The 243793-nt window shown below is 38.2% G+C and overlaps 2 protein-coding genes across 7 annotated transcripts; both read left to right on the top strand.

The window, feature by feature from the left end:
• Positions 1–499: 499 nt before the first annotated feature.
• Positions 500–149223, top strand: DGKH (diacylglycerol kinase eta). Of its 2 annotated transcripts, XM_053969869.1 has the most exons (31): positions 500–624; positions 6956–7141; positions 80758–80868; positions 83065–83145; positions 98651–98755; positions 99083–99215; positions 105718–105824; positions 106920–107045; positions 108192–108294; positions 109995–110157; positions 112580–112688; positions 112993–113132; positions 114709–114793; positions 117190–117275; positions 118681–118780; positions 120016–120289; positions 120740–120868; positions 123520–123654; positions 125438–125555; positions 125990–126100; positions 126257–126353; positions 128826–128933; positions 131809–131922; positions 132212–132346; positions 133430–133596; positions 134736–134841; positions 135681–135773; positions 139969–140088; positions 140498–140606; positions 142024–142154; positions 147964–149223. In XM_053969869.1, the coding sequence occupies exons 1-31, from the start codon at positions 568–570 to the stop codon at positions 148051–148053; spliced, it is 3729 nt and encodes a 1242-aa protein (XP_053825844.1). In that variant the 5' UTR covers positions 500–567; the 3' UTR covers positions 148054–149223. The 2 variants fall into 2 exon arrangements, with proteins under 2 accessions (XP_053825844.1, XP_053825845.1); XM_053969870.1 differs by lacking the exons at positions 500–624; positions 6956–7141; positions 80758–80868; ... (3 more) ...; positions 106920–107045; positions 142024–142154 and having other exon boundaries at positions 99096–99215; positions 147964–148087.
• Positions 149224–174350: 25127 nt separating this feature from the next.
• AKAP11 (A-kinase anchoring protein 11) lies at positions 174351–216977 on the top strand. 5 transcript variants are annotated; one of them, XM_053970217.1, is made up of 12 exons: positions 174351–174375; positions 182989–183096; positions 188720–188836; positions 191978–192025; positions 192643–192777; positions 193621–193885; positions 194323–198979; positions 200774–200929; positions 204650–204733; positions 205442–205488; positions 207921–208081; positions 212598–216977. In XM_053970217.1, exons 2-12 carry the CDS (start codon positions 183037–183039, stop codon positions 212742–212744), a joined length of 5877 nt encoding a protein of 1958 aa, XP_053826192.1. In that variant the 5' UTR covers positions 174351–174375; positions 182989–183036; the 3' UTR covers positions 212745–216977. The 5 variants fall into 5 exon arrangements, with proteins under 5 accessions (XP_053826192.1, XP_053826191.1, XP_053826194.1 ...); XM_053970216.1 differs by having other exon boundaries at positions 204620–204733; XM_053970219.1 differs by lacking the exon at positions 200774–200929.
• The last annotated feature ends 26816 nt before the right edge of the window (positions 216978–243793 follow it).

Below are 243793 nucleotides of genomic sequence, written 5' to 3'. Positions count from 1 at the left end.
CCCGCACCGAGGCCAGCGGGGCCAGCCCTGGGGCCAGGGGAGGCAGCGTGTCCCCGCGGGGCAGGAGCGGCTCCCGGCGCACCGAGGGGCTTTCTCCCCTCGCCGTGGGGCGCATCCTCGCCCGCCGGCCCCGCCGCGACGCTGACAGCAGGAGCAGCCGTAAACCGGCTTACGCCCAAGGCGATTTGCCCGTGATCCGCTGGGCTTCCCGGGAGGGAGAGGGCCGGGCGTGCGGGACGGCCGGGACAGCGCGGCGGGCGGGCGGGGGGCGGGAGGCGGCGATGATGTGAGCGGCGCGGCAGCTGCAGGCCGGCTCCCCCGGGAGCCGGGGCTGAGCCCGGTGGCCGTGGGAGGGAAGGGAGTCGGGCGGGGAGGGAGGAGGGGGCCTGGACATAGCCGGGGGAGAAAAGGGAGGAGCGGGGCCGGGTGGGGGGAGGACGAGCGGCGCCGGGAAAGCGCTGCCAGCCGGAGCAGCGGCAGCGGCGGGAGGGAGGCTCAGCCCGGCGGACCCAGCTCCGCTGCCCGTCGGCGCTCTCCCCGCGGAGGTTGGGGACCTGCTCAGGGGTGATGGAGGAGCATGAGTACCCTTCCTATAGCGCCCGCAGCCCCGCCTGGGAGGAGCTGGTAGGTACATGCGTGCCTTGCCGTTGCACAGGCGTTTCCTACCCTTTTTCCTGCCTGTATTGTTCAGCCGGGGGGTCGGGCTATCATCCTTATCTGTGCCCTCCAGCCCCCCCCTTCCCTTCTTCCGACCCCACTCCACAGCAGAACCCTGCCGCCGGCGCTCGTCCCCTCCCCGCAGGGAGCGGGGGGTGGGAGCCTTTCGCCCCCGCCGTGTCTGGCCATTTGCTGACGAGCTCGTCCCTCTGGGAGACGGGGAGTTCATTGCCCTTTCTGAGTTTCACTGCCCGGGTGGAAAGCCTGGGTTTAGCACCGAGAGCCTTGCCTTCAACTTTGTCGAAGGGGGTGGGTTGGATGTTGACACCGTTAAACTCCTTCTCTTAGCACAGCAAAAGCAACGTGTCCAAGCAGCGCTGGGAGGCAGCTTTCAGAAAGAGACACGCTTTCCCCCACCTTTTTCTTCTGGAGCTAGGCTGGGAATTGCTCCCATCGCAGTGGCAAAGCGGGACGGGGCTGGGGGTACCCTGCTGTCGCCCTGCCTTTTGGGAAAGTGCGTGCCTTTGGGCCGCTACGAAGGGACGGGAGCGCTCAAAGCTGCGGTGAGGAGCCTTTGCGGTTTGTTTAAGCAACTGGAAGACCCTCCTTCCAACCAAAGGAAATCATGTCACCGGCATCCTCAGCAGGCGATAAAATCAGATTTCCCTTTTCAGGGCAGCCTGGTCCCGCTCCCGGGCTTTTCTCCATTGTGCAAACACACACACACACACACACACACACACACACACACACACACATATCAGGCAGGGAGGGCTAAAAATAGGCTTTGTGTAGCTGCTTGGGAGATTTCAGGCTATCTAAGAGGTCAAGGCTAGGCTGCCTCTGGCCCTGAACTTGGCGAGGCAACATGAAGCATGGACCCGTGCCACTGCCAAGCTCCCCTTTAGATGGCTGTGCCATGTGTTGCTAACTTGTTTTGTTGGTCCAGGTTTTACTTGTAAGCCCAGTTTTAAAGAGCAAACGGGGGAGACCCATTCTCTGAATGGCTTGGTGTGTGCACCCTCAGGAAAGCAGCAGTGGAGCCCTGGAGATACCCACAACAAACTAAGTTCACTCCCTTCCCTGTTAGGATTTGTAGCCCTCACAAATATATTTTTACTGACCTAGTATTTGTTAAGTTGAACATCCCCCTTCGCTGCCCTCTGCAGTCCTCAAGCCCCGAAACTGTTGCTGGAGATGCAGCTGTGATAAGGAAAACAGCTGTATGTGTGTTCTGGTAACATGGAGCTTTCATGACATTGAAAGGATCAGGCAAGGGAAACCCGAGATTTTTGCCTGGAGAGATGAAGACATCGTGGGAGGAAGGCAGCGAAGTCAATTCCTACGAATGCGTTATCCTATTAAACAGTGACATTTAAATTGCTGTCGTCATCCAAAACTCAGCTGAAACTCGGGAGGCAGATGGATTGCAGCCCCTCTCTGCTTGGAAATGCGGAATCCTGGCTGAAGCATCCAAGCCTGTTTCCTTCTGTGTGCATGGCTTAGATAAACAAGGAGCACATCTTCTTTTTTCTCCATTTCCCCCTCCCCCAGTAAGGGCCAGGATTTGGGTCATGTTTATAATTTCATTGCTGCATTTGTTAAAGAGTACATCCATGAATGCAGTTTTAAGGTTAACCACTGCACCGATTTCCTTTACAAAACTCCAATTTCAACTGATCCACTCAATCCTTTACCTGGTAACCTGCCGGTAAAATACATGGTCTTTGTGGCAAGAGCCACATTGTTCTCTCCATCTGCTCATAAGCAGGCTTTTTATGATAATGGGGGCAAAAGGAGATTTAGGTGAAGACCTGAATGATGAAAGGGAAAAGGGAAAACATAGTATACTCTCTCCCCTGCTTTTAAAACAGGAAACAAAGAGCAGTAAGATAGGGAAAACTATTTTTTGCAGGTTTTGAATCTGTGCAAATTATCAGATTATTGGGAAATGCTCATCCTATAGCTATTCTGAGAAATAAGTGATGGACATTAAATGCAGCGACAAGTCCTTTGCCCATCAGGGTTGGACTTGTCTGTGTACTACTTCAAATTTCTAAAAAGTCCTTTCCTTAACTCACACTACACTTTTTAATGGAAAAGCTCTTCCTGAATCCAGTAAGAGTTGTGTAAGACCCCATGATGGAGCTAAGTAAAAGTGATTTAAAATGTAAAGCTCACCCTGCATTCTTGCAAGGGAGGTTTGGTGGCTTTGTAGTAAAAATGTGCATAACACGTGACTTACAAAGCTCTAGACACAATTTTCATAGTTCATATGAGACCTGTGTCTTGCCTTTATCTTACTTTTGAAATGCATACATAAGTCCTAACACATTCACAAAGCATCCATTTACATTTATTACTTGCCCTGGTTTGGATCTTTTCACTTCAAAGCATACAACATAGTTTAGTAGTTTCCTTAATATTGTAACCTAGAGGTTACAGGATTCCCTTGGCTAATCCCAAACCAGCCACAAGTGATGTAATTACTTTCTTTAACAGTGGTATGGATACATGTTGTTATACTTTGGCTTCCTCTTTGCTAAGTAAGGAAGTCAAGAAAGAATAGTATCACTAATTCGATCTGCAGAGGGAGTTCAGACAGGCAGATCTTAAAATGAACTTTTTCAGACTGGGGAGCCCAGTTAAAAACCATAGCTATCACTAACCACCAAAATTAGGAAAGAGTCAATAAAATATTTTAAACATGGTGAATAATGCATTATTAATCTGACACACTATTGATTCAAATTCCCTCAGAACAACTTTCTGAGGTGAAGGATAGAAAAGCATTACCCTTTAGTTTATAGATGCCAAAGTGACTTAGAAAAAAAGATGTAAAAATGCTTGTTACAATGGGAATGAGTTTTAGGGCTGAAATCAAATAGCGCAGTAATCTGTATTATAAACTATGATCTTCAGTGCAGCTAGAGTGCATGTGTATTTAGATTTTTTTCTATATTCCATATGCATTTTAGTGACACATGTCCTATTGGGACTAAATGTGGTTGAGTTAAAATGTTCTCATAGTGTATATACGTATGTTAAATGTGTACAATATCACAGTGTATGTATGTATGTATTGCATAAAGGGCAGTTTATCAGCTGATATTAATTGCCATAGCACAAATGATGTCAGCAGAGCTGTTTTTTGTTGTCTGAGTTTCTTCCTTTAAATGCCAACCTTTCTTTATGCTTTTTACTCCCTTGCTTCAGTTAGGAAACTTAAGGTCATCACTAAGAAGTGTGAAACTGTTACGTGAAAGACACAGCACATGCAAATACTGTACGTGTTTTTAATGGCCGCATATAGTCCCACATTGTTCAAGAGCCCAACTTGCAGAAGTCTAGTGGTACCATTTGTGCCAGAGTATTTGTAGCTGTGGTTACTGGGCTGAAACGTGCTATCCAATATTTCTCATATTGAGTCTGACATTGATCACTTGGGAGAAATCCAGCTGTGAGATGAAGGGATAGAAGTCAAGTTGCAAGTCCCTTTTGAGGTGAATTTCACTGCCACTTTAGGCAGCTTTATCTGGGTAAAGGCTGGAACTGGACCCTGATTATCTATTAATAACTTTGAAAAGAAGAACAAGTGGAAATAGTGATATCTTTAAAACTGTCTTTGTGCCTGGGCAGTGTATATATTTGTAGAAACAACTGGCTATGCTAACATGAGTGACTAACTTGTGTATTTTCAACAATGCTTAACACTTGGTTTCTCCATTTTGGAGAACTCTGTACACATTAAACAACTGCAGACTTTAAAGCCTGTAATTTCACAGAATCCACTACACACTTCACAGAAACCATGTTCTCATATTCTTGTTGAAGTGCTCTTGTGGGACATTTCCTATCATTTGCAGACTTAGGTTATTGCTACTAAAATCTTCACATTAAGTAACCTGAGAGAACATTCCTAGTACTTTTTGTTTTTTTCATAGCGCTCTGAAGTTTACCAAGATATGATGAAAGAGACTTGCTTGGAAGTGAAAGTCTAGGGCCTTCTTTCCTGGTAACCACACTTTTGTGTTTGGATAGTCAGGAGTGAGGAAGAGCACACTGGGGTAGCCCAGGTGAACATGCATGGCGTCCTCTGTATGGTGCAGAAAGTGTGCAACTACTAGTGCTCATAGTTAAGCTCTAAAAATGAACAGAAGTTGAAGAATTGTATTTATCCTAACAGTAACTACTATTGTTCAGCCAGCACTATTTTCATTCAGTTGAATTAAGTGTAGTCAGTCTTGTTTGTGTTCCGTTAGCACCAAGTGTTTCTCAAATCACAGTTACTATTATGTGCAACACATTAGCATTAATTAGGAAATTATGTCTTCTTGTCCCCTTGCAATATTCAAGTGATATTTACCTTCAAAAGAATTAAGGAATTACAGTGAGACATGTTCTGGCATAATTTGCTATTCCCGAAATTCAGATGGGGAAGAGGAAGAAAGGACAGTGGAAAACACAGTGTCCATAATCATTGCTTTTAACTATCTTTCTTCCTAGCTGTGCCCTAAACTTACCTACTGACAGCAATGCATACTCGCACCTGCTTAAGGTTGATCCCATGTTTTGAAAAATGGAGAACTCCTTCTCAGGTGAAGAGTGAGATAAGACAAAATTAGTCCTTAGTTTCACAATCATTTTGAGATGAGGTATTAATGATAGGATTTAAGCCTTATTAATATTATGATAGAGCATGTAGGTAATTTGATCAAAATTCCTTTAAAATAGAACTTAATAGATAGTTTGAATTTTTAAATATTACTTTTGATATTTTTTAAAATATAACCTCCACAACTGGTCCTATGTGGAGGTGGGTAGTAGAATTGTACTTGAAGTATCTGCTGCAGTAACACAGAACTAAGCCATAAGAACTTCAAGGCTTCATGGAAATATTGCTTTCCCCTACACTACTAGAAATAAAAACCCCACTAAAAGGCTGGACTATAAAAACTCTGGAATATTTGAAATTCAGACTGTGGCAAGGTGTCTGCAGTGTAGGATAGGTTGTACAGTTGTTTACTTTTCCTCATTAAATGCTTTGTATTTAGGTACTGCGGCATTAGATTAGCATGTTAAGAGATGTTAGTTCCCTTTCTGGAAATATAAATAGAATTGTGGGAATATAGAAGCCACAAGCATTGATTGCTTTCTTATGTTTAATCCGGTCCACGCAGCTAGGAGTTGTGTGTTTTATTTAGTATTGCTGTGACTTAAACACTTATTTTGAACACTGACTACATACAAGCCACAATAATTTTGAAGTCCCACAATTCAGAACATGTGGTGACATTTCAAGATTGTGTGAGCTGCCAGATCTGAGATGAAAAAGGAAAACTGACCCTTTCTTTCCCCAGAAGTAAGGGCTGCTCTTTCACAAAGACAAAAATGAACAGAACAACAAGAAAATTAAGCTATTATGAGAAAATCACTGGAAAGCAATAGATGCATTTACTAAAACTGTCCAAGGCTTTGGCGCTGATGGATAGTTACCACGGGGTTGGCTGGCTGGAGGAATAGCATACAGATAAGGAGCCCATCGCGTCAGATGCCGTCCGTCCAAGTCCCGAAGAGAAATCCTGCGCTCCCAAGCGCGAGCGGCACAGCCCTCGGCCGGGTCTGGGCCAGGGCCGGGCACGGCACTCGCCCGCTTTCGCCGTCCTTGCGCTCAGAACTCGGCATTCGCCGCCCTCCGAGTGTCACCGGCTGGCACGGCGCGCACGGGGTCGCCCGGCGGGGGCGGGCGGTGCTCGCTCCGGTGCCGCGCCCCACCTCCCGGCCACGCCGGGACATCCGAGGAAGCGCCGGCAGGTGCGGGAGCGCCGGGCGCCCTCCCCGCTCCCCGTCGCTTGCTTCGCCGCCCGGACCGGCCCCGGCGCTCACCTGCGGGGCGGGCACCCTCTTGCCGGGGGCGGCCCGGCCGGCACCGGCACCGGCGCCGGCGCCCCCTGCAGCCGGCGGCCGCCCCGGGCCGCTCCCCGTCGGCAGGGGCGCAGGGGGCCGAGCCCGTCCGCCCGGCTCCGCCCGCCGGCGGGTGGCCGTGCCCCGGTCCCTCGGAGCGGGCGGCGCGGCCCGCGGCCCCTGCCCGTGGGAAGGGGCGGCGGAAGATGGCGGCCGGGCGGGCGGCCCCGCTCCGCTCCGCCAGAGCCCCGGCCGCCACCGCCCCCGTCCCCGCCCCCCTGCACCGCCTCTTTCCCCACCCTCCCGCACCGCCTCCTCCTCCTCCTCCTCCCCGGGGAGGGGAGCGGCAGCGGCTGCCCTGGCTGAGCCGGGCTCGTGTGCTTTCTCTCGGTAGGAGTCCGGGAAGATGGCCGGGGCCGAGTCGGGGATGAGCGGCGCCGGGATCCCGCTGCAGCCCCAGCCCCAACCCCCGGCGGCGGCGGCGGGGCCGGCGGACGAGTCGTCGGACAGCGAAGGGGAGCACGAGGGCCCCCAGAAACTCATCCGGAAAGTGTCCACCTCGGGCCAGATCCGCAGCAAGGTAAGGGGGGCAGGAGCCGGCCAGCCCCGCCGCTTTCACGGCCGGTTTCTCCATCGCCATCCCAAAACGGGGCTAACCCGGAGCTGGGGGCACGGCCGCTGCATCCCTCCCGCATCCCCAGGAGCGGCGGCGGGGGGTGGGGGGGTGTTTGTGAGACAACCGTGCCTCTTCCTTCCTTTCCTCTCCCCTCCTCCCCGTCCAGCTGTTGCCTCCACATCTGTCCCCGGCTGGCAGGAAGAGCCCCCCGGGGCTGCGGCGCTCCGCTTGGCCGGAGGGGAAGCTGCCTGTCTCGGCAGCCGCCCTGCCCTGCCGGGCGTCCTGGGTGTGGGGGAAGCGGTGGGCTGCCTCCCTCCCTCCCTCCTTCCCTCCGGCTCCTCTTCCTCGGCGGCGGGCACCGCTGCCGCGGGGATCCCGCCCTGCCACCCTGCGGCGCGGGTGGGCTGGCTCAGCGAGCCCTTCCTCACCACTTTCCATACCCGCCGCCCACCCTTTCTAGTTTACCGCCGGTCCCGGGGACCGCTGCCGTGCGCCCCGCCAGAGCCGCAGGCACCGAGCCCGCGGTGGCACGTCGGGCTCCTCTTCGGGAATGCCGCCAAGGAGAGAAAGGCGGCTTCCACTTTGAAAGGCACCTCGCGGAAAGAGAAGTAAACTTCTATACATCCTCGCTCGTGGCACTGGATGCGTAAAGCAGCTGTCAAAATTTTAGGTTAATGCAGGTTTTGTTTTTTGCTGTCTCGGGCTGTCGAAGTTTTCCCAGTGGAATAAACTTTTTTCATGGATGGTATATTTATTTAATTCCCCCCCCCCCCCCCCCCCGTAAAATCAACAAGCAGGCATTTGAAAACATAAAAATGATGAAACAGACTTATTTGCTGTGTTGAAGGATCCCATGACTGGGACCACGAAGTGTGGTCCACAGTCAGTGATGGGGTCTGCACAAAACCCCCATGGGAAGAGCTTATTGATGCAATGACATGAAGATCAGGGTTTTTCTTGGAAGTGTCTGTTTTGAGGGGCAAAGTGACTCCATTCAGGCCTGAACTGATCACACTTAGGGTTTGATTTCTACACAATAGGTCATGTGGTGATGTTTCCTCTACAGAGCACCCATTAAAGTTAGTAGTTTATGAAGACCCGTCCGGTTGGTGCTGTTCTTCCCTTGGGCTTTTACTCCATGTGGGTATGTGCAAAAGGCAGCCACCTTTAAACAGCGATTGTTAAAGAGTAATGTTACTCCGTTATGTGAGGTGGAAAGCAGTTTTTTCCTGAAACCTCCTGAACAAGATGTGTCATTCCATTTTGTTGCTAAATGTTAATTTTGCATTTACAGATGTTAGGCCTGGCTGAAAGGTTACGATAGTAAATATTATGCAACTGTTGCATTGTGTTGGAAACGTAGTTCTACACAAACTTTCAGCTTTAACACCCTGTGTGGCAGTCTTCAGAACATTTTAAAAGTTACAGAACATGATCCTTTTATTAGCTGTAGTGGTATTAAGTGCATTTGAGTGTTTGCTCTCATAGAGGTTGATACGTGCATAAGGAAAACATGCCTATTATGAATGTTATCGACAGAGGTTGGTGAGATTGAGATCCCAGCCAATTCTTGCCAACTGTTACAGATGGGTGGGATGTTCTGTATCTGAAGGTTGTGAATGAATGCTAAGCTGGGTTCGCCTGAAGATCCAAGACAGCTCTGCAAGTCTTGCTTTTGCTTATCTTAGCTTGAGTCCCAGTTCTATTTCTGTGAATCAGATATATATAGGAAAAACTGACTGCTGACATAATTGGAGTTAAAATGTTGCTTTACTGGTTGCAATTTACAATAATATGCAACTCAAAATATAAACATCTTTCTTTCAATTTAATTAAAAGTGATATATCATTGTTAAAGATGAGATCCATGTTAAATAATTCAGTAGCACTTTATTTTATAACTCACAATGCATTATTTAAAAGTAGCTATATTTAGACAGACAACTCCCATTTAGTTTAAGGGTGTTGTATGTTTGCTGTTGTAGTAGTTGGTGATCAGTGGTTACATGAAACCACTAGAGCAAGGAACATCAGGGAGCTGCTCTTTTACCCAGCTAGTCCCTTTCATTCAAATTAGATTTGTTAAGCTTCACTTACTTGGTGGATGTGTTTGTAAACTAAGGTTTTAATTAAATGGATTGGGTTTGTCTTACATCTAAGAATAAACTTTTGAAAGAACCCAAAGCATGTATATTACATTTATCATTGATGCTTGTGGGCCATTAAGGACTGTGCTATTTTTCTCCAGAGGTTGCTTATTTACTTACTTGAAGCATTTCAGCAACATGGTATTGATTCCTTAGCTCAGAACTATACCCAAAAGTCTCTGCTGGTAGTTGTTTTTGTTTTACTTAAAGAAGATGTTATTTTTAGATGTTTTGGTACAGTTGATCATTTGTGAAAGCTACCATATGGTGATACTTTGCAGACAGAATCACTCAGGAGTGGATTTTTTTAATGTGTGTATAAGAAGATTTGGGAAATATACGTACAAGAGCAAACCCCTTTCACTAGCACAAACAGAAGCCTAAAAACTTTTAACATCTGTAGTTCTCGAAGGGAGTTTTTACTCTTTGTTCTTTTCTTCCTAAATAAAAATAATTAATTATTTAGCTGAAGGCAGGGGTTGAATAGGAGAATGAGAAGATCAAAAGCAAGAGTACTGTATTGGCAGATGTAATTACACCAAAGTTTATTGCTTGTTTGTGATATGATAATTATTGGTTCACAGTTCTATTTAGAAGACTGTTGTCCCATTTTGCCATAGTTTACCCACATTGGATAGTAACTTCCTTGGCAAACTCTTAAATTGATTTCAATGGAACTACTTTTACAGACAGTTGCTAAGAAAAACAGATTGGTGATATGGCTGGACATCACTCTAACTTCTGTTATGGGCATAGTTTTAGTTTATGCATATCTACCTCTTAAATTTTTAGAATACTTTAAAGCGTATCTGTGTCAAAATGTGGCCATTGTTAATTACTCCAAACAGAAAACTTGAAGATCAACATGTGTTGGTGTCTGCCAACTTGAGGAGGAGGGAACAAGTAGTGGTGTAAAGGACTAAAGTTCTTCAGGCCAACATGTTGTTTGTCACTAGGAACTGTTTGCTAAAGCCTCATACTTGGCTGTAGAGTGACACTGTAGCAGTAGGTACCTTAGGGAAATTAGGACCAAAACTGATCAGTGTGTGAGATTAAAACCAATACCTTTAAATGTCAGCTTTTGCATCTGTGTAGTTTGTATGTGCTCCATGGAGGAAACGCTGGTGAATAAATAGGTGACAGGTACCCTGTGAAATTTGAGCTTTTTTGAGCCAAAATCCCTAATGGAAACAACTCTTGGTTTTGTAATGTCTACTCACCTTTCCCCCTCATTTTGGAAGACATGAATATTTAGTACATAGAATGTGTTTCAGTAAAAAAACAAAAAAAAACCAAAAAAACCAAAAAACATTTTAAGAATATACATCCTGGATTTTTGAGAACTTTGGAAAACTGTAGTGAGACAGTTTTGAAGTAGTATATATGACAATACTGGGTTACAAGCAGGATTATATTGGAGATTGAAGTAATGGAAAGTTCTGCATGTGTGTGTTAAATTTGGCTTCTTCATTTTTAAAGATGCTGGTTAAGACAGGCAGAGTCTGTGCCTTCCTTAAACAGATGACTTCAGTTCTTGGGGCTACAGCCTGAAAACTGCCTGTCATCAGCTGGCTTCTAGTTGCTTTAAAGTTAATCACTGTAGTGCAAAGCACATTCCCGAAAAAAGATGGCCTTTCTTCAGTTCTTTATAGCCAAAACATGTCGAGAAGGGAAAGCTCAAATTAGAGCTCACACTATTTCTCTTTGAATTTTTCTCACCTTGAGGATCAGCACAAGATAAATAAATGAAACAATCCCTGGATACTTGGAAGTATAGTTGTCAGATGAGCACAGTTACAGTTCCCACTCTTGTCTTGGGTATTCTGCAAAAAATTGCATATGAAGAGTAGCACTTTTATCACTGACTTAGCTTCCTATTTTAATGGCTCCATGTCCAGTTAATGCAAAACCTCTATTGGATATGTGTTTTGCTCTCAAATCTGCATTGAGTATCTTGCCTGTGTTTATTTTTGCATGAAGCAGACATTCTGGAGCAGAAAGTAAAATTTAGGAAATGCAAAAAAATGTGGTGTCTTGAGTAAGGTGAATACACTTGTAAGGTATGTGGGACAAAGCTTTCTTCCTCTCCTTCACCCCCAGTGTTTTTTGTTAGTAATGAAATTGCTGTAACATGAGAGATGTTCAGAAGTATGACTGTGTTATAATTAGTGGAGATAATATAGTGTTGTTTACTTAAATGGCAAGAGTTGTTACTTGCATTTTCTTATCTGAGTTATTAATATTTTTTGAGATAATTATGGAGTAATAAAAGTAAATTAATTAACTTCCCCAATGTGGTTTTATTTGCCTTAACACCAGCCATTTAGGAACTGAGCCTTCAAAAAGTTTCTAACCTTTTCCATATGGTGACATTTGACAATGCCAAGTCCCAGCAGTCACTTCCTGTTTGTTTCTGGTATACATTTCGCTCAGTTTACCATAGCTTGTTAATTCACCTAAATGTAAAGTGCTGTGAGTGACACCAGTGTTCAAATGCATAAGCATCATTCTTTGCAATGTGATCTGTTTTTCCTGGTTTTAATGGTTCCCAATTCACTCAATTAAGTAGTGGCTCATTCCTTTCTGGTTAAGGAAACATAATTTTTTTATGCACCAGAAGTTCTCAGGAAAATGCCATGGTAGCCCATGTTTACCCCAGTGGAGATCCTTTTTATGCATTAGGATTGTGTGACTTTGCACAGCTTCAAAATGCACTGTAATTTGTAATGTATTCTGCAACTGCAGTAATATGCATAGTGTCACTAGTGAGGAAGTGCACAGCAATCGTCCTCAAGTTCTTGACACCTGGTGGTGTTCACAGAACAGACTGAAGGGTGCTACAGGATATCTGTCTTCAGTATTTGTATTTTCCATAATTTTCATTCTGCAATTAAATTTATGTACTGTATATCCATCCTTAGTAAAATATCTCAGCAACTTTTTTTTTTCCCCACAGTTGTTGTAAAATCTGGCAAATTTGTTTCTCTCACCACATCCTTGGGACTTTAACCTATTTTTAAAGTGAAATATTCATTAATGTGTATTTCTGATACATGCAACACACATATGTATGCATAAGGCAATATATTTAAATTTTGATATGGATATATATATATATATATATTTCTGTTCTAGAGTATGCCTGGACAAAGCAAACTAGTTTCTAGAATTAAATGGTGTGTAATATTTGTTGCTTCTCATAATTGCCGTGTGTCTACATTAGCTTTCAAAATAGAGTCCATTAAAGGAAAATTTCAGGCAAAGACATGATAGTTTGGGGAAGTTAAAAATGACTGAACACACTATGTAGAAGTAAGCAGGGTTAGAATGGAAAGAGTTACACTATTTAAGGCACAGTGGTCATTACCACTCCAAATTCTGACACATGTTTGTATAAAACTGAAATGAAATCTGCTAAGGCATTTTAGTGATGCATGTATTGGCAAAGCTTAAATTGCTAGCTAAGTACGAGAAAGGAGGAGCTTGTAACATTTTTCAGTAGGTATTTGCAAGCAGGTCTTCAAAGAATGTTGCTTTTGAGGTTTTTTTTTTTTGGTGTTTGTTTCTGTGGTGTGTTTGGTTTTTTTTTCCCTGTAATCTTTAAAGTATTAATGTTATTTTGTACTGTGAGATAACATGAATTACCCTTTTTTTCCTCCCAGCCAGCTGGGTGAGCTGTGATGGTGGAAAAAAGATAATCACACTTTCATCTTTAATACAAGATTTTGATTATTTTATGTTTTGTTCCAAGGAACTGGAGAATGCATTTTTGTGAAAAAGATCGGGTGAAACACATTGAGTTTGTTTTGTACTTTAAGGAGAATTTCTGTTTATTAAGAAGCAAAAGAAGAGACTTATTCAAGAATAAATGACAACTGGGAATCCCTTTCTGAGATGCCTTATCTTGTGGCCTTCATGTGCAGAGTCCTGGAGACACAGAACAGCCATGCCAGAGCTCAAGAAAGGACTATTCTATAGCCAGGTCTTTATCCATGTAAGGCTATATATAGATCGTTTGCAAACATTTTGAATTGTTTCCAGCAGTTACATCAGAATGCAGGATGCAACGCTGTTGTATGACTGCTGTATGACTACTGGATGACTAGCTTGACTAGCAAATTAGTTTGGATATCTAAAGCAGAATACCTAGAATTACAGTGGTTTTGTATTTGAAGTAGTGATTAAAAGTCTGGCTATCACACAGCCTTTTTCTGGAGGGAAGTGTTGAAATTCTCTTGACTAGCTGAAGACAATAAAAGGCAGCTTAGACCAATGTTCTTGCTCTGGAACACTCCAAAAGGATATATATATATATTTTAAAACAATGTTCCTCTAATTTTCTTTGAATTCTGACCAGCCATGCTTCTGGTAAAGGATTTATACAAGAACATATATAGTTTGTAGACCTCAAAATCTTAGCAAAGCAAGAAGGTAATGTGTGGATTCATTGATGATCTGAATATGGAGTTTTGGGTATAAAAGAATGCTCTGTAGTTATGCTGTTTTGGCTGTTTTCCTCTGACAGGGGTAATTAAGACATAGTTTGCTGTCTTGTGAGAGCATTTCAATAGCTTACTTGCAAAGGAACCACAAGACCAACATTTTGTTCTGTTTGGCCATTAAATTTTTGAGATTTTTAAATTATTTGTAAAGTAGGGGGAAATGATGTCAACAACTGCAAGTTGTTGACAGCATGGCTAGTTTTGTTTGGTGTTTTTTCAGTCTGATACTTCGGTATTTGAACTTTGCCTTTATTAAGAGAGAGAACTCTTTCTTTCACCTTTGTATTTGCCACCTTTTTACATTGCTGTTTTATCCTGTCCCCTCTGGGCTTGAAAAAATCAGTTGTATTTTCCAAAATCTTCTTTTAAAAACCTAAGAACAGGCTACTAAATACATGCAGTAACTGTAGCTGGATAATACTAAATTCAAGCCATGACTCTCAATTTTCTAGCAATGGCACAAAAAAAAAAAAAAAAAAAAAAAAAAAGGCTGCCTTGGGGGCATCCATAAATTATATTCCCTATGTCATACTGAAAAGAAGCCTCCTTCTTTCTTAATGCAAGCAATGCATTTATTGCTGCAAACAAGCTTAATGCTGACCCAAAAGAAATATTTCATTGATATGCTAAAAATAAGACCACCACATTAGATGCTATTTAAAATGAATTAAGAGATTTATTCTAGTACATCATTTGTCCACATACTGAAACACTTCAGTCACCCTGTACACTTCTGTGTGACTAATTACTTCTTAAAGTTAAGGTGGTGCTTAAGTGCTCATCAAATGTGGGTCATAAAAATTTTGTATACAAAGTCAGATCATAGTTGATTTAAAAAACTTTTACCATGTAGGAATTATCATGATACATTGCACAATTAAGAAGAGAAAACAAAAAATTATTTTTCTAGGTAAGTTTTTTGTTTGAATAATATCCTTGTTTAGGAATATTTCACCACTTAGATACTGAAAGCACATTAACAAAACCTGAGCTTGTACTCTTGGGAGAGTTAGCATTATTGTAATGAATTCAGCAAGCTTTTACATTTGATGAGCATTTATTTGTTTATTAGATGGGCAGCATGAGATTTATGATGATCTGGACAATTCATTTCCTTGCCTTTAAGCGCTTGGGGTTTGCAAATTGTGTGAGATCGCACTACTTTATTGTCACTTAGCAACCTGGATAGAGTTTTGAAACTGAGTAGTAGCTTGTGGGTGGCAAGTCTCCCTATATATTTTCTGGGTGGGAAGCAACAGGAGCCCCTCTGTGGGCAGCCCTCAGGAGGAAGTGTGTCCTGTGCTTGTCAGGGTCTTTCTAGATGTGCTCGCTGAGGAGAACTGGCTGTGCCCTCAGTGTCATTTTGCACTTCTGGCATAGTTCCATGCTGGGAAGATCTGCTGAGGTTTTTCATGCCTGCAGAGATTTAAGTGGTTCTAAAGGACTGTCATGCTGCTCTGGTCAGTTATGTCCTGTTGTGTGGTTGCTTAAATTTAGTAACTGAGTTTCAACGGCTTCAGTTTGACTGCTGGTAGTCCTTACTGCTGCTGGGATCCTCTGGAGTGAGAGGAAGGTCAGTGGCTTCTCTGCTTGTAAGAAGGGTGGCTTGCTCTGGTTCAGCTAAGGCTGTTGGAAAGGATCAGCATGGCTATCCAGCAAGCCCAGATGCCTGTCAGGCAGAGGCTTCTTTCCTCCCTGAACATACTCTCTGTTGACTGTGAGGACGGGCACATACTTCTGTGTTTGTTTTAACGCTCCCATAGAGACATCTTGCTTTGTGTTCTCTCCCTCCTTTCCTGCCTGCTGCTGTCATGGTTTCTTCAGGAATTTGAACAGAGAAGGGGTGACATCCCTTTTCCTTTTAGTCTATGCCTCTGCAAGATTTCTCCCAATAGTTCCCATAAGGAAAGTAACTGCCAAAGACCATGAAGTTTGTTGGGTGTGGAGTCTTGGAGAAGGTGCAGATATATGAGTTTGCTTCTTTTAATAGTTTCACCCTTCACTGCCTCCTCCTTCAGTGGTACTGATCAATCCTGGGAGCAGATGGTTCACTGTGGAGCTATTGACTTGAAAATTAATGCACCCTTTTTGCTGATTTTTCAGCTATTGTCGTTTTTTGCCTGAAGCGTCAGGGAGCTTCACATGAGTTACTCTCTAGACAAACATTGATTGGCCTCAGTCTCAGAGATCTATTAAAGTGAATAAAAGAGAGCACAAAGGGTAAAAGGGGGTTTGTGAGTCAAGGATCTGAAAGAATATAGTGGTACTCATGGTGTAAACAGTATTTTTTTTATTATTGTATATAATGATACATTTATAATATGTGGATTCTACGTGGGTTGAATGCAGAGGGGATGCAGATCTGTAATGGGGAGCTAGTGTGATTGATTTGGGTCAATCACAAGAGATGAAGAACCATTGTTTCTGTTTCAATGAAACATTTTCCTGTTTCAAGGAAGCAAAAATATTTTCCCCATTTGTACAGCTTCTCATTACAGACAAAACCTGGAATAACTTTCAGAACCATCTATTTGATGTTAAACTTGATTTTCTTTCCCCTGAGTGAAGTTGTTCAAGCAAACCTTCATATAACCTAGAAGTTTGCATTATGAGGGTTTTACAGGGGGAAACCAGAATTTAGGAAAACCTCTTTGTGTAGCTTCACTGACTCTTGGATTTTTTTGTAGGTTTGTTTGTTTGTGTTTTTAAATTTGGTTATAAATGAAGGTTGGGCTAATAAACATGATTCTGTGGTGGCTGTGGAAGCAAAGAAAGAACTTTTACCTGTACAGAGTCCACTGGTTAACATTTTGTAGAGAGAACATTGACCTATGTGCAGGTAAGATAAAATTTATACCTGAGATGGTTTTCTGCTTAGGCTGGTGGTCTCCAACCCTTCCTGATCCACTGGCAAATAATCTTTCAGAAATTTAAAGGCAAGTTGCACAAGTTAGAGTCTGTGTGTGTATCCTGTCTACTAGATGACAAGCTTTTCACTTGCCCAACTTGGTAATTCTATAAAAGGCATTAAAGAATCCTTCAGGCTTCAGAGGGTTGTCAGGTTTCTATCTGTGCTGCTCATGCTGCATTGCAAGACTGGTCTGCTTCTTCTTCAGCATTTCAAAGGAACTGAAGATACTAGTAAAGTACAGAACTTCTGATGAGCTCCTGTCAAAAGCAAGCTATTAAATGTGCTGGCAATGTCAAGCTGTGTATTTAAAGACCCGTCTTTAAAAGTGCTTTTGTGTATTATCTCATGTTACCTGCTGTTGCCAGGTAAATGCAACTGCCATGAATAGGTTTTTTTTTTTGTAAAAAAAAAACCAAAAAAAAAACCCACATAATTTTTATTCTAGCTTCCTTAAGCTTTGCATTTTTCCACAGTTGTGATCATGTGTGTGCTTCAGATGATCTTACTTCTTGCATAGAGAACAGTATTTAGAGCCCAGTAGTTCTGTGTGTATGTGTTTGTGCATGCAAACCAATACTTTATATTTTTTTGCTTACACTGTTTAGGGAAAAAAAAAAAAAAAAAAGAGATTTTTTTTTTTTTTTCATATTTGAAATATTTGGTTGAGGAGGAGATAAAAAGAGTTAACATCATGGGTTCTACTCCTTCATCAACCAGGGATCTGCTGCCAACAGTTTTACAAAGTGCTCATATTTCAAATTACCCTTTGAGATTTTGATAAATCTGTCTCCCTGAGAGGTTGTCTCACAGTGAGGTGTTGGAAATGACAGAGAAATCTTATATTTTGCTATTTGAGTAAGAAGAAATAAAAATAAGTCATAGCCAGGGCAAGAGGCATATGAGCTTCTGCTGAATTTTCTTACAGATGATTATACCTTTTCTTTGAAATACACCCCAAGGTTATTTGTAGCTGATCTACAGTTTAAATTACTGTGTGTAGATGTGAGAGGTTATAGAGAGGGACTTTTTATAGAAAAAAGAGTTCATGACTGTTACAGGATCATAAAGGTAATCTGGGTTGGAAGACACTTTGAGAGGTCATCTGTCCCACCCCCATGCTCGGAGCAGGGATGTTTTCAAGGCGACATTTGGTTGCCCAGAGCTGTGTCTCTCTGAATGTCTCACAGATCGATAGAATGTGGTTCCTGATTTATTACAAATTAGATATTCTCTCTTCCTTTTACGTAACTGATGAGGATAACCTGAGGAAGATTTGTCAGTATTTAAAGACCTGATTAAATACCTTCAGGAGCAAAAAAAAAAACCCTCCACCAAATCAAATTTAAGAAAGGTCTTAAAAAAGGAAAGTGCCTTTATTTTTCCCTCCCATACCTCATAACATGTGGCAGGAGTGAAATGATGGGTTGCTGTCTATTTATAGATTCAGTAATGTTACAGTGTACACTTATTACACCTAATTAAGAGTATTCTAAATAACTTGTTGTTTGCATTACAGATACAGCGATATGATTGCAGATCAATGGCATGGAATTATGTCATGCCTTATCAAGGTCTAAAGTCTTTCTTCTCTCTCTAAATTAAACCTCCCTGTCCTGATTGCTTTTATTGAAAAGGCTCCCTACTATGGCTGTGATTTATTTGCTGTGAGACTGTTTGTATGCTGATTTAGTTAATATTTGAAAGCTAGATTTTGAAGAGGGGCTCAGGACTTGGGAAAGCTGGGATGTGCTGTGAAAGGAAATTCAAGAATTTAAATAATTGCCCCCTTTTATTTTTTTTATTTGTTTGTTTCTGGTGTCATTCTGTATCACATTTGATGACCCAGGATTGCACAGAAGGTGCAGTTCATCAAGATGCAGTTGAGGGTGCCTGGATAGTATTCACCATTTTCATCATTCTTTTAACATCACTGGGTCTGTACATGGAGGCTGATATTCACCTCTTGGAGGTGGTGAAAATGACTCAGAAGTCATGAGTATGGTACAGAAGAAGACCCAAATAAATGCAGTAACAAAATGTGTGGCACGGGGACTTGATAAAATGTAGACTTTTTGACTTCTTGGTCATTCATGTTCTGGTTATACTTTTAATGCTTTCCCTGTGGTGAGTTTTTTATCACAGAAATGATTATCAAGCTTTTCAAGCTGTGCAGTTTAGTTGATAGACTATGTCTTTTGTTTGAGCCCAAGCTTCATCTTCCATTTTCTTTGACCTTCTACTGCATAAACTTTGTCAGTTGTTGCTAACACCACTCATCAGTTTTACCACAGCATATGATGATGGAGAAATAGTGATTTCAGCTCTTCTCCCCAAGGAGTTAAGCAATACTAAACCTTTGATTCTTAGTGTGTGCAGAATGTTGTCATGTACGGAAGAGCACTTCTTTGTTTTTCTTTCATGGGAGAAATATGTAGTGTAAATTAAACAAAAAATAAATTTATAGTAAGCTATATGACAAAAAATATGCAGTATCCACAGGAAAAAAAAAAAAGGTAGGTGGTTGCACTGAATTTTGCTTGAAAAAATTGATCAATGATTAGGGCCTAAGAATGTATGCAATGTTATATTAGAAACACATCTAAAAGAACTTTTGTTCTTTAAGTGTATAAAATTATTATTCATCTTGATAGTTGCAAATAAGGAAAAATGTTCTGACACCTAAGGTTTAATGGTGGCTTTTGTTTTAATTTCTAAATTGTCTTATTCTTAGATAGAAAGGTTGACAATCACTAGCAATATCTTATAATAGACTTAGTTTTTCTGTTCTTTAGAGCCTCCTAAATTTCATTGAATCTGCACTTAATTTTTACTCTAGGGAATGGAGCTTTCAGGGGGGATTTCTATACATGAAAATATATCTGAAAATTGCTTATTCTCAGTTTTAACAGGCATACTATGATGTTCTTAATCGATGAAAAGAAAATTGTCCTTTTATGTATCGGCAATAAAATGAATTCTAAACTGAAACAAGAATGTGGTCTTGCATGTTTTATTGCTCAGAGATAATATATAGTGAAAGCTCATTTGAGAGTATTCAGGAAAAAACACTGCTCATCATTGCAGTCTCTTGGCAACCTGTGCTGGGTTCATTGCATATAGGCAAGCAGCTGCCTGAGCATTGGTGGGAGGTTATCTTTGTTATTTTCACAAGTTGCATAGAGGAGAGTTTGATTTGAAATGTCAGCATCCTGGGATTTGAACAATGGGGATAGATCTGCTTAATGTTCCTAAAAGCTTCAGTGTAAAAGAGTGCAGGATATGAAGTGCATTTCATCAGTGCAGTTGAAATGGAATTTAATGTGTGGAACAGCTTCCTTTTGAAGATAGATCAAAGCAGAGGCAGAGGATTGTTTGCAAACAAGAAAGTAATTTAAGAACACATTTTTTGGGGCAATGTCTTGGAGTCCTGGAAGTACACATCCCAGTGAATGCTTAACTTAACTGGCTGTCTCAGTGACCTCTAAGTCTTTTTTTTGGGCCTTGACATGAGCATAATGTTGCCAATGAACAGGACTTTTCTTACAGCTTCTAAGGGTGTCTTGATGTGTCATCACAGCCAATGGAAGCTTAAATGAAGGCTTAGTGAAGGAGAGGGTGTTTAGTGCGTCAGCAAGGAGGGATGTAGTACTTAAATCACTCATATGTAAGCCCCTGCTTCAGACAGAGAACCAGACACGCAGAAATATGGAGTATCTCTGGAGTAGAAGTAAGAGTGAGAAGTGTGATTTTAGTGCTTTGTGTAGAGTTCTTAGTGTGCACCTAACCTGCACGCATAGTAAACAGATAACACCGCAAAATTTTATAGCAAATAAGCAGCAGGATTTAAGTGCCTGTAGATTTTGCTGGCCACTGCTCATGTGTACCTAGAAACACCATGGGGAAGCTTGCTCAGGAAAGTGACCTGTGGGAGTTCCATATATCAGGTATTGCCTTTTGTAATGGCTTTGTGACAACTTTTCTCCTGGAAGAGAGGTGCTTACAGGAAGGGCTTTATTCTGTGCATGGATCTTAAAAGGTACAATATTGCCTTGAGAGCAGTGTTTGTTCTCTGAAATTTTTCATTCTTTTTCTGCAATCTGTAGCTTCTGAGACACTCCTTGTTTATTTTCCTTGTTTTCTTCAGGTGGGTCTCTTCCATGAATTTAGTATGTTTCTAATTGCTACTGTTGGAGGCCAAATAGAAAAACGTGACTGCTTATTTTAAAAATCCAGCTACTTCTTTCCATCTTTCAGGAGTGAAATGATGATATTCTAAGCTTTATATTTGTTTTGAGGATAAGAACATATTTTGATTTTAAAACATTTATTACCCTAATCATTTGCTACACAAACAGGAAGGTGTAGTAGTCTTGTGGGACCTGCCATGACTGAGCTGTTTGAAGTTGTTTTCTGTTCTTGTGGCTTTTCTTTTCTGAAACAACTGGATAGCTACAAAGGGCCTGTGTTGCAATGAACACCAGGGTAGGGTGCTGGGCCACAATGACGATCAGATACGGCAGAACACTGATCAACAGCTACTTTCTTGACTGGGACGAATGTCATGACCTGTGGTGAAAGGAGCAGTGTAGGAATCTGTGCTCTGCCTGCTTATCAAAAGGAGGCACTCTCTTCCAACTTTGGTGAAACAACCAGCCTTTTTGGGGTGTAAATTGATGCTCTCACCTTTCTTTTTACAGCATGTACTTCATAACTATTTTTCCAGTAAAACTGTGCCTCTGCATGTGGTGGTGGTGATGATTGCATCATGCTTTACCACTTCAGCTGATAATTTCAAGGAGGTGTCTCTCTGGAGGAGAACAGTGCGGTGCCCTTGGTAGCCCTAAATGAATTGCTTTTGCCTTCTGGGTCCAGTGTAGCCCTCTTGGGCTTTGTTCCTAACAGAGCTAATTAGTTGGGGCATTACATCATGCTAAAGCAGTTATCTTGCTTCCAGTTCCAACATGCTTCATTTAGCAATAGCTCACATATCTGCAAAATACATTGTATTGTTTAGGCCAGTTCCAAAATACTTAGGAGGAGAGATTTATAACAGGGTGGTCAGTTCTGCTTCCTTATTTCTTTGGTCTTTGCACAGTGGTGAATTAGCTCCTCATTTTGGGGGTTTTATTCTACAATACTTGCAGGCCTGTTTTCTACTCCTCCACTTTTTTTCTTTGTCTTTGTTTGTGTCACAACCAAACTCACCTTTCTGCATCCTAACCAGCCCTTGGTGTTTTGCTCCCTCACTCAAAGTAATGATTGCTGTAGGAGTAGCCTGCCTTCCCTTCTCTCTGTGCTTATTTAGGAATGTGGTACCTGAAAGATTACATGAGGCTGGAGAGGGTTTTGTATACTTCCACTTGACCAGGAGAGGAGAATCCAAAGCTTGATGTGGTCTGTGTAGGAACAGTATTTGCCTTTTACTGCCTGCATGGTACAATGAAGTACCACTAAGCAATGTGCAGCAACACTCCAGAAGCATCCTGGTAATCACCTTACTTCATTCAGAATCTGAGATCAGTGGAAGCGGAAAATGGCAGGGGGGGTTTGACCTAGATAGTCTTTAAGGTCCCTTCCAACCCACGCTGTTCTAGGACTCTACAATTCAATGAAGAACTCCTGTTTTCAACCTCTTAAGTTTTTTTGTAAGCTGTGTCTCCAGTAAAGAGTTGTCATGTAAAGCTCAAGCCGAAATAGATTCAAAGTGCCCTTATCCAAGTAGAAATGCTGACACTTTGAGGTGGTCTAATGAGGATCAGAGATTCCTTGGTACAGAATTTTCCCATGTGTGTTTGTTGCCTTTTTATTTGTTTGTTTTGTTTTTAATTGTCCATTGACCTAAGAAATACAGTTATTATAGCTAACAACACTGTTATAACACACAGTGACAAAATCCAGATAACTCGAAATTGGGCTGACACTTGATCCTTTACTCACACTATTGTTCCATAATATTTTTTCCTCCATGACATCATGAACTATGAAAGTGCCAACATTTTTTTAACTGCTTAGCCTTTTCTTTCTTCGTGCTATAACCTTTATGTTTAAAAATAAAGTTTTTTCCTTTTTTACTTTTAATTTTTTTTTAATTTGGTGTACATTTCAAGAGGAGCCTGGTGGCCATGTGAGAATGTATAACATCTGTGGTGCTTTACCACCACATATTCCAAGCAGTTGTCACGTATATTTATCTGCAGGGGTACAATGACATTTTTCTCCGCAGCTGTATCCATGACAACAACTGGGAAGGTCCATGCCTCCCCTTTAGTTTTCAGAAGAAAGTGAATTCTTACCTTCCTAATGAAAGGCTCAGAAGCAAAAGCTGTGTGATTTTAATTGTGGCATATTCTCTTCAGTCATTCAATAATGACCTCTCCCAAGTGTTTTAGTATACAGAAGTACAGAGAGAAGAGCAAGTGTCTGTTTCATGACCTGCTATAACCAAGTAGGAATTGTGGAAGTATTTGAAAAACGAGGGTGTTCAGGAAGTTTATTTTATTTTCAGTATGGAAGTCTGTACAAGGTATGTAATTGAAACATTTATGATCAGAGATGCGTGGAAGAGTGTATCATTTCGAAAGGCATTTTTGTACCACAACAGAACCACTCTCCCTGTGTGCCTAACAATCAAAGTTGCTCCCGAGTAGTGCACTGTCTGTCTGTCAATGCCATCTTTAAATCCAGTGAACAGTATGTCAAGTAGTACAGAAGTAGTAGTTGGGTCAGCTCTTCAAGAACACTCAGCATCCAGCAAATCCAAAGTGACTTATTTGCATGGGACTTGTTGGTGCTGAATGCTCTTGAAAATTTGAGTGTTTAAAACAGTTTGTTTTAAACAAACTGTTGAACAGAGCAGAAGATGGAGAATAAAACAAGTAACTTTATTTTGCCTTTAACAGAAATCTGAGTTCAAGGACAAGGCTAATATTCACATCCTGCTAATATATGGGCTGCCAAAAAGCAGTAATTTCTTAGGAGATGAGATTTTGATTGCTGTGAAAATGAAGGTATAAGACTTATTGCTTTGGGAGACTTAACATCCATTTTGACACCTCTTCATGGTGTCAAAGAACAGCCTACTTTGTAGGCTGTTCTCACAAATAGTTTCTGGACCTCCAAGAAGAGCCAACTTATACCAGATTTTCAGATCGCTTATTGCTTTAGGAAACAAGAAACACTATGACAGATGGTAGAAGTATTTAAATTGATTTATTCATAGTTACCTGTACAAATACTGTCTATTTTTTCCTCAGATGAATGAGAGTGTGGGAAACAGGATAGAAGACATCTTGCTTACTGTTTTCTGTGTCTTGCTTCTTGGTGAGGAGTGGGGAGGGGAAGGGGAATTGGTACCTTTGATTTTTATTAAATTGCAGGAGACCAGGGAAGCCACAGAAATGATGAAAGGGCTTCTGAAGAATATGTTTAATTCAGGAAAACCCTGAGAATTGCCACTGTACAAAGCGATTTACCCTTATCTCTTTTTAGGTGGCTAGGGAGAGGTTTGCATGCAAAGCTTTTAAATATTTCACTTGGTAGTTCTGAATTTTCACTATTTATAGGTTTATTATACATTATTATGAAGTATTGTTTCCAGGGTTCAGAGTTGTTTTGTGACTTTTGCTATGCCCACCTGGAGAAAAGGAAGTGGAGGCTGTCTGGCTAATGGTTCTGTTACGTCACCAAACCTCAGTTCATGACTGTTTAGGCTAAGATCATGTTTAGGCTTTTCCATTGCCAGGCAAGAAGAAGAAGAGGCAGCTATGACTAACTTAGGAATACCAAAGGACAACCTGGATCCTCCTCTGGAGAGAAATCATTCCCCAAAAGAGAGGCTGTTACAAAGCCATTACATGGAAAATCTGTCTCTTTACCCATCAGGGCATATGCAACCCTGGCTTATCTGATGATTTGTGTGAGAAGTTGGAGGCAAGATAGGAGCCCTTGGGAAGGGGAGAGAGAGTCAGATTTACACGGGTTTTGGAGTGGAATAAAGAGAGGTCTTTTCTACCTCATTATGAAGCTTCTGAACTGTTCCATGCGAGGAAGATCACTAGACTTGCTGGAAAGGATGTTGGGATGATGTCTGTTTTGTTTTGAGCTCCTAGACTACCAGCAAAAGACTGCTGTAGATCTGCCCCAGTGATTCAAACCCCAAACCTTCAATCTTTTCTTGTGAACAGCTTCCTGTGCATTTTAGTGAATTAAGTAAATGGAAGTTCTTAATCTTGGCGAATTCATGGGTATGATAGAGAATACGGCCCTCTTATCCTTGCAGGAAATGAAGAAAGTGTTGGAAACCAATTAATTGGAAAAGCAATTAAAAAGAGATCACTTCTGTTGCATGAGTGTAGTTACCTTTAAGAGAACTTTGATTTTGATTTTGCAAACACAAGTGACAGGGTAAGAACTGGTTGTCCTTTCTGAAATCTCAGTTGCTTGAGTAGTTTATTACTGTGGGACTTGTGAAATGTCCCTAGTCCTGGTTATGTGTCCACAGACATCTTCTATTGGAAGTGTTTAACCAGAAGAAATGTATGTACAGTAAGTGTCCATGAGTTTTAAATATGATGACTCCAGAGAATGACCTTTGAATGAAGCATGCTGGCTGGGCATGTGCCAGGCATTTAAGGTTCCTCTCTGTTTCTCAGCTATGAGTGGCATGGTTGGAGGGGTCAGCTTCCCTTTTCTGTGGGGAACTGATGGGCAGCACCTGCCACAGTGAATCATCAGGGCTGGACTGGCATTGGCTGTGGCATTCCCGCACCTGTCAGGAGCAGGTGCCAGCCAACCTCTGACAGTGTCAAAGGAATAATGATTCAAGAATAGTGGCACACTCTGCAGTCAGTATTTTGCTGCTGTGCCCTGAGTTAATGCCCTAGGAATCTCCTCCCATCCCTGTTATTGGGAGCGCTGTGCTTGCTTCTGTTCCACAGCTTCATTTTCTTTTAGCTTCTACATTTGTTACATCATTTCATTGCGAATGATGTTTGGTTTATGCTGAATGCATACCTCATGGAACTACTCATTTGAGTTCTTGGTCTCTATGCCAATAAACAATATACATTGGCAGCATCCAGCATTTTTTCCCAGTGAACGTGTCAATGGCTTCAGGGACTGGATGGCAGTAAAAACTCACAGATGACCTTGAAATAGGTGTATTTTTAATGATCGCTCCACTTCGTTGTGGTTTTTTTTTCACTTTGTAGCTTTTTGTCCAACAAATTTATCAAAGCCAGAACCATAAGTTTTCTGAGAAAAAACTGCATGGAGCCATAATTCAGCAGTTCAATGAACTCCTTAGTTTCAAATCTCAATATTACTCCAGTGAATCAATTTATCAAGAGAACAGGCTATTTCACTAGAAAGATCTGAAAGAGGGATAATTAACTCTGCTGGTTCTGTCTGTCTGTCTTTTGTCCAGTGGAGTCTGGAAGCAACTTAATAGAATATAAAGTATGTAAAATTTCATTATCTACAATTGCTTTCCTTAATTCCATTCACTTTACATGTTGTAACACTGAATTAGTATATATTCTGTTCAAAGCTGCTAATGAACCACATTCTGTTTACCTGGTTACTCCTAGGCTTCTCTAATAACGTAATGAACTAATAACCTTCAGAGTTGAGGTACAGCAGATGTATCTGGAAAGGTGTCTGGTAATAATGGTGATAATAAACAAAACAGATCGTCATCTGTTTTGTTACAGATAGCAAACAGTGTAACAGTGGAAAAGAGTCTAAACTATGAGGTTTCTTTGGGAGTTTTCTTTGAGACAAAGGGAGTCTATTTTTTGATATATGTAATTTTTCAGCTAAACCTTCTGCCACTTAGGTTCAAATTGTCCACATATCATGTCCATGCACCATTTATTAAGAAGGTTTTTTTGAACAATTGCTTAATAAATGCAAATATTAATACATCTTTCATTAGAGAATTCATACTCTTAACAATGCTTTGCCTTCAAGAAATTGCTTTATGATGCAAATAAATATAGATAATATCTGTCATCTGAAATGCTTTTAACCATCTGTCTGAATATAAAACCATAGTGCTTTTTGAGGTGAAAATAGATTGTCAGAAAAGCTATATGAAAAATTAATTAAAAAGCTATTTTGCTAAACCAAATTGTTTTACATAAAATTGTGCAATACATACAGCTAACATAAGGTAATACAGGGAAATGTGGCTTTTGTGTTGTGGATGTGATTATCTCTTCTGTAATCTCTAGAAGGAGTAGTTAAGATGGGATTCATGTCTCTTCATTTCATGGATACCAAGGTTAGTCATCTACCTTACCCTCACTTCCTCTATAACTAGTGGAAAGAAAAAGGTGCTTCTTCAAAGCAATTACTCTAATTTGCAACCCCCATATTTTGGGCTTCCCTTTTATTTTTCATAATTTTATATTTTCTGGCCAGATTTTACTTTTTTCAGTCAGTAATGAGACTTGCTAACATGGAGCCTGATGGATGTCAGGGATTTCTGTAGGATATTGCTCCTTACCTCATCCCTCTTCACAGTAATTTAGTTTGGATATGGAGTAGCCATTAATTCTCTTCTGCTGTAATGTACATACCTGCTCCAAGTAGTTGGAGGTGATCTGTTCCACTTCCAAAAAGGTGACAGGTTTGGTGCTCAGTAGGAAGGGAGTTACCAAGTCTTACCTAGCATTTAGGACACCTCCTAAAATGCTGTATTAATTACCTTAGAAGAGCCAGTTAAATAAGAATATGAAACTACATGAAAACGACTTCTAATAGGGTAGTTCTACCAGTTTAAGGCTGATGTGTAGAAGTACAGTACCAAGTGTTTTGTGATGTTTTTTTTTTTGGTAATATCTTCATGGAAGGTATGAATCAAAATAGTATGGGAAAGCGAATTGCATTTTCATTTATTAAGTATATCAATGAATTGAATTTACACAAGACTTAGGAGCTCAGCTGACTTCTGCAGAGGCAAGCACTGTATATTAGGCATTAAAATTGTTATTTGCAAAACAGGGAAAATATATCTTGTAAGGAATACCTGAGCAATTTTACTTTCCTTATGTATAAGTAAATAGATAATATATGTAGAAGAGGCACATTTAATAAGAACAAAAGAAAATGCCATTCCTTGGAGCTGGAATATAAATAACTGATTTTTCTTTATTAGAAGGTTGCATTAATCAACTCCTGGTTTAGACAAGAAAAGATAAGATTTTTTTTTCTTAATACAGGCACTAGTTGAAGATGTTAATAGAAGCTTCTAGGATGTGTAGACAAGTTAAGGTGTTGTGTCAAGTGGTTGAGGTGACCTGGGAAGGCAGAGGGCTTTTGTTCAGTAAATATTACAGTATTTTCACTTTTTCGTGTTGCTTCCATGCTTTTTCATACCCATCCTTCACTCCAGTGCATTTGGACCTCAGTGACTTGTGTCAACCTCCTTTTTTCTTCCTATGTGTCATGATCCTCTGTTTTCTATATTTTGGATCCAAACCTGTGTCACTTGTGCCTTTCATATTTCAGTCCTTACATTACCCATGGGATAGAGGTCATCCATTGCAAGGAGGCTTTTGTGGGAACATGAAAGGTGCTGGGAGATGAGCAGAAATGCTTTCTTTTCTGTGTTTCATTTATTTTCTTCATAACTCCCCCATCTCGTACCTGACCCCCAGGGCAGACAGCGAGGACGAGCAGGAGTGGCTGCTCCCTCCTTCAAACTCCTGAATGGCTCCATCTCATGTTTCCTTCCAGTCTGAACCATGCCAATGCTGATAAGAAATGCAGATGTTTAAAAATATCTCAAATAGCTGAAAATATTTGGAGTGTCATTTTTTTATTTACTCATAGATGGAAATTCTCTTTTCCTTCAAAGTGTGCTCATGGAACATCCCAAACTGGAAGCTCAAAATATTGCTTTATATAGCAGCATTTCACTTTGCAGTTTAACCAATTGGGTGAATTCTTTCTATATTAGATTATGTGGCGAGTAACAGATCTGGCTGAGGGCAGTGGCATATAAAAACCTTGAGAGGCAGAATAGCCACAGTACATACTTGAAATCTTCTATTTTGTAGATTTGTGGGAAAACTCCTGGGAAATAAGAGTTAGACTAGACTTTTGGTTTTGTTGAAGACATAGTTCTAAAGAATTAGTGAAGCAGTAAGTATTGTAAGAATATTAAGCTTGTTAACTCTTAGGTGTGTATCTGTAAAACTAGATTTCTCTATAAAGGCAAATGTGTTGTAGAATGATGGATTTTAACTGAGCTAATATCAGCAGTAACATTAATTCAGTAAACTTGTGCAGATATGGTTTATAATCAGATATGTTTTATATGTTGGAAGAAATCACAGTGGTTTCAGTATTTCTCAACTTTTCTGGTCTTATGTCTATTAATTATTTATGTTTTGTTTCATTGTCACTTTTATTATATTTTTGTATTAATCTAAAGCTGTCTGTCTTTCTCTGTGTAATGCATGCCATTATCTGTACCTGATTTACCTTAGTAGTATGAAGTGGATATTTTGTTATTTGTATAGCACCTGTCTTCTTAAATTTTCTTTAATTGAAGGTATATAAATGTCACTTACCTGAAACTATTTTACCCTCTTCCTCATAGTGTTTTCTTCTCAAACTTTTCATACTGACCAACAATAGCAAAGATCCAGAATATTGCTGTGCAGGAATCAAACTTACATCTTTGTGTTGCGGCTGGAGGTGCAAAAATATTATCCTGGTTTTATTTTGATCCCAGTTTTTATGATGATGACAATGATTAGTGATGAATGTTTAGTGTAAAACATTGCATAATGAGTTATTACAAGAGAAATGCTCCATGTTTTGTGGATGCCTTCATACCAATTTTCTTAATTTTTATGTCAATTAAAAAATACATGTTGGCAACAGCTAGATCATCAGCTTTCTCTTGAATCTTTTTACACAGAAGTCAGATACTTTAAATCTTACTTTACTGAAATAACTATGTGCTTGACATTGTTGGAATAGGTATTTAGAACCTGTCAAGGAGAGTATTGTACTATGTTGCTGAATACTTATTGATGTGTGCTAGTAGATAAATTGATCGTTTAAAATACTTCATTTTCAAAGCACAAAGAAGCAAGATAAATTTCCTGTTGAACACACAGCTGCATTCTTCTAAGTTCCTAAGTTACTTTTAAATGTGACTATTAAATGCCAACTCTTAGCATTGTATAGTATTAAACAAATAGCTTTGGTTTATTGATGTCTATTATTATGCAGATCCTGTCTGCATTGCTATGAAGCAGGCATGTCCTCTGATTGTCATCATCATCATCAAAAATTATTCTTTAAATTCTTCATTTCATTAAAGATTTCTAGTAAAAAACTGTAAAATACTAAACACAAAATTAAATCAAAGAAAAAAAATTCCCATCTCAGTCTTGACTAAGTTTCCCATGTAAGTAGTACAAGAAGCACTGTAAAAATGGGAAGCCCATTTGCAGTCAATGAAGTATCCCCACAGGAGAAGGGGAAGGTTTATATCATCATATCTTGTTATGTACTATGATATAGATGAATAGTCAGACTTCCCAAAGATTAAGGCAGATTAAGCACATAGGTTGTCTCTATGATGCTTACATGGTTATGGAAGATCTGCTTGCTAAAATGTAGAGTGAAAATGCTGGATAAGGAAACAAAGGGAAAACTTGAAATGAATCCATCAAAAAAGTGCACAGGTAAGTGCACTGCATTGTTTGCAGAAGATTTTGGTTAATTCCAACTTGTATCAAAGCCGTGAAAACTATCAAGTCCATTATACAATGGAGCTTTTCCTGGTTCTGTGTTTGATACGTCTGCCTTGCTAAAGAAGTTACTCCAGTGTAGTTAATTAATGAGGTTGCATGACTTGCTAATATGCTTGAAAATTCCATCTGTTTTTTCATCCTCTCAGCTTCACTGAAGAGCATATTTTATCAGAAAGCTTACAATTTTTCCGTGGTTTGGGCAGTTTTACAAAACCATTAGGAATTGCACTTTCCTCTGATTTCAAGTGAGGTTTTGCAAGTTCTTGTTCGTATGTGTCTTCATTGCAATGTTTTTCACTCAAACTACTAGGGTGGTGAAGCCATACTGATTCTATTAATTATTGGTATCTGCATTCAGAGATGAGTCATAGAATCATACAGTATTCTGAGTGGGAAGGGACTTACAAATTATTGCCTCCCGTGGTGCTTTGCTTTGAGGTTTTTTGGTGTGTTTTCTTTAAATTTTATTTTATTTTGGTGTTGCTATTTGCTTCTCTTAATTATGCTGGTGCAGTTTTATGGTTTTCTCTGTAAATGAGATCTTTGACATGATCTGGGATGAAAATAACTTAAGAATTATTATTTTTTTTAACTCAGTTATTTCATTGATCCAGGCTGAATCACCATAGCTGACAGAGTGGTGGAATACAGGTCAGTGTATGGGTGATGGAGAATAGGAAGGAGAGGGTGAGCGTCTTTAGGCTGAGTTTGCATGCAGGATCCAACCTGTTGTGCAACCAAGTAAAGTTTCTTACCTTGTCAAGAGAGAGAGGGAGATGCTTCTGAAAGCCTCCAGAGGGAGATCCTATCCACCTCAGTTGAAGTGCCTCAAGTTTAAAGGGGATTCAGAGTAAAGCTTATAGTAAAATTAAGATTACCAGTAAATTCCTCACCAGCTGCTGCAGCTCCATCATTAAAAATGTTTAAAATGTGTGGATTCATTTCCCATGAAAAAAATCTATTTAAATTTCCAAGTTATAATAATAATTTTTGTTTTAACCTTATGATGCTAAATTTCACTCCTTAAATTCAAATATTCCTATTTATAAGCATAAAACTGCATGTCCCCAAATATATGTGAAACAGGGAATATGTTTTATTTTTCATCTGTGCTCTATGTTGATATCCAGATTGCTATTTAAGGAAATACATTATAAAGTAAGGCAAAACAGCTAAAAATAGGACCCACTAACTAATGCACACTCATCCAAAAGAACATGCGGAAAACTTGTTGAGCATGCTGGAGATTAATTTTACAAAATAAAATTATGTTAAACTGGGGATTAACACAGCCTTTTAACAGAAGAGGGGAGCTACACCAGTCTTAGTAGTTTAAAACTAGCAAGGAAATGGGGAAAGGAAGAGGGAGGTTTGTGCAGCCTGTGTGGTGAATTTGGTCTGGCTCAAAAATAACTGGGGGGAAAAGAATTAGGAAGCAGAACCAAGTGAGAAGAAAGCTGGGATGTTCTCTTAGGGTGTGTCTGTATATCTATTGTTTACATGTCATATCAGACCAGTGGTAAACTTAAACAGAGTATCTCCAGTTGAGTGATTGGAGATTTCATGGTGTCTTTCAACTGCACTATCAGAACAAATACTTTAATTCTGGAGTTTATATTTTTGGCACACATTTTTTAATCCTTTTTTTTTTTCTGTCAAAGCAAATGCTTTCATTTAGGTAGAGCATTTTCTGCCCACTGGTGTTAAGTATTTTACTGGATTATTATGTCTACTTAAAAAGGTCAGATAAAGGAGAAACAATCTGTTTTGAAATTAGATGGGGGAAAAAGATATTAGCAAAAAAAGGAAATACATTTTGTTGAAAAGGCGGAAGATTAGAAAGAATGAGTAAGAGAGAAAGGCATGATCTGTGCTACCAGTGTTGGTTGCTATAACCGAGCAAGTTGGAACAGACCTGCAGTGTACCAGGAAGTGAAGACCAATTATTTGTAGAGCATGAATTATGTGGGAAGGAGAATAAAGTCCAATCTTTCTGCTTTATTTAACTCAGGTGCTGAAATTTGTACAAAGGCCTGGTTAAACTGCCATTCTGGTCTATCACTAGAGCAAGGATGAGGTTAAAATTTCCATCAAAATAAGGTAGTATTTTGGCAATAGAGTAGATTGCAGTATCTTGGATTGTGTTGTTAATTTAAATCACAGTTTAATAAGCGTACCTCCTTATTTTGGGCCTCTTGATAGTGTAACGTGTCTTCATCACTAGGTTCAGTTCTGCTTTTAGGAATAGGAACAGTTTCTACAATACAAGAAGCATAGAACCACAGAATGGTTTGGGATGGAAGGCACATTAAAGATCATACAGTTCCAACCCCTCCACTAGATCCACTAGACCAGATTGGTCAGAGCTCCATCCAGCCTGGCCTTGAACACTTCCAGAGATGAGGCATCCATGGCTGCTCTGGGCAGCAGTACTGAGCAGCTGCTCTGGGCAGAGGTATGAATCCAGAGGAGGGCCAACAAATTGATGTCTGCCCTGTACTGGGGAGTCCAGAGCTGGATGCAGTATGAGCAAAGGGAAGAATTTTTGCCAACAGTTTTAGTATCTTTGCTTTTTTTTCCCCCCAGAAAACTACTTTTGAAGAAGTTTTCATTTATACATTTTTATAGGATATTGACCCAATATTCAAGGGAACAATTTCAGCTTGTACGGGACATAAAACAGAGAAAATAAATTCTCTAACTGAGAAAAAAAAAATGCAGATTAGATGACTGTTACGCATTGAGTAGATGATGTTTGGGGACTGGGATAGAATGTTTCCTTATTCATCCTAAGGAGAACAACTGCATTCATGGGACTTAAAGTAACTGTACCTTCATATTGCACTGAGGCATTTTACAGTGTATGAAATTCTGATGCGTAGAGCTGAGCCAGTTGACTGTGCTGATCAATAAAAACATGAAACATGAATTGCTTGAGAAATAATTGACTATTTACAATTTGTAGAAAAGAAAGTGATGAATGCAAGCAAAAATCAGTAACTTGTAGGAAACAGAGTCAATCACTCTGGAGACAGGCAGCTCTTGCTATTTGTTGTGAATACTCTGGTTTAATAATTATAACTCATGTTAATTCAGAAAACAGGTGTTAAGCTGATGAGAACAAATCCATTGTTGTGTTTTGCCAGTTCTGTTGTGAATTTTTAGTTCAACCTCAGTAAATAAAGTCCCAGTGCAGTTAGTGGAAACCCTGGGGTAAGAGTCAAATGAAGCCTCCAGACTGCTCAAATTCCTTTAGTGCGTTACACAGCTGGATGAAATACTGCGTCAGTGAAATGGTGGTGATAACCCTTCCATGTCCCCACAGAAATGGAGCACAGCTCAAGTATATCAGATGGGATGGTCCAGTAAATTGGAGATAAATTGATACTGCACCCAAATCTACTGCTTGGTTTCATTTTTTTAGAAAATAGCTTATTTATACTGTTCTGTGACTCATCTGCTTCACCTACTGTCTGTAGTGGATGATGAAAAGTAGGGGGTCAGTACCTGATGTGGAGTAAAAAGCCTGTGTTGTCAAGAAAAAGGAAATTTAAAAATATGGGGTGAGGAGTGACATGTAAGGGTAGAATCTGAGAGCTTAATTATTTGAGGTGTAACTAACAGTTAAAGCTGCTATTACTTGTTTTGAAAGCACTTTCATTTTTGACATTTTTCTCATATGTTTTGATAGCCTTAAAAAATTTAAGCATTGAATCAAATAATAAAGCAATTGAGTTAAGAGATGTAAAGAGGCCAGTGAGTAATCCCTGTAAGTAAAAAAGGGTAGAGTTTTCTTTGCTTCAATTAACTTTCAGATATTCACTTTCATAAATTTCTAAGCTATGGCCTATGAATTAATTAGTGCTTTTGGGGACTTTGGAGACAGGAATACAGTATAGTAGCTCTCCTCATTTCCATGCTTGTCAGTATTGAGCAGCAGTGTGAAAAAGAGGACTGGAAATAAGAGTGGTTAATGTGCTCTGCTGTGGAAGCAGGCCACAGTCCAAATTAAATTAATCACATTGTATGTATGTATGTATGTATGTATGTATGTATTTAATTTTATTTGCTATCTGGTTCTCTTAATCCAAAATTTACTGATTCTTGGGATGCAAATTTTGAGAAAGAGGTATAACTGAGATTTTGTCTGTGTTTGCATATATGTAAATGCATTAATATGCATATTCACATATATGAAAATATATACAAAATAAGCATAACTGTGCTGCTTTTGGCTGGGATAGAGTGTTTTTTGATGCCCAGTGTGGAGCTTGAAGGGTTCAAGATGACAACAGATTTGATAGGAGAGTGCTAGATTGAATTTATAGCTGTTATTGCTGTTTAGCTATTAATTGCCATGGGGCTTGCTGGCCTGTTAGAGTCTAGTGCTCCTTCGTGGCTGCTTTCTGCAGTGACTGTCGTGGTTTACCCCCAGCCAACAACTGAGCACCACGCAGCTGCTCACTCACTCCTCTCCAGTGTTTACAAAAAGCCTGGATATGGCACTCAGTGCCATGGTCTAGTTGAGGTGTTGGGGCACAGGTTGGACTCTGATCTTGAGGATGTCTTCCAACCTAGTGATTCTTTGATTCCAGTAGAGTTGGGAAGAGAAGAAGGCTAAGCGTGAGAAAACTCATGGGTTGAGACAAAAACAGTTTAAAATAGGTAAAGCAAAAGGTGCACACAAACAAAACAGAGCAAGGAATTCATTAACCACTTCCCATGGGCAGGCAGACTTTCAGCCATCTCCAGGGAAGTGGGGTTCCATAACATGTAATGGTCACTTAACATCATCATTCTGAATTTCTGCCCCTTCCTCCTTCTTCCCCAGGTTTCTGTGCAGAGTGTGACACTGTAGGGAGCATCCAAAGGATGGCAGCAAAGATGGTGGAGGGCCTTGAGGAGTGGCTGAGACCTCTTGATCTGTTAATCTTGGAGAAGAGGAGACTGAGGGGAGACCTCATTGCAGTTACAGACTGACAGACTCCAAGAAGCATTTGAACACTGCTCTTAGGCACATGGTGTGACTCTTGGAGATGGTCCTATGCAGGGCTGGGAGTTGGACTTAGTGATCCTTGAGGGTCCCTTCCAGCTCAGCATATTTCTGTGATTTTGTTACATGTTGTGGGATATTCCTTTGGCTGGCTGGGGTCAGCTGTCCAGGCTGTGTCCCCTCCCAGCTCCTCGTGCACCCTCAGCTCACTCACTCTCGGGGGTGGCATGAGCAGCAGAAAAGGCTTTATGCTCTGTCAGCACTGCTCAACTGTAACAAAAACATACCTGTGTTCATACTCTTTTCAGCAAAAAACTAAGGCTTAGCACCTTCCTAGCTACTGTGAAGAACATTAACTTTATCTCAACCCATATCAGCACATTAGTTTTTATAGATACTTATATGTTGAGATTTTTTTGTATTATATGGATACATGGAGCCTTCTGTAGACATATAGACTGTACACCAACATACATACATGTGTCTGTGTGTGTATATATCTGTGCATGCTAAATGTGTGCATTAGGCATGCATGGAAATTTTTAGGGAATTTAGGGATGTTAGGGATTTTTGACATATTTTGCAGCAGAGGAGCATGTGAGGATTTTTTTGTTCTCTCTTTTCCCCACTCTTCTTTTTTACCCCCCAAAAAGTAATTGAGATGAATCGACATGTAGTGGCATCCCTGCTTTATCTCACAGAGGAGAAGATTATTTGGACATGATTGTTGGTTAGAAAGGCCATGTCTTCATTACAGCTTTTAAACAGATGTGTAATTGGTGGATGGAGTTGACTGCTTTCTGTTAGTATTCTGTGAGTCACTACAGATGAAAGTTGACAGCATCTTCTGGATCATGGTTATTTTCTAATTATCCATTTCCAGTGTCTTGCCTTCAATTTAATAATTTAATTAGCCTTTTTTATTTTTTTTTTTCTTTTTTTTTTTTTTTTTTTTTTGTATGTATCTGTGTGGTTAAGACTGAGTTACTAGAGGTATAACTGTCCCCTTAGTTACTGAATTTTCCTTGTATATGTGTATATATATATATATATATCTTATATATAAGAATCTGCATAGGTACTATTCAATAATAACCAATTTTTCATCTGTTTTGGGGACTGAATTGCTAGTTACAATGAGAACTGAGGTTAACTTTTCTTTTGAATCTTGAAGGGAGAGAGTAAACAGAGTCATGGCTTTAAATTATCTTACTGCATTAACTGGGATCCTGTCAGTTCATTGTAAGAAAATATTAAAACCATTAAAGTGGGTCTGAGGGCAAATACCTTTTCTTAAACAAACTGCTGATGAATACAGATATGAGATCCAGTGATGGAGTCAGCTAAGTAGGGTAATCAGACTGATAAATGGAAATTTCCTTTTCATGTATCAACTTGATTGGTTAGCTCAAATAATTTTAAGACATATGTTTTAGAAACAAGTCTTTAGTGTAGTATTTTTGTGAGGTCATTAGTGCAATGTTCCTCACAGTCCATACTAATCTTTATAGTTTAGCATTGTGCCTGCTTTCCATCTAAAACACCTTTACGTCCGACCCACAATCCTTTTCAAAACCAGTTGTATGCTGAGTTAAAACATACTTCAACTGTGGTCTGATCTGTGGTTCAGATTTAATCGTAAATTCATTGTGCAGTGTATTCTAGGTGATGTAAAAAGATAATTGGTTTTGTATAGTTTTGATCATCTCAATTTTATTGTGCTCATAGTCTACTGAATGATACTATTCATATTCTGCCTTGATTTTGCTCCTCTATTTTGCTCATAATCTACTTTGATGACTATTATAGGGGAAAAACCCCAAACCTTTAAAAACTTTGTTTTATCTTTGCCTGTTTTAGTTTGCTGAGTTAAGAACTGTAAGGCAGTATGTACACCTCGAGCATTAGTCAGAGGTGTTAAACACAAGTTTAATCAGTGATCTGTTTCTCTGTTATCTGCTGTATTAATTTTGTCTTCTGTGTTACATTTGTTTGTGTACAGCAGCAGACACTTTCACCTAACAACTGGTAGCATCTGGAGGAGTCATCCATGTAATATTAATGTTACTTCTTTTTTCTAAGAAAAAATACCTGTTTAAATAGCTAGAATATTCAAATAGACTTATTTTTAAAATTAATTTCTTCTCACTGCTGCCCAGTGATCATTCCTTTGATTGGAGTGGTTTTTTAATGTCAAATTGATGTTTTGGTAGAAAAGCTGCTTGTAAATACAGAATGACATAAAAATGTAAATTCTTGAATGTTAGAAAAAGCTATTTTTAAAACTCTGCTTTAATGTTCCAGTGGTTTACTTTAAGGAACAAACAGTTCATTTTTAAACATCCTGCTAGATGCAACTTTTACCAAATGAGCCGGACTGGGATTTTTTGACATGTGTCTCTTCATTGCTCTCAACGCTGGATGTCCTCATACCTTCCCTTTTGAGCGTACAACTGTAAGTCCAGCGTGTGAGGGTGTGTGAGGACTGACAGATTTCTTAAGCTTGCCTGAAGTGATCTGGAGCATGAGATTAAAGGTTGGCCAACAGAAGGAGTACTTGACATTCTTGGCTTTATTAGACATATGGCTGTACGTTTTGAAAAGAGTTTAAAATCACATAGATTTAAATAGTCAATCCATCAGCACATTTGCTTGGCCCATGTAGTATTTCTAATGATGAGAAAGTGCAAGAGATCAGAGAATGTATTTTCAACCATTGACCAAGTTAATCTTAGATTTCCAGCTTTTCAGAATTATTGAGATTCTTAGAACAGTTTTTGTTTTTTTTCAGAAAAAGAATTCAGATCTATTTGTGTTGGGGTTTTAGGAGTTCTTTTGGTGGTGTTTTTTTTTTTTTTTTTAAACATATTAATAAAGAACTGTTATTCCTATTCTCACATATTTGCCCGAGAGACCCTTAATTTCAAAATTATAATAATTCAGAGGGAAGGGTTTACATACTCCATTCCAAGGGAGGCTTCTGCCTTCCTTAGCAGACACCTGTCTTTCAAACCGGGACAATTTGATTTAATCACTGAAGCATAAATAAAACAACATAAAGTAACTGTTTCTTTAGGGAGGTCTAATGTAGTTCTATTAATTCTTTGTATGTATTTTTGTGGATGACCATTATATTCTCCTCTTCCTGTTTTCACTTTAACCATCAAATGCGGGAATTGATACAGTCAGTCTCTTCTGAAAGTGTAGAGACCTCAGATAAAAACAACTTACAGTTGTTGCTAGCAATCTGCTGAGGCATGACCACTAAGATACCTACAAATAATATTTTCAGCTGCTTCAATCCCAGTCTTAATACACTTTATTAAAGAGGAAGAATGTAAGAAATAAGTGGTTAGAGTCTGATCTTTCTTGTGGACCATCTTCAAAGGGAGGAAGTAGCTAGGCAATATAGGAGCAAAGCAGAAATGAACACTTATAATGCACATGCAAAAATCCCAGGAGTCAGAAATATAATGATGAATACCTACACCTACACTAGTAATAAATAAAGTCTAGATCTTTTTATTTATTTATCACTCTTTTGCAGTGGCTCTAATCCCTACACTGGGTGCATCATCAATCTTTATGGAAATTTGTATGCAGACAGAATTCTGCAAAAACAAGTCATCTACTTGGATTTTCACTGTCAGGACTGACTTTCATTTGCCTTGATCAAAATAAATCTTGAAGTTTACCGTAACCTAACCTCTTGATCTAAATGTTACATTTATAATTAGCTTTTGTGTTTGTGAGTTGGGTTGGGGGTGGTGATGAGCATGGCTTTTGTTTGCTTGTTTTATTTTATTTAACTAAGATATTGTATTTTTCATGCAGAGAATCCAACTGACATTTGGTAAGCATGAATACCAGATATTGGAGTTTGTAACTCAGAGAGAGAATTGGCAAAGAAAAGCAAACAGAATAAAAAAGGCAAAGCAGAAATGAGTCTAGATCAGCAAAAATGACAGTCACAGCTAATATTCATCTTTCCTAATATTGAACCAGTCACTTCCACTTTATAATCAGCAGAGCAAAATGGGCACCATTAGGATAATGTCCGGTTTGGTTTAGACACTTCAGGATAAAGCACATCAAATATTTCTATTACATTAATATATCAAAGGATATATATATATATATATATATGAGATATATAATATATCAAAGAAAAGGGTTTTCTAACCTTTTTTCTGCTGTCTACCCAGGCAGGCTAGGGGGAGTGGTTGGGACAGATCCCACTGTGCTGCCTGCTACCTGCATCAGGTTTTGCAGGGAGAACAAAAGAGTATGAAGAGAGGTGCTTTGTCCACACAGTCCAAGTACAAGGTCCTGCACCTGTGTTGGGGCAAGTACAGACTGGGAGAAGAAGTCACTGGGAGTGGCCCTGCAGAGAAGGACTTGGAGATTCCTGTGGGTGAAAAGCTGGACATGAGATGCTGGACATGAGCTAACAGTGTGCACTTGCAGCCCAGAAGGCCAGCCACATCCTGGCTAGCATCAAAAGCAGTGTGGCCAGCAGGTTGGGAGAGGAGCTTCTCCTTCTCCTCTGCCATTGTGAGACCCTATGTGGGTCTGGGTTCCTCCCTATCCAGCTCTGGGTTCCTCAGCACAAAGTTGTGCACCTTGTAAAGTGGGTCCAGAGCAGGGCCAGGAAGATGGAAAACCCTCCCTACAGCAGAGCAGGCTGTGAGAGCTGGGGTTGTTCAGCATGGAGAAGGCTCCAGGGAGAATTTATTGCAGCCTTACAGTACCTTAAGGGGGTTTATAAAATAGAGAGAGAGGGACTTTTATAGAGGCAGAGAGTGACAGGACAAGAAGCAATGGTTTTAAATGGTAAGAGGGCAGGTTTGGATTAGATGTTAGAAAGAAAAGTGGGTGGTGAAGCACTAGTGCAGGTTAGCCAGAAAAGTTGTGGATGCCCCATTGCTGTAAGTATTCAAGGCCAGATAGGATGGGACTTGGAGCAACCTGATCTAGTGGAAGGTGTTCCTGCCCATAGCAGTGGGATTGGAGCTAAATGGTCTTTAAAGTCCCCTCCAACCCACTCCAGTCTATGATCTTTATCATATTGCTTTAAATCAGGCCTGTGGTACAATTGCAGGTAAGGATTCTGAGTTGCAAAGGCAGAAGCCTAATGAGTCACAAAATAAAACTCATTAGAGAAAAAAGTTTTATATCTTTCAACAGCAGGGAATAATCTAATGAAGTGATGACAGTGGGTAAAATAACATTTTCCATCTTTGCCGTGTTAGTAGAGTTCATCCCATTCTTCCAAAAGAGGATGCAGCTGTAGTCTTCAGTACATGTTGAAAGCACAGTTAAACATCAGCTACTTTTTTTCCTTGGGTGTATTAGTCTAGAGAAAGAGCCTGTGTCTCTTTTGTGATTGAATATTCTATTGACTAAATTATTTCTGTGCTTGATGTGAAAAATGAGAGGTGATTTCCTCTTGCATAGTGTTTGATAGATTTTCTTTCCCATACCACTGCTGGGGAATATTTATGAGAGGGAAAATGGACATACTCATCCCCTTTTATTGTCCCTGCCGTTACATGTGGGCCACTGATTGCCACAGGGGGAACAGCTATGTAGCATTTCTCCACATCCACATTGTGTCTGTGTCCAGCTGTGTCACTTCTGTGCTCTCCAGTTCCTGTTGCATGGAATCATAGAATGGTGTGTGTTCAAACAGACCTTAGAGATCATCTGATTCCAACTCTCCTGCCATGGGCAGGGACATCTTTCACTAGATCAGGTTGTTTGGGGCCCCATCCAACCTGGCCTTCAATGCTTCCAGGAATGGGGTATCAGCAGCTTCTCTGGACAACCCGTTTCAGTGCCTCACCACTGTCCCAGTAAAGAATATCTTCCTCATATCTAATCTCAACCTAGTCTCTTCCTGTTTAAAGCCATTCTCCCCTGTCCTATTCAATTGGATATTCAACATCCCAAATTTAATTTTAGGGACAGCGGAGACCTTGGATCATATTTCTCAAAGACTTTAATAGACCAAACCTTAGCTATATCAGAGACTGCCTTGTGTCTATGCTTAGCAAAATAAGTTTAATTCTAGTAGCTAATCAGACATTGAGGGGAAAGTGCTTGAATTTCAAGAATAGTTTCTAGGATAAAGATGTGCATTTTGTCCCTGACCCATGATATGACTATGTGTGCAGAGGAACACAAATCCCTCTTGAGTCATTAGCAGCAGTGCTGTCTCTTTTAGGACAGTCTAATGGTATATTGGCATTTCAGAGCAGTGAATTCCCTAAGATTCAGAGTCAAATCAAACCTGTTGAAAACATTTAAATAATGAAAGTTTTGAAGAAAGATGGCTCTGTGTGAATGTTTTGTAATGTTAAGAGGATGATTTGACAGGATTACTGAAAAGTCAGTCATATGTGTTCTTGAAACAATTAATCATCATCTTCTCTAGTCCACATTTTCTGGTGAAGAAAGGGTGCTGTTTTCTCACCATGTTTAATATTTTGGGCACAAGAACAAGGAGATTTCAGTGTCACATGTTACATAAAGTTTGGAGTCTTTGACTATGTGACATCTCCCTGCCTTCTCCCTCTCCCTCCCTCTGCTCCCCCTGCCAAGCTGTTTGAAGCTGCATTGTAGAATATTTTCCATAGAAACCTCCATGGAGATGTCTTTGTGCAGTTTTCTTTGTAGTTCAACACTTGGGATCAAAATTTTGCTGGTTCTCGGTGGCAGCGGGTGCACTTTCAGTAGCTACCAATTCAGAGATTGTCTCTCTCTTGTAGCTGGCTCCCTCTGCTTTCCCTGCCTTATCTTGGTGTGCAGAGAGGAAAAATCAACCATATACAAGAAATGCTACAGCCTGAGACAATTTTATTTTAATTGCATGTGTTTGATAGATCAGGAACAGTATGAGATGGGAAAGGAAGAAATGAGGTCAACACTGCTCAGAAGTGGAAGTATCATTTCACTGAGATGAATTTGGGATTTGTACACTATCTGGCCCACGGCTACTGCTTGAATTCAGACTGCTGCTGTCTGATGAACTACACTTTAAGGGCATCAAGAGTCTGCAGTTGATGTCCTTTTATTCTTGTCTAGTTTGTCTTAACACTTTTCATTAAAAAAGGTTTTTGTACCTCTATTAAGTCCATTATTTACTGCAGACCTTTGGAAATCAGCAGAGATAATTGCAAAGCCAAAAAAGTGCTTTTTCTTTGTTGTTTGAAATCCTAGAGGGTTTTTTTAGCTAAGTTACAAAAGATTGAAAACAGATATTCTTTTTCTCTTGTTGCTTTTGTTGTCTGCAAAATTTTGGCAGCTTGTCAAAACACTGCCTGAGCACAAATATTCTTATCAAAATCTGGTCCCACACCTTCTGTCAGCAGCGTACGATGTTTTACTGGGAAGGAGGGAGGAAATGGTATCACTTGGAAGAAGAAAGTTGTATTACTTCTTCAAGAAGGGCAGGGCTTTTTATTTATTTTATTTTACAATACATGGTTAACAGATGGACAGGACTACAAAGGTTTGGTAAGACTGAAGGCAAGATGCTGGGGCTGTAGTCTGAAAGTGCAATGTGTGTAGGGAAGACAGAGATTACAAGGATAGGAAATCTGATCTTGTGAATTAGATGAGTGATATACAAAGGAAGCTGTATATGAGCCTCGCTTCCTCTTTAAAGGATTAATTAAAACAACTTCAGCATGGATGGCCACTAAAATTGCAAGTTGTCTGCCTTTTGGATGTTATTTATGGCAAAATTGGACTCTCACCATTTCTCCTACATTACATGGGAACATTACATGATACGTCCATCAGTGAACTACGGGAATGAGTAGTGTGTAAAATTGTGACTGGAGACAAGTTCTGAAGTTCTGTCCCCAGCCCTATCAGTGATTCACTGCCCTTATTTATACAAGGGGAAAGTGATGTTCTTATTGCACAGGGCAGATAAGAAGATAACATGCACTGATGCTTGAATGATGTGATGATGAAAAGTGTCTTCTTAAAATGAAATTAACAGTTCTGAAGCCAACAGGAAGACTGGATAGTGTAGCATCCCCAAATGATCAGGATAAAAAGAAATAAATTATTGTCTTGCTCTTTGAGCAACTTATATTCTTCTCACTGTCTCACCTGCTGGGAGTTGAGGCTCCAGTGGAAAGAAATAGCGTATAATTTTGTGATTGCAGATCTGTAAAAATACTTTTGGCATTTACACAGCTAAATAACACCTGCTTAGCCAAGCTCTTCTGGTTTAGTTAGTTTCTTAGTGCTTGACTTTGTCACTTAAAAAATTGTTCAGTGAATGTAATGTGACAATATTTTTGAAATAAAGATAGAGCCAGTATAGATACTTGTTTCTTTGCTTCTCTTTCCCTTATAATTGTAAAATGCTTCTCATGGTCCAAACAGTAACATTTGTGTTGCTACTGCTGATTGTATAATCGGGGCTTTTAATTTCCCGTTAGAAAAGTGGGAGTAGATTGTTTTAAAATTGTTTTGTGTAAATAGTAAAGTGCTACAGAGTATAATTAAATGTCTCTGCTGGCCTGCTTACTTCAGGATATAGCTTCTCTATTTGGTTTTGGTGTTGTGGATAGAAGTAGATATTTTGCAGGCTGCAAGGGGATGGTATCAAACTTTCTCTCAGGATTCTTTCAGCTAAAGCTCTTTACCAAGAAATTCTAGTAATGATTTTAGTAGGAAAAAATTCTATTTATAGCTCAGCTTTCTATACTCACATGTTTTGGTGTTTTTTGTTTTGTTTTGTTTGTTTGTTTTTTGTTTGTGTGTTTTTGGTTTTTTGTTTTTGTTTTAAAGTTCCTAGAGAGCTCTAGGAATGAAGGGAAAGCACATCTACCAAAGTCTTCCTTAAATATTCTTTTTATCTATCTCCTGCTTATTCTGTGAAGAACACATTACCTGTTTTTAGGCAGTCTTCTCCTAAGAGGGATAAGCAGCTTCCTGTTATAAACTCATGACCTCCTCACTCTGTTTCATGGAGAATGGGGCTGGTAATCAGGATTTTCCAGAGTGTACCCTGTATTGTCGAATTGATCCTCCTCTTCTCGTATTTAGTTAATTCTTAGAAAAGAAGTCTTTTGCATAGCGAAAGAAAATTTCTCTGAAAGAGAGAAGATAATCAATGCTTTGATTTAATCACTTTCTGGTCTCCAAGTGAAATGTCTGTGCTTGGGACAATGCACTCTGAAGAACTGTTTGTGAGGCAGTTCTCCAAGCTGCACATGGATATCCAAACTTGTTTAGTTGCTGAACCACCATTTATTGTTTGACTAGACTAAATTTGTTTATGAACCTCTTGGAATTTGGTTACTTACTGTATAATAAGAATTACTCTGCCTGAAGATGCAGACGGGGGAGCACATTATCTTCATGTCTCTGTGTTTCCTTGGTGAATTTTCTTTTCTTTCCTTTTTTTAAAATCATTTTATGGAGAGGGTAAATAAATTTTAATCTAATTTAAAACAGAATTTGATTATTTAGATATGCCCTTGTCTGTGGCACCCTAACTGAATACTGGAAGATTCGTTCATTATAAAAGGAAGTGAGAGAGCAATTAATGTCTCTCTCTTTAATGGTTTTTGTATAATGACTTGTGAAGCATTCCAATTCTTTCAGTTCTCTTGGCTGAGTTAGAACTTTCTTTCATTAGAAATTTGGGCACTGAAGGGTAGTAGGATAGTTGACAGAGTGTGGATATGGGAAAGGAAAATGAAAGACGGAATAGGAAAGTTTTAAATTTTGTCTCTTGGTAACCAAGAGAACTGGTCTTTTGGAATGAAGCCTTTGATAGAATCACTAAGACACAGAAAAAAACAAAAAGTGTATTAATGATATGTGTTTGTGATTAGGGTGATGTCTTAAAGCTTAATTTTGTTTAGCAATATTGTGCATTTTCTTCCTTTCCTTAAACACTTGACCCCTTTGTGCAGATGGCTTAATCAGCAAAGTTTAAGTACTGTAATCTATTGGGTAGACATTATTCAAATTTCTCAGGTATTTTAGAAGAAAATTATATGGTTTTCTGACCAAAGAGATCAGGAAGATCTTCTTCATGAGCACAGAAAATTCTTTTGGTACTTACGTGATCCAGGGTACAGGCTTTAGACTTCTTTAGATCTCAGTCACATGTGCTAAATCCGTTATATGTGACATACATACATGAAACTTTTGTCAATGAACTAAAGCACAACTTTCCAAAGATGTATCCTTCTCTGGCAAAATTGCAGGACCAGGCATTAAATGCAAAGTAGGACTACTTCTAACTTTAACTTGAGTAACTACTCGAACTATAATTAATTTTAAAATCTTGCTGTATTGTGGCTTTGCTTGTCATCTGCCAAAAGGAGAAGACTCAAGGAAAATAATTTAAATCACAAATGAGATACCAAATTTTGTTGATGTAATACAGTAAGTCCCTGACTCTTAACAATCAACTATACATAGCAGGTGAAGCGGATCATGCCAGCTCTTCAGTTCCTTCTTTTAGTGCTTAAAATCCTTAAAATCTTCTGCAGTGTCTGCAGGCACAGGTTATACCTTGTGTTCTCAGGCAAATATGTAGAATGATACACCCCATAGTGTATTTTGCTTATATGTACTGTTGACATTTCAAAATTTAATTGAAAAATCTGTTCAGATACCTGCTGATATTGGCTATTGTGACAGCCTATTTTTCAGTTATGACCTTCAAATTCTTAGAGTCTGTAAGTAGCATATTGCATATTGCTTTTTAAAAAGTCACGTTTCCATTTATGTTTTTCCCAAGCAAAGTTTCCCAACCACTTTTTCAACCATGCAAGACTAACTTCTTGTCTTGTGATGAACATGTCATGAGGGATTGTCAAAATGTTTTAGAGCATGTTGCTTTTCTGTACCCACGGGTATTGTATTTTTCTGTATTTTAGTAAGAAAAATAATTTGACCATTATTCTTTGGCTCTTTCTTTACCCCTCTTTTTAACAACAAGGATGATGTTTTCTCCTTGGTGTTCCTGAGGAGTATTTCCCTGACTTTTCAAGGTTATTGCTGATGTTCTGTCATGAATTGTGTCATATTGCAAACAAACATGAAGAACTAATGTCTTTTGCCACTTATTTTTGGGAAGGTGAGTGAAGAGGTTTGGAGTCTTCTGCAGCCACTGCTTGGCAGCTTTAATTTTCCCTTCTCTCCCTTCTCCAGCATGAGAAATCTTAGTCTCCCTGAAGCAAAATAAGATCTACAGGGTTGTTTTTTTTTTCCTTCACTGCAGTTTTTATATCATGTATTAATTTTGTTTTAATGACTTGCTGCAAATAGGAAAAAAAAATCCAGTGGAAAAGCTTTCCATTTGAAGTAGAGTCTTGGTTAGAATTAGATTAAATGATGAAACGATCGTTGTTTAATGGCCAAACAATTTCAGGAATAAATGTCATGCTGCAAAAAATAACCTCTTCAGTGTCCTTTGGTTATGTTAAGGTTATAAGCTCATTTGCCTATGTCTCTGTAGTCTGCAAGTCAGTGTCAGCAGAGATAGCAAGTACAGGCCATAATTACTGGTTTGTGGCAGGATGTTGAGTGTGAAAATAACCGGGTGTCATTGAAGAGGTTAGATTAACTGTTAGAGCTGACAAGATATAATTGCTTATGAACCACTTTCTTTAACAATGAACATTGTGTTACTTGAGGCTGTTTCTTCTCAGAATAGTGTCTGTGTCTGGCTGTGGAACTGGTTTTAATTAGAGCTTGAAACAGCTGAGAATTAAGTGCTCATTTATTTCTAGCCAGGATAAATATTACCTAAAAGAGATTTTTCCTCAGAATAATATGAATAAAGGGCAGTGTCAGACAAATATTTGAAAAGGGAGATACTAGTAGCTTAATTGAGTTTGAAACAAAGGACTTCAAGCTCATAGTGTGTATACGTATATAGAATGTCTTAATTGATTTCACCTTGATAGTGCTGACCACAGAAATGATCACAGTTCAACATGATTTTCTTGATTGCATCAGTGTGTGGACTCTCAATAGGCCTTTTCAGTTGTCTACTCTAGCATGGAAAATGGGAGTTTTTAGCAGTAAAATTTAAGCCTCACTTTGTCATAGCTGCCTTTCTAGGTGCAGGTTTGGGAATGAAGGCTTGGTATATCAGATGCTGGTGGATGCTAACAAAGTTCTGAGATTTTAAAGTTTTGACAAATGACATATACAAAGAGGCCCCAGTTAATTTCTTATATTGTTCTGGACTAGATTTTATTATTAACTCGTAATGCCTGTTTGTTCTTTGTTTTTCCCTTTTGTGGATCAGTACTCAACTTGCTGCACTTCACAGGGGCTTCATTTCTTCTGAGACATCAGTCACTGTGATGGCTCTCTTTGGGCATCCAGAATCTATGATGGTTTTGTGCCCATCTTGTGCTAATGTCTTTTTATCAAAACTTGTGCAATGGGAAAGAACCCCTGAAAGAATGTAAAAGCCCTTCCCATATTAAGAGTGGTGGCCAGAAACAGCTCACAACACAGAATTGATCCCTGTCTAGCTGGGTGCTGTGTGAATGGTTCTGGAAGGTTTTTATGCCTTTTTCATAGACCTGGGATGACTATGCCTGGTCTATGACATAAAAGCTTCACCACATAGCCACATCCTATTTTGTATTCAGCATTAATGTGGTGGATGTACAATGCTTGAAACATTTCATGTGACAGTCTGGAGTATGTAAGAAAGATGGTGATGTCCAGTCCATGCTCCATGGTCCAAATGCAAATAAGCCTTGTGTTTTGATAAAAATGCAGTATGGAAATAAGTTTTGTTGTTCCTTCTTGAGTTGATTGATTTTTGTATGATATTTTACAGATTGGTCAGCTAATGGTAAGCATTCTTATGTTGTTTGCATTAATGTTTTATTCTGTGGAATCTGTCTATTTTGTTGAAAAGTAGCTCAGCTTTCTACTTGATTTTGAAGAAAATCTGTCAATGCTTTTAAGAAGAAAACCACAATTTTGGACTTACCCATATTTTCCTCAGTCTTTGAAACAATCAGTGAATCCAGAAACATTTTACAAAAAATTTCTTGGGGACCTATGGAATGGGTTTTCAAATGCAATCATTTTACCTCTCCTTTCTCACTCTGACTGATCTCTTCATCTCTCTCTATGTAGTCTGTACCTTCCATGGTTATGTGTTGAGTGAGTTAGGTCTTGAACCAGTTTTAGGAGAATTGTATAGCCACAGAGTGATTTGGTTTGAATTGGAAGGGGCCTTCTAAAGATCACCTGGTTTCAACCTCCCTGCAAAAAGCAGGGACACCGCTCACTAGAGCAGGTTGCTCAAAGTCCCATCCAACCTGACCTCAAGTGCTTACAGGAATGGGGCATCCACAGCTCCTCTGGGAAACCTGTGGCAGTGTCTCATCACCCTCATTCTAAAAAATACCTTCTGTATTTCTAATCTAAATCTACCCTTTTGTAATTAAAAATCATTATCCCATGTCCCATAATTTTTTTCAATACAACTTCAGTAAGCTAAATCTGACTCCCAGGTTTTTTTAGCTTTTGGGCTGAAATTACAAAAATGAAATCACAGAAGTCTAAAGTCCCAATGTCTGGACTTGTAGATCACTTATACAGATTAATACAAAACAGCATTTCGAAACAGTATAGTTGAACTTGAGCAATCAATTAAGTTTAAATTTGGTTAATTTCAGTCTATTTTGTCTTAGTAAAAATTCTCGTCTGAACAGAACGTATGCATTTTAAACTAGTATGCATCCTTGGCAAGATCCAAATTAGGGTTTACTCTGCACTTTAAATGAGATTTCACCTTTTAAAAATTTCAATCTGTGCTCAAAACATCAATGTAGCATATGCTGACTGGTAGAGAAAGAACATAGAGTGGGTAAAAAGCCATCAGGGCTGAAAAGTTGCCAGAAATCTCCTCAGTGCTGATTTTAACCAGGCTGCTGTGAGACTTGTGCACGCAGAACCAGAGCAGCAGGGGACTGGCAGAAAACTTGCAGTTCATCAGTGGATGCTGCTTTGGAGTTCTACTCTTAGTGAGGAGGTAGTCCTGAAAATGTGAGATGACTTTCACAGATAAAAGAAACACTTTTCCAGAAACCTGATCGTGCCTTAGAAATACAGAAACAGGCTACCCATTAGTGCTTTGAGGCAGACAAGGAGCATGAAACTTTTCACCTTGACGTGTCTAATTTACTTTCCTTGTGCTTCTGATGAATAGCTGACCTGGTTAATGTTGATAGGTGGAAATTCAGAGCTACTGAATTGAGGAAGTCTACATTGTTATCAAAGGATACTTTTCTTTCCTGGTCACAAGCTGAAGTGACACATGGAAAGTTTAACTGTTAGGATATTAAAGGTGAGCTTTCCAATTCTATTGGCACCATCAGCATGTCTTTTCCTGGGAAGGGATCTCCAGGTGAAATTTTTGAATGGTTTGTATTTCCTTTGTGTTGACAAAATTATGCTTTTGTAGCCTTTTGGTGAGGACACATGGGTGGGAGAAAGGTGCTGCAGCTTCATTGAGGAATTAGAATGGAATGTGCATTTGCAAAACTGAAAAGTGAACTAAGGTATTTGATGGGCATACTCTAATGCCTTCTGTTTTTTTTTTTTTTTTTTTTTTTTTTTTTTTTTTTTGTGTTTTTTTTTTTTTTTTTTTTTTTTTTGTTGTTGTTGTTGTTGTTGTTGTTTTGCTTTTTTTTTTTTGGTTCTGTTTTGTTAAGATTTTTCTGAGAATAAGGTATCCAAGCCTGTGGCTATTGGGAAAGATGGGTAGCATAATGATCTGTTTAATGAACATTTTGAGAGTGAAAGGGACTCTTAAGATATTTGCCAGGAAGCATCTTGCTTTGCTTGTGTGTGAAGCCTTATTGGCAACACTGGATTGCTGGTGTGTGCATTGTGCAATTTTAGAAAGCTTGATGTGAAAATTACAGAGTTCCTCAGAACTGCTCCAGCTTGGGTGGCTTGCACAGGAGACAGTCCTTTAGGAAAAGAGTGCTCCAACATAGGTCTCCTTTGGGGTCACAAGTGTTGCCAGCAATCCTGCTCCACCGTGGGCTCCTCTCTCCATGAGGCCACAGGTCCTGCCTGGAGCCTGCTCCAGTGTGGGTTTCTCACTGGATCACAGGGCATCCACCTGCTCTGGTGTGGGATCCTCCGTGGGCTGCAAGGGGATTTCTGCTCCCCCTGGACTCCCCTGGGCTGTAGGAGCAAAGCTGCCTCACCATGGGCTGCAGCAGAATCTCTGCTCTGGTGCCTGGGGCACCTCCTCCCTCTGCTTCTTCACTGACCTGGGTGTGTTTGCAGGGCTGTTTCCCCCACTTTCTCAGTCCTCTCTTCTGGAGAGGACCCAAGCTAATTTTGGGTTCATGGTGACTGGTTACAGTGCATACATTCTCTAGCTTTTATAATATGCAGGTAAAAAGCTGGGCTGTTCAGCTTGTTGGAAAAACATCCAGCCTAATAGTTGGAGGACTTGATAATTAACCAATCATTTCTTGAGGACAGTAAAACATAAATACTTCCTTTACTGAAGTTGTTGGTGAAGGTGCTTCTGTGCCAAAATACACTTTCAAAATCATTATAACAACGTGTAAAAATACAAGTTTTTCATAGTAAAACCCCTGTAAATTCAGATGACTGTATTGCAGCTTAACTTGAGTGGTTGTGCTTTTGAAGTGCAAAATTTAAATGCCTTTAATTTAAGATGTAGGTACTACTGGGAACATCCCTAAATCAGTACTTGATTTGATGCTTTGCTTTGGATTAAAATTCTGAGATTCTGTCTATCTGAGCTTTGTTCCATATGTTACCTATGTTAGATTGTCTATCCTTTTTATAATTTTTAATTTCTGTTTAGATTTGTACAACTTTGCAAGTATTAATCTAGACAGTCTTAAAACATTCTTTGTGGGGGTCCTGCAGCTAAAATTGTGCTCTTCATCTAAACTGGTCAGGTGAAGATTGTCTGCTTTTTGTAAAATTTTTCAAACACAAACAGAAAGGTTGTATATTTAGAAATAAACTGTATTGTAAGTCTCTTGACAGTCTCTGGTTACAGTTATACTTTCTCCCTTGTGTGAAGAAAAGCAATGCTCTCACATAGGTATGCTATGTAGTAAATGAAGAAGCTATTGTCATAAGTGCAGGCACTGAACTGATTTCCAGAACACATATGTATAAAACAACTTTCTTAAATTATTTAGGAAGTTATATTAAAAACTTTTAATAGGACAAGATACTATTTAACACTGTGTTAAATTCATCATGCCATGCAGTCTTTTCACTTCTCATCTGATGTGAAGACTCTTTAAAAAAATAGATGGTTCCTTCTAAACGTTCAATAGACTGCAGTATATATTTATATTGCATAAAAATTATTTGAAGTTTCTGCCAATAACATCTGCCTGTCTTACATTCTGGATATTAGAATGTCTCCTATGGCTATTGTATCCGAATGAATCATCAAAATAACTGAATTTATCTTTTCCCTGTTCTATGAATAAAAAAGTATTTTTTGCTATTTCTAACTCTGAAACAAAGGTATAGTAAGTTATGAAAAGTTACTTAAGGCAATCACCAAGAAGCTTATAGCACATGGGACCTGAGTTCCTGTTCCCAAATCACAAGTCATGCCTTTGCCAGCCTGGTTTTTGAAGGCTTCTTACACAGTTTAGTAAAATTTTTGTAATATTTTCAGTACTGTTTATGCTCCATAAGATGTCTGTAGTCATTAATTTACTTTCAGTTTCGACATAAGTTTGGGCAGTGTATAAATGCTTTCCATCCACTCTTTGTTTCAGGTTCCTCTTTTGTGAGATGACATTATCGAAGAGCCATTGAAGCCTCTAAATTGACTCAAACACAGTTGTACATGTGAGCATTTGGAAGAGATGTGAGGTGTTATTTTTAGAAATATTGTGATAAAGACAAGCTAAGAAAAACAGGTGCAGAATATAGAAATTATTTGCACAGTCTCTTTTTGAAACTTTTGTTCCTTGAGACCAAATGCCATAGAATAACAACTTCTGACATCTTATGTTTTTGTATCAGATCTGATTCTACTAAGAATAAATTTTACATAAATATATGAGCATTTTATTATGTACAACACAAGTTACAGCCAAGATGCCACAGTCCTAAATGGTATCACTGACAGAAATGTTAATGAAATAAAAATATAACAGTAATTATGTTTCCTAATTATTTATGATTGACATTTTGGCCTTGGTTGCTTGTTTAGAAGAAAGTTTGAGGAACATATTTCAGAAGATAGTTATTATTTTAATTCTTAAGAGTTTATACATGAAAGCTGCTTTAAATATGCAGCGTACTACATCTATTGTCTCCATCTCTATTTAAAGAAAGAATTAAAAAAGAAGAGTTTTTAAAATGTAATTACTTTGTTTCTTTATTTGTCTAGTGTTTGAAACTTCCTTTTTATTTGATTCTTTCAGACTACAAACAATTTAACAAATATGATTTGCCAACCAGTAACTTGCCAAAGAAAATCTGTCTGCAACATTGTCTGAAACAGCTGTTCCTAACCCAGAAAACCATATTATTTTAGTCTGTTGCATTGTTTTTTGTAACAAAAACCCCAACAGTTTAGGTCACAAGAAAGTGAGATGTGACAAGCTGTTCTGGACTAGTCTAAAGTAGAGTAGGCAACAGATGGAGTAACACAGATGGTTAATTCTTCATGTGTGTCTGGGTTAACATGAGGTTCTGGAGTGCTCCCAGATTTGCATCTAAGTGGGGTATGCAGAAATGGAGATTTTTCTGTTCATACACTTGAGCTGGAATGTGGGAAGATGAGATAGGATGCTGTGAATAACTGTGTATGTCCTGGGATAAAAAGGTACTTAAAAGGGAAGCTGAACTGTGAATTCTTTGGGAACCCAGCCTACCTTCTCCCATCAAAAACAGGAATTTTTGCTGTTGACTTGGAGAAGACCTTGAATAAGATCTGGGCATAACAGATTGCTGTGTCTGCCTTTGGGAGTGCTATGTCAATGCAGAAAAGGAAGAAGCTGTGTTTCCAGTTAGGAGTTCCTGCTGGAAAAAAAGAGGAATTTGGTGGCTATACTTAGAGTTGCTTCCCTGTTCATGACAGTAGTATCCGGATGTATAACACAGGGTCTCGTGTGCTTTTGTTGTGCCTTAAACAGATGTAATCTTCTCATTGGCATTAAATAGCTCAGTTATTCAGGGAAGCATCTGTTTGGGATTGTCTGCAGCCTAGATCTTAGAGTGTTAAACTGCTAAAAGGGGGTTATGTTTTTTTTTGCCATAGTTCTTTTTAAATAAAGAAAAATTTCAGCGCCCAAAGTACTTGTAGAGATTAAAAGAGACTTGAGGAGTCATAAACTCATGTGCTAAAACCAGATTGTTAATTGACAAATGAGTGCCAAATATAGCATTACACATTCAAAACAAAGTTATTTTTGGGTACTGGTGGTTATTTTGAGGTAAGTGGCATGTTGACAGTGTAAGAACAATAGTGACAGGAAACTCAAAATGTACAGATGTAAAGCTGGTATGGTAATTCACAAGGTTTTGTGGTCTAAATACATCTATAAAATATATTTTTTATTTAATTCTGGAAATAAAACTGTGCTTTTTTTTTTTTTTTATGGAATGCTTTCTGGGAAAGTGTCTGTTGACTCATGGAGTCATGCTGATTTTTCAGAAGCCCTTTGGACGTTGCTAAGTATTTTTTGCCAAGTGGTGCACCTTCAGCTTTGCTGGAGGCAGTTGCTTCATGACTAAACAGTTTCTAGTGAAGTTCCTCCCTTCAAAAGGGACATGCAGCTTTGGGCCCCCTGCAGCTGAAGAATGGAGTGCAATCATGGGTTTCTTGCATCATGGGACACATTAAACTGTGACCTACTGGATCATCAATGCTTCTGTATGTCCCTCAATAGAAGTGATTGTGATGACTCTTCTGTGCTTTCCTGGAGGTATGGTTGTAGGTTTTGTGCATGTTTCTGCTGACAACACCTGCCAGATCCAACACTTCTGGGATATTATGGGAATCCCAAGCCCATTTCAATGCGTGTATCTGGACCAGGCAGATGTGGCCCAATGTGGACACTTGTAGAGTCAGAGCTTTAGCCTCCTATACAGTACTTTACTATTTGGAAGCAAAGAAGTCTGCAGAACCAGGTGGTGAGAGGTTTTATTCAGTCATGTTTTGGGACCTTAAATAGAACTTATTTTGTTCCAAGCTAGAAAAACTAGTTTCTTATTCCACCAGCTGAAATGTCTATGGAGGGTATTTGTCAGCTATCAGGATCATGCTCTGGTTTGGTTTTGGTTTTCTTGAGAAAAAATCTTTCACTTTTTGCATACATTTTCACCCAAAGGCACAGTCTGTGAGAAAGTTTTGCTTCTGTATGTCCCCCTTCATGCTTGGTGGACATGAGGAGAGCAGAGGGGAAACACTTAAAACTTGTGTTGGACAATGTGTTTTAATGAACATAGATTTTAGAAGTGTTTGGTACACAAGATAAGAAGATTTGAAAGCTATAAGGATGTGCTCCTTATTTATCTTCAGTGCCTATTGGTGTGGTTGTACTATCAAAAGTGCAAAATCAGTACCTGTATCAGTTGTGGCACTTAGAGATATATTAAAGTAGCAGGTATCCTCTCAATGACTGTAGAAGTCTATTCTTTTTTACCTCTTTTGCTTCTGTAGAAGCATAAAGCATTGTAGAAAAACTCAATAAACAAATATATTTGGAACATAGCCTCCAGTGTGGTTCCCTAATTTGTCAGGAAGCCCTTAATTTTGCTTGTCCCCATTAATTGCTGTTGTGCTGTAATGAACAATCAGACACCTTTGGGATGGGTGGCAGTGCAGATATTTTTATCCCTCTGTATTATTTATTTTAATTTTGATAACATATTTGTTCAGACTGTTACGGTAGGTTGAAATCTTGCATAACATTCAGGTTCTCTAGGATTTATCTTCTGTGGTTTTACTACATGGAAAATTATTACAAAGATGTCTCGAAGTTATGCTCATAACTGAATATTCAGCAGTTTTACTCAAATGTTTCATATTCAGGAAGCATATGTACATGAGGTTTGTCTTATTGTGTGTTCTAGGCTCGTACTGTTGGTAGTGTGATTGTATGAACATTGCTTTTGCCTTAGGGCCTTTTTTTGAGAGGTTATTAATTTTCCTTCTTTCTCCTATGTCCCCATGTTTTTTAGTTGTTCACTTACCTTCCAGACCTATGATGAAATCCAGTATCATGCCTCTTGTTATATTCCTCCCCCTCAGAGAGATATATGCATGTAAGGCATGTAGCCTGTATACTGCTGCTAATATGTAGCTTCTAATGAAGAAAAGCTAGTTTTTTTTAGGATTATTTTTGACATTTATCCCCATCTTTGATCTTTGCTGAATGGGATTGTGCTTCTTGTCAAATGCTGTGGCTATTCACTGAATTAATGTTTCCAGATATGCATGTATGGGACAACTAGAATTTCTGGAAGAAGTGTCCTCAGTGATGTGTCTGATTGTTAAGCTCTGCTTTGTTAAATATGACTTTTTTCTGTATATGTCTTGTGTCAAAGTAATTTGTGTCGAAAATTCAACTCCTTTTTTTGCCAAAAATTCAACTCCTTTTTTGCCACTCTTTTATTGGTACAACCATAAAAATAAAAGGTCCATATTAAACACTGAATTTTTCCAGTAGGTCCTGTTGTACCTTTTTTCATGCTTGGATTTTCCAGGACAGAGTTAGAGGGACCAATAACTTCTGTAGTTTATCACTTAAAAATGGAAACCTTGGCACATCAGTGTAATCAGAAACGTGACTATGTGAATCATGAGCATTAAAAATACTTGAGACGTGCTCAAGGATTTTAGGGGGAGATAATTTTTTTTTTTTAAATTTTGCCTTTTTTTCACTTTGCCTTTGGCATTTTGCCTGTTTGCAGTGTCTTAGCAGTGTCAGAATTTTGCCTACTAGGAAACCTCTCTATAATGCTAGTGACAGATATTTTTTGTTTTGGAGTATTTACACATGCTGTGCATTCTTTGGGAGCATAGTATTTATGATTCCCTTTATGGAGCCACGTTCTGTTCGTGTTTACCCGCGTTGCACCTTTGGTTAACGGGGCAGAGGGAGTGGCACGGCTGCAGAGGAGGAATGGTTTTTGTAAAGTGGAGAAGTGGAGGTTTTGACAGCTGCCTTTGGTTCTTGCCTGTCAGCCTTCATCTTTAACCCTACGCTAGGCATGAGCTCTGCTCTTTCTCCTAACTGTGCAGGGGACTTCTTGCTCCCTGTATCCCGTGTTAATTGAATTTGTAATTGTGCATAAGCAAACACTTCCTGTTGAAAAGCTTGCTATTAAGCTTCAAGCATTACTAATGCAGCTGTTAAAATGCCAGCTGTCCCATCAGCGGTGTGTGTTTTCATGGGAATGAAAAATCCTGCTTCTAAGAAATGTATTGGTAGAGTCTTTGTCATTTGAATGTGGACAGAGTGGTGTTTTCTTGGTGATGTTTGCACTTCTCGAGTAATGAAGTTTAAGGTTTCGTCTCACTTCTGACTGATCACTTGAGGGAATACATGCATGAGACATGCACATTGTCCCCCTTGTTGGAAGTATGACAGAGATTGAGAGTGGATATTTGATGGATACTAAACAAATGTAGTGTGACCTGTGCACTTTACTACTGATGTTTTGTTTTGGGTTTTTGTTTTTGAGAAAGAAATTGCTCCGCTTAAACTCAGAGCTTAACTAAATCCTCCCACAATGGGTCACATTTTAGCCTTGGCCTCTGTTTCCTGTGACCATGATGCTTAGAGATGTAAGGTTGAGTTATTCCATCATCTTGACATAGCCCTGTGCTGCTGGCTATTATCCAGAAACCTTAAAGAAATATTTTTTCCCCTAAAAATAACAGCTTTTGATATTTTAATTTTTTTTGTCCATGCAGAGATGTGATAGACAATCTGGTTGAGGCCAGATTGTATGTTGCCTGAATAAATTAGGTTTGGTATAGCACTGCTTAGCCCCATTTTTCTTATACTGTGAGTTAATATTTTTTTGATGTATATGTCAGAAGTTAACTTACTAATCGCTTTTGAAAGTACTCCTTCTAACTTGGTGTTTCATGCCATGAAAAAAAATTGGAATTTTACTTTTGATTGCAATTTTAATTGTGCTGAACATTTATAGCAGCTATTGAATGTGTTGGCTGGCCATTTACAAGTATTCTGAGGTGCCTGTTCTCTCTACAAAAGTTCACCTCCCACCACTGAACTGAGTAGGTTATGGAATCTTGCCAGCGAGAAATCTTAAGGGAAAAACACTGTGTTCAGAAAATGCTGCTGTATTCAGAATCCTAGGACTTGTTCTAAAAATAAACTTAATTGAAAAGATTTGTTTTCTTTTCTGATGTGGTTTACATCACTGTTTTATTAATATTTAAATAACAGAATGTCGTAACCCGGAGTACAGAAATACTTCTGTACAGAGCTCCCACCAGAATCTTGGAAACCTTACATGAAGCATTATGATGTTTATTTTGCCGCTGGCAATTTTCTTGGTTTAATGTTGCAGTACAAAGGAAGATGAAACTCTGGGCTTTCTCCAGAATGAAAACCAGATTATTAATGGGTTAAAAAGGAAAGTAATTAATTTTACTAAATCAATGGGCATAGTTGTGAATAAGGCATTATTTGCCAGGGTTTAATTGTGTGAATCTTTGGAAATTACTTGGAAATTTTTTTTTTTGCTTGAACCACACCTTACAACCTGACAAGAAGTTGAATATAGATCATGCAAATTTTGATAAATTGCATTTTTTATTTGCAATTATTTTACTATATTAGACACAAATTGCCTAGCTTCCAATCTATTTCCAAATAATTATTGTTTTTCAGTACTTTGAAGAGAAATAATTGGATTGGTGCAAAGCTCAATGACTAGCTTGTAAATGAAAATCAATTTTTCCAAAGGAAAACATTATTTTTAGTAACTTGAAGTTGCAGCTTCAACTGAAACCTCTGAGCAGGCTGGTCTCTCTTCCAGTGGCTACCTATATTCATGTCTATCTGTTTAGTGTATTGATTTATTTTTCCTTTTTCCCCTGCTATATTATCCTCCCATAACCTGCTATGCTTATTATAAATGTGGTCATGACAAAAATAGGTGCTTGATAAATTCAAATGCAATGAAACTAAGGTCAGTTTGACATTATCAGAAGCTTGCTTATGAACAGGTTTATGACATAGGTTTTATCTTAGAAAGTTTGAGTGGGAGTAGAGAGCAATTTGGGGACCAGCCAGGGACTTCTATTTGTCTCTTGAGTACTAAAGTAAAAGTAAAGTGGTGAGCAGTGGTGCTTTATAGTCATTTTTAAACAGTTACTTTGCATGTGTGTATAGAAGTTTCAGTTTTGTTATTATTTGATAATTCAGTGTATAAACTTGAGGATTTTCTCTGAAGCATTTTCAGCTATGTGAGAAAATAAGGGCAGACTAAAAATTATGGTAAAAGTGAAAGCTTTTCTTAAGGCCAAAAGAAATAATGTTAATTACTCTTTCTAAAGTAAATCATTACTTGAATGTGATAAAAATGAGCCATTTGGAGACTGTATATTTGTTTCAGCTCCAGGCATCCACCACTGACTGTTCTATTTGAAGCGATGTTGAATGAAATTGAAAAGGCAAAATTTTTAATGGTCTTTTTCCCCCTAAACTTTCAGCTGTAATTCTGCTGATTTTAATGGAAGTTATACCACCTTATTATATTTTAAAGACATCTTATCAGAGTTTTATATACTGAATTGTGTAACTTGGCAGTGTGACTTACCAGCAGATGGAGACAGAAAGTAAACCAGACTGCAGTCACCTTCACTTAAAAGAACAGTGTATTTTCATTTTTAGCTGTTCAGTGCTTCAGATCAGCTGCTATTTTTAGCAAAATGTAGTAAAATTTAGCTGTTTGCCAGAGATCTTATCTCTTCCTGTGTGAGATCACTTAGGTGGAATCAATGAGACTTTCTTTTTCTTTTTATGTTCCCCATCTTATGCTGTGCAGAAAATTCCCTGTCCTCTCCTGTTCATCTGCCTATTTTGAAGAGGGATCAATATGTATGATATACAATGAGGAATGTTCTAGCTCTGATTTTTCCTCTCATCCCCTCCCAAAACCAGAATTTCCCTGCTTTTTGGAGCAGAAGGATGTATGTGGTGTGCAGTTCCTTAATCTTAACATTAAATTGTCCACAACTTTTCAAATTTCCAGGAAGTTCCTCAAACTTCCCATGTAGTTGTCTACAGGTGGTAATTTTTGTCCCAGTTGCCACTCAGGATTTTTTGTTGAGTACTTTGAACCTACTCATCCCAGATGAAGATAGATGCCACAAAGGGAAGATATTCTTTTGTTGTGGAAAAAAAAAAAACAAACAAACCTGTCTGGTCTCCCAGTGTCACTTACAGAGATGTGGCTTCGCTGTGTGCAGATACACACTTCAATATAGAGAATGCAGCATAGAGAATTTTTGTAAGAATTAAGTGTATCACTTGTGCTTACCAGCTCACGCTCATGTGTCCATATGAAAACTTCTTTTTCCGTAGTTCAGCAACACTGTAAACTGCTTGCCATTTTTACCATGTATGAATTTTACTTTAAGTCTGGATGTAAATGTTCAAAAAGTCTCTATTTCCTTGGGAAGCTATTATTACATGAATTTTTAAATGATCTTCTGGTGAAGGATATCATTGAGTTGAAGTAAAAACAAATACAATTTCTGAAGATCTATTGAAGTAATAATCTGTCAAGATCTATTGAAGTAATAATCTGTCATAAAGCATCCAATTACTGCAAGCATGGGGTGAAAGTTTCATTTGAAATTGTGACAGAAATGCACACATTGTATCCAAACTTTTCCAGTTTTTAAAAGGTTCTAATATGCTCTAATTCAAAGCAAAGGTTCTAATATGCTCTAATTCACAATTGGAAGGGAGCAATTAACTGTAGTGAAACACTTTTGTGTTTTTGAACAAAAAATAGGAAGAAGTGTTAGAGCCTTCGGAATTTTCAGTGTACTTTAGTACTCATTTTCCAAATAATTTTTTCTGGCTGATTCTAAATTAGGGGTTGGTTATTTGTTTTTAATTTAAAATGGCCTTATGGGTTGAAATTAGCCAAGTTACACAGAATTGCTATTGGTTTCCTGGTTGCATAAGCCTACCAGGAAGGTTGTAAGAGGTCATGCTGCCGGGGAGAGCGTGGCTGCAGTTTGGGTGTGCTCTGACTGAACTAATCAGAAAAAAAATGTTTGTAAAGCAGGGAGTGGTTCTGTGTTAGTTTTTGCATGAGGAGAGGAACTACTTGCATCTATATTTCTGTTTTCTAAGGCAATGAGAGAAGGCTCAGTGAATCAGGTTATTTAGTGTCTTTTGCATTGCAATATGACTTTCATTTATAGGCACCTATAATATCTGCTTTAGGTTCCTGTAGTCCCATAGTACACCGTTTTATGAAATTTGCAGAAGCAGTTTTAGGTACCTGCTGTTCCACATGTTTTGTTACAAGTAATGTAGCAATTTGAGGAAGTGATTATTCTTCAAATGTAGTTCAATCCTATTTTTGCTGTAATACTTTCAGCAAACTTCATGCAAAGTCCTCTGCAGGAGGGGATGTACTTGGAGTTGTCTTCTTCCCTTCCCTTGGAATCAGCATTCCTTTTGAAGAGTGGGTAGATGGATAACCTATATATTTTTTCAGCTGTGAAAGGTGGATCTAGCTCTCTTGTGGATCAAACAGAAATGGAGGAAGCAATTTAGCAAAGCAGCTGTTAAACCCCTAATTTTACTGTGTAGATAGAGATGCAAATTTCTGATGGTAGTAAATAGAATATACTGATTTTTTTATTCCACAGTTAGACACATGACACATCAGTAATGGAAAAAAAACCTGTTCTCTACATGTTTGAAGGCTTTTATTAACTACTGCAGGAGTCTACATTATTGGAATAACTGAGAAAAAAGAGCAGAAAAATTGCACAAACCCCTGTTTCGTTAGATGCCCCAGAATATGGAAACTATGCACAAAGAAGAACTAAAATTACACATTGATGGCTTTATTACACCCCTACTTCCTTCTGAAATTATGATGTTTCTGTTACAAACCTCACACACTTGTCATAATGTTTTCAGATATTTTTTTGGTTACAAAATTTATCTTCCATTAGAGTTTGTCAAACATGATTGTCTTGTCATGTGAGTAGTCCCTGTTTCAGAACAATTGATCATAAAATATTTTGAACTAGCAATGAAAAATAATTTATTTTGGTAAACTGTAGGTCTTTCAACATTCCTTTTTAAATACTTGGTAGTGTTCTGACTGGAGATCATGACTATAAAGCTGGGTCTTCTAAAAAGAAAAAAGTAGTGCTTTCTCTGTGAGTTATGATAATTTGGTTTATATCCATTGCAGGATGCATTGAAAATAACCTGGCACACTGTAAAACACAAGGAGATCAAAGGCTGTGTACAAAGGCTAAATAATGACTTCCTTGCCTTCTCTGATAGCGGAGGCATTGTCTTCTCCTCAATGTCTACAATACAAGTCATGGGAAACGGGTGCTGGAAGATACTAAAGGCATTTCAGGATTACTAAATGAATCTGTAGGGAGGGTTTTCAATTTTGGAAAGTTGATCCCAGTAAATCTTTTCTAAAGAAAAACCGCAACATTTCTGTACACTGAGATACGTAATTGAAAATGCCTAAGATTTTTAGACTTGTTTCAAAATCACGGCTGCCCAACCAATGAATAGTATCAAACATGTAGAGAACAGGTATTTTTTCCACTGATATGTCATGTGTCTAATTGTGGAATAAAAAAAATCAGTATATTCTATTTACTGACATCAGAAATTTGCATCTCTATCTACACAGTAAAATTAGGGGTTTGACAGCTGCTTTCCTAAATCACTTCCTCCATTTCTGTTTGATCCAAAAGAGAGATCTACCTTTCACAGCTGAAAGAATATATTCCTAGGTTATCCATCAGTGCTCAATTTGCTTGCTTAGGGTACTCTCTGCTCTGAGTCAGTTTATTTTTTAAAACAGGTATTTTATTTTTGAGCAAAAGGATTGCTTTTACCACTATATTAAATAATGTAGTCTTTAATTCAGAAGTATTTTTTGTGGAAGAGTACAGTCTGCACTAGCGTTTTATGGGGCTTATTTCACTGTTCTTACATTCAATGCATTGCATTTCTTAAAGATTCATGGACAGTTGATATTGGAGTTGTTCTCCTGGAAATGGAACGTGAATTGGATACTGGCTCAAACTAATTGAGAGCATTTCAGGCTATTTATAACTGAAAGCATTCTGGCTATTTATAATTATCAAGTGAATGGATTATACAGTCTCATAATTCTTTACCATTGATTTCACTTTAATTTGTCGAATTTGACTGTTCAAAAAACCATTTTGGACTTGATTTCTTCAAGGGAAGGATTAGAATTAGACAAGTGCTCTTAGGGAAATCTTCAGCCAGTGTCTGCACATCTGCATAGAGGTTTGGGATCTGTGAAACCCAAGAGAAACTTCTTGTTTGTGAAGAAGGAGTCAGAGTGTGATTAATGTTTTCATCAAGAACCTAAACAAACTATCAAAAACCACCAAAAGCTTTCTAGTACAGTTTGTTAAAATTATTTCCTAGTACATTTTATAATTCTTTAGGCAACTGATGTAGCTTACACTGGCAAAAATTCAGTTTGCTAGTATATGTGTGACTTTTACAGCATCTGTGAAAGTCTGTTGTCATACGGACACGTGTCATTACAGCTCTACCTCTTTCCAGTGCAACTAAATTTGAGTGGTTTTAAAAGTGCTATTTTAAAAACCTTGGGGGAAGTTGTCAGTAGATTTTTCTTCTGTCTCCTCTCTTTCTTCTGGGTTTTGAATGTTTCATGCTGTAACACCTACGAGTTCACAGCCCCCATGTGCTCCCAACTGGCAGCTAATTTTCAGCTCTTGAGCAACTGGTAACAGAAAGTTTCACACTGATATCTTTAGAAGAGTGAAAAGGTGATGTGGCCCCATAACCACTGCCTGTTCTCTACTATTCTGAATTTTGTTATCTTTACCTTTCCTTAGTTTTATAAATTTTAATTTCCTCACATACTAGGTTTGTTTTAAATATTTAAAATATGTAAATATATCTAGTAATTATTTTGTTATAGTCTTTCAGGTACTTTAAGAGGGCTTCACATTCATGAGGATGTTCTTTAAACAGTATGGTAACCATTTCATAGTCTCCAGAGTGCTTGGCACAACCAGCTGTATCATGCCTCTGATTTTTGCTCTAGCAATCTAACATACAGCTTAAGAAGCCTTTGTGTGATGACTATGTCCAGGCAGAATGTCACATCTTTCCTACTTCTCATAATGTGACTGATAGTCTATGCTGCTGTAGCCTTGGGAGGTACAAGGAAATGGCAACAGAAAGATAAGAAATTCAACTGTTTCTCACATGCAGCAGTTAAATATATTAACAATGGAGTATTTTGTCCCTTGCATTTGGTTCATTTGTGAATGAAGACATGAAAGAGATTTTTGTAATTGGAGCAAGGATAGCAAACGCCTGCATTTAAGGCAATGCCAGAAAAGTCTATGTGACTCCCTAGTGTCCTTAAGAGTCAAGCTGAGTTCTTTCTTGATCTGGGTCGGCATGTCCTTTGGTACCTACCAACCAAATGGAATTGCCTTCTCCCAGCCCTAACACCTGCATGGCTTCTGCTGTGCAGGGGCCGCTTTGCTGCATTTATCACACCCCAGGGAGGCAACTCTCAGTGAGGTTTGAAGCATGAAGATTGACAAATTTGGATACAGTGTAGAAGGGAAGTCCTTGGGATTTGTGTAGTCTCTTGATCTGAGTTGTCTGTAACAGTTGGAGGCAGAGTAAGACACTACCCTACTTTCAGCAGATAACACTGGAGCTTTCAGTGATCAGATTATCAGATTCAGGCTAAAATAGTTTTTTTTTCTGAACTTCTTAAGTGCATTAATGTTTTTTTTTGTTTGTTTGTTTTTTTTTTTTGGCAAGAGACCTCTCATGAAGTTGGGAAAATGAACAGAATCTGTGGCATCATTTATTGGGATCTTTTGGGATTTGAAATGGCCATTTTGCATGAAGAAAACAAGATATGTTATTTTTTTTCCCTGAGCAAGAACAGATGATTCCTGAACAATATTGTGTATTGATTTACAGATGTAATGACATCTCTGTTTTAGCTTATGTATTTTGTGATCGGAGTCTTTTTTGTAGAAATAGATTCCTAAGAAGATGCATTAAAACTATTTCATATCAGTCATCAGGAATGCCCAACCTGACTCATTTATCTAGCATTTAGCAAGGATATCCGATATGACATGGGAAGTGATATCACAGAAGTTTATTAAAAGGTAATGAAATGTCTCCTTGGTTGATTTACAAGAGTGGGCTGTAACATGAAAAATTCCACTTACAGAAGCACCTTCATGATTTGAGTGGGTTATTGCATAAAATACAAGCAGAGTAACTGGTTGTGGGAAGTGAGTCAATTCAGTAGTTTGAGAATGGGATTTGGATTTCGATCCACTGTTCTGTTGGTGCTGACTCACTGTGACCTTACGCAAGTCAGTGAAGTTTTCTACATATCAGCAACTCAGCCTAAAAATATGCTATTCCTCTCACCTTTGCCTGCAAGCTTTCACTGTTGCAAATAAAAGGGCAGAAATACCTAAAAAATTATAAGAAATTTTCAAATCTTGTCATTAAAACACTCTCTAGTTTCTCTAATTTGCATTTTCCTATTTTATTACTGTTTTGCAATGTCTTTCTCTGCTGCACTGTGGAGAGTTTTATAAGGGAAAGAATTGTCTCTTTGCGTTATTTTGCAATTAAAGCAACTGTTTTGTAAAATAATTAGCAAGCACACATGAGGATGTGAAAAGCTAAAAACATGAATAGCTTTTCTAATCCCCTTTGATAATGTTTAACACTGGCATTTTAAGTTACCATGTTATTTGTGCCAAAACAAACTGCTCAGCTTCATCTGGCTTAAGGAGAGGGTATTAACAAATTAGTTCCTAAGTGATAATATTATCTTATTTAATATTAATTAATATTTTATTATTAAAAAAGGTAAAGTCATTCAGATAAAGTGAGATACATTGTATTGGTTAACCAGGCAGTTGAAATTCTTGATTAAAAACCTCTCTTTTTTCAGAGAGAGTTAATGTGGCAAATAAGTTTCATGCTGTTGAATTTTATTGGTAACTGCTGCTGCTACCCTCATTTGCCTGCTCCATCGTTTTTTGTCATGAGATACCTTGCCCCGTTCTGAGCTTTTTTATTTCTTCCAGTGTTGACTTAATGAATCATCCTGACAGCAAAAAAGTTTGTTAGCTGGGGATTAAGGCAAACAGGAAGGTGATGCTTTTGCTTGGGGCTAAGAGTGACTGCACATTGGGTTACTGCTCAGCTATTACGCTTTTGTGTCAAACACTCCCATCGTGTGCACCAGATTTCAAGCCTGGGCAAGCCCTTAACAATACTTCTTTTGGCTTTAGCACTGTTCCCAGATTGTAGGAAGGCAGGAGTTTGACTTGGTAACGTATTACTTGCGAAAGCAGTGAGGGGAAAAATGGTTGGAGAGGAACAAGTCAGTGGGTTATAGTTCAGCTTGGCTTGGCAACTTCAAGACTCCTTTCTTTTCCTGGCTGTATTCTCTTGGCAAGCTCTGACTGTGTAACAGTGCTTTCAAATACATTTGGGACCCCTATATGTGTAAAAATAATTCATATTTGCAATGTGTTCTATTATATATAAAAAATAGAATATATGAGAGTAAAACAATAGAAAGCCTGTGAATCAATGTAGCTGGATAACAACAAAAGATAGGGCACAATCAGTTTGTTATGATACTTAGCTGAGCTGTATCTTTTATGTACTTAGAGCTATTTATTCAGCAAGGAACCATTTTCACCTTTTTTTCTCCTCTATTATGTTGTGTACAGTACAAATCTAATAAATATTTATATAGTTATCTTTAAAAAGGCAAGTGAGTTTCACAAGACCAACTTTTTTGAGTTATTTATGATACTGGCTGATATAACTAAGGGAAAAAAAGACTGACCATAATTTACACTAAAAAAAAAAAAAAAGGAATTATCTTGTCCTCTAATAACAGTAAAGCCTGAGCATCCTCTTTCATGTAGAGAAAATTCAAAGATATATGTAAGAGCAGAAGCTATTAATCATATATAACTTAGCAACTTGCCTGAGCAAAAATCTTTACACTTCTGTAATTTAGCAGTTGAAAATGTCAACTTCCAGTAAATGACTGCCAAAGCTCTTCTATGTATGTTCTCACTAAACGTTAATTTGAGGCTGTTCTGGTTTTCTACAACAAAACCTGTGTGGAATGAAAGGATAACTTACCACACTTCCTTGAGTCTCAGAAATTTCAGATTTTGATACTGCAGTTGTCCACATGAATGTATGTTTTATAGTTAAAGTATTAATGCTATAAAGACTCAAAAACCTACTGCAGAAATGCACTTATTTTACCCAGCCTGAGTGCTTGCACTGCTGTGTGCTGCTGGGCTGCACTTGAGCATTGCATCACTCTACTACCCCCACGTGGTCATTTGCTATAGAATAATTTTTATGAAAAGAAATGAAAGTTCTTGTCAATTACTTTAACTTAAAAGGTGGAGATAATTTTTAGAGGAACAATGTGGGGTTTTTTTATCTTAATATTTGTTTAAGACATTAGATGGATAGTATTGGGAAACTGCAAAACTCAGCATGTCTTCTCCTTTTCACATAATAATGTGAAAAAATATTGCTTAGGAAGTTGTTAGAAGAACTACCTTTTCCAACAGTTTTTATGGCTTCATGAGAGAAACAACACCTGGAAATTTCAGGCATAGATTCTAAAGCAATTTTAATAAGTTGTAAAACATAAACCGGAAGGTATACAAATAACATTGACATGAGATTTTCATTGGTATCAGCTATTCTGTATTATACTATTCCTATAATACTAAGCACAATATTTATTCTCAAAGTAGTTTTTATGTGCAGAAACAGTGTATGCATTGAAAGTGTCTGTGATATTCTGCTATGTGAAAGTGGAGTAAAAAACAAAAGTACTCAAGAAAGAGACTTCAAAAATGTTCATTGTTTCCTAGTAATTTCTTAGTGCAATTATAGAAGGTACTTTCTAGGATTAACTATAGTATTTGCCAACCATTGAGACCTGGACTGAACCTGCTGCATTTTTCATGAAGAAATTAGCATTGTGTACTATGCCAGGGCAGTTTTTGGAGAGGGATTTTTCTTCTGTCAGTTTCAAAAACCTGTCTCTATCTTCATTAAATACAAAATGGTGGTTAGTGGTCATAATTTCTTATTCAAATCCTGATTTTTAGATAAGAATACATGAATCATTCTTAAGAGGTGTGAAAAAAAATCTGTATTAATATTATCCAACAATTGTTCTGAAATAAACAGTGGTTTTCGTTTTTATTTTTTTGTTTTTTCCCCCATGTTTTACTGTTCATGTATTCATTTATACTCTAATTGGTCTCAGTTCATATGTTCTTATTTTTCATACTAGAGGAATTTTAGTGGAGTTTTAAAATTGGTTGTATTTTCATTTTTTTGTGGAACTTCTTCAGACAAGTGCTTAGAACCAGCTTCCAGCTATCCTTAGAACTGGAATGTTCTACTTTGATATAAAGTACGTTTCCTCACTACTGGTAAGCAGTCTCCTGTTTAACAGTGGTGGGACTTGCTTATCCAGAAAGATGTCTGTACTCTTGATGGTGCACATTCTCTCTGTGCTTCAATATTGATCCTGTTTGCTTATTGAAAATGTTTCTAGGTTGCTGAGTTAAACAGCAAAACTGAATTGTATGGTTTCAGGGATGCCATGTATCCAATAACAAATTCATGCAGAGTCTCCAAATTATAGTTTTTCTCAATCATTGATTATTCATAATGAACACTGTTGTTCATATGAGTAGCTGTTGATTGTTCATAGCGTATCTAAATGGCGTTGTAAATTGGAGGATGTAGTCTCACACTGCAAGAGACCCTTGCTGATCTGTGTGTGACTTTTCCCATCATTATCAATGATGCTCGACTTAATAATCTTTTTATCCTTTGCCCTTCTTTTGTGCCAGTTCTGCCTAAAGAATCCTCTTTCTCATTTCACTCATATCACACCACCTTTCTCTCTCAAAAGTATATGTCTACTTTTGTCATACAAATAGTAATATAACTTTTGTTGGGCCTTAGTTTAAAACTGACATATTCCTTCCTCAGGGTGTTTTAGTAAATCTTTTTCATATCTGGATTACTTAAAGCTGCTCTTTGGGGTGGTAATTCCTTGTTTCATGCCCTGGACCGGATTCAGCCCATTTTTGGTCCAAATATAAATGGTATCAAAAGGATGCTCTAAGTCACAGCAGGAGCATCTTGCCTTCGTATTTGGTGTTTAAGGCAGCAGAAAGTAAAGCTACTATATTCTTTAAAAAAACCTACTATCATACAAAGAAAACTGTTCCCTGCCTTCAGTCACTGTGGTTTATGTATCAAAATATTAAGTTTTAGTTATGTTTTTCATTAACCTATCGCCCCATTAGAGTCTTTAATAGTGGATTATAAGTAATAACAATTTTAAAAATGGTCTATATTGGAACTGTAAAAATGACAACAATAACCAGCTTAACTAGCAAGTTACAAAGTGTACAGATGGCTTAATTGTTTGAGAAGCATCTCTGGTGAGATGAAAAAGAAAAAGGGGGAAAGGAAAGAAAAAAACAGTATTAATCACACTTATTCCCAGACTTTTTGCTGGTATAAGGCCATATCAGGAATGTGGTTGGAAGAATTGATTGGTAAGTTCAGGTGATTACTAAGGTGACTCAGAAATTGACTCTTGATATGGGTGCTTTGACTTTCATCCAGGTTTCTGTGATCAGCACCTCCATCTACTATCTGAAAACAATTAATAAACAGTACCTCTGTCAAAGGGCATTTTCAACTAGTCTTTTTTTCTTAAAATATTCCACTTCAGGGGGTTTTCTAACAAGAAAAGTGTTATAAAAAGTAGTTTGAATTATTTTTCATGGAATTACAATAGCGTAAGACCACAATTACCTAGCTTCATTTTTGGAACCTGGCTAATTTACAGGAGAGTGAGGATCATCCTGTAGTTTTAAAATTTTTATCATATAACTTCGATCTGATTAATATATTTTTAATTTTTTTTTAGCTGGTTTTCTATAGCTTTCTCTGTATGTGGAGAAAGTTCTAATGTATCTCAGCCTCCAGTGCAAAGATAATGGGATGCTCTGGCTCAGAAGTTTTGGTGGGTTTAGTGCTTGGGAGACCTGCCCTGTCTTTCTGCTCCAAATTGCTGGTCCCAAGGCATGCATGTTGTGCATCAATCATTGCAGCATCTAAGGGTATTGTCACAGCTCAGACTTAGCTATTGTTGTCTGCTTGACCTGAAACACTTAACAGTGGCTGCACTCTCTCCATGACTGTCACAGTGTAGGAAAAAGCAAGATTTTGTAGGGTGTATCTCTCAAAGTCCTTCAGCTCTTGTTGCGGGGAAAAGATAGCAACTCCAGTTGTTCCTTAAGTACTTAGTGCTTAGAAATGGGATGAATCTCAGAACTTTATTGTACCTGTATTAAACACAAGTAAACAATTATGAGGATAAAAGTATTTTAAGCAGAATAGAATAGATACCAAAGAAACATGATCAGGAAATCTTAGAGGAAATCTGATTAACCATATCTATTAAAAAAAAAAAAAAATCCATGCTTTTCACATTTATGTGAAAGGCCAGTAAAATAAATAGGATACTTGATCTGCATTCCAGAAGAGAGTAGATCTTCTCACTAATAAATGCTGTTGAAGATGGTGTGAGAAACTTCATTAAGAAGTTTCAGAGCATGTATACCTCTAGGGCTGTACTAAGCTTAATCTTAGTACATAACAGGATAGAAGACTTCCATAACATGCATCCTTTGTGGAAAACAATTTTCTATTGTTGTTCTGTTTAAAAATACTTCTAGATGTAAATTTGGTTTGGGCATTGATTGGTTGATTGTGAATTACTTTGGTCAAAAAGCAGAACAACCTTATTACTCATTTAATGGCTGTGTGTTCATATTATTTTCTCCTGCTGAAAAGCTAGTGTGATTTTAACAAAAGAAAGTTGGAATGTACCAAGTAGAGAACCATAACCATTGTCCTGTCGAGTGCTTTGTCATTAAAAAGTACTGTGAGATAGTAAGAGCCTTTGAATTAATTTATTGATGCTTTACATCTGCATCATTGTCCTACCAAAGCACTTCATGAGTTTAAAGGGCAAAAAGAAAAGTTTACACAAGGAAATCAGTTTTAGTGGTAAAGAACCTCTGTAACTGAGGGCTTTACGAACATCTTAGGAAAATGTCTTCTGGGAATAGTTCAAGGATAGCTGACAAAGACAGATAAAGACTTCATTCAAATAGAAAGAAAAGAAGGGCGGTGTATTTTTGTAATGAGAGATCATGTGAAAACTCAAATTTTACAGCCTGCATTATCCTGTCTAGGGATTCTATGATTGGAAACTGAACATGTGAAGATTATCTTTACAGAAGCAGTGAATGCAGGCTTATGAGATGCTGTGTCCAGCTGTGTCACTTTTGTGCTCTGCAATTCTTGTTGCATGGAATCATAGAATAGTGGTGGGTGTTCAAAGGGACCTTAAAGATCTTCTGCTTTCAATTCCCTTGCCATGGGCAGGGACACCTTTCACTAGACCAGGTTGCTCAAAGCCCCATGCAACCTGGCCTTGAACACTGCCAGGGATGGGGAATCTACAACTTCTTTGGGCAACCTGTTCCAGTGTCTCAGCACCCTCACAGTAAAGAACTTCCTCCTTTTATCTAATCTAAATCTACCCTGTTTCAGTTTCAAGCCATTCCCCCTTGTCTGCCATGTCCTGACACTACATGCCCTTGTAAAAAGTCTCTCTTTCATAAGCTTCCTTTAAATACTGAAACTTATAAGCACAGGTAATAAGCTGTTTCCTAAATTTATAATGGTTCAGTAGGTACACGTGTAATATTTATTTGTAGCTGCATAAACAAGTGAATGTATCAGCATAATGTCTCATAATGTAACAGAAGGCTGTTAGTGGCCTGGAAGTAAACTTAAGATCTGTTTGGCTCTTATTCAGTGCTACATCACAAACTTTAATTTTCTCCAGAATATACCAAGCTATAAAATACTAAATTTAATAACTGCAAAAGAATTAAAATACAGTAACCGGGACTGGAATATCTAGTGCCAATTTGGCCTCCAGACATTGTCTAGAACTCATAGTTTTTCATAGAAGAAAATCTGCATTGGAAAAAAATTGTGCAAGGTGTAGGTTCCTCAGTAATATTTGTAAGGAATTCTAGGAAAAGCAGTCTTAGAAAAAAAGGTGCAGTTTTGCTCCAAGGGCTTTCACATTTAGAACTAACAGAAATTAAAGACAGAGAGAATGAGTTTGTCATAGTCCTACAGTCTTAAAAGCAGTGTAATGCATGGTTGAACAGGACACTTATGAAAAAACTTACATAAAAAGGAAGCGTACAAAAACTAGAAGCAATGACATGTGACCCAGAAGGAATTTAGAGAAACAGTCATGTGTGGGTGGGATTAGGAATGCCAAAGCCCACCTGCACTAGAGACTAGCAAGGAATGTGAAGGCCAGCGAGTAGGTCTTCTACAGGTACATCAGTAGAAGGAGGAATAGTGGGGCAAACTCATGGCTGTTGCTTAATGAGGCACAGGACCAGGTAATAAAGACATGAAAGAAGCCAAATTACTCAGTGCCTACTTTACCTTGGCCTTTACTGTTCACTCCAGCCCTCTGAAATCCCAGGTGCCTGTGACCAGCTGGAAAGTGGTGGAAGGTGAAGGAACATCAAGTTTTGGAACCCTTAAACTGCATGAACACAAGTCCGGTGGTCCTGCTGAGCTACATAGCTCAGTGCTGAGGGAGCTGCTTGATGGCATTGCAAGGCCATTCTCCTTGCCATTACCTTTCCAAGGTCATAGCTACTAGGGGAGGTTCCTGAGCACTGGAAAAAAAGCAAATGTCACTCATATTCAAGAAAAAGATGAAGGAAGATCTGGGGAATTACAGACCAGCTGCCTCATCTCTGTTCCTTGGAAGGTGATGGAGCAAATGTGTGGTGATTAGTGGCACTAAGTTAGAAGTCAGTCACTACTGGTTTACTCCTGGGGTTGTTACTGGGGTCAGTGCTGTGTAACATCTCCACTAAGGCCTGGATGATAATGCAGGGTGTAGCTGCAGAGTGTATGGGCAGTACAAAATGAGGAGAAATGTCTGATGTGCCAGATGGCTGTGCTCCCATTCAGAGAGGGACAGGCTGCAGGAATAGGCCAACATAAACCCCATGAAGTTCAAAAAAGGCAATGTCTTACATTTGAGGAGGAAGAATCCTATCCCACTGTAGCAGTGGGCAGGCTGGCTGACTGATTGGAGAGCAGTGTGGCAGAGTGGATTGGAAAGCAGTGTGGTTATGAGACAATGAAGACCAACAGGATGCTGGGCTGTGTTTGGGAGAATTGCCAGCAGGTCAAGGGAGATGATCTTCTACTCGTCCCTGGTGAGACACACCCAGATTGCTGTCCCCAGTTCTGGGCTGCTCAGTACAAGTCAGACATGACCATGCTGGAGAGAGTCCGGTGGCAGGCCACAGCGATGATTAAGAGGCTGGAGCATCTTTGATATGACAAGAGATTGAGAGATCTGTGACTGCTTATCCTGAAGAAGAGAAGGCTGAAAGGGATCATATGAATAAATACAAATATCTGAGGAGTGTAAGGAAAACAGTCAGGCTCAGTGGTACCCAGTGACAGGACAAGAGGCAATGGGCACAGATTGAAATACAGAAACCAAAACATTTAAACACAAGAAAAAAGCTATTTTTGACTTTTTTTTTTTTACCCTCCCTCTTTTGAGGGTGATTAAACACTGAGACAGGTTGAACATTTGCCTGGGAAATTGTGGAATCTCTGCCTTTGGAGATACTCAGGTATATGTATGGAGATACATAGATATCCTTGGGTGACTCCAGGTGACTGCTTTGTGAGATGGGCTGGACTATATGGATCTCCAAAGATCCTCTCCAGTCTCAACTGTTCTGTGATTCTGCAACAGCCATGCTCCTTAATTGTAAATATATTGAACCTGAACCGACAGTACCAGAATTAGTTAGAGTACAAGTATTTAGAAAGTTCTGTGCTATGTCATGTCTCAAAATGCAGTTTTTTGTCCTGCAGCTTTGTTTACAAGTCTGTGTTTTTTCTTTCCTATAATTCTCATCTGTAAGAATAGGAATTGTTAATGACTTTATAGTTTCACTTTTATTACTTCTGAAGTCGTGATCCTTAAAAAAAGCCATTTATGAAGATTTTTGATTAAAATTAAATGCCACCTCTGCAGTTGAGAGAATCTAGATTATTCTGGTAAAGGAAAAAAATCTCTCCAACTGAATGCTTTGACTCTTTTGAGTTTTATTTTTTATATTTTTTATTCATGAAATATGCACCATCTATATTCTTGTGTCTCAAAACCAGTTAGACTTAGTTGGTTTAAATCCCTCTGCTCAGAGCATGTGTAATTTAAAAGGAACAACTACTGGAACTCCAAATAGTAGCGGTGAAATACTGCTCAAAGTTAGCTGAGTTGTGTTACAGCACCAAAACTCTTAAATCTTTGGCACTATGTTGCAGTCCTATGAAATGTTTTATCCTTTTTCAGTGAATTGCAGCTGTTTCGTGCCCTGATTAATGAGAACAGAGAGTGAGAGCAACATGCTGTACATGAGTGGAAATTAGGAGTTTAAATACTTGAACTGCAGATAAAGTTTCTTCTCCATTCTCAATCTAGTATCAACTTTATATCTAAAATAGGATATTTGTTTCTTTTTTATTTTTTTAATTACAAGTGTAATGTTGTATCCTAATATGGCAATATCTTACTCATATTTGTTACACGCAACAACCTCTATTTTTAAGTCAGTCTGCTAATTGCATTTCATATTGCTACTAAGATATTTTTATTATAGTAATTTATGATGGTAATTTCATATTTATTTCATGTCTTACTGCATTACCATATGTTCCAACTAGAAGAAGCTGAAAGCTTTTTTTTAATTATTATTTATCTTAACAATAGCAGTGCAAAAATCTGTTTCCTTAGCATAGGCTGGAAGGGATCATGAAGGGAAAACAAGGTTGAGGAAGAAGGGCACTGCAAAGCTGTATAATTGCATCTATTTGTATTAGAGTTTTACTTAGGCTGGAGTCCATCCACATAAATGACCCCAAAGTATGGAGTATAAGAATAACTTTGAAGAAACGTAGTGTTTATTATTACACAGAAATGGTGGTGCTTAATCATAAGTTAGTGTTTTGGTGGGGTGTGTGGCTGGCTTTCATTCTGAGATTTTGGAAAGCTGTTTTCTCACAGCTAGCTGGTCTGTTTTTTTTCTTTAATAGGACAGGGATAACTGTCATCAACAGTGACAGACTGAGCATGTGCAGCTTGCTGCAGTTTGTGATTTCTGTCACTGATGTAACCTGGAGGATGTGTTAGCAGCAACAGCCTGGGGCATCTCAGCTGAGGCAAGTGTTGTGCTTTAGGCACCCCATGATACAGCTCCGCTTGCTGCACTGAGCTACCAGTTCTTGGTGGTACTTGCTTTATTAAGATTTTCTTGATATTAAAAAATGTTAATTCATCAACATACTGATTTTCAAATTTATTCTGGTGCTTTTTTAGCTTTTTAAATTCATAGATTTATTGTTTAGTTTTAATTTTTGAATGTTAGGCTCCCTTCACTGTGAACAGGAGTCTTCAATAAAAATGTAACCTTGCAATAAGCTGCTGCTGAAATTTTTATTCTTGGTAGATAAAATCTATTTTTATTTTGACATAACTAATGAAAAATCTGTCAGCCTAAGTGACAGTAATAGAATCTGCTATACAGAGATTGTCAAGAAAATCACAGGCTTGGAGTTCCCGAGTCATAATTTTAATATAAATCAAGTGTTTGATTGTCACATTTTTAATAATAAAAATAATTTTCAATCCACTGAACACATGGAATATTTTAAGGGGCTCTGAGTTACTATGAGCTGTGAGATTTTACCTTGTAAAGTAATGAAGGCACTGTCTGCCTAAAGCCATACCTATGCAGATGTTAAAAATGTTCCAATACTGAAAAGAAGAGGGTTGGTTTTATTATGGAACTCAACTTGGCAAAGTCACAGGAATAGGAAGTATTACAGGAGAGAGTTAATATCAAAGAGTATCATCATATCATCTCTCTTTCTTTCTTTTCTTTTCTTTAATTGCCTGGTCTGTCAAGAATCAAATACTCGCTGTTATGGTAAATGAAGGCCTAGGCCCACTTGCAAATACAAACATCAGACTTGAAAGCAAAAGAGATGCTGTCTACATGACAGTAGAAGCTCAACCTGTGACATTTTTTGCTTGGTTGCACAATGATCCACTTTCAGCAGTGGAATAGAAAAGGCTGTTCAGGAGCAGCACGTGAGTCTGGTGGCCGTGCATTCCCATGGTACTTCCTCATGGCAAATTAAAGGGACCTCATACAGCTACACTGTTCTTGAATTTTTCTATTCTCTTCTTTTTTGTGCTTCTGATGCTGTCTGCCTGTACAATCTCTTGTGACAGCAAGCTTCATAAAATCACTACCTGCTATGTAAAGATGTGCTACTTTTTATCTTTGTTAAGCTCATCTCAATATAGTTTTGTCACATTCCTCGTTATAATGTTGTAGGCTTTGGTGAGCTATGGTTCTGCAGTCACCTTACTTTTCCTTAATGCTTTTTAAAACATTGTTCATATCACCCCCTTGGTCTTCAATCTCTCTTGTTGTGAGGCAGCTACTGTTCTGTGAATCTTTTGTGTTGTCCATCTCTGTACCTTCTCTTAACCCCATTTCATGAGGTAAAGAGAGCAGGACTGTCTGACACAACAGTGTTATAGAGCAGCAAAATTATATTCTGTCTTGGGTTTGTTGCTTTTCTAAGTGATAGGCAAAATTGCATGGCATTTCTGGCTGTGGTTGAGCTTAGAGAACTGTGACTCACAGATCTCTTCTTTACTCAAAGTTGATGTGAGAATGTTAATGAGGTTTAGCTTTTTCCTTGAAACAACTTTCAGTTCGCAACATGCCTCTTTTCCCAGTTTAGTTCTAATAACACATCTTCAGTATTCTTTGGTAGGAAGCCTTGTCAAAGGCTTTCTGAAAATCCTGGTCTACAGGGTCCTAATTTATCTACTTGCTTTTCTCTACACCTCCTGAACACATGGTAAGGGCAGTATTTTCCTCCACAAAAGCTCTGTTGACTTTTTCTGGTTGTATTGCTCATTCTTTTGTATGGACTCTACTGTCCTATCAGGAGTGAATGTTAGTATCAGTGGTCCTTTTGGGACCTTCTAGGCTCCCAGGTCAATGTCACGTGGCCCACGTGACACAGTGATTTGGCTGGTCTTGTACTTTCCTACATGCCCTCCATGTCGATGCAGCTGTTTTGATGTTGTGGAGAACATGCTGTGTGAGATACCACCTCTTCATCTTCATTGGTAAAGACAGATGCTGAGGATTTGATGAGCTTCTTTCCTATGGCCTTCTTATCCTTGGTACCCTTTTCATACTTCTGTTGGAAAATGATCCTGCCAACCTGCTAGCTGTGTTTCATCTTTCAAAGTTTTAAGAACATTTTAGTCTCAGCATGAGCATCTGTTGCAAGGTTATCTTAAAATTCTTCTTCACGCGCCTAATTTCCTGTTTGCATCTGACTGCCCTGTTTTATGACCTTTCCTATTCTCATTTTCATCTCCCTCAGTTTCAGAAATTTCCTCATGTTCTCTTATTCACTCTCCTGACACATTTTGTGCAGCATGTCCACTTATTTACATGAAAAGAAGTAGAGGGTAGACTTTAATCATTTAGTGTTTTAGTTTGTAGTTGCCAATAATGGGTCCACAATTAATTATTATTTTCTAAATTCAAAATATTTTCTCCTTTCTTTCTGTCTTTCTGGCAGCAGTGGAAGTAAAAAAAATTACCTTTGCAGAAATATGGGGCTTTACAAAGTGGGTGAATTAGAAGTAAGGCAGTGCAGTTGGATTCCTTTGAAATAAAAACAGTTAGTTTGACTTTTCAGGTATTATATACTGGACATTTTAAAATCTGCTGATACAAAAGAGGATGTTTCTCACTTTTAGTGACCCAAATACCCACAATTTTTTTTTTTTTTTTTTTGTCATTGAGATTTTGGAGATGCAGAGTTGCATTTGACATTCTTTGATAATTGAACACATATGTACTCATTAATTTTATGAAAAAAGGCTGTGGATATATATATCCACAGTGGAACACTATGATGTTGTGATTGTAATATTGTCAATAATTTTTTTTACTAATGACTAAAATAGTAAAGATTGTTAGGGATTCTATTCTGTTCTAATTATACTCCTATACTTCTGGAGGGACATTGTACTACTAGATGACACGAGATGCAGGATAGGGAAGTTGAGAGGTTTTGGCAAGCTGAGAGGTAGTTCTGTAAAACTGAGAAGCAGTGTAGGATTGTGGGATCTGTACTTCTTGTTTCTCTTAAATTACAGTAGGAAAGAAGTTAATGTAATTGGAGTGATTATTGCTTATGCTTCAGATTTAATGTCCAGCTGGGATTAATTATAAAAAGGCTTCTCAGAACAGTGAGATCTTGGAGCACTGTCTTAATTACCATGGGGAGAAGAAAAAGAACTACTTTCTTAAGGTGCAGTTATAGCCTGATCATTGCTTTTGAAAAACTTAACATGACCTGTGTGTAGGCAATAATGAGGACCCAAATTCAGCAACCTGGGAGGTCCCTTCCAATCTCAAATTACTGGAAATGCTCTTACTTGGTATAGACTCAGGAAAGCATTATTAGCAGATTCTTAATGACTCATTGGCAGATGGAATTTTAAATATTTTAGAGTCTAAATAAAGTTAATTAAGGGTTTTGGGATAAAGCTTTGTGCACAGTTTTGATGCCTGCAGCCATGGATTTTTCTGTTTAAGATGGTCACATCTCAGCCCAATATAGTTATTTGTGGTAAAATGTAAATTTCATGTATGTACTTCATTAAGTACTTCTACTTCTTGGGTAAATGTTTACCAGATTTTTTAAAAACATTTGATGCAAAAATAAATTATGTAGAGCCTGCAAGGTTATTTACTGCCAGGTTTAGGAGGCTAATTTCAAATGGCTGACTTGCAAAATAGATTTAATTTTGAAGGTTTCTTGTTAGAGATATTGGTGTTTAAGGAGTAAGTAGAAATAGGAGACAGTGGTTTAGTAGGGATAAAAATGACAAGCAAGAGTTAACTAATTCTTTAGTAAGTAATGCATCAGGGTTTAGGGAGTGTTATGGTTTTTTTTAACACAGTTTAAGATTCCCAAAAGTATTAAGCATAATATATGTTCTGTGTCTCCTAGTATACCTAGTGTGCTTTAGGGATTTCCTTCCATTTTGGAAATTTTCCCAGTAAGTCAGTGTCATTAATGTGGAGTACCATTTCCTTGGAACTGAATTTCTCTAGTCTTAACATCTTCTGACCCTTGAGAAACACACAAGTCATCTGCTCCCATCCTTGTGATGAGCTTCCAAAATCTCAGAGTGCAATATGAAGCAGAGGTGCTGCATGGCTACAGCAGACAGCTTTGAAGAAGTGCATGTATTTGCTAACTGATTAAATCTATTTATATAATGGAAAACTAGCTTATTTTGGGGTCTGGTCAGAAACTTGAAAAATGTCTTAAAATGGTGTGTAGTGAGCAGACCCTTGCAATTTCTACTGGGAATTGCTGTCCCTTTGCTCGGGCAGGAGGGCTGAGACTGAATCCACTGGTCCAGGCTGTTGGCATGTGAAGCAAAGTGTGACAAATGTAAACTTTCATCTGCAATGTTTGATTGGAGAGGGCTGGTTTTTTTTTGAGAGCGTTAATTCAATTGCTTTATGATCATAGGACCACATTTTTGGTTTGTGACGTTAGGACTATCTAAATGAAGGGTGGCATGTCTATACATAACAGCAATGTTTCTCACTTCAAGGAAATGGTAGGAACAGTAAAGTGCTTTCTGCTTTTTCTGTGTTTTTATTACTTGCATTAAAGCTCAAGAGAATTTAGCATCTGATAATAGAAGATGTTTATAAACTTTAGGTCAGGTCTTGGTTAAGCTTCCAGAAGCTCTAGAATAACTTCAAATGATGTTTGTCTCACATTATCTAGAATGGTATTATAAGATTCTTATCACGTTATTACATTACAAATGGGAAATATTCTGGAAATAGTAATTTTGTAATATAATATCCAAACATACTTGCTTTTTCTCATACCTCTTGTGTGCTTCAACGCTGAAGAAAATTTGAGACCTGTGCAATTTGTATTCTGTGTTCATGTTGTTTTGTCTGATTAAGTGGAGAGTTTCTGTAATTGGATGAATCCCACACACAGAGGTACAAACAGCAAACACCTTTAAAATACACTGCCTCTTACTCATTTCAAAAAATGGGATTTATATAGACAGGATTCAGTATGCAATGGAAAGGTTTGGATCAGTGAGTCATTTTTGCCTAAAAAGATTTGCATGGTAAAAATATCCCTATCTCTTACTGTTCTCACACTTTCCAGATAATAATTATCTCTAATGATTAGCTGATTTCATGCTGAAGGCTTCAGTTCAGCAACTCTCAATGTCTTGCATGACTTGCATCAAACTGGATTATTCCCTCTATATTAAAGTAATTTTTGTGCTTGAATCAGACACATTTAAGTAACCCTGTTGAATTAGTATCTGTGTGGAAATTGTTTTTCTCCTCAACATAATCAGTTTTGGAACTGGAAATGATCTTCTGCTGATGGTTTTAGTATTTTTTTTTCCAAGTTGTGCCACCATCAGTTGTTGCTCACTTTAATGTGAATAAATAAAGTTTAAATTCAGTTATATTGAGGTACAACATAAATTTAAAAAAGCGTAACTTTAATCTATATGTGCAGCTGTTTCTACATGTATCTATATTTTAATATTTTTCAGACAAGTATAAAAGAAGGATTACTACTGAAGCAAACCAGCTCTTTTCAGAGGTGGAAAAAGCGTTATTTCAAACTTCGAGGTCGTACCCTTTACTATGCTAAGGATTCAAAGGTAATTCTGTGCTATTAGTGTCTAATGCCATTTACTTGTGACTTCAGTTTTGTTTACATTTTTAATACATTTAATAAGTTTAATAATAATAATAATTTAATTATTTGTTCACAGTTGTTTTATGTAAAAACTGCTGTATATAGGATGTAGTAGGTTAAATTAAGGAAGATTGGTATTTTCTCTTGATTTTTTTCATATAAAGCTTATCTCAGTTATTTTAACTTTTTTGTCTATTCAGACAAATAATAAAGTCATTTTAAGAAGTTCTGGGGTTTTTTGTGGCTCTCAGACAGTCAAAAAAAGTAAAAACTGGATAATGCTTAGAAGTTATCACTATGGCTGCATTCTATTAAAACACTTCTGCTCTGATGCCCATAGAAATAGCTATGTGAAATCAAGATAGGCTGATTTTCTGCCAAAACTGATATATAAGGGAAAAAGCTGTTTCCCATCTATTGAATTTTTTTGGTGGGAGAATTGGGGGTGGGCAGAGGGGAATACTTATCTTCTCTTTGAAAGGCATTTCCTTCCTCCCTCCCAAGGCTGGGGCCAAGAACATTTTGGCTGACTCAGATTGTGCTGTTTCGTAGCTGTGGGTGTTACTTTCCTTTACCCTGTGGGCTTGCAGCATCTCATGGGAGCTGTAGGTGAGGTGCTTCAGGTCTCCATCATCTTCTATAGCCTTGTTTTCTCAACAAAACTCTTAGTAAAGGCACAGAGATCTCTCCTTGTGGGACTGTAGGACTGCAGCTGCACGGTGCCCTGTTGTGTGGGTATAAGGAATCAAGGAAAGCACCACTGCTCCAGGGAGCCCAGCACTTCAGGACCTCTGTTGTCAAACCTCTCAGCACTTGGTGAGACCATGAGCAGTTTATATAAAAGATAAGCATGGCAGATAAGAGCTCTGAGAAGGGCAACCTCAAATCACAGTATGATGCTGAGATGTTTTAAAAATGTGAGCCTACCCTGTAAAATGAGGAATATGGGATATTTTGTGTCTCATTTGGTCTCACTCCAACAGGTCTGTGCCCTTGCTATCTTGGGAACCACAGAACTGCTGTAGCATGTCCAGAGGAGAGACCCAAAGATGAGCAGAGGGCTGGAGCACCTCTCTTGTGAAGACAGACTGACAGATCTGGGACCTTGTAGCAGCCTTCTATTACTTAGAAGGGGTACAAGGGAGCTGGACAGGGGCTTTTTACAAGGGCACGTGGTCATAGGACGAGGGGGAATGACTTTAAAGTGAAAGAGGATCCATAATATCCATATTTGGATATTAGGTAGGAAGATACTCTTTACTGTGAGGGTGGTGAGACTCTGGCACAGGCTGCTCAGAGAAGCTGTGAATGCCCCATCCCTGGAAATGTTCAAGGCCAGGTTGGATGGGGCTTTGAGCAACCTGGACCATGGCAAGGGGTTTGGAGGTAGATGACCTTTAAGGTACCTTCCAACTAAAATCATTCTGTAATTATATGATAAAGATGAGAAAAGAAGGTGTTATGAGAAGGCAATTGTGCCAATACTCAAAGGCATGCTGAAACTCCCCCAATATTGATTCTCCTCCCAGTGGTGTGGAAGAGGACAAACATGGTAGGGATTTTTGTTGGACTGCTCTGTGCTACAAAACCCATCATGAGCGTAACAGAACCTAATTGATGCTTTGCCACAGGCTGGAGTGTTTGGAGTAGACATAAATTCCTTTTGTTTGAACATCAGACAAAGGAGTGGAGAGGATCAGTTCAGCCCTTTGAGATGCATCTTCTCATATGGATACTATATCACAGCTTCCTTACATGACTTAAGGGTTCCATCCTAAAACTGAATAATTAATTTACATTTTACTGTGTGAGAATGTCTTTCCTCTGACATTGCATTTATGCTGCACAGTAGACACTCTAAAGCTTCATCAATGTAAGAAAACCCCCTTCTTTTAAAAGAGGTTTTAAAGCAATATAATTATTGAGCCCTTTTTTATGCTCTCATGTACCACTTAGAATAGCAAGTAGGACTGTGTTTAGGGGCCAGTTATGAAATTTTATCACATCATCAGTGTGTTCTATTTTTTTCACTACTTTTATTTTCTATTTTTATTTTTTAGTCGGAATAGATGCAATGAAATTAAAGCACATTTTGCAAGCGTAGGTGGAAGTGGACTCAGACTTAATTTAATGCTTCTATGTTCTTTTCCCTTCACAGTCTCTAATATTTGATGAAGTTGACCTGTCAGATGCCAGCGTAGCTGAATCAAGCACAAAAAATGTCAACAACAGCTTCACGGTATGGAACAATTTTAACACTGTTTTCGAAGGCTGTGAATAGACTGTTACTAAGAAAATCAAGGATCCTCTTAATTGCTTATTTTCCTCTGTTTGGAAATAAAATGTCTTTTTTTGGAAATGATTTAATGTATGAGAACAATACCACATCAGCTATAGAACATTTTATTTCAGTGAGCAGAAATGTGAGATGACAGTTTTTTCAAAAGATGATGATAGAAGGCCTTAAAAATACAAGATTCAGTATTTAGTGCTTATTATGGGTTTGTGCCATAGTTTCTCTTTGAGGTGACTTGCTGAATTAAATCAAATGTAATTGTGTTTTTGTTTTAATTTTCTTAACATAACATTTTTGGTTTCTTCCCATATTGAAATATATTTTATTTTTTTACCGCAAATCATATCCATATATATTTCTAAGTCACATGGAAAAGCTGTCCCTACAGTTGCACCTTGATTCTGACACTGGTGTAAGAAGGTAGCGTATTGATAAGTCCCTATTTCTGTAAGTTCACAGATTTTTTTACACAAATGATCCTTCATTTGTTGTTCAACTGTCTGTTAGAACTAAGTGATAATGTCTGGCACAGTTCCTCTGCTGATTCTTAACTTCTGGAAAAAAAGATCTTGAACATGAGCTAGTTATGAGGAATACCATTGGTGAAGTCCTTTCGAAGGATATCTTGAGATGTCCCACTTACTGTAATGGCTTCATTTTCCTTAACTGCATGTCTCTATTAAAAAGGTTAATTTTTAATTTTCCTGATGTTTTTAATTCCCCAGGTGACCCATATTAGTCCATATTACCAGTCTTGGTTTTTCTTCTCCAAAGCAGTCAAATTCAAGCCTCATGAGAGGTCCATAGTTTCTCCTTGCTGTGGTACCTCCCAGGCAGCTGCTGAAGCAGTCAGAGCACTTCAAAGACGTGCTTGTGTTGGCCTTGGCAGGCCAGTGTGTTCTGTCAGTCTAAGCTGCTTTACTGGCTAAGAATGCAATTAAAAAGATTACTTTGACAGAAGGCCTCAGGTGAGGTGGTGAGTGTGTAAGGTACTAGCCTGTCTTTTGGAAAGGTTCTTTCTCTTGCCCAGAAGTTCTGCTTCTTCAGAAAAGTGGGATGCTTGGGCTTTTTGCCTTTCCCCCCCTGCCCCCCCCCCCCTTTTTTTTCCTCTTGTTCTATATTTGGAGTTTTGGTGTCCTTTGTAATCCTTTAGGCCCATTGAACATCTCATTCTTCACCAAAAACATGTTTTCCTTCTAGTATCAAGACTTCTGGGGAAGACAGTAGTGAAAAGAAGAAATCTCTGGCTACAGCTTTAACAGCTTCAGAGACACTGTTTATTTTCATGTCCTGGGTACTTTAGGGCAAACAGTGTTTTTTCTCTAAAGAGTCCTCAAATTCATTTTGAAAAATTATTTGGATGTAAAGCTCTCGTGGATTGAAGAGTTGTCTGATTTGACTGTGAAATATGGTAATAGTTGTCATCTTGCTTAATCTTTTGGCTTCTTTCTCTGTGTTTGCCTAACCCAGTCTCCCAGCAACACAGCTCTGTGGAGTGAGGCATCTCTGACCTCGCCTGCACTGGGATGGACTCAGGGGCTGGGGGTGGAGTGGGTGGTTAGCTCTCCAGCAATATTCCTTATAAATGAAAAGAAACTTTTTTTGCCTTTTTATTTTCTTCCATCTTAAAAAGGTAATTCTGCCTTTCTTAAAATTATAGGTCTTTTTATTTATGTTCTATGTGATCTATTAGCATTCTCTTTGTTACAAAAAAGTAAGAATGTAATCCTTAACTTTAGCCTTCTCTAGTTAATGTACTCCTCTTGCTTCTTTGTCTCAGTAGATAATATTTTTCACACAAACTGACATAGATGGAATATACACCAAATGACAATTTTTCCAGGAAAATGCACCTTTAAAAAAAAATTTATTTTTTTTTAATTTGTCATTTCACTTAAATCCCACCCTCTCCCCTCAATTTCCCACCCTCATCTTGTAGAAATTACTGCTTTGCCTTCTTTTGCCCTCTCTAGTTTGTCTGTTTGAAGACAGAGGTGTGTGTGTCAAGTTTTTCCATGATCTTTTTTTGGATAAAACTCAAGTCCTAAAATTAGTCATAACACACAGATTTAAGGTTGAGTTTATTTGTAATGCACAAGCTTGCAGAATATTTTATGTAACCAAATACCACTGTTCACCAGAATTAATTTTGCTATCTTTCTGCAAACAAATTGAGGTTAAAGGGAAATTTGAGGTACATAATATCTGCTAATTAAAATACAGAGATGATAAACTTTAATCAGTTCATTTGTTTCATTTTTTTTCCTTACTGCTGATGATATTACCTTTCAGTGAACGATCATCTCACTTCTAGCAATTAGTTTCTAGTGCACAACCTTTCCTTTTAAGAGTTTATAAGTGTTTTGTAGTTCTGAGCATCCTTACCTAGAGGTTAATAGGTTACCTAGAAGGAAAGGTGTCCCTTGACTTCAGAGCCTTTACATAAGACACTCAAGGCTGGATTCTTCCCACTGCCTTGTTAGATACCAGTGTCCCAAGTCTATGGGAAGAGAGAGAAGAGGTTCCAGCAGCCAGTGAGAGATTTGCATCACCCTCTCCATCAGGCACATCAGGAGCCTAGGGGGATTTTGCTCAGCCCATGGCCAGTTCATTGGCATGGGTGAGTGCTGAGTCCCCATAGTGATATTGGGCACTCTGCAGAACATGTTTTTCCCCAGAACTTTGCTTCTGCTTGGGGGGTGGTTTATGTTGTCTCAGCACAGCCAGAAGAGTGCAGTTGCTCAGCATGTTACCCCTTTGGGGAGGCTCCTGGGATGAATCAGTCTCCCACCCCTATTGCACAGAAGCAGATGGGATGGGGCAGTGACCAATTCTGCTGAGTGCTGTAATTCCTTGTGCATTTAGGTTTGCAGGGATGGAAGCTGGCTTGTTGATACCTCGAGTGCATTTAGAAAAACCCTCTTTATTGTTCTCAAAACGAGACTCGAGACCGAATGGGGCTGAAGAGTGTTCTCTGGTGTGCAGGTGTGGGCTTGTAGAGCAGTGGTGGTGTGCTTTTGTTCTAACAGGTATAAAGAATGGGATTTTTAAATATGAAAAGGATTCTTGAACAGGCATATTCAGATAATGAAGTTCCTCTAGGCAACAAAGATGATTATGGATTGTGTTTTGAAAGGAAATTATCTTAGGTGAACTTTGGGCTTAAGTTTCTACCTCTGCTTTGATTTGATGCTGAGGAACGGATGCACATTGCTGAGGAAAAAGATCTATAGATGTTAAGTAGGCTGCCCCTCAGTAGTTGAGCCACATGGTAGTATGAAATGCTCTGGGTTACTATAAATCTGTGCTAGAGTCTCATGTTCAATGCCAGGCTTCATGTGGCAGCACCTGTATTTTAATCCATCCAAACTTGTGTTTGAAACTCTTAACTCAGTTATGGGTTTCTTCATGGTAAATATAATGGAGATAATAATATGAAAAAATACTGGTTTTGAGGCACTATTTGTATAGCTGACTTTATCTAATTGCATCTAAGAGTAACAAAGGAAATAATTTCTCTGTCATTCTGGAAGGTCCCCTCCAGGAATATGAGTTAACATACTATATACTACTCAGGATGGAGATTCAGCTTGTCCTAACTTCTGGGTGGGACTTCCGGGTGGGTTTATAAATTTAGGTATCTAAAAGATACCTAAATTTAGGTATCTAAAAGAAAATTAATAGGTCTTCAAAGCAGATTTCTGTAATTGCTCAGTTCAGTTTAGACTCCAATGGTTATTAACTGATTTTCCCTTAGCTATAATAGCAGCTTTGTCATCCAGGGCACCTAAAATGTAAGACCTTGCTTTCAGCTTTCTGAATCAGGTGCTGAATCAAGTGCTTTTTGTTGAATATGCGTCTTCTGAAAGTTGTCATCTTGAGGGGGAGGAAGCTGCAGTAGGCAGATCTGCTATCCTGGAAAGCCTACTGTGATATTTAGTAATTAGAGACTGGCTGGAAAGGAGACATTATGTTCCAGCTAATAACACTGATTACTAGGATTCTGGATATGCTTGCAGAAATGTCTAACATAGTACATTTTTGCTGATTTATTGGTTTTAGCAATGCTTTAGACCATATAGACCATAGAGTCCTGATTATTTATTCTGTGAAAAAAAGACTTCCTTAGAGAATGTTTAAAGTGCTGGGCTTTAATAAAGTTTTCTCACCTAGTATTATGATGCAAAGGCAGTAGAAACTTATCAACTATCTCAGTTTTTTATTTTATATTTTTGTTAACTCCATTTGATTTAACTATTTTCCAAGGTAAATAATATTTGTCAACATTCTTCTAGACTTTTATCTATTCTTGCTGTTCTCCTGATTGTTATTCTGCAGCATCATCTTGTAAGTGAAGTTACATGCTTGACACTCAGGGAAGCCCAGGTCACAGACATCTGGGATTATTTTATAAATTAATGCTCATTTACATTCCTTATGGATCCTAAATTTTGTCTGTTTTCTGCAGTGGCATAGTGTGCATTTTTTGTGTCCTCTATTTTGATACTAAGATCCTTCTTCTGTTAATTTGGAGCTGTTTGTAATTCATAAATATTTTATCTGTGCTTCTGTGGTGTGTATTTCTTTGTTTTTACTAATGCTGAGTTTTTTCAAGTCACTGTACTCTCTGCTTAATACATTGCTTGGCTCACTTTGAAGTGCCTTGGAGATCAAGAGGGGAAACTAAGTAATCAAAATTTTGTGCTGTCTGCAAATATTCCTGTATTGCTACTTTACACTTCCAGTTTAAGAATCATACCACAAAATTTTGTTGGAGAATAATAAGCTGCTTATTATCTGTTAATCTTTATTCATATTAAAAATTCTTCTTATTCCTTCTTACATTTTTACATCCCTTAGCTTTTCATCTCATTGCCTGATGGTGAATAAAATAATTGGTCTTTTCAGTTCAATGACTGAATTAAACATGATTATGAATCAGCCTGATGGTTTAACTTTTCTGAACAGAAGTACTTAATTTTGTTCCAATTAATCCCTTTAATTAATTAATCCCTTTATGAGTTAGCTTTTTTAATGTATTTTCCATGTTATATTAAAAAAGACCCAAAGAAATTATGAATGGCATTTCATTAAGTTTAGTCCCTGAATGTAACTTTGTTACCAGAAAAATTTTTTTTTTTCTCTGATTTCCACATTTTTTGGTCAAACATACGAGTTCACTTGGACTGAAAAGTAAGGAATTCAGCTTCATATGTTTTAAACAACAACAAAAACATCTTTATGCAGCTGTCTATGGTTTTCTTGGTATTTTGTAAATTTGGATAGATTTTGAAAAAACAAAATATGTGTATATGCTGATTATCCTTGGATGTTTTATTATTAGAAGATTAGGGTTTTTCTATTGGTTAGTGAAACCAAATATTCTATTGGAGCAACTGTGCTTCAAGTGTGGTTAAAATTTATATTGTCTTCTTCTAGTTTCTATTGTTTTCTTACAGACCTCTGATTATCTTATTTCCTATCCATATTTCTGAATGTAGCATATCCTATGTCTTGGTTGGGGATGTAAAGTTTATTGGCATATGACTTATGTTGAACCAGCTTAAAGGATAAAGTAATTCTTTTCATCTTTGAATCCTCTTGTACAGCTGCTGTTTTCAATGGGAGGTGGCCCAGTTGTACTGGAAGCCCAATTCTTGTGATTTGTCAAGATTTCAAGTTGAATATTGCAACCAGTCCCGAAAGGCAGATTGCTTTTAGCACTTTATTTCAGTCCTGTTGCTTCTGACATCAGTCAGCTCTGTTTTCATCATGGAGATTAGCTGCTTCTAATTGATTTTAGAGAACTAACTTTTAATATTCACTCTGGGCTTGGGAGACAGAGTGTTTGGCAACACTCTGGCAGTGTTGCCAGAGTTTTGCAGTATGTTTCAGAGATAGTGTTAATTTCTCTGGACTTGGACATATTTTGCTTCTTTCTTGCCACTGAGATCTTTTCAGAGCTGTTGCTGAGATTTTTCTTTAGGGGCTACGAAAACTTCAGGGAATGTGAGAATTGCTTAACCTGCCCCAAGCCACATCAGGAAGAAAGAAGACAAGCATTTTCCCAAGAAGTTTAAAACCTTTAATCTTTGGGTTTGGGCACTCCTTCTGTAATTTCAGATATTAAGAGACAAAGAGAGATATTCCTAAAGCTGGGAATAATTATTCTAAAACTTTTTTTTTTTTCATTTTTTAAATTTAAATACGCTAACATCAATTCAATTTTATTACTGACTCTTTATTTGCCCAGAGTTCAGGCTCTTGAGCTTTATTTAAGTGTAGAAAGCTTATGGATTCTAGTGGAGATATTCCTCTGCTGCTGTCCTGCATGTTTATGAAATCCAGTTTACTGCAGTTCCATCTCAGTGGACATCAGGAGATGGTTTCTTTACTGATAGCCTTAAGCCTCTTTCAGATGCTCTTCTATCTCAGTCTGGTTTGGTTTTTTTCAAAGGGCTGCTCACCTGAAGGTTACACAGGTCTTTCTCTTCTTTGGTCTTTCTGCTGCTTTTCTTTCAGTCTTTCTTACTTCTTTAGTTTGGTGAAATCATCTTGCTACTCCTGTGTTGGCAGGCTCCTAAGATCCTGGGCTCAGAAACTACCCTTGAAGTTCCAAACTTGAGGTGGACTCCCTTGATTTCAGCTATTGCTAAGCAAACATCGCGTTGTTTGTAGCCTGGATTGATTAATCTTTCTGGTTTGCTCTGTAAGAATACTCTGGAGCACAGCTATCTGTAATTTTTTTCTTTGTAAAAATCTATTTTGAGTAAATGTCTATATATAGTCTGTGTTGATGTTCCCTTGAAGGGAGACACGCTTACTTGACTTCTCCCTTTAATAAACCACAGGGACATGCAAGGAATGGGTTTGTGTTTGGAAGCAGGTTTCTGGTTTTTATCCTTTAGATCTGCAATAATCTCCTGGATTTGGGTATGTTTTGAAATTTCCTGTGCATTCCAGTTGTGTTGATGTTAACAATGTATACTGATGATGCTGGGAATTTAGACACATTTGCAAAAGTCTATGTTAAGTACTGTCCTCTGGAGAGCCGAATCCCAGTCGCAGAGGCATTGTATTTTGAATTTTGCCCTTGGCATTATGAGAAGGGTGAGTGCATGGCACTTTTTAAAGATGGGGTAATGGCATATGCAGATGTTCTGTGTGCCCTGTTGGCAGTGTAGAACAGGGCTGACAGGTCCTGCCTGCAGTGACATCTGCAAAGGTGCTGGGGCCTCTTCTTGTCTCCAGGAGGTAGAACATGGCTGGAAATGGCTCAAGTTCCTCTGCTGGCTTCACCAGCATGACTCAGCTTTGCACCAGTAGCTGACTCTTGGAATGGATTTAGCTTTTCCCTGGTTGTGAACTATCTGCTGTTTCATACAGATGGTGAGTAGCCTCTAAGTGATAACGGCTTTTTGATGCTCCCAGCCTGAGCAACACCCAAACCACAGAAAGAGACGGGAAGTGCTTTGGATTCCATTTTGTTCAATTTTCTACTCAGGGTTGGGATTTTTTTTTCTATATTCAGGCAGTTTAGAAGTAAGATGAAAACTGAAATAGCAAATTAATATGCCTGGGAAAAGAAAAATTAAACAAAAGCAATTAGTATGCACTTGTGATGCATTTAGGGTTTTTTCTTCCATTTAGCACTTGCTCATTTCCCCTCCCCCTCCCCTCTCATCCTCTGACAGTGACAAAAAAATGTAATGAAGCTGAGAGCTCTTTGGGTGGGTCTTCAAAGTTTTAAGCTTCTTATCTCTGACTTGATGCACTGTCCTTTTCCCTAGAGTGTCTGGAGATGTTGAAGCTTTAAGTTTCATTACGAGAAAGCAATAAAGCATTTCAGCTGTGATGCTAAAAATCCATAGATAAGTTGCTTGAGATTGATCTGTTACGAGGAAGCTGAACACTTTTCAGAGAGAAAAAAGGAGATACTTAAAAACGTGACCATTCTGGTCTATATTGTACATTTTGATTTTAGTTGCATTTGCCTGGAGTTTGTTTTCCACACATTTCATGCTTGGCAGAAATTTTTCAAAAATAGTTTGCAGAAAATTTCCCTTTTTCACTGGTGAAGCATTTGGGATGTGTGAAGAATAAGCCAGATTTCATTCTTCCTGCACTTTTACACATAACCTATTCTCTGATGTTTCTTCCTATTTATGCTTTAAAAATGGTTAAAATAACTGGATAAACCTCCGAAAGTATCCCTCACTGCAGTTCCTGTTTACCAAATAATTTTATAAATAAAGTCACTGGTGTAAACTTCGAAAAAATTTCCTGTTTCTAGTGAACAAGGATCCCTGGCTTCAGGCAGCTGAACGATGTTTAAACAGGAATCTGTTATTTCAGACAGAAAAAAGTAGTCCTTTACTGGTTTGTTTTGTATAAATTTGCACCTAGTGCCATGAAATATATAAGTACATATTTTCCCTAATGCAGAGCAGCCATCCCATCTGATAGATGTGTAGTGAGCTGGTGAAACCAGAGCTAAGGGCATGGCAGTGTGAAATTAACATACTGAACAAATCTTTATGAAAGGACTTGAAAGAAACATGCAGGCCTTGAACTATATATAGCAGTTTCCAGTTTATGTTTGCAAGAATGGTTTACTGGTTTTGCTGTATTTAAATGCTGATTTAAAATAAATTTCTAATTCTTCGGTCCAAATCCATGGAACTTTCCTACCCTGCTTCTTGTAACTGTCTCTTTATAAAGTTATACTTCTGCAGGAAAAATGTTTTTTTTGTTAGCAGTTGGTTGAAATGGAATACATGAGGTTGATTTGGGGAACTGGAACAAAGCGATCTTTGCTGGATACTTTTGCAGTTCAGGGCTGGGCACGTAACTGGATGACTTGATTTACCTGGATTCTGTTTTCACAGACTCATTCAATGATTTGGGTTGGAAGTGGCCTCTGAAGGTCATCTGGTTGCTGAAGCAGGGCCACCTAGTCCAGGTTGTGTCTAGGTGGCTTTTTGGTATCTCCAAACATTGTTTCCTGATATTCACAGAGAGCCTCTCATGGCTCAGTTTGTGCCCATTACCTCCTGGCTTTTCACTGGGCACCACTGGAAAGAGCCTAGCTCTGTCCTCTTTGTATCTTCCTTTCAGGGATTTACATTTGTAAGATGTCCCTGAACCTTCTCCAGGACAAACTGCTGTAGGGCTCTCCCCACATATCCCATACTCCAGTCCCTTCACTGGAATGTCTGCAGGGTGTCCATGTCTCTCTAGTACCGAGCAGCCCAGAACAGGACACAGTGCTCCAGGTGAGGCCTCACCAGGGCTGAGTAGAGGGGCAGGTTCACTCCCTGGACTGGCAGCTTAGGATACCACTGGCCGATTTTCCTGCAAGGGCATGTAGCTGGTTTATGCTCCATTTGTTGTGCAACAGTATCCCAGGTCCTTTTCTGCCAAGCTGCTTTCCAGCTGGGTGGCCCCCAGGGTGCATTGATGCCTGGGGTTGTTCCTTCCCAGGTGCAGGACTTGGAACTTCTTGTTGAACCTAATGAGTTACTGCCAGCTCATTTCTCCAGCCTGTTGAAGTCCCCCTGGATGGCAGTGTGACCCTTGGGTGTATCAGCTACTCCTTCCCAGTTTTCTGTCATCAGTAAACCTGCAGAGGATACAGTCTACCACATCATCCAGATCATTAATGAAGATGTTAAACAGGCCTGGAGCCAGTATTGTCCCATGAGGTACACTGCTAATTACTGGCCTCCAGCCATGCCCTGTGCTGCTGATCACCATCCTTTGGGCCTGGCCATGCAACCAGTTTTCAACACACCTCACAGTCTGCTCATCCAGCCTATACTTCATCAGCTTCTCTAGGAGGAGCTTAAGGGATAATCCTGAAAGCCTTACTGAAGACAAGGTGAATGATATCCACCTTTGTCTCCTCATCTGCCAGGCCATTTGTTTCATCACAGGTTGAAAAAACATTACTTCCCCTTGGTGAATGAATCCATACTGACTATTCCCAATTGCTTTCTTGTCCATGTACCTGATTGTATTCTGGGTGATGTTCCTTCATTTTTGCTCAATGTGGTGTAAGATAAGCCACCTGAATGCTGGGTTCTACTGCAGAATGTAGTCCCTTTACCTTTTTCAATGATGTAACCATTTTTGTCCTGTCTTTTAGCTAAGCTCACTTGTTCTGGTGTTGTATTGTTGCAGGAGATGCTGTGTGGGACTAACCCTTTTCTTTTCCTCCTAAGAGGTTTTACTGTGGGAGCCAAAACCACATATTATATCAATATTTGTGAGCTTGGGAACATTGAAATAGGAGAAGGCCAGGAAAAAGAAGGAAGCAACATTTTAATGGAGAAGACAGAGCTAATTGTTCTGATTATAAATTCTGTATTGTACTCAGACAAATGTAATAACCATTTATTACCCACCTTGCTTTTAACTCCTCCCCTGTTTTTGTAATTTATACTTTTGCCTGGCTTGACTCATCATGAAAAATAACAGGGACGATTCACCTTAAAGCACCAATTAATTTGCACCTTTGACAGTGACAGTACTGTTATAAGTTATTTAGTATCCAGAAACCAAGAAATTATGAATAGTCTAGAAAGATGTCCAAGATGTTAGCACTGTGATTTTTGCAGACAAGTTCTGGAAGGTTCTCACCAATATCTGTAAGCACAGAGAAGTTAGGAAGCATTTAATGTTACACTCCTGCCCCAGGCATTAAATATGGCCCCTCAGAAGAGAGTTGGGGTGCTCTCTCTGTATCATCCTCTCTTCATTATTTCCAGAAAGCTATTTTAAAAGTATCTGTCCAGAGGACGGGAAAACCATTTCCTCGCCCCTTTCAGATTCTACATGACATTTCTACATCAGTAATTTAATTCAAGATCAGCCATACAAAGCGCTATTAGTGTAATGCCTGATAATAGCTCAGATGGCAGAAGGTGCCTTAATGCAAATATCATGTTGCAGGAAGCAGAATGCTTTACAATAGCTGCTTTGTAGCTACTTAGGTATAGAGCACTGTTCTCTTGATTAGCAAACACTGTGTCTTCATTTTGAATTAGTAAAAGATGCTAGAACTGGAGCCATCAAGCTGTGGGGACTGTATTTTCTTATATATGGCTGATAGTAAAAAATTAGAATAAAAATTAGGCAATAGGCTTTAATCAAACTCTCTGTGATTTTATTTTATAGATTGTAAGTCTAAACCCACTGGGCTGAAGGCATATAGACTGTTACTGGTTAGATTATGCCCACTGAAAGAAGAAAGGACTTTCAAATTTACTCTGAATTTGATGACAATTTTATTTCCTTTCAAGATGTTAAGCTTGTTCCTAATAAGTGTTGTCTGAAAGCAAAGTTGCAGTAGTGGTCCCAAACTTGACTGTAGAAATGTCATCCAAATAATTTCAAGATGTGTGTGTACATATATATATTTGTATATGTATATTTTTTAGAAGCCAAATTATTGTAGTGCTTGTGTGAAAATCCCAATTTAAGGCAAGACCTATAGTCTATATAGTAGCAGAGTGAACAGTGATCTCTTGTTCTCTCCCTCATTCCCCATTCAAAAAAATCCCCCTACTTTTCTGAACAGAACAGGAACATTATTGCAGGAATGGATAGTTTTACTTCCCATTCAGACATTGTTTATTTCCTGGGATTTTTTAGTGTTTGTGTTGGTTGTCTTCAACTTTTAAGACTGTATATGCTTACTCTTTCCCAGTGCCTACTGCATTAAAAGTGGTTTTTATTCCAACTACCTCTATTTTATTACTTTCCAATATACTGCAGTATCTGCTCTTGGTAATTGTCTTTTCCAAATTCAGCAGTGACATCTTGGCTACTTGACAATGGTGAAAATTTTCAAAGGAAGGTAATCTTATATATTTTTTAAGACCTTTTGACTGTCTTCATCTTTCGTGATTTGTCTCCTGCTTTGTCAGCATGTGAACTGTTGGCACCTGAGTTCCTTCAAGACTTAAGAGTTTTATTATTTCTTATTCGTATGTTACCTCAGTGGTCTTCCACTGGTTCCTGTAACACTTCCTTTGCATTGTGTTACAGAGCTTTTCTTTCTCTCATTCTCTCTTTCTTTCTCTCTTTCTCTCTTTCTCTTTTTCTCTCTCTCCATCTTTCCGTCTTTCTCTCTTTCTTTCTATCTTTCTTTCTTTCCATCGAGAGTTCAGCATATCCAGAGCAATATACAAATAGTAATATGGAGAAGCGAAGATCAAAAAGGTAATATGTAATTGAAGAAAAGGTGCCGACTTGGGTCAGTAGAAGAGAATATACAGGACTCTGAATATGAATACATGCAATGAGATAAAATTACTAGTTATATTTAAATTTCCATGGCAGGAAAATTGTTTGAGCTCAGTTACATCCATTTAATTTTGATTATGTCTGTTCAGTTGTCTTTAGTGAATGAACTTCAAACATCCCACTTGGTTAATCATAGCATTGTGTAAGCATTCAGACAAAAGCATGCCATCTGTATTAATGCAAATAAGAAAGTTTAGGAAGTCAATCTCCATTTAGGATAAACAAGAAAAGCTACTGAGATACTGAGTTAGTGTAAAGCTCACAAAACCATGTTGAATCAAAGTGTAATAATAATAGTAGCAGATATTAAAGAATGAAGTAGAAACAGCAGAGCCACTTGAGTCACTTCCCAACATTGACTCATTGTTGGATTTTTGAAGACCTGATAAGTTGAAGATTTTAAATATTGTCTTTTATGGTATATGATGCATTTATTTGTGATTAATTTTTCAAATGCGTTTTTGGACATTATTACTTTTTGTCTCCTCAGCATCCTTTGGGAATACTTTTCAAGTCTAAAGAATGCTTTGCATTAAGGGAAAAACACTTGTTTGCTAACAGTTTCCTTGGCTCCCTGAGTTCTTATGTTACATGAAATATTTAAAAAATAATTAAGAGTATATTTTCTCCATGATTTTGTAGACTGAAATAGATGAGAAGCTAAATAGGATTCTTAGTTCTTGTTTTATTTTATTTTATTTGAAAAATTTCAAGCATTGTTGATACTTCTTGCATATAGTGTATTTTGTCTTTTTTCATGTTACCATGTACCTTCTTGAAGTTTGTTGTTGCAAATATGTAAATCAAAGAGAATAGGTATTTTAACTATATTTACAAATATGTATGGCTTCCAACTTCCCACTCTATTTTTGTAGCAATAATAATTGATCCTATATTCATGTGATCAACAGTATCCTATTGAGCTACTAAACTGCTGCAATGCTGTGAACTTACTAAGTTTTTTGCACTCTGATTTTAATAAGAAGCTGGAATATATGAATTTCTGGTATGTTTACATGCATTGGTTAGCAGTGTTTGGTGATGCGATTTGATTGCCAATAAATGGGTGTGCAGTGCATTTTGACTGGAAGTTTGGTGTCCTACCTTGGTTATTTATAGCTACTGTTCTGGTCCTCTGTCATACTTACCCCTCCCTGCCAAAACTTTGGATACCAAAGGGTGTCTTCATTGGCACTGGGAAGCTAGGTGTGAGCAACTGAACCAGGGCCTTAATTTCAGATTAGGGGAGGGGGGGAGGGATGCACAGTGGCTTGTGACCAGTACTATTGAAGAGAGGAGTAATCTATATCTAAGTATTACTTGAAAAGATCAAGATTAGTCAGGAGTTTTCAGCAATCAGTGCAGCTGTTGTTGCTTAATGGCATTTCACAATGTCTGATTACTGGTTAGAATCAGTAATAACTGTGGCAGGACATAATGTGCCGAGTCTCGGGTGGATTTATCATTATTTAATCTGTATTATAATCTCATGCTATATAATAAGAAATAATCTGTGTCTTGTATTTGCCCAAATAAGATTTCTGTGTCCACTGAAACCTGGAAATTTCAGCAGAATGCTGATTGTTGTTGGAGCCAGGGTTATATTATGATTTAATGACTTTTCTTGGCTTCATTGGATGACCTGGCCTAGAAAAACATTTTGAAGTAATAAAGCGTCTGTTTGGCTCCAAACTAATGAGAGAAGCATTGCTCTTTGCATAAACTGTTCTTTAGGAAAAGCCATGGAGACCTACTAATAAACCTTATTAAATAGCTTAAGCAAGCTTGAAGGAAACAGAAAACAAAGAAACTATTCCCTTCCATGTGAAGTGAGTACATTAAAAAAAAAAAAAAAAGGCAAGCGCAAAGGGTTTTTGCCTCCCCGCCATGTGACTTGCAGCCTGCTGCACTTCAGTTACGTCGCCTCTGAGATATGTTAAAGTGCAGCTCAGTTTAATGAAGGAGTGGATAGGACAAATCAAGGCTAGAGACAATTTACGGCAGGGACTGGGTAAGTAACTGCAGCTGTAGATAAATGTTTACTAACATTGTGCAAATGTTGTAATGTCTAACTTGTAGAATTTAAAAGAATACTCAGAATTGCCATTTTTTAGTGGTCCTTTCTCTGTTTTATTTAATTTGCAAGTGTTGGTGGTACATAGTATGCAATAGATTAATGCATAATACTGATAAAGGATTTAATTTTATTTTTCAGACTTTCTACAACAAAACAAATAACTTATTTTCTTGTACTTGTTTTAAATTCTTTGCCATGTATGTAACTGCTTTGTCTATTTTAATGCAGTGCTCAAAATAATTTCAGTAGGAGTTAGCTGATAGTTTCTGCTGCCTTTCCGTTATTTTGATTATTTTTCTACTGTTTAAGGAGAGGGGAGAGCAGCTTGTACTCTAAACCTCCTTGGTACAGTATTTTCAGATTTCTAGAATCCAACTCTAGAGCACTGAAAAATTCCCAGCATCAACTTGTTCCAGGAATTCATTCAATTGTCCTAGTAGGGTATGATTTCAACTGTTTACTTTTGTTCCCTGTGCCTTTTTTATAAAGACTTGTATGTGTTCTTATACTGAGTTGATATAGTTGGATATAAAAAGTGCTGTTTTAAATTTTTGTGTGCATAAATTTATGGAAATATATTATTAATATATAAGATAGTGAAATATGATGACAGCTTTTGTGGTTGTTTAAGACTTCCAGGCATTTGATTTTGATATGTTTTTGTCTCTAGCAATTGGAATGGACTTTGCAGTTGCTATGATGCAGTTATGAAATAGGATTGCAGTCTTAGTCAAATAATAATTTACAGAATGGCTGTTTTAGCATTTCAGTGCCTGCCATTTGAGCATTTGAATCTCAGTGCATAGACAAAGAGCTGAGAAGGGGTAATGATCAATGTAGATTCCAGACACCTGTACCGAAGCCTGATTTGAAACTTGGGAACTGTACAAGGAAAAGCACACTCTTCTGTTGCTGGTAGTGCATTAAAGAAAATATTTTTAAGTCTTGCCTTGTAAGGCGTGTCATCCTCTTGCATCATCTCACAGGGAAGAGTACATTAAATATCATAGCCTGTCGTGATTTTTACTATCTGGATTAATCAGGATGTGTTATCTTTTTCAGATAATCACTCCATTTAGGAGACTAATATTGTGTGCTGAGAACAGAAAAGAAATGGAGGACTGGATAAGCTCTCTGAAATCCGTTCAGTCCAGAGAACACTATGAGGTAAGCTGGCATCCCTCTTGCTGCAACCTGTTCTAGCTCAACAGATCAAGCTACAGGACACGGAACTGGAGTATTCACCTTCCTTAGTGTGAAAAGTGTGTCTAATGTCAGAGTGAAGCTTCATCTTAAGAACTTCACTAGCAAAATGAGAGCTTATTATCACACTTCGGTTTAGAATTTTGGAGGGAGAGCAGGCTAAATACCCTTTGGAAAATCCTTTTGGGGAGCATTTCACTGTCGTCCCCTGTAATATGGAACCGTGCGTAATGTCAGTGACCGTAGCTGTGTTCTGTACTTGCAAATTTGTCTTAACTTCTCCTTTACTAGACCGCACAGTTTAATGTGGAACATTTCTCAGGGATGCATAACTGGTACGCCTGCTCCCACGCCCGACCCACCTTCTGTAACGTGTGCAGAGAGAGCCTCTCTGGAGTCACTTCTCACGGCCTGTCTTGTGAAGGTAAAACTATGATTGCTTCCCCTTGGTTATCATGCTGTGTGTGTAGACAGATGGCTGCAAGTTCAGTATGAGTAATGATCCTGAAAATAATAAGTAACAAAAGAGCCTGAAGGGAGAAAACTCTACATGAAAGTGACCTTCCTCCAGGCAGAGGGACTCTGCCTCACCGTCCTGTTGCTCCAGGTGCCTATTTCAATAGAACACTTCTCCCTGTCGCACCAACTAGTTTGGAGTGTACAGGGTGGAGGGTTTGCAAGAAAAGATAGGATTTATTTGATTTGCACATCAAAAAAGTGGAACCGGATAGTCTTACTGCTTTGCAGAATCAGCATTTCTCTGAAAAAAAAAATCATTATGGTATTTTCTGCCCCAAATCTAAAAGCATTCTTAACACTGAACAAAGTGTTATGACCCTTGCCCTCCAATTCTTGTTTTCTCTATTGCTGCTGCCTGATCCTGCAGTACACATTGATTTACTGCTTTAAAAATTCTCTCATGCTGTGAGAGGGTAGAGATGCAGATGACTGCGTTTGATGGTTCAACAGGGGAAATCTAGCACAAAGAAAAAGGAAGGGTGGCTAAGACTTCAGCATTTAGCTAGAAATTATATTTAATTAACAAATAATTATAATATGCCTGAAGCAGCTTATTTTTTTATTCCTGCAAGTTCTGTGGAAAAGTGGCAACAATTCTGCTTGTGTTAGGAGACAGCAGAAAATAAAGCATCTGTGTGACCTTATGAGATATATGAACGGTAGAAATATTTAATTACCAAAATAGCTGACTGCCCAGAAAAGAGTTACATTTACACTATTCATAATTTGATTTCTTTGGAAGTATGTAACTCAACTGCAAATGCATTTCTGTTATTGATGCTGTTATAATACTTGAGGATAATAATATGTATTAAGGAAATCTTAGAAAGGGAACATTAAGCCATTGTCCTGAATTGTCCATGCTTTTAATGTAGCTAATGGTGCAGTTGCCAAGGAACAGGACAAACCAGTTTTGTAGAAATTAGAAGTAGCATAGTTACTTCCAGCCTCTCTGGTGTATGTTTTCCACTGTGAATAAGTCCTTTGGACACTTTAAAGGCAATTATGGTATTCTCAATGCCTAATATTGACAGATGGAAGTATCATGTGCTTAACTAAAATGCAGTTGTACTGCCTCTGTGTACAAATACAGTTATGTTTGCTCGGGCAAAGGAAAGGAACGACTTTCATAAAGAATTTATCCATTCCTAAGTTAATATTATAGCTACTTTAATAGGATAATTTATCAAAAATTATCAGTGTTAATGTCTGTAGTCCACAGTTTTATATTTTTCCAGTGTCTAATTTTGCATCTAAGTATGTTTTTAATATACAGAGTGTTGTCATTAACTTTACATTAGGGAAGTTCCCATAATTTCCAGATTTGGAGTTTGTCAGCTTTCTGTATAACTTATGACAAACTAATGCTGCATTTATCCACATTCTCATTTTTTAAAAATAGCTTGTGAAAGTGATTTGGATTTCCTTTCACTCTTCCACAGTTCCATAATCATGTATGACCTGGAATGTTTTATATGTAGATACTGTGATACTCTTTTGTCTATTAATAAGCTTATCTCCTCTTACTTCTTAGCTTCTATTTTATATCTATTTTATTATTTTTTTTAAATAAAATAAGATCTTTAGTTATATATCTAATCCAAATAATTTGACATTTGACTCTTACTGTAATACTTTATACTTTCTCTGCAATTATGTATACATGTTAAAACCCATCATCCTTAATTTCTTCATCTAAAAAATGCATTTTTGTTTGATACTTGCTCCTACTATGCACACTACTTCTAATGCATTTAATTAACTATTTTTTTCTTTATCTTACCTGCAGTAGCAGTCTATACAGTCTGAGAGGACAATCTGGAAAGTTTGGAGTCTTAACATTCCCCAGACTTGTTCTGTGCTGCTTTTCCCCATTACATAATTTTAAAAAAACCTGTTTAAATATTCATGCCTGGCTTTTCAAACCTCCAGCACTGCTTTATACTGGGAATCCATTTATATCTATACAAAATTCAATTATTTGTGTGGTCATTGGTCCCAGGCTACTCTATTATGCCTTGTATTGAAAAGATGAGAGGCTCTTTCAAGAGATAATTGAGCTCTTCCTCCTGTTAGTGGGTTGGGTTACTGGCACACCAAATTGTCTTGAAAGTAGCTTAGAGTCTTTGGGGTCTGATTCTTGACTCTTAACTATAGGTAAAAATAAACCCCATTGATGATACCTTGCAGCTTTTGATAATTTAGTTGTCCTGTAATATTTTATTCTCTTAAAATTGCTGTTTTCCTGCACAACTGCTTTTTTAAAAGTCTGACCACAAATCAAGCCACATTTCTTTTGGAGATGATGGGTGACTTTTTCTTCAGGGCACCTTCCATACCAGCAACCTTTGGCAAAGGTTGGCCAAATTCATTGCAGGCCACCCTGAAGACACTCTTAAGTCTTGTGGAAACCAGTGTAGAAAAAGATGTTAGGTTAGTACATTTGCTAGGTAAAATAGTGTGAACTTGCACCTTCTTAGAAGTCAAAGAACTGATATGTATATCAACCTCAAGATGTAAGTTATAACAAACCAGGCTTCATTCTTGTTACTACTCAACAAGCAACTGACTTCTAAAAAAATTAATCAGACTCTCCTTTGAGATGCAATGCTGTTCTTCCAACATGTTCTTTCTTTTGTCTTCTCAAAAGATAATCTACTTTTCCAGTGTTGTCTCTGTGTTGTGTTGTTCTAGCTAAATGACTGCTCTCTGCAATGTTCATTTAGTCTTTACTAGGACAGAGTAATTACAATCTCTGTGCCTTGCTTTAGGAATTATTCCAAATCAGCTGAATCAAGAAAGGGTTTTGGGTTTTATGCTCCTTAGAGTTTAGCTTCAATATGGAATGTTTAGGCAAAGAAGCTTAAAGAATGATATATCATTATCTACAGAAACTCTTTCACAGCTCTGTAACCTCAGTTACTCTGCATCAATACTGCATTTCTGTCTAAGTCATTGCCAGTAGAACACTGCGTTTATGATTATTCTCAGAAATTTATTTCTTCATGTAGCATTTTGTTTATCATGACAGGATCTTGATTGTTGAATATCAAGTATAGCTAATAAGTGGGAGAAACCTCTCTTAAACTGCATTCTCCTGTGACGAATTGCACAAACAATGTTGTAAGAACACTTTAGGATGATGAAGTCAATCAGTAAGAAAATACTGGGATTAAATTACCTCTGCAAATGCACTTTGTGCACTTTGCCTTTTTCCATTATGGCTGTGGGGTTTTGCCCGCAAAACCCTGTTGTTCTTACCCATTGCCCAGGGAATTGTATGGGCACTGCTTGCACAGTCATTGCCTCTGATACTCTTGCCACATTTTCTGCACAGCCTGGAGAGTGAATAGTGAATGAAGCAATAAGAAAGAGAAGGGATGTTTGTTGTTAAAGAATGAAGGAGTAGTAGAGAACTGTTCTGTGACTTTATATCACATGTACCCTTCTATGATGCTGGGGAAAACATTTAAATAAGATTTTTTATCAAATCAGTAGTTCTGCATTCTTTATAACCAGCAACCTGAATCACAGAAATGCTGTTTTCTATCACTGCAAAAATCAGTTGAAGCTGTTCTGAAGTCCCTGATGCTTTGAAGATATACAGCATTGAAAAAAAGTCTTAATTGTAGTAGTAGCAGTAGTACTGGGCATAACAACAACAACAACAACAACAACAATAATTTTAAAAGGCCAGGAAGAAATTAATATTGATGGCTAAAAAGCAGTATTACATTAGATTTTTGCCTTTTAGAATAAGGCAAATACCTGTTGAGGATTATTATGAAGCAGAGTTTGGCACAGCCCCATACTTATTGAGAACCATCCATTACATGCACTGACTGAGGGTCCTGTTCTCTTAGAGTGTACAGTCATACAACCAATGACTGCACACCTGCAGAAACTATATTGCAATGTTAAGTTTCCTGAGTAATTTAACTTTTCTCATATTTTAGCTTTCATTGGCAAAGTAATGGCAGTGAATTTCTAGCCATATGTCTACATGTTTTCCAAAAGATTTCAGGTATCAGACTGTTTAATGAATGGGATTCAGTGTAATCTGAGACAAAAGAAGTTAGGTCATAGTGGTAACTAATACTGAGGTTTGATTTAAAATTTTCCTTTCTTTGCTTGCAAGTTATATCTGTGTCTTAAGATTATTGTTGTTTGTAATATTTTATATTCAGACTAACATAAATTGTTGTTTCATGATACTGAAGTTGCAGGGGGGTGACTCAAAGAATCTGATCTGAGATTTGGTTGGTAGGTTATTTATAGTACTTACAAAGCAAACATTGCCTGTCACTTGCCATCTATAGAGTGGCTTTCTGTTGCTCTTCAGAGCCTGGAATTGATTTTGTCCTTGCCTTGTTGAGAAAGAAGCTGAATACAGGGCTCCTGAGATCAAGTTCAATCATAGCTCAGTAGGGTCTGAACATTCTATTACTTTGTAATTTGTAATTTTCTATTCCCCCTCATCCCTGATTTGTTGTATTTTGGTCTGATAAGCAAGTGCTTATCATTTAGGAGTAGGGAGCTGAATTCAGTGGCATATATTCTCTGAAACATTCAAATGGTTAAACTGCTCATGGTCCATCACTTGAAAATAGTCTTTATTTCTGTGAGATCTGAATAAATAGTCTTTATTTCTGTGAGATAATGAAGCCAGCTTCATTAGATATTTGGAAGTTATGGGATATTTGCATGCTTTGAGTCTGCATTGGTCTTGCTGCAACAAGTCCGTGCCTTTGTTAGGTTGGAGGCCATTGACCTATTTGAGTGAGTCCATAGGAGTAGCATGGAGATGATGAGAGGGCTGGAGCACCTCTCCAGTGAGGAAAGGCTGAGAGTGTTGAGATTGTTCAGTCTGGAAAAAAGAAGGCTTCAGGGTGATGTAATTGTAGCCTTCCAGTACCTGGAGGGAGCCTGCAAAAAAGATGGAGAGAGACTTTTTACAATGACACGTAGGGACAGGACAAGCGGAAATGGCTTCAAACTGAGAGTAGGTTGAGATTAGATAGTAGGAAAAAAATTCTTTACTGTGATGATGGTGAGACACTGGTTTCCCAGAGAAGTCGTGAACACTCCATCCCTGGAAGTGTTCAAGGCCAGTTTGGATGGAGCTCTGAGCAACCTGGTCTAATAAAAGATGTTCCAGTCCACAGCAGGGGCAGTTGGAACTCAATGATCTTTAAATGTCTCTTTCAACTCAAATAATTCTATGGTTATATGAATGCTGCTTTTTGAAATGACTGGGAGAGTTACTGTAAAAGCAATGAAACGTCTTTGTTTTCTTTCCTTCTCTTTCTTTCTAGAAAGTAAAAGGTGAGAGCCGAACACTTACTTTCACACATCTCCCAGAACAGTGAGGATTGCTCTCAAACTCAAATGTTGCTTACATAGTCTCAATTCACTTTTTAAATTGATCTGGCAATGGATCAGTGGAATTAAAATGGAAAATTTATTATTCACAAGACATTTTGTACCATGGCTTAATGTTTTTTAATGGTAGATAAGCGATGGGCCAAAGCCTTGATAATTTCCTGTCAAATATTTGTTTGAAAAGAGACTACTACTTCTGATCTACTGGCTAGTTCTCATAAACCTTTAATGGTCTTTGCCAAAATAATTTATATAATGCACTCTAAATAGAATTACATCATGGACTTCCAGTAGAAGAAATACCCATGGTTTGGGTGCATCAGTCTGTTTGATCTAATATGGTATCATTAGCTAGGCATATTAATTGAGTTAACAAAATTCAAATAGTTGTTAGGTTGCCAGAATGTCTGCCTAACTACACACTTGTGCTGGGTATTCCAATTAGCAGACTTTTCAAAAAGAATGCAATAACAAGTAAGATTCTTCCTGGTGTGATATAGGCTCTTAGAAAATTTTGTAATCCCCAGTATCTGAATAAAAATATCACCACGTAAACCCTTCACTTTCTCATGTTCTGAGAAAAGTGGGCCCAGCATGGTGCCCCAAAGGCATCTTTTGAGCAAAGAAACAGAGCTCCTGATTCAAAATACTTTTGTAAAACAGTCTCCCATGACTTCCTACAAATTTAAGTCGGATATCTGAGTCATGTTACCGGAGGAATGGAAAAGGCAAACCCATAATTAAAGATATATTGTACCTCACACCCGAAAAAATGGGATCTAATGTGGGCTTCAGGGCACATTTCGCATGGGCCACAGCTAAGCAGTTAAACCCAGTTTAATGACTTAAATCTGGAGTAATTGTAAACTGAATTTTCTTTTTAGTTGTTCTGTGTCATGCGTGCAAAACTTAAGTGACATGTAGCTGGCTATTTTATGGGATATCCATGTTTAATTTTTTAAAAAGGTGTGTATCACTGAAATACAGCAAATAACACAGGATATATGTTTATCTGTGTCTTGCAGTGTGTAAGTTTAAAGCACATAAAAGATGTGCTGTCCGAGCAACAAATAACTGCAAATGGACTACATTAGCCTCAATTGGAAAAGACATCATTGAAGATGAAGATGGTGTAAGTACTACTCATATTTACAGTATTTTCCAAAGCTGTTTCTTCTTTAGGGAAAAAAAAACAAAGCCCAACCACAGAAATATTGCCAGGTGACCCATTGAAGTTAATGGTAGGTGGCTATTTTCCTGAACACTATTCAAAGATTAACGTGGTATTTAGAACAAAAGTTGCATTCCTATCTCACAAGACAAGTCTAGCAACTGTGGGCACTAGATTACAGATGTATTACAAGGTTTTAAAGGCCACATGTGGAGAAACACTGCAGCTGGAGAATTGCTCCCAGAAGTTCCTGCTGCTCTTAAGCAAAGGTGGTATTTTGCACTGTTACCATGCTGTTTTGGCAATGTATTTTTGTCCTCTTTTCCTGGAGCAGTTCCCCAGGAGGCCCGTTTGGAATTCACTGAATTGGGAGGGGATTTTGGCAATGAAAGCAGGAATTTTAAAATTAGCAGGAGAAACAACAGAAGCTTTTGAGAGGTTGATTGTGATAAATGGACTATTTTTACAAACACAGCTGTGTATGAACCACTGGTGTGAAGCTTCTTAGAAGGCTGGTACTAAGTTGAACACCTGAGTGTCCTGAGTTGCCCATGGTATTAATGGGACAAAGAGTGCACTGAGTAAAGCTTTGCACTGCATTTGGGACTGCTTTAGAGAGCTGTGACTTACCAGCCATGGTGAGTGGGTAAGTGAAGCAACAGAGGAATTTTGCTGTCCTGCCTATTCTTATGAATTTCAGGTATTTTTAATTGGTTTGTGTCATGTAGTCAATGTAACTGAGTGGGAACTTGTTTGTATGACAGTCTCTGGACTTAATTGCCCTGTTGTGTTATGGTTTATTGCTACCATGAATGAGACAGGTCTCCCTTCTTCAGGTGTCATGTTTTCTGCCTAGTATGTGGAACAGCAGAGTGGTCCATTCATTGCAGTTGCCTTCTGAGCATCAGTGTCCCTTATCCTGGCTGACCAGCATACCTGTTTCTTTGATGAAAGGGTACACCTGTGAGAAATAGTTTAAATCCACCTATATTTGAGAGACAAAAGCCTTTAATTTCTCTTTCTGGCTACTTAACTCTAATGACTCCTTCTCCACAGATAGCTATGCCTCACCAGTGGTTGGAGGGAAACCTGCCTGTCAGTGCCAAATGCGCAGTCTGCGACAAGACTTGTGGCAGTGTTCTACGCCTGCAAGATTGGAAGTGCCTTTGGTGTAAAGCTATGGTAGGTGTGCTGAGCCACATCCAAGCATCTTGCAGTTCAACAGCTTTAGTGCTTGCCATTATTTTTGTTTTGTCGTTCCACAACCTGCTTTTGGATTAAGTAGTAGCAGGCAGCTTCTGCAAACTCAGGTCTCTCTAGCATTCAGAATTTCTAATGACTGTCCTACTTTCACAATCAATTTCAAATACACCCACAGATGCAGCTTTTCTTTAATAGGTGTTGTCATCTCCAATGTATTTTCTCTGCTTTCTTCTAGCTGTTAACTGAATGTTCAGGTGCCTGTTCCTTATGCCTAATAATCATATGTTACTTCCTTGTATTTTTTCTTGTAGCTATTACTCTATTATTCTTTTATTAATATGTTATATTCATATTTATTAATATTAATATAGTAACATGTTTATTAGTGCAAAATCTTGACTTTTCTTCAGGGCAATCTGTAGGATGCAGATTGAAATTCTCTAACTCACTACTGCTGTTTCCCTAATATATCGTTTTCTCTTAATTATATCAACTTGTCTAAAAAGATGGGTTTCTTATACAGGTCAGCAGTTGATTCATTGTTGAAGCTTCTGGCATATAGGTGTCCAAGGCTCTGTGAGTGAGCCATAGAAAATGATTGGCATCTCCAGAGGTGACTTGAAATTTAGGTGAAATGCTGCCACCTCTGCATGTGCCTCTCTTTCCAGTATCTGTGGAAAAGACCTTTGCAATATGGAGTTTATGCGACCCAACTTTGGGAGATGGGTCTGGCTTGGTAGGTGTGCTAGCTTTAATGCGAATATGTCTTCCAGAATGGCCCCAGTGGGCCAGGCAGGTTCAGAGCTATTGTTTTGCCTGCTGTCATCAGCACAGATCCTGGGAGCTTGCTTCTTCCTTCCTTGTGGATGGGGTTAGTGAGTCCCTTGAAAGGATGATTCTTATCTGCTATAGGGGTAGCTGAAGTTCTTCAAAATAATGTTTTGTTGAATTAGTAACAAGGCTCTGTGGTTGAACACTTGGAGTTTTTTCCTAGTCTCTCTCCTTTTCCCTCCACACCTAAATGTTAAATATGAGTCCATTTTTGTAACATAGATAACATAGTATCAGTTGTATTTTCACCTCAAAATTCTGCAGAAGGAAAACAGTTTTTTGTTTCTTTTGCAGGTTCACACGGCCTGTAAAGATCTGTACCCTCGTAAATGTCCACTTGGCCAATGTAAGGTATCGATCATCCCTCCAACAGCACTAAACAGTATAGACTCCGATGGTACGTAGTACTGTAGTGTGTTCAGTGGTACCTCTGGACTGCCAGTGACTATTGAGATCCATGCAAATAAACAAGGCTAAAATCCTTCAGCTGAGCAGGTGAATGCAGTCTGCAAATTTAGAGAGAAGTATAATTTTCTGTGCAGGTTTTTAGAGAGTTATTCAACTGTTTTTCAAAGTTGCCCCAGCAGAAATTTACTTCCATTTTGCTTATGACCCTTAGAAACATTTCAAGTGAATGATCAGAGTTCTCAGATAAAGTGGGCTGATGCCAGCCTGGCATACACCACTCCTTCTGTGACTTGTCAAATTTTGGATAATTTTGCATTATGCAGAGATAAGTTAGCTGAACAGCTCAGATCCAACAACTACTTTACCAGGCTTAAGAGAGGAATTGCTTCCATGGCTTCTCTAATTTTTTTTTTTTTTTAAAGAAAAGCAGCGTAAAAATCCTGCAATGCACAGATAAAACCCAGCAAATGCTCAAAACTCAGAGATGCTTTTTGATGGTCCCGGCTAGAGACACATCAACAGAGGGAGACTTAACTTCAAGGCAGAGAGTGGATTTAAAAAAGAAGTATCACAAAATCTTAACTGCTTTAATTTTATAGTTTGTGTCAATGGTAAAGTAGACCAACATCTTGAACGCAATTAAATGTATTTTGTTACATGAAGTTAGCAAAAGTAATTGTGTATGCTGTATGTATTCACTCTATTTATTTGCTTTGTGGTGTCTTAGACATCATGCTGTCATTTATTGCTTATGCCAGGAAGATTGTTCAATATGTGAAATTAGTTTTCTTGGCATTTAAATTAATTAATCAAACCTTATTTGAAATTAGACATTATGATAATGTGGAATTAAATTAGCATCCCTTAATGAAATTTTTTATTTGTAGCTTTAGTATTTTTTTAGTAATTGAAAACAACATAATCATTTTAATACTGCCAGAGACAAATGTCAAAACCTATACATGTGATGTCTGATTTTGGAGTGTAGCTGGGAAACCATTACCTCCATGGACCAGTCATGTTAGTGACAACAGTGTCCATTAGTGCTTCTGACTAAGGACCTTGTAGAGAGCCTGCTGTAATTAGTTAAGACCTGCACTGGCCTTAATAAGCTTTGAATCACAGCTGAAGGTCTTCTGTTGTTCAGTGATTCTGTTATACTGAATAGTATAAACTTAGTCTGAAAAAAAGGCTCCTATGTGACGTCCCACCTGGGAGGAACTGAGTACAAGTAACTTTTAAAATCTGTGAGTACTCTTAAAAAGCTCATACAGACATGAATGATCCAATTCAACCCAGTAAAGTTAAAGCAAAATAAGATTGAAAACCAAACACTTGTAACTGAAATATATATATTCAATTATGTGATAATAATCTGTGAAGATGAGACTTCAGAAGTATTCTAAAAGGTTAATAGCAGTTGAAAAACAATAAATCTATTGTCTTCAGGATTTTACTAAATCTAGGCACTGAAAATACCAGAAATAAACAAACAAAAAAAGAATTGGTAAATCTTATGCAATTATGTTTTCCTTGCAGGACTAATACTGAGTTTAGCATTTACATTTTGCATGAAAATATGTAGTCCTTTTGTCTTTCATCCCTATCTTCCTCTTTTCCATGATTTCTTTTTGTGTTGTTCATATTAGGAAACCTTATTTATTTCATTCTTTCTAACTATGTTTACAGGTTTCTGGAAAGCCACATGCCCGCCATCCTGTGCCAGTCCTCTTTTAGTTTTTGTTAACTCAAAGAGTGGAGACAATCAGGGAGTAAAGTTTCTTCGTCGATTCAAACAGTCGTTAAATCCAGCTCAGGTCTTCGATTTAATGAATGGAGGACCTCACTTAGGGTAATGACCTTGGAAACCTTGAGCAAGCCTTTCCACAAGGGAATTAGGTGCAAAGTATAGTGTTGTGTTCCCCTTGCTTTATAGTGTTATATCCCCTTGTTGCTATAATTCTATCACCAATATCTACTCTGGCTTCCTAATTAAAATCTAAGAGACAACAGATTTCCTAAATAAATTCCAGTGCATGAAGGGTTTGTAGAATAACATTTTCCTTCTAGAAAAGCTCAAAAATTCAAAACCAAAAGCTCTTGGCTAGCTTTGACTTCTGTTAACTGGTAAGGCTCAAAACTGTTACAGATGTTCAGATGTTTTCCTGTATCACAGGAACTTTGATTTTGCCTTTGTGCACAGTTGCCCAGGTGCTTTTCTTCCATTTCACATGCATAATTCTGATATTCCTCTAACCTTTTTGTGTGTAGCTGTGGAATAAGACTATTGTTTAAATGTGCTCTGTATCTTTTAAAATTCTGAACACAAATGTCAGCAGCGGGGTCTGCAGTGGGTTAACGGACAAGTACATGAAAAATTTTTCATCTGAAAAGTATATCCAAAATATGCTTTATGCAACATATGCAAATAGTCAAGAAAATGACCGTCCCAAAGAATTTGGAGGAAGAACACAATTAAAACCACCAGGCTCCCCAAAATCTAAGGGTTGATTGTTGGAGAGATAGTGATGAAATTTGCATAGTGGTGGCCTCAACTCAATCATCTTTGCACATTCATGAAGATAAAATTCGTGCCCATATTTCTGTTGCCTAACTCAATTCCACTCAGATATAGTGATGTGGTTAAATGGCCTAATAATACCAGTTATAGCAACTAGAAGCACTAATTTTTGTACTCCTAAAGATGCAGAATTATACTTAATGATAAAAAGTAGATGAAGCAAATCCACAAAAATTCAGTTCATGCAACACATAAATAATACAAATATAATTGGTTACAGCTGTGGATTATAAGAATTAGTACTGTGTTATGGACACATCATATTAACTCTGAATTGTAATATTCTTTTCATTATAACCCTGATAATCTGAGCTGAATCCAAGTCACTTTTAGCTAGCATTTTGTTCATGTAATAATAATGACATGTAACATTTGTCTTAATTGATTAGACAGTCTTTGAAAAGAGACAGTCTGAAAAATATGTTTGCAAGTTCTCTTCCTTCATCTAGCTCTACCATGACTGAGATGGCTCACTTTGATTTTGCACAGAAATTGCAGTTCATGTTGGGTACTTTTTTTAAGTACTTCTCCCAAACAGTTTCCAAGGAGAGGTCCTTAGCAAGGACTAAGGTCCTTAGTAGTCCATCAGGTCACACTGATGTCTTCTTGTTTTCTAGTTCATCTAAAAACCAGAAATGCATGCTGTGAGACAGTGTATTTCTAGGGGTTTTCTCCTTTTTCTCAGGATAGGAAAATTGCTCTGGTATCAACATTTTTCCCCCTTAAATATCTGCGTCTTTTCTTCTGAATAGGTATGTGCCCATCGTATTCAACTGACTTTATTTTCTCAAGAAAAATAGGAATGCCTCAAAAATTTGTGATCTTGATATGTTGCTTTTTAGAAATGGTTCAGAAATTATACATCTTCTGGAAAATAACATGCATTAAAAATAAATATCTTTGTTGTTAGTATTTTAAGAGTTTATACTTTCCAATTTTTTTCTTTTTTTTTTTTTTTAGTTTAAGTCTCTGTTGTTTTTTACCTTTTGCCTGCTTCTTCATATCTCATTTCCTTTTCCTCTGTCTTATCTTTCTGCATTTTCTGTCTCTCTTGTCCTCCTTTTCTGTACTGTCCACATGTTGTATTATGTAGGTGTTAAAAGTCAGAGAAAAGGAGGAAGAGCAATAGGAAGTGAAAGCAGCATATGACTTTAAGGATATAATATTAAATACTTGTAATATTTGTTGGGTATTGTTGTGATCTCCTTATGTTTAAGAATTGCTCTCAATGATCCTTACAGGGCTAACTAGCCCTGTGCCCACAAAAGCCCACTTGTATTGTGGAGCACATCCTGTCATTGTGTCTCACCCTCTTGTGAAAAATCCCCAGTGGTGCATTATGCTTCTAGCTGAAGTGAGAAGCATGGAGCAGTTGCAATTTTATCACTTAAATTTGTTTTTTTTTTTTTTTTAATATTAATAAAATCAGACTTATAAAATCCTGAAAACAATATCAAGGGATTTTTTTAAAGAATAACTTGGCATGTTATTTATCAGAAATGTCAGTATAAGTGGAATATACAGTGACAGATGGGCTGCAGATAGGTTAATTAAATAGACGGTTGTATCCCCATACCCCACAACAATAAAAGGATATAAAGATGCTGTGCATAATATTTTCTTGTAACAATTGCTAATGAATGTCACTGTTCTCTTGCTAATGGATGTAACTAGCTCTTCATTTTCTCTGCAGTTTGCGGTTATTTCAGAAGTTTGACAACTTCAGGATTCTTGTGTGTGGTGGCGATGGAAGTGTGGGTTGGGTCTTGTCAGAAATTGATAAGCTCAGCTTGCACAAGCAGGCAAGTGTGCATATTTACTTTCCTTGCCTAGACTGACTAGGCTTAATTTTGTGTGCTTACCTTTTCCTTGACTTGGTTCTTTGTTGTATCTCTGTGTATGGAGCAAACTCACTAGTTGCTGTTTAATGAAAGCTTTCACTGTAATAAACTGGCTGAGTTGTAGCAGAATAGCACAATTTGATTTACAGGCTTTAGACATCAGCGATGAAATTAACATTTGTTGATTGAAATAACAAGCATTTGTAACTACTTGTATTTTCTTTCTAGTTTTCAGTAGTAGATTTGTTCCTGTGTTGTGTTTCAGTGTCAGTTAGGAGTGTTACCCCTTGGTACTGGAAATGACCTTGCTCGTGTCCTTGGTTGGGGAGGATCCTGTGATGATGATACACAACTTCCTCAGATTTTGGAAAAACTAGAACGAGCCAGCACGAAAATGTTAGACAGGTAAACCTAAATGTGCATATGCATAATTTACTATGAGATTTAAATTGTATTTATTTGGGTTTCTGATGGCCTAAAATCCATCTTGGAGACTTGGTGTTCAGTGGGTTTGCTTTTTGAGTGCAGGTCTTAATCATGAAGGAAGCTGCAGTTGTGATGGGGACAGCTCTTTAGGCTGCTTTTTAAGCTAAAGAGTCAGAGGGATGAGTGGTTGATGGAACTGGGAAGTGTGCTGTCCAAATATGTTCAAAAGTTGACAGCTTATTGCATGGCTCAAGGAATTGCATAACTGCCTGTTACAAGAAGTTGTGAGCATGAAGAAATTGTTTCGATTCAAAGCTGATTTGAGCAATTTTAGGGGCTCCATGCATGCTTATTAAACACCATTCATGGCGGCATCTTTATTTAGAAAACACCTGAGCACTTTGTCCTTGGTTGTGGGGAAAACTCACCTTGTGTGCTTTCACGCTTTCCTGAGGCATCAGCTGTTGACAAGATGCTGGGCTAATTGGACCCATGACTAATATTTCTGTTTGAGGCAGTTTCTCAGTAAAAAAACTGAGATCTTCCCACTCCTTGTTTCATATAATGTTCATCCATAAAGGCAGAAATTCCCATTAAAAAAAAAAACAAAACCAGAGATGATGATGGCTGTGTTGTTCCAATGGAAGTCTAGCACTGCTTCTGAGAGGAGTATTTCTTACGCTATTCCTTTCTCTCATGAGTGTCTCTTTCCTTGCTCTAGTTCCAAACACTTGAATGTCATCATAAGGGATTTTACTTTAGGTTATTTTAATGAAATAGAGAAAAAAAGCCTTTTTTTATTTTAAGCTTTTCTGCAGACTACTTAATTGCTTTACAGCAGCGTATGTAGAGAAATGCTTGTTACTGATCCTCAGATTCTGAAAAACTTGTAGCTTAAATCATATTTCCCTTTTTCTGTAGTGAAAAAATACTTTGTTTCATTTTTTGGTCTAATTTCATTAGACTTGCTCCCAAGGCCCATCTGCAGTGATTACTTGCTCTTTTCAGCAGGCTTTGAAGGATGTTGTTGCTATCAGTAGTTTCATACTCTCTATGCTGTCAAGTGCTGTCCTGTACCACACACAAAAAAAAATATATATACATCAAAGAAGACACTTCATCATTTGCTTTGTTTTCATGCCTGCCTCCTCTAGTTGAGATGGAAAGCTAATGTCATGTTAAAGATTTTTCTTTAGCAAAATGTCTAGTTTCCTTTGACTTCTGCTGTATGTTTACACAAATTCTTTTATAATGTGAATGCTTTTTTCCAGAAAATCTTTATTCCCTATATTGAATGCCCCATGAGATTTTCACAGATGAGACTGATAATCAAATCACTAAAAAATAATCTGAGTAATAAAACAAATGATTACATTTAATCTCTAATTTAATAACTCTTTAATCTCTGTAATTATTTCACCCATATAGTTTACAACTACAAATTAAACTGCATTTTTTTATACATAGCTATTCTGTGGTGTGACAATGAATTTTCTTTTTGTTAATATAGTGGAGAGAATGTACAACTAAGTCTGGAAACTTATGTTTCTTTCAGGTGGAGTATAATGTCATATGAACTGAAATTACCAGCAAAGCCTTCTATTCTTCCTGTGACTGCAGACGAATCAGAGGAGTGCCAGGTGCACTTTTACTTTTGTTTTGTTGTTTTGTGTACTTAACTTGGAGCTTCTGGGATGACAATAGCCATAATTGAAGCATTTGTGTGAAAAATAGATGTTTGGTGATCTGCTAACTGAACTGAATTAAGGCCTTTTCTTGCTGTGTATCTCAAGTAAGTAAGGTTTCCAGTTCTATATTATTTAACCTAGAAGGAATGAAGGTAAGGAATTTCTAGCAATGCTGTCTGAAAAATTTCTTCCTGGATATATATGTGTATTTTAGTATGTGTTAGAACGTGAATTTATAGCATGTTAAACAAGAATGTAATCTAGTGTCATATTATTATGAAATATAATACTATATAGTATACTATATACTATATATATTTTAGATAATTCTTATATTTGAGTATATATTATATATAATTGTGTATATAATAATATGATTTAGTGCTATGTTACTGTACAATAATATATATGCTATGATAATAAACAAAAATACTTATAATACTTTTTTTTAACATAAAAAAGCAAATGTCTGCTATGTTGAGTTTGGATTAAGCATTGAGAAAAAGCCCCCAGCATTCTGGAGGCAAGGGTTGTATTCCTAAAGAAAGACAGAGGTGTTTTACAGCTGGAGTCTGATCAGGTGACATCACCCAACTTTCTCTTTGTTCATTGAGAGAGCTCAAAATCCTAAGCATCATCAAAGAAAAGCTAAGTCTGTCTTCCAGACTAGATTTGTGCTTGTACTAGCTGATGAGGTTTCAATTTTGAGAGAGGGAGATGCTTTAATCAAATTAATTGGCATGAAAAGTCTGACTGAAAATGAGAAAATAATATATTCCCAAGAAAGTTAATGCATATCAACTGTAGCTCAAAAGTACTTGAGAAGCTATAATTAATCAGCAGTCTCTTGAACAATTTAATAATTCAGGCTCTTTTAATTGGCAAGGAGGTTATAACCTTTGATGGATTGCTGGATATAGAGATGCAAAAAGGCTGGAATTTTAAGGGGGTTGCTTTACACACAGCTCTCCTTCTGGTGTCAGCAATGCAGATTAAGGCTTTATCGCCTCTAATTTTTCAAGAGAGTTAAAATTTTCAAGTGTGTCTTCATCATCATTTTGTTCCAGTTATTTCTGGCTTTGAAACTTTTTTAGACCCTTCTGAAAATGGAAGGAACTGCTTGCTCATATAAAACTGCTTTTTTAGAAAATGTATTCTGTAGGCTATATTACCTGTCAATACTTGAGTTGGACAAAACCATTTGCTTTTGATTACCCTGTTAAATCTCTATTTTAATGGGTTTTTTACATTGTTTACTGAGTTAGGCTATTTCAGAAAAAATAATAATTAACCTTATAGTAGGTGTTGGATTATACCACAGTTTGAAAAGCAAATGGAAGTACATATTTGATTCTTTTATTTTTCCCTTTAATACCTCCTGCATTTTCAGGAGACTAATTCCTATTGGTTTCCAGAAATCTTGTACTGATGTTTGAAAAACAGTAGTTCATTCTTACAGATCAGATGTTTATGTTTTGTTTTCTCCTTTGAAATGAAAACTGATTCAATGTCAGAGTCCTGTGATGAAGGCTGGGTTTTAGGAGAAAAAAACAGAAGTGGTATATCTGCCTGTTCAATCAAAGACAAAAGCATGCTAAGAGGTTTCAAGAGATTCTTAAATGGAGCTGTCAGAACTGTATTTATTTTTAGCTTTGGATTTGGAATGTTATTAGAATTTTCTTTTAAAATTGAGGATTGGATCCAAAGCTATTTTGAGATAGGATATGGTGTGTGAGGATGCATTTTTGATCCATTCCAAGTACTCCAGTTCCCGAGTATTTTGTAATTTCTCATTTTTAATGTTCTTGCAAAGAATAAGCCCTAAATGGTTTGCTCCTTGAGGACTAGTTTTGATAACATTATACCAGTTTGACAGTCTTTGTCAGTTATAGTTCTTGGGAAGTGAGAGCCCACCTGACAGTAAAGTGAAAATTCCAGATTATAACTGCCAACTTTAGACTTGTTCTTATTGAGCAATTTGTTTGAGGAAAGCTTTGCTTGTTTTGGAAGTAAAAGATATTAGATTATAAAAATGTAGGTTGTTATAAATATGAGAAGGTAGATTCTTTTCTTCCTCACAGACTGATTTTAGCCTAGAAATAACTTACTGTTTTCTCTACAGGAGAAAAAGAACTGTGGATCAAGTTCTCAGATGCAGTCTAACTTTGAATATTTAACATCTGAAACAAAAAATAGAGTATGCACATAGAATCTTTATTGCCAGACACTTGGCCTTGTATTAGATCTGAAATGGAAATCCTGCTATTTTTGAGGTGTTTAAACTCACTACTTGGTGTTAAACTGCTGGAATGCGTGAAAATTGAAGTTTCTTTTCTCTCTATTTTCAGATATCTGCTTATGAGGATTCAGTTGCTGCTCATCTTGCAAAAATTCTCAATTCTGATCAGCATTCAGTTGTCATATCATCTGCCAAGTGAGTCAATCAGTTTTATGTACAATGTGGGGGATAAATTCCTTGTGTAACATCATCACCATAATAGCATTCTGTCTAAGCCTGCGTTTCTTATGGATGGCCAACTGGCTTGGCTTAATATATCTTGATTTATATCTTTTAGAGTGGATGTTCTTTTCTGCGAAATTTTTAGATGGTACAGTTGTAATGGATGGCGTAATACTAAATGTAAAAAGTAATCGCACAATATCAATATAAAATGATGTTAAATCATTCCAAATCAGTGCACGGCTTAAATACAAAACTTACTGTTACTAATGTATAGATGTGATCTACTTCACACTGCATTTCTTCTGGCTATTTTTTGAAAAGCATATGTTTAGAGGACAAACAATTTCACCAGTCTGAAGCAGTGCTTTAGCTTAGCTAGCTTTGTTGTAGCCCTCAGTTCAATCAATACTGATTTAGGACATTAATGGGATTTTTTCCCCAAACTGAAACATTTTGAAGTGAGAGAAATTTGACAAATCATGGGCATCAACTGAAATCAGAACTGTTCTGTGTATACCTTCTGTATGAAAAAAACTTATGTTTTGCAATATGCAAAAGACCAGTCATAGAATCTTTAAAAATACCTCTGAATGTCATCACATCTTTTTTTTTCTCGTAAAAGCAAGCTAACAAAATTTCATTTTTAAACTATACATAGCACATGTAGAAGATTAAACTGCAGGATATTATTAACTCCAGATTCTAAATCGGTACTGTACTTGTTAAATCTGTTTAATTTGTCAGAAAAATACAACCAGATGAACAGTACTAAGCAATTATCCTCACCTCATTAGTAAGTTTGCTGTCTGTCTGCAGTGCAGGTAACAAGAACCAAGTCTTTTTCTGATTTACACAGTGAAAATTCGTTGCAGCCACTGTAGTTTGCACAGATATGCTTCAAAAGCATGAGCTGTGCAATGGGATGCGTGTGGCCATATGCTTTCATCTAAGAAGTGTTTCCTTAAAGTCAGTAGATTTTCTCCATGGTTTTTCAGTTCCAACTTTCCATGTGAATTTGCATGACTGTGTTTGAAGTTACCAAAGGGAATGCAAGTTTGCTAAGTCCTCTCCTAGGGAAGGTATACAAGCAGGGGAGTGGATAAAATCAGTCATGTTTATTTCAGATAAGAGGCTGAGATACAAAGTATGCCAAGGCTTAAGTGAAAGAGTTTTTGTTTGAAAGCTTATCAGTTCAATTTTGGAAACTATGGAAAAGAGTGTCATCTAATTTGCAAGTATGATCATGGAGTTCAGTTTCCAATAAGAATGATTCATAGCAGTGTACATATACATAAATTGCCATAAGAATTTAATATTCAAAACATATCTGTTTAATTTAATTTGATTTCTTCCCTCTCCTTTTTTTTACCTGAAGAATATTATGTGAAACTGTAAAGGATTTTGTTGCCAAAATAGGGAAGACTTACGAAAAACCAATGGAAAATGCAGAGGAAGCTGATGCCATGGCCATTAAAGTAAGACTATGACTACATTCAGGTTTAAAGTTGTTGGGTTCTTAAAGTTTATAGCTCATGGGTGTTTAATTTTCACTTTGCTTTAGAATGCCCAGCTTGGCTTTCATTTCAACCAGTGAGTTCAAAGCATAGAGTTAATTATTTCCAAACCATCTTTAAACTCTGAGATCTCTTTAAACTGTTTACACTTTCTTTCTTCATAAAGGATAAAGTTCATGGTAGCATACATAGAGATAAAAGGATTTCTTTTTGCATTAGTTATACTTCCAGGGATTAAGTTAGCTACAGGAAAACAATGGGATAATGAAGAGCATGCTGCAAGAATGAAGGGGAGAAAGACCACAATGTTAAAAATAGTGGTTTAAGCTGCAAAATACAGAGCTCATGTTGCAAAAACATTGGGAAAGAAAACAACAGAAGGATTTGGTATGAGATACAAAATTTACATGAGCTGAAAAGAAAAGAAGAAAACAAAATCCTTGGCAATCCCACAGTCAGAAAATGTACTTGCTAAGTGGCAATTTGTGGTTCACGTTTCTATCTGGTGCACATTTTAGAAAATTACTTTTTCTTTTTAACTCTTCCAAGGCCAGAGAGTGTTTTCTTTCTCCTAGGCACAGAAAATCCTTTCTTTTCCTGTGTACCTAGAGAGAACAGTTACTTAGTGTGGGGGAGAGGCATTTGACAGAGTCTGATTCTGGCTTGAGCCACTTGCTGTGTGACAACTCATTTGCTAAAATGTACGGCTGTATTAAAAAAAAAAAAACAAACAAAAACAAAACAAAAACCCCAAACCCAAAAAAACAAAGAAAACACATGTGTCTCAGTCTAACAGCTGATAGATACCTCTCAAAACGGTACTGAAAAACCATGTATGGACAAATCTCTGGTGGTTTTCTGTGCTGCAAGTCACTGGGAGAGGGGTAGAATGCAATCCATACAGTTATGGGGCAGGCTGAGTTTAGCATGGAATATTATTTGAATCTAAGTGTAGGGGATTTCTATTATAATTGCTCTAATCTGATTGAATGTCACAGGGTCTGCAAAACAGACCCACTCATAATCTGATATTCCGAAATGTTGAACCTCATTTTGGATTTTACACAAGGAATTACATAGACACTAAAGACACCTGCAGTTTCAAATGTAATCTGGTACTGTGTTTCCTGAAAATATTCACATGGACACTGTCGAATTTTTTTTAATGTGTGTGTGTCTTTTCCACTTTGTCTTAGTGCTCAGAGCTAAATGAAAAGCTGGACCTATTGCTCCAGGCTCTTCACACAGAAGCCCAGGCTGCTCCCATTCTCCCAGGCATTGCTCCCCCCATTGTGGAAGAAGAACCAGAGGAGTTCTCAAGTGAAGAATCCTTGTCTGAAAGTAAAGAGCAATTAGCAGAGTGTGTCTCAAAGTCTTCCCAGAAACTCTTCAAACCAAGGCAGCAGTTAATGCTCCGAGCAAACAGCTTGAAGAAGGCTGTGAGGCAGATCATTGAACAAGCAGAAAAAGGTGCACATCAGCAACATTTTGATCCAGACTGGTAGAATAGGATAGGAAAATGATGTTTATTTGTTTGTTTGTCTAGCTGGAATAATTTTCATTATAAAATTTGATTCCTATATTCTTACATAGATAAAATTATGTGCTTATTACAAGCTGCAAGGAAAAGAAATGCAGCTTGTTTGAATGTTGATGACTCTGCAGGTGTGACTACTTATCTATGTGTGTGTGTGCACATATAAGAAGCATTTCTTTTACTTATTAGCTTCCACAAAATGAAAATTTCTGACAGCAAATCTTTGTCAGCTGGTAAAGAATTGACTGACTTTTTCACTGAATTGACGATAGAACTCTTTTGTTGATATTTTAAAACTAAAAGCTACAAAAAAAGGTGCTTATTTCAATGTATGCAGTTTTTCTTTAGAATCTTTGAAATTTTGTCTTTTCTCTTAATAACAGTTGTGGATGAGCAGAATGCTCATAGTGAAGAACAAGTGAACCAATCTCCAGTAGAATACAGCAAAGAATTGGATGAATCTAAAGAAGAGGAAAAAGAGGAAGATACAAAGGAACTTGAGTCTCCATCAAGTGAGTAATTTAGGAATAAAATAGAAATATTCCATTTCCTTTTAGTTGTATTTGGAGCATAGTTGGTTCCATAATTAAAAATACTAGCATCCTGTTTGACTGGAAACTACTCACAAATTCTAATAGATTTGAATAAATAAAAGTTAAGTGAAAAATGTGGGAAATAATAGATGAACAGTCTTTTGGAACGTATTTACAAAGCTGAGAAGGCACTTGTTGGGGAGAGAAGTGCCTGAATTCAATCCAGTGTTTACACTCACCTTTCTACATGAACCTGAGGAAAGACTAGAGCCTCGGTGATGGTGGCAATAGCATATCTCAATTATAGACTGAGATTCTCAAGCTACATAGAAGTTCTAGAAAAGCTGCATCTTAGCAGTGGAAATTTCAGTCTTTTCCATATTATCAAAATGGACAGTGAAGCACTACTGGTGAGGCCACAAGATGATGTGTGAGTCATAGAGAAAGAATGGTAGCTGGTAGGTATCAAAGCTCATCTTCTAGATACTTGGTGAGCAACTTCTTGGGTTAAAATGAGAGAAGTATTTTGGGATTTGCATCTCCTTTTTTCACCCCAACCCACACTAAAATCCTCAAAAATTGTCCTCACATGGCTCTGCTCTGAAGCTGGTGCCTGTGTCTGTAGCTCCTACTTTGGAAATGAGACACTGGGCTGTTGACCCAGGACCTCACGTTTTCTCCAGAAACATGTCAGGCTTTCTCCAGTGATTGTCTCTTCACTGGTCACTTTTATTTTCTCTTGGTTATAGGAATCAATGCCTGTTGGTTGTCCCTTTTCAGTAGCAGCTCATAGAGGATGCTGGCCCTACAGATGACCCAATCCTACTACCATAACTGTATAATAAAGATATTCAGGTCTAGAACTTTATTGAACTCCTAGTTTCTTGATGGTATAATTTCTGCATCTAATGGGGAGCTGTGTTATTCTTATGTGTGTGGAATAGAGTGCATATTAATGCTGTCACTGGATGATAGATGTTTAGGGACAAAGCATGGAACATGAATTCAATTATCGCTGCTGAAACATCAGTTTTACTCATTAGGGCTCTGTTGTTTTTATCAGAGCATTCACAGCAAAAGTTTATCTTTATTGCAGTTATTCCCGTGAGTCTCATCTGTCAAATAAAGAACAGCTGCTCTGCTGATTTTCCCATTTAATACAACTGCCTTGTTTGCAAGTACAGAGAGAACAGACTGTGTGAACAGTGTTGTGAATTTTTCAGTAGTATTATGAAAAATGAATGTAAATTTTCTTCTGAGTATTATATTTTACCCTCCAAGGATCTTCCTGGTCATTTGATGAAGATAATGTTTTTCCATATGTTAATACCTTCATCTAAATATTTAATGACTCTTGTTAGATATCACTTGCTGTTTTTATTCCTTTTTTTTTTTTTTTGACATTATTACAGTGTTTTGTCATGCATTGATACAAATCAATGTGTTGTATTGCTACCATGCAATGTTGTAGCATTTTGTGATAACTTCTATGGCTGTTATGCAAGTGTTAAAGTCAGAAGGAGATGATTTTTGGTCCTTGGTCAATCCTTTCGTATAAAACAATCCAGAAAAGTTTACCCACTTTTCCTTGTCCTGTGTATAATAATTTCTGTTTGACTTCAGCAGGTCATTCAGAAAGGTGTGTCATCTTACTCATGGATACAAGAAAGTTAAGAATTTGCCATTCCACTTACAGTTCTATGTTAAATTATCATCACTTTAAAAAATCCCCGTCAGTGGGCAAATCCTGGCCTGAAGTGATGTGAACACAATGTCTAAACCCTTGTTCTAGTTAATCCTTTTGTCTCTAGATTTTCCCACTCAAGATTTTCTTTCCATTAGTATCTTCATACAGTACACCCATGTTACTCTCAGGCTAAGTTATGATTGACATGACCTGATTTGTCTGACTCCTGCCACTGAAAAGGATGCATTCTATGCTTCCCACCACATTCCTGGTGCTGTTTCCCTGCTATTGTCTTCGTGCTAGTCCTCCTAATTGCAGTTTTCAGTTTGGCTGTAAATAAAAATGTCAGAGTTTTCTCTGATTTTTTCAGCATCTGATGCAGGCATGGGCCCATTTTATCTGATTGAAGAAAATAGTATAGGTGTTGATGAGATAGCTTTTCTAACCTACAAGACATGGAACTACCTATATTAAAATTGTTATAAATTATAATATACTGTATAATATGTGTATATTTATAAGTAAACAGATGAAATCTAAGTTTAAATTTAATTATTTCTGTAATATGTTTATCAGAAGCTTACTGCAGTGTTAAATACTGTTGCATTTTAAGATGGATATAATACATTATATGAACATATTTGCATTTAAATATGTACCTATAATACTTCTGCTGGTAGCTTGAAGTATAAGTTGGGAACTCATCATGTGGAGTGCCATGCACACTTGCTCATTCTAATTCGTGTTTGTCACCTGATCTGTTTCTGAGTTTTCTTACTGTATTTAGAAGAAAAACTGTGGTGTGAGGGGGAAGGACTTTTGTCATGGAGTGGTAACAGATTAACTTAATGCTTCTGATGTATTTTCAGGGCTGTAAAAATTATGTATTGGTAACGTCATAATAGGTCTAATTAGTGTTCTTACTTCTGTTTTTTCTGCACAGCTAAAACTGCACCAAGATCTCCTGACAGACGTACAAGCCGAGGTATCCATTCCCAGACAGGTTCTTTCTCTGCTCCAGCTTTGGCAGCAAGCAAGGAAAACCTCCCAGTACTTAACACGAGGATTATCTGCCCAGGTAAGCTTGCTGTCAAATAATGACTTTTACTTCATGCCCTGAATTCGTTTGAACCGACATGCACATCTTTGTGTGATACTGTATAGGAGAAAATGCATAATAATGTAGAATATTTCTGATCATTTGGCACAACACCAGAAGTAGCAGAAGTGTCGCATTTGATTCTGGAGGGTGAAAAGTAATATTCAGGATCATAGAACTGCCCAGTGGTTTGGGTTGGAAGAGACCTCTAAAGATGATCTAGTACAGCCCTGTGTCCTGGGCACTGGCATCTTTCACTAGATCAGGTTGCTCAGAAAAGCATTCAGCCTGACCTTGGACGCTTGCATTGGTGGGGCTTTTACAGCTTCTCTGGGCAACCTCTTCCTATGTCCCATTACCCTCATCCCAAACATTTTCCTCCTTTGGTCAAATCTAAACCTACCCTATTTGAGTTTAAAACCACTGCCCTTCCTCCTGTCACTGCAGGCCCTGGTGAAAAGTCTCAATCTTTCTTATAAACCTGCTCTATATTTTGAAAAGGCACAATAAATTCTCCCTGGGGCCTTCTCCTCTCTAGGCTGAACAACCCTAGCTCTCTCAGCCTGTCTTCACAGGAGACGTGCTCCAGACCTCTGATCATCTTTAGGGCCCTCTGTGGACTTGTTCCACCAGGTCCATGTCCTTCTTATGTTGGGGAGCCCAGAGCTGGATGCAGCACTGCAGGTGGGGTGTCACCAGAGCAGAGCAGACGGGCAGAATCCCCTCCCTCGCCCTGCTGGCCATGCTGCTTTGGATGCAGCCCAGCACATGTTTGGCTTTCTGGGCAACAAGCTCACATTGCCAGGTCACATCCAATTTTTCATCCATGGGTACCCCCAAATTCTTCTATCATTTATCCTAATCAATGCATTAGGATGAAGAAGCTGAGGGACAAAGCTGTGTAAAGTTCAACCCTCTGAGTAAGAATTGTCTGTGGATATCTCTCTGGAAGTGGATAACTGAAACCACACAAAGCTGCTCTATAAAACGGGAAAAAAATCTGTTCTTACCTAAATTCAATTGACAGATGAAAAAATATCTGTTCTGCTCCAAATGGAATTAATACTGGAGAGCACTAGTAAAACTCTGTTTTAATTAACTTTATTAGTATAGCTAATAAAGCACAGTGGAACCAAGCTTATGTTTTTTCTTTAGGCAAATTTAAGTGAAAGCTGTTAGTACTTTGCTTTGTTTGCATGCATTACAGAGTATTTTGTAGACTGAAATTGATATTAGTCAAAGCAGGCATGTTGAGGCCCTAATCTTTTCACAAATTAAGTTAAACTATGGGTCTGCCTGTTGTAAAAATGGTAAGATTATTCCTTATGTATGCTTCCAAAGGATAGGACAAAAGAAAAATCATGGACAGTTAGGAGATGAAGATTAAACTGAATGAAAAGCTCTAGCAGTCTTTTTGGATGTTAGGTCACCCATTTGGTTACTATACCAGCCAGTGAGTGTTGGCCTGAAACCCTAAATTTCCTTTGTTTTTTTTTTTCTTTCTCCATGGTGGTACCTGAGAGCCACCACAATGCAGCATAGCTGCCTTTCTGCTTAAGAGAGCCAGAGACCTGAAAAGATAACCAGTTGTAGTAAAAATTGAGATAGAATTACAATCTTTCCCTGTACAGATTTAATGAATTTTGTTTCTCAGTATGTGGCTTATATTATATGTTTTTCTATTTATCAAATACAATTTTTTTTATTATTTTCTTTCTGTTTTGTTTTGTTGTTGTTTTCTTTTTTTTTCTTTTTTAATCAGGTTTAAGGGCTGGTCTAGCTGCTTCCATTGCAGGAAGTTCAATTATTAGCAAAATGTTGCTAGCAAACATCGATCCATTTGGTGCTACGCCGTTTATTGACCCGGATCCAGATTCCTTGTAAGAAATATTTTTTTTCTAAATGTACTACTTTGCTTTCCTTAAGGGCATCCTTCTTATATTTTTGTAGTCTCTCATTTTTTTGCATTATGAAGTTCTTGTTTGCCATCATTTGGCAGTAGTCCTCAAAGTCTGAAAACAGGCTAGATTGTACTGGGTTAGTTATGAGCAGTGCAAATTTTTTTGCAGCAGCTGAAAATAAGGGGAGACATTTGCTCACTTATCCCTTGTTCACCTGGAGAAGGAGGACAGTAATCTTTCAGAGCTGGATTTTCTAGCCCAAACCAGTTTACTTAGGAAGATTCAGAGGAAGGATCTCTTCAAGTATCTTAGTTTATATTCTGTTCTGTGATGAATCACAGTTTTGGTCAAAGATGTTTGTTTATCCACGTTCTGTACAAATGTACACCTGATTTTCTCTTTGCCTCTAACAGGGAGGGATATTCAGAAAAATGTGTCATGAACAACTACTTTGGAATTGGGTTAGATGCAAAAATTTCACTAGAATTTAATAATAAGCGAGAAGAGCACCCTGAAAAATGCAGGTAATATAATTGCTCTGTCAGTAACAGAGCCAAGATGTTTCCACTCTTTTCTTTTCTTACCCCTTTATATGAATTTCTTAATTTATTTTTTTTTACAAATACAAGACACAATAATGTGAAATACAAATATGTGAAACTTGTTTTGCCTGCTTTCAGAAGTCGGACGAAAAACATGATGTGGTATGGAGTTCTTGGGACAAAAGAGCTATTGCAGAGAACTTACAAGAACCTAGAACAAAAAGTTCAACTTGAGGTAAATTTTTTTTATGGAGAGAGCTGCTTGCACAATGTGTAGTGAAGAATTAGTGTTTATTTTTGAAACCTGTTATCGCTCTTGCATCAACCCAAGCTGACCTCAAAGGCACTGTGTAAAGAAGTGCTATGTAAAAGTTGGTCCTCCAAGTCATGTTTTTGACTAAAATGTCAGTACTTTAAGATCACAAAATACCCAGTATTATGTTTTTTGTAATTACTGTGTTGAAAAATGATAATAAATTGTGTAGGTAGGATATATTTCTTAACGTTCACTGTATCAAAAGACAGACCAGGTTTTAAGGGCAGCCACAGAAATAACCATAAAAAAAAGAGAAGAAAAGAGATAAGGAGTCTTAATCCTTCAGGTTCAATTTAAATTATCTGAAAGCTACACATACAGGAAGAGCATGTAAATAGTAAAAAATTACTGACAAAGAGAGGAGATTCTGAATGTGCATCACAAGAAGCCCAGCTACATCAGTAGAGACCTTCTCTAGTATTCACACAAAAAAAGCAAGATATTATCAAAGCAACAACAAATTGCATGTCTAAACATAGTTATTTTTTTGGCTTTTAAGTTCTAAAATAAAATCTGTCTTTGACATGGGAATTTAAAGGTAATATAAATGATTCCCAAATGCAGAAAAAGACTACAGGATGGTTACTGTTCTTTTCACCCAAAGAATATCTAAGGTGGATTTTGACAGAGAACATATATAATTTTTCTTTTTATTTCATGCTAACTATTTCATATAGAAGTTTATGATATTTATATGAGGATAACTTTTAAGTTGAAAGAATAATTTTAGGTTACTGGAGCTCTTTCTCACTCTGAGATTTAGGAGGATTTTTTTCTGGTAGCAGCAGATTGCTGTTAGCTAAGGATTGAGTAATTATCAAGGAATTATGCAGTAGTTAGCAACTATAATGCCAGTAGAGAATGTTATGTATACTGCAGGTAGAATTCTAATTTAAGGATCTTTTGAATTGGATTCAAATAAGATTCAATAATACTGCTGACCTTTCCATAATTTTTTTTTAAATATTCCTGTAAGTCAGCAAGTAAAAATTTCCCATTTACTGTTGCCTTGCATATTATTGGATATATTATGCCTGCATATTCAGGCACTAGAGGCAGACTTCTACTGTAATACAAATCTATTTTGCTGTGCAGCATCTATTTATATCACACCATATTTTGGATACTGACACATCTTGATTAAAATGTTACATTCTGTCTTGCTGCTAAGATTAAATCACAAAAGAGAGCACTAAGCACATTCTGGAAATAATTTGCATCTCTTTCTCCTCCTGATAAAGATTTGTCCTATAGATTTTGTCCTTATTTCTTTACATTTTCTTTTTTATTTGTATAATTTTAAGATCCTTCTGTGGACTGTTAATGTGCAGTCATCTAGCAATCTTCATTAAAGGCAGCTTGACCTGCAACTTCATGGTCCATAATGGGTCCAGCATTTACAACCTTGTGTTTCTAACTTGTTTCAATTCCATGCCTGTGGCACTGCTGCAGGACTGCACTTTTGACTCCTAGTGGAATGATTTGAGATCATTGGGCTTCCCCCTGCAGGCAGCTGTACTGCTGTAAGTCAAGAGTGATTTCAGTGATGTCTGTAAACTTACTCTTGGCCAAAAGTAAGATTGATGCCATGCCATGATCATGTTGAGCAGGACATGGAGTTGCTTATTTGTTTTGGGAGATAAAGCAGTAAGAAGGAATGACTGGATGGTGGGAAATAAGAGCGACCTCTTACCTGCAAAATCAACAACTCCCATCTACAGCCAGGGTGACACCTGTGGGGTCAGTCCTAGATTTGTCTTTGCACTTTTGGGAGGAGAGTGAAGTTATTTTTACAGGAAGTCAACAATACATGCAAACACTGACAGCTAACCACATGTTTGTGGCTGTGCCAGAAATATTCTTGTATATTCTTGACACCCACCCCCCCCCCCCCCACCCTTAGCTTAAATGGATTTGACTAAATAACAAGTCGCTATTGCAATTTTGGGAATGCTGGTATAGGATGGAAGACTAGTTCCTGAATGTATAAATGAATCTTTTTGTAATGTCCTTGGCAATCTTACTGTGTGGACGCAGGAAGATTGGCTATCTTACTGCAAAAGATTTTTAATCCTTGATGGACAGACCATGGTCAAAGTGCATGAGAAATTTCATAAAAAGGGATGTGAAAATGTTTATTTCAAGACTCATGAAGCATCACTGCTGTAGATAATGCAGCGTGTAGATCTACATATTTTTCACCTCTGCAAAAGTCAGTGCTAAGATTGGAAAGAAGGGGTTTGTTTTAGAGGTGCTTCATTGCATGAAGGAAGTAGTCTTGTACCAGACCTCTTAATGACTCTCTCCTAGCTTCCTGTGCTAAAAATTACTCTTTTACTGATTATCTTTATTGTATTATTTATGTACTGAAGGAGCTTTTATCCCTTACAGTGTGATGGACAGTACATCCCCCTTCCAAGCCTGCAGGGCATAGCTGTGCTAAACATTCCCAGCTATGCTGGTGGGACTAATTTCTGGGGCGGAACCAAAGAAGATGACGTAAGTAGCATTAAAAAGACTTAACCTTCTGGGCAAAACCAGCAATAAATATGATGAACTGCTCTTCTCACTTGATTTTAATAGTAGTAGCATATAGTTTGGATAACAACTCTTATTTGAGGAGGATGTTTCAGTACAAACTGTATTGTCTTGCTGAATGTATTTTTGTTGAAAATATATTCCATGAATTTTTACTGTCCATTGTCTTCTGTCATGTCCATTTCAGCAAATGTTCATAATAAAGCATAATGCTTTTGTTTTTTAATGGCTCTATGGGTATTTTTAGAAATTAATTTTATAAACAGAGGCACAAGTAATTTCTCTCTATATTGTTTTACAGATGCCTGTAAATAAGGTTTCTCAAAGCATAGATTCTGTTTGCTATAGTTTAACAACAAACAAGGTAGACAGGATAATCAGTCAAAGTTTATAGCTTAATTTTCCTCCTGTTCTTCAAACACCTTTGCTGTGAGGGATGGTGATTCAGAAAGTGAAGACTGATGCATATAGTGACTGATAATTTAGTGGGGGTAGTAAACTGGTTTTTGAATTTTATTTTCAATGAAACTTTAAAATACTTTAAGGTACCTTTTTCCCCTTCTTTCTTTCAACTCCTAAGAAACATTTCACCACATGGTTCCCTACATGCCTTACAGCATGTTACTGCCCCTACCCACTTCACTCACAGTGCACCAACTGTAATTACTAGCAGATTATCCTAATCTGCATGTCCTGACTTAGTGTGTGATGTCTGAATCACCTAAAACTGTACTTGCAAACTGGCTTGTGATTTTGATGTAGACAATCCAGGACTGTTTTGCCAAAAGGTTTTATGTTTCTTGTGAGTTTTTATCCTTTCATTTTTTAATGCATACATATAAACATACCTATATATAACATATGTAACATAATATCATGTATTATAATATCTATTATATAAAATTGCACATTTATATTTTATATTACATATATAATTGCATATGTATATGTATGCTTTATATATGTTCATATATATACACATATGTAAAAGTAAAAAAAAAGAAATTTAGACATGTTTTAGTGTTCTTTTCTTATTCTTGGTATATGTAGAAGATTGAAATTCTGTTTATATTTGGCAATGGATATCTAAAGCTTTTATATATAGTCCATGTTCATAGTCAGAACTTGAAAGCTTTAACATCTCGTCAGCACTTGTTCAGAAGGTTTTTTTCTCCCTGTACTGCTTCAGTGAGAGAGAAGATCTGTCCCAGCTTTCATACTGTTATACAGCAAATGTGTGTGTCCTGGAGCATTTTTACTGATATTATTAGTCTTCTAGTGAGCAGATGTGCCAGCAGAGTGACATGTTTGTTCTGGACAAAGTCAGGAGCATAGTTCACTGCTTTAGTGCAGTCTTGAATGACTCTTCATCAAGAGGTGGTGGTGGTGGTGGTCTGAAGTGCTGCTTTGGTTGTCTGGACAAATGAAAGATGTTACCTTGACAGCTCTGACTTGCTGAAACATTAGCAGTGAGCCAAGCAGGGCATCTGCACCCTAACTGGCATGAGCATGGCTTGTTAAGGCATGTTATTTTGGTGTCCAGAAGACAGGCTGGAAACATGACCGGCAAGAGGAAAGGAGTCAATTTGAATGTTGGTCCATAGGGATTGTTTTGCCTTTAAAAGAAAAGAAAGGAGAAAAAAGAGATTGTTTTTCAGTACAGATATTACCGGTGGAGAGACACAGCAGAAGACTTAGTTGAGTGTTTCCTGTCTTTTTGCTGAAATGGTGGCACAAAATAAAAGAAATTTTACAACTACTTTTTCTTAGCACAAGTAGAACTAGAACAAGCCAGAACTAGCCCTATAAATGTCGGTTACTGGATCAAGAACTCTGCACACTTTTTCTCGTGGAACAGCAGAATCATGATCTTGGTTCTTTTCAAGATGTTCATATATTCCTGTGAAAAATGGAAAAAATTCCATTAAACTGGAAAAAAAAATCAGATGGAGAAACTGTGATTTTCTCCAGTCTGGTCTCAGGTGTTACTGATGCGGTTTACTCTGCCTAAGGTGCCAACTGAGGGCATACTGCCAAGTATGCTCAGAGAGGTGATCTCCCTACCCATTAAACTCTTACTGGAGTGATTTCTCCTGCTGATTTTTCTCCCTCATTGCTCCCTATTGCCTATCAAGATGAAATGGCCAAGCTCCAAGTGATCTTAGCATGGTATCACCCGCCAGACCCAGCAGAGATCTGTCCTGAGGCTGAATTCCCTGGCAGCACACCAGGTGGTGAGACTTCCTGAGCTTTGTGTGAGCCTGTGGAAATTCAGCACCTCGGCTGCACAGAAGGACATTTGTTCCCTGCAAAAGTGGTTTCCTTGTTAACAGTGGATAATTCTAGACAGCACAAACAAGATTGTCTTCAATATTAAGGCTCTGTTAAACAAAGCAGAGCATGGACTCGGATGTTGGTTTCCAGAGAATTCAGAATATAAACAGATAAGCATTTCTGAGAAGAAAAGGAAAGCATTTACCTTCAAGAACCTCTTAGATATTAAGTACATTACCCAAGCAGAGATTTCAATTGGCCTTTCATCTTGTCTTGAAAAACATTTTTAATCTGCATTCTGAAACATGCCATCCTTCCTATATAAGGATATGCCTTGTCATCCAGATATTTCAAATGGTATCAGTATTTCTGTTTTAAACGATATTTGCCTGTTGTCTGTGGTATCTTACTCCTATGAGTTTGGAAAAACAGTACAGTTATTCTACAGTAAAGAATTTAGAGCATTTATATGTTGAAAACAAATCTGTAAATGAATCTGCGTTTCATTGCAATCTAAGCACTAGATTTGCAATCAAAATGGAATACTTTCTTTTCCTCACAGATATTTGGAGCTCCATCATTTGATGACAAAATCTTAGAAGTTGTTGCTGTATTTGGCAGCATGCAGATGGCAGTGTCCAGAGTCATCAAACTGCAGCACCACAGGATAGCTCAGGTTTGTTGCTTACTTGCAAGCATGCAGGATGGTTGGCAGCAGCTGGGGATTCTGGCAAGTAGCGGGACTCTCGATGACCACCACCCTATACATTAATAAAGCACTGACATTGTTTTGCTTTTAGTGGGTAACAAATTGTCTTCAATGATGAATGAAGTATAGGAGAGCTTAATTCCTGAGACAGTTCTGGAGAGAAGCCACAGCTCCTCGTAATCAACAGATTACAGGTGGCCTGTCAGTCTCACCAGTATTTATTGCCCTGTAAAATAACATGTTTGTTCTTTTCCAGTGTCGGTCAGTAAAGATCACCATACTTGGTGATGAAGGGGTTCCAGTGCAAGTCGATGGAGAGGCATGGATCCAGCCCCCAGGAGTTATTAAGATCATCCATAAAAACAGAGCTCAGATGCTAACACGAGACAGAGTATGTTGCAGAAAGAGCTACCATTGCTAACATTTGTTTCTGTAATAATTTGTTTCAGTTATAATATGAACAAAACAGTACTTATAAAAATGTTTTATTACTATTTATATAATTCATACAGTTACTTACAGTGATATCATTTCTATAATGAGCCAGATAGAGAATTAGTATTTTGTATAAGTGGCAAAGTTTTGTTAGATTTTATTTGTTTTATTAGTGCTAATCCTATATTCTTATTAATATATAGTAAGAATGGTCAACATTTAATCTATTCCTCCCTCCCTCCCCGTCTGCTGCTTCTTTCTTTTTCTCTAGGTGTACTATACCAGTCACACACTGGAAATTTTAGCACAGTTGCATAAATAGCAAAGTTCTATACTGTCCATTTTCCAGAACAGCTTTCTGCAGATTTCTCTCTCTGTCCTACCAATCCTCCCTCTCCCCCATGAGCCAGTCTCAGACAGAAGAGACACAAGTACAACCTAGTCAAAAGCCACTGGAGAGTTCATGCTTGTCTAGGACTATGGTGTGAAAGGTACAACTGCCCCTCAGTTCTCCATCCACTAGCTGGATCCTGAATTTAGGGTGGAGTTCAGGTGGAATTTGAACTGTATTTTAGTAAATTTTGGTTTTTCTCCACCATTTTTAATGTTTGAATTCTGTATCAGTTTTGAATTTCAATCTTGCTATCCACACAAAGTGTGCTTGTGTTAGAGAATCACAAAATTCTGGAATCATTTAGGTTGGAAAATACCTCTTGAGGTCATTGAGTCCAACCGTTATTACAGTCTTTGTGTTCTTATTGGTTTGGAAGACACATTTTGAAGATTATGGGGAGGAGACAGAGAACAAGCTTTCAGAAGTTACTTACTCTCTATACTAAATTTAAAAACTTTAGGTGTAAAATTATTATTTAATCAGGTAGTATTATTTATATAAAATTAAATCAAGCATATGTTTATTTGTTAATTTTAACTAAAATAATATATAATTTCAATTTATGTAAAATGCAAAATTAAAGTTTTTAATGAGAATGAATACTCTCAAGTGCTATCAATTGAATATATAATTCATTTTGATTAGGCCTTTGAAAACACCCTGAAGTCTTGGGAGGACAAACAGAAGTATGATTCCTGCAAACCTGTCATTCGATCTCCCTTGTATCCTCAGCAAGCTGTTGAGTTGGCTACAGAAGAAGAAGTTGCACAGATCCAGTTGTGCTCACAAGCTGCAGAAGAACTTATTACCAGGTACAGTAAAATTAATAAATTGGATTGGCAACCTAGACACTAAGATGGAATTATTAATAAAAATTCATACAGAGACTTAGAAGTGTACATTTTCCCTGTTTTTTTATTAAAGTTTTGTTGCCACCATATCAGTTGTTTTTTTCTAATTTAAAAATGTTATTTTATTTTTAAGGCTTAACTTCTTTTTGTGTGCTTTCCCTATGTATTTTTTTAAACTTTATTTATGTAGTTTTGTGTTTTTGTTTTTTTTTTTCTTGTAAAAACCAGCTTTCTGAAGTAGCAACTGAAATGGAAAACTGGAAAGCTTCTTTGCAAAAATTGAAGCTTCTCTTTTTATGACAAAACAAAAACATAATTCGGAATTATTGGAAAAAAAAACTTTAGAAATCAACTCTAGAAGGTTGGACATCAGCAGGATGGACACTGCAGTCATTCATACAGGCTGAGATAAAAAAAACCTTTTTTTTTTAATCAGAACATTTTATAAAGCTGCTATTCATTTTATCATAACAATGAATTATCTTTAGCATCAAAATCCCCAGTAATATAAGAAAGGAAGGGCTACATACTCTCTTTATACTGCAGTCATAGACAAATAATTTAGTTTATCAATTACCCACAGTGAAGTTTAACCAAGACATCTTAAAAACTTCACCATCCTAGAGATGGTCTGGAGGTTGTAGTTACAGCTGGACCTTCCATAATCTTAAATGACTGCAGCCAATTTTCATGTCACATCTGAAGGATATGCCTTGTGAAATAAGTGTAAGGGTTTTTAAGATAATTTCAAGTAAGTTATTGCAATGTGCTAGAGTTTTCCTCTGTAGTTTACTTGAATTAATAGGACCAACATTTTTTGGTCCATTTTTTAATAGCATTAGTGTTCTAAGACAAATAAATATATCTCAGTATTTTGTAGCATCATAAATGATCTGTGTGACGGATACAATTTCTATGAGGTGCTATATTGCTTGAAGCAATCCTCGCCTTTCAATTTTTTTTATAAAGGACTATAATTTTCTAAGTCTTTTGTGAAACATGTTCTTGTGTATTTTCTCATCTGATGAAGTTATGTACACAAAAATTATTCTTTAAAGAAATTAAGAAACATTATTCTCCTTTTTAAATATTTTTTGTAGGATCTGTGAAGCAGCAAAAGTACATGGCCTCTTGGAGCAGGAGCTTGCTCATGCTGTTAATGCATGTTCACATGCATTAAATAAAGCCAACCCAAGGTTTCCTGAGGTAAAGAAGAACAGAGATTTATATAAATAAGCTATAACATCTGGATGCACAAGCTTGTGGCATGGGGACTGTCCCCTGTCCTCATCTGAAAACAAGTTGGATGAGAAGGCAGAAGATGCAGTTTCTGCATTCTCCAGTGTCCTCCCTACCTGGTACTGTGCAGGCATATCCTCAGAGCGGGTGGAGGCATGACAGCGGCTGAACCAGATCTGTTAGGTCATACAACCTAACAGATCAGCCATAAAGGTCATATTCTGTGGATGCTTTCACAGAAATTTTCATGCTTAATTGCTATCCAAGTGCTAGAGACAGAGAAGGCAAAGGGGCTGAGGGGAAATGAGTTTCCTGGTTTCTCTCTTCACTCTAGATAATCTGGGTGTTTTCTGGGATTGGACCCAGAACTGATTAATTAGTTAGAGGCTGTCCATATCTAACCGACACAGGGTAAATACGTTAGCTGACCTTTGCTTCTTGAAGTATGGTTAGTAGCTTGCTTCTGCTGAGGATAAGGTGAAAAATTGAAGTCAATAGTCGTTGTTAAATGAAATTCACAACTTTTCTGCTGGCCTTTGTGATACGTGGATTGATATGGTGGCTGATCACCTGATGATCTTCAGGATTGTATTAATGTCATAATAAATGATGTTGAGGAAAAGACAGCAAATAGATACTACATTTTTGCTTTCTATTCTCAATGCTGAACACGTTGTCAGTTTAGAGCTAAACTGATGTATTTCTCCTAGGAGAAGGCACTTAAGATCTGTGCTGTAAGGTGAAAGTACTTATTCTCAATCTGACTTGCATCACTTCAAAGAATGTTTATGCTTCTTATTCCCCAGAGCCTTACCAGAAACACTGCCATGGAGATAGCTGTCAATGTGAAGGCCTTACACAATGAAACAGAATCTCTGCTAGTAGGGAGAGTTCCTTTGGTAAGGCCACATGGTTTTATTCCTTCATTCAGATCATCCGTGATTTGTTCTTTGCTGATTTTTGTAAACTGGTGCCAAAGTGAGGACACACTGCAAGAAGCTCTGCAAGGTTGATAAGAGAAGATTATACTGCATTTGTGGTTGGATCAGAAAGAGTTTTGAAATCTTCTCTTATGCTGGCATCTATCTTGTGTCACCTCAGATAGCTAAGCCATTGCTTGGACTCTTCTTGTTAAGTCAGTGGAGAGAAATAAGTATGCTTGGGAGGCTGATTCACACTCAGCTGTCTTGGAGGCCTATGTCAGAAAAAGATGATTTATCTTCTGGAGATACAGCTTTTAAGAGTACTTCTGGAGAACTATTATATGATCATATTCAGAGTTTAAGGGGAGGCTGGGGTGAGAGATGTTTAGACTCATTCAGTCAACTTCAACAGACCTAATCTGGGCAAGTAAATATCAGTCTTGTTCTAATATCTGTCAGGAGTTATTTTATAATCTTTAACTGGTAAGTATTCAGTAAACCCCTAATGGTACTTGAAGACTTTGCATCTTCTTTGGCAAGTGTTTGTGCCTAAAATGATTAAGATTTCTCAATAATTGTATCTGGATGTATCATTAGAAAATTTCTCTATTGACATTGTGAAGAGAAGAAAGATGTCAGGTTTTCTATGCTGGTCCAGTTTTACAATAAGAAGATACTCAGTAGGAGCAGTTACATTTTCAGTAGATTCAAAAGCAGGTTCATTACTAGCTTTTTTATAAAAGTGTTGTAATTAAAAATGGATATTCATAGGAATATTTTCATTTAGTTGAGTTAGGATATAATACTTACTGCAGGTTTCCATACCATACAAACAAGTGATAAAACTGTTTGAGTAACCAAAAGTAAATATAGTCTAAAGGCTAATAATTGTTTAAGTTATAGAAATAGTCAAAGATCAGGTTCACGTCTTTTATTTTACATGGTTTTTTTTATAGGAAAGTTATTTCATTACATGTTTTTGTCCAAGAAAAGGGAAGAAACACCTACGGGGTTTTTTTTGAAATTGCTATTGCTAATCTCATATATTTCAGATTTAGCAGGGAATTAAAATAGAGATTTTTTTTAAATTAAATTGTTTTACAAAAGAAGAAAACATTTAAGTTGGTGATACCATATTAGGACTGGTGAAATTTATCAAGACAGTTTGGAAATAATGTTATTATGGAAACCTTTCCATTGAAACATTTTCTGCAGCAGGTTGTGATCTCATGGTCTTGTTGAACTGGGCCCTTGTTCAGGCTCCAAAGCTTAATTAGATTAATTTTTCAGTTTCTGAATTTTTACATGTTGTACTTCTCATTTTGGTTGTGCAAATGTCTTCATGATGCTACACCAGGCCCTTTTTTTAGCTGTTTGGAAGGTACCAAGACAATATTCCACAGGTGTCCATTGTGCTCATTTGACATCGTGCTCGCTTAAGCAAATATTTCACAGTCACAGTAACAAGGCACCCTGGTTAACTTTGTTGCCATGTATTTTATAAATGCTGAAGTTGCCTGTATGTTGGTCCCTTATTCTATTAAAATAGAGAGAGATGAAGTGTAAGATGTTGCTTGATGCATCAGCACTCCCATCATAAACTGTTCTTCTAAGGATCTTTCTCCTCTGACAACAACAGACATTCTTTCATATCTTCCTTGAATTTTTTGGCATCTTCACTTCTCCCACATCCCTCTTTCCTTTGGTCAAAGCTCTTGAGAGCAGTAAACTCATGCTTTGGTGCTTATACTATTTGGTTTAACCCCAGCCAGCAACTAAACTAAGACACTTGGTAAGCTGCTTCTTTGGTCACCATTTACTGTCTATTGAGTTTTGCTCTTACAGCTCCTGAGGAAGAGAAAAAAACCTGTAAATAAACATAAAACAAGTCTGTAGCTCCTTCCACCTCCTGCAAGAACTATGATTAACAAATTCATACAACAATAGGAGCATTAAATCACAACAAATGGTAAAATAAAGTTTTTAGTGAAATGATAATAACATACGATCACAGAATTATTTGAGGTGGATGTGACCTTAAAGATTTTCCAGTTCCAACTCCCCTGCCATGAGCAGGGACATCTCCTATGAGACCAGGCTGCTCAAGATAGGACAATGAACCTGATTTGTGGAATCTCTCAGATGCTTATGGCTGGAATACAGTTTGGAAAAAATTAAAAATACTGTATTTTGTCTACATATTTTCCAATGGCACTGTGTCCATTTTTTAATTTTAAAAAGCATTTCCAGTCTGGAGCTGAGCACAGTTTTCAAATGCATTAAGGAAAAAGCATGACAGACTGTTTCATTTCAACAGAATAAAATTATCTAAGCTCACTGAAATAAAATATTTTCATATAAAAAATTTAAATAGAGAAGGAAATAAAAAATCCTTTATTTTTATTTCTTCATTCATAGTGTGAATTTTTATCTTGGAAATAAGATTTTCCAAGATATTGTAGGAGGAGAATTTGCCTTGAATTGCTGATTCTTTCTATGCCAGAATTATTATTTTGGATTTATTTCAAGAACGCCATCAGATGAGCATTTTTTGTCCCCAGGCAAAATGTTTTCCTCTGAGAATCAAGCAATTAGATAAGTACTTGTTGAGAAAGACAGTATTCTTTGCTTCATTCTTTTATAGAAAATAGATTACTTGAGTAATTTCTCAGAAATGAAAACACAACAAAAGTTGTAACTTCTTCAACAAAAAGTGCCTTTTTCCCTGTGCTCCAAATTATCTGTTCAAATAGCAAAAAAAAAAAAAAAAGGAAAAAAAAGTTAAGTCAAAAGAAAGATCAAAATCTGCTTATGGACACCGAATTCTCTGAGCTTTAGCAGAGAAAATAACATGATAGCAAATGGAGCTTATATTTCCAGTATCACTATACTAGACATTAAGATCTTACAAAAGATGGTCTCTCCTTTGAAAGATGGGAATGCAGACTACTGAAGCAAAGGAAAGATATTTTTGTTAGGTAGGATAAATTAATGGGGTTTGTAATTTATCACTGAATTCCAACAATGTCAAAATATTTTTCCAGCACTAGAGATCCAAGATTTTCTTATAACTCCATTACAAAAATGCATTCACTAGGATGTAACAGAATTAGATCTTTTCAGAAGGATATTCTGCACTGCTCAAGGACTACTTTTACTTTAAAGAAAGAAATAGATGTTCAGATTGCTTTATTAATGATTCCAAGCAACTTAGTCTAGGATTCAACTCTTTACCTCAAAATGGTGTTTCGGCAATCCCAGATGAGCTCAAAACAGCTTTTCAAGGGATCAGGTGCCTGCCTTACCTCTTCTGCATGGGTTCACTCACACAACAGCTGCAGAGCAGTTTTCAAACTGGAGTTTTAAAGGAAACAGGCATCTCTGTGGGGTTCTCAAAGTCTTAATAGAGCCAAATTCACATGTATCATCAAGTCCCAATGTTTTTACACAGCCACCACTTTCTTTTTCCCTTTAGCCTTTACTGATGTCCTCATCTTTTTGTCTCCCGCTAGGGAGTTCTTTCCACCCTCAGCCAGCAGCAGTGCCTATTGCTCCCTGTCTCGCCTATTTAGAACAGCTAGTGCAGGTATCATATCACCACTGGAAGACCTTTGGGAATGGAAATCTTCAGCAAGATCTATTTCCTCATACTTGAACATGAGAGAGTGATCAACCATCTGAACACATTTGCAAAAAATAACGGAGGCTTATTACCATCTACTCAATTTTTGTGCGTCACTTTTCATACAAAGATTTTTCTGCTGCTTACTCTTCTCATCAGGTTTTCTCTTCCTCCTGTTGGTAGTGTCCATTTTTAGTGTGTTCTCGTAATGGTGTTATCAGATAACTCTTGCTCTGTAAAGACTCAGGAGTGCAGTGAAGGATGACAAGGATTGACAACTATGCCCAGCTGGTTGGGACCAAAAGTCTCAGCTGTCTCAATCATCCCTTTGTGATTGGGACCATACTAAATGTAGTATGAAGGTGGTCTCACACATCTCTCAAGGAACTTTGGAAGATTATTTGTCTTCACCATTAGTTGGCACTCACCATGAAGTTGTCATCTGTCTGCGTGTGGTAACAAGATATCTAGACTTGAATGTTAAATCTCATGAAACTAAAAGTCTTATTTTAAAACTAAAACTATTTTTTCTGGCCTGTTTATAAACAGCAGTTAGAAGCTCCCCATGAAGAACTGTTGTCTGATGCTTTGCACAGTGTGGAAATAGAGTTGAGAAAACTTGCTGAGATTCCTTGGCTTTATTATGTTTTTCAACCAAATGATGATGAGGTAAGTTTGAGTAACACGTTCTGATTTTAACTGAACTTAATTTTTTTTTTTGATAGGGAAAAGTAAATTACAGTTTTTCATGATCACTTGAGGCACTTTCAGTAGTGATGCTGGATCATTTCTGTCTGCTGTGAACAACCTTCTAAGCAACACTAAGCTTAGTGCTTTTTTTGGTGCTTTATTTTCTTTTGTGAATGTAAAGGTTTTGATTGATAAATAAATAAAAGATATATTTTAAATTTATATTTAATAATTCAAATGTGTATGGAGTTATATCCTAACATTATTCTTTACAGAAGTAAATTTGGGTCTTACTTTTTGAGATTAACTATGAATTACCATCATAAGTATATAATTTAACTGTTGTTTTCTCTTAATTAAAGGTAACCAATCTTCTTTTCTCATGCAGGATCCCCCTCTGGATTATGCTAAAAGAAACAATAGAAGTACAGTGTTTCGTATAGTGCCAAAGTTTAAAAAAGAAAAAATTCAGAAGCATAAGACCAGCCCTCAGCCTGGTATGTGTTTTGAAATTGCAAGAAAAGTCGTAGCATTTGCAGTAAATGTGATTTTATGGGATTTTTTTGGTAACATGAGTGAGAGGTGACATGACTTACCTAAGACTAAAAGTGGAAAGCACCTGAGCTAACTGGCATCTTCATTAGGATATTTCTTTCAGGGCATATAGAAAGTATTTAATAGGACCCCCATACTCCCAAGTGAACCAAAGAACTACTGTGAAAAGACTACAAAAGTTTTATCATGTGTTTTATCAGGATCTGTGTCTTCGCTGGTGGTTACATTTGATTTATTCATAGCCATACAAGCCATGGGTAAACACATTGTTTCCCTGTGACACTCCAATTCAGGTTTTTCAGGTTAGCTTTAGGTGTGAAATAACTTTTATCACACTGGTTTAATTAACCAGTTATTCTTAAATTTTGGGTGGGTTATAGTAAGTAAGTAAGACAGATCAAAGTACGTAAGTAAGTAATACAGATCAAACAAAAAAATCATGATAGTCAATACTGATTTTTTAATTAGAAGTTGAACAAACTCCACCCTCCTCTCTTCCCATTTTTATTTGTGAGCTTACTTCCTTAAGATTATGTCCAGGACGTAATCAGTGATTAGACGGTCCTGAAACTGTTTCTATATCTTTATTCTTTAAATGAACAGTTGATCACAAAATCTTGCAGCTGTTGATCAGATTTAAGTTTCAGATCAGACATCAGATTTCTCTCTTCATTATAAAGTGAAGCGATCAGCACTGAGTGAAGTTGCAAAATTATAGCAATAAGTAGCATAACTATTTTTTTAATATATGTGGTCTTAATGGGACTAATGTGGGCAACTAACCTTAGAGAACAATGTTTTACAGAGAGCTTCTTAGTGGCCTGTGTAACACAGTAGCTTAAGGAGTACTTTTTGTCTTAATTAAGAATACTAGAATCTGTTAATTAAAACTGGACTTGCTTGCTGCCATTGCTATATTTGAGGTATGGTTGCTGTTTTAATTTTACACGTTAATTAGTTTTTGAAGGCTTCTCCTCTCCCTGGATGACTACTAATAAATTAATAGCATAAAGCAGAACAACATTAGACTTTGCATCACTGATCCTAGAGCTGGTTTAATGTGAATTTGTTGGGATGTGAGGTTTTAAAGGCTTTACTAAAGAGACTGGAGTAAAGCTGAAAGCATGGCTGCAAAGCAAAGAACCCCAACTTTGTTTAGATACTTTCTTGTGTTAACTGCTAACCTGTAACCTGCATGTAAAAAGGAAATTGTCAGTTTTTGTGGAAAAAACACCTCTAACCTTTCCCTTTGCTAGCACGGCAATTCTACTCTGTTTTCCACTCTCTTTGGCCTAACCTTTGCTTGTGATGCATTTGAGCATGTAGAAATTAAGGGGGTTTTGCTCTTAACTTTGGTAGTTCAAAAATGGGGCACAGATGAAGTTGCTGCTTGGCTGGATCTGCTCAGTTTGGGAGAGTACAAAGAAATCTTCATCAGCCATGACATCCGAGGCTCTGAGCTTTTACATCTGGAAAGGCGAGATCTTAAGGTATTTCCTTTGTGCTACTTTTCTGCTATTGACCATTTTCTTTGACAAAACAACAACCAACTTTTCTTCTTTCCCTGCACTTGTCATTGCTTGTAGCTTGGCTTACACTGTGCAAATATGCAATAAACTAATAAGCGCTGTCCTTGGGCCTGACTTTCTGAAGTACTGACTTGAACTCACAACCAAGAATATCTGTGTTATCTAAAATTTTTTTTTTTCCCTCACTTTATGTAGAATGATATGATGCAGTAAATGCAGTTTATGTCAGAAGGCATAGGAGAAGCACATTTGATATCTTTCTGCCATCTGTGTAATATAATGTTTTCTTCAAGAGTTCACTGTTTCCATTAAACGTGATCAGTACGGATCAGTTGATGGTGGTTATAATTATTTTGAATCTATCTCCTGCAGGGGCTGATCTGCTCCACATGATTTATTGTGTATGTATTGGATATAGTGGATGTGAGAGAGATAAGTAGCTAAATAAATTTCAATATTTGGCTTACATGGTGTTGGTGTTTTTGTGTCAAAATAGGTTTTCTCATTGGTGATCGACCTCTGATTTAGGCTGTATAGATTTTTTTAAAAAGAGTATTTTATTTCAACTCCAAAATTGTAAAACCTTTTTCCTCTGAGGTCAGATAGATAAATTTTGCAGGGAGGAATGTTATCCAGCAGTTTGAGGCTGTTATTTGAGCTTGCTGGTCCTTTTTAGGAATGACTTAAGTGCATCCATTATATGTAATAGTGGCTATATCTTTGGGGATTCATTAAATGACTTTTTCCAGGAACTCGGTAGTAATGAGTTCTTGGTAATGGGTTTTGCAACTGCTTTTAGCATGTAAGAGAGGAAATAGGTTATTGTATAAATTGCAAAGATTTACATTTAGAGTGCAAGTCATTGTTCTAGCCACAGTGCAGTAGTCTCCAGGTAGAGACAATATTTTCAAACAAATGTGTTATTTTATGTAAAGTTCTTTATATAGTGTGAAATCCTGATGTTATAAGGTAGTGCTTGCATTGTGTGACTGTTGCAATAGAAAGCAGCTGCTGAAAATAGCTGTGTTTGAGATAATCTGGCTGTTGTGTATTGTTTTTCTTTTTGGTATTAGATTGCCTAAGCTTCTTTCCATGGAAATTAAATTACTTTCTTTCAGTTTCTGACAAGGGAGGGACAGTTTCAGGACGGTCCCTCCCTGCAAAACTTTAGAAATAGAAGACTGTCCAAGCAATCCACCACAATGTTCCAGTGACGGATGTTGCAAGTCCCTGTTCTAAATGAGTGCTGAACAAACTTAAAATTCAACTGAGAAACTCAGCATCATACAAATGTATAGGTTTGCTAAAATATTCAGAAAATTTTAAAAGTCCAACTTGTTGGAATAAAATATGGTGGGTAAGATCAGTGTTAAACTGGACATGGCTTCTGGCCATGCCTTGTTTCTCATGAGTACCGATTTGACTGCATGCCCAGTGGACTGGCACTTAAACCAAATAAATATCTGCAGTGGGGTAATTATCAACCCCTTATCCCTGTTGCTAAGGCTCATGTTGGTTCAGTGTAGATAAAATCCCACCACAAAGGTCTGTGCCATGAAATATCTAAAGGCTTGTCTTAGAGGGCATGCAGAGAGCCTACTGTCTCCTTTGTGCAGTGCTGCCTGGAGACACGCAGGATAAGGAGTTGCTCTACACAAGTGGCCAAGAGCATGCCCTGAGCTAACCAAAATCTCGCTCCAGAATCGCCCCATGTGCTCGTTAGCAGATGCTGAGAGCTTCCAAATCAATGGTGTTCATAAGCCAGGCCAGGTTTTTGGCCAGGCATGGCTTGCACTCTGTGTAACAGCACTGAATTAAATAGCAGAGTTTAGTGCTCATCCTGCTGATGATGGAGCAGGGTATCTGCAGAGAGCCAATTAAGGATGGCTCAGGCAGCCTGCAGTTTTCTCCAGTGACCTGAATTGGTGTCAAAATGTGTCATGTGGTACTTGGGAAATGAGGAACACATCACAAGCTGCCCTGTGAATCTTTCCTCCCTTTGGCTATGGAGGTTTGCAGATGAGCCTTCAGTGCTCTTGCAAGCTATAATCTGTCTGCAGCCTCTCCTCCACTGCAAGGCCTGTGCTTCCTGACAAGCTAAATGAGATTACCATTGATTCATGAGCTCCTAACTCATGTGCAATACATTTATCTCTATTACCTTTCATGTCTGCAGCAGGAAAAATTGCTGCCTGTTTTAATTGAATCCTTTGAGCCCACCTTTCTTTTTGTGGTCAAAAGTAGAGATAAAAAGCAGTATGGAGAAAGATTTGATGAAACACTCTTCCTTTGCACGCATTGCTGGAGCAGATTGATACACTGACAGAAGAATTAGGCACTTCTAACTGTATTTCTGCTTGTGGATTCCATTCTCAGGGAGCTCTGTGTGGCAACTGGCAAATGAAGAACCAGAATACTTCTTTCCTCTCAGTTCTTGCAGTAATGATCTTTCTCTGCCCTCTTATGCCTGATTTCATTTAGGGGGATGTTAAAAATTTACACTCATATGATTTTCTTTTGTTTGATGAATGGCTGGGCAGGAAATTGTGTTTCTGTAGAAACTGTAGAAAGAAGGCTTAGTTGTGACTTTTTTTTTTAAACTTTATTTTACAAGCAAACTTATTGAAAATTAGACTGATTTTTCTGAAATAAACATTGGCATTCTTAGCATTGATAACCATGTTCCTATGCAGGCAGCTTAGTCATAAATCAGAACTGCAACACATTTGGTAGGACGAGGGGATGATGTCTCCTTAAAGCTCCATAGCAATGTTGGTTTCCTTGGAGAAAGGCTTTCCATGCCACAGATCAACTTGATAAGCAGTGCTAGTCAGACTGAAATCTGTGACAAGGACTGTGACACTTCATCCCTGTGTTTTGCAGTAGCATGTGCATAAAAGAACATGCCAAGTTCTTTTATGGAAAATGTTCTGTAAGATTTGTTAGATTTCAGACATGCTAAATGGCCTTTTACACTGGGGATGCAAGTAGGGTAGATTTCACATTTAGAAGATATTATTATTAAGGAGTTCTTATATAAATTGTTTGCTAGTGGTGCTACATTTGGCCAAAAAAATGTCCAGGAAATGGTACAGTGGTTAGGGAGAGCAGGAGGAGAGGTGATACTGTAGTTCTAAGGCCATATCTGGGAAAAAAAGAAAAGCTATTTTTTTTCTTCAGACTCTGGCTAGAGTTTCTTCCTCAAAACTTGTAGTTTATTTGAATTTTTCTTAACTAGAATTTTTGTTAACTAGATACCAATTAGATATGGACAGATTATGTCTCATGCACAAATATGCAGAGATATTTGAGGATCTTATTCTTTGAATGATGCATGATATGCTGATGTAGCAGATCCTTTTAGTCTGACATGAGAAAATTTCAGCAAACTTTTCTGCATAAGCAGTAAACTGAGAATACCAAATAGCATCTAGTGTTATGACTGTATAAATTCTCATTTCCACCAACCCAAAAGTTTTTGGTTTTGAGTTTTTGTTTGGGTTTTTTTTCCCGTTGGAAAAGTAGGAAAGGGTCCCCAAAATTTTTGATGAGGTTCTTGAAACTTGCTGTTCTGATATGCATTACAGCAACTTCAGCTGGAACATAAATAAACCCAAAATCTCTTGTCTCTGAATCAAAGGTATTGTGAAATGCTTTACAAAGGCTGGTGGGAAAAGTGTCTGAGTTTTTTTGGAATTTCATAATATGTTTCTTTCTTCTGATTTTGAACTCTGGCAGCATCTTACTATATTGCTTATCCAACAGAAGTTCTACTCATGAAAATATATTTGTTTTGAAGAATTTGTAAGTTCTTAACCTTTAAATTGTGTGGTTTGTTGTGGTTTGGAAAGTATCCTTATGGTTTTTCCCTTATGTAGAATTTCTTCCACATAGCAAGTAGGCTATTTCATTAGTTTCAATAGTCATGTGTGGGGTTTTTTTTGATTCACTTGAGAATTAAGTTTAACATAAAAAGGACAATATTACAGAAATGTAAAATTATAAATATTACTGTCATTTTAGGATTAATTTGACTACTACCTACATTAACTCTCCTAACTTAAAAATTAGTACTACATTTGTTTATAAGTGAGATGACTATTAGTGAAAATAAAATATAAATTTATGTGATGTGGAAAATCAGGAGGTTTTTTTCAGGTAGTTTATGAACAGCACTTGGTTTGGGAAATTTTATGAACAAATGTTGAACTCTTTAATGCTGATGCCTTTGTGCCAAAGTCCTGTAAAGGATGACTGTCTATTTATAGTGCTGATAGTTTTCAACTGAAGAAACAACCAAATATTTTTTCTCTCTAACATAACCAGAATTCAGTCTTGACTCTCTGAAAATTAAACCATCTGTTTAATCTTGGCTGTGCTACCTTTATAATAAAATAATTAATTCATGCCCATTTTATCACCCCTTTCTTCTGAAATAAAATGCATGCTAACATTTTATAGTAATACAGAATACAGATTTTTCTGAGGTCTCTGTGGCTGTAGAAATGTAGATACAGTCTTTGTGTCGAGTACGTACAGAGTAATAGATATGGTTTCATTTTCCACTCTTTTTGAGAAAAAAATTTCAAGCTGCCTAATTGCACTCCCTTCTTTTTAATGTCTTTGTAATGGAAAAATCTTCCTATTAAAATGAAATTATTTCTATTTCAGAAAAATAGTGAAACTTTCCTAATTTTTTTAGCTATTTAATCACAATCTATTCATATAAGGTTTATTCTACAAATAACTAGTGTTTGACTCTGCTGATTGCTCAACACCATTAAGACATGGTTTTTAAAGACTTTTTCATAGCTGAGTTTTATAGATAAGAAAAGCAGGTTTCCACCAGACTGAGCTGAAAATTCATTAGTGTGGTGAGAGATCATTAGCACAGCTGGGCATCTCATTCTGTTTCTCTGATCATTGGACCAGCCAAAATTGAAAAAGGATGCTGCTAAAGCTATTACTAATACTGGAAGAAGTTTGCTACAAAAAATTCTTGTCTGTTGTTGCATACAGAGATGAGTCTGGAAACCAATAATAGAAACATTTCAGCTGATGTGAATGATTTAGTGGCTACAAGGAGATTTACTCTTGTGCTTTTCACATTTCCTTTGGGATATGATTATCGTGTTTCTGAGAATTTTTCTTCCAGCTCTCTAATCAGGAACATCCATGCTAGGAGATGTAACCTTTTTGAAATGAAAAACAAAGGCTTACTCTTTCTATTGCTCTCTAAAGGGAAGTTGTCCTACATGCCTGTAGCCATTACATCCACTTTCCCTTGAGAAACTGGGGATATATGTGTTTGTTGATTAAAGCAGATATCATAGGGCCTCAGATCAAGTGACATTGCTGGACAGAAGTTTCAGTCCATCACATTCTACCAAGCATTTGATTGCTGTGTTAGAGAGGAGGGGGAGATTGTTCTCTATTTTGCCAGAAATTGTAAAAGGTGTTTGTACTTATAAGTCAAATCAAAGATGGTTTTAACATATATTGAAGTGCTCTGGTTTGTCACTGTTGCAGGTAAGTAATTTTTTTGTCTGCCAGACAGAGAGGGATTCATTGTATGCTCTAAGCAGTCTTTTTGTAAAGCAACTCTTGCTAACACTTCCTGGTTAGTGTTGATTGCAGTGAGCACATTTCTAGACATCTGTTGCATGGATAGGTCATAATCACTGGGGTTTCTTTTTCCTGTTTTTAAAGTAAACTTCCTTCTTTTTCTTCTTCTCTTTTTTTTCTTTTTCTATTTTTAAATTTTCTGTAGGACCTGGGGATAACGAAAGTGGGTCATATGAAGCGAATTCTCCAGGGAATTAAAGAGCTCAGCAAGAACACCCCTTTGTCTGAAGTGTAATTATGCTGGTGCTTTTCTTAAAGAGAGAAGAGAAAGTTGCTGGAGAAGCAAAGCTGTTGCAGGCACTTGGCTGTCCTTGTAGTTTATGGAAGAATAAGCACTGGTGTTTGTACAGGCTAGCATCTCTGCATTCTTGTGTGGTGAAGAACTTGCAGCAAGAGTACAAAAGGATTTGTGCCAAAACAAAAAGGAAAAGGTGATATGTTCTGTGAAGATGTTTTCTTGGTGTGCAAATTGGCCAGTTCGGATAAGCCCATATTGGTAAATTGATTGGTTGATGGTGAACTGCACTGACTGGAAAATATAGTCAAGGAACGATTGCTTTGCTTACATGCAGCTCAGTATGCCTCTCTTTATGCTGCAGCAAGATGCCACCGTACAGCATGAGGTCACCTGGTTTTCCTTCCGAGGCATAGCTCTGTAAAACCTCCTGTGCAGGAGACCAGGAGGTTTGGAAGGTTCAACACGTGAGCCTGGCAGTGCCGCAGGTATCCAGCACTCGCTGGCCATGCAGAAGAGGGGAGAGATACCTCGTGATACCATGAATGCAAACTATAATGCATGGTGTGCCTGCCTGAATTGTCTGTTGTTCTGTTGCATGACACATCTGATACTTTAAACACTTGAACAACTTTTTTATTGGTTTGAATGAGATTAATTTATTGCTACTTGAGTGTCTTTTTTTTTTTTCCTCCAGTTTCAGGCACTTTTCTATTCTTCAGTGTTGTGTTATGCCTAAAATGTGTTCTATGGCAAAGGGTGTGTGGGTGTGGAAATTTAGCATTTGTGCCATATTCAGCAGATTATATATGATTGAAACACTGTACAGTTAGGTTTTTAAATATATCATGTACAGAAGGTTTATCAGGTAACTAACTTATGAGACTTTTTGAAAGACCGGTACCTCACAAAAACATCAATTGGCTTCCTGCATGGAAAATGATAAAGAATTTTCTTGTGGTGCATTTTAATGTAGTTATTCAGTTATCTTAAACATCTGTAGCATATTTGAACTTGTAGGCACTAATGGTTTTATTTATTCTATTGTTCAAAAGCAGGTTTAAATATTAATGAAATTTTCTTAAAGGAAAATTTAATTTTATATATCATACATAAGAAGATATTTAAAATGTAGCAGCTGATTTGATTTTTGTGGGGTAAACTTTTACTTGTTGCTAATTAACTACTAATTTAAAAATGCATCTGTGTGCATTTCTTTAAAAAGGTATCAATTTTTTTTTCTTGACAGCACTCCACCATCAGTAGACCATAAAAATTTTAAAAAACCAGACTATAAGGTTCTAGGCTATGCATGCTAAGCTGAATCACATGCAAGACAGTAATCCATGAGTGTAAACAGGTTAAAAAAATTAAAACCATCTTTGTTTAGAAATTGCTCTAGACCAGAGTTTGTAAGGTTATTTACACTTAAATGAAACAGGTTCATAATTTAATTTCCTGGTTAACTTTTCACAAACGTATTCATCTAGTTGGAAAATAAATTTCAGATATCTACAAAACAAATCCTACCTAAATGTTTGAGATGAGATGACTTTGCACCACCTGCCAGAAAACTTGCACAGAATTGCTTCCTTCTTGCTGTTCCTAGCAATATGTCATTGCAGCACAAGGAACACTTGACTTTCACTTAATCAAATAGCTTTGCTGTTTCTTGCATTTTAAAGAGTATCTTAACATCTATTTATGTTTTCGTCATGGGCAGCAGAGTAAGGTTTCATTTGTTTCAGTTTGTTTTTTACCAAAACTTATTTTCTTGTATAAAGGGGTCAATGTCAAGTACTACATCCTGGTTTTGCCCTCCATTTCTCATGCATATGACAGGAGTTGTTCCATGGCAAGTAGATAGGACTCATCCCTTGGAAAGTAAAATCTTTTATCCTCATTGTTTTATTGGAGAAAAAAAATCAGAATAATCAAAACAGGCTTAATTTTTTCTTATTGTAGTTATTTGTTTTCTTGCTGCTGTAGGTTCAAAAGGCACCACTCTGGAAGTTCTGTGGACATAATGGTAAACAAACAAAAGTAAAAGGCTATTTTCTATTAGGTTTTGTATAAAAAACAACCAAATTGCATTTGCCAAACGATATGACTTTCAGGCTGTTGTAGGAAAAGCATAGGAAAAAATGGAAAGTTAGGCAAACAGTGGAGAGTTTGTTGGTTTTGGTTTTATTTTAATGTACTTGACATTCACCCCTTTAATGACGTTCAGGTGACATCTGCCAAGTCTTTGTAAGCTTTATTTCCTTTTCTCTTTGGTTCTCCATAAGCTACACTGTATTTTAACATGTGGCAGCATTTTAGCATATTGGTGTTACAGTAGACAACGCAGCTAATCTTCTGGTGTATTCAACATCATAACACATAGCAGAACTTTCTTTGCTTTCCTGATTGTAAGATACAGTCTCTTTACAACTTTCAGCCTTGCTGTATGTAATGCATCAAGATGGGCTATGGAACCAAATCTCTTCAAGTCACTGTCGAGATCTACGCTGAGTATATTAAAAAATGGAAGCTGCTTTTGGGCAGGGAAGATGGGCAAATGTTGTTTGTAACACAACTTTCTTATGGCACTCCTCAAATTACCTCAGTATAGGACAACAGACTGATGTTCATTTTTCTAAATGACCACCAAAGAATTCAACTTTTATTGTCCTAAGCAGTTTTTTTAAACACGTGAGTAGGAAAAAGAAAAACTGTATAGTTTATGCTGTATTTATTAGATGCCCAGGAGAGCAAATTTTATGCAACTCTATGCCTTAGACTAGTGTTGGCTATGAAGTGCAAATGCTTCTGACAAGGAGGCTCAAAATATTTTTACAGGAATTCTCTGTGGAGGTTGTGGGTTGTAACTGTGTTTAAGTGATGTGGCTTTTTTGAAGACCTGAACACAGTGTTGCTCTCTCATGATTATTCTAAGTATTGGGGTTTTTTCCTTACTGCTGTAAAAGTCCCAGCTCCTAGAACTAAGTACATAAATAGCTACATTTTTTTTAACGAACTGTAATCTCCCTAATTTAATCTTGCTGTAAAAAGTGCTTCAAAGCACACATCCCAGTATTTCAACAAAACCAAGGTTAAAAAAGGTTAGGTTCCCTAAAAGCAGTTAGCTTTTTAGGAAACAAGAGCCTGTGGACCCTGATTCAGCATGCTAGATTTATCAAGACAATCCCTATATAAAGTTTACTGGATTAAATTTCCCCCCCCCCAGTCAAATACACATGATTTCTGTGGTCAGTATACATTAAAGCCTGAAGGGAGTACAGAGTAATCTGCATTTTTTTGTAGTGGCTGGTGTTCATATAGATGAAAAGCTCTACACCTCAGAGAGAGGAACACAAGAACTGCATGTTTTAAAATGGCAGCAGGTTGCTAAATGTAAGTTGCTCTTTTGTCATTTTCAGATAGGATTTTCTCCGTTCACTGTATTTGATTGCTGTAGCAATCTCTGATTTAGGCCATGCAAGTTTTGCCTTTATAAAGCATCATGACTTCTTTTTAGAAACGGAGTGAAATCAAGCCAACTCATGGTTGTAGGTGTTGGGGATGTTTTGCAATACTTCAAAGAAAAGAAGGTTCAGAAATCAATTTTTTTATAAGATGGCAAGGGAAAATTTTCTTTGATACATTTTTATGTCTCTCCCCTTAATCACTATTCTTTTCTCCTGAATGTCTCTTTCTTTCAAAGAAAAATGCTTTGAACTTGGAAGAACAGTAAAGTGTAAAGCATATGATCAAAAACCCTCCCAGACTATTTAATTCCAGTATTTCATGTTTTGGGACTGGAATTAACATTCTTGGTCCTGTAAATAATAAATAGAAATCATCTTTATCTCTCTATCCCTGCCCAAAGTAATTAATACTGCAATGCTGCATTGCTGTAATTCAAAGAAGAGGTATTGATTTTTTTCTTCATAAATGTCCAGTTTATATTTTCCTATGTTTTTTGTAGAGAAATAGATAACCTGCCAGTTTTCCTTTTTAATTGAACTTGCTCATTATTAATGAAAATTTCATAAAGCCTTGATAATGAACATTACTTCAAGGGTAAAATTATCAGTGTTTTTCAGTGCATGTGGTCTTCATTTCAGGAAGACTGGCAGGAGACCTTTTTCACATGTAATGGAAAAATAATATATAAAGCAAATATGAAAGGATGTTTCATAGTCCTACTTTAAAAACAGTTGTAAGAATGTACATGCAAGACAAAACCCCCCATGGTGATTCCACTTTGCTTGATGCTTCCTGTTAATGACTGCATTAGTAGTGTTTACAGCTGTTTCTGCAGTGCTCTCTCTGTGCCCCTAAATATTAAATTCTTGCCTATGAGTTCAAAAGTTCTGATAATTAATAATTAGCAGTGCAAAAAGTCTTTGTGAAAGGTAAAGTCACAAGGAATGTATCTCATTGAGGATAACTGAGCTGGAGCAATTTGTTTAGCTTACAACCAGGAAATCATCTCGTCTTGAGTAAGTGAGAGCCACAGAAAAGAAAATTAAAGAAGTCATTTTAAATTTATTTTTTCACCCCAATAACTTAAATACCTCTTAACTGCAGCATCCTGTATACATTTATAACACCAACTGTCCTGTATTTTTGATTCTGTTTTCATGGATTTGTATGTTTTGTGGTATGATTTTCATATCATCAAGGTTTGATGCTGCTTATTCTAACTGTGAGGATTTAATGTTTGCAAGAACTGTACATGACTGTATTGCTGTCTTAAGGAACAAGTTTTTGATGACTTGAGGAAGCTAAGGAGGTTGGACAGGATTTAGGCTTTGGATGGGGCTTAAAATATCTCTGCTTTCTCTTCAGAGATGAATGGTAGCATCAGCAGAATTGATAAAGCATCATTTGGTAATTATCAATATGAAATCTTTACTGGTTGTATAAATTCCTGTATTTTTATCCAGAGTATAGTGTGGAATGGATCTTTTTTGCAAAAAGAAAAAAGAATTTATAGTTGTTTTCTACTACTGTTGCATTAGTAGAATTTGCATTTCATAGCTCTGTTAAGTATTAGCTTATGTACTTGTTTGTTTCTGCCATACAGAAGACCAGTGTGTTTCTCAGAAATTAGAATCCATTTGGAACCATCTAAAGAGGACTATTTCTGTAGCCAGTTGGAGCTAATACCAAAATTCATAGCAACTTCTGTAGGCTTAATAGTGATCACCCTCAATACTTTAACAGAAAAAAAAAATATTTTGAAAGGTTTGTGGGTTTTTTTCAGGGCATAGAACTAATCTTCAAACATCATCCCTTTGTCATATGTAAATTAAAAAATATTAGCATTGTTAACACTTTTGCAAAGAAGCAAAATGCTGATGAATACATACCCAAGAGTATTCCTGCACAAATTTTAATCAATTTAGTTGTAGTGGTTAAAGACCTATCACCTTCAGAACAGTCAACAGAAAATTCGTATGTGCACGTGGTAGAAGTACAAATATCTGTTTTAAATAATTAAAGACTTGTTTCCCAGTTGACAAAATCTTGATGAGCTCTCTGATGGGATTTTGAGTTTATATAACCTATTCCTTGTATTAGTGGGGCCGAAGAAGCTGGTGCCTCATTTATGTTTAACACCAATCATGCTTTTATTAATGTTTTTACCTTGCTTCCCAGCTCCTGTGTCTGGATGAGTTCCCAGCTTCTGGCAAGATGAGACCCTTGCATGTCTCTCTATGGTTTCTGTTCAGAAGAGCTGGACGGGCAGGCCAGGGAAAAGGTGTAGGGTGCTCGAGGAGAGATACACCAAGGCTTCAGGCTCCAAAGCCTAGCATAACCATGGTGGATTAAAATCTTTTAAGTTATATTTCTGTTGTCCCTGCTGGAAGCTCTATCTAACAATTAACATGAGCTACCAGAATGCCCTTGGCAAGAGAAATGTTTTGGCTAACTCTACCAGCTGTGTAAGACATTGAAAATACTGAACATTATGGTAGCTATTAGTAGGATAATATCCAAATGGCCAATAAATATTTTATTCTGTGGAACAAATACTTTGGGAAAATATAGTTTGTAGTATTATTCAAAGACTAGTGTTAGGATTGAAAAGCTACTGAATATAAACGCAATGTGGTACAAAATTTTAAGTAATTTGCAACTACCTTTTTCCAAACTCATTGGAAACAACTATTTTAGGGAGCTATGTTTGATCCAGGTATAGCTAGACAAGAGTGTGAACTGGAAGGTGGGAACAGGAAGAAATGAAGTAAAATTGGATGGTTTGTTTTCATTGTAGAAACTGTGTGTAAAGCCAAAAATAAAATTTCCACAGTGCCCCAAATCCCTTCTGACTTTTTAAAGGGAATTAGCATTGTAAGTCCCAAATTTTTTAAACTAAAGCATTCATTGGATAAAAATCAGTTTAATAACCTGACAGTGCCAGTAACAGGGTAAGAGTTAGAGATACAACTATATTTTTCTCCTGGTGTTAGTGTAAGCAAGCTCTGTTTGGGACTAATTCCCTTTGCGGTCACAGTCAATTCTTTTGTGAATAGGGAGATTGAGGAAAGACGTTCAAAGCTGCTTGGTCTTGCTTTTCAGGGATGGGGAGAGCACGTGTGCTGAACGGTAGGGCCTGGAGGCTTTTAATGAGAATTTCAAGGATACAAGATTTTCTACTTGGATAGTTTAGGAAGGTTTACAAGGAGCACACAGGCATGCAGATTCTCACTGTGAAGGTTCCTAGTAGCACTGTCCTCTCACAAGATGCCATGTCTATACATTGAAACAGGCATTTGGACTGTGTGCCTAGCCACATTCCAGAGGATTTTCTACAGGCATCTGTCACTTGTGGTGTCTGTACTTTCTGTCTTGGTTTTATGTCTCCTTAAATCAGATACCTTGAAAAATGTTTGTCCATATTTGACAAAAATTACCATTTTTCCCACTCAAGGAGCACAGCTTGTGAACCTGTCCTGAAATAATTTGTTTCATTAGCCACCTTTTAACATCATATCCTTTGAATCCTAAAAGAGCTGAAGCTCTTTTAGGCACTTCCCTAGAGCTGCCAGTTACCTTAGAAATTTAATATGCTTGTATGTCGACAGGATCATCAAAGGGCAAGGTGATACTCACAGTGGCAGATGAGATGCAATAGATGGGATTTGTACATAAGGAGTACAAACTGTTGAGATGCTCCTGAAAGATGAAGGGGGCCTGATCTCTGCACCTTCCCTCTGGCCCTTTGTTGCTGTCATCACACAAATAATTTAACGTCATACAATATTAGCAGTTTCTTGTCTTAATTCATGGTGACGGCAAACCTATCAGTCACTAATGAACTAGTGAAACTTCTCACTGTCACATCTGTCTGTCTAGAGCAGGTATCTTCAAATGTTGAGTGCTATGGAATTGCATTAATGTGTTTTTAATGTATGTTCTGGCATTTAAGAAAGGTAAATTTCATCTAAAGGTATTTCAAAGGTTCTGAGAGGATCCCAGCCCAGCATGGGTGATTTCTGTCATTAGCCAGACTTGTAACTTACACTGGTATTCAGTCAAGGACAGCTGTTAGTTAATTCTGTAGTAACATTCACTTACATGCATGAGTGGATGCATGAACTACGCATGGAAGCGTTGCAGAAATGGGACACTGTCTAGTTCTCATATATTTGTGTCTAAATGACAGTTTGTAGCAAAGAGCTGAAACATGTGATTTCCACTCAGTCCAAACCTATATTCAATTGAAAATGAAACCATCTAACATGGTTTCTTAGATGAAAGCATCTAACGGGTTTAGTAAAATCTGGCATGTATTCAGTAGTTTCTGCCCTTTGTTTCCCCTTCTTCCTGTTCATTCCACAAGGAAGTTCATCATCTTTGCAATGATATAAATCTTTTGGGACTTAAGCAGATGCTGTGCTTTAAACAGTACTTTAGGCCCCTTGGAGATTGTTCTTGTATTCCACTTACAGCATTTACATGTAAGCCTACAGATGATTTTCTTGGAGAGAAATTGCTCCTCACATAAAAGCGATCCTCAAATTGATCATGGGTAGGCTTTTATGTGCCATACCCATGACTGTCATTCTCTTGCCAGTATTTGTGTGGATGTGTGTAGATATGTAGTACCTAGTTCATAGTGTTTATGTGAGAGCACACCTGTACATAGAGATGTATATACATACCCTGGTTTTGCCCAGTATAACAATGCCAACTTGTGTGTAGAGCCAAAAAAACTTAAAACTATACAGTGCTTGAGATGCTGCATTGTTTTTATTATAGTATTTTTTTATATCAGATAAATTGCAGGATGTTTACAGATGCTTATTAATATTTAACTTATACAATGGGGTGGCAGGATGTTTATGATTGTTGTCAGCTAAAGAATTGTATGTGATTCTGGGTGATATTTTGGCTTTTTTGAAATCCTTGGCAAAATTCCCATTGATCTCACTGGGGCCAAGATTAAACTCCTCTGAATCTATTGTTTACTGGCTATTTTCCTACTGTGATAATTTTTGTAATGAGTGAAATGTATTTATTTTTTCCCCAATGTGAAATCTGCAGTTTCTATTTGGATTTTTCTACGGAACCTGCAAACTACAACACAGGTGGGAATATATGCCTCAGAGACTGTACAGAATTTTTCATTGATCTGGTCCTTGAATATATCTAAGAAAATACCTTCTAAAAAACTTTTGTAAGATTTAATACAGAATCATCTAAAAAGAGATCACCTTTCATGCCTCTCTCCTCTCACAAAGAGGGAATGCAATGTGGCAGGTGAATGTGAAGAAGTATTCCTTGATAAATAAAAAGTAGTCTTGTCTGTTTTCTGTACCTACTGATCTCATGCAGCTCACCTGTCTTTGCAGATCTGGTATAAGACACTTGAAGTACCTTATCCAAAAGTACTTTATTGGGGAAAAAAATGTGGGTTTAAGCTTCTCATCAAGACATGGAGGTATCTTCAGAGCCAGTGTGCTGAATGACTTTTTATATTCCATGGATCAGTTAAAATGATGAAAACGTTAAGTGGTAAGGCAAGTCAGACAACTGTTTGACATTAGAGAAATCACTTGTCTAGAGGCAGAAGGAACAGTTCTTTAATAGCACAAGGAGGAAATATACCATAATGCAGCGCTTCCTAAATCCCTTTCCAGGGTATCTTTTAATTATGTATGCTCAAAGTGTATTCTTTCTGTAAAAAAAACCATATGGCTGTGAAACAGCTAAATAGATGCATCCTAATTTCTTCATCTAAGGCTAAAATACCATTTTCAAACAAGAGCTGTCATGCACTTTGAAATACATTTGTTGGGAACAGGTAAGTTTATATTTATCATAGATAGTCATCCCAGGGGTAGTCAGACTTGTAAAATGATGTAGTTATGCCAAGGTTATCAAAAACTGAAGAAATAACAAAGCAGACACCTTCCTTCACAAGGCTCTTTCTGAAGACATCTGTGCAAATGCCCACCACTTCCAGGAATCTTTTCCTATAATTTCCTTTAAGAAAGGATCATATTCAGATTCCTATCCTTCTCCTTGCTAACAAGGCAGGAAGTATGCACCTTGGTTGAACTCTCTAGGAGTTTGTTGGCTGTAGAAAAAGACCTCAAAAGAATAGACATTTGAGGCAATCAGTAGGCTTGCAAAGGATACACAGGGCTCTGTCTAGGCTCGTTAGTCTGCTAATGTGGCTCTGACCACAGATTAGTGGGGGAAAAGCTCCTATGGTGCTCCTGCTTCACTTGGTAGCAAGGCTCTGTGGTTGTCAGTGGGGGCAGATGGGTGCCAAGCAAGTAACCTTTCCTTTTGCGTGTTGGTTGGCTTTCTGCAATTCTAATCAGGACTGGAGTTCAGGACACACCTTTATTTGTCTGCGAGGCCATGTGATATCTGAGGAAATGAGGAGGAAGTGGCTGAAGGTCTGGCTTCTGCCTTTGGTTTCCTGCCAATGGAGCTGGTGTAAGACTGGGGCAGTGCAGTTAACCTCTGAGTACCTCACTTTCTCCACCCAAGGGAATAGGGATGCTCACCACCTCTGTACAGCCCCCTTGAGTCCTGTAGGAGAGCAGGGTTATATAAACCGCTGAGTTTTACCCACACTATTATATGTAGTAAAAATAAATGACTTCTGTCCATAACACTGCAAGAATTGCTTTTCCTAGTTCCAGTTCTCTTTGATGACCTACTATGTCCTGGGCAATCAGTTTTAAAGCTTAGCAATTGCTCTAATACTTAGAAATTCACACATAGCAGGCTCTGTTTGCTGCAGAAAAGAGTAAAACTTTAAACTGCCTGACAAAACTTGCCAATGAAGTATATCTAACAGGGCAGGGGTGTAACTTTTGGCTTTATTTACTTGTAATAATGGTAAGGAACAGTGAATTTTGTTTGTTTACATACTGTTTACAATGGCACAGTTTTATTTTTAATATATAAAAACAATTGAGGTATTTATTGCATATACTATTTTAAAGATGTTTTATGTGTTTTCACCTTTGGAATATATTGTTACATTTCCTTGTACAGATAATTTGGGTGGCTTTGTTAATATAGTTAGTAATTTTTATGACTACTAAGTGACCAGTTTTCTGTGCCTTTTTATTGTTGGATGCATGATTACATATTTATTATTGTATGGAAGTCACTGAGATGTGTATTTTTGTATTCTGCTGGAAGCAATGGTTGATTTTATTGTACATGATAAGAGATGCCTTCCATAAGAGGCACTCGTATGAGATCTTCCTTCTCAAATAAACAGAATGCATTCAATGTATATAAGTCCCTGAATTTATTTGTGTCTAGAAATCAGTGGAAATGTTTGAACATCATGACACTGAATTTTAGATCTTGTCCACTCAAAATGTGGGCTGTTACCAATGTCATCAAATCTAAACCGGAATTCCCCATCGAAATTAATGCAATGGCAACTCCTTGGCACATTCTAAGACTTTGGAATTTAAAAGAAAACTCAAAACTACATAAAATTTGGATGAATGACTATCAAGTGTCATTTCTACTCAGTCTGCCAGGGACTGCCTGAAAAGCGTTTTAAATTAGGGGCTTTGAATACAGCTTTTATACTTCCTCTACATAGCTATGTGCAAACCCAGATGTAAGTAGGTCACTGTGCATGTAGGTGTTTACATTTGCAGGGATCTTCCACTGGATCTTGCTGCCACACAGCATATTAAGTGTAAAAACAGATTTGCATTTGCATCCATGGTAACAATAGCCATTAAAACAGAACATTCAGTAGCACATATTTTTTCCACGGGTAAGTGGCAGTAAAGCAAACACGATTTTCCTCAGCAGTATGGGCTGTGCCTCTCTGGCACCAGCCCTGATAAACACTCCTGGGAGTTGATTCCAGAGGGCCAGTCTGCAGGCAAGCACCAGCTGCCATGTTATAGGTCAGTGAGCTACTAGGCTGGTACCTAGCACAAGATGTGTTGTGAAAGTAACCACAATCAGTGGCATATACAGAAGGAAAATTATAGTGTGTAGAAACCTAAGTCAGTTCATGAAGGCTGTAATCTTGTGATTGATGAAGTTGTCTTGTGGTTGGGATCCCATTGTCCTGAATGATCATACATTGGAGAGGCAATTTTATGGATAACCCAGAAAGCTTACAGGTCAGTCCTGGGGGGTTCAGTGCACCATGAATTCCAGGTGCTTACAGTTCTCTTAGGATTGAAGCCTGTACTTTAATTTTAGGTGTGTTTTGGGAGGATTTAATTTCTTTAGCCAAACTGAAATAGTTGGTTTCAATAATCAAAGCTGTCGTATAAATGAGAGACTGAAGTAGGAGAAATAACTCATGGGGTAAAGTAGGGGATACCATTAGGGATGGCACTCTGCAGTACATGAGGAGACGGGGTGTGGTGGTGTTTGGACACTGGGAACTCCCCAGAATTTCTTCTAGAAGTTAGACTGCACAGTAAGGTAGGCTTCCCACAGTTCATCTTGACCATAAATTAGTTTTCTGTGAATAAGAAGTCAAAGAATGTGGAAAAAAAAAAAGCCATTGGATTATAAGCCTTAACCTGGAAGATGCACTGAGGGAGGTTTTTAATAATTTTGAGAGAAGTTTGGTAAATGAATGAACAGTTCATACCCCACGTTAATACTTGTGGCATATAATCAATCCATTCATCTCAGTGACACCAAATATCTGATGATGAAGTCTGAAACTGTGCTAACTCCTATCACTAAATTAATAAAAATCTGAAAAAAATAAAAGAAGGTTGTACACAGGCAAGCATGGAAACTGGAAGTGCTGAAGCAAATCTAACAGAGTTATTGCTCAGAGTTATTTTATCAAAAAGGGCTGCATGGATGTCTTCTCTAAAACAAAATATAGTAGCAAATTATTTGAAGAGGTTTAGTAGGGATGGCATGATAAACTACAAGGGCAAAAAGGAAACTGGTGCAGTATTAATATTTCTTGTTAATATTAAAATATTGGAACAGTGAGCATAGTAAAAAGTGAGAAAAAAATTATTTTTAAATTATGCTATTCAAGCCACCAAAAGTTTGTGTTTAGATTAAAATCTGCCCATTCTGGAGGCAGATATAGGAGTATGACATTAACCTGAATAGGTTGTATATTTAACTAGTAGTTTGGCCCATTTCCTTCGGAGTTATTCCAGATTTTTTCCTAATTACATGAATGCAGTTCTGATCATATTAGTAACTATACTTTTTCAAAATAAAAAATGTCAGTGGAGTCACGACCTCACTCATCCCCAGCCATCCAATGGTAAGAAGATGTTGTGGGTTGAATCTGTCTTGAAAGCATGACAAAACACAAGGCAGGTGCAATGGCTTCTGTCCTGGCCAAATGCTCGCAGATGAATGAAAGCAGCAGCTGGCCCATGCCCTTCTCCTTCAGATGAGAACTAAGGGGATCTACACAGAAGTGCATCTTTCTTTTTATAGAGGGAGAGATGAGAGATGTCATAGTGATGAAATTGGACATCCTGGGATGTGGCAGATGCCTCACTGAGGCAGCAGGATTTTTTGCTCTAGCTTCAGTTTCCATTTCCTTTCCCTGACAGCAGTGCACAGCTGTGCCTGCACTTGCCACTCTGAACTCATTCCTCCCCTCTGCCCTTTAGCTGCTATTTGCATCTCCCATGGCTCAAAGGCTTCAGCCCTTCTCAGGTACCTACCGTCATTTCCTAATTACACTTTGCCAAGTTCAATTTCCTTTCTTCAATTTCATTAAAAAAAAAAAAAAAAAAAAAAAAAAAATCATCCATCTGCTGCCTAGTGACATTAATGTAACAGCAGATATGTGTTCTCCCGGCAGTCAGGCTATCCTCTGAGTAGAGGAGTTCATTAATTATAATCAGACATCCAATACCTCTGAATCCCTAACACATGGCCCTTGTAACAATAATAATAATCATCTGCTAATGGTGTCACGATTCAACCTATGGTGTGTGTTTTTCCTCTGAGGGAGCACAACTTTGCTCAGACTTCCTGGGCACAGCGTTTCCAACCCGCTGTTGAAGCCATCAGTACTCTGAAGGTCAAGTCACACAGGAGCCTGCAAGTGGTGTGAGAGTGTGTTCTTCTGATTTATGCCTGATGACTTGTTTTCCAACTAACTTGCTTAAAAGTGTTAATACAGTCAAGCAGAAATCTTAGGGGGCTATTTTCAGGTCAATAAAAAGGAAAAAATGTTTAAGAAGTTCAAGATGCCATGGGGCTGTTCCCAAAACGTGGGGTTTTTTTGAGTGAGGGGAAGCTGCTTTTTTAAGGATTGTAGGTTCAGAGGTCACTTCAGAGTACCTGCACTAAAAGCTTGGTAGCAAAGTTTTGATCCTATTCTTTCCCCTTCACCAGCTTCTGTAAACTGTGGGAGGAGCAGGTGGGCTCTGGAGCCAACTCTTCATCCAAGGCAGAGCAAAGTTTAGAAGGGAGTGCCTTACCTGGAGTGTGTGGGCAACCCCTTCCTGAAATTAAAACCCATGCACTTGAATAGAACAGGAAGTTATAAAATGAGTTTTCTTTTTCAAGTACTGACTTTCTATAAAGATGAGGCTTACATAATTCTGCTCTGGCATTTCATCTCTCTCTTTCTCTCTTTTGGGTCTTCACCTTCCAAACCACTGTGTTTTGAGCATCTTCTTTCAGGTACCCCACAGATCATAAACCCAAGGAAACATAGGGACAGGGGCGATGCTCTGGATCAAGAGGAGGGAGAGCATCAAACATATTGTAAAATATTCTTCCAGATGCCAGCTGAATTCATGTCTTTCATTTATTATCTTACCTCATCAAAAGAAAATAACCGAATGAGTTTATATATGAATAAAAATCAAGTGTGTTCCTTAGAGAATTTATAAAGGAACTAGACAGCTACACAGGGAGAGATGGAGGGGACAATACCTGTGCCAGCTCTGCTCCTTCGAAACATAATGAACAGCAAAAATTTTACAGTTGCAGTGTAAAACCTTCACAGAGTTGTCTTAAGAAGGTATATACTGCTTTACAAATCAAATGTTCTCAGAATTATAATTTCAATATATCTCTCTGTGACCACTCGGCCATGAAAATGATTACTCTGTAATTCTCAGAATCTTAAGCCTATTTAAATTATTGACATGAGTATTAATTAAATCTTTCAAACACTGTGGAAAGAGTAGCCTGGACAAATGAGCTTAAAATGTTGAAAACTACAATAACAATTAATTATGTCAGGCCAACCAATCATCATTTATTTCTCAGTCAATAAGAACTACTGTTAATGGCTGATTAAGCTCAATTAAGTTTTGATGGAAGCACTAGTTTTTAAATACAGGTTAAATTATCGTATCTAGCATTTACTAGCAGGATCAAAAATACATCATGGCTTATTTTTTCAATATAAATCCTCTCTCAAAACATATTTATTTTGAAAACAAGATTCAATGTCCTTGGTTTTCTTAGCTGGCTGGGCAATCTGGGCTTTTATTAAAGACTTTTTCCCTTGCTGGATTAAATGGAGAAAAACTTGAATCATAAACCCTTGTGGTTCTTTTACATCTGTTTAGCTAATACTCAGTTTAAATGCTTCTGATATCCAGACTAATCCCTGGGGGAGTGGAAAGAAATAATGCTTCTTAATTTAGAGAGGACTAGACCCTGTAGACCTACTTGCTTTGTTATTTGTGGGAATCTGACCATCAGGTTGCCTTTGGGTTGGTAGAGAGGTTTGCCTGGAGGAATCACAGTGCTGAAAAGATGTTACATGACATTTTACCCATCCATTAATGTTCCCATTCTAGCTTCCAGGCTCATTTGTTGCTGCCATCAGTTTCCCACCTCCCAAATTAAAGAGAGAAAAAAGACTTTTAGGGTGCATGCCATGTTAAAAATCTGTTGCACCTTAGTTTTTGGCACTGAGTGATCCTGATGTGTAAGGTATCAGTGAGAATAAGATATGTGTTGATATGATGTTGATATGATGCTGTTGAAATTTGTTAAATCACTTACTATTTCACCAAAGCTTTGTTTGCATTCAATATTAACTGACTTTTTATTTTGTTTATTTAGTGGTTCAAGGCCTGTAGTTTTCCTTTTGCACTGACTCTTTTTACTGGAACAGAACAGAAGTCATTTCTTTGAGAGATACACAAATTACAACTGTTAGGAAGAGTTTCCCAGAAGACATTAAATACCACAGACAAAATGCAGTTTCTTTGTCTTGATCCCACACTTTGCACGTCAACTACATCTCTTACCTTCCATTCTCCTCTGGCCTAAGTGTCTTTGAGGACACCCAACGCCAGTGTTGATGGTGTCTGTTCCTTTCAACACAGGATTAGTATTTTACAGAGGTGATGAAGTTTTAGCATGACTAGCACGATGTATATTTTACAGAGGTGATGAAGTTTTAGCATGACTAGCACGATGTATAAAATAGATGCACAACTTGTGCAAATTTCACACATCTCTTTCATCTTCTCTTTCACACAGAAACGGATGGGATTGCCCATTTCCTTTAAAAGCAGGCCACCTAGTGCTTGCAGAGGTTCAGCACAGAGAGAAGCCCACTGCCAGCACGTTGGTTTGCTCCCTCCCTCATTTGCACTCCCTTTAAACCATGGAGCTGCTCACCTACTTTTCAAAACAAACTGTGCCACCATGCAACTTAAAATAACAGAAACTTCAGGTTGTTGATTTCACAGGCCTGTTTCCTGTCTGGCTCTCTGCTACTTGCTTTGCTCCAGCACTGGGTTTTGTCAGACCCCTCTGTCAACCTGCATTAATGCCCTAATATGGCCAAGAAGCATCAAGGAACATGACAATGAACTGGACCAGCTGGATTAATGAACTAAACCAAGAGTAGAAGGATCTAGCACCAGGAGTGGCCCAGTGAGGAGGCAGTACTGGGAGAAAAGAGGAAAGACAAAAAAGAAAGAGAGAACAATATTCCCTTTTCACCACCACCAGCAAGTCGGCAGAAACCTCATCCTCAGGTTCACCAGAGAAAAAGAGGATTAAGGTAAAAACACTGACAGCTTCTCATCCTCCAGACTGACACCAGGGCACTATAAGAGGAAAAAAATATACCCCGGTCCTTTACATGGACTATTAAAAATGATGAGCCAGTAGTAGCCATACTGGAATGTGACATCTCCAAAGAAAGCCGGAAGGCACAGCCTGGAATGATGTTACTAATTCTGTAGCTGTATGATTAGACATGTAACCAGTGTCCCAGGAAGATACTTTATCCCAGCATTTTGCTGGAGCTTCCTTTTCCTCCTCCCAGTGAGACAAGGAGAAGACCCAGACACCTGCTGTTATTAATGGTCCTGTGGCAGTTCTTGTAGAATGTCTAAGTTCTGGTGAAGGTAAATCCTGTCTGAATTTTGCTTTGGATAAATTGGATAAATCTCTCTGTGATAGGTGAGTTTGGAGTGTTTTGTGCATGTCTAAGAAGTGTAGATACTGAACTATGCAGCCCTGGATATTGTATAGCACGGCTAACTTCAGTCCTGCATGGCTGCCAACGTATTTGGCAATATTTTCCCTTTATTGTTGGGGTTTAGACTTTTAGTTAAAATGAAAAATCAGTATTTTTTCATTCTAATCTGTTTTTAAACATGTGTAGAGCTCTTATTTTTATTAAAAATGAAGAAAAAAGGAAATTTAACACTAGATAGAGAACTAATCTTCATTAATAACAAGAATATTTCTGGAAAAGCTATGTCTTAGACTATAAAACTTGAGAAAATTATTGAATGACAGAAGTTATAAATAAATGTTTCCTATATTTGGTCTACATTGGATAATGGGCACCTTCATATATATCTTTTGTTAACTACAGCCAAGAATACAGGCTGGACTGTTGGATCTGGGATGGAAATCCTGACATTTCTGTAGTGATAGGAAATTTAATAGAAGAAGAGTTCTAAACAAGCTTCTTTCAAAACAAAAATGGCTGAAATCTTGCTCCCCAATGCTTTGTCCTGTTGGCAGAACTTTACTTTTGACTTGGGATCATTTCACATTAGCTCTGTATCATCCTGACAAGTCTTCTTCACCTGCAGTGTGCATCATTATCTTTCCTGAAAAGAACTTGAGAACACCCACACTAAAAAGCCTCAGCAGAACACTTTATTTTAATGAATATAATGTATTTTCTCTAGCACAATGTGTATTTTTCACTCACTTAGACATATATAATACCCTCAAATACACCATAAAGCTATGTGGTTGCAATTTATTATTTATATTAATTATAAATATTAATTTCAAATTTCCAAATATCTTAAAACTCATCACCTATAAAGCTGTAATTAATTTTACTTGGAAATCCAGCCTCATAATCAATCATCAATATCTATCAGGTTTCTGCAATCTCATCAAATGAATTTACATTAAAAAAAATTATCCTCCCCTGGCACACCTGAGACAGAAGGGGACCAAAAAAAACAGCCTTGAATTAAAAACAAGCCAAAAGGCAGGAAGCTATAATTTGTACTCTGGATCCTGGCACGTTTCTCATTTCACATACCAGCTATCAGGAGTGGCCTTGTGTGTTCTAAAACCAGCCCTCTTAAAAAAACCCAAACTTCTGTTTTTGTGATAGGGAAAAATGAGCCCTAAAGCTGCAAAGCTGCAAAAGGCTCCTCCTCCCTGGATAATGAAGGAGACAGGAGGAGAAAGGGTACCTTTGAGCAAACCTGTCTTGCCAGAGCCTGAGGCAACCAAGATGGGAAAACAAAACATTGGGTCGCTTCCTAGCAGGAGCCACATGCAAAGTCCTCCGTGATTCTTCTGAAACCCTGGAGTTCTTCCCCACACAAATCATTCATATCCATCAGCTCTCAACCACAGAAAAATCCTGAACAATGAACACATTTTGCCAATAAGCAAATCAGATCAATGTAACTTCATTTTCTGGTACAAAAATAGTAAAGCTGGGCTTGTAGGGGAATGGAAATACATTTCCATTTTTCTCCTTTGGTAAAATGTGTTTTAAAGGCTATATTACTAGAGAATCCATCATCAATGTTATTGTAACTTACCCTTCAATGGCTTTATTATACTCATAAAGAATTGGGTGGTTCAACACTTATGGCTATCACAGACCTTTTAGCATAAAGAGATACAAATATTACCAGTGTTTCAGCCACTGATTTCTTTCCTGTATCCCATCCTCATTGCCCCTTGGGAACCAAAAATCACAATTGATCAATCCTTATGTAACTTTTAGTAGCATATTTTTCAATAAACCTTTTGACTGCAATCTCTCATGAAAACCAACTTGCAGGGACAAGCCTCAACATTTCCAGGTACTCCAAGCTGATTAAATTTAAAGCTACTGGTAATTCTAGAAACTTTTTGGCAGACAAGGAAAAAAATAAATTAATATTTTTACAACTCAGCTTTCAGGATTAGATTCTGATTTATCTATAGCACATCTGTTTTATTATGTAATGTATGACCCAGGCAGTTATCTAAAAGCAAATATTAATTCTCGTTTTCCATTCATTTATAGACAGAACAATGTTTTATCAGCTGTAAATGATGACACATTGTTGAAGTTCAAACAATTTGATTTTAAAACACTTTTATTATGTTTTCAAATATTCCTAATGCAGTTTCTTGCAACTGAGCAAAGAGGCAATGTCCCCTTTTGACTGATGAAAAAGATTTTGACTTTATATACAAAAATATATATTTATATTATGTTTTTATATAAATACATCCACAGCTTTAAAGCATAAGTGACCACAAAGAAGATAATTTCCTTTCAACAAAATTAAAAATTAACTTCCTTAATTAGAAGAATGACTAATACTTCAATGGTACATAGTCTCAAAGGTTGGACCATGGACTGTGGTTCAATGGCAGTAGGTCCAAAATACCCAGTAAAATACAATGTTACCAGGATATATAATTTTAAGCTACATTTTGACTCTTGAAAAACTCAATTTACTGTCACAACCATGTGAGCTTCAATTTAAAAGCAGTTTAAAAAATAAATTTATCTGGCTCTCAGTAATCCGTCTAAATGTAACATTTCTGAGCTGAGAAACGTACCTAGAAAACTTTAATTGGGAAAATGAAATTGCCTTCAGTGAAGACAGCTCAGAAACAGCTACTCAGAAATCTTACAGTGGTAGGGAAGAACTCACAGCATTTCTTTCAGGTATTTCTGTTTTGTGTTTAATTTTGGCCAAGGTTTTGTGTCTTCAAACAGTAATTTACAAAGAAGTCCTTGGAAAGGATTGTACAGTGACTTTTTCACAGTGGCAACCCCCATATGATAAAAATTCCCTCTCTCTGACATGAGGTTTTCAGGATCCTTTTTATACAGCAATATTATACAATCATGTGGATGGAGGAATGAGGCACTTCTAGGTTCTCTTAGGTGATGGTTTCCTTGTCACTCCTAGTTTTTCCTTTTTTTTTTTTTTTTTTTTTTTCAGGGAGAGAGAACTGAAAACAAAGTTTGGGAAAAGCTATGAACACTCCTATTTTGCTGAGAGGTCCATCCAAGACATGTAAGGACTTGGTAGTTTCCAGTCAATATTTTGATGGAAAAAGACAATAACACTATAATTAAAGTGTGCTCATGTTTAATGAGCATTTCTATTATAGACGGAATCAGAAGGGAAATTAAATAATCTCTGAGTATGTGGCAACACGGAGGAAACTGAGAATCAGAAGGACTTAAATGACACACAGCAGCAGTTATTCACGTGTGGAATATAAACAAGACCAGCCAAATGGTCATATTGAGACTGACTTAAACCTTAAACATACGCTTGAGTTATTTCGTCTGAGATGAAGAGCACATTTCAGGATATGTTGCAGCAGCACACAACAAACTGTGTAACAACTCCAACAGAAATGAAGGATAAAGCACATCATAAACATCACACTGAACTATTTTCATTGTGGGAAAATACTCACTATGAAAATGATTTCCAGTTCAAGAATAAACTCTGTAAAACCAGTAATAAACTGGGCCATGCTTAGAAAATATAAAGGTCACTGAAAACTGACATTGAATTAATTTTGAATCCAGATGCTGTAGCATCTCCACAGTAGTTGAATTTGAGAGAGAAAATAAGTCACATTTGTTTACATGTGGAAGCCACAAGGTTTGAAATGTGTCTCAGCAAAGCATCTGGTTTTCCTCTAATTTCACAGCAGGAATATCAGAGACTACTTACATAGACGAAGTTGCAGAAAATTTAATTACCACTGAACACTTAGAAGGGAATTCATTGTTCCCTGGAGTTACCACAGTTGTGGTAAGGATGGTATATGACATCTCTGGGCTTTAAAGAGGAAGTATAGGCAGCAACTGTAAACAAACAAGAGCTGTGTATAGTGTGTACAATGTCTGCAGATCTAAGGAATTATAAGATTTATCCTACAATAGAAATTATCTAAACATTTAAAAAAAATTTGAAAAATACCTTTTATGATGATGTCATAACCATGAACTACAGGAGGGCAAAGATGTAGCTTTTTTTTTTTACAAACTGATCTGATACCTTCCCAGAAACACACCAAAAGGAAAAAATAACTGGAGCATTACAAGAATCCTGCAATAATGTTTAGGTTTAGGGTTACATTTAGCTCAGTACTTGAGCAAAGCTAATTCTGACAGAGAAGGATGCTCTCCATATCAGTGCTGACCTCCACATCACCAACTTCCCAATAAAGATCAGTATCACTTCCCTAGATCAGAAGATATTTTTGCCCCGTTATTGCATTTTGGCAACTTTATCTTAAATTCATCTGCAAATATGGGCTGAAGACAAGGAGACAGCACATTATCTGATAGCAGACAAGTGCTTATACCAATCTCACACTGTACTGCCTGCAGTAACTGTATAACTCTCATTAGCAGGGCATACACAGGCAGATGCCATGAGGTACTGCTGACACACAAGGTTATTTAAATGACAGTCAGAAAACTAGCAATGAGGGACACTCTGAAAACTCCCTCATGGGCTTGGGTATCATCATTAATCCTTAAGGAAAATTCTTCGATTTAATCTGTTCATACAAGCAATAGATATATGCCTAAGTCACATGGCAAAAGCTGAAGAAAGAAACACATAAGGAACAGAAAGAACAGTAGAGCTACATCCTTCCTGACAGGAGTCAATTATTGAGAGGGTGTTTGGCCATCTTCTAACTGAACAGATTGGCACTGGAAATTCTGGATTGCCCTGGTTCCATCAAAACTTTCTACAGAAGCTCTAGCCATGATTTGGCTGTGGCTGCTGGCCAGGCTGGCTTCTTACCGTAGTTCAGCTGACTGGCTATACAGCTCCCTGGCATCAGGCCGACTGCTCAGTTGGTTTCTTGGCTTCCCAGGCTTGTCAGCTGGCAAAGAAATAGATTGTTCCATTTTTGCCAGAAAGGCTGCAGAATGCAGAGCCAACACGTTTTATTCCAGCACTCGATGAAACAAAATATTGACAAGCTGGAATTTCCTGTAGAATAAAAATTTCACTTCCCAGCCAGCTCCAATTACTATTGTATAGTCTTGTGTAACACAGTGATGGCGTTTATCACATCCTCTAATAAACACAATGCACAGACAGGATGTGAATCCAGGGAGCTTTCCAAGGCTTTTGATAATAATCTCATAGCATCTGCAACCGTCTCTATGGAGTAAAATGCATCTTTTGATAAGGTTAGCATGTGATGCTTTCCATTCTGCATTAAAAGGTCTCCTAGGCTGGTTCTCAGAACTCGTCTGTCAGCAGGACATTACTGGCCAGTTCAGTATAGCACTGTGGATGATATCCTTTATGCATATTGTTTTGGAAACTTACATAGGTTACAGATCAAACTCCAGGGAAAGAGGAACCAGTAATAACTGCAACATAGTTTCATAAGTGAAGATTATTGCGTTTTCACTGTTGAAAAAAGAAAAGTTAAAATACCACAAGCATACAAATAAAAAGGACTCCTCAAACATGCCACAGGAAACAATGGATTTGAGAAGGATTTGGTGAAGAGAAACCAAAAAAATGCCATCACATTATACCATAATGCTATAAACCCAACCCTTGCTGGAGACAAACACCATAGTCCAGCCCAGGTTTATGACAAGATGACTCAGAATTACCCACTGAGACACAGAGTTCCAGTTTTGGAGGTGTCAGGGGTATCAGCAGTGTTTTCAAGGAGACACTGACCAGGCACTTAATGGCAAAGCAAGTCAATGCCTGGGTGTGGACTTGCAGCAGAACAAGACCATTTAAGCTGTGTCTGTTCTCAGCTGTGTCTGTGCTGTCCTCAGTGCCACGCTGACACATTTATTAAGTCGGTGAACTGGATCAGCAAAATGGAAGGAAAGCAGGTTGTTCTCTGGTCCTCTCAGTTCAATCTCATTTATTGCTTGATTTCACAAATGTTCACGCTGGCACAGGCCAGAATCAGCGCAGACGCAGGAACAGGAAGCTGGGATGGAGAGCTGAAGGGTATGCTACAAACAGATAAGCCACTAGAAGTCATTAATGAAATTATTATATTGTGAGCTATGAGCTTTAGATTTTTATTTTGAGGGGGTGGGGATGGAAGAAGGAGGGTGGAATATTTTCAAGCACGGCAGATCCTTCCCAGCTTCCTGCAATGGGATCAATGGAAAAGGCTTACACAGATTTTAAGACTGGAAGAATATGCTCCTCCTATTAAAGGTAGGAAGAATACTATAAATTACTCATCTGCCCTTGTGAAGGCAATCCTTATTATAATAAGTGTAGCTTATAGGATATAATTTCAGGTCTGGCCTGAACTTAATAATGCTTTAGTTATAGAGGGACATTTTCCAGAGGCAGTATCATCAAAAAAACCCCAACAAAACAACACTGACACAGTCATGCAACTGTGTAGTTTTCATGTACTGAGGGGGAAAATATAAGTAAGTGACTAGTTAAAAAATGGATAAAATAAAAGTCACATAAAGCCACAGACTATTTCTTCAACATCTTCCACAGATCTTCAACACCTTTTATAGAACTGGCATTCAATACCTGAGAGACATGACATATAACTCACTCTGAGACAGCCTCCGAACAAGTTGTTCCGAGCCAGTGATCCTGAAGTACCAAGTTTAATAGAAAGGTGCAGCCAGTGAGTCAGGATAGTACCAGGGACATGACAGTAGTTTTGACAAAAAGATTCTAAAGATGCCTATTTCTCATACCAAATGAGGCAGGCAGAAAACATCAGAGATGCATGGTCAGCTCTGCCTGATGCTGATTCCTTTCATGGGCCTGATCCTGACCCCCACATGTGGACTGGTGACCCAGTCTGGCCTAGACCCATCCCTGTCCCCACAAGTGCCTGATGCCCCAGGGCTGGGGCTGTCCTGGGCTTGCCCTCCTCCCAGGCTGGGCTCAGTGGGATGGACTCTGACGCATCAGACCCTTCCTTGAAAAATATAAAATTCACAGGACACAAAATACTAGAGCCCAGAAACCAACACTGTATTTCTTCATAATTAATATAAATTTTAAGAAGTGTTGGCTGACCAGACAAGTTTCCTGTGCTTTACCATAGGCAGTATTTAAATAAATTGTAAAAAAATAATTTAAAAAATCATTATTTCAAAGCTATCCCCATTTTTATTATTGTATAAAAAACCACAATTTTTTTGGTGACCAACAATGGCATGCCATGGGTTATGTTTCATAGTTTCCTGATGAGGATAAACTTTGATTTTCCTCAAGGTTTTGGCAGGGAGCCATAGGAACTCATTATTCTGAACAGTCTAAGGGGAATTCTAAAACAAAGGGAATAAAAGGTTTGAATTTATTTTTAAAGCATGCTTTTTCATGTTTACATTGCTTCCACAGCTATTTTGTTTTGTAATTTATTACTTACTGTTGATACATAAAAACCAATGATATATTAAAAACAACAACACCCTCTTACAGAATTTTTATCTTTCACAAAAACTAAGAAGTGTATTTAATGATGGAGTTGGTCAAAAGGAGATATTTTGTTGTTAAGCTGAAAACGAGCAAACTGTTAAAATCTCTTTGTTCAAAAGACAGTGTATGTCCAAATCAGGCTGGTCTCAATGGGTACTGAAATGATGACTAACTTGAGTTAAATTTGAGGCTATTATTCATTTACTTTTTCTCCATCCCATAGGGACCCGCAGGCACTGGGAGCATGAGGAACAGTTTATTTGTCCCACTTGTGGCAGAATGAGACACAGTTTAGAAACAATCTTTTGTTTCTTTTATCTGTGTAGTTTTTGCATGGCTTTGTTGCATAGCTTAGTAGTTTTTAGGGTAAAAAACTTGTTGGCAAAAATTAATATGGACCCCCTGACTTCTGAAGTGTCTAAAATGATTATAGAACTCATGAAAGATTAAAGAGAAATTAAAGCCGCAGCTTAAGTAAAAACAGCAGGTAGGCAGAAGCAGGAATTATCTAGAAGAGTAAGGGAGAGCCAGTAGCAAAAAAATTCTCATATTTTTTTATAGGTCTTAGGTGGTATCCAGAAGAAAAGTGCAATTTATTAGGGGGTTAGGGTAGTTTCTCTCTGTTTGTCTTTGTCTCTGTAACATGGAGCAGGTTAGAGCTTGAAATCACCCAGCATCGAAAAAGCTACAAGGGTAGCATTCTTTTAATGACTTTTTTCTTCCCTAACCCTTTCCCTAGTAAACGAAGTTTGGGGTTTTTTTTTTGGTTGTTTGTTTTTTTTTTTTTTTTTGTTTTTTTTTTTTTTTTTTTTTTTTTTTTCTGAATGTAGCATTGGGGTCTCTTTCTTTTCTGCGTTGCAGAAGCTGCTGCAGGCACACGCTGCCCCGTCCCCACCTGCGGAACTCCGGCTCCCCGCGAGCTTCACCCTCACATGCCGGGTCTCAGGAAGGCCTGCCCCGATCCCTGGAGTCTCTCCTTTGTGGGGGGACAGAGTCGTCAGCCCACACTGCTCAGATCCATTGTGCATTATTCAACGCATCTCCTCGCCGTGTCCCTGCTGCCAGGTCAGTGCCTGGACGAGCTCCTGCTGCTACCGGAACGGAGTTTTATGCTGGGAAGCTACATGAGATTACTGCTTCAATCCAAATGAAAAGAAATCCAAAGCCCCAACAGCACATACACCTATGCACAGAGCAGAACAGCTCATGAGGAGGTGAAAATCAATTGCGTATCTGCTGGCTTAGATGCACACCTGATGCCCTGAGGAATCCGGCAGCACTGAATTTAAGACGGCACTGTGAAGGGAAGGGGGCACGGGATTTTCAGAAAGGGTCTCAGAATCTTGTCTGCGCCTCGTCCAACTAAAGCCAGGCTGCAGTCTCCAACCCACGCCCCGTGCTGAGGCCGCCGGCCGGCCATGAGAGGGGACCCCGACCAAGTGGGCAGCAGCCCCCCGACCCCGACGGAGGAAGCGGGAACAGCCCGGCCCCCGGCAGACACACGGCTCCCAGGGGCTTTGCACAGGCCGTGCCCGCGGCCGGGCATTCCCCGGGGAAGCGCTGGGGCTGGGGCAGGGAGCACAGGGAGCGGAGGGGAGCTCAGAGCCCCCCCGCCCTCGGGGCGCGGCCGGCACGGCCCCTGCGCGCGCTCCGCCGCCGCCTCGGCTGTTTCCGGGGCGGCCGCCGTTTTCCCGCCAATGGGAGCGCGCGGCGGCGGCGGCGGCTGCGGGGGCGGGGCTGGGCGGGAAGCGTCGCGAGAGCGGGGGCGGGGCGGGCCCGGAGGGGCGGGGCCCGGGGCGGTGGCTGAGGCTGGGGCGGGGGCGGCGGGTCCGGTCGGGCGCTCCGGGGCCGCTCCGCTGCCGCTCCGCTGCGGCGCCATGGCCGCGGGCGGCGGGCGCTGAGGAGGCGGCGGCGGTCACAGCCACAGGTACGCAGCGCCCGCTCTTCTTCCCACCCCCTGCGGCCGCTCCCCCGCGGGCCGCCCTGCAGGGGAACTCAGGCGCAGGGCGGGGCGCCGCCGGCGGCCTGTCAGTTGGGGCTCGCTGCCACAGGTCGCCCGGGGGCTCCCGGGGAGGCGCATCCTCCGCCGCCCTTCCCGGGGAAGAATCTCCTGGGGCAGCGCAGCTCCCGCGGGCCCCACCGGTCACCTGGAGCGGGCCAGGGGCGAGGCCAGGGCCCCCGGGACCGCAGCGCGGGGTGACACGAGGTGAGGAGGGGGTAACGCGGCGCTTCGGCTCCAGGACCCAGCGTGCGGGGATCGCGATCGCACGCCCCCGCGGTGTCCCCGTGGCCAGGTCTGTCCGTCCGCAGTCTCCGGTGGGGACTTGACTGACTCGTGCTTGTGCAGTCGTAGTCGGTGCACGGAGGCTCCCTGAGTTTACGTTCCCTCCTGCGTTGTTTGGGTTGTGGTCGGTGCGCACGGGTTAAGTAAGTTCAGCCTGTTCTCAACATTTCGCTGTAGAAGTGTCTCCTCGCCCTCCCTCCCTCCCGCCGGCCGCATGTCCTCCTCCCAGTTCCTCTTCTCCCTCAAGGGAGGAGGAACAAGGAGCGTTCCTCCTTTGCTTTCTTGGCTCTTTTGAGGGGCTTTCTTTGGCTCTCTTATTACAACCAAAGTACGTTTCTCTGGTTTCCAAAAGAAATCCATTGTGCAAAAGGGGAGAAAAAGGGTGAACTGTAGATCCGAACTGTATTTAAAGATACAGCCTTCTTCTCTCTGATGTATTGCCAGAGTGAGATAGGGAGGAAAAAATCCCACTTACATTGTATCTGGAAAAGATCAGTGATACTGAAATAAATTGTAACAATGCTCGAAATTTATCCAGGTTACACTTGGAAGAGTCCTACATGGTTTCATGTTTGTAAGATTATTTCAGAATCGTACAGTTAGACTTTAGTGATGATACCACCTATATTTAATTAATCCTTGAGAACTAAACAAGGTATTCTCTGGTGAAATTTTCTCTAGGTGGGAGTAAGTTTTCTTGAGAAAATGCTGCAGCTTAGGCAATAATAGCCCCACCTTACTTAATGTGGTTCTGTTATGTACAAAATACACAACAGACTGAAGTACAGAAACTTAAAGTTAATTGCATAAGCCACAAAATCCAGACCAATGCATAGCCCTAGTACATCAAGTAACATTTTTTTCCCCAGGAAGTGTTTAAGAATCGAGACCCAGGACTGCAGGGAGGCTGTGGGTGATGACTAGCTAGTGATGATGTAGGAAAAGAAAATTATTGATTCTTTTGAAATTGCTGCTTCTGTGTGACAGAAATACAATGTAAGAGAATTAAAACCAAGCAAGAAAAAGAGGACCCAGCCTGTCATTATTGCGTACCATAAATGATGTATTTTGCTCACTTTTGATGTGTTTTGTTCATGTGGGTGGCTGTGGTTAAGACAACTTGTGTTTCATACCTGGACTTTCAAGACTGCTGACCTGATCGGTGAAACTGATAAATCATTAGAAATGAGAAAGGATTCATTAGACTATTCTTCCTGCTTATCAGTGTACACTTGCTTAATTTGTTTTTTAATAGCAATTGTTTGGTAAGGTTATAAATACACATGCAGGACAACTAGGGAATCAGGCCCAACCAATACAGATTTACAAAAGGAAGGTTCTGCTTGGCCAATCTGATCTCCTTCTACGACAAAGTGACCTGCTTAGATGAGGGAAAGGCTGTGGATGGTCTCTGTCTTGACTTCAGTAAAGTGTTTGACACCATCTCCCACAGCATCCTGCTGGAAAACCTGGCTGCTCACGGCTTGGATGGGAGTACTCTTCTGTGGATAAAAAACTGGCTGCATGTCTGGGCCCAGAGAGTGGTGGTGAATGGAGCTAAACCCTGCTGGAGGCCAGTCACTAGTGGTGTCCCCAGGGGCCAGTTCTGGGGCAAGTCCTGTTTAACATTTATTGATGATCTGGACATGGGGATTGAGTGCACCCTCAGGAAGTTTGCTGACAGCACCAAGTTGGATGGGAGTGTTGATCTAGTTGAGAGTAGGAGGGCTCTTTGTGGAGACCTGGACAGGCTGGATCAATGGCTTGAAGCCAGTGGTGTGAGGTTCAACAAGGCTGAGTGCCGGGTCTTGCACTTTGGTCACAACAACCCCACTCCATGCTGCAGGCTGGGGGAAGAGTGGCTGTAAAACTGTTTGGCAGAAAGGGACTTGAGCGCTCTGGTTGACAGTAGCTGAACATGAGCCAGAGTGTCCCCAGGTGGCCAAGAAGGCCAATGGTATCCTGGCCTGTAACAGCAATAGTGTGGCCAGCAGGGCCAGGGCAGGGATTGTCCCCGTGTACTTGGCACTGGTAAGCCACACCTTGCATCCTGTGTTCAGTTTTGTGCCCCTCACTTCCAAAAGGACATTGAGACACTGGAGCACATCTAGAGAAGGGTAACAAGGCTCGTGAGAGGTACAGAACACATCTTATGAGGAGTGGCTGAGGGTGCTTAGTCTGGAGAAAAGGAGGCATGGAGGAGACCTCATTGCTCTCCATAACCACCTAAAACAAGGGTGTAGTGAGGTGGGGGTCAGTCTCTTCTGCCATGCCTGCAGTGACAGGACCAGAGGAAATGGATGGTTAGGCTAGATAATCATGTAGGCCTCTTCCAACCTGGATGATTTAATGATTCTGAAAGAGTGTTGTTCTTAAGGTATTTTTAGACTTCATATTTAGAATGAATCATTCAAAGCTTAGTGTTTCATTAAGCCTGGCTTTTGCAAATCATCATCAGAGTTTTCTAGGATAATTCAGGTCCATGTGCTGAAAAAAAAAAAAAGTACTTTTCCTTTAAAAGAAAGATGTTTATTTTTGCTCTAGTACTACTAAAAACACCTCCTTTTTAAAACATAATATAGATATACTATTGTCATTGCCTAGAACCTTTTATTTGAAATTTAATTTTAATTTATTTTAAATTTATTGTTCAAATTTGTCATAACCTGTATGTGTTTAACATAGGTGTGCACATATCCAGTTATGTCTCTGTAGCAATTGAAGAGATTTACTCAGCACATTTACAGAAAAAAGATAAAGTTTCTTCTTTTCTGCCAGCTAAGGTTTGTCAATACACACTGACTTAAAGTAAATTTAGGCATGGGATAGACTTACACAAAGAGATTAAATCCATAGCAAATTTCCTGTTGGATTCCCTTAAGCTGATTATTTAATTTTGCTCCTTACATATATTCAAACAAGGATACATGTATATGGAAAAGCTAGCTAAATGGTTATTGCATGCTCTGATGAGAAGAGTGTTCTTCAGCAAATCACTGGAAAAATGGGTTTATAAATTTATAGAGTTCTTTGGTCTAGAAGGGCTCTTTAAAGCCCATCTTGTCCAATTACCCTGCAGAGAGCAGGGACATCTATAGTTAGATCAGGTTGCTCGGAGCTCTGCCCAGCCTGATCTTGAATGTTTCCAGGGATGGGGCACCGACAACCTCCGGACAGCCTGTGTTTGTGCCTCACCACCTTAATTGTAGAAGATTTCTTGTATCTAAACTAAACCTACCCTCTTGTAGTCTAAAGCCACTCCTCCTTGTTCTATTGCAACAGGTGCTGCTAAAAAGTTTGTCCCTGTCATTCTTATAAGGCGCATTTAAGTATTGAAACACTGCTGTAAGGTCTTCCAGAGCCTTCTCTAGGCTGAACAACTCCCACTCTCCCATCCTGTATTCATAGCAGAGATGCTCCATCCCTCTGATCATTTTTGTGACCCTGCTTTGGACCTGCTCCAGCAGGTCCACGTGTTTCCCGCACTGAGGACCCCAGAGCTGGATGCAGGTGGGATGCAGAGCACTGCAGGTGGGGTTTCACCAGATCAGAGAATCACCCTGCTGGCTACTCCTGCAGCCCAGGACGTGGTTGGCTTTTTGGGTTGTGCTTGCACATTACTGGGTCATGTCCATCTTCCTGTCCACCACCACCCCCAAGTCATTCTTCTCAGGGCTGCTCTTAATCAGTTCATTCTACAGCTTGTATTGACACTGGAAATTTTCCCAACGCAGGTGCAGGACCTTGAGTGTGGTCTTGTTGAACCTGATGAATTTCATATGGATCCACTGCTTGAGCTTGAGCTTGTCCTCCTGGATAATATCCTATCCCTCAGGCATGTCAACCACACCACTCAGCTTGGTGTCATCTGCAAGTTTGCTGAGGGTGCGCTTGATTCACTTGGTCTATGTCATTAATGAAGATACTAAATAGCACTGGTCCTGCTGTGAACTGCTGCGGGACACCACTTGTCACCAGTGTCCATCTCGACACTGAATTATTGATTACTCTCTTCTGGATGGGTCCACCCAATCAGCTTCTTATCCACTGAACATTCCATCCATCAAATCCATATCTCTCCAATTTGGAGAGAAGGATGTTTTGGGGGATTATGTCAAAAGCCTTTATGGATGTCCAGATAGAGAACACCTGTAGCTCTTTCATTGTCCCCTGATGCAATCACTCCATCATAGGAGGCCACCAGGCTGGTTAGGCAGGACTTGCCCTTGTGTAGGTTGTCCTGAATCACCTCCCTGTCTCCATGTGTCTTAGCACAGCTTCTAGCAGCATCTGTTCCATGATCACCTCAGGCACAGAGGTGAGACCAACAGGTCAGTAGTTCCCAGGATCTACCTTTCTACCCTTTGTTAGGGTGGGTACAATGTTTCCCATTTTCCAGTCACCTGATTGCCATGACTTTTCAGATATGATGGAGTGACTTGGTAACTACATCAGCCAATTCTCTCAGAACTCTGGGATGTGTCTCCACAGGTCATATAGACTTAAGTACATTCAGGTTCCTCAGGTGGTTGCAAACATGATCTCTTTGCTCCTCCAGTCCATCCTCTGGAGAGGTGTGAGAAGAAAGGTTGCCGGTGAAGACTGAGGCAAAAAAGTTGATGAGTACCTCAGCCATCTCATCTGTTGTTACCAGTTTGCTGGTTGTGTTCTGTGGTGGGAGTGCATTTTCTTTGACCTTCCATTTCTCTCTGACATACCTGTAGAAGCCCTTCTTATTCTTCGCATCCCTTGCCAAGTTCAGCTTCAGCCTCATCTTGGCCTTCTGATCTCATCCCTGCAAAACTAGGCAGTGTCCTTGTACTCTTCCCAGAATACCTGTCCCTGCTTCTACTGTTTGTTCATCTCCTTCTTGCCCTGTAGTTTGAGCTCAGCTGCTCTTAGTTTGGTCTCAACTCAGCAATGCCAGTCCAATGCCTTCCTTTCCTGATTTCTTACAGCCAGGGATTGGTATCTCTTGGGCTTTATTGAAAGCATCCTTAAAGTCTGCCAGCTCTGTCCTGCTCCCATATCTCTGAGGACAGTTTCCCAGGTGATCCTATGGATTTAGCTCCTTGAACACCAGAAGTGTGCTCTTCCAAAATTTAGGATCCTGAACGTACTCTTTGCCTGTTCCATGTCCCTCAGGGCTGCAAACACCACCAGTGTGTGACTCCTATGGCCCAGGCTTCCACCAAGCTTGTCACCGCTGATTAGATCACTTGGGTTGGTAACTAACAGGTCCAGTGTTGCATCCCTTCTGGTCAGGATTGTCTTATTGTGTGTCTTAAGAAGCTATCCTCCATGCATTCCAGGAGTCTCCTCCTAAAACAGCTTTCTGTGCTACTTTTTCAGTAGATTTTGGGGTGGTTGAAGGCCTCCAGCAGGACAAGAGCCTGTGAGCACGATGCCTCCTTGTGGCTGGAGCAAGAAGGCTTCCTCAATAGGCTTCCCTCGAACGACCACCAGGTTGACTTGATACCTGATTTTGTTTCTTTTGCCAATATGCTTTCAGCCTGCTCATGGCTGTTTTTCAGAGACAGCTCTTCACACTCTGTCCATTTCTTGTTGTAGAGAGCAACATTCAGCCCCTCCTTCCTAGCCTGTCCCTTCTTTCTTAACAGCCTTTAGCCATCCACAACCACACTCCAGCTGTAATGGCAACTAAGTTGTAGCTTCCTAACAGCACAGAGGCTTCCAACTCCTCTTGTGTGTTGCCCATGCTGTGTGCATTTAAAGTGATCCAACTTGCTAAAAAGGTAAAGATGGTACAAGTGTTCCATCACACATTAATTGTGTGATCAATTTTTTCCCATTTTTTGGTGTCTGACAATAGTTACTCAGTAACAGGAAAGTCCTGTTCCTCTTATATCTGATGCTCCTGCCATTTATTCCCTTTTTTCAGTTAACAATGGGAGGAAATTAGATTTAATAGTCAAATTCAATATCCAGAAGTAAAAGCAATGGTAGGTTTTATTTATGCAGATCAGCTACTTCCAGGCTGTTTTGTTGTCAGTGCTTTCACTTCCTTTTCAGTTAGTATTAATGTTTGTGTACTTCTCACGTGATTGAACCACGGTTGTATTGAAAATGGATAATAATTTTACATATTAAAAAGAAAACCTTCAGGTTTTGCTGCATTGATGGACAAGTGGGACTCTTCAGATTTCTCTGACATGTGTGACAGAGAGCAGAGAAGCTGTAGGTGGTATACTATAGGTGTATATATTAGGACCTGTATTATTCAAGTACTGAAGGACAGGATGCAGAGAAGACAAAACATTGTGGTGTTACGGCAATAAACCTGTATGGTTTCTGTCCAGGATTTTTCAGTCTTCATACTGTGATTTACAAGTCTGTTTGTTTCGTAGGTAGGGGACCCTACAGGTTGATGTTCAGGTCTCCAGAGTTTAGTAGCAGATGTCACAGGAAAATGCTTAACCTGAAGGCAGTTTACATTGTAACTGTGCACTGCCATACCTGAGTAAACACGGCAGCACCCAACAAAGTTAGGTCAGCTCCATAGCGTGCTGTGTTGAGTTTTGTTAAAATTGCTGCAAGGAGGGATCCATGCAAAACTGTAGAGCTGAAGTATCTGTGTGAAAACCCAACTTTTTCTGTAGATGGCTTTTTCTTAGGACAAGGAATGTCTTAAGAGTATTTCCCCAATATGCTTTGGATTTTTACTGGATTAGCCATTTAAGATAGAGCAGTAGGGACAGGTGAAGTGGATATCTTTTTATTGCCCAATACTGTTTTGTGGATTTTTTCATTTAAACATGTGACTTTTCGCAGAATCATTGTTGTGTTTAGTCTTCTAGCCATAGTTTACTGTGAAATTAATTTTTATTTGTATTTATTATACTTATATATCTGTAATCTGTGGATCATGCACCTGGCTGCTTCATGCAATTATCTGAATTTTCCAAACTTTAAGCATCCAATTGAGAGAAGCTGTGCTTTAGAGATGAAAATGTTGCAGTTTATTTGCCTAAGTGTACTTCTTTTGTTAAGATTCTAGCAAGTTCATCTTTGTGAAGGAAAGCAGAAATAGAAGTGAAATGTATTCACATTGTACGTAATAATAATCTCTTAGGTACAGATGTAGCTAGTAATGATCTCTTGCTATTGTATTCTTGAAGAAGTTTTACTTTTAGAGGAGCTGGGATGGAGGAAGGTAGTTACTTGATGACACTACTGATTTTCTTATTTAAATGACTTATGCTCAAGACCAAACCCATATAAAACTTTATTTCCCATATAAAGGTTAAGTATGTGCTTGAGATGAGATCAAGAAAACCAGTCTGGTCAGTTGTGTGAAGACCCATACTCTGATGTTGTGGCGTTTATTTTCTTTATCTTTACAGTCATTTTTACATGTACTTGCTCCTTGACTCATTTATTTTATATAGCCTAGGAGTTCTTTTTCCTGATTAAATTGTGTGACCATGGGAAAAGATTAAGTATTAAAACTTCCATAGAACTTAAAAGCTCACCACATGCTTTCTATCTTTATTAACACTCTATATGTATTGCCTATTTTGGTGGCTTCAAAGATGAATGAAACAAACTGGATCCATTCCTGCTGATTAAAGAGGGAAACTTGAAAAAAATACGTCCATAACTGTTTTTTTATCTTCTTGTTGTTAGAATTAGACTTAGGGTAAATAAGGGCAGCTGACTGGAGCAGAAACTCTTGTGACCTACTCAGTTGAGAGTGCTGGTAAATGTATGTGGTCTGCTGTGTTTTGCCAGCAGAGCCTGGGCTGCCCAGAGCAGAGCCAGGGAACAAGAGTGACGATCCACGTTAGCCTGTAGTACCTCAGGGTGACAGACATGGCTGGGCCCGTTGGCTGGGTGGCTGAGTTGTACATTTGCCTTCCACGATAGTTAAAGGGTGGTTGCAGTGCATTGTATTGTACAGGAACCTGCTGAAAAACCTTCCAGCATGTGAGTGACAGTGAATCAATATTTAATGTAATGTTCCTCCCCACCCCCAATGCAGCCTTGAAATTCTAGTTAAAGGAAAACATTGAAACTTACTGCTAAGTGTCTGTGTTCTGCATTTCATGCCGTGTTTTGAAGGTCATTAAGGCAGTACTTTTTTAAAGGCAGCTGTCAGTATGGATGGTGTACTGTTTAATCTTTAAATGCTTTTTATTGTTTTTATTGGTTCTTCTTTTGTCTACTTGCATTTTTAGAGTAGATGTGAACTAAATGGATAAATATAAAGTAATCAAATATAAATGGTTTTTGCAGGCATTTTTGAGCTGACATATTTCATCGAATACCAAGATTGGTAAGATCATGGACATGTACGCCAGGGCTCAGGGCAATCGCATGAAATCAAGAATATCTGTTGAAAAGGTAATTATCTGTATTTAAATAAATAAAGTATTTCAGAGTTTTTTGATCTAATAATGAAGCAAGTGAACTGGTTTATTTGGGTTTTTTCTGGGGGGGGGGTTTAATATGTTTTAATTTTGGTAGTTTGACATTTCAGGGAGACAAATTGCTTTTGCTTTGCATTCTGGTATATTTAGTGTCATTGAACTAAAGAGACAGCATCTTTTAAGGAAAGGGTGCTTTTGTCTTTCAGGATGATGTGATAACATTGTAATGTATTAATTTCCTAGAATTCACCTTGTTTATTAGAATATAGCTTTTATTTTAGAGCAGATTTTTTGAGTTTATATGTAATAAATTAAAATATGACTATATAGTCTTATTGAATTCTGTGAAGCCTGTATTGGAGCTTACTTATAATATCGTTAGATCTTGGTGTCTTGTCTGGTTTATCCTTCTTTTTGCATGAACATTTAGAAAGTGCCTTGGTGAAAAAAAAATATATCTAGCACTTACAAAGGATATTAGTGTGGATTTCTAATATTAAATTAAGTTTATTTATTTTTTTAAATTTTGTCACTTCAACTGGAGAACATAAATACCGTTCCTAAAATTTTCTTGCAACTTCTATGAGCTCTTAATAAAGTGAAAGTTGCAGCTTATCCTGAAGGAACAAATTTATTTATCTAACCATATTTCTCTAGGTAGTTGAACACAGATGAGTAATTTTCTACATCTTCTTTGGTTATTAATAACTTCCTTATTTACAAGTTGATGCAACAGTAAGAGGAGAAACTGAGCAAGGAAGCATTTTATCATGTGAAAATTACATTATTTTATTTCAAGAGCAGATTTTGTTGTTTTAAAGAAACAGTGTCTGTGGTATATGTCCTGTTTGAAGGCAGAGGGAAGGTGTTGTGAGACAACCAGGCTGCTAGTCAGTTGTTCTAGGTCCTGACATGGAATGTTAACTGCCATACATTAAGCAGTTTGTAATTATGAATGATAATCTTCCACTTTAAGACACATGGTATAAAACCTGGTATTTTATTGGTTTATGAGGGCTCTCCGTCTCAAATAGAAATCTTTAACTACAGTCAAGTAATTTTGCATCCTTAAACTGAACATAAACTTACTTTTAAAGGAGTGTCCTTTACTTTTAAAAATCTGCCCTTTATTTGTTTTTCTGTTTCAATTTACTAAACAAAACAAATACCACCCTCCCTGCCCCACCAGGTTTTTAGACCTGTGGGTTACAGAAGCATCTCTTTAATAATGACAGTGACCAGTGATTCCTCACTGATTCTAATAGTTGCTTAAAATATTACCTCTGTGATATGCTCCATTAATTGCTATTAAGCTTTCTGGACTGCGTGGTTCTGGAAACGTTAATTCAACCCTTCCTGCAGAATTCTGCATCTTCCTGCAGCCAAACTCCATTGTTTTGATCTGTGGCTGCCTCCTCTTGATGTTTACCTGTGAGGTGTCTATTTAGATTATGGTGTGGAACTCTCATTCTCATAGAGCCAGGCAGTAGGGTGGTCAGAACTGCACTGTGTTTCACTTTCTGTTGATTTACAGAAGATTGCAGTCTGATTCCTGTCCTCTTCGTAATACTTTGCCACAGCTAACAGGAATTGTTGCAGTAGTAGCTCTTTAAAGTCAGAGCACAGTTATGGTGTGCATATTTAAAGCCTTAGTTTCTATTTTTACAAAATTACCTCAGAATATTCAGTCCCTTTAAATCTTAGAACAGATGAAATCAGGAAGAACTGCTTTGTTACTTAAGAGCACAGGAAGTGTGACTGTCCAGTACTGCACTTCATTTCTTTAGAGATGGTGGCATCTTAAAGGTTGTTTGAAATATTAGAAAGCAGTTGTTTTATAAAACATTTCATGAGACAAAATATCTCCTCCAATGTACTGTGATGGATATGTTGATAATGACTTCTCTATTTGCTGAAACAATGCAAATCTTTTTTGCTCAGCTGAGCTAGAGGTGTGACAAGGATTTCCACTGTTCATGTCGAAGCACCTTGACAGTACTTTTGATTTTCCCCTGGCAAAAATTAGTAAATTTGAAATCTGTGCTTGTGAATGAAATAGGATTTCTTGCAAGAATTTATGTGAGGAAAGAATACTAAGTCCTACAGGCCTACCAAGTAGAGCTTTATAGATTGCTTGGGTGTTCTTTGCCCGTATGTTGATGTACGTTGGAAGTGTAATAGTTATTAAAAAATTACATCCTTTCATTGAAGATGACCTCTTGTCCTTACCTAAACTGAGCTGATAGTCTTGGGAGCTTGCTAGTTTTCAGTTTTTAATGTAGTTGTGTCTCCTAGTTCGGGATTGTGAGAGAGCTTGTGTTGTTGTCTGTTGGATAGGAGGATTTCTCTGAAATTTAGGGTCCAGTCCTCTGCTCTCACAAGCAAAATTTTGATAACAATAAGAATATCAAAAGGTTACTAAATATAGCCTCTCAGTTAATGAAGGCTTTAAAACACCTTCCCCCAAACCTACCGCTGGTTTTGTCTTTTTGAGCCACACTACAGTAATAACTGAGACTTAAAAATTTCAGGCTGAAGCTACTCACAGCAAATTGATACCTGTTTGTTTATGGATATCCTTATTCTTCTGCTTGAATAATTTCTATTCATTTGCTGATGTTCACCCTTCTTATTTTTTTACAATTGATGATCTGTCCTCTGTTAGCCTTGGTTTTTGGAAACTCAGTAAACTAAGGTTTTAGTCTGCTTTTGTATGAAAGCCTCTGCATTCCAGTGATTATCCTTCATAGTCCTAGTTTCTCTGCTTGTTATGAGTTAATCTTCTTTTTACATGTGGATAATACTCTATGTGCAATTACACAGGATGTCCTCAGTGATTCTGATGTCAGTTCTTTCACTAAAGGATGCATGTTTGCTATTTTCAGTGCAGTATCATACTGACTGTTCATTCATTGCTATGCCATGATCAGGAAGTCAGTTAAGGTATTTTATTTCCCAGCTTGTGAATTTGCAATTCTATTTTAAAGGTTGCTTTTAGTTTTTAAGGACACAACTTTGTATTTCTTATGGTTGTTTTTTAAAACAGTCATATTGAGCAAGTTCTTTCTGTATGATTTGCTGTTCTCCTTCTTAGATGATGACACCTGCTTACTTCAAATTATCAACAGTCTTTTTTCATATTTACTTATTTTCCTCATTAAATTTATTAATGATGATTATGCTTGACATCAGTCTCAAGATAAATTTTGAAGAAGTTACTTACTGACCTATATCAACTCTTCTCAAAACCCTCCCTTTATTATCTCCATCCAGGCAAAGTTTTCATTTCCAAAACCAACTCTTTTGGTTAATTCTTTGTCTGGTTTTGTTAATGCTTCATATATTTAAGTGATCTATGGAAGTCCAAAGAGATGGGATTTTTTCTTCTGTGTACGTAGTGTGGCTGTTAATTTCCATATGGTTATTATTTTCACATTCTGAGGTTTTTTTATATTCATTAATATGATCTGAAAAACATATGTCACTTAATTCCTCCTCATTTTAGCTATGGATATTTTATCTCTTCAGTTGCATAGTGCCACCATGGGCTACCAGAACTGCATATAGTCTTGAATGCTGGTCCTTCCAAACCTTAGGGAGATTTTTCCAGTTGCTTCATCTTTCTTTTTCTCTCACTTCAACTTAATATTCTACAAAATGTTGAATTGTACTTCACCTCAGTAGTTCCTCATATCATGCTCTTGTTCTTAGTTACCCATTCTGCCTTTCAGATGTTGAACTAGGGAAAGGTACGTGTTTATAAACAAGGTGTGTGTAATAGTTTGTAGCTTTAGAAAAGCCAACTAGAGAATAACAATGATCCCTTCAGTGCTCAAACTGGAGCACTGCTGGCTTGCAGAAGATTAGCAGATCATGTAATATGAATTTCTTTTTTTCCCTAATTATTGTTTTGAATGTTGTGACTGACTGAATAATTGTAAAAGCTGAAAATGAGACATTTCAACATGCTTGTTTGGCTTCACAAATTACTTTGTACGAGATGAATTAAAGAATTACCGGGGAACAGTCTTTGAGCAACAATTGGTATTGTAGCCTCCTATAAATTTGGAAGATCCAGAGAATTAGAGAAAGGCACTGACAGCATTCTTAGGAAAGTACAAAGTGGGAGCAAATTGTAGCTGAACATGTGGGGGCAAGGGAATAGATAAAAGTGGAAATTAGGTGAGCACATCATTAATTTATTTCAGATGACCCAATTAACTGCCTAAAATACTTTAAGAAATAGTTCAGCTGTTACTTTTCTATAAAAATTCCTGTTTTGACTTCTTTAATGTCACTTGACCACACTGTCAGTGTGGCAGTCCGAGCCTTGTTGGCTAGCATTCTGAAATTTATTTTGGCAATTTCAAAGACCCTGAAGTTCTGTTTTGCTTTTGTCTGTTCATTCTAGAACTGCTTTCCTAATTTTGTGTTGCCATGAGCACAACCACAGTGTCACTGGCCCTGCTCTAATAATTTGGCTTTCAACATAGTAGCATTTGATACTGCTTTTTATACAGAGGAAAAATAAAATCTTTATTGAGGTTCAACTGTAATATGTAAAATCACTTTTTACTATAAAGGGATTGTTTTTGTTGTGGGAGTACCAGAAATGCAAAACATTCTCTGTCCAAATTTGGCTATCTAGCACTTCTGCTATTGTTTGAGAAGCTAGGCAAATTTGAAATACTTTGTCATAAGTTGGACAAACTGATTTCTCATGTCATTTTTAACTGGGCAGTCTTGTAGAGAATAATTATTGGGTTAATAATTTTTAACCATCTGATGTTCTTATTTGTCTTCTTAACCTTCCAATTTGCTAGAGAAGATGAAAATTTTAAATTAAAAAAAGAAGAGATTGTGGACTTCATCAAAACAATTGACATGATAATGTCTTTTTTACAAGCTGAGTGAACCAGCTTTTGTTGTTCTGTAGTCTTATTTGCCTTCATAGTGTTGATTCTTTTGTTCTGCTATGGTTTGTTATGCTGGGAGAAAGTCTTGGATTCTTCAGCCTTTTTTTGCTATCCCTGGGTGCTTGCATGTCACCATAAGTATAATTTCCAGAAATGTTGCAAGAAGTATTAACATGGGATTAAGCTACTGTTGTTTTATATTCTTCATGGAATGGGAAAGAGTGTATGTGGATTTTCTCAGGTGTTTTTGTTTGTTAGTTTGTTTTCTTCCCCTCTGACTTCTGAACCACCTCTACCACTTTTCTTGGCTAAATTTGATTTTCATCCTATTTAAGGAAAAGGTGATGGAAAAGTTCCATATAGAGGCTACAATGCAATGAATAGATGGGATTTGAATTGCTTCTTGGATTCATCTGTTCTTTTTTTTTTTCTGTGTGTTCTCATCTTTCCTTTTTTTTAAATACAGAATGTCAGACTATTTTGGAATAAAAGTATTGCTTGAAGAAAATGTATCTGCTTCAGCTTCATGTCCTGAAGTAACTTTAAACTTCAAACCTGGTGATTTATGTACAAAATAATTCTAAATAATAATCAGAATAGCAAAACTTGTGGGGATTGATGGACCATATATCTGAAACTGAACATGCATTTTTTCTTAAATTTTTTTTCATTGTTTTTCAGAGTTTTGGTGAAAGTATCCTGCACTCTATGAAGTCACTGCTACACAGCAGGAAAGAGTTATGCAACGTATCGGCAGAGGAATGCTTAAATCAGGAAAAGCAAGAAAATTTTATTGAGGTTTGCCATAATATTCCCACTTATATATATTTTGTGGCTATGATAGAGAACAATGTCTCTTGAAACAGTATGGAAAGCTGCAGGATAGTAAATAGGAACAACGCTGCAAGTTACTGGCCTTAAAATCTGTGCCCCCTGTTGTCATTCTTGAATTTAGTCACTGAAGTCTTAAAAAGGCTGTAACATTTCAAGGTGACATTTGAAATGTCAAGGTGACATTTCTCTGCTTTAGAGGATTTATGAAACTAGAAAACCAGGGTGTGTAAATAGATGACTTGGGTGTACTGCGTTTGTGAGCACTGCTGTGATCTGGAATGTATAGATGATATCCTAACAAAGTAGTAGAACACTTTGATTCAGATGTGAAGATAAAAGCTGAAGCCTCAGAATTGCAGGTCTAGACTTACTTTATGTGATTATGAATGGTCTGAAAGCTGGACAAGGTCTGGATGAGGTAGACCTGACAGAATGTGGGACTATATAGGTAAATCTGAAGCTGTGAGGAGGAATTCCTAGAACTGTTTGAGTTACAAGGCTAACAACAACTTCCCCAAAGGGAAAAGAAAAAAGTAAAAGCAGTGTATACCATGTAACTTGGATTATGGGTTTTAGAAGACTTCTAATTAGTAGTTGACAGGTCAAACAAGGAGCTTAGAGAAGGAGAGGCTGACCTGAATGAGCCATGCAGAGAAGCTGAGATAGGGAGAATTGAATCAAAGACAATTGAGGAGGTGGTATGGGGAGAGTGATAATTGCATAAAGCAGCAGCAAAGGCAGGTTGATGAGTTAGGGTTGCCTGGATAACAGCAAAGGTTGTGCAACTGAATGGATACAGTCGGGTTGAGACATTTGGGGAACAGGCAAGAAACTGAATTTGTGAAGGATGAAAGCTATGACAGATTAAGGTAAAGAGGAAGAGTTATGCAGTGGAGGTGTGAGCAAAACCTTGTCTTTATCTGATCAGGCAGACCATGCTTTGGAATCAATGCAAGTTTTTTTGTCTTGTAGAAAATACCTGACAAATAGCTGGGAACATGTTTTATATGCCTGCAGTGGTAGTCCCTGTGGAGAAAGATAGTTGACTATATTTAGCTACCTTAGGAGATCAAGCAATTAAGAGCCCTCTGGTTAAAATGTAAGAGGGTCAATATCCTGTCACAGAACACATATTTTTTCCTTACGAAAATATAGGAAAAAGATACTTATATGGAAGATGACGTTAGAAGAACTCAGACTTGAGAAAAGCAGAACTGTTTTTCCTGTACCATTTCCTTTGTACCCATGGCTTAAGCTTCGAATACAGTGTCTCATACACTTATTTTTAGTTTAAAGAAAGGACTTGTGATGACCTTTTTATTTCCTTTTATTTCCTTGGTCTCCCCAACAACTTTTGAACTGATGTATTAACTTCTGACATGTTCAAGGTATTAAAAGGTGATTTTTTTTTTTTCTGTGAAAAGTGGAGTTTGACCACAATAAAGAGATCCAGATTAGCCTCATCATTGAGGCAAAAATAGATGGAGTCAGTAGTGGTCTCTTAGACAGCTGTACAGTTAAAAAATGTAGAAGTTGAAGAATGTCTTGCAGATGTTGTGCAGATGAATTGTGTAGGAATTGAAGAGCAGGTGTAGGAGTTGAAGAGTAACAATGCTCAAACAGCAGTTTCACAGCTAACACAGTGAATACAGTGCTGCATGTAATTTGTCTGGAGCTATTTGGAGTGCTATGGAGAAGCATTATTTCTCTTATGATCTTGTCATACCTGACATAAGGATAAGTGGATGTAAGCAGGAAGATATTAACTGGAAGAATAAGATCTTTTTTCCAGCATGATACCCCCTGATATAAACAAGACAGAATTTTTCATAGTATGATTTCAGTTGAAAATAAAGTTTGGGGTTTCTTTTTTACTCACACTTTGAAAGGACAAATTCAAAACACAAAAAAAAAGTTCAAAATAGAATTCTGGCCATTTCTTTTTTCTAGCTCTGTACTTAGATTCTGTGTATATAAAAGCAGGTAGCCGAACCATTTAATAATATATCAGTATAAACATAGTGACGTTCTTTGGAGTAACTGGAGTAGCTGCTGCAAATTTATGAGTTATGGCCTAAAAACAGTTTATTGCATAGTGCTCTGAAAAAATGGAAAGCATATAAAACTAAATTTCTAACATCAGTGGAAGTATTTCGTCTCTGTGCTTTATTCCGTATCTACAAAATGGAAGCAAAGCTTATTTTCTGACACCCTTGTTTTGAAAATAAACGTCTTGGTATTTTTCGAGTATGCAGATGGCCTCCAGATTTGTTATTAGGGAAATAATAATGAGAACTAAGGAAATCTGATGTTTGAAACAAAGTTTGAGCAATGACTGATGCTCTTTAGTCTTGTTTGTTTTGAATGCTACTAAACACCTGTAGACAGAAAAGAGGGACAATATGTGATAAAACATCTCCCTTGTCCACAAGCACAAAAACCTGAGGTAAAACTGATATTTCTGGCATGCTTTAGGTTCCTGAGCCTGATAAGACCTTTTTTTTTTTTTTTTTTTGGTAGGTTGAATATTTTAATTCTTTTATGTTAGGGTTTGTTTACTTGACAATGGCATGCAAACATGTGGCTTAAGTAATCTGTTGTGTTTTGGCCTCAGGCTAATCAGTTTACTTGGTAAATTGCATAATGTGTTGGCACTATATTCAGTATATCCAAATGTATAACAGTTTATCAGCATGGACAGATTTCTGACTGAAACTGTTTTATATGTGCCCAGCCTGAAGCAAGGATGGATGAGCACTGATCTTTGCAAAATTGTCTTTATTTTAACAGATGTAATGAAGCTTTTATGTGTTGCTCTGTATATACCAGCCACTAGAATAATTCCTGTGTAGTGAGTTTGAAATGTTGTATATGCTCTTCAGTCTGATCTAACCTTTCTCAAGTCAAATAGTATAGCATTACCATTCTTTATGTGTGACTGTGTGCTACTGTTTGAGCAAGCTGTGCTGCCCTAAGGTATGGTTTTTGTGGCAGTAGAATGAAGCTTTAACTTAAAGTCTGCTGAATTTTTAACTCTTAAATATCTGCAGGGAACAACAAAAAAAATTTACTGTACTTGAATGTACTCATGTATTTATTTTACAGATTACGTTTATAGGTTTTGTGGAAGGGATGGATACTGCTCACTTGCAGGTACAGTATATATCTATCTATATTGGAAAATTTCTTCTAAGTAGCACCTAGATTTTTAGATGGAGGAAATTTGGTGTTCAAGAAATGGAATAGATGTATCTTGAGTATTTAAAAGCCTAAATTTCAAATGTCATTGAAATTTGAAAGTAATTATTTTAATATGATAATCAGTGTTTTATATACTCTCTCATAAATCTAAAGATTGTCCAAGGTCATGTTAAAGAAGTGCCTTGTTCATGTTTTTGTGATAGGGAGCTAGAATACTGTTCCAATAAAGCACACAAAGATTATGTAGAGATCCACTGAAAATCATCGTGAGCTGAGGTCAGTGTAATTGGGTATTTTGTAGGACGTTCAGCTGCTTTTCAGCACTTTCAAGGTTCTGCTTTATGACTTTTAGTCATCTTCCAAATATGGACTGAATTAAATCTTGCATACACAAGCTTTACAGTTTGAGAGAGTATAAGTGAGGGATAGAGTAAGATACAGGTAAGAAAATAAAAACTTTACTAGAATTAGCAGCTGTTAGGATTTAGGGGAGGTATGAAATCATCCCCATTGTCATTTGCATTCTCTTTTTTGATTTTGTATTCTCAATGGTTTTTATTTAAATTCAGGAGCTCTCAGCTGTTTCTGTAGAGCTTCCAGATGTTCTGAAATCGCTCCAGTTGCGCAAACTAAAAGAAAATGAGGCTGTGTTTCTAAAAGACTTAAAGAAAACCTCAGGAAAACCTTATGTCATGAAACATCAGGTAAACTTTTTGTGTCTTCTTGCATGTCAGAAGCATTACATTTTGCCTAAAGAGTTTAGACTTACTACACCCTGTCTTGCTTTTGGTTTTGGGCCATCTTAGCCACAGTAGTATTAATATTATATTTCTGTTGTTTCATGAAAATAAACTGTGTTGTATTGTTTACAGAAAATACTTAACAAATATTTAATTATGGTGCTGATCCTGTGCTTCTGCTATGCTATGGTCCTGTTCACTGGCAATTTGGAAAGAATATGAAATTTGTCAGCTTACCTATCTGCTCTGCTCAGAGACCTTTTGTCTTCAGCAGACTGTTTTTTTGGAAAAAGAGGTGCCCAAAATTAAGGGAATGTCCAGTGTTCATAAAACTCAGTGATCGCTTTTCTTAAAAAAAATATATAAATGCTGTTAATGATATAATTTCCATTCTTTTTATTTCTATATTGTTCCCATTATTACCATGCTAATTATATTCTTTCCAATTACAAATATTGCATGTAAGATTAAAGGTAACTCGAAGAAACAGATATCCTATAAACTGAAATATTATATGGCATCAACATGCTCTGGAATACTGTGTTCCTGCACAAATTTTTAACATGAATTCTTTAATAGATTATTGAGTACATGTTATCATGGTTGTGTTACATTATTGCAATGATTTATTCAGAATGCAGACCTTACAAGAATGAAGAAGTCATTCTAGCTATCGCTCTACACAAACTGCTGAATTAATTTCCTTGTATTTAAAATATTTTAAAATTACTTACTCTTCATAAAAATGCATCGAATGAATCCCTTGAAGATTGCTGTGTTTGTTTTCTTGTTGCTCTCTTTTTCAAGAATCAGCTTCCTGAAGTGTTTTGTGTGATGAGACTGTCTCCTTCATTCCCAAGGATCAAAGTTGATTATATATTCACCTTGCTAAGCAAGTATACCGCAGGCATAAGTTATGCAGTGGAAATAAACTCTTCACAAAAACATCAAACGGAGACAACTCATGGAGAAGATGATGACACCAATCAGTCAGTTTCTTCAATTGAAGATGATTTTGTCACTGCTTTTGAACAGTTAGATGAAGACGAACCTTCAAAGATCCTAAGTGCTGGTAAGTTCTTGCACACTTGTAGAAGTTGGTATTTGAAATTTAGGCTGTTAGGATTTAATAAAAAAGTAAATGTAAATAAATTGTAATTTATTTTTACATTAATCATGCTTTTTAAAGGGATATTATGCAACTGAAAAATTAATTTTTTGCTCTTTTCACAACAGTTCACTCATGAACAAAAGATTCTAATATCAGTGTCAGATGGATATCAAATAAAATCTTGTTCTACTTTGTGTGCTAAAAAATACATTAATTTGTCAATGATTAGATTTGTATAATAGGATTTAAAGAAAATGAAAGATTGCTTTAATCATGAATGATGAGCTAGCATTTTGCAACAATAGTAAACTCAGAAGTTGCCATTAAAATCTGTTTGCTGTTGTTCTGTGGAAATTCTTGGTTTTGAAGCAATCTCTTTTTACCTTTTTTTTGTTCAGGTACGTGCAGCTTTACTTCTCAAAACCATCGAGATGCTGCTTCACAGACTATCCCTGCTCAATGTTTAGAAGCTGTTGACTCAAAGATGGTTGTGGGTTCTGCACAACGAAAATCATCTGCCAGATCTTCTACCTTGATTGATATTTTGGGACTTAAGGAGCTGTCCTCAGTAAAGAATTCAGTTACAACCTCAATTTCTGATCCTTGGATACAAAGGAGTTTCTATAAGCCATATAATCCTTCTGATCAAAGTGTTAATTTTTTACGTAAAACATTGTTTTCTTCCTCTCCAGCTGAATCCTCTGAGTCAGATTGCTCCAGCCCAAGCCCCATCATCTTCTTAGATGAAGAAGGGTATCAAAAAAGCTTGAAGGCAAAACTTCAGCTGCCAAAAATTCCAGTAGTAAAAGATGGTATAGAGGATTCAGACTCAGAAGTGAGTGAATTTTTTGATAGTTTTGATCAGTTTGATGAGCTGGAACAAGCCTTGGAAAACTCTTGTAAAATTATTAAGGATCCAATCCTAGGGAATCCTGCCCAGAAAAGGAGGACTGCACATGAAAAATTGTCTTCTGCAGGCATTACAATGAATCCTCAGAAATTCAAGTTTGATCGTCCCACTCTTCCAGCCAATGTAAAGAAACCAACTCCTCGTAAGCCAGAATCACCGTACAGCAGCATCTTCGAGGTGCCGGATTCCCCTCGCCCAGTTCAAACATCAGCGGAAGAGAACGGAGGCTTCTTCAGCCCCATTCGAACATCGGCCTTCAGCCCCCTGGGGAGTTGCGGTTCTTCCAAATGCTTGTGTCGAATTAATCTTGGTGGAGATGGGACAGGTCAAAGTCACCGTGATGCAGCTTATGACAGTTATTCAGCATATGCTGACAGTGTTTCATGTGAAATACTGGGTTCTGTTCTTTTTTCTGAGTCCTCATCAGAACAAATGTGTGCAGAGAATGATTCAAAACACAAAAGGGTGACTTTAAAAGGGAAGAAGAGGCAAGCTGCAGATCTCAAAATGAAAACTAGTAAGGAACCAGAGAAGCAAACAAAATCTAAACATAAGTCACTAATGATAAGAGATAGCATTCAAAAGTTTGCAACTGAATTGGTTGAAAAAAGTTTTGGCAGTGCATTTAAGGACCTCCAAAAAGGTGTTTCTTCATGCACAAATGCACTTTGCCATTTGGCTTCTAGGTTGACTTCTTCAGTCTTTCAAATGGCTTTTTATGAGATCGGAAGACGTAGAGCAATCTCGCTGAAGGAGCGTGCCATTAATGGCATAGCAAACTTTTTGGTGAGCGAAGCTATAACTGGTGCTTTGAAAGAATTGCATCAGGTAAAGAAACAAATATTTAACAACACTGTTGCACGGTTTGCAGCAGACCTCGCTGAAGAACTTGTGTTTGAAGGAATCATGGAAGTATGCCAGTTTTCATATCCATCAACACCTAATGCACAGTCCTCATCATTTGATTATGAAAACAAAGTGGTAAGATCCTATGCCCGAGATTTGTCTGAATCTGTCATTCAGGAGGCATTTATTGAACTATCTCAGGTTGATGTGACCTTCACAACACAAGCAGCCATTAGTGTTTCCATGGACAATATCAAATATGTAAGTGCAGAAAGTATGTTAGAGTCAACACAGACGTCCACAGTTTCTCCTAATTTTAATGATAGGGTAGCACAAAAGCCAATCCAAGACTCCAAGAAAGAATATACAGTACAGCAAGCTCTATTTTGTACCTCTGGTGTTGTGAGTTCAATACCTGTGCCCTTAGCTGGAAGAGCCCTTTGTCAGCAACAGCTTTCCTCTGATGCTTACAAAGTGAAAGTATCCACTGTTCCAGATGCTGGTGACAGTACAAAAATATTCAAAGACTCCGCTCATCCATTTTTCACAAGCAGAACGAGAGAGGAGGAATTGGCTTCTTTCAGAAATATTTATCTAACTTCGGATCACAGTCAAAGTACGGAAAGTACTCCATCCCTTTTCTGTAACCAGAATGATACCAAACTAGCAAATAACAGATCTGGAATGAACAGTAATTCAGAATTAACAAGTGGGTCAAAAGGCATTAATACTTTCTCTGGAACTATGGTAGATATGATAGTAAATGAAGCTTATGAAACCATAACCTCATCCAGAGTAACAAAAGCAGTAGAAGAGTATTCAGATTTTTTAACAAGAAAAGTAATAGATAAAAAGCCTTATGTGCAAGATACTGGTGAAGGCTCCCCCAAGAGCATGTTTGCAGATCATTTGGCCAAGTATGTTATAAAACAATCTGTGGAAGAAAGTAAAACTGTGTTATGCAACACCAGTGAGAGTTTAACATGTAATGTGAGCTCACAGACTTATAGAGGTACCAATCGAAAAGAACAATGTGTGATAAAGAAGCAAGAAGCTGAGAAACAAAGTAATGTTTCTATAATTGTGGAACAACAACAGTTGCCTTTGAATAATCCGTGTAAATTTCTTACTCCAACTCATTCTGTTCAGTGTATTTTAGAATCTAAAGATTCTTGGCAGGATCAAAAAGGAAACAATTTTTCTTCAAAATCACCACCTCCTTGTTCCACTGTAACTTCGGCTAGGCGTGTTCTAGAGGACTGTACTGACACAGGAAGCTGTTCAATAACATGCTTAAACAAGCCTTCCAAAAAAAGCGATACCCAGAAACCATCAGCAGGAGCTTTGAATTACAGGCTGACTGATTGTTTTCTGCATACAAATAGCTTTCCTTCAGAGATGTTTGTCAGTGAAGGTGCTTTGCAGATGGAAGAAAAATCAAGCCTGAAACATGGAAATACCTGTTTAATGCCCGATACACCCCCACCGACTCCTCTAGTACCATGTCAAGGTAGTTCTGAAAGGAACCTAAAAAAACTGTCCAAGAAACTCAAGGGAGAATTAGCAAAGGAATTTGCGCCCGCAACACCACCTTCTACACCCTACAATCCATCCACTACTGATTCGTCTGAAACTGAACATGACTCTTTGGAAAATGAGGAATTTATGCTGAAACTCATGTGGTCGCTTTCTGAAGAAGTGGAAAGTAGTGAAGATGAAGATCATTCTGAAATGCCTGTTGAGAAAGAGGAGCATTCAGCAAAAACAATTCAGTATGCAGATTGCTTAGCTAGCCACATAATTTCAGTAGCGACTGAAATGGCTGCTTCCCATTTAGGTGGTAAAACAAGTGAAAGAGAAGCTGGCAGGCAGGCTCAGTTAGGGATGCAAAAGAAAAGATGCAGATATACTGCATTTGTAAATATCCCAGAAGAGACGTGCAATTCACTGTGGAATTATGCAGGGGATATGGCAGGAAAAGTCATCAATGAGGCCAAGAAAGTAGTGAAATCAAGGCATTGCAAGCTGTTGAGGTTGAAGCGGGTTAACTGCCAGGTGGATTGCTTTTATTTGAGTAAAGGTGATAAAGATGGTAATTCAAAAGAATGGTGTGGCCCAGTACAGGACCAGTGGCTGGGGGGGAGAGATTCACCTGGGCTTCCTTTACCACAAGGTTCAGGCACGACAGGTTTGACTTCCAAGTACCCGAGCTGTGAAAGTGTGACTGACGAGTACGCAGATCATGTTATCCGGGTTCTGAAAAGAGAAGGAGGTAATGCTGAGCTGTTAGTGGATCAGTACGCCAGCAGACTTGCTTACAGGTCTATCAAATCGGGCTTGCAGCAAGCTGCTAGAAAAACCAAATTCAGATACAGCAAAAAGACATTTCCTGGGCAAAATGCACAGGTGAATGGTAAGCTGGAGTTGATCAAAGCAGGGAATAAAGATGCCGTTGAGCAGCTGAAAAGCAGCATTCATCGCTGTGAAAGCCAAATGTTTGAGAGGAGTGTCTGCGCACAGAGAATGGAATGTACAGAGTTGTTACATTTTTCTGAATCCCTTGCTCACAGTATCACTTGTGATGTCAGGAAGAAACTGAAAATGTCTGGAGCGTGTTTGCCAAAGTCTCTTACAGATTCCTGTCTGTATAAAAAGACTGAATTTGATGAAGTCACAGGGGATCTCATTAAAACACGGTTTTCTAGAACATTTCTTCCTTTCTCCCCAGATCATAAACTCTATCATAGTACAGGTAATATAAATGAAAATGGCTACAGTGAAGGTATAATTCAAGCTATAGAACAATATGCTAAGAAAGTAGCAGATGATACTCTAGAAATGAGTTTAGAGTCAGCTGTTCTCCATGTGGCTGGAACCAGAAAAAATGGGGATAAGCTCTTGTACACAGAGAAACTGTCTCCTTTTTCTGGAACTGTGTGTAGATGCTGCAGTATGAAGGAACATCGGTACTGTAGAGAAAATATGTCCCATCATCTACCTGCACAAGGATCCTGCAGTCCAGTGAGGCATTTTCTTCATTCTGGATTGGGTGGTGCCTGTCAAAATTCAAGAGTGTATCAGCTCGATATTCCCAAAATTCACGTTGATGTAGAACAGAGGACGGTGTTTGCTGACAAGGGGGCTACTGCAGCCACAGAGAAAGCAGAAAGAGAGCTGAGTTACACAAGTCTGACAGCTGACAGTGGTATTGGACAAGATGGAGTCAGTTTTGCTGAAAGCCTTACTACTGAAATAATGACATCAGCTATGACTAATATTGGTCAGACAGTTACCATAAGGTAATACTATTTTTATCTTATTTTTTGAATTTTGTACCAGAAAAAGAATTGTTAATACAAATACGTGCTCAGAAGGAATTTTAATATATATTTTCTTAGAAAGATACACTTTATGCTCTGAATGTCTTCTTTTTCTTCTTATATTTAAATGACTCAGAACTAGGGAAAAAATGTTTTTTTTTCACCTATTTGAGCTTGAAATCAAGGATGCTATGTATATTAGCACACATATATTCCAGTAGGTGACTAATAAGTGGAACTTTTTGTTTCAACTTCAAAATAGTACCTACAGTTGCATATACTAGCCCTTACAGGTTTTGTTGATCTATGAGCCGTGACAGAATCCAGGTTTGTTCCCTGTTCATACTTCCTCTTCAGCATCTGATGCTGGTCAAATGAGCCATTGCTTTGTAGTATGAAGACTTCATTTTTTTTATTATGGCTGTGTTGTGATAGTGTCTTTACTCCTAGGAAAAAAAGTAAAAGAAAAAATAACCTGTTACTTTAAGAAAAATCAAATTACTAAACCACACTTCAGCTTATAAAATAGTAATACAATAACGAAGGAATTGACTTTTAAATTCTTGTGTATTTAGCAAAGAGTAACATACTGTTTCATTTACTAAGTCTATAAATAGGAACTATTTGCCACAGTAAATTTGTGGCAAACAGCTGTTTCCTGAAACAGATTGTGCTGTGATCAGAGTGAAATCTTTTCAGGTTCCAGAGCAATCTGTACCTTTTTCTTTTTTTTTCATTTTGAAGTAATACTTATATTCCTAATACTTTTTTTTTGGAGGGGAATTCCTCACACTGGTTTCTTGAGGGGTATCTTGATGAAAAATAAATTGATTTTTGTATGTTCAGTGGCTAAAGGCCACAGTGGGACTGAACTAAATTTTTCAAGGTTTGATATGGAACACATACATACTAACAGCATAAAAGTGCTCTTGAGTATATTTTTGGTCTTTGCACAACAGGGTTGAGTCTTTACTTGATGTGTGATGAAATAAGAAAGTGGTGGTGATGTTTTCCTCTACCTATGGTATCAAAGATGGCACTTTTTTTTTTTTTTTTGTTGGTTTGTTTGTTTGTTTGTTTTAATAAGGAATTCAAACTTCTTTAAATGAGTTTTTTAAAGTGTCTTCTAAAGATTAACTTGTATGGGGTATGGTTGCTTGACTGGTTTTTGAATAGAAAAATTAAACTTACTTCCTGAGGGGAAAAATTCTGTACAAGTCATGCATTGCTACACTTTCTTGAAGGAGAAAAACAAATCTTTTTTTTGCAGAAAACTTTGTTAAAAATGGAATCCTAATATTTTAGTCACCAGTTTATACTTAAGCACTTTGCCCTCAGTAGCAGACCACTTAAGTGCTTGTACTGAAGGCAGGTCAGGGGAAATAGCCAAGCTGTCCTAGGGTGAGCAAGTTCAGAAATGGTAAATCTTCTGCTTGACAATTGTACTTTGATACACAGTCAGTAAGGCTACAGTGACTTCTGTGCTTCATGGCAAATAATATTCTAAATGAGAGAATTCTTTGTACCACTCTCTTTGTTTTCTAATGAAAGAATTCCAAATAGCAATCCCTGATATAAGCCTACTGATGTTTCAGATTAATTTGGTTGCACTATTTCTTGTGTTAAAAATAGGGCAAAAATTAAGGGATTTCCCACCTTTTCTTTTCCAGTGGAATTTAATGTCTTTGGAATGGAGTTAAATTGCTGAGAATGAACTAAACACAGATCAGCATGAAATGCAGTGATGTTTTTTTGTCTTAAATTTTTGTTTAGCTCTGTTGGAAGAGAAGGATTTCACTCTGTTGAATCTGTTGTTAGCCAGCAAATGAGTCTTAGTATTGGTGATGATAGCACTGGGAGTTGGTCCAATCTAAGTTTTGAAGATGAACATCCTGATGAGAGCAGCAGTTTTCTTCACCTAAGTGACAGGTAATTATAAAGATGCTAGTATAGTTAAAAAGTTACCTTGACATCAAATAACTTGTCATCAAGTGATATTTCTCCTAGGGTTTGGGGGAGAAGAGATTATTTTTGTGTTGAACACACAATGGCTTTTTTATTAAAAATGGCTCTAATATCATGATTTTGTTTTCTTACAAAATATTGTTGGCCATGAATGTTCATACTCTGTAAAATATATGAAGAGTGCATTGTCATTGATGCCAGGGAATCACATCAAGTAAAACTGTACATATAAAATTTAAGTATTAGCAAAAGATGTAAACATTTTAAAAACAACCACCCTATGTAAAATACCGCTTGAAAATAGAGTTTATAAGTTGTGCTCTAAAATATTAAAACTTAATCCTTGAGAAAATGTTTTCTATAAATTCATTTATTTTTGAAAAAATGTAATAGCTTAATTTGCATAATGAGCTTTTACAGCTATTTTTGTCTTTTTTGGGACTGGAATTTATAAGCTGCTCTAGCTGACATTGGTGGAGTATTTATATACTGCCAGCCATGCACTTGCAGGTCTGTAATACTGGAACTTACCTGTTCAGGGTAGTAACTTTTTCTAGAGAGATTCTCACTGATTCCACTGGTTCCTGGCTGATTGATAACTAACAAAGATTAGAATGGCAGGTCTAAAATTTGCAGTGTCTCTGCCTGTTTCCAGGGAGAATTATACTGAGAGTTGTGGCCCGAGCTTCTATATAAGGAATGTATGAGAAATGAGTAAACTTAGTTTTTTATGATTGATATAACAAAATTCAGAATTTCTGTTGAAGAATAGCAGAAATGGGAGATTTTTTCTTTAGTTAGTACTTCCAGTATTGCTGAGATTAAAGAAAGTATGGAAGACATGCTTGTTTAAGTAATATCTAATTAAGTTATTTGGTACCAATGTGAAACTACTCAGTTAAATGTCTGCAGAATTTTTCATGTTTTGCTTAACTAAATAATTTAATCAAACTACTACTACAATTTATCACTCATACACCTTAATAATTTTGTAAAAGAATGCATTAACTCAATTATTTTAGTAAAACATCATCTCTTGAACAAGTGAAAATGATGATGAAAATCATGTATAAGGGATAATATTCACTATATTGCCAATTACACAATAAAATATAGATTAGTTGATAAAGGGGAAAAGTATAAAAAAAAATCTGGACCAGTCGTGCCTGTGTTGTCTTTGTTATTTGTTTATCATTCCCAAAACAGATGTAAATGAAAAGAAGGTAATTTTTATAACTTGGAAGAAAATCTGTGGCTCATTTGAGAAGGAATGACCTGAGTTAACATGTTAGTCATAGAAGGGGAGGCATAATTTGGATAGTAAGGTGTTGATGGTAGAAATAGGCATGTGCAAATTGATCAGCTGGTTTTACAGAACTAATTGTGGCTTGGTCACAGCACGTGTGTTCATCTGTGTTGCTGAGGTTTATCAGGTGGAAGGAAGGATCTGGGCTTGTTGCCCTGTGTAAACAAAGATAGTTGTGGTTTAACCCCAGCTGACAACTAAGTCCCACGCAGCCAGTGAGTCACTTCTGCCAAGGTGGATGGGGGTGAGAATTGGAAGAGTTTAAGTGAGAACACTCATGTGTTGAGTTAAAGATGGTTTAACAGGTAAAGCAAAAGCCATGCACAGGCAAAGCAAAACAAGAAATTAATTCCCTGCATCCTGTGGGCAGCTCTATTAAGATCAAAAGTATTTAGAGAACTTGCTAGTTAGTTATGCAGGGAAGTGCTTGTGTCTTCTGCTTTTCATGCCTAAATTTGGTGACTTAAATTTAGAATTAAAAAGTTCTTGAGCTTTCTCTCTAGTTGATTTGTAGGTATAAGCATAGACGTAGACATAGGCTTTTCATTCAGCATCCAGGTTGGGTTATAACTCAGAGCAGAAGCATCTTGCTTTTCTCATGATTCTTCTGCTGGCTGTTGTTGAAGAGCTGCATGAACCATTACAGAGGCATTATAATGCCTTTGTCTGTTTCTTGCTTGTTTTGTGGAACAGGAGTTTATTTTAAAGACTGCTAATTTGGCTGTTAATTAGGAAAAGGTCTCATCCCTTTCTCATACCTCACTGTAATCATATGGTTCAAGATATATGATTATTTCAGACCAAGATTGAGCTCTGTAAAGTGCATTGTCTCTTAGCTAATCAGAACAGTAGGGTGCAGAGGTTACTCTGTTAGATTATGAATTCTTTACCTTTTAGTCTGTAGACCAGTGCAGCTTTTACTTCTGTTTTTGTTTTGCATTTGTAACTTCCAGTGAGAGAGGCACTGTGAGTGCAAAGTATTTAATACTGATATATTAATTTTTTTATACCTGTAATTTAACAATTTTAAGACAAATTTAATATTTCTTATAAAGTGTGATAGTCTCACACAATAGATTGAGAAATGTTTTTTAGACCAGGATTGCATTCACTGCAAGTTGGTTTCTTCAGAAGCTTCTGCTCTGTAATTTTCTTTTTTCTTGTTAACAAGAGAACTCTTGGAATTTTCTTTGGACATGTAGTCTAAATAAGCAATAATGTACTGAATAAGGTACTTGAAACTTCTTAAACTTTTTTCATGTTATTTGAGTGTGTTTGTATTGTAGACTTGCTAACCTGCTGTTCAGTTTTGAAATTGGGATCCAAGCAGGCATGCTGGAGAACAAGGGACACTGATAGGTGATAATGTTACTGGCAAACACTTGAAATAGATCAGTGTCTGCCTCTTGAAATGTTTTCTTCCATCATTCTGCTGTTTGCCATGAGTGGAAATGAGCTTCAACAGTCACATAAAACTTAGGTGGAGAAACATCTTCTTGCAGTTGTTCTCTGCAGTTACTCCACGACTTCTCATGCCATCTCCAGTAGACAGTCTACTTTCTTGAAGAATGCTGGATATTTGGAAGTCCTGTTCTTGGAAGGCTTCCAGACATGCTCTGGGGGAGGTATGAAGTTGGGGAATGAGATTTAATCATATGAGTTGCTCAGTGTTGCACATATTGACAGGCTTAACAAATTGTCCTATTTATATTGACTGAAATTAATGAGTGTAAGAACATGTTTAGTTTTTTCAGTTTTTTGCATTAGGTTGAATGTAGTCATAGAATAAATGCAGTATTTTTGTGAACTGTGAGTGAAGTAATCTCTTCAGTATTGTTTTCATAGATTTATAAACCTCCTTTTTTTAAAAGATCAACTTGCAGAACAGTATTAATTTTTTTTAAAAATTCTTTATTCTAGGAATTCCTTCTCTCTGGGTTTTTGGAGTGAGATGGAAGGATTTTGTATGTGAAGTTGTCTTCACAATGCATAATTTTATTAACTGTTAGCTGCTCCTTAAGCAAATAATACAGATGTAATCTATTTTCTTATGAGTAATCCTTTTGAGATTGTTAGCTTTTAGAAATAATAAGCAATGTGCTTAGACCTGAGGACAGAACTCCTGCTAGCACTGATCTGAAAAATTAATGAGTACAAATTAATACTTTCACCAGTGTACTGAAACCTGCTAGTTTTGCATTATTGTGCACATTGCTGCTCTGGATAGCACTGAGAGTCATGTTTGTTCCTGTAAACCTAGAAGGTTTCAGTGCTCTTGCATTAAATGTTTTAACAAAAGAGTTGTAAGGAAAATTAAGGTTCTAGTTTGAGCTATTGTTTTTTTCTAGTTCAGCTGTCTTCTCTTCTTCTCCTGGCAGTAATGGTAACAGCAGTAGCTGGAGCAGTCTTGGTTTAGAAGGGGATATGTATGAGGAGAATTTATCCTTTCCAACATCAGACAGGTTGGTTGAGTTGAGAAATATAAACCAGATGGGTTCCTCATAATTAATGCATGAAATCATCATTTTTGAAAATAAAAATACAGTACATTTTTTATGCTGATACATTATTCACACTCTTGTCACTTAATCACAATATGAGTTTTTCATTAATTAATCCACCCTGATGATTAAATTTTTCTGTGCTAAAACTGATTAATGTATTTTGCTTGCAATAGGGTCCCTTTTTTGCATGTTCTTGCCTGCATTTTATAAGTCTTTAGATTTACTTTTTTTCATGCAGACTAGAGATTGCTTCCTACAGGATTTCTGTTTTTTTTTCCCTTTAGCTTGTGTAAACTTTCAGAATTGCATAGTAATTGGTTTTTATAGACCACTTAGGCTTACCTATAGCTATTCATATCTATGATATAAGGTGGTTGAACCTTTTCACATACAAAGCAAAACTATTAAAATCAATAAGTAGCACCTTTAACACCTTTCTCATTTCTCTCTTCTCTCTTCTTTTCCTAAGAGAAAATCTTGTGACATTGATGATAAGTCTGTTTACAACATGAAATGGTGTGAGAAGCAAAGCTGCTTTTCATGATCACTCCTTAATTCTTTTATGATTTTCTTGTTGTTTAACGTTCATTACAGTCTTAGAATTTACTATGTTTACTGCATATATTGGATTGTATTCAAATTTTTGTTTTCTTAATTAAAATACAGTGATGGAACAGAAGATAAAGATGAAGATTCCAAGGATGCTGTAGAAGGTACTGTCAGTTCCTGCATATACTAGTGTTGTTGTCCTGTGCACTGTACATTAAGTTTTTGTTAATTCTTTGCCTTTGTAGTCTGCAAAACAAGGTGACAACTCTATTATCCCTATTCATCATAATGAATGTCAGTCAAGCGTCAGAATGTTTGATTAATGCCCTACATAATCCTCTTAATACGCTGAAATTTGCAGCCTTTGGGAAGTGCTAGTTACTTACTGATGCTTACATGAATTTATTAACATAAGGTAGGGAACTTTGATCAGCTTGTTGAAAGTGTGAATTTATATGCAGAGCTTAACTTTTAAAAAAAATATTTGTTTAGGAGCCATGGCAATGCATCTGCATGGCTGTGTTCAAAATGCTGAAGAAGTTACTCAAACTGGGCAGATTAATCTTGGGAGAGAGTCACGAAAAAACAATAAAAATCTTGGATTTGATGCATTTGCTATTTTCTCTTTCTTCTTGGTGAGGTATAACATAAGGTCTATCCAGAATCTTGTTACAACTTTGTGGTTTGTTAGAAGGTCTCTATGCTCTGGTTCCACTGTGATTGATGCACCAAAGTTTGTTAACTGAGAACAGCCTGAACACACGGTGTGTGAAGATTGTTTTAAGATGAGCTGATGTTAGAACAAGTTGTAACAGAGCTCTTCTTTGTGTTGGGTATGTTCTGAAGATAAAATAAGCATTTACAGAAACCTCTGCTACTTCCTTACAGAGGATATTCTGCTTTGTTGCACATCTTCAAGTAGTCATAGTGTAAGCAGAAAGATATGTGGGTTTTTGGTTGGAGTTTTTTTCTCTCTTTTTAAGCTCCTGGAAAATGTATATAAGTAACCAACATCTCTTCATTGTATTAAATGAGATGTGACTCTAAGGATATAAGAAAATAAAGCTATATTAATGAGCATTTATTTTCTCAGAATAATTGTAATTAAAATATGTTCTGCTCTGTAGGTTTCATCTGCTTTATCAATATGTTTTTGTTTTCTTTGATCTCAACTTTAAAAAGCTCTGGCATCTCAAATACTCAAATTGCTCAATTAGGATAGTGATTGGATTTTTTTCTTTACGTGGTTTAGGTGTCACCTACTGTCTGTAGTGCAGTAGACTGCTTTATACTGTATTAAGGATTTTCTAGTGAAATTTTTCCAGTGTAAGTTCCTCACCTTCTCAGTATTGTTTTGAAAAGGCTCTTTCTGTTGTGCAATTGTAGGACTGTTTAAACAGTGTGCTGGGTAGAACACTTTGTTCCTGGTCTTGTACATTTGGAAGTTCTGTTCATGTCATACCTGGAAATGTCTAGCTTTTTCTAAGCTGACTGTGCCTTGGTCACCAAAGAATTTGAATCAAAACCTTATTATCAAATGTACATCGATTTTATAAGACTAAAAAATGTACAAAAATTTCCCAGCAGTGTTACCACAATGTTTTTCACCCACTATCATAATTTTTTCTAAAATTGTTCTTTCTCCTCTAAAGAAGTTAAATTTAGGGGCTCCTAGACAAATAATCTGTTAGCCACAGAAAGCACTGTTTTGTTTTACAGTTTTGCTAGTTAATTTTCTCTTGCTTTTACTTCTGGGGAATCTGTTTCAACTTGCTTGACTTTGCCACTTGGAAATTAATAGCTTATGTACCTCAATTTTCATAACTTTAGTTGGAAGAGTATTGAGATTGAGGTAAACTCAACATGAATATATGTTTTTGTTGCTATTATATTCCATGTTTCTAGAGTCAAGTTCAGTAGTCTGGAAGCAGTGACTCCAGCTTGAAGAGCACTACATACGTGCCTAGTTGTTTCTGGGAGTGTGACAGAGGATCTCTGTGGTAGCTGGATACAGAAACTCAGTTTGGGAACAGAAGTTGACTGTAGTTCCTAAGTGTTATTAACACAACTACTCTTGCAATGCTGTAAAATTTTTGGAACTTACGCTGTAAAAGAAATGTTAAAAAACTGGATATGCCTCAGTAAAACCAGCTGTATATTTTGGAAAAGTTCAAGAAGCAGTCTGATCAGTGCAGGAAAGAATTCAGAAATACACACTTCTTAAAATGAGTTAGATGAAGGCATGGCAAAAAATAGCAGCTGGAAATGGAAGGAGCTGATGGACCACGTGAGAGCCATTGCTGTTCACTTTATGAAAGTCTATGCTAAATTTCTTGGCATTGGAATATACATTATAGTTTAGGTATCTTTTAATATGTAGCTATGTTTGCACACAGTTGGAAATGAGATAAGCAGTACTTCCTAAGGGGAAAATTTTGAAACACTTGAGACCAATCCTAATTTTTTCCTTTCATATTATCTGTGTATACTAAATCAAAGGTTTTTTTAGATAATACAGTCTATAAACAGTGAATTACAGAGATTTTTTTGAAACAATCTGAAGCTATAGATTTGCTTATTTTATATTTAATGTTAGGTTTGGAGCAAGTACGAAAAACTTTATCAATAATGAATATTGATCTGGAGCCAAATCTAGTGGACCCACAGCTCAGAGCAGCACTCCAGTGGCTGGCAGCTTCTGAAACAGAGGTGTCTGATCTTCACTTTCGTGACACTGCTGCAAGGGAATTTGTCTTCGTAAGTACTGAGGCTTAATGGGTGGTGGGAAAGGGGAAGGATTTCCTTGACATCCATTTGCTGTGATATACCAGCTGCTATTACTTCATTTGCTGTTCACTGCTGAGGAAAACCATTTTTTAAATCCTGAGAGGTCAAAGTGGAACAGCATATTTCACCTGTGTATAAATCATACATAAACCAGTAGTCATCAAAGCTGATTGTTTCACTTCTTCACTTAAAAGTGTTTTACTCCAAAAAGGATGCAATTACATCATTTTTGTTTGGTGAAAATTATACTTTTTCAAGCATTTTTACTTAGTATTTAATTGTTTATAAATTGAATATTTCTGAGAACTTGGTCATGCAGATTTTTTTCTAACTTAATGTGTTCTGCTTAGGGTTGGTTTTTTTGTTTATGTTTTGTTGGGTTTTTTTTTAATAGCTAAGATGCATTTTCTCGTGAGAAGGAAATTTAGTTTTGAAGTAAATATTATGTCTTTATTCTGTAAGCTACTAAATCCAAAACTACTACAAAGAACACTCAATAAGATTGTTTTATTCTTAGGTGCCTTTACTTTTGTTTTATTAATCAGACTTTCAAAGAACTGGGCATTAGCAATTTGTGTGTCTTTGGAAAGGCTCAGTATTTTGGTATGAATACTGTCCTGAGTATTTCCATCAGAAACACATGAGAGAAACTTATTATTTCAATAAAATCATAAAAATGATTCTTTCATGGCTGCACATCAAACTACACATGATAATCTGGATTTTCTTACATTAAACCTATATTATTTAATCAACCAAGAAATGACTTTAACATTACCTTGTTATGGAAAGGCTAACTTAATAGATATATAGGCATTGTCAATAATGATGAGGTTCATAAGAATGGTAATTATAAAATATTTGTAGTTTGTAACCTGATAATGTGAAAAACTGGTAATGTGATGCCATTAATAGCATTTTAACAATTAAGATATTGGCAAAAATGACTTACTGTACTTACCAGTATATTAAGGAAGAAAAAGCTTGCTCTCAGTTCTCAAATTTAATATTGACTCTTTAGCTTGGGGTTTCCCAAAGTTTACATCATCAGTTCAGGAAAAAAGTGGAGTTACTGGGAGGTAAAGGTCAGTATGACAAAACAGCCTCCCAGAGCTGGATGGATGTGTGCACTGACAGTGCTTAGTTACTGGAGACTGGTAAGAATGTGAAAGGTGCCTAGAGACCAATCCGGATCGTGCCTGGTCTGCCTTCTCCTGAGAGAGGCTCCTGCCTTCCTCACACAAAGAGAATGATAATTTTGAAGTGCTTTTCTGCCTATGTAACTGTATGGAATGTGTATTTGATTTCAAGAGTAGGAAGTTTTGCATTCTTATTTGAAATAACCCAGAAAGTTTGGAAATGTTATTTTGGCAAATAGAAATATATGCCCTATGCTCCTTTTCTGGAGCTTGGTATGTTTGATTTAGAATTATTTCAAGAATATATTTGGCTGTACATTAGTTCTGACAGAGTGGACTTTGTGCTTCTGTAAACTGGAAGGCAGTTTGAGAATACTTTACTCCATTTCTGTGCTATTTGAAATTGTTGGGTTTATTCCTTATATTAATATGTTTCTTCTTTGTTACCATTTATAAGTGCATTAACACAAAGAAAATACATCACTTTTTCTGTTCTCACATGCTTGGCTGAGCATTCTCTGGAGGTTTTTGAAGATTTTTTTCAACGAGTTGGGGTTAAGGATAACAGTCATTCTCACCTCAAGAAGGTTTTTGCCTTCTGTTGAAGATCTGTTCATCTGTTCCGTGCATATTGCAAATACTCAGGTAGAATAGTGGTAGGACCCACAAGTGTTAATAATAACTTATTTTCTGTGTATCTGAGACACGTGTATCTAACAATATAATATGAAAGACACAAAAGAGATGGCAGGCACCTCTTTCTTAAATTTTTCCATGAGTCTCTCATTCTTTGGCCAGCTCTGAGTTAAGAGACTACAGAGCTGTGGTGCTGATATTTGAGGCGATGCTCCAGGACACACAGGAAGGATATTAACTGGCTATGCATCTGAGCATGACTTCAGCTACCTTAACAAGAGGACATACCAAGAAGAGCACTCTGGAAAATAGCAGTGTGCTCTCCTAAAAAATGATAATATTTTTCTACTTGACACTTCAGTCATAAATTGATACTGAGTTGACACTTGAATGTGAGACCTTCCGGGCAGGCAGTAGCCATGCAGTCCTGAAAATGCTACAGTAGTTAATTGTTTCAGTTAGTTATATAGATTATTTTCAGTTGTCCAGATGCAGTTATGTTAAAATAAATTGAAATTTTGTTTCCCTCCCCGGAGGGAGAGAATGATTACCTAATTTTTATTCCATCCCACTTCCCAATTGGAATGTCCGACGCAGATGGAATTAAATTGGAAATAGTCATTCCCGGCTCTTGTAAAGCTGAGCGAGCCCCTCCAGAGGGCGCTGCAGCCCAGCAGGAAACCATGGCCGCGGTCCTGGTCCCTCGGCAGCCGCGGGGTTGGGGCATCTCCTGAGGACCCTCGGGAGTTACCTCGGACTCCTGGGGAGCCCGCCGGGGCTTAGAGCTCGTCGGAAACAGCCATCTGCTGTATAAGCAGTTGGTGAGTTCTGGAAGGGAGGAAAGGCTTGTGTTAGCTGATCGCAGCAGGGTAATGAGCCGCTGATGTGATGTGGCTGCAGAAAAGGCAGAAGTGCTCCTGGCGTGTATCAGGCAGGGTATTACTTGCTGCAGCTGGGTATGAACTCTTACTTAAGGGTACTTGTTATGCTCAGCAAGGCAGAAAGACGTTAAATAGCTGTGTATGGAACAAAATACATTTGTTAGGAGGATAACAAGAAACCAGTAAATTAGAATAGATCTTGATTTCTGTGAGATGCCTGACAATGTGGATATGCAAGTGCCTGGATTAGAAACTAATATGTATTCCATTTTTAATGAGACCTTACCTACCTGTTTTAAGATTTCTATTTTGAGTAAACTCTAATATTTCACTTGTCTAGCAGTAAGAAACAGATTGGTCATCTAAAGAAATAGTGAGATTAAACCTAAAATTAAAATTTAGGTGCCAGTTCTGTAGTTTTACTATGGTGGAAAACCTATTTGGACCAAATTTTTATATTGTATTTGCTGAGGTAGGTATTTGGACATTAGCCACACTTTCCTCTGGCAGAGGAAATAAAAAACTTCTTTTATAAACCAACAAACATAATTTACAAAATTGCATGTTGTAGACTATAAAACTCCTACTTCCTGTGCCCTGCTTTAAAATTCACAGGAATACTACAGATTTCAGTCTCTTCTTGTATAGAAAAGATGTCCTTAATTTCCACTGAGAAAAGTTTCCAGTGTTCAGAATAAAATATGCTCAGGATTAGAGAGGATATTTGCTTGTTCAGGTTAATGATTTTCTCAAGAAGTTAATTGCTTGATACATGTTTTTATGCCCATATTCTTTCTGTCAGTCCTATCACCTGCCTTGTTGCAGTTGGAACATCAGCTAGGTAAAGAAGCAGGGAAAGATTGTCTTCCTTTTTATTTTTTTTTAGAACTTTATATTGTGATCTGACAGGTCTCATAGTAGAAACTATATGAATTTTTAATTTTGTAGCTATGAAGAATATTTCCCTGAAGACTGTATTATTTTTTTTAAACTTAATATATGGAATGTCTTGGTAGGGACTATAAAAGGGGGTAAAAAATTACAGCTCCAAAGAATAAGTAGGCTATCTAAACTGTGTTTACAAAATTCAGCACTGACAGGTGTCCAGAAAGCTACAGAGAATACTTTGTGTGGGTATTTGTTTATTTATTTAAACTAAAAATTGTTAGGTTTTTTACTCCTGGGCAAGCTGTCAAATTCATTCTTTCCTTAGGGCAGGCTTTCTTACACATACAGTTGAGCTTGACACATCAGCAATGGAAGATTTTTTTCTTTGGATCCTGGGGGAAAAGAAATGTTTTCAGCTACACTGATCTCTGCTCCTGAGTAGTAGTTTAACTTAATCATCACCTTTTCCTGTTCCCCAAGATGTTATAATTTCCCAACTCTGAAGAAACTGTTTTCATTGAGGGTAGTGTCTGTGCCACCCCAACCACACTATATGTTGTGAAAGGAAAATCCACATCCTTTTATTAAGACAGAGTTTTGTCTTTTTATACATGCATTATTGGCATGGGAGGGGTGGCAAATGTCTTAATCTTGTGTTCAGAATTTCCTGTTTTCTGCAGTCTTGATGAACCACAGCCCTCATACCTGTGGCACCACATAATTTGAAAATGGTGCTCCCTCCAGAAGAAAGTTTTGTGAAGACTGCACTAAAGAAAAGTGCTTGATTCTTGCGGAAGTTTTTGTTTTTATAGATGTGGGAATAATGATTAACTCATTAAAACTGATCTCTTATGACCTAATGTTTCAAGAATAACTTCTGTAACTTAATCAGGATGTCCCAGTCAAAATATTTTGCTTTGTGTTCCCCTGTTTCCCCTTTAGCTTTCCAGAAGACTGAGAGAAAGAGATTGGAAAGTTGGAGATCTCTTGCAAGCAGTGCTGAAATATTGTGAAATTATAGAGATGGCATCTGATGGAGAGCAAGCTCTGAGTAAATCTCTGGTCAGTTGGCTTCTGGAAAATGTCTGAAAAATCCAAAGATGCAACACTCTTCACTTCATTCCTCTTCTGAAAGGAGATAGAAGGAACACAGATGTGTAAAGTAAAATTAAACTAGTGAATGTTTAAGTAGTAGTCAGCATTAAAAGACTTTGAGGTGAAAGTCAAAATAGCTGTGCTGTGCTTTGTGATACTGTGCACATGGTATGTTTATTCAGTCCATAGTCGGTGTTGTCCACCCATGCATAACTTGTATTTACTGCTGTGTTCATACCACTGAGATATTTATGAACAACCCTTGTCTATCAACAACCTTTGATCGTAGTCCACAGGAGACAGTCTCAGACATGATATTCAGGATTCCCCTTATGCCAGGATAGCTCTTTCTCTCAATCCTATGTGTGCTATATTCACAGCAGGACGAAGAGCACTGATTTCAGCAAGAATCTGCTCTGGAATACCTTGCTGCAGACAGTGGAAAAATTATTTAGCTTGGCCAGGTGTTACGTGCCCAAGAGCAGCATTGCCAAGAAGGAAATTGTGACCTGCCCAAGCAGCCCCTTAATACAGCCTGGCTTCATAGCTGCCTTTATCAGTTTTAACTTTATGTAAAGATGGGAGAGTCTGCTCTGAAATTGCTGAGGTGCAAATGCATGAATTTGTTGACTCATGTAGAGCTGGTAACTTCTGGTAGAAGGGCAGAGTGAGAAGTTGAGCATAATTTCTTATGTAATTCTTCAGCAAGGTTTCCTGAAGCTTGCCAATCAGATTTAAATTGCTAAATTTTTTACTGAGGCTTTTGTATGCAGATACTTTTATGACACTAGTTCTGTGTCAAAGAATTTGTACATTCGTCTCTCATGCAGATGTGTTAAAAGTAGAAGATAGAAATTTCTGAGGATTTTGGCCATCTTTTTGAATAGTTTTAATTCTTTATTTCAAAGCAGCTACATATGAATTTTCTTTTCATGAATACAGACAGTTTTGTTACTCAGTGAGCACAGAAGTGTTTGGTAAAGAAAGCTAATAAAATGTAAAGGGGAAATTTCTTGCAAATTGATTTTTCATTTTTGTTAACTACCTTCACTGAATTTTTTTTAAAGGCACTTTTAATTGAATATTTTTAGCAGTCTTGTCAGGTTTCTCACCAATGCTGCTGATTTGCCTTTCTGTGTGAAGGGAAATCTGAGCCTTCACTTATCCTGTGGTTTGAAAATGTTTTTTGGCATTTGTTTTTTATATATCCTTTGAGAGACAAAGGCACATGCTAGTGATTACCAGGTTGCCACCTAAAACTTGGCAAATAATCACAGAGCGTTACTGATTTTGGATGAACAAAAAAATCTTAATAGTTTTTTCACATAAAAATATTTGATGTGGTGCACAGTTTTGTGATCCCAAACAAGGAGAGATATGGTCTCCAAATCTATTCCTGATTTTTAATGGCATATGTACAGTTCTGATTACCCCTACCCCATGAATTGCTATGAAGTGTCACACTGGTAAACTGAAGAGCACTGTTCTTGCAGTGTCTTTGTGTTTCAGGAAAGTATTCCACTGTCCTCTATGCAGAGACATGGTTGGTTTTGGTCCTGTTTTGTCATCTGGATTTCTGCCTTGGATCTCACAAAGTTCACCTTTCTTACAGAGCCAAAGATTTTTCATGTTTTTGCACATATATGTGTTCACACATGTGAACACACACAGGGTTTATTTATCTGTATGTGTATGAGATCTCACTGCTGTGAACTCCTGGTGCAAACTTCTACCACTAAATTAAAATTCTGTTATGCTCAGTTTATTTCCTCACTTCATATATAATTTCACTGATTGAAAAATCCATGTATGTGACAAAAAGACCAAAAGCCACTTCAAGGTCTTTTGTATTGTTATAGGTAATATAATCCAGGCATCAGGAATGATTTTTCTCCAGAGCCCAAGCATGTCAGGGGAAGTTATTTAATTCCTATATTTGGAAGATAGTTCTGGTAGCAAATATTTTTTAAGAATGGTACAAAGGTTGTCTGGATTTTTTCTTCTCCCAACCCCCCCGTATTCCTTTTTCTCTTTTTTTTTTTTTTTCTTTTTAAGGTTGATTTTCAGTATTGTTTTAGACAAAAATTTGAAATAATTCCCTGGCTCTAACACCTTACCCATAACATACCTATAATATACTTGTACAAATTTACCTCTAAAATTGAAATGTCAAGGAAATAAAATGCTAAAAGCAGTGCCTCATGACTAAATTTTTCTCACCAAGTGGAATTTCAAGACATGAGGATACAGTACAGTATAGTAAAGTGTTTCTGTACAGTGAGAAAGATATTGAAGGTATTGCAAATGTACAAAACCATACCTTTTAAAAAGCCTACAACACAACCAACAAAAAACACTGCAGGAACAGCCATTTTTTAAACTCATTTATTCAAATCCAGGAATGATGGATTTTGTAAACTGGTGCAGTGCTTTTTCATTTCATTTACTTTTTTGGAGAAAGGCAGAAGATTGCGCTATCCACAAAGCTTACAACTATTCAGAAAGTTAAGTGGACAACAGTTACAATGAAAATTTTTTTTATAAATGGAATCCTGTTTTCAGACTGGATCAAATATGTTGTGTAACTATAGATTGGTGTAACATTAAGGAAGAAATGGTTTTATTATCCTCTGAGGAAAGTAGCATAGTTTCCAAATTTTCATGAGAAAAATGTTATAAAATACTTCATTTTTACTGAAAACAAGCCAAAAAAACCCCAAACCCGTTTTCTACGCAAATTGTTTTAAATTTGTTCGGAATGACTTGACTTTCCTCCTTCTGTATGTAGTTAAAAAGCATTAATCTAGCCTGGCAAAATCATTACAATTGAATAATTTTAATAATCTTTGAAAACTGTACTCTTACTGTATCTGACTGGTACTGTCTGCCATATTAGTGAGAAAGCTGTTCCTTGCTAATGCAAGGAATTAAATTATACTTTTACTGAGTTTGTTTAAAACTCCTGACCACAAATACAGAAACGTAAGTGAAAACTGTAAAAACATGAAGGGCCACATTCTGGTCCCTTTAAAGCATACAGCTATGCTTATAAACAAACATAATAAGGTAGAGTTTGTTTCATCTTGCATTTTTTCTATATGGGAAACCCTGGTAATTTAATTTTTATGTTGAGGAAAATATAGACTAGGATATTATTGTTTTAGAAATCACCCAAACACTTTATAAATACATTTGGTGTTCTAAAAAAATGGAAGTGTTGTGGTGTTTTGTAAGATTCTGTAGAAAAAGCACTTTGAGAAACAGTCCCTCTGTAAAGCAAGTTATAAGTGGCCATACTTAAATACTAGTTTAAATACTCAGAACGGGGTGCATAAATAATACAAAGTATGCATAAAGCCTTAAAATAAAAACACAACAAAACTCAAACCCATATTCTAAATTAAAGAGGATTTGCTGTCTCAAAAAAGATGTGAAAAGGCAGCTCAGACAATGTACGTGAATACAATTTCTGTAGTATCTTTGTTCTTGAGTTTTAGAAGATTGTGTAAACTTTTTAGAAAAAAGCCAACCAAAACACAGAAACCCACATTCCGAGACTAATTAGGTCTCTCAAAAATGGTATCAGATTTTGGGTGTTACATTTTCTAATGTAACTTTGTCTGGGACCTTTTCTATGAAGAGAGACAAATCGTTGGAGATGGGAACACAGTGAGTAGTAAACACCAGCGCAAACCCCTGTAGTTCTAGACAGTCAATTTGCAAAGAAAAATACGAGATTCAGGAATGATTTTTATTGTAAGAAATTTGGCTTTTCAGCAAGAGCCACTACTGTCAAGCATTTACTGTACTTGAGCTCTGAAGAGGCAGGTACAGAGCCCAGCCACTGTAGTCACTTTATTTTGTACCATCTTTGTACATTCCTGTTGTATAGCTGGTGTTGTAGTTTTAGAGGGCCTTTGTTCTAATGTCTGAACAGTATTTAATAATAAAATTTATTATAATTTGCTGGAACTGCTGCTTATTTGTGCAGTGTTACAGTAATTCACAGCCCAGTTAGTGATGCAATTGTATACCAAAAGCAGTTTGAATAACTAAATGTTTATGTAACTGTACTCAATGAATATGAAGGTCTTGTACTGTATAATGGTGACAAGTTTTGCCATTTTAGTAATTTAACTATATTCAGTTTTCAGATTATGAACTCCAGGTTGCACTAAATTCATCCTTGTTTTAGCAGTGGCTTAAAATAAAACACATTTCACTGGCTTGGAGAGTGCTGTCGTTTCTTGTAAATTCATGGATATTATTTTTCTTTCAGTGAACACAGCTATGAGCAGTCTTGGTCACTGGCTGTGTGAGGAAGGCACTTGAGGGAGGGTGTAGTAAATAGTGCATCAGTAGATGGCATACTTCTTACAGAGTTAAATTGGAGTCCTGCAAGGGGTGAGGACCCTGCTTTACTGACTTTGGATTGAAAGGTGAGCCCACAGTTCCACTGACATGCAGTAAAGTGTCACATGGACTCTACTCACCTCACAAGGGGGATGTAAGAACCAGTCGGCTCCATCTTGCCTGGAAGCTGGGTTAGTAAGGTTGCCTTGATATTTCCGTGTGGACTGAGGTTGCTTTGTCCAATATTTGGGACACTAGCTTCAAACTCAGCTTTAGTCTTCTGGACAAATCCAAGAATACTCTGCTACTGAAAATGTATGAAACAGGACATTTTGCAGGCCTCTTTACTATCCTCAAGTGTTTTGGAATTTGTGAAATGCCCCAAACAGCATATTGTCAAGTACCCTAAAATAGTAATGCTGAGCAGAGATGATGTGCACAGTACCATTTCTAAGATTTAGAAGTCCTGCTGTTGCAGATAGCTGTCCTAATGTCCTTTGATATATAAGTTGTGAGTCTACTGTTCTCAGCTGGGTTTTATTTCAAGAATTAGGAAATTTTTGCTGAAGTTACGTTAAAACCAGTAAGCATGAGTAACTCTCCTTGATTATTTTTGCAATGGTTGTTTAAGGAGGTTTCTTTAGTATTTTGAGATTGTTTCCAAAAGGAGCACTCTTGTGTTTCATTACCATATCTGTTTCAAAGATTTTTTGTTTGGGTAGTGCCCCATGGTCAATCACATGGAAAATATATGTTAACTGAACCAAGCAAATAACTTACTCTTCAAATACTGTATGTTTGAAAAAAGGCAAGTAGTGAGTTGGAATCAAGGAAAAAATTTTCATAAAGGGAAAGAAGATATTCATGTGGAGGATAAATCTTGAGCTTTTTTCTTCCTGCCTTGGACTTTATTTTTCTTTCATTCAGCAGTCTGGATCTGGCTGGCTTCATTCAACCACAGAACAGTATCCATGCACTTTGTTTAACCTTGGTGTATTAAATTGAGAGTTAAGTCTCCAGCTTGTCCATAGTCTTCAGCCAACATGTGTGCTACTCCATCTCTTGCTGCTGTTGGTCAGACCTTCCTCTCAGTCCCTAGCCTGAGCTTCTGGTGTGACTGAGTTCCATGCTGGCTATTGCTCTGAGCCTCCGATTGGAAGGTGGCTACGGAAAGTGAGTCATGCCAAGGCTGCAGAAATGTACCCAGATCATTGACCTTACTGGTTATTGAGCACCATATTAATCAAATGCTGTCTCTTTCCCCTGCTGTTGAGGCAAACCATGAAGCGTGTGACTGCTTGGGGCAAGGGAACCAACAGTGACAAGCATGAGGCCATGTCTGTGGTCAGAGCACTGGCTATCTAGTACATGACCAGGCAGCACCTTTCCACAGAAATTGCAGAAACTGAAATTAGGACCTTTATGTAGTCAGGACATATAGTCTGCATTGCCTTTATGCCTGTGAAAATTGTTGCTGCTTGTTAGGACTGTGAGGGAGCTTTGCATGCATTTACTTGGGTTGGTTTGTTTGTATTTGATTAATAAAGGGCAGAAGAGAACACTTGTGCAACTCATTTGACTTAGGATTTTGGAATTCCAGTGCTTCAACCAGGAATCAGAGGAATATTGAGAAAAGAATGTGTGTGATAATGTGGTACTTCTTTCTGCTATTTGTCCCTGTAGCCCACTCAAATCCAATCTCTTATTTTGTACAGCCTCCACCTCATTTAACTTCTAAGTTAAATCAGAGGCTTTTCCTACACTTCCCTTGTGGCTGTTGCTGGTTTCTACCTTTTTTCTGGCCCTTGTCATGTCTTGTAGTGCAGCTGTCATCTTCAGCTTCTCTTTTGACCCTTCTCTGTTGTCCTGATGTGACTTCTGGCCTTCTTATTCTTGTCTGGTGGAAGTGGTTAAAAACCAGCAAGGGGAGTCTTAGCTGTGAGGCTATGGAACAAGACTTGCCTACCAGAAATCATCAAGCAGTGAAGAAGAGCTAAACTTGCTTTTGGCTGAGTTTTTCACTCCTGTAGGAAAGTAATCTGTGGTTGCTTTGGTTTGGAACCCAATTTACTGCTTGCAAAACCCTTGGATTTTATGCTGATCTAAAAGTAACTTTTAAGTTGATACTGAAGAATAATGTAACTCAAACATACTCCATAATTCGTGCTGCTCTATGTGCAGTGTGCTGCAGCTTGGCTTCCAGACACAGGGCAGAACTCAGTCATTTGGAAAGCTGGCAAAATCCCTGTTGTCTCACCCAGTTGCATCAGGTCTCAATTTAGATAGATAGTAACCTTTAATAGCAAATACTCAAGAGGTAAGAAAGTGATGTTTTCATATTATTGCCCCATAGTATTTTGCTGTGAACAAATGCTGCAACTGGACTGATAACCACACAAAATCAGACATGATGCTGTGAAAATGCTATCAATATGGACAGAAATTTAACAAAGAACCATCTGCTTCTTCTGGAAATTGTAGCTCAGAGGAGATGCATGATGTTTCTGTAGAAAATTAGAATATGGCATGGTAGAAAGCAAGTTGTAGAAGCAGAGAAATTATGTCAAGAGAAATGGTGATACTCAGGTGTCCTGTTGAACTCTTCACAGTATGTTATGCAGTATGTATCAGAGAGTTGCAGTTCACAGCTAAATCCATTGGAGTTAAAAAGCACTGGGAATAAGAGAGCATCCAAGCTGTTACAGGACTGTGAGATGCTTAACTAATATTTCTGTGGCAACAGATCATACACATTTTTCATTCTTTTAGCTTAGGAGGTTCAGAATTTGGCTTGCGTCCTAATTTATTGCTGTAAACCACGATGTGAATAGTTTATCTTCAGGGCAATCAGAGTCTTCAAACAGTTAAGCCTGAAACATCCTGACAAGCTTAGTACATGCTGGCATCTTCAACAAAACCTCTTTTCTTGTGACTGCCTGAGGAAATAAAGAGGTGGGTGTTGGAAATTCCCCAAGGAGTCCTCATCAGTATGATCAAAGTGCTGGTAAGAGGCTCCTAGAGACATGGTTTCACAGAATTTGGTAATTTTTGTTTAAAATTATCTTGTGAGATTTTTTTTTTGTCTTCTGCAAGTGTTGGAATGGCACTGCTTATGGTATATGCCCATCTTGTAGTCTGTGTGTTTAAAATATGATTTACTTTATTTTTCTCCATGTATTAGCTTGCCACAACTGTTAAGAAAAAAATTAAGTACACAAAAAAGTCATCCTTCCTGCTGCCATCCAAATTACAATGGATGAATGATTTAGATTAAGTTGGGAAATAACCATTAATCTGAATACATGGCAGCAATGAGAAGGTTCGTTGTTTCCATCGTTCATTTTCAATTTTCTTTCTTAAAATGTAAACATTTTCCAGTAATTAGATTGGAAGTGCAGTAAAGCTAAAGCTCATGAAATTGTCTCTAATTAACAAGGAGAAAATGAAAGAGAATGAACTGTGGTCACCACACAGTCTTGACCCTGGACCTCACATAATTTGAACTTAAATTCATTTCCTACCAACTGTCAAAAGACAGTTTGCATGTTTGTTTGCAAGTCAAATGTTCAAACACAGTTGTGTCCTAAATTCCGTATCTGTTTTTAAATGTGCAATTTCTACAGTTTTGGGTTGTTGAGAAGAGTAAAGGCTGCCAAGGTTTTCTTTCTTTTTGGTTGTAGTGTCCTTACTGGGTGGGACTTTTTAACTAGTCCACCTTCTCAGTCTAACTAGTACCTTTCAGCAGGGGTTATGGATTGCATTGACCCCACATAGCATCCTTGGCACCTATTCCATGGTATTTCTGCATTTTGCTTCACTGACTTGGTTTTTATACTACTCTCTGTTCCTAAAAGGTCTCCCAATCTCAAGTCCTATGCTGCAGACACTTCATTGACCCTGAAGAAGGTTTGATACTCTCAAAGAAGGTGAAATGTGTTGGAAGGAGTCAGTCTGTAAAATGGAACAATGATCCTGGGCTCTTCTGAAGAGTTTTGGACATTCACAGTGACTTCTTGTACTTACCAAATCCCATAACAGTTAGCATTTTTATTACTCTCCCAAATATTATAAAACTAATACTTTACAATTTCAAATACTTTCCTGTAATAATGCTTGCAAAATGTGGACCTTTTCAGGCAAATGTGAAAATCACTCAGGGACTGTCCCAAACTCATTGCATGTAGAAAAATCCTCATCATTTGGAAGTTAATCACTTTGTAAGTTCAGCTCTGGGCCCCCCAACATAAGGACATGGACCTGCTGGAGTGGATGCAGAAGAGGCCACTGACATGATCAGATGGCTGGAGCACCTCTCCTGTGAAGACAGACTGAGAGAGCTGTGGCTGTTCAGCCTAGAGAAGAGAAGGCTCTGGGGAGGCATTTACAGCATCTTCCAGTACCTAAAGGAGTCTGCCAGAGAGCTGGGAGGGGGGCTTTTTACAAGGACATGTAGTGATAGGAAAGAGGGGAATGGCTTTAAACTGAAAGAGGAGAGATTTAATCAGATATTTTAATCAGATATCTGGAAGAAATTTTCCACTCTGAGAGTGGTGAGGTGCTGGAACAGGTTGCCCAGAGAATTTGTGGATGCCCTATCCCTGGAATTATTCAAGGTCAGGTTGAACAACCTGGTCTAGTGGAAGGTGTTCCTACCTGCAGCAGAGGGGTTGAAACTGGATGAATTTTAAGGTCCCTTCTGACCCAAACCATCCTATCCTTTGAAGTACCTGACTGATTTTTTTACCTTTCTGTAGGGAGTTGAAAGGATAAAAAGTCTTGCACTGTTCTAAATGATGACTCACCTTCAAGGCAGTAGCAAGCCCGTGGCTACTTGAAAGTCTAGGTAACACTAGAAATAAATGGACCTAACATTTCACATGATATTATCCCTCTTTGTTTTGTTTTCCCAAAGGCATGACTTTTTAATAAAAGCCACAGCAGTAAAGACTGCATTTAGATATATGATGTTTATAACACTGTGATTGCCTGGAATAAGGGAATTCTCTGCTCAGCTCTGACAGGGGGCTTCTGGAAGATCTTTTGGGTAGGTCTACTGTCTTATTCTTCTTTGTTTCTTATTTTGTGAAGCTGACTGATGCCTCCTGCCCTTTGCTCAGGGAGGTGGTGGGAATTGTCTCCCTCTCTCCTCTACGAAAACAAGAAGTCTCCTGCCAAGCTGAATTTGATTGATGAGGCTCCAGGGAAAGAGTTCCTTGGCAGAGGATGATGTATGGCAGGTGGTGATGTGTTAATTTAGGTGCAGAGAGCTAATTTAACAGCTAATTAACCACCCCTTGAGAAGACCTGAAGTAACCGTTTCAGAATTGCAGTCCTCTGTCCTCTCCCACTGAGAATGTATTGGTAAGGGGTTGACGTGATTGAAAATTGCAGTATAAAAGGTAAAAATGTTCTTCATGTTATGTTTGAAATAAAAAAAAAAAAAAAAACCTTAGGTAGAGTTACATAAATAACTGGGTATTTCCTCTTGGTGTATGGGAGTTCAGACTGAAAATACTCCTTGTTAGCCTTAAAATGTGTTCTGATGCTTGCAGCCCCTCCAGAGAATGGTTCTTCATACACTATTCGCAGCTGAGCAGAAGAGAGGCCTCTGGGATGGTACTGAAGGACATATAATGGCAACAAGGAGATAAAACCATCCTGGCTGTGCTACTCACCTGACAAATACCATGCCCTCAAGAAAGCCACAAAAATGTTTTGAAGAAAGCAGCATAACCACTCTCCTGCTGGTGGTTTGGTGAACCTCACGGGGCGGCCCACAATCGGATGTCAGCCATACTTTCCAAGCGGCAGCAGGGCTGGTCAGTGGTTTGACATAAAATGCAGCCAGGCTTGTGCTTTGGCTCCAGGTAACGCCACCACAACCTGTTTAGAATGTTTGCTGTGTTTATGGTTAGCAATGGATGTTTTGGCCAGACTGGACCATCACAAGCACCTTCGCGATGAAGTACTTTGTGCAAATTGCCCCGGTCATTGGTCTTTCTGGCTGAATCTCATGTAAATGCTAAATGCTTGAATTTTCACCCTCACAGAAATACAGAGCTTTGATGCTATAGGCTTGCATGATAGCAGACTTTGCCAGGTTTTCAGGCAAGGCCAGTATGTTAAATTATACTAAATGTAGTGCATGATTCTCTCTGTAGCTTGATAGCTGTAATTTGTTAGCTAGAAATGCACTGTTACATACATACTGAGGTTTTGTGGATTTCCTGGCTTCGTTGTTACAATGAGGACAAGTGATTAATCATATAACATGTCTAGTGATGAGTGAGTACATCCGGTCCTGTTTTTATTGCTGTTTTATTTTACTCCCTTTTTCTGTACCTCTCTAGCTTACACATAGTTTTATACCGGTTCTTCTGCTCAGCTTTAATCTTTGTACTAATCACTGACAATTCCAACAGCCTTTTAAGGAAAAGAATGACACAAAAATAAGGCTTTTATATGCTAAGAAAATTGTCTATACTCAGATCTATTTTTTTTTTTCCTTTGGAGATGTATTCTCCTAGTAGGTAAGAAGTTTTAATTGTTACATCTTTTACATTAAGGATGAACATAGAACCCTGGATGCAACAAGTAAAATTGTGGGTTTTGACATTTTGTGAACTAAATCTTTCCTATCAGGTCCTTATTGTGAACTGTATCTGTGAGATAGATGTGTCTTTATTTTCAGTAGCCTTAAGTGATCTTCCACATCTTCCACCTGCCTCCCACGCTCACTTGATCAAAAACACTGTCAGAGAGAATCAGCATCTGCAATATCCCATAAGTAATGTCCTGGGACCATTTAGAGGATATTGGCCCATTTTTAGTTCTTTAAATTTTTCTGCATCTCCTTTTAATAACTTTGCTCTGGAAATTGAATTTCCAGAGTAAAACCTGGCTCATAATTGAATTTACTTTCAAAAATCTTTGCTTTGCTTTAAAACCCTGTCACCTTTCTCTTCACCACAGTAGGAGTGGCAATTCCAGATTGTAGGAAATTTGTTATGTCAATGCTAGAATTAAGGAAAATGCAGATTTACCCAGCTGTGAAGATGATAGAGGTGGGTTTCTGCAAAGGGGATTTTCCCATTTGATAAGTGTTGCAAGAGAGTGAGAAGAGCAATTGGCCAAGAGGTGAATGAGGTTACCCACAGGCACCAGTGGTGCACCCAATATGGTTCAGTTGCTGAACTGTGGGTATATGGGTCAGTGAAGAGGAAGAGATTACTGGAAAAGCAAAGAGGTGTTGGAGCTGGGGAATTCTAAGTAGCAGCAAAAATAGACAACATAACATGTCATAGTTTTAATGCAAAAAATGAAACCAGACAACTTTGCTGGTAAGGTGAGTGCTTGATAATAAATCTTTGGAGAAAGGTATGGATCTCCTAGCTTGTGCACGTGCACCTCCAGCCAGTGTGCAACCAAAGAAGAAAAGGTCACACTTTGCAGAACCAGAAATAAAAGTCCAGATAGAGGTAAAACTACAGGCCTAGTGAAGCCCAATAGTAGTAACAGATTTGACAGTAAGCATGTCAAAGATGGACGTGCTTACTACTTACATCATCAAATTTGGCATTGTCTACTCTGTGCCTGTCTGCTTGTTCCTTAAATTGGCTATAAGCATTAGCTTACATTTAGCTGAACACCTAAACTGCCCAAGAATGTGCAAACACCCAGGTTTAAGCCCAGCTGAAGATGTGTGCATGGTATAAACAGAGTTCTGCATATCTAGCTCCAGGATATGGACTCTGCTGCTGGAAGCTTGTCAGTCCACAGTTCTTAGCTCTTTAGAGGATGTGTGCAGTGCCACCAATCCCAGCTTTTGGCAGGATTTTTTAGATGGAGAGAGAAGGAAGATAAACAGTGTTAAGTTTGCAGTTTCACAAGGCTTTTGAGTTACTTGGAGAGATGCATTTGTGTAGGCATCACAGATGGCTGCAGTCTAAGGAGTTTAATGCTGAAAATCCTGGTCCTAATTTCCAGTTAGGCAATTATTTAAACTGAAATTTATAGTTATTGGAAAGTCTTTTAAGACTGATGGCATTATGTAAATAAAGGAAGATTTTTGGAAGTACAAGAATCATGTGGGAAGATGACACCTTTGCTATTGACTGCTGCTAGAAACATAAAATGAAGCTGTTGGGGCTTGTTATTCCCATGGCTTTCTTACCTTGAGTTTTTATAAAAGCCAATGCATCTGACAAATCAAGATGACTTATGGATGGCTGAGATGGAGATATCTGGCATCTTTGCTACTTAACAGTGAGGTAATTTTCTACAGAAACTTCTACCCTCCAAGTTTTGCCCTCTGTAAAAGGGGTCAGTAAAATGCATTTGTCAAAATGAGTGCCTGTTTGGAAAATTGCCACTTTGATACACTAATGAGTATGAATCAAGAGGAAAATAAATAGCTAGGACTTCTTACTGGGTTATTGGCTTTTTTTAGGTTTCAGAGTCAAAAATAAACACACAGTGGTGTCATTAGATTTACTTTATGAGACCAAGAAATTACTATCAGAATTTAAAATCAGTGTGTTTATGAAGACAAAATCTATTTCTTCTGTTAGACTCTAATTTTACAGCACTTAACTTTAACTTCCCAGAAATATGCAGGACAATGTCCTTGGCCTGTATATAAAAACCAGTATTTGACAATATATTAGCATGTACTGCTTCATGCTGAAAGTGGTCTTATCAGCCCATTAGAGGAATGCAGACATCTCTCAGCCCAAAGCCCACTGCTGACTACCTCTCTTGGTTTGCCTGTCCGCAGGTGTGAAGGCAGCTTGAGACCATTGATGGACAGGCTGAGGACCTGCCATGAGTCCTGTTGTGTGCCCACTGCAAACTTCTGCAGTGAACTTCTGAATGGCTGAGAGGATGAAATACCTGATCTGCTGCTGGATATCTTTATTTTCTAATAAAATCCCCCCTCCATTCCTTTTAGCATGGCTGACAACATAAAGCTCCAGCCAATGAAGAGTAAGGCTAAGATCTGTATGCTAAGGTGGACCTGGAAAGACATTTTCCAAAGCATTTAATGCTTCATTTCAGGAATGGGCCTGGGACCCCCTTTTGGCAGCTCTAACACAACTGTTATGCATTTTCTCCAAAGCAGCTTAAATGAGATGTGTAAAATACATAACAAACAGGCCTAGAAGGGAGGCCAAGACATTCTCTGTCTTCAGGGAAGAAGCCAATTTATAGTACTCCAGTCAGAACACTCCTCTTATTTCTGTTGCTCACTCTGACATTCACAGGGTATTTTGCAGCAAGGCTTGGTTAGAACTGTAAAGTCAAATTTTGCTGTAGCAGTGTAAGTGCCTTGGTGGTTTAAACCCCCCCTCAGAAGAGACAGGCATAGAAGCAAGTGCATTCTTTCTGGGAGCAATATTCCTACCAAGAAGCAAGTATGGGAACAGCAAGAGGTGTCTCAGTTGTCTACAGATCTCCTGTGAGTCAACATCCTTTAGACATTGCTTAAGCAGAATTGTACTAGCCTTCCCATTGAATTTGATAAGGTTCTGAATCCCTTCCCTCTCCAGTCTGGAATTACAGCAGAGATTTGGGGTATAGCTGAAACCCCAACCATAAAACCTGCAATGTAATAGAAGACTCCTACTCCACAAGCAAAGTCTCTGTCAGAGCTGAAATGTCATTTTTGAGAAATACATGCACATAAGGTGATTCACCTTGCACTTATTTTGGAATCAGCTGCTCTAAGTTCTCTGTAGGACTCGGGGGAAACAAAACCTTCTGGAGCATGATATGTTTCATTTCTTGGAGACATTTGAAAACAGAGTAAATGTCTCTATTTCTTTTAACAATCACAGCAACAGAGAATCATAGAATTGTTAAGATTGAAAAAGACCTCTAACATCCCAGAGTCCAAACATTAACCCAGTACTGTCAAGTCCAGCACTAAATGATGTCCCTAAGTGCCAGATCCACATATTTTTGAATGCTTCCAAGGATGGAGATTCTACCACTTCCCCGAGCGACCTCTTCTAATGCTTGATCATCCTTCCAGTGGAGAAAATTATCCTCATATCCAATCTAAACCTTTCCAGGCACAACTTCAGGCCATTTACTCTTGTCCTGTCACTTGTTACCTGGGAGATGAGAGTCCCACCTTCATACAGCCTCCTTTAAGGTGGTTTTAGAGAGTGATAAGGTCTTCCTTGAGCCTCCTTTTCTCCAAATTAAACAGCCCCAACTCTCTCAGTCACTTCCCATAAATGTTGTTTTTCAGTCCTTTCACCAGCTTAAAACCATGAAGGAGTCTGGATTACTAGCTGATTTGTTGATATGTATCACAGAATCATGGAACAGTCCAGGCTGAAAGAGAACTCAAAAGATCATCTAGTCCAATATTTTGGGGGGAAGGGAGCCTTAATGAGGTTATCTAGCACCCTGTCCGGTCTTAATTGGAAAACCTCCAGTGATGGCAACACCACCATGCCCCTGTGGAGGTTGTTCCAATGAATGACAACACTGTAATTTTTTTCTTTCTTGTACTGGGATGATTATACAGTAGTTGTTTGATATTAGTAGAGTTGAGTCCCACTCTGGGCATCTGGGCCTTTGGATTAAATGCTCAGTCCCAGAAGATATTTGCACTAAATTTCTGTCTATATGACCATCTTGAAGGGCTTTTTTTGGAGTAGTTCTGAGATCAGCATATTCCTGGAAGAAACTGGGAGCAGGGAATGGACATCAGTTGTAGTCAGAGCTTGAAATGGAATTACTTGTTTGTGCAGAGATACTGCCAAGCAAAAAAAGAACTGAAGTATTTTCTTGTGGGAGTTTCTTAGAATGGCTGCCATAAAAGAACTCTGCATTGCCTTCTCTGGGCCAGATGGTATTTGTGGACTGCCTGAATCTGCCTATAAGAGGCAATATAGAAAACCAAATTACTAATCTCGAGACTGTTCTATCAGAGAGTGTGTAGAGAATGAAAACACATTAGAAAATGCAATTTACCTGGGCACTTCTGAAGCATGTACCTTTGCTTACCAGACAACTCAATACAACTCTAAGCTCACCCTGTGTTACTTTTTCCCCAAGCCTTATGACTAAGCTAGTTATTTTGATAGAAAAGCACAACTGCCTAACTTTATTTCCACAAAGAGGATAATTCCAGAAGTCTCTAGCCATAGCAGAGAAAGTAATTAAAACCAAATAAACAGCAGGCTGCATGTACTTGTGTTCTTTTCCATCCTGGTCAGTTATCAGTGGTCTTGAAACATTGCAAAAGTTCTGTGGCTAACAAAGTTAATCTTAAAAAAAATAAAAATCATAATGTCTATCAAGGGAAAGACCTATTTGTTTTACAGTTGATGCTTAAAAAAATAAAATATTCTGATAATGCGGAAGAACATGTCTTGGAGCTGGGAGAGGCTGTCTCACCAAGGAACCTCAGCCCCAAGCATTGGAGGCCTGGCATGAGACAGTAAACCACATGTTCCCTGGGATGAGTGATTATTAGTGACAAACAAAAGCAGTTTTGGCAACCCCAAACTTTCAACACTCATGAGTCAGGACCCCAACCAGTTAAAACTGAGAGATGTGCAAAGAATGTGTTCTGTGTTGTTTTTATTTTCTTGCTGGTGGTTGAACATTCAGGGCTCACATTTTGTTTTCTTTGTGAGATTTGAGACAATGAACAAATTCTTGCTGTTGGGTGTTAGGGGTAAAAGGGGTGGTTATTGTGATACCTACAATGAAACCTCAAAAGGTTGCAAACCCACATTGTTTGTTTTGAACCTGAGCTTTCTTTCCATTTGCTAACCAGCGATTCCTGATGGTTGTGGATATGTTTTTTAGCCATACTTAAGAGTTGCTTGGAAATTCTATCTTAAAAATGGAAAATGTGGTTCTCAACAAAATCAAAATTTACCACAGGAAGATGGTTTAATTTTTTTTCTTCTGACATCTTTCCATCAACATGTAACATTTGTTCCCTCAGGTTGGGAGGATGCAGGATACTTGGTGAGTTGCTTGACAGAATCCAAATGGAAGAAAAAAAGATTAATTTAGTATTAATATTAACCCATATCCTCTGAAGTTCTAAAGGATTCTTGGGTTCTAGAGCCTCATTTTTTTTTTAAATAGTAGAACTCTCCAGTTGCCATTCCAGGCTTTTGACATACATCTTCTCTATGAGATGCATCACAGATATCTGTGGCTGTCATACAGCATGGAGGTGTCATCTGACCTGATAGCCTAGATAGTTGCCTGAGCTATAACTTCCCTAAAATACAGAATTCACACTTCTTCCTGTATTAGGAAGTGTGATGAGATTTGGACCTACTCCATATTCTCACTAGAGAGAAATTCCTCTTTTTCATTAGCTGTGTTCATAGGTATTATTGAATCTGTTTGCATAAAAGCACTTCTGCATATAGATTGTTGAGAAAAGGTTCATTTTGCCTCTTCACAATAGAGTTTTGTTACACAAAATGGGGTGCTTCCAGTGACTGATGTGTCCCAATTGGCTCCCCACAGACCCACTCCACAGTCGGACCAGGTTTCCTCACCGGTTTGACCCCAGGTTTCCCACAGCAGAGTCTCAAGCCTCTGGTTCCTTTAAGAAATTTTATCGTGATGCAGCAATAACTTGAGCTGGTACCTTCGAGGAAGGATCCTGAACAAAAGGAATCCTGGGTTTTTACACCCATAGCGTCAATGTGCACAAAAATCTGGATTCTTCCAGTTGAATCCTTGTCTCCTGCTACGTGTCTGAGTGATTGGTCGCCTGGCTGGTGCCACAGGTCCCTGAGCCCTTTTGTTGTGCAAAGAGTCTGCAGTGCATGGCCTCTTGCCTCGGGCTCCCACCTCCCAGAGCTCAACCTGCAGAGCCCACTGTATGTTGACACTGAGCTACCTGGACCAAATGTATTCCTCAACAATCTTCAAATATTTTGGAAAGGAAAAGAAAAAATAAGTCCCACAAGAATCTCAGTTTGTTTCTCTCTTTTTAAAGTGGCTAGATTTACAAGATGATGTAGTTACCGAGTTGCCTTGGTTCTCACTATACACAGTGGAGTCATAGAGGCATATCCAAAAGAAGATAAGGCAACTCTCCCAAAGTTTGAATTGGCTTCTGGATGTACTTGTCCAGTTGCAGAGGCAACTGGAAGAGTGGAAGGATTCTAAGGGTATGTTTACACTGTCAAATAAAAAAGGGCTGGGAAGTGAGGCCCAGTTATCCACAATGCTGAAGAGCTGGTTTGCTCTCCATCACAGTTTCAGACTTCCCACAGAGGCTGTCTCCAGGATAAGTCTTCTATAAAAAGGGGGTTAGATTTGCGCAGTGAGGACAAAGGCCCATCTGGATCCCAGTTCAGGCATTCACCTTTTTTCATTTATCTCTTAAGACACCAAATTGTACAGAAGAGATAAAAATCTAACACAGAAATGTTGCAAAAATCAATGCTCTTTGAAAATCCAAATACAAGGAAACCCCTATTTGTGCTGTATCAACAATGCACTTTTCTTCCAATCAAATTTTTCTGAGCATTTGTCTAATTTGTCATGATGGATAGATTATTTATGAAAAACTCATCTGACAACAATGGCCTCTCATTTTCAGTGCCTCAGCTATTTAGAGGATTGACTAGCGACCAAGAATTTAAAGGAATCTGTAATCAAAGTCAAAGGGAATTGCAAATAGTTCTGACCTTTAAAAGCTTTGCTTGGGAAGTGGCATGTTAGATGAGTCTGGGGAGGGAGGCATGTATATTAAAAATGCCCAGATTTTTAAAATCTTCTAAGACTTTGGCTACATGAGCACACAATCAAAAAAGAATGAGAATGACGACTCAGAAACACATTTCCACCTTAGTGGTTCTGTTGGGAAGAGGCAAGGTGATACATAATCCTAATCTGTTAGGTTTTCTATTGCCTGGCAATCCCTAGAGAAGAGCAGCAAGTGGTCTTTGACAGTATTTGAGACCAGACTCTCCTTTCATTCTTTAGTCAATTAAATTAGTTGCAGTTCTGCTTCAACATAACAAAACTGCTACACAGTTTCAACTTGCATTATTTTGAATTCAGTTTTGTTGTTCTTTGGACTGGTCCCCCGAATCTTTGTCTTTATCACTTCCTTCTTATTCCCCCTTCTCTCTTGTTTTCATGTGCAATAATGGTATAGCAATTAGTATACACTGGCCTGGCAGTCATTATCAATTGCAAGTGCTTCTTATGCTTGGCAATTACATGCTGGTTAAGCCAAACCAGGCATGACTGTGTGACAAACCCGTAACATCTGTGTCCTGCTCCATCATATCATTAGAATGTATATATTCACAGAGTATGGTGCGCTGTTGGCTGGGAGTCTGAACAACAAACCATAAATAGGATAATGGCTTTCCTCAGTACATTATCATTATTCAAAAAACAAAACCTCACTTGTTTTTGAGACCTTTTTGGTTTGTCTAAACTTCTCCATGGATATGGCTTGCTACTAGGGATTGATGACAGAGGTGCACATTTGTTGCTATCTTAACCACTAAAAGCCCTGTGCCCTGTCTGCGGTGCAGGACATCCTCCCCGTGTCTCCTGTTACGTTTCCCGCCCTGCGCTGCACAGTCAGTCTTGGCTCTCTGTCAGGGGGACAGGCAGTCGCCAGCAGGTCATCTCCTCTCTGCTCAGGCAAGTTATTTCAGCTGCATAAGGGGGCTCTGTAAACAAGAGCAAACCCTGTTACCTTGAGGTAGGAAGAATGGCTGTTACTTATTAGTGTATTTTGACTCCAACAAATTTAACCTCTGATGCAACCAAGCACCTGTTAACTCCAGGGCTAAACGAAGCATGATTTTTTACGCTTTCTAAACAAGGAGAAAATGAATAGGTTGCTCAGCTTCCTAGATGGAAGATGCTAGCTATGGAAGACTTGGTGCATATGCATTCCCACACTTTCATTGGTGGGAGGCATTTTAGACTTGGTATATGCAGGAAGAGATGGATACATTGACCTCAGTTAGGTAAGACAAATTAAAATAAAATCTTTTCTATTAATTTCCTAGGTTTTAATGACATTCAGCATCTTTCAAGATGCATTTGATAGCAAGTTACTCAGTGTATCATGAGGGTCCACCAACTACTCCATAGATTTTAAATGCTGCAAATTACAGTATCCAAACAGCGATGTTCTGACTAGAGTCTGCCATTCAGCTTTGGGCCTCACACTGGCATGTGTATATAGCACATACAACAGCAGCTGAAAATCAGATTAAAGCCTTTAAATAGATATTTCATTTTTTTTTCCACTCAGAGAATCCAAAGGAAGATTCATAAATATGGGGTTTTTCACTCAGGGAATCCAAGGCAAAATTTGCAAATTTGTGTTATTCACTAAATTGTTATGATGACAGGCCCGCTGACTGATCCCTAGCATTTGGGTCCCAAACCTTCCTATGCTCTCCTATGAGCAGATGTCATAACATATCTTGCCCTGCCTCATCTCTTGTTGACCTGACATGGATAGCTGGAGCGTTTATGCAGCTGACTATACTTTATCTTATCAAAAAAGCTGGGCTCCTGCCTCCCTCAACAGAAATGGAAGACCCTGCTTCTGCCTCAAGCTGTGATTTCACAGCCTGTGGCTGAGTTTGTGCACTTAGCTGAGCATTTGCTCTCCTTTCTCAGTGCGTACTTGGGAACCAAATGGTTTTGTCTTTGAGTCTCATACCTTGACTGAACAGAAGACTAGTGGTATTACATAGTATATTGCCCGTGTTTCCCACATGCAGTTAGTTACTTGAATTAACCCCATAGGGAAAGATGCATTTCTTTCAGGTGGAACTTTGTACTGCTCGTTGAGCCTTGTTTTCATCACTAGCTACTGGCAATTTAGAAATCAAAAGAGAAAGGTTAAAAAATGCCTGGGCTCTACCAACTAGCAACCAGTAATGGTACCAGTAATCAGCACATACTGTGCAGGCACTGGAGGGTGGTGTGGCCAAGTGACCCTTCCAAATGGAGGGTATAGAAGAAGCATTACCACTGTGGGATGGAAGAGTTCATATGTGCAGAGATTAATTGTGCTGTGCTTCCTGTCTTCGGGCTGACAGAACTAGTAGAGATGTACCTGGGCATACAGTAATTTAAAGAAATATTTAGTATCCCGTGCAACAAATGTTTCCTATCACGCCCTTACACAGCATTCAGATTTTGCCTTTCAACTTTACCTTCATCAGAACATTTTAATGACTTCTCCAATCAGAAGGTATGCTGGAAGTACATAAGAAAAAAAAATATTCAGGAATATTTTAGACAGCCTAGACCCTCTAAGGGTCCCTCTAAGGACCCCCTAAGCCTCTAAGGACGGTGTTTAGAGGAGAGGTGACACAGTTCTGACCTGCAGGTTCTCTAAATGCTTTTGCAGGAATCACGTACTTGTATACCTTGCTTTTATTATTGTGTTTCAGTAACAACAGTTAACTTGGTTCATCCTTGAAAATCCTCATACTTTTCCCTGCCACTAGCACTGCTGGTTCCCGATGGTGGGCAGCCATCCCATTTGCTTGCTGATATATATTGTGACAAAAAATGAGCCTAAAGTGCCAGATTTAAAAGAAAACACATTTACTCATCTGCAAAGATGAAAGAAATAAACTCTCAACACAGGCTAAATGAATCATGCATAAGAATGATTTTTTTTTTAACTGCAGTCTTCCACAGAGTTTAGTGTCACAGAAGAGAATTAAAAAGCACTTGGATGAGATGGAGAAAAGGCCATTTACTTACCTATAGACAGCATCAGCACACTGGGCATGGCCTGATGGCTGAAATGAAGGGATGTGAGTCACTGAACAAGGCTGAGCTGCCAGGACAAGAAGTACAATAGGAAGAGAGGACTGAAAGCAGTTGAGAGCACTTGAGAGCAGTTCTCAGGTAGAAACTGGAGTGAAAAACTGGCTGGAGTAGAGGGGAGAGAGGAAAATAGAGAAAGATGTTCTCAACTCCAAGAATGATTGATGGCATGTGGCTATGGGGGCAGCTGATATCAAAGGCAACAAATGCAGAAGCAAAGATGTATGCCAATGGTAAGACAATGCGGTAGCTGGTCAGAACCTCATGCACAGAAGGCTGTGAGGACACTAGAAGGGATTGCAATGAGGTATGGTAACCCTGAGAGAAAAAAATGGATGGGGAGGCCTTTGTTTTGTTCTATATTGGTCTTCTGTAAGTAGAAAATACATTCACAGGCCTTGGCAAAGCCAGCAGTACTGTTAGCATGGCTCTGGTAGCGTGCATGGGAAGTGATGACTGAGAGCCGTCAAGGGCTTGCGCAGTGGGTGCATTCAGGTGGGATGTGCTGGCTGGACACAGGGAAGCTGTGAAGTTGGGGTTTCATGTCAGTGTTTGCTCCTGGCCCACCACTGCCCCCCTGCCAGGCCCACCTTGGCCTCCTTGCACCCTCTGTCATGTTGGCATTGGGTCTTGCTGCCCTGTGGCTGTTCCCTTCCACTGCTTGAAAACAAATTTAGCAAACACAGTTTTAAAGAACCTGATTTGCTGTGGCAGAGCCCTCTTTCATGCTGGCCTGGTGCCCTCAGAGAGCTGGCCTGGGGGTTGCTGCCAGGAAGGTGGAAGGCTACCAGTTGCTGGGGAGGAAATGAAGTTTCCAGAGAGAAACTTTTTGGCCCATCAATTTGTCGAGTGACACAGCAAATGCAAAGTTACTGGTAGTGCAGCAAGAAACCAAGCCACCAGCCAGGCAGACTTTAAAGCTTTTTTTCAGAAAACTTTCAAGTGGGTGTTTTTAAGGCCAGGCATGCACTCTTAGCCCTTTTGTGTCACAGTGAGCTGCCAATAAAACATGATTCTCAAGATGGATAGCCCATTTGAGACATCGAGGTCTTTTGGAGCATGAAGTGATAAAATTTCAGGACAGGGTTCAAGGTTATTATTTTTCTTGAGGCTTTGAATGGCAAGCTGTGGATTTATTGTTCTGTATCTTCAGTCATCACTTTTCAAAGCATTTGGAGGCAGCTATCAGTAAACCAGATGGGTGGAAGACACACTCTTCTTATGTTATGACACGTCCTGCCAGTGCCAGGATATTTCGGTGCCAAAACAGCTATTGGCAGGCTCTAGCAGTTCAGGGGATCAAGGTGCTGTATCTGGAAGCTGGGATGGACAAGGTTATTTTGATATGAATGAACACCAACCATTGTTGCATTGCTCTGGGGAATGGTTTTTCCCCCCCACAGAGACCCCTGTAGCCGGAACCATGTTAGTTTAACCCTTCCTTCCTTTCTGGACCCAATTAGCTGGGAGCCAATTGTCTTTTCCTGAACAGAAGGGTAGAAAACGCCATGCTCTTCCATTGTTCGCTCTCTTTCCCTCTCTTTCTCTCTTTCCCTCTTCCTCCTATGGAATAACCATCTTGGACCACAGTGGGGGTTAGAGCCTCTTTTGGAATCTTTTGCCTTAACCCTGAAATATTTCCCCCCAAAGCTCTCTCAGATCTGGGCTAGCCTTGTAACTCCAGGGGGCTGTGGGGGGTAAGTATTTACAAACCATCTCATGCTCAGTTTCTAGGTATCTTAATTCCTACCCTATCCGCCCACCCCAGCACACTCTGCCTTTGCTTGAAACCAGCCTAGTCACAGTGTGGGTCAGATTTACTCAGATTGAAAGCAAGCACTGTGGGAGGATGTAAATTCCAAAAATGGCACATGCCCACCACTCCAAGGCAAGAGCGATGTGTGATCCCTCATTGCAGGAAACCTGGAAACCTTCTGTCCTTGATGTGCCACCTCCTTCCCAGCATGAGGTTTGCTTGTAGCAATACACATGGACATGCAAGAAGAGATGACGGGTCAGCACAAGAATAATTTTGGTTAAACAACTTCCAAAGTGGTCTCAATGAAATTAATCATTTAGGCTACCTGTGGATATTAATTTTAAAGAAAAGTTGGCTAATATGGAAGAACATGTTTCTTAGGTGCACCCCTTCATCATTTGAAGCCTGATAGAAGGCTGAAGATTACAAAAGTCCTCAGGCCTTGAAGAACCAGTCAAATTAATAGTGACAAGCAATAGCCCAATTTGCTCAAAACCTGGGTCAGACACCAGCAAATCAAAACACTTGCTTAAGAATCATCAAGCTCCCAATATCATTACTACTGAAACTACTGAACTACTTTTTTTTTTTTTTTTTTTCCCTTTATACTCACATCGTTTCCCCCCTGTTCCTCTGTGGCTTTTCTCCTGTGATTAAGAGGGCTTTCAGATGAAAGGAGGTGGAATTCTCAGGTAATAAATAACCTGATTCTAGGGTCTAGGGCTTTAAGAAAACAACCAAACATGTTCAGTCCCAACCATTAAACCACAAATACTGGCAAGACTTCAAGAGTAATTTAAGAGTTTGGGTTTTCGTTTCCAAGTTGTCAGAGAGTGATGTTGAAGCCCTCTGGAAAAGAACACTGTCCAAAGGACTCCTCAGAAGCTGCCATGAAAAGCCATTAGGAAAGTCTGGGGTTAGGCATACCTGAACTTTCTCTGATTCCACCATCCCCAAGTTGGATAACCAAGAACTGATGCCATTGCACTTTTGAACAGATGAGTCTTCATCTCTCCGTTTAGATTTTGTGTTAGCCGATCTCAGTCATCTTCACCACCCTGACCCACTTTCTGCTCAATGAAGAAGCACTTCTATGGAGATATTAAGCTCCATAACACTTAAAATAAGTCAGAAGAAGAGGGTGGATGACAGTAATAGGAGTCTTAATCAAAAGCTGGCTACTGTATGGAACAGATGTAAAGCTAGGTGAGATGCAAGGCACAGCCGGTGTTGGTATTTCCATTACTGAAAGCAGGTGAGGAAGCGCAGGATACTTTGTGAGGTGTTATAAACATTGGATTGTTTCTTGGGTTCATTTCTCTTGTGCAGACATGGTGTGCTTGCAAAATACCGCTTTGCTTCTGAGTGGCAATATCTGGTTGATAGCTGTTGATGGAATTTGTGAATCTTGTTTCAAGAGCCCTGCAGATACTACCCATCCCTTGCAGATGTTTCAGTTAAATTGCTTGGCTCTTCTCCTGGCCAAATGAAACACACTAAGTGTCCTGACATTTTTATCTGCTGTTTTCTTAAATCTGATTTCTTGTTTCTTGGAATAGGTTTGCAAAGCCTCCTTTGGACTGTCTTACAAAATTAAAACACTGCAAGTTAGCTTATCTGGGCCTGGCTTTCAGTAAAGTTCTAATTGATTTTCTATGCTAGGGTGAGTACACCCTAGTTAAAACAAACTGTACAGGACTGTATGACAAACCCACAGAGGTGGCCCAACCTGTTACAGCATTACAACCTGTATTTCTCAATATACAGCACCATGTCTGCTCTGACCCTGAAAAACAAACCATAAATAAGATAATGGATTTCCTCAGTGCAGTATGATTACAGAGACAAAACCTCTGTTATTTTGAGGACTTTTTAGTTTCTCTAAATTACCTCATAGATACTTTGGTCTTTTGACTGTAATTTTCTGCTAAGAACTGATGACAGAGGTGTGTATTTTAACCACTAAAAACTCCCCAGACTCTTTTTGGAACATCACATCCTCCCTAAGTTTCCTCTTAGCAGGTCTGCTCTGCCCCATGATGCACACACAGTGTGCAGGCAGGAAGAGGCATGACAAATTACTTTCTTTGGCTTCTGCTTGATGCTTTTGGGAAACAGGCTACAAAACTTTACCACATGGACAAAGAAGATCCTTGTATTTTCTTATCTATTTCACCAAGGGGGAAACAGCCATTGCCTCTTTAGGTTGCTCCTTCACATCCATGGTTCACCAGCAGAAACCTCCGATTTCACCTTATCTGGGGATTGAGCCTTGGAAAAAAAAGGAGACCCCAAACTTCTAAAGAGATCATTCTGGACATTCTCTATTATGGAGTTACAGGCCTGCTCTTGGCATCAAGGATCAAACATGCTCTTGGGAAACCACTTCCACCCAGTCAGGAGGAAGCACTAGGGATGCAGCGATGCCTTAGAATCTCCACTCAAAGTAATCTTAATATATTTTTCTCCTAAATCTATGTTATTTCCATAACACAACCAGAGAGTTGTGGGATCAATATCTAAGGCAACAGATTTTCAGTCAGGTGTGGCAGGAAGCCACATAGATAATGATCTTTGAAAAATGGGTTGGAGAAATCATCAGTACCATTAAAATACAGGTTGTGGAATGAAGAGATTGAGAGTTGCCCTGACGAGAAGGACTTGGATATATTGCTGGATGACAAATTAAACATAAGCCAGCAATATGTGCTTGCAGCCTGCAAAGCAAAAATGTCATGGGCTGCATCAAAAGCAGAGAGGCCAGCAGGGTGAGGGAGGCAATTCTGACCCTCTGCTTTGCTCTCATGAGTCCTGTGTTGAGTCTTGTACCCAGCTCTGGTGTTTCCAGCACAAGAAGGACATGGACCTGTTTGAGTGAGTGCAGAGGAGGGTCACTAAGATGATCTGAGGAATAGAAGACTTTGCTTATGAGTAAAGGCTGAGACAATTGCATTTCTTCAGCCTGGAGAGGAAAAGACTCCAGGGACACCTTATAGTAGTCTTTTAGTCCCTAAAGGGGGATAATAAGAACGATAGAGACAACATTTTTAGCTGGGCCTGTTGAGATAGGACAAGGGTTAATGGTTTCAATCAAACAGAGGGTCAATTTAGACTGCATATAAGGAAGAAATGTTTTATGATGAAGGTGGAGAAATGTTGAAACATGTTGCCCAGAGAAGTTGTGTATGCCCCATCACTGGAAATGATAGGAATTAAATAGAAAAGAAAATAATAAAATAGATTATTCAATTGGAAGAGACCTACAATGATCATCTAGTCAACCACCTGACCAGTTCAAGGCTGACCAAAAGTAAAAGCATACAATTAAGGGCATTGTCAAAATGCTTTTTAAACTAAGACAGGCTTGGGATATTGACCACCTCTTTAGGAAGTCTGTTCCAGCGTTTGATTACTCTTTTGGTAAAGAAAATGCTTCCTAATGTCCAGTCTAAACCTCCCCTGATGCAGCTTTCAACCATTTCCACACATTCTATTACTGGATCCCAAGCAGAAAAATTCAGACCTTCCTCTCCCTTCCCCCTGCTCAGGAAGCTGTAGAGAGCAGTGAGGTCACAGCTCAGCATTCTTCTCTCCAAACCAGACAAGCCCAAATGTCTGTAGCTGCTCCTCGCAGGACATTCCTTCTAGCCAGTTTATCAGTTTTGTTGCCCTTCTCTTGGTGCATTTGAGTACCTTCATGTATTTCTTAAGTTGTGGGGCCCAGAACTGTGTGCAGTACCCCAGGTGGGGCTGCACCAACACTGACTATAGTGGGATAATCACCTCTCTTGCCTGGCTGGTGATACCGTGTTTGATGCACCCCAGGATGTGTTTTGCCCTCTTGGCTGCCAGGACACAGCTGGCCCACGCTGCACCTGCTGCCAACCAGCATCCCCAGATTCCTTTCTGCAGGGCTGCTCCCCAGGTAAGTGTTCAAGGTCAGGTTAGATGGGGCTTCAACCAGACTGAGTGGAAAGTGTCTCTGCCCACATGGGAGTGTTGGAATTAGATGATTTTTAAAAGTCCCTACCGACTCAAACCATTCTGATTCCATGGTTCTATGATCCCTGCCTGCAGTGCTCTCCTGCAGCGTCCTAGTGCAGGAGAGAGTAGAGGGCAAAAATCTAACTCTGTAGCTGTCTAAGCTATTGCTTTGTCTTCAGTGTGCTCTGAACACAGACCAGGGTGCTACACTGAGACTCTTGCTGCCAAGGGATGACCCACGTGATGTGCTGGTGGAACAGCACCTCCTGTTGTGCCCCAGGTGGCCCCTGGTGCCTGTGAGCCACTCAGCAGCAGCTCTCTATCATAGCCTTGTCTGGCTGAGAGCTGGAAACCCCTCCTTTTGCCCGTTTGGGACACAAGGCTGAGAGAGCAGTGCCTCGCTGGCTCAGCCTCCTCAGTCCGGGAAGAGGCATTCAGTCAGCCAGCCGCTCGGGTCATGGAGTAAAGTTCTGGCAAAGGTTTTAATGAGCAAAAGCTCAACAAATTGCTGTTGCAAACACTTGGCCTGACTCCCTTCTAGGCTGGAGTCATCTGCTGAAGGCGGCAAGAAGGGAAAGATTTTCCCTTTTTTATTGTCAAGCTGCTGCCTGCAGAATGTGAGAGCTCTAACTAGTGTGCTGACTCTGGCAACAAGTCAGCCCCAGTGTCTGCATAGCTGTTGGCAGAGAACAATTGGACTCACAAGTTTTCAAAATATTTTCTTTTTCTCTCCTCCTCATGATTTTCTTTGTTTACCCAGGAGAAAGAGATTTGTTGGTAACCTCTGAAGATATAATAGTGTCCTATTTCAATTGAGATCAGGACATGTAAGCCATTTACTCCATTTAAAGTTATTGTATTCCAAGATCTATGAAGTACTGTATAGATTATAATTGCTTTCAGCAAATATGTTAGTGAAATTGCAGTGTTTCAGGGTGAACCATATAATCAGTCTTCTTGGAAGTTTTGGAGACAGGAGTTAATAATGGGTTATCTTCTCCGTTATGCTATGATAGACCATTTCCTATCTGGAAATAGGTCATGTCAAATAGTAGCAGCAGTTTATTTTTGCTATTATTTGTAACCATCAGTAGCTGCTATCAAAACAGGAACCTCATTTTGCTCTGTGGATTGAACATGTGAGAAGCAAAAGCACCCCTTAGCCTACAAACTTTGCTAAAAGTAAAATGCAGTAAGTGGATGTATCAAATATTTTGTTGTGGATTAGATGTAGCAAAAATAATAGCAAGGAAAGTATTGTTATGAATGCTGAGTGCACCTGTAAAGCAGTTTTGCAGCTGCTTATCCACTTTCTAAAAGCTAAGTGGTCTGGTGGTGCCAGAGTGGACATTTGGTTGGAGAACACCTGCATGGCCGGATGATCTGGCCATGGCTGGCAGGAAACTCCACCATGCTTTGAAAACTTTGCCTGATGTGCTTTATTTTCCTGCATATATGGAGGACTAGCTTGAAGTGACCTTTGAACTTCTGGTATTAAAGGGGAAACAATTTATTGAAGTGATTTTAGGATTGGGTTGGTGTCTTTGTGTGGTGTCTCTGTAAGTATCCCTGTTGATCAGAGGGTAAGTCAAAGAGCTATGGGACTCGACTGCTGTCCGAGCCTACACTTCTGACACTGAGGCAGGATATCTGTCACCATCACAATTCTTCCACACTTCTCAGAAATGTGACATCTTCCCCCGCCATGACCAGACAATCCATTGGCTTTCCTGATAAATATGAACTTGGTTGCTGGGAAATGAGCTCAGGTTACCTAAAGATGTTATGAATATTTTTTTCAGCATGTAAGGATGAAAGTGCACTCCTCACACTATTATAAAAGGGGGATACTTTTACTTATTTTCCTAGTTCTATTTTTTTTTAAATAATCTGAGAAAAAAAGAGGTTTCAAGGGACTTGGAATTCTCAAATTAATGTGAAGTCATTGTGCTTAAACTGTGCTTTGGCTTTGACAAATGATGCTATAAAACCAGTGATGTGCAGTCCCTTGTTAAAAGTGTCTTTCTGACTCAATGTCATTCACACTCCTTGACAAACAGTTTTATATGTAATACAGGAAAGGACAAGCATGCACTCTTACAAAGTCATTCTTAAAGATGTTATAAGCAGAAATCTTCTTCTCCGAACATTTTGCCACCTCATCTTGCTGTAACTACCTTCCAGTACAAGACAGTGGTGGAGGTGACATCGTCCCTTGAAACACCTTGCTTAAGTAATTTCTAACGTTAGAAATAGTGAAGCATAAATCAAATTGCAATATAAAACCAAATGCTGATATAGTAAGAGAGGAAAAGTCCCACAACATCTAGTGATGAGTCACATTTCATTGTTTCCAAAAGCTTTGTGCACACCAGCATTTAACCACAGCCAGTCACAGCCAGTCACCTTTGCCAAGAGCATTTCCAGTCATCTACCCCTACCAGCTTAGGTTAAACTGAATCCTCAGAAGGTTGCAAATGCCACAAAGAGCTGATATGTATGTGACATATCACCATAGAAACAGTGGTACAATTCCACATTGAGGACCTCCTTACTAAGTGCAGCCAAATGAAAAAGTAGAGCTGCTAGAGAATTGCAATGCTGCCTGCCTTCATGCTCTGTGTTATTATTGCCCTTCAAGATTCTGTAGAGTGTGATCATTCCCTCCAGTAATGTAAGCAAACTAGTGAGTAATTTTTTAAAAGACAATACTGAACAGGAAACAAATAGAAAAGAACACTATGTATTAATTCATCATAGTAAAAATATAATGCACAGTAGGCTACTTGTGGCTTTGCGCAATTCAGGGTTTCCTGATGTGCTCTGACATCTTGGTATGTGAATGAGGTTTTCTGATGCAAGTAAGTGCAATTCCCTAGCTTGATGTTAATCTGGTTTAACAGAAAGTGGGGAATAGTAAAAAAAGTCATTCAGAAGTCTCAGTGTTCACTCTCTTGACTTAAGCACACTCCCATGTGGAATACAATAGACTTTTCCTGTACAAATCAAAATTTTATCAAAGCTCAATGTTTAGTTAGGAAGGAAAGTTTTTTTTTTATTCAACAAAAATATGACCCTTTCCACTTCATTGTATCAGATGTCCCCAATTTGTCTTTTATAATGGATCTTTTCTGAACCCCAGGATCCCATAAAATTCTGGCCAAAATGACAGCTTATGGTTCTAAAACTTTGAAATACATTTTTTCCCTATTAAGAGAAATTCCCTTTTCCCCAAGCACCTCAGTCTTTCCTAGATCAGACATTTCCAGCTGGAACACTTGAGGGATTGTCTGAACAGCAGCTGGCACACAGGTGTTTTAATAATATAAACTGAAATTGACTGAGGGTGTCCTCAATCTCGTCATTACGCTGTTATCGCCTTCAGATACTTGGAGATCAGCCTTAAAATCCAGGAGAAGGAGATGAGAAGGAAATGAGCAAACGCATCCTGCTGTTGTTCTGCCTGCTTAGGGATTGCGAGGCAAATGTGTCCATGCAGGTCTGGCCATTTCGCCTGCTCTCTAGGAAAGAAGATCCTATTCACGGCTTGTAATTAAGACTGTAAATCTATCATTTCTTCCCGCATTGCTCTTTCACTCAGCTGTCACTTTTCAGCTGCTCTTGCAGCTTGGTCCTGCCCCCACCAAATCATTCTACTCACTTCTTGCTGGAGCTCCATCCGCTTTCCCTTGTGCAATCTGTTCTCTTGCTCCACACATCCCTGTGTCCCCAAATCCTGCTCTCTCTTGCCCAGCTGTTTCCCTGTCCCCTCTTGGTTCCTCCTTCCTTCCACCCAGTCAACACTTCTGGATCAAGACAGCATCCAGCTGTGGTTTTCTGCTGACTTTTTCATCCTTGTCGGGAATGGACATAGAAAAGGGGGAAGTGTCGTCCTAACCGAGACAGTGGGATAGGATTTCTTCTCGCTGGAAACAAGCAGAGACAGAAACCCTCCTCAGAGGCAGCTCTTTCATTTATTCCTTCAAAGGTTTGGGAAAGCAGGCAGTGATCTTCCTCTGGACAGACTTACTCCTACACTGCAATTCATGGAAACTGTTGACCATTGTGGACGAAAATCACAAATTCATGGGAATATTTCTGGATTTAAGACTATTGAAGGCTCTTT

Source organism: Vidua macroura, chromosome 2 (genome assembly GCF_024509145.1).
Source record: "Vidua macroura isolate BioBank_ID:100142 chromosome 2, ASM2450914v1, whole genome shotgun sequence".
In the NCBI taxonomy this organism is placed as follows: Eukaryota; Metazoa; Chordata; class Aves; order Passeriformes; family Viduidae; genus Vidua; species Vidua macroura.
Note: the sequence above shows the minus strand (reverse complement) of the source record. Positions and strands in the feature narration are given on the sequence as shown.

Bases quoted from the DNA above. Each gene is read 5' to 3' on its own strand.
- DGKH (XM_053969869.1), top strand. From the start codon at position 568: ATGGAGGAGCATGAGTACCCTTCCTATAGCGCCCGCAGCCCCGCCTGG. The intron at 135,774-139,968 runs GTAAGGCCACAT...GTTTATAAACAG, and splicing joins TAGTAGGGAGAGTTCCTTTG to CAGTTAGAAGCTCCCCATGA. The intron at 140,607-142,023 runs GTATGTGTTTTG...TAACTTTGGTAG, and splicing joins TAAGACCAGCCCTCAGCCTG to TTCAAAAATGGGGCACAGAT.
- AKAP11 (XM_053970216.1), top strand. From the start codon at position 183,037: ATGGACATGTACGCCAGGGCTCAGGGCAATCGCATGAAATCAAGAATA. The intron at 192,778-193,620 runs GTAAACTTTTTG...CTCTTTTTCAAG, and splicing joins CTTATGTCATGAAACATCAG to AATCAGCTTCCTGAAGTGTT. The intron at 198,980-200,773 runs GTAATACTATTT...ATTTTTGTTTAG, and splicing joins GGTCAGACAGTTACCATAAG to CTCTGTTGGAAGAGAAGGAT.